A 268,860-nucleotide genomic window follows, 5' to 3' on the forward strand; every position below is an offset into this window, starting at 1 on the left:
GAATCAGAAATTCTTGATAATTTAGAAGCGAAATTGTTTAGGAAGAAAGCCCGGCCGGCAATGTTTGATTCTTTCCGTTACTGGCGAAAAGAATCCAAACAGAGAGAAATTAAAAGGTTAGAGAAAGAACAAAAAGAGCAAGAGTTGACTCTAGAGCAGGCTGTTAAGCAGCTGCAAGTCAATGAATCTGAGAAGGCCGTAGAGGTGGCCATTAGAGAGCATAATTTGAAGATCGACAAGTGCTATCCTGCCTTGCCATCGAGTACAACTAAGATACTAGAGGATCCCGAAAACGATCCTCTGTTGTCTTACTTGTTACAGTCACCTCCACCGTATGCACAGGGTGCTACGGCTCCACCCGTACAGAATGTTCAATTTCCGGTTGCTGGACAACCTGGTATTCCTGCTCCTGCCCCTCAGAATCAAGTTCCTGTATCTCCTATAATTAATGTGAATATTCCTTCGGCACCTCCGCTTCCTGGGTTGCCAACTTCTTTACCTGTACCTGTATCGCTTACACCTACTATTCCACAAGCTGTCTTACCTGATACTCCTACTGTCCCGCTATCTATTCCTACTGCCTCTGTGTTCTCTGCCTCTGCTAGTATTATGACTCCGCTTACTGTTCGTCGAAGAATCACTGATTCCGTCTCTAATATTCTGTCTCCTTTCTATAAAACCTTAATTAAGACTCCTGCCTCTGACTCTGTACAGAGACGCAGTCAGCTTCCAAGTACTGAGGAACGAGGAATCTTGGATTCCACGGCTCTTAGATGGATTTCGAAGAGTAGGAGATATAGTACGAGGGATGTACTAGATACTTTTATGCAGTGGAAGGAACCAACGCAACGATATGTTTTTGATGAGATGTGCTCCCTGTTGCGTGATGAATTAGAAGAAGATGATTCTGAATCGAACTTAGAAGAATTAATTAATGTTCAAAAAGAGTTTGCTGCGGGTATGATAGTGGGTCAAGATATAAAAGAAGCGATGGAACTGATCTTAAGTTTTAGAAATGATCCATCTCTTCGTTCACCGAGAGACTTGGAGAAAAGTAGTACGAAGCGGACTGGCCAATATCCAATGAGGGAGGTTCCTCCAATTTGGCGCGAAGCTGTGCAAGCTGATGCGGTCCATGGTATTGCAGCCGTTCCGGCGCAATTCCAGAGAGTGTGGATACACATTCCTTGGAAGCGAGCTGAGGTATTGGCAGTAAAACAGGCTTTGCCAGATCCGCGTAAGAATCCTGCCGGATACTATAAGGAGTTAGCACAAACAGTTGAGGCTTGTGTCATGAATCTAGCGGACATAGACATGTTATTTGGGAATGTAGTTCCGCAACCAATTTGGGCTAAAATTCGTAGAGAGAACCATCCAGTTGCCCTAGGTGGTGATTGGGCAGCTATTATTGCCGCAGACGGTCAGCAAACAGGTGGTTCCAAACCCGAACCTCTAGTTGCTAATCTTCCAGGTAGGATAATTGACTTAATGAAGACTCTGATGCCAGCATTGCGCGTTAACTGGGACAAGTTGTCCGCATGCAGGCAGAAGAAAGACGAAAGTGTCTCCGACTTCTTCACGAGGTTCGAAGAGACTTTTGTAGATCATAGTGGTCAGGATATGAGCACAGAAGGAGGACAGAGATTATTTGTCGATAAATTTGTACACAACTTGCTACCAGAGCTCTGCAACAAATTGAAAGATTCCGAGAGTGCGTGGGCTGTCTCTACAACTGCGCAAATACTTGCAACTGCACAGTATTATGAAAATAGAGATAAAGAGGAGAAAGAGAAATCAGATAAGAAAACGAAAGATTTAAAAACTAAGGTTCTTTTGCAACAGGCGTATCCGCCTCGCACGAATCAGACTAATACACAGCAAGGGTCATATCAAAGGATAGATTATAGTTCACCGAGGCCACAATATCAATGGAATCAGTGTGCATACTGTAAGAAAGAGGGTCACTATAAGAATGAGTGTCCAGTTTTAGCGCAAAATAACGCAGCAGCAGCTCAGAGAGGTTGTGGTGGTTTTGTGCAGAATTCTAGAGGTCGAGGACGAGGTGCTATGCCTCCACAGACGAATGATCGCCCTTCCAATCACTTTGATCAACGTAATGGACAGTCTGCCCAGCAAAATTGATCTCAACAGTATCATGTTGAAGACTATTGTGAAGTGGATGAGGGATTTCAGCAAAATGGGTACTAGGACAGCCATGGACAGAAAGAGGGAGTAGTATCAGTTCCAGTGGATCAGAGTGGGCCTTATGTCGCAGTAGCAACATCAGGTGTAGTCGAACCGTTTCTGTTGGATACTGGTGCCGCAAAAAGTTCTATCATTCATGCGAAAATCCCTGGCGCACCTTTGTCCGGCTTAACAAATGTTTCCGTAGGTTTTTCAGGCGCCCCTGTTTACAACCCCATATCTGGTCCTTTGTCTATTTCTGTTGGACCGTGTCAATTGAAAGCACCCTTGATTTTGACGACGGGTTGTAATGAAAATCTGCTTGGTTTAGACTTGTTAAAACGCCTATATGCGACATTGTACTGTTCTCCGGAAGGAGTACAGCTTACATTGGGCAAAAGAATCACCTCTCCGATGTACTTGTCAATGGATGCACTACCGCCAGAGCTGCGTTCACTCCCTGATACTCTTTGGGCGACTGGTCCTAATGATGTAGGCCTTTTGGAAATACCACCATATGTAGTCACTTTAAAAGCAAATGTCAAATTTCCACGAATACCTCAATATAAAATTTCTAGTGAAGGTGAACGTGCACTTTTACTGATTGTGCAAGATTTGATTAAGAAAGGTGTGGTTGAAGAAACTAGAGGAAATGTCTGTAACAGTCCTGTATTACCGATTTTGAAACGAACTGATCCTACGAAACCTCCAGTATATAGGTTTGTCATTGATCTCAGGGAGGTTAATAAGATTGTGGTCCCGCAGCTTCCTGTGGTTCCAGACATTACGGCCCTGTTAACATTGATTCCTGCTACAGCCACATGGTTTTCAGTCATCGACTTGAAGAATGCCTTTTTCAGCATTCCGATAGCAGAAGAAAGCAGAGATATTTTCGGCTTCTGTCTAGGAGGTCGAAGCTTCAGATTTAAACGCGCTCCACAAGGCTATTGTGAGAGCCCATCTATTTATAGTCAAGCGTTGAAAAGTCAGTTGGATTCCTTTGTCCTTCCTCAAGGTTCTGCACTAATGCAGTATGTAGACGATCTTTTAGTGGCTGCCGATGACAAGGAAACTTGCAAAGCAGCTACGATTTCGATATTACATCAATTGTCCAATCTGAATCACACAAGTCACCTTCGAAAATGCAATACTGCTGCCAAGAAGTGACCTACCTAGGTCATCTCTTGTCAAAGGGAAGGAAGTTGACCCCAGAGAGAATAAAAGCAATTACACAGATGAGTGTTCCTCGCACACAGAGAGAAGTACGTGCTTTTCTAGGTATTACCTCTTACTGTAGGCAATGGATCCCAAATTTTTCTCTTTTAGCGAAACCATTGGTAGCCTTGACTGGGAAAAATGTTCCGAGTCCGGTACCGTGGTCTGATGAATGTCAAGAGAGTTTTTCTGAATTACGAAAGGCATTATGTTCAGCTCCTGTATTGGGTACACCTGATTACAGCAAGCCATTCACGCTATACGTTCACGAGAGAGAAGGTTGCGCGTTGAGTGTTCTGACACAGAAATTTGGTGATAAACAACGCCCTTGTGCGTATTTTTCATCAACATTGGATCCGGTAGCTAGAGCGTTACCTAGTTGTTTGAGAGCTACAGCGGCAGCTGCGGCTTCCATTCGACAATCTGCTGGTTTGGTGATGAACAACATGCTGGTGGTTATGGTTCCTCATGCTGTTGATACACTCATGAATCGAACCAAGACACAACACCTTACCAGTGCGAGATTATCTGGTTACGAGCTGACATTGCTAGCGAGTCATATTCAGATCAAAAGATGTAATGTATTGAATCCAGCAACGCTGTTGCCGGCTAATCAAGAGTCGAGTGATTCCGAGCCCCATGATTGCTGTTTTAGAACCGAGGAAGAGACAAAAGGACGAATTGATTTAAAAGACACCCCATTGTTAGATCCAGATGGCACGTTGTATGTGGATGGGTCATGTTTTAAATTGGAGAATGGTGATGTGACTGCTGCTTATGCGGTAACGACTTTGAGAACGATTGTGGAGACTGCAAGAGTGAGTCAGAATTCTGCCCAAGCTGCAGAATTAATAGCTCTAACAAGAGCGTGTGTTTTAGCTAAGGGAAAGAGAGTGAATGTGTTCACAGATAGTCAGTACGCATTTGGCGTGGCCCATAGTTTTGGCCGTTTGTGGAAAGAAAGAGGTTTCATTACGTCCCATGGGACTAAGATTCAACATGGTCAGCTAGTTAACGACTTGTTGGAATCTCTAACCTTGCCGACTGAAGTTGCAATTGTGAAGTGTAGTGCTCATAAAGCAATCACGGATGATGTTGGTCGTGGGAATGCTTTTGCTGATGAAATTGCTAAACAGACAGCTAGAGATATGATGAGTAGAATGTATGTTGCTACGTCTGTAAGATGGGTTTCTGAATCTGGAATGTGTGAAGATACAGTGGAAAGTGTGAAGGAGATTCAGAAAGAGGCAACTGAGGAGGAAAAACGTGCATGGAAAGAAAGTACGGGCAAGTTGGATTCGAGTGGGTGTTGGATTGACTTGTCGGAACAACAGCGTTGGATGTTGCCTGATGCGTATGTGCTTGCAGTGGTGACAATGGCGCATGGGGTAGCGCATATAAGTTCTAAAGGAATCTGTAAGATGTTGGCTCCAGTCTGGAAGAATGATGGGATTAGTAAATGTGCAGAGAGAGTGGTGAAAAATTGTATGGTATGCCTGATGCATAATCCTGGCAAGGGAACTCCAACTCCTGCTGGTCACTTCGCTCCACCTACTTGCCCCTTTGAAGTGATTCAGCTAGATTTCATACACATGGATCGCTGTAATAATTTAAAATACGTCCTGGTGGTAGTCTGTGCTTTTTCCAGATGGATCGAAGCATATCCACTAAAGGACAATACTGCCCTATCAACTGCCAAAATTCTTCTCAAGGAATATTTCCCTAGATATGGAATGCCACGGATTGTATGGTCAGATAACGGAAGTGAGTTTATAGGGAAAGTTATGCAGAGTGTGTGTGTCGGTCTGGGCATCAAACAGAAGTTCCACAGTGCAAACCATCCCCAGTCTGCTGGTTTAGTTGAGGGTTACAATGGCACCCTCAAACTAAAATTAGCTAAAATACAGGCATCCACAGGTTTATCTTGGCCAGACGCATTACCTTTGTCTTTGTTATCCACGAGAGCAACCGTACATTCTAGAGTGGGGCTTAGCCCCTATGAAATTGTTTTTGGTCGTCCGGCAAATATTTGGGGTGTGCCTAGGCCAAAGGAGTTTTGTTCCCTAGAATATCCTATGTTGATCGATTACCTTTACGACTTGACTGCTAAATTGAGTCTTATTCACCAACAGGTTTTCGATGCATTGCCAAAGCCTCCGGAGAGTCCAGGGCATCAGCTGAAACCCGGCGACCACGTTGTGGTCATAAACTTTGTGAGGACAAAGAACCTTCAACCGAAGTTTGTTGGCCCCTTCCAGGTGCTGCTTGCAACGAGAACCGCTGTTCGTGTAGCTGGCTGCAAGCACTGGATTCATGCATCTCATGTCAAACGTGTACCTTTACCACTTCCTTACGACGACTGGGTGAAGAAGGGAATTGGTGCCTCCGAATTTGAACAAACGCCAAAGTTCATCCCTTTCAGCGATGCCGAATTGATTACCGACACTCCGAACTCTGACTCTCCTCCTGAAAAGACTCCTCTGAACTCTGAACATTTGTCCTCTGCATCAGAAAAAACTCTGTCATCTGCGAACCTGAACACTGCAACAGCTACTAGTGATACGTTATTTGCCGATCAAACAGTTCCCGCAAAGCAAAGATATAACCTACGACCTCGTAATATGGACAAATAAAGCAGGAAACTGCCTATTATGATATTTGAAATATTGAACTTTTGCCTTCAGCCAGGAAGTTTGCTATTGTTTTATTGTTTTTAAAATTGCCTTGCCGTCTGGGTAGCCGTAGGGTCGTGGCTGTGTGCCTAGTTGAATTTGCGGGGGTCTGACACAAGGTCGATCTTTCTGTTGGTTCTGGGAACTCCCAGGGCTGATAGAGGCATTTTCATCTACGTACACATCATCAGTGGTCGCGAGCGGATTGTAGAAGATGGAGCTTCCTGCGCTGCAACGAGAAAATGTGATTTATGTTCGCAGAAACAGACTTTACAGAATTCTTCATAGTAAATGTTTCCTAATGCAATGTGCTATTACATTTCTAATTGTTTTGATAACGTTGGTGGGTGGAATCGTCTTTGGTATAAATTTGATCTTTGTGCCAGTAACTACAGTACCTCCCCTTGATCCTGCTACTTCTACTGTTTCTTCTATACACTCATTTCACTCATTTCCTGAACATGAGCAAGCTCGACGCTCAGAATTCATTAATAATACTTTTGTACAGCTCTTGCACCAACACCAACTGGTAGTTAACACTACAGACTGCTGGGTGTGTGGTTTGATACCCCACACTATGGATAAAGGTATTCCCTATCTGGTTTTGCCTTTCAGCTATAATGGATCATTTCAGGCCCTTCAAACCATCTTTGCTTATGCCCTTGAAACCTATCCTCCGCGTCCACCACGTTCCACTAAATATAACTCTGCCAACAAAGCTTTAGTCCAGGGAATTATTGACATGATAAAGGACGTCAATAATACTCCATCTTACCCTAGAGACGAATTGCGAGTATATTTGAGTTGGAACTCTTCAGAGTATCGCCTTAGTTTGGGAGAAAGCAAGCGTAAAAGCTCAACTCCAATTTGGGTCGTACCTCACCGAGGTCAGGTCTGTTTGCAAGGTAATGGGAGAAATCCGAGAGCTCAGCTAGGGAGGTGTGAGTGCGTAGAGACTTACGTGTTTCCGGCTAACTCTTCCCCTGCTTTTCTTACTGCTAGGGGTACTTACTTCATCTGTCTAGACAGAGCGTATACATGGTTGCCTGCCGACTTTTCAGGTTCATGTTATATTGCTCGACTGTTGCCTCCAACATACACTGCTTCATCCGATTATCACAAGACCAGAGTAGCGAGAGGTGTCTTCAGCAAGGAAGATACCGCTGGTCAGGAAGCTGGAGACTTCTTCAAAGGTTTCCTTCCGTTCTGGGGACCTATGGCCAATAGTAGAAACATACGTCAGCTAACACGGGTAGTTGAATCTACTATCACCGAAACTGCTGGTGCCCTTAGCAATTTGACAGCTGAGCTTCAGGCGGATAGACTCATGACGTTGCAGAACCGTATGGTTCTAGACGTAATACTTGCAGACCGAGGTGGGGTATGCAGAATGATCCAATCGAGCTGCTGTGTCTTTATTCCTAATAATGCTCCAACAGTCTATGAGGCGATCTCGAAGCTACACAAGATTTCCGACTCTATACACATAGACAAGGGAAACTGGTCCTTCATGGAGTGGTTTTGGACTCTGATATCAGCGTGGGGATGGAAGGTTCTAATGGTCATTGGTGTCATCTTAGTATTCCTATTCTCATGTTGCCTGATTATCCAGTGTGGTCCAGCTTTGTGTAGTCTTTGTGCTGCAACCTGTTTTAGAAAACCACCTGCGTTTGGAGAAAAGGCACAAGAAAGGATGATGATACAACAACATGTCACTGACCTGATGAGCATAGAACTAGATTCTGACATAGACTGAGTAATTGCCTATGTAAGGGCAAAAGGAGGGTCTGAGGTTCCGAGACAATTTGGACCCGTGTTTTCAATATTGTCGGAAATACATAATATTGGTATCAGCGAACCGCAAATGATCCATTTAGCATATCCTGGTGTTTTCGCTATGCTACGAGCAAGAGTACTCCTGTTATAAACACATTTCTGATCTACCCATGGCATCCATCTTAGATCATGGCAGCCATTTTGTGTTTCTTGCCCTCACATACGCAATAACCTCTGATCATTTCATTTCAATTAAGGACACGTAGGCTTAACCGGCGATTCACCTCTCTAGTGACACGTGCACCTTAGAACAGAACACGCTGTAGCTGCATGACTCGACAAAGGCTACCTCCTCTGCCCGAGGCTAGTCCTGCTATACTGGTTCTCGTGGTCGTTGGCCTGATCATGATTAGGCGGCCGAAGCTGGTAGCCTTGCCCATTTACAACCCACAAACATCCCTTATCCTGCTTCTCTATCTTCTACACCTGGCTCTGCTCCTTTCCTTCTGGGCCTTTATTAGGGGGAGGTAACAAATTTTCCGGGTCTTGAATGAAAAGTTGACATGAGATTATGATGGAAAAGTGGGAACCCCTCGTTCGTAATGTTTTGACATCAGATATTGTCAACGATTCCTGTGCAACGCCAAATATTTATTGTTTAGGACACAAAGGTTTGGGAATGTACTAACATGTAAAGAATTTGCCCGAAGCCTAATTTTTAGTATATAAGGAGCAACCCACTTTGTACAAATCGAACAGGCTCCTAGATACTGCCCATGCGTAGTTTCTGTGACTTCTGTGTCCCTGCAGTAATAAACCTTTGGTCTTTGACGCCACCATCGAGAAGCCCGTGTTTCTGTTTATTTGTGCACCAAGGCAGGTGGAACTCCGGGGTCTTCGGGTGTTGTTCCCTGACACCTCTGGACGGAACCAAAAAGTCCAGAACTCCAGGTCCCCCAGGCTGTGCTTGGTCCCTCTGGTTGCTCTTGGTCCCCCAGGCTGTGCTTGGTCCCCCAGGCAGTGCATGGTCCCCCAGGCTGTGCTTGGTCCCCCTGGTTGCTCTTGGTCCCCCTGGCTGTGCGTAGTACCCTGGCTGTGCTTGGTCACCCTGGTTGCTCTTGGTCCCCCAGGCTGTTTTGTTCCCCAGGCTGTGCTTGGTCCCCCTGGTTGCTCTTGGTCCCCCAGGCTGTGCTTGGTCCCCCAGGCTGTGCTTGGTCCACCAGGCTGTGCTTGGTCCCCCTGGTTGCTCTTGGTCCCCCAGGCTGTGCTTGGTCCCCCAGTCTGTGCTTGGTCCCCCAGGCTGTGCTTGGTCCCCCTGGTTGCTCTTGGTCCCCCAGGCTGTGCTTGGTCCCCCAGGCTGTGCTTGGTCCCCCTGGTTGCTCTTGGTCCCCCAGGCTGTGCTTGGTCCCCCAGGCTGTGCTTGTTCCCCCTGGTTGCTCTTGGTCCCCCAGGCTGTGCGTGGTCCCCCAGGCTGTGCTTGGTCCCCTAGGCTGTGCTTGGTCCCCCTGGTTGCTCTTGGTCCCCCAGGCTGTGCTTGGTCCCCCAGGCTCTGCTTGGTCCCCCTGGTTGCTCTTGGTCTCCCAGGCTGTGCTTGGTCCCCCAGGCTGTGCTTGGTCCCCCTGGTTGCTCTTGGTCCCCAGGATGTTCTTGGTCCCCCAGGCTGTGCTTGGTCCCCCTGGTTGCTCTTGGTCCCCCAGGCTGTGCTTGGTCCCCCAGGCTGTGCTTGGTCCCCCTGGTTGCTCTTGGCCCCCCAGGATGTGCTTGGTCCCCCAGGCTGTGCTTGCTCCCCCAGGCTGTGCTTGGTACCCCAGGCTGTGCTTGGTCCCCCAGGCTGTGCTTGGCCCCCCTGGCTCTGCTTGGTCACCCTGGTTGCTCTTGGTCCCCCAGGCTGTGCTTGGTCCCCCAGGCTGTGCTTGGTCCCCCTGGTTGCTCTTGGTCCCCCAGGATGTGCTTGGTCCCCCAGGCTGTGCTTGGTCCCCCTGGTTGCTATTGGTCCCCCAGGCTGTGCATGGTCCCCCTGGTTGCTCTTGGTCCCCCAGACTTTGCTTGGTCCCCCAGGCTGTGCTTGGTCCCCCAGGCTGCACTTGGTCCCCCAGGCTGCGCTTGGTCCCCCAGGTTGTGCTTGGTACCCCTGGTTGCTTTTGGTCCCCCAGGCTGTGCTTGGTCCCCCAGGCTGTGCTTGGTCCCCCAGGCTGTGCTTGGCCCCCCTGGTTGCTCTTGGTCCCCCAGGCTGTGCTTGGTCCCCCAGGCTGTGCTTGGTCCCCCTGGTTGCTCTTGGTCCCCCAGGCTGTGCTTGGTCCCCGCTGTGCTTGGTCCCCCTGGTTGCTCTTGGTCCCCCTGGCTGTGCTTGGTACCCCTGGCTGTGCTTGGTCCCCCTGGTTGCTCTTGGTCCCCCAGGCTGTGCTTGGTCCCCCTAGTTGCTCTTGGTCCCCCTGGCTGTGCGTGGTACCCTGGCTGTGCTTGGTCCCCCTGGTTGCTCTTGGTCCCCCAGGCTGTGCTTGGTCCCCCAGGCTGTGATTGGTCCCCCTGGTTGCTCTTGGTCCCCCAGGATGTGCTTGGTCCCCCAGGCTGTGCTTGGTCCCCCAGGCTGTGCTTGGTCCCCCTGGTTGCCCTTGGTCCCCCAGGCTGTGCTTGGTCCCCCAGGCTGTGCTTGGTCCCTCAGGCTGTGCTTGGTCCCCCTGGTTGCTCTTGGTCCCCCAGGCTGTGCTTGGTCCCCCGGGCTGTGCTTGGTCCCCCAGGCTGTGCTTGGTCCCCCTGGTTGCTCTTGGTCCCCCAGGCTGTGCTTGGTCCCTCAGACTGTGCTTGGTCCCCCAGGCTGTGCTTGGTCCCCCAGGCTGTGCTTGGTCCCCCCTGGTTGCTCTTGGTCCCCCAGGCTGTGTTTGGTCCCAATGGTTGCTCTTGGTCCCCCAGGCTGTGCTTGGTCCCCCTGGTTGCTCTTGGTCCCCCAGGCTGTGCTTGGTCCCCCAGGCTGCGCTTGGTCCCCCAGGCTGTGCTTGGTCCCCCTGGTTGCTCTTGGTCCCCCATGCTGTGCTTGGTCCCCCAGGCTGTGCTTGGTCCCCCTGGTTGCTCTTGGTCCCCCAGACTGTGCTTGGTCCCCCAGGCTGTGCTTGGTCCCCCTGGTTGCTCTTGGTCCCACAGGCTGTGCTTGGTCCCCCTGGTTGCTCTTGGTCCCCCAGGCTGTGCTTGGTCCCCGCTGTGCTTGGTCCCCCTGGTTGCTCTTGGTCCCCCTGGCTGTGCTTGGTACCCCTGGCTGTGCTTGGTCCCCCTGGCTGTGCTTGGTCCCTCTGGTTGCTCTTGGTCCCCCGGGCTGTGCTTGCTCCCCCAGGCTGTGCTTGGTCCCCCTGGTTGCTCTTGGTCCCCCAGGCTGTGCTTGGTCCCCCAGGCTGTGCTTGGTCCCCCTGGTTGCTCTTGGTCCCCCAGGCTGTGCTTGGTACCCCTGGCTGTGCTTGTTCCCCCTGGTTGCTCTTGGTCCCCCAGGATGTGCTTGGTCCCCCAGGCTGTGCTTGGTCCCCCCAGGCTGTGCTTGGTCCCCTTGGTTGCTCTTGGTCCCCCAGGCTGTGCTTGGTCCCCCAGGCTGTGCTTGGTCCCCCAGCCTGTGCTTGGTCCCCCTGGTTGCTCTTGGTCTCCCAGGATGTGCTTGGTCCCCAAGGCTGTGCTTGGTCCCCCAGGCTGTGCTTGGTCCCCCTGGTTGCTCTTGGTCCCCCAGGCTGTGCTTGGCCCCCCTGGTTGCTCTTGGTCCCCCAGGATGTACTTGGTACCCCTGGCTGTGCTTGGTCCCCCTGGTTGCTCTTGGTCCCCCAGGCTGTGCTTGGTCCTCCAGGCTGTGCTTGGTCCCCCTGGTTGCTCTTGGTCCCCCTGGCTGTGCTTGGTCCCCCTGGTTGCTCTTGGTCCCCCAGGCTGTGCTTGGTCCCCCTAGTTGCTCTTGGTCCCCCAGGCTGTGCTTGGTCCTCCAGGCTGTGCTTGGTCCCCCTGGTTGCTCTTGGTCCCCCAGGCTGTGCTTGGTCCCCATGGTTGCTCTTGGTCCTTCAGGCTGTGCTTGGTCCCCCAGGCTGTGCTTGGTCCCCCAGGCTGTGCTTGGTCCCCCTGGCTGTGCTTGGTCCCCCTGGTTGCTCTTGGTCCCCCAGTCTGTGCTTGGTACCCCTGGCTGTGCTTGGTCCCCCTGGTTGCTCTTGGTCCCCCAGGATGTGCTTGGTCCCCCAGGCTGTGCTTGGTCCCCCAGGCTGTGCTTGGTCCCCCTGGTTGCTCTTGGTCCCCCAGGCTGTGCTTGGTCCCCCTGGTTGCTCTTGGCCCCCCAGGCTGTGCTTGGTCCCCCAGGCTGTGCTTGGTCCCTCAGGCTGTGATTGGTCCCCCTGGTTGCTCTTGGTCCCCCAGGCTGTGCTTGGTCCCCCGGGCTGTGCTTGGTCCCCCAGGCTGTGCTTGGTCCCCCTGGTTGCTCTTGGTCCCCCAGGCTGTGCGTAGTACCCTGGCTGTGCTTGGTCACCCTGGTTGCTCTTGGTCCCCCAGGCTGTTTTGTTCCCCAGGCTGTGCTTGGTCCCCCTGGTTGCTCTTGGTCCCCCAGGCTGTTCTTGGTCCCCCAGGCTGTGCTTGGTCCACCAGGCTGTGCTTGGTCCCCCTGGTTGCTCTTGGTCCCCCAGGCTGTGCTTGGTCCCCCAGTCTGTGCTTGGTCCCCCAGGCTGTGATTGTTCCCCCTGGTTGCTCTTGGTTCCCCAGGCTGTGCTTGGTCCCCCAGGCTGTGCTTGGTCCCCCAGGCTGTGCTTGGTCCCCCTGGTTGCTCTTGGTCCCCCAGGCTGTGCTTGGTCCCCCAGGCTCTGCTTGGTCCCCCTGGTTGCTCTTGGTCCCCCAGGCTGTGCTTGGTCCCCCAGGCTGTGCTTTGTCCCCCTGGTTGCTCTTGGTCCCCCAGGATGTTCTTGGTCCCCCAGGCTGTGCTTGGTCCCCCTGGTTGCTATTGGTCCCCCAGGCTGTGCTTGGTCCCCCAGGCTGTGCTTGGTCCCCCTGGTTGCTCTTGGCCCCCCAGGATGTGCTTGGTCCCCCAGGCTGTGCTTGCTCCCCCAGGCTGTGCTTGGTACCCCAGGCTGTGCTTGGTCCCCCAGGCTGTGCTTGGCCCCCCTGGCTCTGCTTGGTCACCCTGGTTGCTCTTGGTCCCCCAGGCTGTGCTTGGTCCCCCTGGTTGCTCTTGGTCCCCCAGGATGTGCTTGGTCCCCCAGGCTGTGCTTGGTCCCCCTGGTTGCTATTGGTCCCCCAGGCTGTGCATGGTCCCCCTGGTTGCTCTTGGTCCCCCAGGCTTTGCTTGGTCCCCCAGGCTGTGCTTGGTCCCCCAGGCTGCGCGTGGTCCCCCAGGCTGCGCTTGGTCCCCCAGGTTGTGCTTGGTACCCCTGGTTGCTTTTGGTCCCCCAGGCTGTGCTTGGTCCCCCAGGCTGTGCTTGGTCCCCCAGGCTGTGCTTGGTCCCCCTGGTTGCTCTTGGTCCCCCAGGCTGTGCTTGGTCCCCCAGGCTGTGCTTGGTCCCTCAGGCTGTGCTTGGTCCCCCTGGTTGCTCTTGGTCCCCCAGGCTGTGCTTGGTCCCCCGGGCTGTGCTTGGTCCCCCTGGTTGCTCTTGGTCCCCCAGGCTGTGCTTGGTCCCTCAGACTGTGCTTGGTCCCCCAGGCTGTGCTTGGTCCCCCAGGCTGTGCTTGGTCCCCCCTGGTTGCTCTTGGTCCCCCAGGCTGTGTTTGGTCCCAATGGTTGCTCTTGGTCCCCCAGGCTGTGCTTGGTCCCCCTGGTTGCTCTTGGTCCCCCAGGCTGTGCTTGGTCCCCCAGGCTGTGCTTGGTCTCCCTGGTTGCTCTTGGTCCCCCATGCTGTGCTTGGTCCCCCAGGCTGTGCTTGGTCCCCCAGGCTGTGCTTGGTCCCCCTGGTTGACTCTTGGTCCCCCAGACTGTGCTTGGTCCCCCAGGCTGTGCTTGGTCCCCCTGGTTGCTCTTGGTCCCCCAGGCTGTGCTTGGTCCCCCTGGTTGCTCTTGGTCCCCCAGGCTGTGCTTGGTCCCCGCTAGGCTTGGTCCCCCTGGTTGCTCTTGGTCCCCCTGGCTGTGCTTGGTACCCCTGGCTGTGCTTGGTCCCCCTGGCTGTGCTTGGTCCCTCTGGTTGCTCTTGGTCCCCCAGGCTGTGCTTGCTCCCCCAGGCTGTGCTTGGTCCCCCTGGTTGCTCTTGGTCCCCCAGGCTGTGCTTGGTCCCCCAGGCTGTGCTTGGTCCCCCTGGTTGCTCTTGGTCCCCCAGGCTGTGCTTAGTACCCCTGGCTGTGCTTGTTCCCCCTGGTTGCTCTTGGTCCCCCAGGATGTGCTTGGTCCCCCAGGCTGTGCTTGGTCCCCCCAGGCTGTGCTTGGTCCACTTGGTTGCTCTTGGTCCCCCAGGCTGTGCTTGGTCCCCCAGGCTTTGCTTGGTCCCCCAGGCTGTGCTTGGTCCCCCTGGTTGCTCTTGGTCTCCCAGGATGTGCTTGGTCCCCAAGGCTGTGCTTGGTCCCCCAGGCTGTGCTTGGTCCCCCTGGTTGCTCTTGGTCCCCCAGGCTGTGCTTGGTCCCCCAGCCTGTGCTTGGCCCCCCTGGTTGCTCTTGGTCCCCCAGGATGTACTTGGTACCCCTGGCTGTGCTTGGTCCCCCTGGTTGCTCTTGGTCCCCCAGGCTGTGCTTGGTCCTCCAGGCTGTGCTTGGTCCCCCTGGTTGCTCTTGGTCCCCCTGGCTGTGCTTGGTTCCCCTGGTTGCTCTTGGTCCCCCAGGCTGTGCTTGGTCCCCCTAGTTGCTCTTGGTCCCCCAGGCTGTGCTTGGTCCTCCAGGCTGTGCTTGGTCCCCCTGGTTGCTCTTGGTCCCCCAGGCTGTGCTTGGTCCCCATGGTTGCTCTTGGTCCTTCAGGCTGTGCTTGGTCCCCCAGGCTGTGCTTGGTCCCCCAGGCTGTGCTTGTTCCCCCTGGCTGTGCTTGGTCCCCCTGGTTGCTCTTGGTCCCCCAGTCTGTGCTTGGTACCCCTGGCTGTGCTTGGTCCCCCTGGTTGCTCTTGGTCCCCCAGGATGTGCTTGGTCCCCCAGGCTGTGCTTGGTCCCCCAGGCTGTGCTTGGTCCCCCTGGTTGCTCTTGGTCCCCCAGGCTGTGCTTGGTCCCCCAGGCTGTGCTTGGTCCCTCAGGCTGTGCTTGGTCCCCCTGGTTGCTCTTGGTCCCCCAGGCTGTGCTTGGTCCCCCGGGCTGTGCTTGGTCCCCCAGGCTGTGCTTGGTCCCCCTGGTTGCTCTTGGTCCCCCAGGCTGTGCGTAGTACCCTGGCTGTGCTTGGTCACCCTGGTTGCTCTTGGTCCCCCAGGCTGTTTTGTTCCCCAGGCTGTGCTTGGTCCCCCTGGTTGCTCTTGGTCCCCCAGGCTGTTCTTGGTCCCCCAGGCTGTGCTTGGTCCACCAGGCTGTGCTTGGTCCCCCTAGTTGCTCTTGGTCCCCCTGGCTGTGCGTGGTACCCTGGCTGTGCTTGGTCCCCCTGGTTGCTCTTGGTCCCCCAGGCTGTGCTTGGTCCCCCAGGCTGTGATTGGTCCCCCTGGTTGCTCTTGGTCCCCCAGGATGTGCTTGGTCCCCCAGGCTGTGCTTGGTCCCCCTGGTTGCTCTTGGTCCCCCAGGCTGTGCTTGGTCCCCCAGGCTGTGCTTGGTCCCTCAGGCTGTGCTTGGTCCCCCTGGTTGCTCTTGGTCCCCCAGGCTGTGCTTGGTCCCCCGGGCTGTGCTTGGTCCCCCAGGCTGTGCTTGGTCCCCCTGGTTGCTCTTGGTCCCCCAGGCTGTGCTTGGTCCCTCAGACTGTGCTTGGTCCCCCAGGCTGTGCTTGGTCCCCCAGGCTGTGCTTGGTCCCCCCTGGTTGCTCTTGGTCCCCCAGGCTGTGCTTGGTCCCCCTGGTTGCTCTTGGTCCCCCAGGCTGTGCTTGGTCCCCCAGGCTGCGCTTGGTCCCCCAGGCTGTGCTTGGTCTCCCAGGCTGTGCTTGGTCCCCCAGGCTGTGCTTGGTCCCCCTGGTTGCTCTTGGTCCCCCAGACTGTGCTTGGTCCCCCTGGCTGTGCTTGGTCCCCCTGGTTGCTCTTGGTCCCCCAGTCTGTGCTTGGTACCCCTGGCTGTGCTTGGTCCCCCTGGTTGCTCTTGGTCCCCCAGGATGTGCTTGGTCCCCCAGGCTGTGCTTGGTCCCCCAGGCTGTGCTTGGTCCCCCTGGTTGCTCTTGGTCCCCCAGGCTGTGCTTGGTCCCCCTGGTTGCTCTTGGTCCCCCAGGCTGTGCTTGGTCCCCCAGGCTGTGCTTGGTCCCTCAGGCTGTGCTTGGTCCCCCTGGTTGCTCTTGGTCCCCCAGGCTGTGCTTGGTCCCCCAGGCTGTGATTGGTCCCCCTGGTTGCTCTTGGTCCCCCAGGATGTGCTTGGTCCCCCAGGCTGTGCTTGGTCCCCCTGGTTGCTCTTGGTCCCCCAGGCTGTGCTTGGTCCCCCAAGCTGTGCTTGGTCCCTCAGGCTGTGCTTGGTCCCCCTGGTTGCTCTTGGTCCCCCAGGCTGTGCTTGGTCCCCCGGGCTGTGCTTGGTCCCCCAGGCTGTGCTTGGTCCCCCTGGTTGCTCTTGGTCCCCCAGGCTGTGCTTGGTCCCTCAGACTGTGCTTGGTCCCCCAGGCTGTGCTTGGTCCCCCAGGCTGTGCTTGGTCCCCCCTGGTTGCTCTTGGTCCCCCAGGCTGTGTTTGGTCCCAATGGTTGCTCTTGGTCCCCCAGGCTGTGCTTGGTCCCCCTGGTTGCTCTTGGTCCCCCAGGCTGTGCTTGGTCCCCCAGGCTGCGCTTGGTCCCCCAGGCTGTGCTTGGTCCCCCTGGTTGCCTTGGTCCCCCATGCTGTGCTTGGTCCCCCAGGCTGTGCTTGGTCCCCCTGGTTGCTCTTGGCCCCCCAGACTGTGCTTGGTCCCCCAGGCTGTGCTTGGTCCCCCTGGTTGCTCTTGGTCCCCCAGGCTGTGCTTGGTCCCCCTGGTTGCTCTTGGTCCCCCAGGCTGTGCTTGGTCCCCGCTGTGCTTGGTCCCCCTGGTTGCTCTTGGTCCCCCTGGCTGTGCTTGGTACCCCTGGCTGTGCTTGGTCCCCCTGGATGTGCTTGGTCCCTCTGGTTGCTCTTGGTCCCCCAGGCTGTGCTTGCTCCCCCAGGCTGTGCTTGGTCCCCCAGGCTGTGCTTGGTCCCCCTGGTTGCTCTTGGTCCCCCAGGCTGTGCTTGGTACCCCTGGCTGTGCTTGTTCCCCCTGGTTGCTCTTGGTCCCCCAGGATGTGCTTGGTCCCCCAGGCTGTGCTTGGTCCCCCCAGGCTGTGCTTGGTCCCCTTGGTTGCTCTTGGTCCCCCAGGCTGTGCTTGGTCCCCCAGGCTGTGCTTGGTCCCCCTGGTTGCTCTTGGTCTCCCAGGATGTGCTTGGTCCCCAAGGCTGTGCTTGGTCCCCCAGGCTGTGCTTGGTCCCCCTGGTTGCTCTTGGTCCCCCAGGCTGTGCTTGGTCCCCCAGGCTGTGCTTGGCCCCCCTGGTTGCTCTTGGTCCCCCAGGATGTACTTGGTACCCCTGGCTGTGCTTGTTCCCCCTTGTTGCTCTTGGTCCCCCAGGCTGTGCTTGGTCCTCCAGGCTGTGCTTGGTCCCCCTGGTTGCTCTTGGTCCCCCTGACTGTGCTTGGTCCTCCAGGCTGTGCTTGGTCCCCCTGGTTGCTCTTGGTCCCCCAGGCTGTGCTTGGTCCCCATGGTTGCTCTTGGTCCTTCAGGCTGTGCTTGGTCCCCCAGGCTGTGCTTGGTCCCCCAGGCTGTGCTTGGTCCCCCTGGCTGTGCTTGGTCCCCCTGGTTGCTCTTGGTCCCCCAGTCTGTGCTTGGTACCCCTGGCTGTGCTTGGTCCCCCTGGTTGCTCTTGGTCCCCCAGGATGTGCTTGGTCCCCCAGGCTGTGCTTGGTCCCCCAGGCTGTGCTTGGTCCCCCTGGTTGCTCTTGGTCCCCCAGGCTGTGCTTGGTCCCCCTGGTTGCTCTTGGTCCCCCAGGCTGTGCTTGGTCCCCCAGGCTGTGCTTGGTCCCTCAGGCTGTGCTTGGTCCCCCTGGTTGCTCTTGGTCCCCCAGGCTGTGCTTGGTCCCCCGGGCTGTGCTTGGTCCCCCAGGCTGTGCTTGGTCACCCTGGTTGCTCTTGGTCCCCCAGGCTGTGCGTAGTACCCTGGCTGTGCTTGGTCACCCTGGTTGCTCTTGGTCCCCCAGGCTGTTTTGTTCCCCAGGCTGTGCTTGGTCCCCCTGGTTGCTCTTGGTCCCCCAGGCTGTTCTTGGTCCCCCAGGCTGTGCTTGGTCCACCAGGCTGTGCTTGGTCCCCCTGGTTGCTCTTGGTCCCCCAGGCTGTGCTTGGTCCCCCAGTCTGTGCTTGGTCCCCCAGGCTGTGATTGGTCCCCCTGGTTGCTCTTGGTCCCCCAGGCTGTGCTTGGTCCCCCAGGCTGTGCTTGGTCCCCCAGGCTGTGCTTGTTCCCCCTGGTTGCTCTTGGTCCCCCAGGCTGTGCTTGGTCCCCCAGGCTGTGCTTGGTCCCCTAGGCTGTGCTTGGTCCCCCTGGTTGCTCTTGGTCCCCCAGGCTGTGCTTGGTCCCCCAAGCTCTGCTTGGTCCCCCTGGTTGCTCTTGGTCCCCCAGGCTGTGCTTGGTCCCCCAGGCTGTGCTTGGTCCCCCTGGTTGCTCTTGGTCCCCCAGGATGTGCTTGGTCCCCCCGGCTGTGCTTGGTCCCCCTGGTTGCTCTTGGTCCCCCAGGCTGTGCTTGGTCCCCCAGGCTGTGCTTGGTCCCCCAGGCTGTGCTTGGTCCCCCTGGTTGCTTTTGGTCCCCCAGGCTGTGCTTGGTCCCCCAGGCTGTGCTTGGTCCCCCAGGCTGTGCTTGGTCCCCCAGGCTGTGCTTGGTCCCCCTGGTTGCTCTTGGTCCCCCAGGCTGTGCTTGGTCCCCCAGGCTGTGCTTGGTCCCCCAGGCTGTGCTTGGTCCCCCTGGTTGCTCTTGGTCCCCCATGCTGTGCTTGGTACCCCTGGCTGTGCTTGGTCCCCCTGGTTGCTCTTGGTCCCCCAGGATGTGCTTGATCCCCCAGGCTGTGCTTGGTCCCCCAGGCTGTGCTTGGTCCCCCTGGTTGCTCTTGGTCCCCCAGGCAGTGCTTGGTCCCCCAGGCTGTGCTTGGTCCCCCTGGTTGCTCTTGGTCCCCCAGGCTGTGCTTGGTCCCCCAGGCTGTCCTTGGTCCCCCAGGCTTTGCTTGGTCCCCCCAGGCTGTGCTTGGTCCCCCAGGCTGTGCTAGGTCCCTCTGGTTGCTCTTGGTCCCCCAGGCTGTGCTTGGTCCCCCAGGCTGTGCATGGTCCCCCAGGCTGTGCTTGGTCCCCCTGGTTGCTCTTGGTCCCCCTGGCTGTGCGTAGTACCCTGGCTGTGCTTGGTCACCCTGGTTGCTCTTGGTCCCCAGGCTGTTTTGTTCCCCAGGCTGTGCTTGGTCCCCCTGGTTGCTCTTGGTCCCCCAGGCTGTGCTTGGTCCCCCAGGCTGTGCTTGGTCCACCAGGCTGTGCTTGGTCCCCCTGGTTGCTCTTGGACCCCCAGGCTGTGCTTGGTCCCCCAGTCTGTGCTTGGTCCCCCAGGCTGTGCTTGGTCCCCCTGGTTGCTCTTGGTCCCCCAGGCTGTGCTTGGTCCCCCAGGCTGTGCTTGGTCCCCCTGATTGCTCTTGGTCCCCCAGGCTGTGCTTGGTCCCCCAGGCTGTGCTTGGTCCCCTAGGCTGTGCTTGGTCCCCCTGGTTGCTCTTGGTCCCCCAGGCTGTGCTTGGTCCCCCAGGCTCTGCTTGGTCCCCCTGGTTGCTCTTGGTCCCCCAGGCTGTGCTTGGTCCCCCAGGCTGTGCTTGGTCCCCCTGGTTGCTCTTGTCCCCCAGGATGTGCTTGGTCCCCCAGGCTGTGCTTGGTCCCCCTGGTTGCTCTTGGTCCCCCAGGCTGTGCTTGGTCCCCCTGGTTGCTCTTGGCCCCCCAGGATGTGCTTGGTCCCCCAGGCTATGCTTGCTCCCCCAGGCTGTGCTTGGTACCCCAGGCTGTGCTTGGTCCCCCAGGCTGTGCTTGGCCCCCCTGGCTCTGCTTGGTCACCCTGGTTGCTCTTGGTCCCCCAGGCTGTGCTTGGTCCCCCAGGCTGTGCTTGGTCCCCCAGGCTGTGCTTGGTCCCCCAGGATGTGCTTGGTCCCCCAGGCTGTGCTTGGTCCCCCTAGTTGCTCTTGGTCCCCCTGGCTGTGCGTGGTACCCTGGCTGTGCTTGGTCCCCCTGGTTGCTCTTGGTCCCCCAGGCTGTGCTTGGTCCCCCAGGCTGTGATTGGTCCCCCTGGTTGCTCTTGGTCCCCCAGGATGTGCTTGGTCCCCCAGGCTGTGCTTGGTCCCCCAGGCTGTGCTTGGTCCCCCTGGTTGCTCTTGGTCCCCCAGGCTGTGCTTGGTCCCCCAGGCTGTGCTTGGTCCCTCAGGCTGTGCTTGGTCCCCCTGGTTGCTCTTGGTCCCCCAGGCTGTGCTTGGTCCCCCGGGCTGTGCTTGGTCCCCCAGGCTGTGCTTGGTCCCCCTGGTTGCTCTTGGTCCCCCAGGCTGTGCTTGGTCCCTCAGACTGTGCTTGGTCCCCCAGGCTGTGCTTGGTCCCCCAGGCTGTGCTTGGTCCCCCTGGTTGCTCTTGGTCCCCCAGGCTGTGCTTGGTCCCCCAGGCTGTGCTTGGTCCCCCAGGCTGTGCTTGGTCCCCCTGGTTGCTCTTGGTCCCCCAGGCTGTGCTTGGTCCCCCAGGCTGTGCTTGGTCCCCTAGGCTGTGCTTGGTCCCCCTGGTTGCTCTTGGTCCCCCAGGCTGTGCTTGGTCCCCCAGGCTGTGCTTGACCCCCAGGCTGTGCTTGGTCCCCCTGGTTGCTCTTGGTCCCCCAGGCTGTGCTTGGTCCCACAGGCTGTGCTTGGTCCCCCAGGCTGTGCTTGGTCCCCCTGGTTGCTCTTGGTCCCCCAGGCTGTATTTGGTCCCCCAGGATGTGCTTGGTCCCCCTGGTTGCTCTTGGTCCCCCAGGATGTGCTTGGTCCCCCTGGTTGCTCTTGGTCCCCCAGGCTGTGCTTGGTCCCCCAGGCTGTGCTTGGTCCCCCAGGCTGCGCTTGGTCCCAAAGGGTGTGCTTGGTCCCCCTGGTTGCTCTTGGTCCCCCATGCTGTGCTTGGTCCCCCAGGCTGTGCTTAGTCCGCCAGGCTGTGCTTGGCCCCCCTGGTTGCTCTTGGTCCCCCAGACTGTGCTTGGTCCCCCTGGCTGTGCGTGGTACCCTGGCTGTGCTTGGTCCCCCTGGTTACTCTTGGTCCCCCAGGCTGTGCTTGGTCGCCCAGGTTGCTCTTGGTCCCCCAGGCTGTGCTTGGACCCCCAGGCTGTGCTTGGTACCCTTGGTTGCTCTTGGTCTCCAGGCTGTGCTTGGTACCCCAGGCTGTGCTTGGTCCCCCTGGTTGCTCTTGGTCCCCCAGGCTGTGCTTGGTCCCCCAGGCTTTGCTTGGTCCCCCTGGTTGCTCTTGGTCCCCCAGGATGTGCTTGGTCCCCCAGGCTGTGCTTGCTCCCCCAAGCTGTGCTTGGTCCCCCAGGCTGTGCTTGGTCCCCCTGGCTGCTCTTGGTCCCCCAGGCTGTGCTTGGTCCCCCAGGCTGTGCTTGGCCCCCCTGGCTCTGCCTGGTCACCCTGGTTGCTCTTGGTCCCCCAGGCTGTGCTTGGTCCCCCAGGCTGTGCTTGGTCCCCCTGGTTGCTCTTGGTCCCCCAGGCTGTGCTTGGTCCCTCAGGCTGTGCTTGGTCCCCCTGGTTGCTCTTGGTCCCCCAGGCTGTGCTTGGTACCCCTGGCTGTGCTTGGTCCCCCTGGTTGCTCTTGGTCCCCCAGGCTGTGCTTGGTCCCCCAGGCGGTGCTTGGTCCCCCAGGCTGTGCTTGGTCCACCAGGCTGTGCTTGGTCCCCCTGGTTGCTCTTGGTCCCCCAGGCTGTGCTTGGTCCCCCAGTCTGTGCTTGGTCCCCCAGGCTGTGCTTGGTCCCCCTGGTTGCTCTTGGCCCCCCAGGCTGTGCTTGGTCCTCCAGGCTGTGCTTGGTCCCCCTGGTTGCTCTTGGTCTCCCAGGCTGTGCTTGGTCCCCCAGGCTGCGCTTGGTCCCCCAGGCTGCGCTTGGTCCCCCAGGTTGTGCTTGGTACCCCTGGTTGCTTTTGGTCCCCCAGGCTGTGCTTGGTCCCCCAGGCTGTGCTTGGTCCCCCAGGCTGTGCTTGGTCCCCCTGGTTGCTCTTGGTCCCCCAGGCTGTGCTTGGTCCCCCAGGCTGTGCTTGGTCCCCCTGGTTGCTCTTGGTCCCCCAGGCTGTGCTTGGTCCCCGCTGTGCTTGGTCCCCCTGGTTGCTCTTGGTCCCCCTGGCTGTGCTTGGTACCCCTGGCTGTGCTTGGTCCCCCTGGTTGCTCTTGGTCCCCCAGGCTGTGCTTGGTCCCCCAGTTGCTCTTGGTCCCCCTGGCTGTGGGTGGTACCCTGGCTGTGCTTGGTCCCCCTGGTTGCTCTTGGTCCCCCAGGCTGTGCTTGGTCCCCCAGGCTGTGATTGGTCCCCCTGGTTGCTCTTGGTCCCCCAGGATGTGCTTGGTCCCCCAGGCTGTGCTTGGTCCCCCAGGCTGTGCTTGGTCCCCCTGGTGGCTCTTGGTCCCCCAGGCTGTGCTTGGTCCCCCAGGCTGTGCTTGGTCCCTCAGGCTGTGCTTGGTCCCCCTGGTTGCTCTTGGTCCCCCAGGCTGTGCTTGGTCCCCCGGGCTGTGCTTGGTCCCCCAGGCTGTGCTTGGTCCCCCTGGTTGCTCTTGGTCCCCCAGGCTGTGCTTGGTCCCTCAGACTGTGCTTGGTCCCCCAGGCTGTGCTTGGTCCCCCAGGCTGTGCTTGGTCCCCCCTGGGTGCTCTTGGTCCCCCAGGCTGTGTTTGGTCCCAATGGTTGCTCTTGGTCCCCCAGGCTGTGCTTGGTCCCCCTGGTTGCTCTTGGTCCCCCAGGCTGTGCTTGGTCCCCCAGGCTGTGCTTGGTCCCCCTGGTTGCTCTTGGTCCCCCAGGCTGTGCTTGGTCCCCCGGGCTGTGCTTGGTCCCCCAGGCTGTGCTTGGTCCCCCTGGTTGCTCTTGGTCCCCCAGGCTGTGCGTAGTACCCTGGCTGTGCTTGGTCACCCTGGTTGCTCTTGGTCCCCCAGGCTGTTTTGTTCCCCAGGCTGTGCTTGGTCCCCCTGGTTGCTCTTGGTCCCCCAGGCTGTTCTTGGTCCCCCAGGCTGTGCTTGGTCCACCAGGCTGTGCTTGGTCCCCCTGGTTGCTCTTGGTCCCCCAGGCTGTGCTTGGTCCCCCAGTCTGTGCTTGGTCCCCCAGGCTGTGATTGGTCCCCCTGGTTGCTCTTGGTCCCCCAGGCTGTGCTTGGTCCCCCAGGCTGTGCTTGGTCCCCCAGGCTGTGCTTGTTCCCCCTGGTTGCTCTTGGTCCCCCAGGCTGTGCTTGGTCCCCCAGGCTGTGCTTGGTCCCCTAGGCTGTGCTTGGTCCCCCTGGTTGCTCTTGGTCCCCCAGGCTGTGCTTGGTCCCCCAAGCTCTGCTTGGTCCCCCTGGTTGCTCTTGGTCCCCCAGGCTGTGCTTGGTCCCCCAGGCTGTGCTTGGTCCCCCTGGTTGCTCTTGGTCCCCCAGGATGTGCTTGGTCCCCCCGGCTGTGCTTGGTCCCCCTGGTTGCTCTTGGTCCCCCAGGCTGTGCTTGGTCCCCCAGGCTGTGCTTGGTCCCCCAGGCTGTGCTTGGTCCCCCTGGTTGCTTTTGGTCCCCCAGGCTGTGCTTGGTCCCCCAGGCTGTGCTTGGTCCCCCAGGCTGTGCTTGGTCCCCCAGGCTGTGCTTGGTCCCCCTGGTTGCTCTTGGTCCCCCAGGCTGTGCTTGGTCCCCCAGGCTGTGCTTGGTCCCCCAGGCTGTGCTTGGTCCCCCTGGTTGCTCTTGGTCCCCCATGCTGTGCTTGGTACCCCTGGCTGTGCTTGGTCCCCCTGGTTGCTCTTGGTCCCCCAGGATGTGCTTGATCCCCCAGGCTGTGCTTGGTCCCCCAGGCTGTGCTTGGTCCCCCTGGTTGCTCTTGGTCCCCCAGGCAGTGCTTGGTCCCCCAGGCTGTGCTTGGTCCCCCTGGTTGCTCTTGGTCCCCCAGGCTGTGCTTGGTCCCCCAGGCTGTCCTTGGTCCCCCAGGCTTTGCTTGGTCCCCCCAGGCTGTGCTTGGTCCCCCAGGCTGTGCTAGGTCCCTCTGGTTGCTCTTGGTCCCCCAGGCTGTGCTTGGTCCCCCAGGCTGTGCATGGTCCCCCAGGCTGTGCTTGGTCCCCCTGGTTGCTCTTGGTCCCCCTGGCTGTGCGTAGTACCCTGGCTGTGCTTGGTCACCCTGGTTGCTCTTGGTCCCCAGGCTGTTTTGTTCCCCAGGCTGTGCTTGGTCCCCCTGGTTGCTCTTGGTCCCCCAGGCTGTGCTTGGTCCCCCAGGCTGTGCTTGGTCCACCAGGCTGTGCTTGGTCCCCCTGGTTGCTCTTGGACCCCCAGGCTGTGCTTGGTCCCCCAGTCTGTGCTTGGTCCCCCAGGCTGTGCTTGGTCCCCCTGGTTGCTCTTGGTCCCCCAGGCTGTGCTTGGTCCCCCAGGCTGTGCTTGGTCCCCCTGATTGCTCTTGGTCCCCCAGGCTGTGCTTGGTCCCCCAGGCTGTGCTTGTTCCCCCTGGTTGCTCTTGGTCCCCCAGGCTGTGCTTGGTCCCCCAGGCTGTGCTTGGTCCCCTAGGCTGTGCTTGGTCCCCCTGGTTGCTCTTGGTCCCCCAGGCTGTGCTTGGTCCCCCAGGCTCTGCTTGGTCCCCCTGGTTGCTCTTGGTCCCCCAGGCTGTGCTTGGTCCCCCAGGCTGTGCTTGGTCCCCCTGGTTGCTCTTGGTCCCCCAGGATGTGCTTGGTCCCCCAGGCTGTGCTTGGTCCCCCTGGTTGCTCTTGGTCCCCCAGGCTGTGCTTGGTCCCCCTGGTTGCTCTTGGCCCCCCAGGATGTGCTTGGTCCCCCAGGCTATGCTTGCTCCCCCAGGCTGTGCTTGGTACCCCAGGCTGTGCTTGGTCCCCCAGGCTGTGCTTGGCCCCCCTGGCTCTGCTTGGTCACCCTGGTTGCTCTTGGTCCCCCAGGCTGTGCTTGGTCCCCCAGGCTGTGCTTGGTCCCCCAGGCTGTGCTTGGTCCCCCAGGATGTGCTTGGTCCCCCAGGCTGTGCTTGGTCCCCCTAGTTGCTCTTGGTCCCCCTGGCTGTGCGTGGTACCCTGGCTGTGCTTGGTCCCCCTGGTTGCTCTTGGTCCCCCAGGCTGTGCTTGGTCCCCCAGGCTGTGATTGGTCCCCCTGGTTGCTCTTGGTCCCCCAGGATGTGCTTGGTCCCCCAGGCTGTGCTTGGTCCCCCAGGCTGTGCTTGGTCCCCCTGGTTGCTCTTGGTCCCCCAGGCTGTGCTTGGTCCCCCAGGCTGTGCTTGGTCCCTCAGGCTGTGCTTGGTCCCCCTGGTTGCTCTTGGTCCCCCAGGCTGTGCTTGGTCCCCCGGGCTGTGCTTGGTCCCCCAGGCTGTGCTTGGTCCCCCTGGTTGCTCTTGGTCCCCCAGGCTGTGCTTGGTCCCTCAGACTGTGCTTGGTCCCCCAGGCTGTGCTTGGTCCCCCAGGCTGTGCTTGGTCCCCCTGGTTGCTCTTGGTCCCCCAGGCTGTGCTTGGTCCCCCAGGCTGTGCTTGGTCCCCCAGGCTGTGCTTGGTCCCCCTGGTTGCTCTTGGTCCCCCAGGCTGTGCTTGGTCCCCCAGGCTGTGCTTGGTCCCCTAGGCTGTGCTTGGTCCCCCTGGTTGCTCTTGGTCCCCCAGGCTGTGCTTGGTCCCCCAGGCTGTGCTTGACCCCCAGGCTGTGCTTGGTCCCCCTGGTTGCTCTTGGTCCCCCAGGCTGTGCTTGGTCCCACAGGCTGTGCTTGGTCCCCCAGGCTGTGCTTGGTCCCCCTGGTTGCTCTTGGTCCCCCAGGCTGTATTTGGTCCCCCAGGATGTGCTTGGTCCCCCTGGTTGCCCTTGGTCCCCCAGGATGTGCTTGGTCCCCCTGGTTGCTCTTGGTCCCCCAGGCTGTGCTTGGTCCCCCAGGCTGTGCTTGGTCCCCCAGGCTGCGCTTGGTCCCAAAGGGTGTGCTTGGTCCCCCTGGTTGCTCTTGGTCCCCCATGCTGTGCTTGGTCCCCCAGGCTGTGCTTAGTCCGCCAGGCTGTGCTTGGCCCCCCTGGTTGCTCTTGGTCCCCCAGACTGTGCTTGGTCCCCCTGGCTGTGCGTGGTACCCTGGCTGTGCTTGGTCCCCCTGGTTACTCTTGGTCCCCCAGGCTGTGCTTGGTCGCCCAGGTTGCTCTTGGTCCCCCAGGCTGTGCTTGGACCCCCAGGCTGTGCTTGGTACCCTTGGTTGCTCTTGGTCTCCAGGCTGTGCTTGGTACCCCAGGCTGTGCTTGGTCCCCCTGGTTGCTCTTGGTCCCCCAGGCTGTGCTTGGTCCCCCAGGCTTTGCTTGGTCCCCCTGGTTGCTCTTGGTCCCCCAGGATGTGCTTGGTCCCCCAGGCTGTGCTTGCTCCCCCAAGCTGTGCTTGGTCCCCCAGGCTGTGCTTGGTCCCCCTGGCTGCTCTTGGTCCCCCAGGCTGTGCTTGGTCCCCCAGGCTGTGCTTGGCCCCCCTGGCTCTGCCTGGTCACCCTGGTTGCTCTTGGTCCCCCAGGCTGTGCTTGGTCCCCCAGGCTGTGCTTGGTCCCCCTGGTTGCTCTTGGTCCCCCAGGCTGTGCTTGGTCCCTCAGGCTGTGCTTGGTCCCCCTGGTTGCTCTTGGTCCCCCAGGCTGTGCTTGGTACCCCTGGCTGTGCTTGGTCCCCCTGGTTGCTCTTGGTCCCCCAGGCTGTGCTTGGTCCCCCAGGCGGTGCTTGGTCCCCCAGGCTGTGCTTGGTCCACCAGGCTGTGCTTGGTCCCCCTGGTTGCTCTTGGTCCCCCAGGCTGTGCTTGGTCCCCCAGTCTGTGCTTGGTCCCCCAGGCTGTGCTTGGTCCCCCTGGTTGCTCTTGGCCCCCCAGGCTGTGCTTGGTCCTCCAGGCTGTGCTTGGTCCCCCTGGTTGCTCTTGGTCTCCCAGGCTGTGCTTGGTCCCCCAGGCTGCGCTTGGTCCCCCAGGCTGCGCTTGGTCCCCCAGGTTGTGCTTGGTACCCCTGGTTGCTTTTGGTCCCCCAGGCTGTGCTTGGTCCCCCAGGCTGTGCTTGGTCCCCCAGGCTGTGCTTGGTCCCCCTGGTTGCTCTTGGTCCCCCAGGCTGTGCTTGGTCCCCCAGGCTGTGCTTGGTCCCCCTGGTTGCTCTTGGTCCCCCAGGCTGTGCTTGGTCCCCGCTGTGCTTGGTCCCCCTGGTTGCTCTTGGTCCCCCTGGCTGTGCTTGGTACCCCTGGCTGTGCTTGGTCCCCCTGGTTGCTCTTGGTCCCCCAGGCTGTGCTTGGTCCCCCAGTTGCTCTTGGTCCCCCTGGCTGTGGGTGGTACCCTGGCTGTGCTTGGTCCCCCTGGTTGCTCTTGGTCCCCCAGGCTGTGCTTGGTCCCCCAGGCTGTGATTGGTCCCCCTGGTTGCTCTTGGTCCCCCAGGATGTGCTTGGTCCCCCAGGCTGTGCTTGGTCCCCCAGGCTGTGCTTGGTCCCCCTGGTGGCTCTTGGTCCCCCAGGCTGTGCTTGGTCCCCCAGGCTGTGCTTGGTCCCTCAGGCTGTGCTTGGTCCCCCTGGTTGCTCTTGGTCCCCCAGGCTGTGCTTGGTCCCCCGGGCTGTGCTTGGTCCCCCAGGCTGTGCTTGGTCCCCCTGGTTGCTCTTGGTCCCCCAGGCTGTGCTTGGTCCCTCAGACTGTGCTTGGTCCCCCAGGCTGTGCTTGGTCCCCCAGGCTGTGCTTGGTCCCCCCTGGGTGCTCTTGGTCCCCCAGGCTGTGTTTGGTCCCAATGGTTGCTCTTGGTCCCCCAGGCTGTGCTTGGTCCCCCTGGTTGCTCTTGGTCCCCCAGGCTGTGCTTGGTCCCCCAGGCTGTGCTTGGTCCCCCTGGTTGCTCTTGGTCCCCCAGGCTGTGCTTGGTCCCCCGGGCTGTGCTTGGTCCCCCAGGCTGTGCTTGGTCCCCCTGGTTGCTCTTGGTCCCCCAGGCTGTGCGTAGTACCCTGGCTGTGCTTGGTCACCCTGGTTGCTCTTGGTCCCCCAGGCTGTTTTGTTCCCCAGGCTGTGCTTGGTCCCCCTGGTTGCTCTTGGTCCCCCAGGCTGTTCTTGGTCCCCCAGGCTGTGCTTGGTCCACCAGGCTGTGCTTGGTCCCCCTGGTTGCTCTTGGTCCCCCAGGCTGTGCTTGGTCCCCCAGTCTGTGCTTGGTCCCCCAGGCTGTGATTGGTCCCCCTGGTTGCTCTTGGTCCCCCAGGCTGTGCTTGGTCCCCCAGGCTGTGCTTGGTCCCCCAGGCTGTGCTTGTTCCCCCTGGTTGCTCTTGGTCCCCCAGGCTGTGCTTGGTCCCCCAGGCTGTGCTTGGTCCCCTAGGCTGTGCTTGGTCCCCCTGGTTGCTCTTGGTCCCCCAGGCTGTGCTTGGTCCCCCAAGCTCTGCTTGGTCCCCCTGGTTGCTCTTGGTCCCCCAGGCTGTGCTTGGTCCCCCAGGCTGTGCTTGGTCCCCCTGGTTGCTCTTGGTCCCCCAGGATGTGCTTGGTCCCCCCGGCTGTGCTTGGTCCCCCTGGTTGCTCTTGGTCCCCCAGGCTGTGCTTGGTCCCCCAGGCTGTGCTTGGTCCCCCAGGCTGTGCTTGGTCCCCCTGGTTGCTTTTGGTCCCCCAGGCTGTGCTTGGTCCCCCAGGCTGTGCTTGGTCCCCCAGGCTGTGCTTGGTCCCCCAGGCTGTGCTTGGTCCCCCTGGTTGCTCTTGGTCCCCCAGGCTGTGCTTGGTCCCCCAGGCTGTGCTTGGTCCCCCAGGCTGTGCTTGGTCCCCCTGGTTGCTCTTGGTCCCCCATGCTGTGCTTGGTACCCCTGGCTGTGCTTGGTCCCCCTGGTTGCTCTTGGTCCCCCAGGATGTGCTTGATCCCCCAGGCTGTGCTTGGTCCCCCAGGCTGTGCTTGGTCCCCCTGGTTGCTCTTGGTCCCCCAGGCAGTGCTTGGTCCCCCAGGCTGTGCTTGGTCCCCCTGGTTGCTCTTGGTCCCCCAGGCTGTGCTTGGTCCCCCAGGCTGTCCTTGGTCCCCCAGGCTTTGCTTGGTCCCCCCAGGCTGTGCTTGGTCCCCCAGGCTGTGCTAGGTCCCTCTGGTTGCTCTTGGTCCCCCAGGCTGTGCTTGGTCCCCCAGGCTGTGCATGGTCCCCCAGGCTGTGCTTGGTCCCCCTGGTTGCTCTTGGTCCCCCTGGCTGTGCGTAGTACCCTGGCTGTGCTTGGTCACCCTGGTTGCTCTTGGTCCCCAGGCTGTTTTGTTCCCCAGGCTGTGCTTGGTCCCCCTGGTTGCTCTTGGTCCCCCAGGCTGTGCTTGGTCCCCCAGGCTGTGCTTGGTCCACCAGGCTGTGCTTGGTCCCCCTGGTTGCTCTTGGACCCCCAGGCTGTGCTTGGTCCCCCAGTCTGTGCTTGGTCCCCCAGGCTGTGCTTGGTCCCCCTGGTTGCTCTTGGTCCCCCAGGCTGTGCTTGGTCCCCCAGGCTGTGCTTGGTCCCCCTGATTGCTCTTGGTCCCCCAGGCTGTGCTTGGTCCCCCAGGCTGTGCTTGTTCCCCCTGGTTGCTCTTGGTCCCCCAGGCTGTGCTTGGTCCCCCAGGCTGTGCTTGGTCCCCTAGGCTGTGCTTGGTCCCCCTGGTTGCTCTTGGTCCCCCAGGCTGTGCTTGGTCCCCCAGGCTCTGCTTGGTCCCCCTGGTTGCTCTTGGTCCCCCAGGCTGTGCTTGGTCCCCCAGGCTGTGCTTGGTCCCCCTGGTTGCTCTTGGTCCCCCAGGATGTGCTTGGTCCCCCAGGCTGTGCTTGGTCCCCCTGGTTGCTCTTGGTCCCCCAGGCTGTGCTTGGTCCCCCTGGTTGCTCTTGGCCCCCCAGGATGTGCTTGGTCCCCCAGGCTATGCTTGCTCCCCCAGGCTGTGCTTGGTACCCCAGGCTGTGCTTGGTCCCCCAGGCTGTGCTTGGCCCCCCTGGCTCTGCTTGGTCACCCTGGTTGCTCTTGGTCCCCCAGGCTGTGCTTGGTCCCCCAGGCTGTGCTTGGTCCCCCAGGCTGTGCTTGGTCCCCCAGGATGTGCTTGGTCCCCCAGGCTGTGCTTGGTCCCCCTAGTTGCTCTTGGTCCCCCTGGCTGTGCGTGGTACCCTGGCTGTGCTTGGTCCCCCTGGTTGCTCTTGGTCCCCCAGGCTGTGCTTGGTCCCCCAGGCTGTGATTGGTCCCCCTGGTTGCTCTTGGTCCCCCAGGATGTGCTTGGTCCCCCAGGCTGTGCTTGGTCCCCCAGGCTGTGCTTGGTCCCCCTGGTTGCTCTTGGTCCCCCAGGCTGTGCTTGGTCCCCCAGGCTGTGCTTGGTCCCTCAGGCTGTGCTTGGTCCCCCTGGTTGCTCTTGGTCCCCCAGGCTGTGCTTGGTCCCCCGGGCTGTGCTTGGTCCCCCAGGCTGTGCTTGGTCCCCCTGGTTGCTCTTGGTCCCCCAGGCTGTGCTTGGTCCCTCAGACTGTGCTTGGTCCCCCAGGCTGTGCTTGGTCCCCCAGGCTGTGCTTGGTCCCCCTGGTTGCTCTTGGTCCCCCAGGCTGTGCTTGGTCCCCCAGGCTGTGCTTGGTCCCCCAGGCTGTGCTTGGTCCCCCTGGTTGCTCTTGGTCCCCCAGGCTGTGCTTGGTCCCCCAGGCTGTGCTTGGTCCCCTAGGCTGTGCTTGGTCCCCCTGGTTGCTCTTGGTCCCCCAGGCTGTGCTTGGTCCCCCAGGCTGTGCTTGACCCCCAGGCTGTGCTTGGTCCCCCTGGTTGCTCTTGGTCCCCCAGGCTGTGCTTGGTCCCACAGGCTGTGCTTGGTCCCCCAGGCTGTGCTTGGTCCCCCTGGTTGCTCTTGGTCCCCCAGGCTGTATTTGGTCCCCCAGGATGTGCTTGGTCCCCCTGGTTGCTCTTGGTCCCCCAGGATGTGCTTGGTCCCCCTGGTTGCTCTTGGTCCCCCAGGCTGTGCTTGGTCCCCCAGGCTGTGCTTGGTCCCCCAGGCTGCGCTTGGTCCCAAAGGGTGTGCTTGGTCCCCCTGGTTGCTCTTGGTCCCCCATGCTGTGCTTGGTCCCCCAGGCTGTGCTTAGTCCGCCAGGCTGTGCTTGGCCCCCCTGGTTGCTCTTGGTCCCCCAGACTGTGCTTGGTCCCCCTGGCTGTGCGTGGTACCCTGGCTGTGCTTGGTCCCCCTGGTTACTCTTGGTCCCCCAGGCTGTGCTTGGTCGCCCAGGTTGCTCTTGGTCCCCCAGGCTGTGCTTGGACCCCCAGGCTGTGCTTGGTACCCTTGGTTGCTCTTGGTCTCCAGGCTGTGCTTGGTACCCCAGGCTGTGCTTGGTCCCCCTGGTTGCTCTTGGTCCCCCAGGCTGTGCTTGGTCCCCCAGGCTTTGCTTGGTCCCCCTGGTTGCTCTTGGTCCCCCAGGATGTGCTTGGTCCCCCAGGCTGTGCTTGCTCCCCCAAGCTGTGCTTGGTCCCCCAGGCTGTGCTTGGTCCCCCTGGCTGCTCTTGGTCCCCCAGGCTGTGCTTGGTCCCCCAGGCTGTGCTTGGCCCCCCTGGCTCTGCCTGGTCACCCTGGTTGCTCTTGGTCCCCCAGGCTGTGCTTGGTCCCCCAGGCTGTGCTTGGTCCCCCTGGTTGCTCTTGGTCCCCCAGGCTGTGCTTGGTCCCTCAGGCTGTGCTTGGTCCCCCTGGTTGCTCTTGGTCCCCCAGGCTGTGCTTGGTACCCCTGGCTGTGCTTGGTCCCCCTGGTTGCTCTTGGTCCCCCAGGCTGTGCTTGGTCCCCCAGGCGGTGCTTGGTCCCCCAGGCTGTGCTTGGTCCACCAGGCTGTGCTTGGTCCCCCTGGTTGCTCTTGGTCCCCCAGGCTGTGCTTGGTCCCCCAGTCTGTGCTTGGTCCCCCAGGCTGTGCTTGGTCCCCCTGGTTGCTCTTGGCCCCCCAGGCTGTGCTTGGTCCTCCAGGCTGTGCTTGGTCCCCCTGGTTGCTCTTGGTCTCCCAGGCTGTGCTTGGTCCCCCAGGCTGCGCTTGGTCCCCCAGGCTGCGCTTGGTCCCCCAGGTTGTGCTTGGTACCCCTGGTTGCTTTTGGTCCCCCAGGCTGTGCTTGGTCCCCCAGGCTGTGCTTGGTCCCCCAGGCTGTGCTTGGTCCCCCTGGTTGCTCTTGGTCCCCCAGGCTGTGCTTGGTCCCCCAGGCTGTGCTTGGTCCCCCTGGTTGCTCTTGGTCCCCCAGGCTGTGCTTGGTCCCCGCTGTGCTTGGTCCCCCTGGTTGCTCTTGGTCCCCCTGGCTGTGCTTGGTACCCCTGGCTGTGCTTGGTCCCCCTGGTTGCTCTTGGTCCCCCAGGCTGTGCTTGGTCCCCCTAGTTGCTCTTGGTCCCCCTGGCTGTGCGTGGTACCCTGGCTGTGCTTGGTCCCCCTGGTTGCTCTTGGTCCCCCAGGCTGTGCTTGGTCCCCCAGGCTGTGATTGGTCCCCCTGGTTGCTCTTGGTCCCCCAGGATGTGCTTGGTCCCCCAGGCTGTGCTTGGTCCCCCAGGCTGTGCTTGGTCCCCCTGGTTGCTCTTGGTCCCCCAGGCTGTGCTTGGTCCCCCAGGCTGTGCTTGGTCCCTCAGGCTGTGCTTGGTCCCCCTGGTTGCTCTTGGTCCCCCAGGCTGTGCTTGGTCCCCCGGGCTGTGCTTGGTCCCCCAGGCTGTGCTTGGTCCCCCTGGTTGCTCTTGGTCCCCCAGGCTGTGCTTGGTCCCTCAGACTGTGCTTGGTCCCCCAGGCTGTGCTTGGTCCCCCAGGCTGTGCTTGGTCCCCCCTGGGTGCTCTTGGTCCCCCAGGCTGTGTTTGGTCCCAATGGTTGCTCTTGGTCCCCCAGGCTGTGCTTGGTCCCCCTGGTTGCTCTTGGTCCCCCAGGCTGTGCTTGGTCCCCCAGGCTGCGCTTGGTCCCCCAGGCTGTGCTTGGTCCCCCTGGTTGCTCTTGGTCCCCCATGCTGTGCTTGGTCCCCCAGGCTGTGCTTGGTCCCCCAGGCTGTGCTTGGTCCCCCTGGTTGCTCTTGGTCCCCCAGACTGTGCTTGGTCCCCCAGGCTGTGCTTGGTCCCCCTGGTTGCTCTTGGTCCCCCAGGCTGTGCTTGGTCCCCCTGGTTGCTCTTGGTCCCCCAGGCTGTGCTTGGTCCCCGCTGTGCTTGGTCCCCCTGGTTGCTCTTGGTCCCCCTGGCTGTGCTTGGTACCCCTGGCTGCGCTTGGTCCCCCTGGCTGTGCTTGGTCCCTCTGGTTGCTCTTGGTCCCCCAGGCTGTGCTTGCTCCCCCAGGCTGTGCTTGGTCCCCCTGGTTGCTCTTGGTCCCCCAGGCTGTGCTTGGTCCCCCTGGTTGCTCTTGGTCCCCCAGGCTGTGCTTGGTACCCCTGGCTGTGCTTGTTCCCCCTGGTTGCTCTTGGTCCCCCAGGATGTGCTTGGTCCCCCAGGCTGTGCTTGGTCCCCCCAGGCTGTGCTTGGTCCCCTTGGTTGCTCTTGGTCCCCCAGGCTGTGCTTGGTCCCCCAGGCTGTGCTTGGTCCCCCAGGCTGTGCTTGGTCCCCCTGGTTGCTCTTGGTCTCCCAGGATGTGCTTGGTCCCCAAGGCTGTGCTTGGTCCCCCAGGCTGTGCTTGGTCCCCCTGGTTGCTCTTGGTCCCCCAGGCTGTGCTTGGCCCCCCTGGTTGCTCTTGGTCCCCCAGGATGTACTTGGTACCCCTGGCTGTGCTTGGTCCCCCTGGTTGCTCTTGGTCCCCCAGGCTGTGCTTGGTCCTCCAGGCTGTGCTTGGTCCCCCTGGTTGCTCTTGGTCCCCCTGGCTGTGCTTGGTCCCCCTGGTTGCTCTTGGTCCCCCAGGCTGTGCTTGGTCCCCCTAGTTGCTCTTGGTCCCCCAGGCTGTGCTTGGTCCTCCAGGCTGTGCTTGGTCCCCCTGGTTGCTCTTGGTCCCCCAGGCTGTGCTTGGTCCCCATGGTTGCTCTTGGTCCTTCAGGCTGTGCTTGGTCCCCCAGGCTGTGCTTGGTCCCCCAGGCTGTGCTTGGTCCCCCTGGCTGTGCTTGGTCCCCCTGGTTGCTCTTGGTCCCCCAGTCTGTGCTTGGTACCCCTGGCTGTGCTTGGTCCCCCTGGTTGCTCTTGGTCCCCCAGGATGTGCTTGGTCCCCCAGGCTGTGCTTGGTCCCCCAGGCTGTGCTTGGTCCCCCTCGTTGCTCTTGGTCCCCCAGGCTGTGCTTGGTCCCCCTGGTTGCTCTTGGCCCCCCAGGCTGTGCTTGGTCCCCCAGGCTGTGCTTGGTCCCTCAGGCTGTGATTGGTCCCCCTGGTTGCTCTTGGTCCCCCAGGCTGTGCTTGGTCCCCCGGGCTGTGCTTGGTCCCCCAGGCTGTGCTTGGTCCCCCTGGTTGCTCTTGGTCCCCCAGGCTGTGCGTAGTACCCTGGCTGTGCTTGGTCACCCTGGTTGCTCTTGGTCCCCCAGGCTGTTTTGTTCCCCAGGCTGTGCTTGGTCCCCCTGGTTGCTCTTGGTCCCCCAGGCTGTTCTTGGTCCCCCAGGCTGTGCTTGGTCCACCAGGCTGTGCTTGGTCCCCCTGGTTGCTCTTGGTCCCCCAGGCTGTGCTTGGTCCCCCAGTCTGTGCTTGGTCCCCCAGGCTGTGATTGGTCCCCCTTGTTGCTCTTGGTCCCCCAGGCTGTGCTTGGTCCCCCAGGCTGTGCTTGGTCCCCCTGGTTGCTCTTGGTCCCCCAGGCTGTGCTTGGTCCCCCGGGCTCTGCTTGGTCCCCCTGGTTGCTCTTGGTCCCCCAGGCTGTGCTTGGTCCCCCAGGCTGTGCTTTGTCCCCCTGGTTGCTCTTGGTCCCCCAGGATGTTCTTGGTCCCCCAGGCTGTGCTTGGTCCCCCTGGTTGCTCTTGGTCCCCCAGGCTGTGCTTGGTCCCCCAGGCTGTGCTTGGTCCCCCTGGTTGCTCTTGGCCCCCCAGGATGTGCTTGGTCCCCCAGGCTGTGCTTGCTCCCCCAGGCTGTGCTTGGTACCCCAGGCTGTGCTTGGTCCCCCAGGCTGTGCTTGGCCCCCCTGGCTCTGCTTGGTCACCCTGGTTGCTCTTGGTCCCCCAGGCTGTGCTTGGTCCCCCTGGTTGCTCTTGGTCCCCCAGGATGTGCTTGGTCCCCCAGGCTGTGCTTGGTCCCCCTGGTTGCTATTGGTCCCCCAGGCTGTGCATGGTCCCCCTGGTTGCTCTTGGTCCCCCAGGCTTTGCTTGGTCCCCCAGGCTGTGCTTGGTCCCCCAGGCTGCGCGTGGTCCCCCAGGCTGCGCTTGGTCCCCCAGGTTGTGCTTGGTACCCCTGGTTGCTTTTGGTCCCCCAGGCTGTGCTTGGTCCCCCAGGCTGTGCTTGGTCCCCCCGGCTGTGCTTGGTCCCCCTGGTTGCTCTTGGTCCCCCAGGCTGTGCTTGGTCCCCCAGGCTGTGCTTGGTCCCTCAGGCTGTGCTTGGTCCCCCTGGTTGCTCTTGGTCCCCCAGGCTGTGCTTGGTCCCCCGGGCTGTGCTTGGTCCCCCTGGTTGCTCTTGGTCCCCCAGGCTGTGCTTGGTCCCTCAGACTGTGCTTGGTCCCCCAGGCTGTGCTTGGTCCCCCAGGCTGTGCTTGGTCCCCCCTGGTTGCTCTTGGTCCCCCAGGCTGTGTTTGGTCCCAATGGTTGCTCTTGGTCCCCCAGGCTGTGCTTGGTCCCCCTGGTTGCTCTTGGTCCCCCAGGCTGCGCTTGGTCCCCCAGGCTGCGCTTGGTCCCCCAGGCTGTGCTTGGTCTTCCTGGTTGCTCTTGGTCCCCCATGCTGTGCTTGGTCCCCCAGGCTGTGCTTGGTCCCCCAGGCTGTGCTTGGTCCCCCTGGTTGCTCTTGGTCCCCCAGACTGTGCTTGGTCCCCCAGGCTGTGCTTGGTCCCCCCTGGTTGCTCTTGGTCCCCCAGGCTGTGCTTGGTCCCCCTGGTTGCTCTTGGTCCCCCAGGCTGTGCTTGGTCCCCCAGGCTGCGCTTGGTCCCCCAGGCTGTGCTTGGTCTCCCAGGCTGTGCTTGGTCCCCCAGGCTGTGCTTGGTCCCCCTGGTTGCTCTTGGTCCCCCAGACTGTGCTTGGTCCCCCTGGCTGTGCTTGGTCCCCCTGGTTGCTCTTGGTCCCCCAGTCTGTGCTTGGTACCCCTGGCTGTGCTTGGTCCCCCTGGTTGCTCTTGGTCCCCCAGGATGTGCTTGGTCCCCCAGGCTGTGCTTGGTCCCCCAGGCTGTGCTTGGTCCCCCTGGTTGCTCTTGGTCCCCCAGGCTGTGCTTGGTCCCCCTGGTTGCTCTTGGTCCCCCAGGCTGTGCTTGGTCCCCCAGGCTGTGCTTGGTCCCTCAGGCTGTGCTTGGTCCCCCTGGTTGCTCTTGGTCCCCCAGGCTGTGCTTGGTCCCCCGGGCTGTGCTTGGTCCCCCAGGCTGTGCTTGGTCCCCCTGGTTGCTCTTGGTCCCCCAGGCTGTGCGTAGTACCCTGGCTGTGCTTGGTCATCCTGGTTGCTCTTGGTCCCCCAGGCTGTTTTGTTCCCCAGGCTGTGCTTGGTCCCCCTGGTTGCTCTTGGTCCCCCAGGCTGTTCTTGGTCCCCCAGGCTGTGCTTGGTCCACCAGGCTGTGCTTGGTCCCCCTAGTTGCTCTTGGTCCCCCTGGCTGTGCATGGTACCCTGGCTGTGCTTGGTCCCCCTGGTTGCTCTTGGTCCCCCAGGCTGTGCTTGGTCCCCCAGGCTGTGATTGGTCCCCCTGGTTGCTCTTGGTCCCCCAGGATGTGCTTGGTCCCCCAGGCTGTGCTTGGTCCCCCTGGTTGCTCTTGGTCCCCCAGGCTGTGCTTGGTCCCCCAGGCTGTGCTTGGTCCCTCAGGCTGTGCTTGGTCCCCCTGGTTGCTCTTGGTCCCCCAGGCTGTGCTTGGTCCCCCGGGCTGTGCTTGGTCCCCCAGGCTGTGCTTGGTCCCCCTGGTTGCTCTTGGTCCCCCAGGCTGTGCTTGGTCCCTCAGACTGTGCTTGGTCCCCCAGGCTGTGCTTGGTCCCCCAGGCTGTGCTTGGTCCCCCCTGGTTGCTCTTGGTCCCCCAGGCTGTGTTTGGTCCCAATGGTTGCTCTTGGTCCCCCAGGCTGTGCTTGGTCCCCCTGGTTGCTCTTGGTCCCCCAGGCTGTGCTTGGTCCCCCAGGCTGCGCTTGGTCCCCCAGGCTGTGCTTGGTCCCCCTGGTTGCTCTTGGTCCCCCATGCTGTGCTTGGTCCCCCAGGCTGTGCTTGGTCCCCCTGGTTGCTCTTGGCCCCCCAGACTGTGCTTGGTCCCCCAGGCTGTGCTTGGTCCCCCTGGTTGCTCTTGGTCCCCCAGGCTGTGCTTGGTCCCCCTGGTTGCTCTTGGTCCCCCAGGCTGTGCTTGGTCCCCGCTGTGCTTGGTCCCCCTGGTTGCTCTTGGTCCCCCTGGCTGTGCTTGGTACCCCTGGCTGTGCTTGGTCCCCCTGGATGTGCTTGGTCCCTCTGGTTGCTCTTGGTCCCCCAGGCTGTGCTTGCTCCCCCAGGCTGTGCTTGGTCCCCCAGGCTGTGCTTGGTCCCCCTGGTTGCTCTTGGTCCCCCAGGCTGTGCTTGGTACCCCTGGCTGTGCTTGTTCCCCCTGGTTGCTCTTGGTCCCCCAGGATGTGCTTGGTCCCCCAGGCTGTGCTTGGTCCCCCCAGGCTGTGCTTGGTCCCCTTGGTTGCTCTTGGTCCCCCAGGCTGTGCTTGGTCCCCCAGGCTGTGCTTGGTCCCCCTGGTTGCTCTTGGTCTCCCAGGATGTGCTTGGTCCCCAAGGCTGTGCTTGGTCCCCCAGGCTGTGCTTGGTCCCCCTGGTTGCTCTTGGTCCCCCAGGCTGTGCTTGGTCCCCCAGGCTGTGCTTGGCCCCCCTGGTTGCTCTTGGTCCCCCAGGATGTACTTGGTACCCCTGGCTGTGCTTGGTCCCCCTGGTTGCTCTTGGTCCCCCAGGCTGTGCTTGGTCCTCCAGGCTGTGCTTGGTCCCCCTGGTTGCTCTTGGTCCCCCTGACTGTGCTTGGTCCCCCTGGTTGCTCTTGGTCCCCCAGGCTGTGCTTGGTCCCCCTAGTTGCTCTTGGTCCCCCAGGCTGTGCTTGGTCCTCCAGGCTGTGCTTGGTCCCCCTGGTTGCTCTTGGTCCCCCAGGCTGTGCTTGGTCCCCATGGTTGCTCTTGGTCCTTCAGGCTGTGCTTGGTCCCCCAGGCTGTGCTTGGTCCCCCAGGCTGTGCTTGGTCCCCCTGGCTGTGCTTGGTCCCCCTGGTTGCTCTTGGTCCCCCAGTCTGTGCTTGGTACCCCTGGCTGTGCTTGGTCCCCCTGGTTGCTCTTGGTCCCCCAGGATGTGCTTGGTCCCCCAGGCTGTGCTTGGTCCCCCAGGCTGTGCTTGGTCCCCCTGGTTGCTCTTGGTCCCCCAGGCTGTGCTTGGTCCCCCTGGTTGCTCTTGGTCCCCCAGGCTGTGCTTGGTCCCCCAGGCTGTGCTTGGTCCCTCAGGCTGTGCTTGGTCCCCCTGGTTGCTCTTGGTCCCCCAGGCTGTGCTTGGTCCCCCGGGCTGTGCTTGGTCCCCCAGGCTGTGCTTGGTCCCCCTGGTTGCTCTTGGTCCCCCAGGCTGTGCGTAGTACCCTGGCTGTGCTTGGTCACCCTGGTTGCTCTTGGTCCCCCAGGCTGTTTTGTTCCCCAGGCTGTGCTTGGTCCCCCTGGTTGCTCTTGGTCCCCCAGGCTGTTCTTGGTCCCCCAGGCTGTGCTTGGTCCACCAGGCTGTGCTTGGTCCCCCTGGTTGCTCTTGGTCCCCCAGGCTGTGCTTGGTCCCCCAGTCTGTGCTTGGTCCCCCAGGCTGTGATTGGTCCCCCTGGTTGCTCTTGGTCCCCCAGGCTGTGCTTGGTCCCCCAGGCTGTGCTTGGTCCCCCAGGCTGTGCTTGTTCCCCCTGGTTGCTCTTGGTCCCCCAGGCTGTGCTTGGTCCCCCAGGCTGTGCTTGGTCCCCTAGGCTGTGCTTGGTCCCCCTGGTTGCTCTTGGTCCCCCAGGCTGTGCTTGGTCCCCCAAGCTCTGCTTGGTCCCCCTGGTTGCTCTTGGTCCCCCGGGCTGTGCTTGGTCCCCCAGGCTGTGCTTGGTCCCCCTGGTTGCTCTTGGTCCCCCAGGATGTGCTTGGTCCCCCCGGCTGTGCTTGGTCCCCCTGGTTGCTCTTGGTCCCCCAGGCTGTGCTTGGTCCCCCAGGCTGTGCTTGGTCCCCCAGGCTGTGCTTGGTCCCCCTGGTTGCTTTTGGTCCCCCAGGCTGTGCTTGGTCCCCCAGGCTGTGCTTGGTCCCCCAGGCTGTGCTTGGTCCCCCAGGCTGTGCTTGGTCCCCCTGGTTGCTCTTGGTCCCCCAGGCTGTGCTTGGTCCCCCAGGCTGTGCTTGGTCCCCCAGGCTGTGCTTGGTCCCCCTGGTTGCTCTTGGTCCCCCATGCTGTGCTTGGTACCCCTGGCTGTGCTTGGTCCCCCTGGTTGCTCTTGGTCCCCCAGGATGTGCTTGATCCCCCAGGCTGTGCTTGGTCCCCCAGGCTGTGCTTGGTCCCCCTGGTTGCTCTTGGTCCCCCAGGCAGTGCTTGGTCCCCCAGGCTGTGCTTGGTCCCCCTGGTTGCTCTTGGTCCCCCAGGCTGTGCTTGGTCCCCCAGGCTGTCCTTGGTCCCCCAGGCTGTGCTTGGTCCCCCAGGCTGTGCTAGGTCCCTCTGGTTGCTCTTGGTCACCCAGGCTGTGCTTGGTCCCCCAGGCTGTGCATGGTCCCCCAGGCTGTGCTTGGTCCCCCTGGTTGCTCTTGGTCCCCCTGGCTGTGCGTAGTACCCTGGCTGTGCTTGGTCACCCTGGTTGCTCTTGGTCCCCAGGCTGTTTTGTTCCCCAGGCTGTGCTTGGTCCCCCTGGTTGCTCTTGGTCCCCCAGGCTGTGCTTGGTCCCCCAGGCTGTGCTTGGTCCACCAGGCTGTGCTTGGTCCCCCTGGTTGCTCTTGGACCCCCAGGCTGTGCTTGGTCCCCCAGTCTGTGCTTGGTCCCCCAGGCTGTGCTTGGTCCCCCTGGTTGCTCTTGGTCCCCCAGGCTGTGCTTGGTCCCCCAGGCTGTGCTTGGTCCCCCTGATTGCTCTTGGTCCCCCAGGCTGTGCTTGGTCCCCCAGGCTGTGCTTGTTCCCCCTGGTTGCTCTTGGTCCCCCAGGCTGTGCTTGGTCCCCCAGGCTGTGCTTGGTCCCCTAGGCTGTGCTTGGTCCCCCTGGTTGCTCTTGGTCCCCCAGGCTGTGCTTGGTCCCCCAGGCTCTGCTGGGTCCCCCTGGTTGCTCTTGGTCCCCAATGCTGTGCTTGGTCCCCCAGGCTGTGCTTGGTCCCCCTGGTTGCTCTTGGTCCCCCAGGATGTGCTTGGTCCCCCAGGCTGTGCTTGGTCCCCCTGGTTGCTCTTGGTCCCCCAGGCTGTGCTTGGTCCCCCTGGTTGCTCTTGGCCCCCCAGGATGTGCTTGGTCCCCCAGGCTATGCTTGCTCCCCCAGGCTGTGCTTGGTACCCCAGGCTGTGCTTGGTCCCCCAGGCTGTGCTTGGCCCCCCTGGCTCTGCTTGGTCACCCTGGTTGCTCTTGGTCCCCCAGGCTGTGCTTGGTCCCCCAGGCTGTGCTTGGTCCCCCAGGCTGTGCTTGGTCCACCAGGATGTGCTTGGTCCCCCAGGCTGTGCTTGGTCCCCCTAGTTGCTCTTGGTCCCCCTGGCTGTGCGTGGTACCCTGGCTGTGCTTGGTCCCCCTGGTTGCTCTTGGTCCCCCAGGCTGTGCTTGGTCCCCCAGGCTGTGATTGGTCCCCCTGGTTGCTCTTGGTCCCCCAGGATGTGCTTGGTCCCCCAGGCTGTGCTTGGTCCCCCAGGCTGTGCTTGGTCCCCCTGGTTGCTCTTGGTCCCCCAGGCTGTGCTTGGTCCCCCAGGCTGTGCTTGGTCCCTCAGGCTGTGCTTGGTCCCCCTGGTTGCTCTTGGTCCCCCAGGCTGTGCTTGGTCCCCCGGGCTGTGCTTGGTCCCCCAGGCTGTGCTTGGTCCCCCTGGTTGCTCTTGGTCCCCCAGGCTGTGCTTGGTCCCTCAGACTGTGCTTGGTCCCCCAGGCTGTGCTTGGTCCCCCAGGCTGTGCTTGGTCCCCCTGGTTGCTCTTGGTCCCCCAGGCTGTGCTTGGTCCCCCAGGCTGTGCTTGGTCCCCCAGGCTGTGCTTGGTCCCCCTGGTTGCTCTTGGTCCCCCAGGCTGTGCTTGGTCCACCAGGCTGTGCTTGGTCCCCTAGGCTGTGCTTGGTCCCCCTGGTTGCTCTTGGTCCCCCAGGCTGTGCTTGGTCCCCCAGGCTGTGCTTGACCCCCAGGCTGTGCTTGGTCCCCCTGGTTGCTCTTGGTCCCCCAGGCTGTGCTTGGTCCCACAGGCTGTGCTTGGTCCCCCAGGCTGTGCTTGGTCCCCCTGGTTGCTCTTGGTCCCCCAGGCTGTATTTGGTCCCCCAGGATGTGCTTGGTCCCCCTGGTTGCTCTTGGTCCCCCAGGATGTGCTTGGTCCCCCTGGTTGCTCTTGGTCCCCCAGGCTGTGCTTGGTCCCCCAGGCTGTGCTTGGTCCCCCAGGCTGCGCTTGGTCCCAAAGGGTGTGCTTGGTCCCCCTGGTTGCTCTTGGTCCCCCATGCTGTGCTTGGTCCCCCAGGCTGTGCTTAGTCCGCCAGGCTGTGCTTGGCCCCCCTGGTTGCTCTTGGTCCCCCAGACTGTGCTTGGTCCCCCTGGCTGTGCGTGGTACCCTGGCTGTGCTTGGTCCCCCTGGTTACTCTTGGTCCCCCAGGCTGTGCTTGGTCGCCCAGGTTGCTCTTGGTCCCCCAGGCTGTGCTTGGACCCCCAGGCTGTGCTTGGTACCCTTGGTTGCTCTTGGTCTCCAGGCTGTGCTTGGTACCCCAGGCTGTGCTTGGTCCCCCTGGTTGCTCTTGGTCCCCCAGGCTGTGCTTGGTCCCCCAGGCTTTGCTTGGTCCCCCTGGTTGCTCTTGGTCCCCCAGGATGTGCTTGGTCCCCCAGGCTGTGCTTGCTCCCCCAAGCTGTGCTTGGTCCCCCAGGCTGTGCTTGGTCCCCCTGGCTGCTCTTGGTCCCCCAGGCTGTGCTTGGTCCCCCAGGCTGTGCTTGGCCCCCCTGGCTCTGCCTGGTCACCCTGGTTGCTCTTGGTCCCCCAGGCTGTGCTTGGTCCCCCAGGCTGTGCTTGGTCCCCCTGGTTGCTCTTGGTCCCCCAGGCTGTGCTTGGTCCCTCAGGCTGTGCTTGGTCCCCCTGGTTGCTCTTGGTCCCCCAGGCTGTGCTTGGTACCCCTGGCTGTGCTTGGTCCCCCTGGTTGCTCTTGGTCCCCCAGGCTGTGCTTGGTCCCCCAGGCGGTGCTTGGTCCCCCAGGCTGTGCTTGGTCCACCAGGCTGTGCTTGGTCCCCCTGGTTGCTCTTGGTCCCCCAGGCTGTGCTTGGTCCCCCAGTCTGTGCTTGGTCCCCCAGGCTGTGCTTGGTCCCCCTGGTTGCTCTTGGCCCCCCAGGCTGTGCTTGGTCCTCCAGGCTGTGCTTGGTCCCCCTGGTTGCTCTTGGTCTCCCAGGCTGTGCTTGGTCCCGCAGGCTGCGCTTGGTCCCCCAGGCTGCGCTTGGTCCCCCAGGTTGTGCTTGGTACCCCTGGTTGCTTTTGGTCCCCCAGGCTGTGCTTGGTCCCCCAGGCTGTGCTTGGTCCCCCAGGCTGTGCTTGGTCCCCCTGGTTGCTCTTGGTCCCCCAGGCTGTGCTTGGTCCCCCAGGCTGTGCTTGGTCCCCCTGGTTGCTCTTGGTCCCCCAGGCTGTGCTTGGTCCCCGCTGTGCTTGGTCCCCCTGGTTGCTCTTGGTCCCCCTGGCTGTGCTTGGTACCCCTGGCTGTGCTTGGTCCCCCTGGTTGCTCTTGGTCCCCCAGGCTGTGCTTGGTCCCCCTAGTTGCTCTTGGTCCCCCTGGCTGTGCGTGGTACCCTGGCTGTGCTTGGTCCCCCTGGTTGCTCTTGGTCCCCCAGGCTGTGCTTGGTCCCCCAGGCTGTGATTGGTCCCCCTGGTTGCTCTTGGTCCCCCAGGATGTGCTTGGTCCCCCAGGCTGTGCTTGGTCCCCCAGGCTGTGCTTGGTCCCCCTGGTTGCTCTTGGTCCCCCAGGCTGTGCTTGGTCCCCCAGGCTGTGCTTGGTCCCTCAGGCTGTGCTTGGTCCCCCTGGTTGCTCTTGGTCCCCCAGGCTGTGCTTGGTCCCCCGGGCTGTGCTTGGTCCCCCAGGCTGTGCTTGGTCCCCCTGGTTGCTCTTGGTCCCCCAGGCTGTGCTTGGTCCCTCAGACTGTGCTTGGTCCCCCAGGCTGTGCTTGGTCCCCCAGGCTGTGCTTGGTCCCCCCTGGGTGCTCTTGGTCCCCCAGGCTGTGTTTGGTCCCAATGGTTGCTCTTGGTCCCCCAGGCTGTGCTTGGTCCCCCTGGTTGCTCTTGGTCCCCCAGGCTGTGCTTGGTCCCCCAGGCTGCGCTTGGTCCCCCAGGCTGTGCTTGGTCCCCCTGGTTGCTCTTGGTCCCCCATGCTGTGCTTGGTCCCCCAGGCTGTGCTTGGTCCCCCAGGCTGTGCTTGGTCCCCCTGGTTGCTCTTGGTCCCCCAGACTGTGCTTGGTCCCCCAGGCTGTGCTTGGTCCCCCTGGTTGCTCTTGGTCCCCCAGGCTGTGCTTGGTCCCCCTGGTTGCTCTTGGTCCCCCAGGCTGTGCTTGGTCCCCGCTTTGCTTGGTCCCCCTGGTTGCTCTTGGTCCCCCTGGCTGTGCTTGGTACCCCTGGCTGTGCTTGGTCCCCCTGGCTGTGCTTGGTCCCTCTGGTTGCTCTTGGTCCCCCAGGCTGTGCTTGCTCCCCCAGGCTGTGCTTGGTCCCCCTGGTTGCTCTTGGTCCCCCAGGCTGTGCTTGGTCCCCCTGGTTGCTCTTGGTCCCCCAGGCTGTGCTTGGTACCCCTGGCTGTGCTTGTTCCCCCTGGTTGCTCTTGGTCCCCCAGGATGTGCTTGGTCCCCCAGGCTGTGCTTGGTCCCCCCAGGCTGTGCTTGGTCCCCTTGGTTGCTCTTGGTCCCCCAGGCTGTGCTTGGCCCCCAGGCTGTGCTTGGTCCCCCAGGCTGTGCTTGGTCCCCCTGGTTGCTCTTGGTCTCCCAGGATGTGCTTGGTCCCCAAGGCTGTGCTTGGTCCCCCAGGCTGTGCTTGGTCCCCCTGGTTGCTCTTGGTCCCCCAGGCTGTGCTTGGCCCCCCTGGTTGCTCTTGGTCCCCCAGGATGTACTTGGTACCCCTGGCTGTGCTTGGTCCCCCTGGTTGCTCTTGGTCCCCCAGGCTGTGCTTGGTCCTCCAGGCTGTGCTTGGTCCCCCTGGTTGCTCTTGGTCCCCCTGGCTGTGCTTGGTCCCCCTGGTTGCTCTTGGTCCCCCAGGCTGTGCTTGGTCCCCCTAGTTGCTCTTGGTCCCCCAGGCTGTGCTTGGTCCTCCAGGCTGTGCTTGGTCCCCCTGGTTGCTCTTGGTCCCCCAGGCTGTGCTTGGTCCCCATGGTTGCTCTTGGTCCTTCAGGCTGTGCTTGGTCCCCCAGGCTGTGCTTGGTCCCCCAGGCTGTGCTTGGTCCCCCTGGCTGTGCTTGGTCCCCCTGGTTGCTCTTGGTCCCCCAGTCTGTGCTTGGTACCCCTGGCTGTGCTTGGTCCCCCTGGTTGCTCTTGGTCCCCCAGGATGTGCTTGGTCCCCCAGGCTGTGCTTGGTCCCCCAGGCTGTGCTTGGTCCCCCTCGTTGCTCTTGGTCCCCCAGGCTGTGCTTGGTCCCCCTGGTTGCTCTTGGCCCCCCAGGCTGTGCTTGGTCCCCCAGGCTGTGCTTGGTCCCTCAGGCTGTGATTGGTCCCCCTGGTTGCTCTTGGTCCCCCAGGCTGTGCTTGGTCCCCCGGGCTGTGCTTGGTCCCCCAGGCTGTGCTTGGTCCCCCTGGTTGCTCTTGGTCCCCCAGGCTGTGCGTAGTACCCTGGCTGTGCTTGGTCACCCTGGTTGCTCTTGGTCCCCCAGGCTGTTTTGTTCCCCAGGCTGTGCTTGGTGCCCCTGGTTGCTCTTGGTCCCCCAGGCTGTTCTTGGTCCCCCAGGCTGTGCTTGGTCCACCAGGCTGTGCTTGGTCCCCCTGGTTGCTCTTGGTCCCCCAGGCTGTGCTTGGTCCCCCAGTCTGTGCTTGGTCCCCCAGGCTGTGATTGGTCCCCCTGGTTGCTCTTGGTCCCCCAGGCTGTGCTTGGTCCCCCAGGCTGTGCTTGGTCCCCCTGGTTGCTCTTGGTCCCCCAGGCTGTGCTTGGTCCCCCAGGCTCTGCTTGGTCCCCCTGGTTGCTCTTGGTCCCCCAGGCTGTGCTTGGTCCCCCAGGCTGTGCTTTGTCCCCCTGGTTGCTCTTGGTCCCCCAGGATGTTCTTGGTCCCCCAGGCTGTGCTTGGTCCCCCTGGTTGCTCTTGGTCCCCCAGGCTGTGCTTGGTCCCCCAGGCTGTGCTTGGTCCCCCTGGTTGCTCTTGGCCCCCCAGGATGTGCTTGGTCCCCCAGGCTGTGCTTGCTCCCCCAGGCTGTGCTTGGTACCCCAGGCTGTGCTTGGTCCCCCAGGCTGTGCTTGGCCCCCCTGGCTCTGCTTGGTCACCCTGGTTGCTCTTGGTCCCCCAGGCTGTGCTTGGTCCCCCTGGTTGCTCTTGGTCCCCCAGGATGTGCTTGGTCCCCCAGGCTGTGCTTGGTCCCCCTGGTTGCTATTGGTCCCCCAGGCTGTGCATGGTCCCCCTGGTTGCTCTTGGTCCCCCAGGCTTTGCTTGGTCCCCCAGGCTGTGCTTGGTCCCCCAGGCTGCGCGTGGTCCCCCAGGCTGCGCTTGGTCCCCCAGGTTGTGCTTGGTACCCCTGGTTGCTTTTGGTCCCCCAGGCTGTGCTTGGTCCCCCAGGCTGTGCTTGGTCCCCCCGGCTGTGCTTGGTCCCCCTGGTTGCTCTTGGTCCCCCAGGCTGTGCTTGGTCCCCCAGGCTGTGCTTGGTCCCTCAGGCTGTGCTTGGTCCCCCTGGTTGCTCTTGGTCCCCCAGGCTGTGCTTGGTCCCCCGGGCTGTGCTTGGTCCCCCTGGTTGCTCTTGGTCCCCCAGGCTGTGCTTGGTCCCTCAGACTGTGCTTGGTCCCCCAGGCTGTGCTTGGTCCCCCAGGCTGTGCTTGGTCCCCCCTGGTTGCTCTTGGTCCCCCAGGCTGTGTTTGGTCCCAATGGTTGCTCTTGGTCCCCCAGGCTGTGCTTGGTCCCCCTGGTTGCTCTTGGTCCCCCAGGCTTTGCTTGGTCCCCCAGGCTGCGCTTGGTCCCCCAGGCTGTGCTTGGTCTCCCTTATTGCTCTTGGTCCCCCATGCTGTGCTTGGTCCCCCAGGCTGTGCTTGGTCCCCCAGGCTGTGCTTGGTCCCCCTGGTTGCTCTTGGTCCCCCAGACTGTGCTTGGTCCCCCAGGCTGTGCTTGGTCCCCCTGGTTGCTCTTGGTCCCCCAGGCTGTGCTTGGTCCCCCTGGTTGCTCTTGGTCCCCCAGGCTGTGCTTGGTCCCCGCTAGGCTTGGTCCCCCTGGTTGCTCTTGGTCCCCCTGGCTGTGCTTGGTACCCCTGGCTGTGCTTGGTCCCCCTGGCTGTGCTTGGTCCCTCTGGTTGCTCTTGGTCCCCCAGGCTGTGCTTGCTCCCCCAGGCTGTGCTTGGTCCCCCTGGTTGCTCTTGGTCCCCCAGGCTGTGCTTGGTCCCCCAGACTGTGCTTGGTCCCCCTGGTTGCTCTTGGTCCCCCAGGCTGTGCTTGGTACCCCTGGCTGTGCTTGTTCCCCCTGGTTGCTCTTGGTCCCCCAGGATGTGCTTGGTCCCCCAGGCTGTGCTTGGTCCCCCCAGGCTGTGCTTGGTCCACTTGGTTGCTCTTGGTCCCCCAGGCTGTGCTTGGTCCCCCAGGCTTTGCTTGGTCCCCCAGGCTGTGCTTGGTCCCCCTGGTTGCTCTTGGTCTCCCAGGATGTGCTTGGTCCCCAAGGCTGTGCTTGGTCCCCCAGGCTGTGCTTGGTCCCCCTGGTTGCTCTTGGTCCCCCAGGCTGTGCTTGGTCCCCCAGCCTGTGCTTGGCCCCCCCTGGTTGCTCTTGGTCCCCCAGGATGTACTTGGTACCCCTGGCTGTGCTTGGTCCCCCTGGTTGCTCTTGGTCCCCCAGGCTGTGCTTGGTCCTCCAGGCTGTGCTTGGTCCCCCTGGTTGCTCTTGGGCCCCCTGGCTGTGCTTGGTCCCCCTGGTTGCTCTTGGTCCCCCAGGCTGTGCTTGGTCCCCCTAGTTGCTCTTGGTCCCCCAGGCTGTGCTTGGTCCTCCAGGCTGTGCTTGGTCCCCCTGGTTGCTCTTGGTCCCCCAGGCTGTGCTTGGTCCCCATGGTTGCTCTTGGTCCTTCAGGCTGTGCTTGGTCCCCCAGGCTGTGCTTGGTCCCCCAGGCTGTGCTTGGTCCCCCTGGCTGTGCTTGGTCCCCCTGGTTGCTCTTGGTCCTTCAGGCTGTGCTTGGTCCCCCAGTCTGTGCTTGGTACCCCTGGCTGTGCTTGGTCCCCCTGGTTGCTCTTGGTCCCCCAGGATGTGCTTGGTCCCCCAGGCTGTGCTTGGTCCCCCAGGCTGTGCTTGGTCCCCCTGGTTGCTCTTGGTCCCCCAGGCTGTGCTTGGTCCCCCTGGTTGCTCTTGGTCCCCCAGGCTGTGCTTGGTCCCCCAGGCTGTGCTTGGTCCCTCGGGCTGTGCTTGGTCCCCCTGGTTACTCTTGGTCCCCCAGGCTGTGCTTGGTCCCCCGGGCTGTGCTTGGTCCCCCAGGCTGTGCTTGGTCCCCCTGGTTGCTCTTGGTCCCCCAGGCTGTGCGTAGTACCCTGGCTGTGCTTGGTCACCCTGGTTGCTCTTGGTCCCCCAGGCTGTTTTGTTCCCCAGGCTGTGCTTGGTCCCCCTGGTTGCTCTTGGTCCCCCAGGCTGTTCTTGGTCCCCCAGGCTGTGCTTGGTCCACCAGGCTGTGCTTGGTCCCCCTAGTTGCTCTTGGTCCCCCTGGCTGTGCGTGGTACCCTGGCTGTGCTTGGTCCCCCTGGTTGCTCTTGGTCCCCCAGGCTGTGCTTGGTCCCCCAGGCTGTGATTGGTCCCCCTGGTTGCTCTTGGTCCCCCAGGATGTGCTTGGTCCCCCAGGCTGTGCTTGGTCCCCCAGGCTGTGCTTGGTCCCCCTGGTTGCTCTTGGTCCCCCAGGCTGTGCTTGGTCCCCCAGGCTGTGCTTGGTCCCTCAGGCTGTGCTTGGTCCCCCTGGTTGCTCTTGGTCCCCCAGGCTGTGCTTGGTCCCCCGGGCTGTGCTTGGTCCCCCAGGCTGTGCTTGGTCCCCCTGGTTGCTCTTGGTCCCCCAGGCTGTGCTTGGTCCCTCAGACTGTGCTTGGTCCCCCAGGCTGTGCTTGGTCCCCCAGGCTGTGCTTGGTCCCCCCTGGTTGCTCTTGGTCCCCCAGGCTGTGTTTGGTCCCAATGGTTGCTCTTGGTCCCCCAGGCTGTGCTTGGTCCCCCTGGTTGCTCTTGGTCCCCCAGGCTGTGCTTGGTCCCTCAGGCTGCGCTTGGTCCCCCAGGCTGTGCTTGGTCCCCCTGGTTGCTCTTGGTCCCCCATGCTGTGCTTGGTCCCCCAGGCTGTGCTTGGTCCCCCAGGCTGTGCTTGGTCCCCCTGGTTGCTCTTGGCCCCCCAGACTGTGCTTGGTCCCCCAGGCTGTGCTTGGTCCCCCTGGTTGCTCTTGGTCCCCCAGGCTGTGCTTGGTCCCCCTGGTTGCTCTTGGTCCCCCAGGCTGTGCTTGGTCCCCGCTGTGCTTGGTCCCCCTGGTTGCTCTTGGTCCCCCTGGCTGTGCTTGGTACCCCTGGCTGTGCTTGGTCCCCCTGGCTGTGCTTGGTCCCTCTGGTTGCTCTTGGTCCCCCAGGCTGTGCTTGCTCCCCCAGGCTGTGCTTGGTCCCCCAGGCTGTGCTTGGTCCCCCTGGTTGCTCTTGGTCCCCCAGGCTGTGCTTGGTACCCCTGGCTGTGCTTGTTCCCCCTGGTTGCTCTTGGTCCCCCAGGATGTGCTTGGTCCCCCAGGCTGTGCTTGGTCCCCCCAGGCTGTGCTTGGTCCCCTTGGTTGCTCTTGGTCCCCCAGGCTGTGCTTGGTCCCCCAGGCTGTGCTTGGTCCCCCTGGTTGCTCTTGGTCTCCCAGGATGTGCTTGGTCCCCAAGGCTGTGCTTGGTCCCCGAGGCTGTGCTTGGTCCCCCTGGTTGCTCTTGGTCCCCCAGGCTGTGCTTGGTCCCCCAGGCTGTGCTTGGCCCCCCTGGTTGCTCTTGGTCCCCCAGGATGTACTTGGTACCCCTGGCTGTGCTTGGTCCCCCTGGTTGCTCTTGGTCCCCCAGGCTGTGCTTGGCCCTCCAGGCTGTGCTTGGTCCCCCTGGTTGCTCTTGGTCCCCCTGGCTGTGCTTGGTCCCCCTGGTTGCTCTTGGTCCCCCAGGCTGTGCTTGGTCCCCCTAGTTGCTCTTGGTCCCCCAGGCTGTGCTTGGTCCTCCAGGCTGTGCTTGGTCCCCCTGGTTGCTCTTGGTCCCCCAGGCTGTGCTTGGTCCCCATGGTTGCTCTTGGTCCTTCAGGCTGTGCTTGGTCCCCCAGGCTGTGCTTGGTCCCCCAGGCTGTGCTTGGTCCCCCTGGCTGTGCTTGGTCCCCCTGGTTGCTCTTGGTCCCCCAGTCTGTGCTTGGTACCCCTGGCTGTGCTTGGTCCCCCTGGTTGCTCTTGGTCCCCCAGGATGGGCTTGGTCCCCCAGGCTGTGCTTGGTCCCCCAGGCTGTGCTTGGTCCCCCTGGTTGCTCTTGGTCCCCCAGGCTGTGCTTGGTCCCCCTGGTTGCTCTTGGTCCCCCAGGCTGTGCTTGGTCCCCCAGGCTGTGCTTGGTCCCTCAGGCTGTGCTTGGTCCCCCTGGTTGCTCTTGGTCCCCCAGGCTGTGCTTGGTCCCCCGGGCTGTGCTTGGTCCCCCAGGCTGTGCTTGGTCCCCCTGGTTGCTCTTGGTCCCCCAGGCTGTGCGTAGTACCCTGGCTGTGCTTGGTCACCCTGGTTGCTCTTGGTCCCCCAGGCTGTTTTGTTCCCCAGGCTGTGCTTGGTCCCCCTGGTTGCTCTTGGTCCCCCAGGCTGTTCTTGGTCCCCCAGGCTGTGCTTGGTCCACCAGGCTGTGCTTGGTCCCCCTGGTTGCTCTTGGTCCCCCAGGCTGTGCTTGGTCCCCCAGGCTGTGCTTGGTCCCCCAGGCTGTGCTTGTTCCCCCTGGTTGCTCTTGGTCCCCCAGGCTGTGCTTGGTCCCCCAGGCTGTGCTTGGTCCCCTAGGCTGTGCTTGGTCCCCCTGGTTGCTCTTGGTCCCCCAGGCTGTGCTTGGTCCCCCAAGCTCTGCTTGGTCCCCCTGGTTGCTCTTGGTCCCCCAGGCTGTGCTTGGTCCCCCAGGCTGTGCTTGGTCCCCCTGGTTGCTCTTGGTCCCCCAGGATGTGCTTGGTCCCCCCGGCTGTGCTTGGTCCCCCTGGTTGCTCTTGGTCCCCCAGGCTGTGCTTGGTCCCCCAGGCTGTGCTTGGTCCCCCAGGCTGTGCTTGGTCCCCCTGGTTGCTTTTGGTCCCCCAGGCTGTGCTTGGTCCCCCAGGCTGTGCTTGGTCCCCCAGGCTGTGCTTGGTCCCCCAGGCTGTGCTTGGTCCCCCTGGTTGCTCTTGGTCCCCCAGGCTGTGCTTGGTCCCCCAGGCTGTGCTTGGTCCCCCAGGCTGTGCTTGGTCCCCCTGGTTGCTCTTGGTCCCCCATGCTGTGCTTGGTACCCCTGGCTGTGCTTGGTCCCCCTGGTTGCTCTTGGTCCCCCAAGATGTGCTTGATCCCCCAGGCTGTGCTTGGTCCCCCAGGCTGTGCTTGGTCCCCCTGGTTGCTCTTGGTCCCCCAGGCAGTGCTTGGTCCCCCAGGCTGTGCTTGGTCCCCCTGGTTGCTCTTGGTCCCCCAGGCTGTGCTTGGTCCCCCAGGCTGTCCTTGGTCCCCCAGGCTTTGCTTGGTCCCCCCAGGCTGTGCTTGGTCACCCAGGCTGTGCTAGGTCCCTCTGGTTGCTCTTGGTCACCCAGGCTGTGCTTGGTCCCCCAGGCTGTGCATGGTCCCCCAGGCTGTGCTTGGTCCCCCTGGTTGCTCTTGGTCCCCCTGGCTGTGCGTAGTACCCTGGCTGTGCTTGGTCACCCTGGTTGCTCTTGGTCCCCAGGCTGTTTTGTTCCCCAGGCTGTGCTTGGTCCCCCTGGTTGCTCTTGGTCCCCCAGGCTGTGCTTGGTCCCCCAGGCTGTGCTTGGTCCACCAGGCTGTGCTTGGTCCCCCTGGTTGCTCTTGGACCCCCAGGCTGTGCTTGGTCCCCCAGTCTGTGCTTGGTCCCCCAGGCTGTGCTTGGTCCCCCTGGTTGCTCTTGGTCCCCCAGGCTGTGCTTGGTCCCCCAGGCTGTGCTTGGTCCCCCTGGTTGCTCTTGGTCCCCCAGGCTGTGCTTGGTCCCCCAGGCTGTGCTTGTTCCCCCTGGTTGCTCTTGGTCCCCCAGGCTGTGCTTGGTCCCCCAGGCTGTGCTTGGTCCCCTAGGCTGTGCTTGGTCCCCCTGGTTGCTCTTGGTCCCCCAAGCTGTGCTTGGTCCCCCAGGCTCTGCTTGGTCCCCCTGGTTGCTCTTGGTCCCCCAGGCTGTGCTTGGTCCCCCAGGCTGTGCTTGGTCCCCCTGGTTGCTCTTGGTCCCCCAGGATGTGCTTGGTCCCCCAGGCTGTGCTTGGTCCCCCTGGTTGCTCTTGGTCCCCCAGGCTGTGCTTGGTCCCCCTGGTTGCTCTTGGCCCCCCAGGATGTGCTTGGTCCCCCAGGCTATGCTTGCTCCCCCAGGCTGTGCTTGGTACCCCAGGCTGTGCTTGGTCCCCTTGGCTGTGCTTGGCCCCCCTGGCTCTGCTTGGTCACCCTGGTTGCTCTTGGTCCCCCAGGCTGTGCTTGGTCCCCCAGGCTGTGCTTGGTCCCCCAGGCTGTGCTTGGTCCCCCAGGATGTGCTTGGTCCCCCAGGCTGTGCTTGGTCCCCCTAGTTGCTCTTGGTCCCCCTGGCTGTGTGTGGTACCCTGGCTGTGCTTGGTCCCCCTGGTTGCTCTTGGTCCCCCAGGCTGTGCTTGGTCCCCCAGGCTGTGATTGGTCCCCCTGGTTGCTCTTGGTCCCCCAGGATGTGCTTGGTCCCCCAGGCTGTGCTTGGTCCCCCAGGCTGTGCTTGGTCCCCCTGGTTGCTCTTGGTCCCCCAGGCTGTGCTTGGTCCCCCAGGCTGTGCTTGGCCCCTCAGGCTGTGCTTGGTCCCCCTGGTTGCTCTTGGTCCCCCAGGCTGTGCTTGGTCCCCCGGGCTGTGCTTGGTCCCCCAGGCTGTGCTTGGTCCCCCTGGTTGCTCTTTGTCCCCCAGGCTGTGCTTGGTCCACCCAGGCTGTGCTTGACCCCCAGGCTGTGCTTGGTCCCCCTGGTTGCTCTTGGTCCCCCAGGCTGTGCTTGGTCCCACAGGCTGTGCTTGGTCCCCCAGGCTGTGCTTGGTCCCCCTGGTTGCTCTTGGTCCCCCAGGCTGTATTTGGTCCCCCAGGATGTGCTTGGTCCCCCTGGTTGCTCTTGGTCCCCCAGGATGTGCTTGGTCCCCCAGGCTGTGCTTGGTCCCCCAGGCTGTGCTTGGTCCCCCAGGCTGTGTTTGGTCCCCCTGGTTGCTCTTGGTCCCCCAGGCTGTGCTTGGTCCCCCTGGTTGCTCTTGGTCCCCCAGGCTGTGCTTGGTCCCCCAGGCTGTGCTTGGTCCCCCAGGCTGCGCTTGGTCCCAAAGGGTGTCCTTGGTCCCCCTGGTTGCTCTTGGTCCCCCATGCTGTGCTTGGTCCCCCAGGCTGTGCTTGGTCCGCCAGGCTGTGCTTGGCCCCCCTGGTTGCTCTTGGTCCCCCAGACTGTGCTTGGTCCCCCTGGCTGTGCGTGGTGCCCTGGCTGTGCTTGGTCCCCCTGGTTACTCTTGGTCCCCCAGGCTGTGCTTGGTCGCCCAGGTTGCTCTTGGTCCCCCAGGCTGTGCTTGGACCCCCAGGCTGTGCTTGGTACCCTTGGTTGCTCTTGGTCCCCAGGCTGTGCTTGGTAACCCAGGCTGTGCTTGGTCCCCCTGGTTGCTCTTGGTCCCCCAGGCTGTGCTTGGTCCCCCAGGCTTTGCTTGGTCCCCCTGGTTGCTCTTGGTCCCCCAGGATGTGCTTGGTCCCCCAGGCTGTGCTTGCTCCCCCAAGCTGTGCTTGGTCCCCCAGGCTGTGCTTGGTCCCCCTGGCTGCTCTTGGTCCCCCAGGCTGTGCTTGGTCCCCCAGGCTGTGCTTGGCCCCCTGGCTCTGCCTGGTCACCCTGGTTGCTCTTGGTCCCCCAGGCTGTGCTTGGTCCCCCAGGCTGTGCTTGGTCCCCCTGGTTGCTCTTGGTCCCCCAGGCTGTGCTTGGTCCCTCAGGCTGTGCTTGGTCCCCCTGGTTGCTCTTGGTCCCCCAGGCTGTGCTTGGTACCCCTGGCTGTGCTTGGTCCCCCTGGTTGCTCTTGGTCCCCCAGGCTGTGCTTGGTCCCCCAGGCGGTGCTTGGTCCCCCAGGCTGTGCTTGGTCCACCAGGCTGTGCTTGGTCCCCCTGGTTGCTCTTGGTCCCCCAGGCTGTGCTTGGTCCCCCAGTCTGTGCTTGGTCCCCCAGGCTGTGCTTGGTCCCCCTGGTTGCTCTTGGTCCCCCAGGCTGTGCTTGGTCCTCCAGGCTGTGCTTGGTCCCCCTGGTTGCTCTTGGTCTCCCAGGCTGTGCTTGGTCCCCCAGGCTGTGCTTGGTCCCCCAGGCTGTGCTTGGTCCCCCTGGTTGCTCTTGGTCCCCCAGGCTGTGCTTGGTCCCCCAGGCTGTGCTTGGTCCCCTAGGCTGTGCTTGGTCCCCCTGGTTGCTCTTGGTCCCCCAGGCTCTGCTTGGTTCCCCCAGGCTCTGCTTGGCCCCCCTGGTTGCTCTTGGTCCCCCAGGCTGTGCTTGGTCCCCTAGGCTGTGCTTGGTCCCCCTGGTTGCTCTTGGTCCCCCAGGATGTGCTTGGTCCCCCAGGCTGTGCTTGGTCCCCCTGGTTGCTCTTGGTCCCCTAGGCTGTGCTTGGTCCCCCAGGCGGTGCTTGGTCCCCCAGGCTTTGCTTGGTCCCCCTGGTTGCTCTAGGTCCCCCAGGATGTGCTTGGTCCCCCAGGCTGTACTTGCTCCCCCAGGCTGTGCTTGGTCCCCCAGGCTGTGCTTGGTCCCCCTGGTTGCTCTTGGTCCCCCAGGCTGTGCTTGGTCCCCCAGGCTGTGCTTGGCCCCCCTGGCTCTGCTTGGTCACCCTGGTTGCTCTTGGTCCCCCAGGCTGTGCTTGGTCCCCCAGGCTGTGCTTGGTCCCCCTGGTTGCTCTTGGTCCCCCAGGATGTGCTTGGTCCCCCAGGCTGTGCTTGGTACCCCAGGCTGTGCTTGGCCCCCTGGTTGCTCTTGGTCCCCCAGGCTGTGCTTGGTCCCCCAGGCTGTGCTTGGTCCCCCAGGCTGTGCTTGGTCCCCCAGGCTGCGCTTGGTCCCCCAGGCTGAGCTTGGTCCCCCGGGCTGTGCTTGGTCCCCCTGGTTGCTTCTGGTCCCCCAGGCTGTGCCTGGTCAGGCTGTGCTGGTCCCCCAGGCTGTGCTTGGTCCCCCTGGTTGCTCTTGGTCCCCCAGGCTGTGCTTGGTCCCCCAGGCTGTGCTTGGTCCCCCTGGTTGCTCTTGGTCCCCCAGGCTGTGCTTGGTCCCCGCTGTGCTTGGTCCCCCTGGTTGCTCTTGGTCCCCTTGGCTGTGCTTGGTACCCCTGGCTGTGCTTGGTCCCCCTGGTTGCTCTTGGTCCCCCAGGCTGTGCTTGGTCCCCCTGGTTGCTCTTGGTCCCCCAGGCTGTGCTTGGTACCCCTGGCTGTGCTTGGTCCCCCTGGTTGCTCTTTGTCCCCCAGGCTGTGCTTGGTCCCCCAGGCTGTGCTTGGTCCCCCTGGTTGCTCTTGGTCCCCTAGGCTGTGCTTGGTCCCCCAGGCTGTGCTTGGTCCCCCTGGTTGCTCTTGGTCCCCCAGGATGTGCTTGGTCCCCCAGGCTGTGCTTGGTCCCCCTGGTTGCTCTTGGTCCCCCAGGCTGTGCTTGGTCCCCCTGGTTGCTCTTGGTCCCCCAGGCTGTGCTTGGTCCCCCAGTCTGTGCTTGGTCCCCCAGGCTGTGCTTGGTCCCCCTGGTTGCTCTTGGTCCCCCAGGCTGTGCTTGGTCCTCCAGGCTGTGCTTGGTCCCCCTGGTTGCTCTTGGTCTCCCAGGCTGTGCTTGGTCCCCCAGGCTGTGCTTGGTCCCCCAGGCTGTGCTTGGTCCCCCTGGTTGCTCTTGGTCCCCCAGGCTGTGCTTGGTCCCCCAGGCTGTGCTTGGTCCCCTAGGCTGTGCTTGGTCCCCCTGGTTGCTCTTGGTCCCCCAGGCTCTGCTTTGTTCCCCCAGGCTCTGCTTGGTCCCCCTGGTTGCTCTTGGTCCCCCAGGCTGTGCTTGGTCCCCTAGGCTGTGCTTGGTCCCCCTGGTTGCGCTTGGTCCCCCAGGATGTGCTTGGTCCCCCAGGCTGTGCTTGGTCCCCCTGGTTGCTCTTGGTCCCCTAGGCTGTGCTTGGTCCCCCTGGTTGCTCTTGGTCCCCCAGGATGTGCTTGGTCCCCCTGGCTGTGCTTGGTACCCCAGGCTGTGCTTGGTCCCTCAGGCTGTGCTTGGTCCCCCTGGTTGCTCTTGGTCCCCCAGGCTGTGCTTGGTCCCCCGGGCTGTGCTTGGTCCCCCAGGCTGTGCTTGGTACCCCTGGAGGTGCTTGGTCCCCCTGGTTGCTCTTGGTCCCACAGGCTGTGCTTGGTCCCCCAGGCTGTGCTTGGTCCCCCAGGCTGTGCTTGGTCCACCAGGCTGTGCTTGGTCCCCCTGGTTGCTCTTGGTCCCCCAGGCTGTGCTTGGTCCCCCAGTCTGTGCTTGGTCCCCCAGGCTGTGCTTGGTCCACCTGGTTGCTCTTGGTCCCCCAGGCTGTGCTTGGTCCCCCAGGCTGTGCTTGGTCCCCATGGTTGCTCTTGGTCTCCCAGGCTGTGCTTGGTCCCCCAGGCTGTGCTTGGTCCCCCAGGCTGTGCTTGGTCCCCCTGGTTGCTCTTGGTACCCCAGGCTGTGCTTGGTCCCCCAGGCTGTGCTTGGTCCCCTAGGCTGTGCTTGGTCCCCCTGGTTGCTCTTGGTCCCCCAGGCTCTGCTTGGTCCCCCAGGCTCTGCTTGGTCTCCTGGTTGCTCTTGGTCCCCCAGGCTGTGCTTGGTCCCCCAGGCTGTGCTTGGTCCCCCTGGTTGCTCTTGGTCCCCCAGGATGTGCTTGGTCCCCCAGGCTGTGCTTGGTCCCCCTGGTTGCTCTTGGTCCCCTAGGCTGTGCTTGGTCCCCCAGGCTGTGCTTGGTCCCCCAGGCTTTGCTTGGTCCCCCTGGTTGCTCTTGGTCCCCAAGGATGTGCTTGGTCCCCAGGCTGTACTTGCTCCCCCAGGCTGTGCTTGGTCCCCCAGGCTGTGCTTGGTCCCCCTGGTTGCTCTTGGTCCCCCAGGCTGTGCTTGGTCCCCCTGGCTGTGCTTGGCCCCCCTGGCTCTGCTTGGTCACCCTGGTTGCTCTTGGTCCCCCAGGCTGTGCTTGGTCCCCCAGGCTGTGCTTGGTCCCCCTGGTTGCTCTTGGTCCCCCAGGATGTGCTTGGTCCCCCAGGCTGTGCTTGGTACCCCAGGCTGTGCTTGGCCCCCTGGTTGCTCTTGGTCCCCCAGGCTGTGCTTGGTCCCCCTGGTTGCTCTTGGTCCCCCAGGCTGTGCTTGGTCCCCCAGGCTGTGCTTGGTCCCCCAGGCTGCGCTTGGTCCCCCAGGCTGAGCTTGGTCCCCGGGCTGTGCTTGGTCTCCCTGGTTGCTTCTGGTCCCCCAGGCTGTGCCTGGTCAGGCTGTGCTGGTCCCCCAGGCTGTGCTTGGTCCCCCTGGTTGCTCCTGGTCCCCCAGGCTGTGCTTGGTCCCCCAGGCTGTGCTTGGTCCCCCTGGTTGCTCTTGGTCCCCCAGGCTGTGCTTGGTCCCCGCTGTGCTTGGTCCCCCTGGTTGCTCTTGGTCCCCTTGGCTGTGCTTGGTACCCCTGGCTGTGCTTGGTCCCCCTGGTTGCTCTTGGTCCCCCAGGCTGTGCTTGGTCCCCCTGGTTGCTCTTGGTCCCCCAGGCTGTGCTTGGTACCCCTGGCTGTGCTTGGTCCCCCTGGTTGCTCTTTGTCCCCCAGGCTGTGCTTGGTCCCCCAGGCTGTGCTTGGTCCCCCTGGTTGCTCTTGGTCCCCTAGGCTGTGCTTGGTCCCCCAGGCTGTGCTTGGTCCCCCTGGTTGCTCTTGGTCCCCCAGGATGTGCTTGGTCCCCCAGGCTGTGCTTGGTCCCCCAGGCTGTGCTTGGTCCCCCTGGTTGCTCTTGGTCCCCCAGGCTGTGCTTGGTCCCCCAGGCTGTGCTTGGTCCCTCAGGCTGTGCTTGGTCCCCCTGGTTGCTCTTGGTCCCCCAGGCTGTGCTTGGTCCCCCGGGCTGTGCTTGGTCCCCCAGGCTGTGCTTGGTCCCCCTGGTTGCTCTTGGTCCCCCAGGCTGTGCTTGGACCCTCAGACTGTGCTTGGTCCCCCAGGCTGTGCATGGTCCCCCTGTTTGCTCTTGGTCCCCCAGGCTGTGCTTGGTCCCCCCTGGTTGCTCTTGGTCCCCCAGGCTGTCCTTGGTCCCCCAGGCTGTGCTTGGTCCCCCAGGCTGTGCTTGGTCCCCCTGGTTGCTCTTGGTCCCCCAGGCTGTGCTTGGTCCCCCAGGCTGTGCTTGGTCCCCTAGGCTGTGCTTGGTCCCCCTGGTTGCTCTTGGTCCCCCAGGCTGTGCTTGGTCCCCCTGGTTGCTCTTGGTCCCCCAGGCTGTGCTTGGTCTCCCTGGTTGCTCTTGGTCCCCCAGGATGTGCTTGGTCCCCCAGGCTGTGCTTGGTCCCCCAGGCTGTGCTTGGTCCCCCATGCTGTGCTTGGTCCCCCAGGATGTGCTTGGTCCCCCAGGCTGTGCTTGGCCCCCCTGGTTGCTCTTGGTCCCCCAGACTGTGCTTGGTCCCCCAGGCTGTGCTTGGTCCCCCTGGTTGCTCTTGGTCCCCCAGGCTATGCTTGGTCCCCGCTGTGCTTGGTCCCCCTGGTTGCTCTTGGTCCCCCTGGCTGTGCTTGGTACCCCTGGCTGTGCTTGGTCCCCCTGGCTGTGCTTGGTCCCTCTGGTTGCTCTTGGTCCCCCAGGTTGTGCTTGGTTCCCCAGGCTGTGCTTGGTTCCCCTGGTTGCTCTTGGTCCCCCAGGCTGTGCTTGGTCCCCCAGGCTGTGCTTGGTCCCCCTGGTTGCTCTTGGTCCCCCAGGCTGTGCTTGGTCCCCCAGGCTGTGCTTGGTCCCCCTGGTTGCTCTTGGTCCCCCAGGCTGTGCTTGGTCCCCTAGGCTGTGCTTGGTCCCCCTGGTTGCTCTTGGTCCCCCAGGATGTGCTTGATCCCCCAGGCTGTGCTTGGTCCCCCAGGCTGTGCTTGGTCACCCTGGTTGCTCTTGGTCCCCCAGACTGTGCTTGGTCCCCCAGGCTGTGCGTGGTCCCCTAGGCTTTGCTTGGTCCCCCTGGTTGCTCTTGGTCCCCCAGGCTGTGCTTCATCCCCCAGGCTCTGCTTGGTCCCCCTGGTTTTTCTTGGTCCCCCAGGCTGTGCTTGTCCCCCAGGCTGTGCTTGGTCCCCCTGGTTGCTCTTGGTCCCCCAGGATGTGCTTGGTCCCCCAGGCTGTGCTTGGTCCCCCAGGCTGTGCTTGGTCCCCCTGGTTGCTCTTGGTCCCCTAGGCTGTGCTTGGTCCCTGTTAGACCTGGCACCTTGGCGTGAGTCTCCCTTCCACTTTTTGCTGATGTGCCTCCGATGTTTTGCTGGTTTTCCGATACTCAGGGCACTGCGCCACGGCTGATCCGTGCCGCAGTGCAAGTGCTCCCTACTGTAAACTGTACATATGATTGGTATCCCTGATTGGTACATTGGATTTACTGTTAGTCCCCAGTAAAGCGCACGAGAGAGTGCCGGGGCGGGTAGATGCCGATACTGCTGGTGGGCTTGCAGCGCTGGTTGCGCCACCCACCCGAGCAGCCGTAAACTTGTGTCTGGGAACTGCGACCGCAGAACCCGCGTGCGGTCTCGTACTGTCACGCTAGCTGGGCAAGTGTCCCCACTTGCCAGCCCCGACCCTTCCCTTGACTACATATTAGACACCCCTATGGTAGGCCTGCGGGCAGGGTGCATTGTAGGTGCGAGGTAGGACAAGCCCTGAGGTGCGTGGCATGTCCTGGTAGTGACCTACAACGAGGACCGTATTTCACTACTGAAGGCTACCTGCTCCATTAGGCCAGACTGAGCTGCAAGGATTATTATACCCTATAATCCCCGCGGGCTCAAGGAGCATGGTAGTGAGTCATGTTTAGTATGCCTGGACTCAGGACGATGAGATATTTCTTGTAGTCAAGTTTATTTTATTATCCTGGGTTTGCAAATGCTACTTTTAGAAAGTCAGCATTTGCTTGCCTAACCATTTCAGTTGCCTCTGCCAGTATGTGTATCCGACTGTCGGGGATGTGTGAGTGACAGGGCTGGAGGGATGACAGGTGGTGAATGCGCAGATTACACCTTAGTGGGAGGTAGGAGTGCCTCTTGACTCGAACTGTCACTGTGCTCGGCCACCACAATGCTGGCTCCACCTCCTGTGGGGCGTCTGATGCGCCTGCCCCTCACACTGAAAGCAGAAGCCGGAGTACACCCGCCTGGGTACTCCAGAACTGAGAGTGGCTATGCAAAGGCCCCCCTGGCCTGCGAGAACAAAAGATTTGGCCTATAAAAGATGGAGCCCTGCTCCTTGAAAGTTAGATCCAGTTTGGGCCACAGAACGACTCTGCCCTACGAGAAGGACCGCGAGAAGACAAGGAAGGGTGCTGACTCTTGCCTGTGTCTGGTGCCTTGCTGCTGAAGGAGAGGACGACAAAAAGACTACGAAAAGACTTTTGTGCTACTTGTGCCAAACTCTGCAAAGAGATCTCCAAGGGCTTGGAACTGAACTTGCCCCCTGACCAGCGTCCCAGGACCAGTGGACGTTAAACCCCCCCTTGGGAGAAAGCGACTGCGGGTGCTGACCATCGCCGCAGTACCGACAAAGAGGAAGCTCCTCTAGGGCAGCCACTCCCTCCCGACCACCGTGACCGGGGCCCAAAGCTACAGCGGAAGCACAGTGAGGACCAGCCGCCGCTGGCCCGAACATCGTGACCACACCTGCGCTGGGAGCCCGAGAGCAAAGCGAAGGAGGACCCGTCTGGTCCGAGCTATCGAGGCGACTGCATAGAGAGCCGTCCCTCACCTGCAAGGACAGACTATTGCCCTACGAGAATCCACAAGGTCGATAACCTGCCCGACAGCCCAGCTGTGAGCCCACAGCTGCACCGACATTTGGCTGGGTACGTCCTGCACTTGGGGACCGTACTGCCACTTGTCACCGCCACAGCCGCCGACTCCAAGGTCGGAGCAGACGACGAGGAGAGGACCGTGCCGCCACAGAGCACCGCTGCCCCGGACGACCAGTGACCTGCTCGGCCGAAGAGCCGCAACGATCAGCGACACCGGGAAGGCAACGCGACGTGGGACAGATCCCCTGGAAGCCGCTGGCTCCACAAAGAACTTTGTTTAACACCGGCCTACGGGCCTCACAAGAACTACGATAAGAACTGTGGTAACTTAAAGCTAATATCCTGCAACCGTATCCGTAAAGTTATTGACTGTATTCACAAGCCTGCGTAAAGTTTATATAAAGAGATATATCTTTACAAGAATACAGTCTGGTCTCGTTGTGTGGTGGGTTGGTTGTAAAGGTGTACTGTTGCAAGTGTTTAACCCTATGTGCCCCAAAGATTAGCCTAAGACTGCTTAAGCCACACTACCTAGAGGGTAAGCAGAGGTTGTCTGGAAGGTAACCCTCAGCCCTGACGAGGAAGAGAGAGTCCCTGCTTGTCGCTAGTGCTTGCACTGCGCCAACTAGAGTCTCCCCCCTTCCTACATTGGACGCAGCGGTGGGATTTTCGAATTTACACTTGCGATAGTTATACCTGAGCTTCTGACCGCTACACAAGGATTACGGTACAGTTACTAAAACCACAGACTTTGCTTTTTGAAAGAAGATTCCGAGCACCGAAACCATGCCGGGCACCAAGAGCCTGGATGGAGCAGAGTCCACGACCTCCGAGGTGTTGGAGGTAGAGTGGGACCCCACCAAGGTGGATAAATATTCCAGGGACGAGCTGAAATTCTTTTGCAAGAAACTCAAAGTTCCGCACGCTGGCTGCAAAAACAAAACGCAGCTCTCCAAGGCCCTGAAAGCCTGGATAGAGTCCCGAAAGACCCCGGAAGAGCAAGACGTCCTCGCCGAGCAGAACGCAACGGAGGAGCAGAATGCGCTTGGGGATCTGATCGATCTCGAGCGGCAGGACAGCGAACACAGCTTTGGAAAAGGCCTGTCGCCAGAGGAGCTGGCGGACAGGAAGGAAACCCGGAATCACGAAAGAAAGTTGGCAGAATTGAAGATCCAGCTGGAGCTTGAAACGAAAAGAATGGCGCTGGAAGAGCGAAAGCACCAGATGGATTATGAGGTGAAGATGAGGGAGATAAGTCTCAAGGAAAGGGGCTTGGATCGTCCTCCCTCTGGTGGCAGCACATCGCCAGTGCAGGTAGAGTCAAGAGTGCATATCCCGAAGGACGTAGTCAAGGAGTTCTTTAAGGGGGATGACATAGGACAATGGTTTAGGGCATATGAGGTAGCCATGTCCTCCCACCGGGTCCCTGAGAAGGATTGGGGAGCGGGGTTGTGGGGAAGGTTCCTTAGCGAAGGGAGAGATACCTTGCTAGATTTGCCCGTCGAGAATCAGAGGTCCTATACCCACATGAAAGAAGCTTTATTGAGCAGGTACGGGCTTACCCCTGAAATGTATAGACAGAAGTTTAGGGGGTGTACTAAGCGGCCTGGGAATACGTATGTGGAATATGTGACTTACTTTTGCAGAGCACTGGATGGTTGGGTGAAAGGTAACAAAGTGAATGATTTTCAAGGTCTCTTTGATTTAATTGCATGGGAGCACTTGTCTGATCACTGTTTTCCTGAGTTACGCCAACATCTGATCGATAGCAAGCTGTCCAACCCGAGGAAGCTTGCTGAGGAGGCGGACCGCTGGCTCAGCACCAGGGTCCACAAGGGTCCCGTGGGAGATTCCGCCAAGAGTGGGCAGGGTCCCCAGCAGAAGAGTGGGGGGGACAAAGGGGGAAAACAGAAAGGGTTCCAAAAAGGCCCCCAAAGTAGTTCCCAAGGGAATCCGCAGCAGGGTTCTCAGCCTCCCCCACCCCCGAAGCAGAATGGGGCCCCGACAGGTAAACCTGTTCCAAAGGGGCCCTTCAATTGTTTCAAATGTGGCGAGCCTGGGCACATATCGAGTGACCCCAAGTGTCGCCTATTTGGAAAACCCGCACCCACTGGTGCTCCGCCCCGACAAGTGACTAGCGTTCACCTGGGAGAAGAAATGATGGTCCCGGGGGGTGGAGATCCCGTTCACATGACCCTGGTCTCGTTAGGAGACAGCGAGATGATCCCTACGAACTACCTGCCCTCTAACACTAAGAAATATGGGCAGGTAGTGATCATCAATGGTAAGGAAGCCGAGGCTCTGAGAGACACAGGAGCCAGTGTGACTGCAGTAAGGCAGCACCTGGTGTCTCAAGAGCAGGTTGTACCCCATGCCTACTGTAGGGTTATCAATGCTGATAATTCCGAGAGCCAGTGTCCGATGGCTCAAGTTCCCTTCGAGTGGGGGGGGGTCTCTGGTACTCTGCAGGTCTGTGTGAGGAAAACCATGCCTGTTGACTGTTTGCTAGGGAACGACTTGGAGCACTCCCCTTGGGAAAAGGTGGAGAAAACGACTCACCTGCGGATGGTGGGTCTGCCTGACTGGGCGTGCGTGACCACACGGTCGATGGCAGCCAGTAAGGGTGATCGAGAGGTCCTGGGGCCTGATGGAGAGGCCCAGGAACCGGTCTTAGGGAGAAGGCGCAGGGGGCGCGGGAAACCGGCCCCTGAAGTTCCTACGGTCCAGGAGGAGGCAGACCTTGAGGGGGATGCCCTGGAGCCTACAGGGGAACAGATCGCCGAACTGGGGGACCTGCCTGAGCTGACCCATTGGCAGCAAGAAGGAGGACCCTCCAGGGAGGAATTCTGCAGGGAGCAGAAAGAATGCCCTTCTCTCGTGGGTATGCGGCAGCAGGCTGCAGACCAGGCCAATGGTGTTCAGGCCAAAACACATTACGTGTACTGGGAGAACGACCTCCTGTATTCGGAGCCTAAGGCTGCTGAACCTGGGTCAGCCCGTGTGCTGGTGGTACCCCAGAAGTTCAGAGCCTTCCTACTGGGTTTGGCTCATGATGTGCCTTTAGCAGGACATCTAGGGATGGACAAGACCTATGACAGGCTTGTCACCCACTTTTACTGGCCCCAGATGCATAAAAGTTCCGATACTTATTGCAGAACCTGTCCGACTTGCCAGGCAAGTGGGAAGACGGGAGGGAAGAACAAAGCTCCCCTCCAACCCTTCCCTGTAGTCGGTACGCCATTCCAGCGAGTGGGTATCGACATCGTCGGGCCTCTGGACCCCAAGACAGCCATGGGCAACAGGTTCATCCTGGTCTTGGTGGACCATGCCACCCGGTACCCTGAAGCCATACCTCTGAGGACAGTGACGGCTCCCGTGGTGGGGCGTGCACTGATGGGAATTTTCTCACGAGTAGGATTCCCTCTAGAGGTAGTGAGCGACAGGGGGACCAATTTCATATCGAAATATATGAAATCCCTTTGGCAGGAGTGTGGCGTAACGTACAAGTTCACCACGCCCTACCACCCCCAAGGTAACGGGTTGGTTGAAAGATTCAACCGAACCCTCAAAGGCATGATCATGGGCCTGGAAGGTCCGATGAGGCGTAAGTGGGACGTCCTCTTACCATGCCTACTATTTGCATATCGCGAGGTGCCACAGAAGTCCCTAGGGTTCAGTCCCTTTGAACTGCTGTACGGTCACCCCGTGAGAGGACCGCTGAGTTTGGTAAAAGAAGGCTGGGAGCAATCTCCCAGGAAACCTCCCCAGAGTGTATATAGCTACATGCTGGCCTTCAGAAACCAGACCAGGCGCTTCAGACAACTTGCCGAGGCAAATCTGGAAGCGAGCCAGGAAGAGATGAAGCGGTGGTACGATCAGAATGCCACTCTGGTCGAGCTTCAGCCTGGACAAGAGGTGTATGTCTTAGCCCCGGTGGAGCCCTGTGCCCTTCAAGATAAGTGGACAGGACCATTCGAGGTTGTGGAACGGAAGAGCCCCGTGACATACTTGGTGGACATGAAGACGGCCAGGAACCCTTTGCGGGTCCTACATGTCAACCGCCTCAAGCCCCACTTGCGAAGGTCCGAAGTGGGCATGTTGTTGGCAACCGATGACGGAATGGAGGAGGAGACAGAGCCTCTACCGGACCTCTTGGTGGCCTGTGAGAAGGATGGGTCAGTGGATGGAGTTAACCTCTCACCCTCCCTGACCGCCGAACAACAGGAGGATTGCCGCCAGTTGCTGGGGCAGTTTCCAGACCTGTTTTCCCTGGTTCCGAGCGTCACCGATTGGTGCGTCCATGATGTGGACACGGGAGACAGCTTGCCGGTGAAGCATAAGGCTTACCGGGTGACTGACAGGGTGCGGGCCTGCATCAAGGAGGAGGTCTCCAAGATGCTTGCCCTCGGGGTGGTTGAGTCTTCCAGCAGTCCTTGGTCCAGCCCCGTGGTCTTGGTTCCGAAGGCTGCTGCGCCGGGAGCCACACCCGAACTCCGGTTCTGTGTGGACTACAGAGGACTCAATTCAGTCACGAAGACTGACGCGCACCCCATCCCCAGAGCTGACGAGCTCATTGATCGGCTAGGGGCTGCCCGGTTTCTCAGCACGTTTGATCTGACGTCTGGGTACTGGCAGATCGCCTTGACCGATGGGGCAAAGGAGAGGTCGGCATTCTCTACACCAGATGGGCACTTCCAGTTCCGGGTCATGCCATTTGGAATGAAGAATGCCCCTGCCACCTTTCAGAGATTGGTCAACCAGGTGTTGGCTGGACTGGACGAGTTCAGTGCCGCCTACCTGGATGACATCGCGGTGTTCAGCGGCACCTGGCCCGAACACCTGCGACACCTCTGGGAAGTGTTGATGGCTCTGCGCAGAGCAGGCCTCACAATCAAGGCAAGCAAGTGCCAGATTGGGCAGGGTTCCGTGGTGTACTTGGGACACCAAGTTGGGAGTGGCAAGGTAGCCCCCTTGCAGCCCAAAATCGAAACCATCCTGGCTTGGGAACCCCCCAAGACCCAGACTGCAGTGAGAGCCTTCCTGGGGCTCACTGGGTATTACAGGAGGTTTGTCAAGGGCTATGGCACGATCGTGACCCCCTTGACAGAGCTGACTTCGAAGAAGCAGCCCAGGAATGTGATTTGGACTGACACCTGTCAGAAAGCTTTCGACACCCTGAAGACTGCCATGTGCACGGCGCCCGTGCTCCTGGCCCCTGATTTCTCCAAAGAGTTCATTGTGCAAACAGACGCTTCAGAGCATGGTGTAGGGGCTGTTCTTTCACAGATGACTGAGGAGGGCTTTGACCAACCCGTAGCCTTCATAAGTCGGAGGTTACTTCCACGGGAAAGTAGGTGGAGTGCAATAGAGCGTGAAGCATTTGCTGTGGTCTGGGCGCTGAAGAAGCTAAGACCCTACTTGTTTGGGTCTCACTTCCGAGTTCAGACGGACCACAGGCCCCTCAGATGGTTGATGCAAATGAGGGGTGAGAACCCGAAACTGTTGAGGTGGTCCATTTCTCTACAGAGTATGGACTTTACGGTGGAACACCGCCCTGGCACCGATCACGCCAACGCTGACGGTCTGTCCAGATTTTTCCGCCTTAGTGATGTGGAACTCCCTGGGGAAGGGTAGTTCCCCCCACATTTCAGCTGGAGGGGACACGTGTTAGACCTGGCACCTTGGCGTGAGTCTCCCTTCCACTTTTTGCTGATGTGCCTCCGATGTTTTGCTGGTTTTCCGATACTCAGGGCACTGCGCCACGGCTGATCCGTGCCGCAGTGCAAGTGCTCCCTACTGTAAACTGTACATATGATTGGTATCCCTGATTGGTACATTGGATTTACTGTTAGTCCCCAGTAAAGCGCACGAGAGAGTGCCGGGGCGGGTAGATGCCGATACTGCTGGTGGGCTTGCAGCGCTGGTTGCGCCACCCACCCGAGCAGCCGTAAACTTGTGTCTGGGAACTGCGACCGCAGAACCCGCGTGCGGTCTCGTACTGTCACGCTAGCTGGGCAAGTGTCCCCACTTGCCAGCCCCGACCCTTCCCTTGACTACATATTAGACACCCCTATGGTAGGCCTGCGGGCAGGGTGCATTGTAGGTGCGAGGTAGGACAAGCCCTGAGGTGCGTGGCATGTCCTGGTAGTGACCTACAACGAGGACCGTATTTCACTACTGAAGGCTACCTGCTCCATTAGGCCAGACTGAGCTGCAAGGATTATTATACCCTATAATCCCCGCGGGCTCAAGGAGCATGGTAGTGAGTCATGTTTAGTATGCCTGGACTCAGGACGATGAGATATTTCTTGTAGTCAAGTTTATTTTATTATCCTGGGTTTGCAAATGCTACTTTTAGAAAGTCAGCATTTGCTTGCCTAACCATTTCAGTTGCCTCTGCCAGTATGTGTATCCGACTGTCGGGGATGTGTGAGTGACAGGGCTGGAGGGATGACAGGTGGTGAATGCGCAGATTACACCTTAGTGGGAGGTAGGAGTGCCTCTTGACTCGAACTGTCACTGTGCTCGGCCACCACAATGCTGGCTCCACCTCCTGTGGGGCGTCTGATGCGCCTGCCCCTCACACTGAAAGCAGAAGCCGGAGTACACCCGCCTGGGTACTCCAGAACTGAGAGTGGCTATGCAAAGGCCCCCCTGGCCTGCGAGAACAAAAGATTTGGCCTATAAAAGATGGAGCCCTGCTCCTTGAAAGTTAGATCCAGTTTGGGCCACAGAACGACTCTGCCCTACGAGAAGGACCGCGAGAAGACAAGGAAGGGTGCTGACTCTTGCCTGTGTCTGGTGCCTTGCTGCTGAAGGAGAGGACGACAAAAAGACTACGAAAAGACTTTTGTGCTACTTGTGCCAAACTCTGCAAAGAGATCTCCAAGGGCTTGGAACTGAACTTGCCCCCTGACCAGCGTCCCAGGACCAGTGGACGTTAAACCCCCCCGTGGGAGAAAGCGACTGCGGGTGCTGACCATCGCCGCAGTACCGACAAAGAGGAAGCTCCTCTAGGGCAGCCACTCCCTCCCGACCACCGTGACCGGGGCCCAAAGCTACAGCGGAAGCACAGTGAGGACCAGCCGCCGCTGGCCCGAACATCGTGACCACACCTGCGCTGGGAGCCCGAGAGCAAAGCGAAGGAGGACCCGTCTGGTCCGAGCTATCGAGGCGACTGCATAGAGAGCCGTCCCTCACCTGCAAGGACAGACTATTGCCCTACGAGAATCCACAAGGTCGATAACCTGCCCGACAGCCCAGCTGTGAGCCCACAGCTGCACCGACATTTGGCTGGGTACGTCCTGCACTTGGGGACCGTACTGCCACTTGTCACCGCCACAGCCGCCGACTCCAAGGTCGGAGCAGACGACGAGGAGAGGACCGTGCCGCCACAGAGCACCGCTGCCCCGGACGACCAGTGACCTGCTCGGCCGAAGAGCCGCAACGATCAGCGACACCGGGAAGGCAACGCGACGTGGGACAGATCCCCTGGAAGCCGCTGGCTCCACAAAGAACTTTGTTTAACACCGGCCTACGGGCCTCACAAGAACTACGATAAGAACTGTGGTAACTTAAAGCTAATATCCTGCAACCGTATCCGTAAAGTTATTGACTGTATTCACAAGCCTGCGTAAAGTTTATATAAAGAGATATATCTTTACAAGAATACAGTCTGGTCTCGTTGTGTGGTGGGTTGGTTGTAAAGGTGTACTGTTGCAAGTGTTTAACCCTATGTGCCCCAAAGATTAGCCTAAGACTGCTTAAGCCACACTACCTAGAGGGTAAGCAGAGGTTGTCTGGAAGGTAACCCTCAGCCCTGACGAGGAAGAGAGAGTCCCTGCTTGTCGCTAGTGCTTGCACTGCGCCAACTAGAGTCTCCCCCCTTCCTACAGTCCCCCAGGCTTTGCTTGGTCCCCCTGGTTGCTCTTGGTCCCCCAGGATGTGCTTGGTCCCCCAGGCTGTGCTTGCTCCCCCAGGCTGTGCTTGGTCCCCCAGGCTGTGCTTGGCCCCCCTGGCTCTGCTTGGTCACCCTGGTTGCTCTTGGTCCCCCAGGCTGTGCTTGGTCCCCCAGGCTGTGCTTGGTCCCCCTGGTTGCTCTTGGTCCCCCAGGATGTGCCTGGTCCCCCAGGCTGTGCTTGGTCCCCCAGGCTGTGCTTGGTCCCCCTGGTTGCTCTTGGTCCCCCAGGCTGTGCATGGTCCCCCTGGTTGCTCTTGGTCCCCCAGGCTTTGCTTGGTCCCCCAGGCTGTGCTTGGTCCCCCAGGCTGCGCTTGGTCCCCCAGGCTGCGCTTGGCCCCCCAGGTTGCTCTTGGTCCCCCAGGCTGTGCTTGGTCCCCCAGGCTGTGCTTGGTCCCCTAGGCTGTGCTTGGTCCCCCTGGTTGCTCTTGGTCCCCCAGGCTGTGCTTGGTCCCCCTGGTTGCTCTTGGTCCCCCAGGCTGTGCTTGGTCTCCCTGGTTGCTCTTGGTCCCCCAGGATGTGCTTGGTCCCCCAGGCTGTGCTTGGTCCCCCATGCTGTGCTTGGTCCCCCAGGATGTGCTTGGTCCCCCAGGCTGTGCTTGGCCCCCCTGGTTGCTCTTGGTCCCCCAGACTGTGCTTGGTCCCCCAGGCTGTGCTTGGTCCCCCTGGTTGCTCTTGGTCCCCCAGGCTATGCTTGGTCCCCGCTGTGCTTGGTCCCCCTGGTTGCTCTTGGTCCCCCTGGCTGTGCTTGGTACCCCTGGCTGTTCTTGGTCCCCCTGGCTGTGCTTGGTCCCTCTGGTTGCTCTTGGTCCCCCAGGTTGTGCTTGGTTCCCCAGGCTGTGCTTGGTTCCCCTGGTTGCTCTTGGTCCCCCAGGCTGTGCTTGGTCCCCCAGGCTGTGCTTGGTCCCCCTGGTTGCTCTTGGTCCCCCAGGCTGTGCTTGGTCCCCCAGGCTGTGCTTGGTCCCCCTGGTTGCTCTTGGTCCCCCAGGCTGTGCTTGGTCCCCTAGGCTGTGCTTGGTCCCCCTGGTTGCTCTTGGTCCCCCAGGATGTGCTTGATCCCCCAGGCTGTGCTTGGTCCCCCAGGCTGTGCTTGGTCACCCTGGTTGCTCTTGGTCCCCCAGACTGTGCTTGGTCCCCCAGGCTGTGCGTGGTCCCCTAGGCTTTGCTTGGTCCCCCTGGTTGCTCTTGGTCCCCCAGGCTGTGCTTCATCCCCCAGGCTCTGCTTGGTCCCCCTGGTTTTTCTTGGTCCCCCAGGCTGTGCTTGTCCCCCAGGCTGTGCTTGGTCCCCCTGGTTGCTCTTGGTCCCCCAGGATGTGCTTGGTCCCCCAGGCTGTGCTTGGTCCCCCAGGCTGTGCTTGGTCCCCCTGGTTGCTCTTGGTCCCCTAGGCTGTGCTTGGTCCCCCAGGCTTTGCTTGGTCCCCCTGGTTGCTCTTGGTCCCCCAGGATGTGCTTGGTCCCCCAGGCTGTGCTTGCTCCCCCAGGCTGTGCTTGGTCCCCCAGGCTGTGCTTGGCCCCCCTGGCTCTGCTTGGTCACCCTGGTTGCTCTTGGTCCCCCAGGCTGTGCTTGGTCCCCCAGGCTGTGCTTGGTCCCCCTGGTTGCTCTTGGTCCCCCAGGATGTGCCTGGTCCCCCAGGCTGTGCTTGGTCCCCCAGGCTGTGCTTGGTCCCCCTGGTTGCTCTTGGTCCCCCAGGCTGTGCATGGTCCCCCTGGTTGCTCTTGGTCCCCCAGGCTTTGCTTGGTCCCCCAGGCTGTGCTTGGTCCCCCAGGCTGCGCTTGGTCCCCCAGGCTGCGCTTGGCCCCCCAGGTTGTGCTTGGTACCCCTGGTTGCTCTTGGTCCCCCAGGCTGTGCTTGGTCCCCCTGGTTGCTCTTGGTCCCCCAGGCTGTGCTTGGTCCCCCAGGCTGTGCTTGGTCCCCCTGGTTGCTCTTGGTCCCCCAGGCTCTGCTTGGTCCCCGCTGTGCTTGGTCCCCCTGGTTGCTCTTGGTGCCCCTGGCTGTGCTTGGTACCCCTGGCTGTGCTTGGTCCCCCTGGTTGCTCTTGGTCCCCCAGGCTGTGCTTGGTCCCCCTAGTTGCTCTTGGTCCCCCAGGCTGTGCTTGGTACCCCTGGCTGTGCTTGGTCCCCCTGGTTGCTCTTCGTCCCCCAGGCTGTGCTTGGTCCCCCTGGTTGCTCTTGGTCCCCTATGCTGTGCTTGATCCCCCAGGCTGTGCTTGGTCCCCCTGGTTGCTCTTGGTCCCCCTGGCTGTGCGTGGTACCCTGGCTGTGCTTGGTCCCCCTGGTTGCTCTTGGTCCCCCAGGCTGTGCTTGGTCCCCCAGGCTGTGATTGGTCCCCCTGGTTGCTCTTGGTCCCCCAGGATGTGCTTGGTCCCCCAGGCTGTGCTTGGTCCACCAGGCTGTGCTTGGTCCCCCTGGTTGCTCTTGGTCCCCCAGGCTGTGCTTGGTCCCTCAGGCTGTGCTTGGTCCCCCTGGTTGCTCTTGGTCCCCCAGGCTGTGCTTGGTCCCCCGGGCTGTGCTTGGTCCCCCAGGCTGTGCTTGGTCCCCCTGGTTGCTCTTGGTCCCCCAGGCTGTGCTTGGTCCCTCAGACTGTGCTTGGTCCCCCAGGCTGTGCTTGGTCACCCTGTTTGCTCTTGGTCCCCCAGGCTGTGCTTGGTCCCCCAGGCTGTGCTTGGTCCCCCCTGGTTGCTCTTGGTCCCCCAGGCTGTGCTTGGTCCCCAGGCTGTGCTTGGTCCCCCAGGCTGTGCTTGGTCCCCCTGGTTGCTCTTGGTCCCCCAGGCTGTGCTTGGTCCCCCAGGCTGTGCTTGGTCCCCTAGGCTGTGCTTGGTCCCCCTGGTAGCTCTTGGTCCCCCAGGCTGCGCTTGGTCCCCCAGGCTGTGCTTGGTCCCCCAGGCTGTGCTTGGTCCCCCTGGTTGCTCTTGGCCCCCCAGGCTGTGCTTGGTCCCCCTGGTTGCTCTTGGTCCCCCAGGCTGTGCTTGGTCCCCCAGGCTGTGCTTGGTCCCCCAGGCTGCGCTTGGTCCCCCAGGCTGTGCTTGGTCCCCCTGGTTCTCTTGGTCTCCCATGCTGTGCTTGGTCCCCCAGGATGTGCTTGGTCCCCCAGGCTGTGCTTGGCCCCCCTGGTTGCTCTTGGTCCCCCAGACTGTGCTTGGTCCCCCAGGCTGTGCTTGGTCCCCCTGTTTGCTCTTGGTCCCCCAGGCTATGCTTGGTCCCCGCTGTGCTTGGTCCCCCTGGTTGCTCTTGGTCCCCCTGGCTGTGCTTGGTACCCCTGGCTGTGCTTGGTCCCCCTGGCTGTGCTTGGTCCCTCTGGTTGCTCTTGGTCCCCCAGGTTGTGCTTGGTCCCCCAGGCTGTGCTTGGTTCCCCTGGTTGCTCTTGGTCCCCCAGGCTGTGCTTGGTCCCCCAGGCTGTGCTTGGTCCCCCTGGTTGCTCTTGGTCCCCCAGGCTGTGCTTGGTCCCCCAGGCTGTGCTTGGTCCCCCTGGTTGCTCTTGGTCCCCCAGGCTGTGCTTGGTCCCCTAGGCTGTGCTTGGTCCCCCTGGTTGCTCTTGGTCCCCCAGGATGTGCTTGATCCCCCAGGCTGTGCTTGGTCCCCCAGGCTGAGCTTGGTCACCCTGGTTGCTCTTGGTCCCCCAGGCTGTGCTTGGTCCCCTAGGCTGTGCTTGGTCCCCCTGGTTGCTCTTGGTCCCCCAGGCTGTGCTTCATCCCCCAGGCTCTGCTTGGTCCCCCTGGTTGCTCTTGGTCCCCCAGGCTGTGCTTGGTCCCCCAGGCTGGGCTTGGTCCCCCTGGTTGCTCTTGGTCCCCCAGGATGTGATTGGTCCCCCAGGCTGTGCTTGGTCCCCCAGGCTGTGCTTGGTCCCCCTGGTTGCTCTTGGTCCCCTAGCCTGTGCTTGGTCCCCCAGGCTTTGCTTGGTCCCCCTGGTTGCTCTTGGTCCCCCAGGATGTGCTTGGTCCCCCAGGCTGTGCTTGCTCCCCCAGGCTGTGCTTGGTCCCCCAGGCTGTGCTTGGCCCCTCTGGCTCTGCTTGGTCACCCTGGTTGCTCTTGGTCCCCCAGGCTGTGCTTGGTCCCCCAGGCTGTGCTTGGTCCCCCTGGTTGCTCTTGGTCCCCCAGGATGTGCCTGGTCCCCCAGGCTGTGCTTGGTCCCCCAGGCTGTGCTTGGTCCCCCTGGTTGCTCTTGGTCCCCCAGGCTGTGCATGGTCCCCCTGGTTGCTCTTGGTCCCCCAGGCTTTGCTTGGTCCCCCAGGCTGTGCTTGGTCCCCCAGGCTGCGCTTGGTCCCCCAGGCTGCGCTTGGTCCCCCAGGTTGTGCTTGGTACCCCTGGTTGCTCTTGGTCCCCCAGGCTGTGCTTCGTCCCCCAGGCTGTGCTTGGTCCCCCAGGCTGTGCTTGGTCCCCCTGGTTGCTCTTGGTCCCCCAGGCTGTGCTTGGTCCCCCAGGCTGTGCTTGGTCCCCCTGGTTGCTCTTGGTCCCCCAGGCTCTGCTTGGTCCCCGCTGTGCTTGGTCCCCCTGGGTGCTCTTGGTGCCCTTGGCTGTGCTTGGTACTCCTGGCTGTGCTTGGTCCCCCTGGTTGCTCTTGGTCCCCCAGGCTGTGCTTGGTCCCCCTAGTTGCTCTTGGTCCCCCAGGCTGTGCTTGGTACTCTGGCTGTGCTTGGTCCCCCTGGTTGCTCTTCGTCCCCCAGGCTGTGCTTGGTCCCCCAGGCTTTGCTTGGTCCCCCTGGTTGCTCTTGGTCCCCTATGCTGTGCTTGGTCCCCCAGGCTGTGCTTGGTCCCCCTGGTTGCTCTTGGTCCCCCTGGCTGTGCGTGGTACCCTGGCTGTGCTTGGTCCCCCTGGTTGCTCTTGGTCCCCCAGGCTGTGCTTGGTCCCCCAGGCTGTGATTGGTCCCCCTGGTTGCTCTTTGTCCCCCAGGATGTGCTTGGTCCCCCAGGCTGTGCTTGGTCCCCCAGGCTGTGCTTGGTCCCCCTGGTTGCTCTTGGTCCCCCAGGCTGTGCTTGGTCCCTCAGGCTGTGCTTGGTCCCCCTGGTTGCTCTTGGTCCCCCAGGCTGTGCTTGGTCCCCCGGGCTGTGCTTGGTCCCCCAGGCTGTGCTTGGTCCCCCTGGTTGCTCTTGGTCCCCCAGGCTGTGCTTGGTCCCTCAGACTGTGCTTGGTCCCCCAGGCTGTGCTTGGTCACCCTGTTTGCTCTTGGTACCCCAGGCTGTGCTTGGTCCCCCAGGCTGTGCTTGGTCCCCCCTGGTTGCTCTTGGTCCCCCAGGCTGTGCTTGGTCCCCAGGCTGTGCTTGGTCCCCCAGGCTGTGCTTGGTCCCCCTGGTTGCTCTTGGTCCCCCAGGCTGTGCTTGGTCCCCCAGGCTGTGCTTGGTCCCCTAGGCTGTGCTTGGGCCCCCTGGTTGCTCTTGGTCCCCCAGGCTGTGCTTGGTCCCCCAGGCTGTGCTTGGTCCCCCAGGCTGTGCTTGGTCCCCCTGGTTGCTCTTGGTCCCCCAGGCTGTGCTTGGTCCCCCAGGCTGTGCTTGGCCCCCCTGGTTGCTCTTGGTCCCCCAGGATGTGCTTGGTCCCCCAGGCTGTGCTTGGTCCCCCAGGCTGTGCTTGGTCCCCCAGGCTGTGTTTGGTCCCAATGGTTGCTCTTGGTCCCCCAGGCTGTGCTTGGTCCCCCTGGTTGCTCTTGGTCCCCCAGGCTGTGCTTGGTCCCCCTAGTTGCTCTTGGTCCCCCAGGCTGTGCTTGGTCCTCCAGGCTGTGCTTGGTCCACCTGGTTGCTCTTGGTCCCCCAGGCTGTGCTTGGTCCCCATGGTTGCTCTTGGTCCCCCAGGCTGTGCTTGGTCCCCCAGGCTGTGCTTGGTCCCCCTGGCTGTGCTTGGTCCCCCTGGTTGCTCTTGGTCCCCCAGTCTGTGCTTGGTACTCCTGGCTGTGCTTGGTCCCCCTGGTTGCTCTTGGTCCCCCAGGATGTGCTTGGTCCCCCAGGCTGTGCTTGGTCCCCCAGGCTGTGCTTGGTCCCCCTGGTTGCTCTTGGTCCCCCAGGCTGTGCTTGGTCCCCCTGGTTGCTCTTGGTCCCCCAGGCTGTGCTTGGTCCCCCAGGCTGTGCTTGGTCCCTCAGGCTGTGCTTGGTCCCCCTTTTTGCTCTTGGTCCCCCAGGCTGTGCTTGGTCCCCTGGGCTGTGCTTGGGCCCCCAGGCTGTGCTTGGTCCCCCTGGTTGCTCTTGGTCCCCCAGGCTGTGCTTGGACCCTCAGACTGTGCTTGGTCCCCCAGGCTGTGCTTGGTCCCCCTGTTTGCTCTTGGTCCCCCAGGCTGTGCTTGGTCCCCCAGGCTGTGCTTGGTAACCCCTGGTTCCTCTTGGTCCCCCAGGCTGTGCTTGGTCCCCCAGGCTGTGCTTGGTCCCCCTGGTTGCTCTTGGTCCCCCAGGCTGTGCTTGGTCCCCCAGGCTGTGCTTGGTCCCCTAGGCTATGCTTGGTCCCCCTGGTTGCTCTTGGTCCCCCAGGCTGTGCTTGGTCCCACAGGCTGTGCTTGGTCCCCCAGGCTGTGCTTGGTCCCCCTGGTTGCTCTTGGTCCCCCAGGCTGTGCTTGGTCCCCCAGGATGTGCTTGGTCCCCCTGGTTGCTCTTGGTCCCCCAGAATGTGCTTGGTCCCCCAGGCTGTGCTTGGTCCCCCAGGCTGTGTTTGGTCCCCCTGGTTGCTCTTGGTCCCCCAGGCTGTGCTTGGACCCCCTGGTTGCTCTTGGTCCCCCAGGCTGTGCTTGGTCCCCCAGGCTGCGCTTGGTCCCCCAGGCTGTGCTTTGTCCCCCTGGTTGCTCTTGGTCCCCCAGGCTGTGCTTGGTCCCCAGGCTGTGCTTGGTCCCCCAGGCTGTGCTTGGTCCCCCTGGTTGCTCTTGGTCCCCCAGGCTGTGCTTGGTCCCCCAGGCTGTGCTTGGTCCCCCCTGGTTGCTCTTGGTCCCCCAGGCTGTGCTTGGTCCCCAGGCTGTGCTTGGTCCCCCAGGCTGTGCTTGGTCCCCCTGGTTGCTCTTGGTCCCCCAGGCTGTGCTTGGTCCCCCAGGCTGTGCTTGGTCCCCTAGGCTGTGCTTGGTCCCCCTGGTAGCTCTTGGTCCCCCAGGCTGCGCTTGGTCCCCCAGGCTGTGCTTGGTCCCCCAGGCTGTGCTTGGTCCCCCTGGTTGCTCTTGGCCCCCCAGGCTGTGCTTGGTCCCCCTGGTTGCTCTTGGTCCCCCAGGCTGTGCTTGGTCCCCCAGGCTGTGCTTGGTCCCCCAGGCTGCGCTTGGTCCCCCAGGCTGTGCTTGGTCCCCCTGGTTCTCTTGGTCTCCCATGCTGTGCTTGGTCCCCCAGGATGTGCTTGGTCCCCCAGGCTGTGCTTGGCCCCCCTGGTTGCTCTTGGTCCCCCAGACTGTGCTTGGTCCCCCAGGCTGTGCTTGGTCCCCCTGTTTGCTCTTGGTCCCCCAGGCTATGCTTGGTCCCCGCTGTGCTTGGTCCCCCTGGTTGCTCTTGGTCCCCCTGGCTGTGCTTGGTACCCCTGGCTGTGCTTGGTCCCCCTGGCTGTGCTTGGTCCCTCTGGTTGCTCTTGGTCCCCCAGGTTGTGCTTGGTCCCCCAGGCTGTGCTTGGTTCCCCTGGTTGCTCTTGGTCCCCCAGGCTGTGCTTGGTCCCCCAGGCTGTGCTTGGTCCCCCTGGTTGCTCTTGGTCCCCCAGGCTGTGCTTGGTCCCCCAGGCTGTGCTTGGTCCCCCTGGTTGCTCTTGGTCCCCCAGGCTGTGCTTGGTCCCCTAGGCTGTGCTTGGTCCCCCTGGTTGCTCTTGGTCCCCCAGGATGTGCTTGATCCCCCAGGCTGTGCTTGGTCCCCCAGGCTGAGCTTGGTCACCCTGGTTGCTCTTGGTCCCCCAGGCTGTGCTTGGTCCCCTAGGCTGTGCTTGGTCCCCCTGGTTGCTCTTGGTCCCCCAGGCTGTGCTTCATCCCCCAGGCTCTGCTTGGTCCCCCTGGTTGCTCTTGGTCCCCCAGGCTGTGCTTGGTCCCCCAGGCTGGGCTTGGTCCCCCTGGTTGCTCTTGGTCCCCCAGGATGTGATTGGTCCCCCAGGCTGTGCTTGGTCCCCCAGGCTGTGCTTGGTCCCCCTGGTTGCTCTTGGTCCCCTAGCCTGTGCTTGGTCCCCCAGGCTTTGCTTGGTCCCCCTGGTTGCTCTTGGTCCCCCAGGATGTGCTTGGTCCCCCAGGCTGTGCTTGCTCCCCCAGGCTGTGCTTGGTCCCCCAGGCTGTGCTTGGCCCCTCTGGCTCTGCTTGGTCACCCTGGTTGCTCTTGGTCCCCCAGGCTGTGCTTTGTCCCCCAGGCTGTGCTTGGTCCCCCTGGTTGCTCTTGGTCCCCCAGGATGTGCCTGGTCCCCCAGGCTGTGCTTGGTCCCCCAGGCTGTGCTTGGTCCCCCTGGTTGCTCTTGGTCCCCCAGGCTGTGCATGGTCCCCCTGGTTGCTCTTGGTCCCCCAGGCTTTGCTTGGTCCCCCAGGCTGTGCTTGGTCCCCCAGGCTGCGCTTGGTCCCCCAGGCTGCGCTTGGTCCCCCAGGTTGTGCTTGGTACCCCTGGTTGCTCTTGGTCCCCCAGGCTGTGCTTCGTCCCCCAGGCTGTGCTTGGTCCCCCAGGCTGTGCTTGGTCCCCCTGGTTGCTCTTGGTCCCCCAGGCTGTGCTTGGTCCCCCAGGCTGTGCTTGGTCCCCCTGGTTGCTCTTGGTCCCCCAGGCTCTGCTTGGTCCCCGCTGTGCTTGGTCCCCCTGGGTGCTCTTGGTGCCCTTGGCTGTGCTTGGTACTCCTGGCTGTGCTTGGTCCCCCTGGTTGCTCTTGGTCCCCCAGGCTGTGCTTGGTCCCCCTAGTTGCTCTTGGTCCCCCAGGCTGGAGTTCTGGACTTTTTGGTTCCGTCCAGAGGTGTCAGGGTACAACACCCAAAGACCCCGGAGTCCCACCTGCCTTGGTGCACAAATGAACAGAAACACGGGCTTCTCGATGGTGGCGTCAAAGACCAAAGGTTTATTACTGCAGGGACACAGAAATCACAGAATCTACACACGGGCAGAATCTAGGAGACTGTTCGATTTGTACAAAGTGGGTTGCTCCTTATATACCAAAAATTGTGCTCTAGGCAAATATTTCACATGTCGGTACATTCCCAAACCTTTGTGTCTCTAAACAATAAATATTTGGCGTTACACAGGAACTGTCGATAATATCTGATACCAAACATCACGAAGAGGGGTTCCCACCAGTCCATCACAATCCCTTGTCAATATTGCATTCAAGACCCGGACCGCCTCATCGTAAAGTTCGTTACCTCCCCCTAATAAAGGCCCAGAAGGAAAGGAGCAGAGCCAGGTGCAGAAGATAGAAAAGCGGGATAAGAGATGTTTGTGGGTTGTAAATGGGCAAGGCTACCGGCTTCGGCCGCCTAATCATGATCAGGTACAATGGACAGGAAAACCAGTTCAGGTGGGCTGGCCTCGGGCAGAGGAGGCAGCCTTTGTCGAGTCATGCAGCTTCAGCGTGATCTGGTTTAAGGTGCACGTGTCATGTAAGAGGTGAATCTCCGGCTAAGGCTACGTGTCCTTAATCAAAGTGAAGTAAATGAAATGATCAGAGGCTATTGCATATGTGAGGGCAAGGAACCACAAAATGGCGGCCACGATCTAAGATGGATGCCGTGGGTATATCAGAAATATGTCAATGGAAGGAGTGCTCTTGCTCGTAGCGTAGCGAAAACACCAGGATATGCTAAATGGATCATTTGCGGTTCACTGATACTAATTTTATGTATTTCCGACAAACTTGAAAACACGGGTTCAAATCGTCACGGAACCTCAGACCCTCCTTTTGCCCTTACATAGGCAATTACTCAGTCTATGTCAGAGTCTAATTCTATGCTCATCAGGTCAGTGACATGCTGTTGTATCATCATCCTTTCTCGTGTCTTTTCTCCAAACGCAGGTGGTTTCCTAAAACAGGTTGCAGCACAAAGACTACACAGAGCAGGACCACACTGGATAATCAGACAACATGAGAATAGGAATACTAGGATGACACCAATGACCATTAGAACCTTCCATCCCCACGCTGAGATCAGAGTCCAAAACCACTCCATGAAGGACCAGTTTCCCTCATCTACATGTATGGAGTCCGAAATCTTGTGCAACTTAGAGATCGCCTCGTAAACTGTTGGAGCATTATTAGGAATAAAGACACAGCAGCTCGATTGGATCATTCTGCATACCCCACCTCGATCTGCAAGTATAACATCTAGAACCATACGGTTCTGCAATGTCATGAGCCTATCCGCCTGAAGCTCAGCTGTCAGATTGCTAAGGGCACCAGCAGTTTCGGTAATAGTAGATTCAACTACCCGTGTTAGCTGACGTATGTTTCTACTATTGGCCATAGGCCCCCAGAACGGAAGGAAGCCTTTGAAGAAGTCTCCAGCTTCCTGACCAGCTGTATCTTCCTTGCTGAAGACACCTCTCGCTACTCTTGTTCTGTGGTAATCAGGTGAAGCAGTGTATGTCGGAGGCAATAATCGAGCAATATAACATGATCCTGAGAAGTCGGCAGGCAACCATGTATAAGCTCTGTCTCGACAAATGAAATAGGTACCCCTAGCAGTAAGAAAGGCAGGGGAAGAGTTAGCCGGAAACACATAAGTCTCTACGCACTCACTCCTCCCTAGCTGAGCTCTCGGATTTCTCCCATTACCTTGCAAACAGACCTGACCTCGGTGAGGTACGACCCAGATTGGAGTTGAGCTTTTACGCTTGCTTTCTCCTAAACTAAGGCGATACTCTGAAGTATTCCAACTTAAATATACTCGCAATTCGTCTCTAGGGTATGATGGAGTATTATTGACGTCCTTGACCATGTCAATAATTCCCTGGACTAAAGCTTTGTTAGCAGAGTTATATTTAGTGGAACGTGGTGGACGTGGAGGATAAGTTTCAAGGGCATAAGCAAAGATGGTTTGGAAGGCCTGAAATGATCCATTGTAGCTGAAAGGCAAAACCAGATAGGGAATACCTTTATCCATAGTGTGGGGTATCAAGCCACACACCCAACAGTCTGTCGTGTTAACTACCAGTTGGTGTTGGTGCAAGAGCTGTACAAAAGTATTATTAATGAATTCTGAGCGTCGAGCTTGCTCATGTTCCGGAAACGAATGAAAAGAGTGTATAGAAGAAACAGTAGAAATAGCAGGATCAAGGGGAGGTACTGTAGATACTGGCACAAAAATCAAATTTATGCTAAAGACAATTCCACCCACCAGTGTTGCTAAAACAATCAAAAATGTAATGGCACATTGCATCAAGAAACATTTGCTATGAAGAATTCTATTTAGTCTGTTTCTGCGAACGTAAATCACATTTTCTCGTTGCAGCGCAGGAAGTTCCATCTTCTACAATCCGCTCGCGACCACTGATGATGTGTACGTAGATGAAAATGCCTCTGTCAGCCCTGGGAGTTCCCAGTACTAACAGAAAGATCGACCTTGTGTCAGACCCCTGCAAATTCAAACTAGGCACACAGCCACGACCCTACGGCTACCCAGACGGCAAGGCAATTTTAAAAACAATAAACAATAACAAACTTCCTGGCTGAAGGCAAAAGTTCAAAATATATATATATATATATCCAAATCACAGTATGCAGTTGCCTGCTTTATTAGTCCTTTTTATGGCTTCTAAGGTTGTATTTCTGCTTCGCTGGTACTGTCTGATCGGAGAATAGTGTATCACTAGCAGCTGTTGCAGAGTTTACATTCGCAGATGGCAAAGTTTCTTCTGGTGCTGGAGACAAATTTTCAATGTTCAAAGCAGTCTTTTCAAGAGGAGAGTCACGTTTCAAAGTGTCAGAAATCAAATCGGCATCGCTGAAAGGGACAAATTTCGGAGTTGTTTCAGCTTCGGAGGCACCAATTCCCTTCTTCACCCAGTCGTCGTAGGGCAGCGGCAGTGGAACACGCTTTACGTGAGAAGCGTGGATCCAGTGCTTGCGACCAGCAACACGTACAGCTGTCCTCGTCGCCAGCAGGATTTGGAAGGGGCCGATGTAGCGAGGCTGAAGATTCTTTGTCCTCGCAAAATTTCTGACCACCACGTGGTCGCCGGGTTTCAGCTGATGCCCTGGACTCTCCGGAGGTTTTGGCAAAGCATCAAAGACCTGTTGATGAATAAGACTTAATTTAGCAGTCAAGTCGTAAAGATAGTCTATCAACATAGGATATTCAATGGAGCAGAATTGTTTAGGCCTTGGCACACCCCAGACATTTGCCGGGCGGCCAAATACAATCTCATATGGAGAAAGCCCTATTCTAGAATGCACTGTTGCTCTCGTTGATAACAAGGCCAAAGGAAGTGCGTCTGGCCAAGCCAAACCTGTGGATGCTTGAATTTTGGCTATTTTAAGCTTGAGGGTGCCATTGTAACCCTCAACTAAACCAGCAGACTGGGGATGGTTCGCACTATGAAATTTTTGTTTCAATCCTAGACCAGCACACACACTCTGCATAACTTTCCCTATAAACTCACTTCCGTTATCTGACCATACAATCCGTGGCATTCCAAACCTAGGGAAAAATTCTTTGAGAAGAATTTTGGCAGTTGATAAAGCAGTGTTGTCCTTTAGTGGGTATGCTTCTATCCACCTGGAAAAAGCACAAACCACCACCAGGACGTATTTTAAATTGTTGCAGCGTTCCATGTGAATGAAGTCTAACTGTATTACTTCAAAGGGACAGGAAGGAGGAGCAAAATGACCAGCTGGAGTTGGAGTTCCCTTGCCAGGATTATGCATCAAGCACACCATACAATTTTTCACCACTCTCTCTGCACACTTACTGATTCCCTCATTCTTCCAAACCGGAGCTAACATCTTACATATCCCTTTAGAACTTATGTGCGCCACTCCATGCGCCATCGTCACTACTGCAAGCACATATGCATCAGGCAACATCCAACGCTGCTGTTCTGTCAAGTCGATCCAACATCCATTCGAGTCCAATTTGCCCGTACTTTCTCTCCATACGCGTTTCTCTTCCTCAGTCGCTTCTTTCTGAATCTCTTTCACACTTTCCATTGTGTCCTCACACATTCCAGACTCAGCAATCCATCTTGCAGACGTAGCAACATACATTCTACTCATCATGTCTCTAGCTGTCTGTTTAGCGGTTTCATCAGCAAAGGCATTTCCCCGACCAACATCATCCGTGATTGCTTTATGAGCACTGCACTTCACAATCGCAACTTCAGTCGGTAAGGTTAGAGATTCTAACAAGTCGTTAACTAGCTGACCATGTTGAATCTTAGTCCCATGGGACGTAATGAAACCCCTTTCTCTCCACAACCGGCCAAAACTATGGGCCACGCCAAATGCGTACTGACTATCTGTAAACACATTCACTCTCTTTCCCTCAGCTAAAACACACGCTCTCGTAAGAGCTATTAACTCTGCAGCTTGGGCAGAATTCTGACTCACTCTTGCAGTCTCCACAATCGTCTTCAAAGTCGTTACCGCGTAGGCAGCAGTCACATCACCATTCTCCAATTTAAAACATGACCCGTCCACATACAGCGTACCATCTGGGTCGAATAGAGGAGTGTCTCTCAAGTCGATACGACCTTTTGTCTCTTCCTCCGTTTTGAAATAACAGTCATGTGGCTCAGAATCACTCGACTCTTGATCAGTCGGCAACAATGTTGCTGGGTTCAATACATTGCATCTTTTGATCTGAATATGACTCGCTAATAACGTCAGCTCGTAACCAGATAATCTCGCACTAGTAAGGTGTTGTGTCTTCGTTCGGTTCATGAGTGTGTCCACTGCATGAGGAACCATGACCACTAGCATATTGTTCATCACCAAACCAGCAGATTGTCGAATGGAAGCTGCAGCTGCCGCTGTAGCCCTCAAACAACTAGGCAATGCTCTAGCTACCGGATCTAATGTTGATGAGAAATACGCACAAGGGCGTTGTTTATCACCAAACTTCTGTGTCAAGACACTCAACGCGCAACCTTCTCTTTCGTGAACGTAGAGCGTGAATGGCTTACTGTAATCAGGTGTGCCCAATACAGGAGCTGAACACAAAGCTTTTCGTAATTCAGCAAAACTCTCTTGACATTCATCAGACCATGGCACCGGACTCGGAACATTTTTCCCAGTCAAAGCTACCAACGGTTTTGCCAAAAGTGAAAAATTTGGGATCCATTGCCTACAGTAAGAGGTAATACCTAGAAAGGCACGTACTTCCCTCTGTGTGCGTGGAACACTCATCTGCGTAATTGCTTTTATTCTTTCTGGGGTCAACTTCCTTCCCTCCTTTGATAAGAGGTGACCTAGGTAGGTTACTTCTTGGCAGCAATATTGCATTTTGGAAGGTGACACCTTATGATTCAAATTAGACAAATGATGCAATAGTGAAATTGTAGCTGCCTTGCAAGTTTCCTTGTCATCGGCAGCCACCAAAAGATCATCTACGTACTGTACTAGGGCAGAACCTGGAGGAAGGACAAAAGAATCTAACTGGCTTTTTAAAGCTTGACTGTAAATAGATGGACTTTCACAATAGCCTTGTGGAGCGCGTTTAAATCTGAAACTCCGACCTCCTAAACAGAAGCCAAAAATATCTCTGCTTTCCTCGGCTATCGGAATGCTGAAAAAGGCATTCTTCAAGTCGATGACTGAGAACCATGTAGCTGTAGCAGGAATCAATGTTAACAAAGCAGTAATGTCTGGCACTACAGGAAACTGCGGAATTACAATCTTATTAACTTCTCTAAGGTCTATGACAAACCTATAAACTGGAGGCTTTGTAGGATCTGTTCGTTTCAAAATCGGCAATACAGGACTATTACAAACATTTCCTCGCGTTTCTTCAACCACACCTTTTTTAATCAAATCTTGCACAATCAATAAGAGTGCACGCTCACCTTCATTCGATATTTTATATTGAGGAATTCTTGGAAATTTCACATTCGCTTTCAAAGTTACTACATACGGTGGAATCTCTAGTAGACCTACATCATTGGGACCAGTCGCCCAAAGAGAATCAGGGAGTGAACGTAGCTCCGGCGGGAGTTTGTCCATTGACAAGTACATCGGAGAGGTGAGTCTTTTACCCAAAGTAAGCTGTACTCCTTCCGGAGAACAGTACAATGTCGCATATAGTCGTTTTAACAAATCTAAACCAAGCAGATTTTCATTACAACCTGTCGTCAAAATTAAGGGTGCTTTCAATTGACACGGTCCAACAGAAATAGACAAAGGACCAGATATCGGGTTGTACACAGGGGCGCCTGAAAAACCTACGGAAACATTTGTTGAGCCAGACAAAGGTGCGCCAGGGAGTTTCGCATGCATGATAGAACTTTTCGCGGCACCAGTATCCAACAGAAACGGTTCGACTACACCTGATGTTGCTACTGCGACATAAGGCCCACTCTGATCCACTGGAACTGATACTACTCCCTCTCTCTGTCCATGGCTGTCCTAGTACCCATTTTGTTGAAATCCCTCTTCAACTTCACAATAATCCTCAACAAGATATTGCTGAGATCTATTCTGTTGAGCTGACTGTACATTTCGCTGATCAAAGTGATTAGAAGGACGATCATTAGTTTGTGGAGGCATAGCACCTCGTCCCCGACCTCTAGAATTCTGTGCAAAACCACCACGACCTCTCTGAGCTGCTGCCGCATTATTTTGCGCTAAAATCTGACAATCATTTTTATAGTGACCCTCTTTCTTACAGTACGCACACTGATTCCACTGGTATTGAGGCCTGGTCGAATTATAATCTGTCTTTTGATACGAATTCTGTTGCATATTAGTCTGATTCGTGCGAGGCGGATACGCCTGCTGTAAAAGAACTTTAGTCTTTAAATCTTTCGTTTTCTTCTCTGATTTCTCCTTTTCCTCTTTATCCCTATTTTCATAGTACTGTGCAGTCGCAAGTATTTGCGCTGTCGTAGATACAGCCCACGCACTTTCTGAGTCTTTCAATTTATTGCATAATTCGGGTAACAAATTATGCACAAATTTATCGACAAACAATCTCTGTCCTCCTTCAGTGCTCATATCCTGACCACTATGGTCTACAAAAGTCTCTTCGAACCTCGTGAAGAAGTCGGAGACACTTTCGTCTTTCTTCTGCTTGCATGCGGATAATTTATCCCAATTAACACGCAATGCTGGCATCAGAGTCTTCATTAAATCTATTATTCTGCCTGGCAGATTAGCAATTAGGGGTTCGGGTTTCGCACCACCTATTTGTTGAGCATCTGCTGCAGTGATAGCTGCCCAATCACCACCTAAAGCAGCCTGATGATCCTCTCTACGAATTTTAGCCCACACTGGTTGTGGAACTACATTACCGAACAACATATCAATGTCGGCTAAGTTCATTATACAAGCCTCAACTGTCTGTGTCAATTCCTTGTAATATCCGGCTGGATTCTTACGTGGATCTGGCAAGGCCTGTTTCACTGCTAACACTTCTGCTCGCTTCCACGGAATATGTATCCATACTCTTTGGAACTGTGCTGGAGCAGCTGCAATACCCGCATTATCATCACGTTGTACTGCTTCGCGCCAAATTGGAGGAACTTCCCTCATAGGATATTGGCGACTTGGCTTCATTCTACCTTTCTCTAAATCTCTCGGCGAACGAAGAGATGGATCATTCCTAAAACTCAAAATGAGTTCCATCGCTTCCTTTATATTATCGCCCACTATCATTCCAGCAGCAAACTCTTTTTGAATCTTAATTAAATCTTCCAAATCTGATTCGACATCGTCTTCTTCTATTTCCTCACGTAACAACGAGCACATCTCGTCGAAGACGTATCGCTGCGTTGGCTCTCCCCATTGCATAAATGTCTCTAACACATCTTTCGTACTATATCTTCTAACTTTTGTAATCCATCTGAGAGCTGTGGAGTCTAAAACTCCCCGTTCCTCAGTACTTGGAAGCTGACTCCGTCTCTGAACAGAGTCAGGAGTAGGAGTCTTAATCAAGGTTTTATATATAGGAGACAGCATATTAGTAACAGAATCAGTAATTCTTCGACGAACAGAAAGTGGAGTTAGTACACTCGCAGACATAGAGAACGCAGTAGAGGTAGGAATAGATGACGAAACAGTAGGAGTATCGAGGAAAATAGTTTGAGGACCAATAGGTACAGTGGTAGGTATAGGAGCGGGCAGTGCAGGAAGAGGAGGAGCTGTAGGAACATTTACATTCACCACAGGAGGTATAGGAACTTGATTCTGAGGAACAAGAACACCAGGTTGTCCAGCAACCGGCAATTGAACATTCGGTATAAGTGGAGCCGTAGCACCTTGTGCATACGGTGGAGGCGACCGTAACAGATAAGATAGCAGAGGATCGTTTTCGGAATCCTCCAGTATCTTAGCCATTTTCGATGGCAAGGCAGGATAGCACTTGTCAATCGCTAAGTTACGCTCTCTAATGGCTACATCTATGGCTTTCTCACACTCGTTAGCCTGCAACTGCTTAGTCGCTTGCTCTAGAGTTAACTCTTCTAGTTCTTTTTGCTTTTTTTTCAACCTTTTCATTTCTCTCTGTTTGGATTCTTTCCGCCAATAACGAAAAGAGTCAAACATTGCCGGCCGGGCTTTCTTCCTAAACAATTTCGCTTCTAAATTGTCGAGAATCTCTTGTTCAAAACTACCATGCAGTGGCCAACTAAGGACACCATCCTTCTTACAATAACGGACCCATATCTCATTATAAGTTATAGGACCCACACCATACTTACAATATAGGTCATATAGGGGAGTCCCAATCGGAGGAACCAGACAGGAATCCTCTAATTGTGAGTCACTGTTGCAACTAAAACAAGACAACATTTTCCGACTTACCATTCTCAGTCCGGAACACAAAACAAACAAAACACGAAACAAATTGTGCACTTGAACCAAGAACTTAGGCCTACCAAAACGAACTGATGTATCGATACTCAAAACTGAACCAAATAGATTATCGTAACCAGAACAACTAGTGATAATCTTACAAAACCAAACCAAACCAAGAACCGATCAAGGATTTTTAACAATCCTCACAAAAGTAACCAGCTAGCTATCACTAAATACTTAACTGAGGCACTGAAGACGTCACCAAGGAGAAACCCGTCACGTTTCGCCGTACTAAGGACTGCACCACTTCGGGTCCAAGACAGGGCGACGGTCAAGGCAACGGCCCACTGCAGCCGTCCTGAACGGGAACCCTCGTGGAAGAGAACTTCAGGGCCACTTTTGCGATATGCCGGGATCGATGAAGTGGGGCGCCTCCCTCAGGAATCTTCACACGAAGCTTCTCGAACTCTTCAGGCTTTTGGACCGGTACCGAATGACGTCGCCCCACGTTGGGCGCCAATTGGAGTTCTGGACTTTTTGGTTCCGTCCAGAGGTGTCAGGGTACAACACCCAAAGACCCCGGAGTCCCACCTGCCTTGGTGCACAAATGAACAGAAACACGGGCTTCTCGATGGTGGCGTCAAAGACCAAAGGTTTATTACTGCAGGGACACAGAAATCACAGAATCTACACACGGGCAGAATCTAGGAGACTGTTCGATTTGTACAAAGTGGGTTGCTCCTTATATACCAAAAATTGTGCTCTAGGCAAATATTTCACATGTCGGTACATTCCCAAACCTTTGTGTCTCTAAACAATAAATATTTGGCGTTACACAGGAACTGTCGATAATATCTGATACCAAACATCACGAAGAGGGGTTCCCACCAGTCCATCACAATCCCTTGTCAATATTGCATTCAAGACCCGGACCGCCTCATCGTAAAGTTCGTTACCTCCCCCTAATAAAGGCCCAGAAGGAAAGGAGCAGAGCCAGGTGCAGAAGATAGAAAAGCGGGATAAGAGATGTTTGTGGGTTGTAAATGGGCAAGGCTACCGGCTTCGGCCGCCTAATCATGATCAGGTACAATGGACAGGAAAACCAGTTCAGGTGGGCTGGCCTCGGGCAGAGGAGGCAGCCTTTGTCGAGTCATGCAGCTTCAGCGTGATCTGGTTTAAGGTGCACGTGTCATGTAAGAGGTGAATCTCCGGCTAAGGCTACGTGTCCTTAATCAAAGTGAAGTAAATGAAATGATCAGAGGCTATTGCATATGTGAGGGCAAGGAACCACAAAATGGCGGCCACGATCTAAGATGGATGCCGTGGGTATATCAGAAATATGTCAATGGAAGGAGTGCTCTTGCTCGTAGCGTAGCGAAAACACCAGGATATGCTAAATGGATCATTTGCGGTTCACTGATACTAATTTTATGTATTTCCGACAAACTTGAAAACACGGGTTCAAATCGTCACGGAACCTCAAGGCTGTGCTTGGTACTCTGGCTGTGCTTGGTCCCCCTGGTTGCTCTTCGTCCCCCAGGCTGTGCTTGGTCCCCCAGGCTTTGCTTGGTCCCCCTGGTTGCTCTTGGTCCCCTATGCTGTGCTTGGTCCCCCAGGCTGTGCTTGGTCCCCCTGGTTGCTCTTGGTCCCCCTGGCTGTGCGTGGTACCCTGGCTGTGCTTGGTCCCCCTGGTTGCTCTTGGTCCCCCAGGCTGTGCTTGGTCCCCCAGGCTGTGATTGGTCCCCCTGGTTGCTCTTTGTCCCCCAGGATGTGCTTGGTCCCCCAGGCTGTGCTTGGTCCCCCAGGCTGTGCTTGGTCCCCCTGGTTGCTCTTGGTCCCCCAGGCTGTGCTTGGTCCCTCAGGCTGTGCTTGGTCCCCCTGGTTGCTCTTGGTCCCCCAGGCTGTGCTTGGTCCCCCGGGCTGTGCTTGGTCCCCCAGGCTGTGCTTGGTCCCCCTGGTTGCTCTTGGTCCCCCAGGCTGTGCTTGGTCCCTCAGACTGTGCTTGGTCCCCCAGGCTGTGCTTGGTCACCCTGTTTGCTCTTGGTACCCCAGGCTGTGCTTGGTCCCCCAGGCTGTGCTTGGTCCCCCCTGGTTGCTCTTGGTCCCCCAGGCTGTGCTTGGTCCCCAGGCTGTGCTTGGTCCCCCAGGCTGTGCTTGGTCCCCCTGGTTGCTCTTGGTCCCCCAGGCTGTGCTTGGTCCCCCAGGCTGTGCTTGGTCCCCTAGGCTGTGCTTGGTCCCCCTGGTTGCTCTTGGTCCCCCAGGCTGTGCTTGGTCCCCCAGGCTGTGCTTGGTCCCCCAGGCTGTGCTTGGTCCCCCTGGTTGCTCTTGGTCCCCCAGGCTGTGCTTGGTCCCCCAGGCTGTGCTTGGCCCCCCTGGTTGCTCTTGGTCCCCCAGGATGTGCTTGGTCCCCCAGGCTGTGCTTGGTCCCCCAGGCTGTGCTTGGTCCCCCAGGCTGTGTTTGGTCCCAATGGTTGCTCTTGGTCCCCCAGGCTGTGCTTGGTCCCCCTGGTTGCTCTTGGTCCCCCAGGCTGTGCTTGGTCCCCCTAGTTGCTCTTGGTCCCCCAGGCTGTGCTTGGTCCTCCAGGCTGTGCTTGGTCCACCTGGTTGCTCTTGGTCCCCCAGGCTGTGCTTGGTCCCCATGGTTGCTCTTGGTCCCCCAGGCTGTGCTTGGTCCCCCAGGCTGTGCTTGGTCCCCCTGGCTGTGCTTGGTCCCCCTGGTTGCTCTTGGTCCCCCAGTCTGTGCTTGGTACTCCTGGCTGTGCTTGGTCCCCCTGGTTGCTCTTGGTCCCCCAGGATGTGCTTGGTCCCCCAGGCTGTGCTTGGTCCCCCAGGCTGTGCTTGGTCCCCCTGGTTGCTCTTGGTCCCCCAGGCTGTGCTTGGTCCCCCTGGTTGCTCTTGGTCCCCCAGGCTGTGCTTGGTCCCCCAGGCTGTGCTTGGTCCCTCAGGCTGTGCTTGGTCCCCCTTTTTGCTCTTGGTCCCCCAGGCTGTGCTTGGTCCCCTGGGCTGTGCTTGGGCCCCCAGGCTGTGCTTGGTCCCCCTGGTTGCTCTTGGTCCCCCAGGCTGTGCTTGGACCCTCAGACTGTGCTTGGTCCCCCAGGCTGTGCTTGGTCCCCCTGTTTGCTCTTGGTCCCCCAGGCTGTGCTTGGTCCCCCAGGCTGTGCTTGGTAACCCCTGGTTCCTCTTGGTCCCCCAGGCTGTGCTTGGTCCCCCAGGCTGTGCTTGGTCCCCCTGGTTGCTCTTGGTCCCCCAGGCTGTGCTTGGTCCCCCAGGCTGTGCTTGGTCCCCTAGGCTATGCTTGGTCCCCCTGGTTGCTCTTGGTCCCCCAGGCTGTGCTTGGTCCCACAGGCTGTGCTTGGTCCCCCAGGCTGTGCTTGGTCCCCCTGGTTGCTCTTGGTCCCCCAGGCTGTGCTTGGTCCCCCAGGATGTGCTTGGTCCCCCTGGTTGCTCTTGGTCCCCCAGAATGTGCTTGGTCCCCCAGGCTGTGCTTGGTCCCCCAGGCTGTGTTTGGTCCCCCTGGTTGCTCTTGGTCCCCCAGGCTGTGCTTGGTCCCCCTGGTTGCTCTTGGTCCCCCAGGCTGTGCTTGGTCCCCCAGGCTGTGCTTGGTCCCCCAGGCTGCGCTTGGTCCCCCAGGCTGTGCTTTGTCCCCCTGGTTGCTCTTGGTCCCCCATGCTGTGCTTGGTCCCCCATGCTGTGCTTGGTCCCCCAGGCTGTGCTTGGTCTGCCAGGCTGTGCTTGGCCCCCCTGGTTGCTCTTGGTACCCCAGACTGTGCTTGGTCCCCCTGGCTGTGCGTGGTACCCTGGCTGTGCTTGGTCCCCCTGGTTACTCTTGGTCCCCCAGGCTGTGCTTGGTCGCCCAGGTTGCTCTTTGTCCCCCAGGCTGTGCTTGGTCCCCCAGGCTGTGCTTGGTCCCCTTGGTTGCTCTTGGTCCCCCAGGCTGTGCTTGGTACCCCAGGCTGTGCTTGGTCCCCCTGGTTGCTCTTGGTCCCCCAGGCTGTGCTTGGTCCCCCAGGCTTTGCTTGGTCCCCCTGGTTGCTCTTGGTCCCCCAGGATGTGCTTGGTCCCCCAGGCTGTGCTTGCTCCCCCAGGCTATGCTTGGTCCCCCAGGCTGTGCTTGGTCCCCCTGGCAGCTCTTGGTCCCCCAGGCTGTGCTTGGTCCCCCAGGCTGTGCTTGGCCCCCCTGGCTCTGCTTGGTCACCCTGGTTGCTCTTGGTCCCCCAGGCTGTGCTTGGTCCCCCAGGCTGTGCTTGGTCCCCCTGGTTGCTCTTGGTCCCCCAGGCTGTGCTTGGTCCCTCGGGCTGTGCTTGGTCCCCCTGGTTGCTCTTGGTCCCCCAGGCTGTGCTTGGTACCCCTGGCTGTGCTTGGTCCCCCTGGTTGCTCTTGGTCCCCCAGGCTGTGCTTGGTCCCCCAGGCTGTGCTTGGTCCCCCAGGCTGTGCTTGGTCCACCAGGCTGTGCTTGGTCCCCCTGGTTGCTCTTGGTCCCCCAGGCTGTGCTTGGTCCCCCAGTCTGTGCTTGGTCCCCCAGGCTGTGCTTGGCCCCCCTGGTTGCTCTTGGTCCCCCAGGCTGTGCTTGGCCCCCAGGCTGTGCTTGGTCCCCCTGGTTGCTCTTGGTCTCCCAGGCTGTGCTTGGTCCCCCAGGCTGTGCTTGGTACCCCAGGCTGTGCTTGGTCCCCCTGGTTGCTCTTGGTCCCCCAGGCAGTGCTTGGTCCCACAGGCTGTGCTTGGTCCCCTAGGCTGTGCTTGGTCCCCCTGGTTGCTCTTGGTCCCCCAGGCTCTGCTTGGTCCCCCAGGCTCTGCTTGGTCCCCCTGGTTGTTCTTGGTCCCCCAGGCTGTGCTTGGTCCCCCAGGCTGTGCTTGGTCCCCCTGGTTGCTCTTGGTCCCCCAGGATGTGCTTGGTCCCCTGTGCTTGGTCCCCCTGGTTGCTCTTGGTCCCCTAGGCTGTGCTTGGTCCCCCAGGCTGTGCTTGGTCCCCCAGGCTTTGCTTGGTCCCCCTGGTTGCTCTTGGTCCCCCAGGATGTGCTTGGTCCCCCAGGCTGTACTTGCTCCCCCAGGCTGTGCTTGGTCCCCCAGGCTGTGCTTGGTCCCCCTGGTTGCTCTTGGTCCCCCAGGCTGTGCTTGATCCCCCAGGCTGTGCTTGGCCCCCCTGGCTCGGCTTGGTCACCCTGGTTGCTCTTGGTTCCCCAGGCTGTGCTTGGTCCCCCTGGTTGCTCTTGGTCCAACAGGATGTGCTTGGTCCCCCAGGCTGTGCTTGGTACCCCAGGCTGTGCTTGGCCCCCTGGTTGCTCTTGGTCCCCCAGGTTGTGCTTGGTCCCCCTGGTTGCTATTGGTCCCCCAGGCTGTGCTTGGTCCCCCAGGCTGTGCTTGGTCCCCCAGGCTGCGCTTGGTCCCCCAGGCTGAGCTTGGTCCCCCGGGCTGTGCTTGGTCCCCCTGGTTGCTTCTGGTCCCCCAGGCTGTGCCTGGTCCCCCAGGCTGTGCTTGGTCCCCCAGGCTGTGCTTGGTCCCCCTGGTTGCTCTTGGTCCCCCAGGCTGTGCTTGGTCCCCCAGGCTGTGCTTGGTCCCCCAGGCTGTGCTTGGTCCCCCTGGTTGATCTTGGTCCCCCAGGCTGTGCTTGGTCCCCGCTGTGCTTGGTCCCCCTGGTTGCTCTTGGTCCCCTTGGCTGTGCTTGGTACCCCTGGCTGTGCTTGGTCCCCCTGGTTGCTCTTGGTCCCCCAGGCTGTGCTTGGTCCCCCTGGTTGCTCTTGGTCCCCCAGGCTGTGCTTGGTACCCCTGGCTGTGCTTGGTCCCCCTGGTTGCTCTTCGTCCCCCAGGCTGTGCTTGGTCCCCCAGGCTGTGCTTGGTCCCCCTGGTTGCTCTTGGTCCCCTAGGCTGTGCTTGGTCCCCCAGGCTGTGCTTGGTCCCCCTGGTTGCTCTTGGTCCCCCAGGATGTGCTTGGTCCCCCAGGCTGTGCTTGGTACCCCTGGCTGTGCTTGGTCCCCCTGGTTGCTCTTCGTCCCCCAGGCTGTGCTTGGTACCGCTGGCTGTGCTTGGTCCCCCTGGTTGCTCTTCGTCCCCAGGCTGTGCTTGGTCCCCTAGGCTGTGCTTGGTCCCCCTGGTTGCTCTTGGTCCCCTAGGCTGTGCTTGGTCCCCCAGGCTGTGCTTGGTCCCCCTGGTTGCTCTTGGTCCCCCAGGATGTGCTTGGTCCCCCAGGCTGTGCTTGGTCCCCCAGGCTGTGCTTGGTCCCCCTGGTTGCTCTTGGTCCCCCAGGCTGTGCTTGGTCCCCCAGGCTGTGCTTGGTCCCTCAGGCTGTGCTTGGTCCCCCTGGTTGCTCTTGGTCCCCCAGGCTGTACTTGGTCCCCCGGGCTGTGCTTGGTCCCCAAGGCTGTGCTTCGTCCCCCTGGTTGCTCTTGGTCCCCCAGGCTGTGCTTGGACCCTCAGACTGTGCTTGGTCCCCCAGGCTGTGCTTGGACCCCCTGTTTGCTCTTGGTCCCCCAGGCTGTGCTTGGTCCCCCAGGCTGTGCTTGGTCCCCCCTGGTTGCTCTTGGTCCCCCAGGCTGTCCTTGGTCCCCCAGGCTGTGCTTGGTCCCCCAGGCTGTGCTTGGTTCCCCTGGTTGCTCTTGGTCCCCCAGGCTGTGCTTGGTCCCCCAGGCTGTGCTTGGTCCCCTAGGCTGTGCTTGGTCCCACTGGTTGCTCTTGGTCCCCAGGCTGTGCTTGGTCCCCCAGGCTGTGCTTGGTCCCCCTTGTTGCTCTTGGTCCCCCAGGCTGTGCTTGGTCCCCCAGGCTGTGCTTGGTCCCCCTGGTTGCTCTTGGTCCCCCAGGATGTGCTTGGTCTCCCAGGCTGTGCTTGGTCCCCCAGGCTGTGCTTGGTCCCCCAGGCTGTGTTTGGTCCCCCTGGTTGCTCTTGGTCCCCCAGGCTGTGCTTGGTCCCCCTGGTTGCTCTTGGTCCCCCAGGCTGTGCTTGGTCCCCCAGGCTGCGCTTGGTCCCCCAGGCTGTGCTTGGTCCCCCTGGTTCTCTTGGTCTCCCATGCTGTGCTTGGTCCCCCAGGATGTGCTTGGTCCCCCAGGCTGTGCTTGGCCCCCCTGGTTGCTATTGGTCCCCCAGACTGTGCTTGGTCCCCCAGGCTGTGCTTGGTCCCACTGGTTGCTCTTGGTCCCCCAGGCTATGCTTTGTCCCCGCTGTGCTTGGTCCCCCTGGTTGCTCTTGGTCCCCCTGGCTGTGCTTGGTACCCCTGGCTGTGCTTGGTCCCCCTGGCTGTGCTTGGTCCCTCTGGTTGCTCTTGGTCCCCCAGGCTGTGCTTGGTCCCCCCTGGTTGCTCTTGGTCCCCCAGGCTGTCCTTGGTCCCCCAGGCTGTGCTTGGTCCCCCTGGTTGCTCTTGGTCCCCCATGCTGTGCTTGGTCCCCCAGGCTGTGCTTGGTCCCCTAGGCTGTGCTTGGTCCCCCTGGTTGCTCTTGGTCCCCCAGGCTGTGCTTGGTCCCCCTGGTTGCTCTTGGTCCCCCAGGCTGTGCTTGGTCCCCCTGGTTGCTCTTGGTCCCCCAGGATGTGCTTGGTCCCCCAGGCTGTGCTTGGTCCCCCAGGCTGTGCTTGGTCCCCCAGGCTGTGTTTGGTCCCCATGGTTGCTCTTGGTCCCCCAGGCTGTGCTTGGTCCCCCTGGTTGCTCTTGGTCCCCCAGGCTGTGCTTGGTCCCCCAGGCTGTGCTTGGTCCCCCAGGCTGCGCTTGGTCCCCCAGGCTGTGCTTGGTCCCCCTGGTTCTCTTGGTCTCCCATGCTCTGCTTGGTCCCCCAGGATGTGCTTGGTCCCCCAGGCTGTGCTTGGCCCCCCTGGTTGCTATTGGTCCCCCAGACTGTGCTTGGTCCCCCAGGCTGTGCTTGGTCCCCCTGGTTGCTCTTGGTCCCCCAGGCTATGCTTAGTCCCCGCTGTGCTTGGTCCCCCTGGTTGCTCTTGGTCCCCCTGGCTGTGCTTGGTACCCCTGGCTGTGCTTGGTCCCCCTGGCTGTGCTTGGTCCCTCTGATTGCTCTTGGTCCCCCAGGCTGTGCTTGGTCCCCCAGGCTGTGCTTGGTTCCCCTGGTTGCTCTTGGTCCCCCAGGCTGTGCTTGGTCCCCCAGGCTGTGCTTGGTCCCCCTGGTTGCTCTTGGTCCCCCTGGTTGCTCTTGGTCCCCCAGGCTGTGCTTGGTCCCCCAAGCTGTGCTTGGTCCCCCTGGTTGCTCTTGGTCCCCCAGGCTGTGCTTGGTCCCCTAGGCTGTGCTTGGTCCCCCTGGTTGCTCTTGGTCCCCCAGGATGTGCTTGATCCCCCAGGCTGTGCTTGGTCCCCCAGGCTGTGCTTGGTCCCCCTGGTTGCTCTTGGTCCCCCAGGCTGTGCTTGGTCCCCCAGGCTGTGCTTGGTCCCCTAGGCTGTGCTTGGTCCCCCTGGTTGCTCTTGGTCCCCCAGGCTCTGCTTGGTCCCCCAGGCTCTGCTTGGTCCCCCTGTTTGCTCTTGGTCCCCCAGGCTGTGCTTGGTCCCCCAGGCTGTGCTTGGTCCCCCTGGTTGCTCTTGGTCCCCCAGGATGTGCTTGGTCCCCCAGGCTGTGCTTGGTCCCCCAGGCTGTGCTTGGTCCCCCTGGTTGCTCTTGGTCCCCTAGGCTGTGCTTGGTCCCCCAGGCTGTGCTTGGTCCCCCAGGCTTTGCTTGGCCCCCCTGGTTGCTCTTGGTCCCCCAGGATGTGCTTGGTCCCCCAGGCTGTGCTTGCTCTCCCAGGCTGTGCTTGGTCCCCCAGGCTGTGCTTGGTCCCCCAGGCTGTGCTTGGCCCCCCTGGCTCTGCTTGGTCACCCTGGTTGCTCTTGGTCCCCCAGGCTGTGCTTGGTCCCCCAGGCTGTGCTTGGTCCCCCTGGTTGCTCTTGGTCCCCCAGGCTGTGCTTGGTCCCCCAGGCTGTGCTTGGTCCCCAAGGCTGTGCTTGGTCCCCCTGGTTGCTCTTGGTCCCCCAGGCTGTGCATGGTCCCCCTGGTTGCTCTTGGTCCCCCAGGCTTTGCTTGGTCCCCCAGGCTGTGCTTGGTCCCCCAGGCTGCGCTTGGTCCCCCAGGCTGGGCTTGGTCCCCCAGGTTGTGCTTGGTACCCCTGGTTGCTCTTGGTCCCCCAGGCTGTGCTTGGTCCCCCAGGCTGTGCTTGGTCCCCCTGGTTGCTCTTGGTCCCCCAGGCTGTGCTTGGTCCCCCAGGCTGTGCTTGGTCCCCCAGGCTGCGCTTGGTCCCCCAGGCTGTGCTTGGTCCCCCTGGTTGCTCTTGGTCCCCCATGCTGTGCTTGGTCCCCCATGCTGTGCTTGGTCCCCCAGGCTGTGCTTGGTCCACCAGGCTGTGCTTGGCCCCCCTGGTTGCTCTTGGTCCCCCAGACTGTGCTTGGTCCCCCTGGCTGTGCGTGGTACCCTGGCTGTGCTTGGTCCCCCTGGTTACTCTTGGTCCCCCAGGCTGTGCTTGGTCGCCCAGGTTGCTCTTTGTCCCCCAGGCTGTGCTTGGTCCCCCAGGCTGTGCTTGGTCCCCTTGGTTGCTCTTGGTCCCCCAGGCTGTGCTTGGTACCCCAGGCTGTGCTTGGTCCCCCTGGTTGCTCTTGGTCCCCCAGGCTGTGCTTGGTCCCCCAGGCTTTGCTTGGTCCCCCTGGTTGCTCTTGGTCCCCCAGGATGTGCTTGGTCCCCCAGGCTGTGCTTGCTCCCCCAGGCTGTGCTTGGTCCCCCAGGCTGTGCTTGGTCCCCCTGGCAGCTCTTGGTCCCCCAGGCTGTGCTTGGTCCCCCAGGCTGTGCTTGGCCCCCCTGGCTCTGCTTGGTCACCCTGGTTGCTCTTGGTCCCCCAGGCTGTGCTTGGTCCCCCAGGCTGTGCTTGGTCCCCCTGGTTGCTCTTGGTCCCCCAGGCTGTGCTTGGTCCCTCAGGCTGTGCTTGGTCCTCCTGGTTGCTCTTGGTCCCCCAGGCTGTGTTTGGTACCCCTGGCTGTGCTTGGTCCCCCTGGTTGCTCTTGGTCCCCCAGGCTGTGCTTGGTCCCCCAGGCTGTGCTTGGTCCCCCAGGCTGTGCTTGGTCCACCAGGCTGTGCTTGGTCCCCCTGGTTGCTCTTGGTCCCCCAGGCTGTGCTTGGTCCCCCAGTCTGTGCTTGGTCCCCCAGGTTGTGCTTGGCCCCCCTGGTTGCTCTTGGTCCCCCAGGCTGTGCTTGGCCCCCCAGGCTGTGCTTGGTCCCCCTGGTTGCTCTTGGTCTCCCAGGCTGTGCTTGGTCCCCCAGGCTGTGCTTGGTACCCCAGGCTGTGCTTGGTCCCCCTGGTTGCTCTTGGTCCCCCAGGCAGTGCTTGGTCCCACAGGCTGTGCTTGGTCCCCTAGGCTGTGCTTGGTCCCCCTGGTTGCTCTTGGTCCCCCAGGCTCTGCTTGGTCCCCCAGGCTCTGCTTGGTCCCCCTGGTTGCTCTTGGTCCCCCAGGCTGTGCTTGGTCCCCCAGGCTGTGCTTGGTCCCCCTGGTTGCTCTTGGTCCCCCAGGATGTGCTTGGTCCCCCAGGCTGTGCTTGGTCCCCCTGGTTGCTCTTGGTCCCTTATGCTGTGCTTGGTCCCCCAGGCTGTGCTTGGTCCCCCAGGCTTTGCTTGGTCCCCCTGGTTGCTCTTGGTCCCCCAGGATGTGCTTGGTCCCCCAGGCTGTACTTGCTCCCCCAGGCTGTGCTTGGTCCCCCAGGCTGTGCTTGGTCCCCCTGGTTGCTCTTGGTCCCCCAGGCTGTGCTTGGTCCCCCAGGCTGTGCTTGGCCCCCCTGGCTCGGCTTGGTCACCCTGGTTGCTCTTGGTCCCCAAGGCTGTGCTTGGTCCCCCAGGCTGTGCTTGGTCCCCCTGGTTGCTCTTGGTCCCCCAGGATGTGCTTGGTCCCCCAGGCTGTGCTTGGTACCCCAGGCTGTGCTTGGCCCCCTGGTTGCTCTTGGTCCCCCAGGCTGTGCTTGGTCCCCCTGGTTGCTATTGGTCCCCCAGGCTGTGCTTGGTCCCCCAGGCTGTGCTTGGTCCCCGAGGCTGCGCTTGGTCCCCCAGGCTGAGCTTGGTCCCCCGGGCTGTGCTTGGTCCCCCTGGTTGCTTCTGGTCCCCCAGGATGTGCTTGGTCCCCCAGGCTGTGCTTGCTCCCCCAGGCTGTGCTTGGTCCCCCAGGCTGTGCTTGGTCCCCCTGGCAGCTCTTGGTCCCCCAGGCTGTGCTTGGTCCCCCAGGCTGTGCTTGGCCCCCCTGGCTCTGCTTGGTCACCCTGGTTGCTCTTGGTCCCCCAGGCTGTGCTTGGTCCCCCAGGCTGTGCTTGGTCCCCCTGGTTGCTCTTGGTCCCCCAGGCTGTGCTCGGTCCCTCAGGCTGTGCTTGGTCCTCCTGGTTGCTCTTGGTCCCCCAGGCTGTGTTTGGTACCCCTGGCTGTGCTTGGTCCCCCAGGCTGTGCTTGGTCCCCCAGGCTGTGCTTGGTCCCCCTGGTTGCTCTTGGTCCCCCAGGCTGTGCTTGGTCCCCCAGTCTGTGCTTGGTCCCCCAGGTTGTGCTTGGCCCCCCTGGTTGCTCTTGGTCCCCCAGGCTGTGCTTGGCCCCCCAGGCTGTGCTTGGTCCCCCTGGTTGCTCTTGGTCTCCCAGGCTGTGCTTGGTCCCCCAGGCTGTGCTTGGTACCCCAGGCTGTGCTTGGTCCCCCTGGTTGCTCTTGGTCCCCCAGGCAGTGCTTGGTCCCACAGGCTGTGCTTGGTCCCCTAGGCTGTGCTTGGTCCCCCTGGTTGCTCTTGGTCCCCCAGGCTCTGCTTGGTCCCCCAGGCTCTGCTTGGTCCCCCTGGTTGCTCTTGGTCCCCCAGGCTGTGCTTGGTCCCCCAGGCTGTGCTTGGTCCCCCTGGTTGCTCTTGGTCCCCCAGGATGTGCTTGGTCCCCCAGGCTGTGCTTGGTCCCCCTGGTTGTTCTTGGTCCCCTATGCTGTGCTTGGTCCCCCAGGCTGTGCTTGGTCCCCCAGGCTTTGCTTGGTCCCCCTGGTTGCTCTTGGTCCCCCAGGATGTGCTTGGTCCCCCAGGCTGTACTTGCTCCCCCAGGCTGTGCTTGGTCCCCCAGGCTGTGCTTGGTCCCCCTGGTTGCTCTTGGTCCCCCAGGCTGTGCTTGGTCCCCCAGGCTGTGCTTGGCCCCCCTGGCTCGGCTTGGTCACCCTGGTTGCTCTTGGTCCCCAAGGCTGTGCTTGGTCCCCCAGGCTGTGCTTGGTCCCCCTGGTTGCTCTTGGTCCCCCAGGATGTGCTTGGTCCCCCAGGCTGTGCTTGGTACCCCAGGCTGTGCTTGGCCCCCTGGTTGCTCTTGGTCCCCCAGGCTGTGCTTGGTCCCCCTGGTTGCTATTGGTCCCCCAGGCTGTGCTTGGTCCCCCAGGCTGTGCTTGGTCCCCGAGGCTGCGCTTGGTCCCCCAGGCTGAGCTTGGTCCCCCGGGCTGTGCTTGGTCCCCCTGGTTGCTTCTGGTCCCCCAGGCTGTGCCTGGTCCCCCAGGCTGTGCTTGGTCCCCCAGGCTGTGCTTGGTCCCCCTGGTTGCGCTTGGTCCCCCAGGCTGTGCTTGGTCCCCCAGGGTGTGCTTGGTCCCCCAGGCTGTGCTTGGTCCCCCTGGTTGATCTTGGTCCCCCAGGCTGTGCTTGGTCCCCGCTGTGCTTGGTCCCCCTGGTTGCTCTTGGTCCCCTTGGCTGTGCTTGGTACCCCTGGCTGTGCTTGGTCCCCCTGGTTGCTCTTGGTCCCCCAGGCTGTGCTTGGTCCCCCTGGTTGCTCTTGGTCCCCCAGGCTGTGCTTGGTACCCCTGGCTGTGCTTGGTCCCCCTGGTTGCTCTTCGCCCCCCAGGCTGTGCTTGGTCCCCCAGGCTGTGCTTGGTCCCCCTGGTTGCTCTTGGTCCCCTAGGCTGTGCTTGGTCCCCCAGGCTGTGCTTGGTCCCCCTGGTTGCTCTTGGTCCCCCAGGATGTGCTTGGTCCCCCAGGCTGTGCTTGGTACCCCTGGCTGTGCTTGGTCCCCCTGGTTGCTCTTCGTCCCCCAGGCTGTGCTTGGTACCCCTGGCTGTGCTTGGTCCCCCTGGTTGCTCTTCGTCCCCAGGCTGTGCTTGGTCCCCCAGGCTGTGCTTGGTCCCCCTGGTTGCTCTTGGTCCCCTAGGCTGTGCTTGGTCCCCCAGGCTGTGCTTGGTCCCCCTGGTTGCTCTTGGTCCCCCAGGATGTGCTTGGTCCCCCAGGCTGTGCTTGGTCCCCCAGGCTGTGCTTGGTCCCCCTGGTTGCTCTTGGTCCCCCAGGCTGTGCTTGGTCCCCCAGGCTGTGCTTGATCCCTCAGGCTGTGCTTGGTCCCCCTGGTTGCTCTTGGTCCCCCAGGCTGTGCTTGGTCCCCCGGGCTGTGCTTGGTCCCCCAGGCTGTGCTTCGTCCCCCTGGTTGCTCTTGGTCCCCCAGGCTGTGCTTGGACCCTCAGACTGTGCTTGGTCCCCCAGGCTGTGCTTGGTCCCCCTGTTTGCTCTTGGTCCCCCAGGCTGTGCTTGGTCCCCCAGGCTGTGCTTGGTCCCCCCTGGTTGCTCTTGGTCCCCCAGGCTGTCCTTGGTCCCCCAGGCTGTGCTTGGTCCCCCAGGCTGTGCTTGGTTCCCCTGGTTGCTCTTGGTCCCCCAGGCTGTGCTTGGTCCCCCAGGCTGTGCTTGGTCCCCTAGGCTGTGCTTGGTCCCACTGGTTGCTCTTGGTCCCCCAGGCTGTGCTTGGTCCCCCAGGCTGTGCTTGGTCCCCCTGGTTGCTCTTGGTCCCCCAGGCTGTGCTTGGTCCCCCAGGCTGTGCTTGGTCCCCCTGGTTGCTCTTGGTCCCCCAGGATGTGCTTGGTCTCCCAGGCTGTGCTTGGTCCCCCAGGCTGTGCTTGGTCCCCCAGGCTGTGTTTGGTCCCCCTGGTTGCTCTTGGTCCCCCAGGCTGTGCTTGGTCCCCCTGGTTGCTCTTGGTCCCCCAGGCTGTGCTTGGTCCCCCAGGCTGTGCTTGGTCCCCCAGGCTGCGCTTGGTCCCCCAGGCTGTGCTTGGTCCCCCTGGTTCTCTTGGTCTCCCATGCTGTGCTTGGTCCCCCAGGATGTGCTTGGTCCCCCAGGCTGTGCTTGGCCCCCCTGGTTGCTATTGGTCCCCCAGACTGTGCTTGGTCCCCCAGGCTGTGCTTGGTCCCCCTGGTTGCTCTTGGTCCCCCAGGCTATGCTTGGTCCCCGCTGTGCTTGGTCCCCCTGGTTGCTCTTGGTCCCCCTGGCTGTGCTTGGTACCCCTGGCTGTGCTTGGTCCCCCTGGCTGTGCTTGGTCCCTCTGGTTGCTCTTGGTCCCCCAGGCTGTGCTTGGTCCCCCCTGGTTGCTCTTGGTCCCCCAGGCTGTCCTTGGTCCCCCAGGCTGTGCTTGGTCCCCCAGGCTGTGCTTGGTCCCCCTGATTACTCTTGGTCCCCCAGGCTGTGCTTGGTCCCCCAGGCTGTGCTTGGTCCCCTAGGCTGTGCTTGGTCCCCCTGGTTGCTCTTGGTCCCCCAGGCTGTGATTGGTCCCCCTGGTTGCTCTTGGTCCCCCAGGCTGTTCTTGGTCCCCCTGGTTGCTCTTGGTCCCCCAGGATGTGCTTGGTCCCCCTGGCTGTGCTTGGTCCCCCAGGCTGTGCTTGGTCCCCCAGGCTGTGTTTGGTCCCCCTGGTTGCTCTTGGTCCCCCAGGCTGTGCTTGGTCCCCCTGGTTGCTCTTGGTCCCCCAGGCTGTGCCTGGTCCCCCAGGCTGTGCTTGGTCCCCCAGGCTGCGCTTGGTCCCCCAGGCTGTGCTTGGTCCCCCTGGTTCTCTTGGTCTCCCATGCTCTGCTTGGTCCCCCAGGATGTGCTTGGTCCCCCAGGCTGTGCTTGGCCCCCCTGGTTGCTATTGGTCCCCCAGACTGTGCTTGGTCCCCCAGGCTGTGCTTGGTCCCCCTGGTTGCTCTTGGTCCCCCAGGCTATGCTTGGTCCCCGCTGTGCTTGGTCCCCCTGGTTGCTCTTGGTCCCCCTGGCTGTGCTTGGTACCCCTGGCTGTGCTTGGTCCCCCTGGCTGTGCTTGGTCCCTCTGATTGCTCTTGGTCCCCCAGGCTGTGCTTGGTCCCCCAGGCTGTGCTTGGTTCCCCTGGTTGCTCTTGGTCCCCCAGGCTGTGCTTGGTCCCCCAGGCTGTGCTTGGTCCCCCTGGTTGCTCTTGGTCCCCCTGGTTGCTCTTGGTCCCCCAGGCTGTGCTTGGTCCCCCAGGCTGTGCTTGGTCCCCCTGGTTGCTCTTGGTCCCCCAGGCTGTGCTTGGTCCCCTAGGCTGTGCTTGGTCCCCCTGGTTGCTCTTGGTCCCCCAGGATGTGCTTGATCCCCCAGGCTGTGCTTGGTCCCCCAGGCTGTGCTTGGTCCCCCTGGTTGCTCTTGGTCCCCCAGGCTGTGCTTGGTCCCCCAGGCTGTGCTTGGTCCCCTAGGCTGTGCTTGGTCCCCCTGGTTGCTCTTGGTCCCCCAGGCTCTGCTTGGTCCCCCAGGCTCTGCTTGGTCCCCCTGGTTGCTCTTGGTCCCCCAGGCTGTGCTTGGTCCCCCAGGCTGTGCTTGGTCCCCCTGGTTGCTCTTGGTCCCCTAGGCTGTGCTTGGTCCCCCAGGCTGTGCTCGGTCCCCCTGGTTGCTCTTGGTCCCCCAGGATGTGCTTGGTCCCCCAGGCTGTGCTTGGTACCCCTGGCTGTGCTTGGTCCCCCTGGTTGCTCTTCGTCCCCCAGGCTGTGCTTGGTACCCCTGGCTGTGCTTGGTCCCCCTGGTTGCTCTTCGTCCCCAGGCTGTGCTTGGTCCCCCAGGCTGTGCTTGGTCCCCCTGGTTGCTCTTGGTCCCCTAGGCTGTGCTTGGTCCCCCAGGCTGTGCTTGGTCCCCCTGGTTGCTCTTGGTCCCCCAGGATGTGCTTGGTCCCCCGGGCTGTGCTTGGTCCCCCAGGCTGTGCTTCGTCCCCCTGGTTGCTCTTGGTCCCCCAGGCTGTGCTTGGACCCTCAGACTGTGCTTGGTCCCCCAGGCTGTGCTTGGTCCCCCTGTTTGCTCTTGGTCCCCCAGGCTGTGCTTGGTCCCCCAGGCTGTGCTTGGTCCCCCCTGGTTGCTCTTGGTCCCCCAGGCTGTCCTTGGTCCCCCAGGCTGTGCTTGGTCCCCCAGGCTGTGCTTAGTTCCCCTGGTTGCTCTTGGTCCCCCAGGCTGTGCTTGGTCCCCCAGGCTGTGCTTGGTCCCCTAGGCTGTGCTTAGTCCCACTGGTTGCTCTTGGTCCCCCAGGCTGTGCTTGGTCCCCCAGGCTGTGCTTGGTCCCCCTGGTTGCTCTTGGTCCCCCAGGCTGTGCTTGGTCCCCCAGGCTGTGCTTGGTCCCCCTGGTTGCTCTTGGTCCCCCAGGATGTGCTTGGTCTCCCAGGCTGTGCTTGGTCCCCCAGGCTGTGCTTGGTCCCCCAGGCTGTGTTTGGTCCCCCTGGTTGCTCTTGGTCCCCCAGGCTGTGCTTGGTCCCCCTGGTTGCTCTTGGTCCCCCAGGCTGTGCTTGGTCCCCCAGGCTGTGCTTGGTCCCCCAGGCTGCGCTTGGTCCCCCAGGCTTTGCTTGGTCCCCCTGGTTCTCTTGGTCTCCCATGCTGTGCTTGGTCCCCCAGGATGTGCTTGGTCCCCCAGGCTGTGCTTGGCCCCCCTGGTTGCTATTGGTCCCCCAGACTGTGCTTGGTCCCCCAGGCTGTGCTTGGTCCCCCTGGTTGCTCTTGGTCCCCCAGGCTATGCTTGGTCCCCGCTGTGCTTGGTCCCCCTGGTTGCTCTTGGTCCCCCTGGCTGTGCTTGGTACCCCTGGCTGTGCTTGGTCCCCCTGGCTGTGCTTGGTCCCTCTGGTTGCTCTTGGTCCCCCAGGCTGTGCTTGGTCCCCCAGGCTGTGCTTGGTCCCCCCTGGTTGCTCTTGGTCCCCCAGGCTGTCCTTGGTCCCCCAGGCTGTGCTTGGTCCCCCAGGCTGTGCTTGGTCCCCCTGGTTGCTCTTGGTCCCCCAGGCTGTGCTTGGTCCCCCAGGCTGTGCTTGGTCCCCTAGGCTGTGCTTGGTCCCCCTGGTTGCTCTTGGTCCCCCAGGCTGTGCTTGGTCCCCCTGGTTGCTCTTGGTCCCCCAGGCTGTTCTTGGTCCCCCTGGTTGCTCTTGGTCCCCCAGGATGTGCTTGGTCCCCCAGGCTGTGCTTGGTCCCCCAGGCTGTGCTTGGTCCCCCAGGCTGTGTTTGGTCCCCCTGGTTGCTCTTGGTCCCCCAGGCTGTGCTTGGTCCCCCTGGTTGCTCTTGGTCCCCCAGGCTGTGCTTGGTCCCCCAGGCTGTGCTTGGTCCCCCAGGCTGCGCTTGGTCCCCCAGGCTGTGCTTGGTCCCCCTGGTTCTCTTGGTCTCCCATGCTCTGCTTGGTCCCCCAGGATGTGCTTGGTCCCCCAGGCTGTGCTTGGCCCCCCTGGTTGCTATTGGTCCCCCAGACTGTGCTTGGTCCCCCAGGCTGTGCTTGGTCCCCCTGGTTGCTCTTGGTCCCCCAGGCTATGCTTGGTCCCCGCTGTGCTTCGTCCCCCTGGTTGCTCTTGGTCCCCCTGGCTGTGCTTGGTACCCCTGGCTGTGCTTGGTCCCCCTGGCTGTGCTTGGTCCCTCTGATTGCTCTTGGTCCCCCAGGCTGTGCTTGGTCCCCCAGGCTGTGCTTGGTTCCCCTGGTTGCTCTTGGTCCCCCAGGCTGTGCTTGGTCCCCCAGGCTGTGCTTGGTCCCCCTGGTTGCTCTTGGTCCCCCTGGTTGCTCTTGGTCTCCCAGGCTGTGCTTGGTCCCCCAGGCTGTGCTTGGTCCCCCTGGTTGCTCTTGGTCCCCCAGGCTGTGCTTGGTCCCCTAGGCTGTGCTTGGTCCCCCTGGTTGCTCTTGGTCCCCCAGGATGTGCTTGATCCCCCAGGCTGTGCTTGGTCCCCCAGGCTGTGCTTGGTCCCCCTGGTTGCTCTTGGTCCCCCAGGCTGTGCTTGGTCCCCCAGGCTGTGCTTGGTCCCCTAGGCTGTGCTTGGTCCCCCTGGTTGCTCTTGGTCCCCCAGGCTCTGCTTGGTCCCCCAGGCTCTGCTTGGTCCCCCTGGTTGCTCTTGGTCCCCCAGGCTGTGCTTGGTCCCCCAGGCTGTGCTTGGTCCCCCTGGTTGCTCTTGGTCCCCCAGGATGTGCTTGGTCCCCCAGGCTGTGCTTGGTCCCCCAGGCTGTGCTTGGTCCCCCTGGTTGCTCTTGGTCCCCTAGGCTGTGCTTGGTCCCCCAGGCTGTGCTTGGTCCCCCAGGCTTTGCTTGGTCCCCCTGGTTGCTCTTGGTCCCCCAGGATGTGCTTGGTCCCCCAGGCTGTGCTTGCTCTCCCAGGCTGTGCTTGGTCCCCCAGGCTGTGCTTCGCCCCCCTGGCTCTGCTTGTTCACCCTGGTTGCTCTTGGTCCCCCAGGCTGTGCTTGGTCCCCCAGGCTGTGCTTGGTCCCCCTGGTTGCTCTTGGTCCCCCAGGATGTGCTTGGTCCCCCAGGCTGTGCTTGGTCCCCCAGGCTGTGCTTGGTCCCCAAGGCTGTGCTTGGTCCCCCTGGTTGCTCTTGGTCCCCCAGGCTGTGCATGGTCCCCCTGGTTGCTCTTGGTCCCCCAGGCTTTGCTTGGTCCCCCAGGCTGTGCTTGGTCCCCCAGGCTGCGCTTGGTCCCCCAGGCTGGGCTTGGTCCCCCAGGTTGTGCTTGGTACCCCTGGTTGCTCTTGGTCCCCCAGGCTGTGCTTGGTCCCCCAGGCTGTGCTTGGTCCCCCTGGTTGCTCTTGGTCTCCCAGGCTGTGCTTGGTCCCCCAGGCTGTGCTTGGTCCCCCTGGTTGCTCTTGGTCCCCCAGGATGTGCTTGGTCCCTTCTGTGCTTGGTCCCCCTGGTTGCTCTTGGTCCCCCTGGCTGTGCTTGGTACCCCTGGCTGTGCTTGGTCCCCCTGGTTGCTCTTGTTCCCCCAGGCTGTGCTTGGTCCCCCTAGTTGCTCTTGGTCCCCCAGGCTGTGCTTGGTACCCCTGGCTGTGCTTGGTCCCCCTGGTTGCTCTTCGTCCCCCAGGCTGTTCTTGGTCCCCCAGGCTTTGCTTGGTCCCCCTGGTTGCTCTTGGTCCCCTATGCTGTGCTTGGTCCCCCTGGTTGCTCTTGGTCCCCCTGGCTGTGCGTGGTACCCTGGCTGTGCTTGGCCCCCCTGGTTGCTCTTGGTCCCCCCAGGCTGTGCTTGGTCCTCCAGGCTGTGATTGGTCCCCCTGGTTGCTCTTGGTCCCCCAGGATGTGCTTGGTCCCCCAGGCTGTGCTTGGTCCCCCAGGCTGTGCTTGGTCCCCCTGGTTGCTCTTGGTCCCCCAGGCTGTGCTTGGTCCCCCGGGCTGTGCTTGGTCCCCCAGGCTGTGCTTGGTCCCCCTGGTTGCTCTTGGTCCCCCAGGCTGTGCTTGGTCCCTCAGACTGTGCTTGGTCCCCCAGGCTGTGCTTGGTCACCCTGTTTGCTCTTGGTCCCCCAGGCTGTGCTTGGTCCCCCAGGCTGTGCTTGGTCCCCCCTGGTTGCTCTTGGTCCCACAGGCTGTGCTTGGTCCCCAGGCTGTGCTTGGTCCCCCAGGCTGTGCTTGGTCCCCCTGGTTGCACTTGGTCCCCCAGGCTGTGCTTGGTCCCCCAGGCTGTGCTTGGTCCCCTAGGCTGTGCTTGGTCCCCCTGGTTGCTCTTGGTCCCCCAGGCTGTGCTTCGTCCCCCAGGCTGTGCTTGGTCCCCCAGGCTTTGCTTGGTCCCCCTGGTTGCTCTTGGTCCCCCAGGCTGTGCTTGGTCCCCCAGGCTGTGCTTGGTCCCCCTGGTTGCTCTTGGTCCCCCAGGATGTGCTTGGTCCCCCAGGCTGTGCTTGGTCCCCCAGGCTGTGTTTGGTCCCAATGGTTGCTCTTGGTCCCCCAGGCTATGCTTGGTCCCCCTGGTTGCTCTTGGTCCCCCAGGCTGTGCTTGGTCCCCCAGGCTGTGCTTGGTCCCCCAGGCTGTGCTTGGTCCCCCAGGCTGTGCTTGGTCCCCCTGGTTGCTCTTGGTCCCCCATGCTGTGCTTGGTCCCCCAGGCTGTGCTTGGTCCCCCAGGCTGTGCTTGGTCCCCCTGGTTGCTCTTGGTCCCCCAGACTGTGCTTGGTCCCCCAGGCTGTGCTTGGTCCCCCTGGTTGCTCTTGGTCTCCCAGGCTGTGCTTGGTCCCCGCTGTGCTTGATCCCCCTGGTTGCTCTTGGCCCCCCTGGCTGTGCTTGGTACCCCTGGCTGTGCTTGGTCCCTCTGGTTGCTCTTGGTCCCCCAGGCTGTGCTTGGTCCCCCAGGCTGTGCTTGGTCCCCCTGGTTGCTCTTGGTCCCCCAGGCTGTGCTTGGTCCCCCAGGCTGTGCTTGGTCCCCTAGGCTGTGCTTGGTCCCCCTGGTTGCTCTTGGTCCCCCAGGCTGTGCTTGGTCCCCCAGGCTGTGCTTGGTCCCCCAGGCTGTGCTTGGTCCCCCTGGTTGCTCTTGGTCCCCCAGGCTGTGCTTGGTCCCCCAGGCTGTGCTTGGTCCCCCTGGTTGCTCTTGGTCCCCCAGGATGTGCTTGGTCCCCCAGGCTGTGCTTGGTCCCCCAGGCTGTGCTTGGTCCCCCAGGCTGTGTTTGGTCCCAATGGTTGCTCTTGGTCCCCCAGGCTGTGCTTGGTCCCCCTGGTTGCTCTTGGTCCCCCAGGCTGTGCTTGGTCCCCCAGGCTGCGCTTGGTCCCCCAGGCTGTGCTTGGTCCCCCTGGTTGCTCTTGGTCCCCCATGCTGTGCTTGGTCCCCCAGGCTGTGCTTGGTCCCCCAGGCTGTGCTTGGTCCCCCTGGTTGCTCTTGGTCCCCCAGGCTGTGCTTGGTCCCCCAGGCTTTGCTTGGTCCCCCTGGTTGCTCTTGGTCCCCTATGCTGTGCTTGGTCCCCCAGGCTGTGCTTGGTCCCCCTGGTTGCTCTTGGTCCCCCTGGCTGTGCGTGGTACCCTGGCTGTGCTTGGTCCCCCTGGTTGCTCTTGGTCCCCCAGGCTGTGCTTGGTCCCCCAGGCTGTGATTGGTCCCCCTGGTTGATCTTGGTTCCCCAGGATGTGCTTGGTCCCCCAGGCTGTGCTTGGTCCCCCAGGCTGTGCTTGGTCCCCCAGGCTGTGCTTGATCCCTCAGGCTGTGCTTGGTCCCCCTGGTTGCTCTTGTCCCCCAGGCTGTGCTTGGTTCCCCAGGCTGTGCTTGGTCCCCCTGGTTGCTCTTGGTCCCCCAGGCTGTGCTTGGTCCCCCAGGCTGTGTTTGTTCCCCTAGGCTGTGCTTGGTCCCCCTGGTTGCTCTTGGTCCCCCAGGCTGTGCTTGGTCCCCCAGGCTGTGCTTGGTCCCCCAGGCTGTGCTTGGTCCCCCTGGTTGCTCTTGGTCCCCCAGGCTGTGCTTGGTCCCCCTGGTTGCTCTTGGTCCCCCAGGATGTGCTTGGTCCCCCAGGCTGTGCTTGGTCCCCCAGGCTGTGCTTGGTCCCCCAGGCTGTGTTGGGTCCCAATGGTTGCTCTTGGTCCCCCAGGCTGTGCTTGGTCCCCCTGGTTGCTCTTGGTCCCCCAGGCTGTGCTTGGTCCCCCAGGCTGCGCTTGGTCCCCCAGGCTGTGCTTGGTCCCCCTGGTTGCTCTTGGTCCCCCAGACTGTGCTTGGTCCCCCAGGCTGTGCTTGGTCCCGCTGGTTGCTCTTGGTCCCCCAGGCTGTGCTTGGTCCCCGCTGTGCTTGGGCCCCCTGGTTGCTCTTGGTCCCTCAGGCTGTGCTTGGTGCCCAAGGCTGTGCTTGGTCCCCCCAGGCTGTGCTTGGTCCCCCTGGTTGATCTTGGTCCCCCAGGCTGTGCTTCGTCCCCCAGGCTGTGCTTGGTCCCCCAGGCTGTGTTTGGTCCCAATGGTTGCTCTTGGTCCCCCAGGCTGTGCTTGGTCCCCCTGGTTGCTCTTGGTCCCCCAGGCTGTGCTTGGTCCCCCAGGCTGTGCTTGGTCACCCAGGCTGCGCTTGGTCCCCCAGGCTGTGCTTGGTCCCCCTGGTTGCTCTTGGTCCCCCATGCTGTGCTTGGTCCCCCAGGCTGTGCTTGGTCCCCCAGGCTGTGCTTGGTCCCCCTGGTTGCTCTTGGTCCCCCAGACTGTGCTTGGTCCCCCAGGCTGTGCTTGGTCACCCTGGTTGCTCTTGGTCCCCCAGGCTGTGCTTGGTCCCCGCTGTGCTTGGTCCCCCTGGTTGCTCTTGGTCCCCCTGGCTGTGCTTGGTACCCCTGGCGGTGCTTGGTCCCCCTGGCTGTGCTTGGTCCCTCTGGTTGCTCTTGGTCCCCCAGGCTGTGCTTGGTCCCCCCGGCTGTGCTTGGTTCCCCTGGTTGCTCTTGGTCCCCCAGGCTGTGCTTGGTCCCCCAGGCTGTGCTTGGTCCCCCAGGCTTTGCTTGGTCCCCCTGGTTGCTCTTGGTCCCCTATGCTGTGCTTGGTCCCCCAGGCTGTGCTTGGTACCCTGGTTGCTCTTGGTCCCCCTGGCTGTGCGTGGTACCCTGGCTGTGCTTGGTCCCCCTGGTTGCTCTTGGTCCCCCAGGCTGTGCTTGGTCCCCCAGGCTGTGATTGGTCCCCCTGGTTGATCTTGGTTCCCCAGGATGTGCTTGGTCCCCCAGGCTGTGCTTGGTCCCCCAGGCTGTGCTTGGTCCCCCTGGTTGCTCTTGGTCCCCCAGGCTGTGCTTGGTCCCCCGGGCTGTGCTTGGTCCCTCAGGCTGTGCTTGGTCCCCCTGGTTGCTCTTGGTCCCCCAGGCTGTGCTTGGTCCCCCAGGCTGTGCTTGGTCCCCCTGGTTGCTCTTGGTCCCCCAGGCTGTGCTTGGTCCCCCAGGCTGTGCTTGGTCCCCTAGGCTGTGCTTGGTCCCCCTGGTTGCTCTTGGCCCCCCAGGCTGTGCTTGGTCCCCCAGGCTGTGCTTGGTCCCCCAGGCTGTGCTTGGTCCCCCTGGTTGCTCTTGGTCCCCCAGGCTGTGCTTGGTCCCCCAGGCTGTGCTTGGTCCCCCTGGTTGCTCTTGGTCCCCCAGGATGTGCTTGGTCCCCCAGGCTGTGCTTGGTCCCCCAGGCTGTGCTTGGTCCCCCAGGCTGTGTTTGGTCCCAATGGTTGCTCTTGGTCCCCCAGGCTGTGCTTGGTCCCCCTGGTTGCTCTTGGTCCCCCAGGCTGTGCTTGGTCCCCCAGGCTGCGCTTGGTCCCCCAGGCTGTGCTTGGTCCCCCTGGTTGCTCTTGGTCCCCCACGCTGTGCTTGGTCCCCCAGGCTGTGCTTGGTCCCCCAGGCTGTGCTTGGTCCCCCTGGTTGCTCTTGGTCCCCCAGACTGTGCTTGGTCCCCCAGGCTGTGCTTGGTCCCCCTGGTTGCTCTTGGTCCCCCAGGCTGTGCTTGGTCCCCGCTGTGCTTGGTCCCCCTGGTTGCTCTTGGTCCCCCTGGCTGTGCTTGGTACCCCTGGCTGTGCTTGGTCCCCCTGGCTGTGCTTGGTCCCTCTGGTTGCTCTTGGTCCCCCAGGCTGTGCTTGGTCCCCCAGGCTGTGCTTGGTCCCCCTGGTTGCTCTTGGTCCCCCAGGCTGTGCTTGGTCCCCCAGGCTGTGCTTGGTCCCCCTGGTTGCTCTTGGTCCCCCAGGCTGTGCTTGGTACCCCTGGCTGTGCTTGGTCCCCCTGGTTGCTCTTGGTCCCCCAGGCTGTGCTTGGTCCCCCAGGCTGTGCTTGGTCCCCCCCAGGCTGTGCTTGGTCCCCTTGGTTGCTCTTGGTCCCCCTAGCTGTGCTTGGTCCCCCAGGCTGAGATTGGTCCCCCTGGTTGCTCTTGGTCCCCCAGGATGTGCTTGGTCCCCAAGGCTGTGCTTGGTCCCCCAGGCTGTGCTTGGTCCCCCTGGTTGCTCCTGGTCCCCCCAGGCTGTGCTTGGTCCCCCAGGCTGTGCTTGGTCCCCCTGGTTGCTCTTTGTCCCCCAGGATGTACTTGGTACCCCTGGCTGAGCTTGGTCCCCCTGGTTGCTCTTGGTCCCCCAGGCTTTGCTTGGTCCTCCAGGCTGTGCTTGGTCCCCCTGGTTGCTCTTGGTCCCCCTGGCTGTGCTTGGTCCCCCTGGTTGCTCTTGGTCCCCAAGGCTGTGCTTGGTCCCCCTAGTTGCTCTTGGTCCCCCAGGCTGTGCTTGGTCCTCCAGGCTGTGCTTGGTCCCCCTGGTTGCTCTTGGTCCCCCAGGCTGTGCTTGGTCCCCATGGTTGCTCTTGGTCCCCCAGGCTGTGCTTGGTCCCCCAGGCTGTGCTTGGTCCCCCAGGCTGTGCTTGGTCCCCCTGGCTGTGCTTGGTCCCCCTGGTTACACTTGGTCCCCCAGACTGTGCTTGGTACCCCTGGCTGTGCTTGGTCCCCCTGGTTGCTCTTGGTCCCCCAGGATGTGCTTGGTCCCCCAGGCTGTGCTTGGTCCCCCAGGCTGTGCTTGGTCCCCCTGGTTGCTCTTGGTACCCCAGGCTGTGCTTGGTCCCCCTGGTTGCTCTTGGTCCCCCAGGCTGTGCTTGGTCCCTCAGGCTGTGCTTGGTCCCCCTGGTTGCTCTTGGTCCCCCAGGCTGTGCCTGGTCCCCCGGGCTGTGCTTGGTCCCCCATGCTGTGCTTGGTCCCCCTGGTTGCTCTTAGTCCCCCAGGCTGAGCTTGGACCCTCAGACTGTGCTTGGTCCCCCAGGCTGTGCTTGGTCCCCCTGTTTGCTCTTGGTCCCCCAGGCTGTGCTTGGTCCCCCAGGCTGTGCTTGGTTCCCCCTGGTTGCTCTTGGTCCCCCAGGCTGTGCTTGGTCCCCCAGGCTGTGCTTGGTCCCCCTGGTTGCTCTTGGTCCCCCAGGCTGTGCTTGGTCCCCCAGGCTGTGCTTGGTCCCCTAGACTGTGCTTGGTCCCCCTGGTTGCTCTTGGTCCCCCAGGCTGTGCTTGGTCCCCCCAGGATGTGCTTGGTCCCCCTGGTTGCTCTTGGTCCCCCAGGATGTGCTTGGTCCCCCAGGCTGTGCTTGGTCCCCCAGGCTGTGCTTGGTCCCCCAGGCTGTGTTTGGTCCCCCTGGTTGCTCTTGGTCCCCCAGGCTGTGCTTGGTCCCCCTGGTTGCTCTTGGTCCCCCAGGCTGTGCTTGGTCCCCCAGGCTGTGCTTGGTCCCCCAGGTTGCGCTTGGTCCCCCAGGCTGTGCTTGGTCCCCCTGGTTGCTCTTGGTCCCCCATGCTGTGCTTGGTCCCCCAGGCTGTGCTTGGCCCCCCTGGTTGCTCTTGGTCCCCCAGACTGTGCTTGGTCCCCCTGGCTGTGCGTGGTACCCTGGCTGTGCTTGGTCCCCCTGGTTACTCTTGGTCCCCAGGCTGTGCTTGGTCGCCCAGGTTGCTCTTGGTCCCCCAGGCTGTGCTTGGTCCCCCAGGCTGTGCTTGGTGCCCTTGGTTGCTCTTGGTCCCCCAGGCTGTGCTTGGTACCCCAGGCTGTGCTTGGTCCCCCTGGTTGCTCTTGGTCCCCCAGGCTGTGCTTGGTCCCCCAGGCTTTGCTTGGTCCCCCTGGTTGCTCTTGGTCCCCCAGGATGTGCTTGGTCCCCCAGGCTGTGCTTGCTCCCCCAGGCTGTGCTTGGTCCCCCTGGTTGCTCTTGGTACCCCAGGCTGTGCTTGGTCCCCCTGGTTGCTCTTGGTCCCCCAGGCTGTGCTTGGTCCCTCAGGCTGTGCTTGGTCCCCCTGGTTGCTCTTGCTCCCCCAGGCTGTGCCTGGTCCCCCGGGCTGTGCTTGGTCCCCCATGCTGTGCTTGGTCCCCCTGGTTGCTCTTGGTCCCCCAGGCTGAGCTTGGACCCTCAGACTGTGCTTGGTCCCCCAGGCTGTGCTTGGTCCCCCTGTTTGCTCTTGGTCCCCCAGGCTGTGCTTGGTCCCCCAGGCTGTGCTTGGTCCCCCCTGGTTGCTCTTGGTCCCCCAGGCTGTGCTTGGTCCCCCAGGCTGTGCTTGGTCCCCCTGGTTGCTCTTGGTCCCCCAGGCTGTGCTTGGTCCCCCAGGCTGTGCTTGGTCCCCTAGACTGTGCTTGGTCCCCCTGGTTGCTCTTGGTCCCCCAGGCTGTGCTTGGTCCCACAGGCTGTGCTTGGTCCCCCAGGCTGTGCTTGTTCACCCTGGTTGCTCTTGGTCCCCCAGGCTGTGCTTGGTCCCCCCAGGATGTGCTTGGTCCCCCTGGTTGCTCTTGGTCCCCCAGGATGTGCTTGGTCCCCCAGGCTGTGCTTGGTCCCCCAGGCTGTGCTTGGTCCCCCAGGCTGTGTTTGGTCCCCCTGGTTGCTCTTGGTCCCCCACGCTGTGCTTGGTCCCCCTGGTTGCTCTTGGTGCCCCAGGCTGTGCTTGGTCCCCCAGGCTGTGCTTGGTCCCCCAGGCTGCGCTTGGTCCCCCAGGCTGTGCTTGGTCCCCCTGGTTGCTCTTGGTCCCCCATGCTGTGCTTGGTCCCCCAGGCTGTGCTTGGCCCCCCTGGTTGCTCTTGGTCCCCCAGACTGTGCTTGGTCCCCCTGGCTGTGCGTGGTACCCTGGCTGTGCTTGGTCCCCCTGGTTACTCTTGGTCCCCCAGGCTGTGCTTGGTCGCCCAGGTTGCTCTTGGTCCCCCAGGCTGTGCTTGGTCCCCCAGGCTGTGCTTGGTCCCCTTGGTTGCTCTTGGTCCCCCAGGCTGTGCTTGGTACCCCAGGCTGTGCTTGGTCCCCCTGGTTGCTCTTGGTCCCCCAGGCTGTGCTTGGTCCCCCAGGCTTTGCTTGGTCCCCTTGGTTGCTCTTGGTCCCCCAGGATGTGCTTGGTCCCCCAGGCTGTGCTTGCTCCCCCAGGCTGTGCTTGGTCCCCCAGGCTGTGCTTGGTCCCCCTGGCTGCTCTTGGTCCCCCAGGCTGTGCTTGGTCCCCCAGGCTGTGCTTGGCCCCCCTGGCTCTGCTTGGTCACCCTGGTTGCTCTTGGTCCCCCAGGCTGTGCTTGGTCCCCCTGGTTGCTCTTGGTCCCCCAGGCTGTGCTTGGTCCCTCAGGCTGTGCTTGGTCCCCCTGGTTGCTCTTGGTCCCCCGGGCTGTGCTTGGTACCCCTGGCTGTGCTTGGTCCCCCTGGTTGCTCTTGGTCCCCCAGGCTGTGCTTGGTCCCCCAGGCTGTGCTTGGTCCCCCAGGCTGTGCTTGGTCCACCAGGCTGTGCTTGGTCCCCCTGGTTGCTCTTGGTCCCCCAGGCTGTGCTTTTTCCCCCAGGCTGTGCTTGGTCCCCCAGTCTGTGCTTGGTCCCCCAGGCTGTGCTTGGTCCCCCTGGTTGCTCTTGGTCCCCCAGGCTGTGCTTGGTCCCCCTGGTTGCTCTTGGTCTCCCAGGCTGTGCTTGGTCCCCCAGGCTGTGATTGGTCCCCCAGGCTGTGCTTGGTCCCCCTGGTTGCTCTTGGTCGCCCAGGCTGTGCTTGGTCTCCCAGGCTGTTCTTGGTCCCCTAGGCTGTGCTTGGTCCCCCTGGCTGTGCTTGGTCCCTCAGGCTGTGCTTGGTCCCCCAGGCTGTGCTTGGTCCCCCCAGGCTGTGCTTGGTCCCACAGGCTGTGCTTGGTCCCCCTGGTTGCTCTTGGTCCCCCTGGCTGTGCTTGGTCCCCCAGGCTGTGCTTGGTCCCCCAGGCTGTGCTTGGTCCCACTGGTTGCTCTTGGTCCCCCTGGCTGTGCGTGGTACCCTGGCTGTGCTTGGTCACCCTGGTTGCTCTTGGTCCCCCAGGCTGTGCTTGGTCCCCCAGGCTGTGCTTGGTCCCCCTGGTTGCTCTTGGTCCCCCAGGCTGTGCTTGGTCCCCCAGGCTGTGCTTGGTCCCCCTGGTTGCTCTTGGTCCCCCAGGCTGTGCTTGGTACCCCTGGCTGTGCTTGGTCCCCCTGGTTGCTCTTGGTCCCCCAGGCTGTGCTTGGTCCCCCAGGCTGTGCTTGGTCCCCCAGGCTGTGCTTGGTCCCCCAGGCTGTGCTTGGTCCACCAGGCTGTGCTTGGTCCCCCTGGTTGCTCTTGGTCCCCCAGGCTGTGCTTGGTCCCCCAGTCTGTGCTTGGTCCCCCAGGCTGTGCTTGGTCCCCCTGGTTGCTCTTGGTCCCCCAGGCTGTGCTTGGTCCCCCAGGCTGTGCTTGGTCCCCCTGGTTGCTCTTGGTCCCCCAGGCTGTGCTTGGTCCCCCAGGCTGTGCTTGGTCCCCCTGGTTGCTCTTGGTCCCCCAGGCTGTGCTTGGTCCCCAAGGCTGTGCTTGGTCCCCTAGGCTGTGCTTGGTCCCCCTGGTTGCTCTTGGTCCCCCAGGCTGTGCTTGGTCCCCCAGGCTCTGCTTGGTCCCCCTGGTTGCTCTTGGTCCCCCAGGCTGTGCTTGGTCCCCCAGGCTGTGCTTGGTCCCCCAGGTTGCTCTTGGTCCCCCAGGATGTGCTTGGTCCCCCTGGTTGCTCTTGGTCCCCTAGATTGTGCTTGGTCCCCAAGGCTGTGCTTGCTCCCCCAGGCTGTGCTTGGTCCCCCAGGCTGTGCTTGGTCCCCCTGGTTGCTCTTGGTCCCCCGGGCTGTGATTGGTCCCCCAGGCTGTGCTTGGCCCCCCTGGCTCTGCTTGGTCACCCTGGTTGCTCTTGGTCCCCCAGGCTGTGCTTGGTCCCCCAGGCTGTGCTTGGTCCCCCTGGTTGCTCTTGGTCCCCCAGGCTGTGCTTGGTCCCTCAGGCTGTGCTTGGTCCCCCTGGTTGCTCTTGGTCCCCCAGGCTGTGCTTGGTACCCCTGGCTGTGCTTGGTCCCCCTGGTTGCTCTTGGTCCCCCAGGCTGTGCTTGGTCCCCCAGGCTGTGCTTGGTCCCCCAGGCTGTGCTTGGTCCCCCAGGCTGTGCTTGGTCCCCCAGGCTGTGCTTGGTCCCCCAGGCTGTGCTTGGTCCCCCTGGTTGCTCTTGGTCCCGCAGGCAGTGCTTGGTCCCCCAGGCTGTGCTTGGTCCCCCTGGTTGCTCTTGGTCCCCCAGGCTGTGCTTGGTCCCCCAGGCTGTGCTTGGTCCCCCAGGCTTTGCTTGGTCCCCCCAGGCTGTGCTTGGTCCCTCTGGTTGCTCTTGGTCCCCCAGGCTGTGCTTGGTCCCCCAGGCTGTGCATGGTCCCCCAGGCTGTGCTTGGTCCCCCTGGTTGCTCTTGGTCCCCCTGGCTGTGCGTAGTACCCTGGCTGTGCTTGGTCACCCTGGTTGCTCTTGGTCCCCCAGGCTGTTTTGTTCCCCAGGCTGTGCTTGGTCCCCCTGGTTGCTCTTGGTCCCCGAGGCTGTGCTTGGTCCCTCAGGCTGTGCTTGGTCCCCCTGGTTGCTCTTGGTCCCCCAGGCTGTGCTTGGTACCCCTAGCTGTGCTTGGTCCCCCTGGTTGCTCTTGGTCCCCCAGGCTGTGCTTGGTCCCCCAGGTTGTGCTTGGTCCACCAGGCTGTGCTTGGTCCCCCTGGTTGCTCTTGGTCCCCCAGGCTGTGCTTGGTCCCCCAGTCTGTGCTTGGTCCCCCAGGCTGTGCTTGGTCCCCCTGGTTGCTCTTGGTCCCCCAGGCTGTGCTTGGTCCCCCAGGCTGTGCTTGGTCCCCCTGGTTGCTCTTGGTCCCCCAGGCTGTGCTTGGTCCCCCAGGCTGTGCTTGTTCCCCCTGGTTGCTCTTTGTCCCCCAGGCTGTGCTTGGTCCCCCAGGCTGTGCTTGGTCCCCTAGGCTGTGCTTGGTCCCCCTGGTTGCTCTTGGTCCCCCAGGCTGTGCTTGGTCCCCCAGACTGTGCTTGGTCCCCCTGGTTGCTCTTGGTCCCCCAGGCTGTGCTTGGTCCCCCAGGCTGTGCTTGGTCCCCCTGGTTGCTCTTGGTCCCCCAGGATGTGCTTGGTCCCCCAGGCTGTGCTTGGTCCCCCAGGCTGTGCTTGGTCCCCCTGGTTGCTCTTGGTCCCCTAGGCTGTGCTTGTTCCCCCAGGCTGTGCTTGGTCCCCCAGGCTTTGCTTGGTCCCCCTGGTTGCTCTTGGCCCCCCAGGATGTGCTTGGTCCCCCAGGCTGTGCTTGCTCCCCCAGGCTGTGCTTGGTACCCCAGGCTGTGCTTGGTCCCCCAGGCTGTGCTTGGCCCCCCTGGCTCTGCTTGGTCACCCTGGTTGCTCTTGGTCCCCCAGGCTGTGCTTGGTCCCCCAGGCTATGCTTGGTCCCCCTGGTTGCTCTTGGTCCCCCAGGATGTGCTTGGTCCCCCAGGCTGTGCTTGGTCCCCCTGGTTGCTATTGGTCCCCCAGGCTGTGCATGGTCCCTCTGGTTGATCTTGGTCCCCCAGGCTTTGCTTGGTCCCCCAGGCTGTGCTTGGTCCCCCAGGCAGCGCTTGGTCCCCCAGGCTGCGCTTGGTCCCCCAGGTTGTGCTTGGTACCCCTGGTTGCTTTTGGTCCCCCAGGCTGTGCTTGGTCCCCCAGGCTGTGCTTGGTCCCCCAGGCTGTGCTTGGTCCCCCTGGTTGCTCTTGGTCCCCCAGCCTGTGCTTGGTCCCCCTGGTTGCTCTTGGTCCCCCAGGCTGTGCTTGGTCCCCACTGTGCTTGGTCCCCCTGGTTGCTCTTGGTCCCCCTGGCTGTGCTTGGTCCCCCTGGTTGCTCTTGGTCCCCCAGGCTGTGCTTGGTCCCCCTAGTTGCTCTTGGTCCCCCTGGCTGTGCGTGGTACCCTGGCTGTGCTTGGTCCCCCTGGTTGCTCTTGGTCCCCCAGGCTGTGCTTGGTCCCCCAGGCTGTGATTGGTCCCCCTGGTTACTCTTGGTCCCCCAGGATGTGCTTGGTTCCACAGGCTGTGCTTGGTCCCCCAGGCTGTGCTTGGTCCTCCTGGTTGCTCTTGGTCCCCCAGGCTGTGCTTGGTCCCCCAGGCTGTGCTTGGTCCCTCAGGCTGTGCTTGGTCCCCCTGGTTGCTCTTGGTCCCCCAGGCTGTGCTTGGTCCCCCGGGCTGTCCTTGGTCCCCCAGGCTGTGCTTGGTCCCCCTGGTTGCTCTTGGTCCCCCAGGCTGTGCTTGTTCCCTCAGACTGTGCTTGGTCCCCCAGGCTGTGCTTGGTCACCCTGTTTGCTCTTGGTCCCCCAGGCTGTGCTTGGTCCCCAAGGCTGTGCTTGGTCCCCCAGGCTGTGCTTGGTCCCACTGGTTGCTCTTGGTCCCCCAGGCTGTGCTTGGTCCCCCAGGCTGTGCTTGGTCCCCCTGGTTGCTCTTGGTCCCCCAGGATGTACTTGGTACCCCTGGCTGTGCTTGGTCCCCCTGGTTGCTCTTGGTCCCCCAGGCTGTGCTTGGTCCTCCAGGCTGTGCTTGGTCCCCCTGGTTGCTCTTGGTCCCCCAGGCTGTGCTTGGTCCCCCTAGTTGCTCTTGGTCCCCCAGGCTGTGCTTGGTCCTCCAGGCTGTGCTTGGTCCCCCTGGTTGCTCTTGGTCCCCCAGGCTGTGCTTGGTCCCCATGGTTGCTCTTGGTCACCCAGGCTGTGCTTGGTCCCCCAGGCTGTGCTTGGTCCCCCAGGCTGTGCGTGGTCCCCCTGGCTGTGCTTGGTCCCCCTGGTTGCTCTTGGTCCCCCAGTCTGTGCTTGGTACCCCTGGCTGTGCTTGGTCACCCTGGTTGCTCTTGGTCCCCCAGGATGTGCTTGGTCCCCCAGGCTGTGCTTGGTCCCCCTGGTTGCTCTTGGTCCCCCAGGCTGTGCTTGGTCCCCCTGGTTGCTCTTGGTCCCCCAGGCTGTGCTTGGTCCCCCAGGCTGTGCTTGGTCCCTCAGGCTGTGCTTGGTCCCCCTGGTTGCTCTTGGTCCCCCAGGCTGTGCTTGGTCCCCCGGGCTGTGCTTGGTCCCCCAGGCTGTGCTTGGTCCCCCTGGTTGCTCTTGGTCCCCCAGGCTGTGCTTGGACCCTCAGACTGTGCTTGGTCCCCCAGGCTGTGCTTGGTCCCCCTGTTTGCTCTTAGTCCCCCAGGCTGTGCTTGGTCCCCCAGGCTGTGCTTGGTCCCCCCTGGTTGCTCTTGGTCCCCCAGGCTGTGCTTGGTCCCCCAGGCTGTGCTTGGTCCCCCTGGTTGCTCTTGGTCCCCCAGGCTGTGCTTGGTCCCCCAGGCTGTGCTTGGTCCCCTAGGCTGTGCTTGGTCCCCCTGGTTGCTCTTGGTCCCCCAGGCTGTGCTTGGTCCCACAGGCTGTGCTTGGTCCCCCAGGCTGTGCTTGGTCCCCCTGGTTGCTCTTGGTCCCCCAGGCTGTGCTTGGTCCCCCAGGATGTGCTTGGTCCCCCTGGTTGCTCTTGGTCCCCCAGGATGTGCTTGGTCCCCCAGGCTGTGCTTGGTCCCCCAGGCTGTGCTTGATCCCCAGGCTGTGTTTGGTCCCCCTGGTTGCTCTTGGTCCCCCAGGCTGTGCTTGGTCCCCATGGTTGCTCTTGGTCCCCCAGGCTGTGCTTGGTCCCCGAGGCTGTGCTTGGTCCCCGAGCTGCGCTTGTTCCCCCAGGCTGTGCTTGGTCCCCCTGGTTGCTCTTGGTCCCCCATGCTGTGCTTGGTCCCCCAGGCTGTGCTTGGTCCGCCAGGCTGTGCTTGGCCCCCCTGGTTGCTCTTGGTCCCCCAGACTGTGCTTGGTCCCCCTGGCTGTGCGTGGTACCCTGGCTGTGCTTGGTCCCCCTGGTTACTCTTGGTCCTCCAGGCTGTGCTTGGTCGCCCAGGTTGCTCTTGGTCCCCCAGGCTGTGCTTGGTCCCCCAGGCTGTGCTTGGTCCCCTTGGTTGCTCTTGGTCCCCCAGGCTGTGCTTGGTACCCCAGGCTGTGCTTGGTCCCCCTGGTTGCTCTTGGTCCCCCAGGCTGTGCTTGGTCCCCCAGGCTTTGCTTGGTCCCCCTGGTTGCTCTTGGTCCCCCAGGATGTGCTTGGTCCCCCAGGCTGTGCTTGCTCCCCCAGGCTGTGCTTGGTCCCCCAGGCTGTGCTTTGTCCCCCTGGCTGCTCTTGGTCCCCCAGGCTGTGCTTGGCCCCCCAGGCTGTGCTCGGCCCCCCTGGCTCTGATTGGTCACCCTGGTTGCTCTTGGTCCCCCAGGCTGTGTTGGTCCCCCAGGCTGTGCTTGGTCCCCCTGGTTGCTCTTGGTCCCCCAGGCTGTGCTTGGTCCCTCAGGCTGTGCTTGGTCACCCTGGTTGCTCTTGGTCCCCCAGGCTGTGCTTGGTACCCCTGGCTGTGCTTGGTCCCCCTGGTTGCTCTTGGTCCCCCAGACTGTGCTTGGTCCCCCAGGCTGTGCTTGGTCCCCCAGGCTGTGCTTGGTCCACCAGGCTGTGCTTGGTCCCCCTGGTTGCTCTTGGTCCCCCAGGCTGTGCTTGGTCCCCCAGTCTGTGCTTAAGTTTAAGTTTAAAATATTTATTAAGCGCATCATACACCTGAGCGGTTTCTTGGCGCTGAGATAGCAGACAGCCAGCTGGCAAAGTCAGTCGCTAAAACATAGACTGGAAAGGGGAACAGAGATTAAGACAGAAAAGCCTGAGTGAATAAAAATGTTTTCAATTGTTTGCGAAAAATGGAATATTGAGTGAGAGACCTAAGGTGAAAGGGAAGAGAATTCCAGAACATGGGGGCGAGAGTGGAAAATTTCGAGCCACCCAGTTTTTTTTTCCGGTAGCGGGGAACTGCTAAAAGATGTAGTGCCGAAGAGCGAAGGTCTCTGCCAGGGACATAAGCTTTGACGGCTGAGGATATAAAAAGAGGGGCCAGGCCCGTCCTGGCCTGAAACGCCATGCAGCCTAATTTAAACAGGGCGCGTTCCCGAACAGGAAGCCAGTGAAGGGTCTTCAGGAGAGGAGAGGTACGATGAAATTTGGGAAGACCGAAGGCAAGGCGGGCCGCCTGGTTCTGCACCAGTTGCAGTTTGCGCAGGCTGTACTGAGGGATGCCATTGAACATGATGTTCCCGTAGTCCAGGCGGGACAGGACCAGTGCGGACATGATTAGTTTAAGTGCAGAGAAGGAAAAAAAACGAGAGATAGAACGGATTGTACGAAGAGTAAGAAAACAGGAAGAAACCACCGAACCTATCTGGGAGTGCATAGTGAGTTTGTCATTTAGTTTGATGCCAAGAGTCTTAACAGAGGAAACTGGGATAGGAGGAGAACCAAAGGAGGGGGGCCAAAATAGAGAATTCCAGGGACTGGAGCAACCACCCGTAACCACAAGTTCCGTCTTATCGGGATTGAGCTTCAGGTGGTTGAAGTTCATCCAGTCCCTAATGAAAGATAGAGTGGATTGGAAGTTAGAGATAGAGTCAGAGGAAGAAGATAGATTGAAGATGAGCTGGAGGTCATCGGCATAGTTATATACTATTATTATATTGTGCTTGGTCCCCCAGGCTGTGCTTGGTCCCCCCGGTTGCTCTTGGTCCCCCAGGCTGTGCTTGGTCCCCCAGGCTGTGCTTGGTCCCCGTGGTTACTCTTGCTCTCCCAGGCTGTGCTTGGTCCCCCAGGCTGTGCTTGGTCCCCCAGGCTGTGCTTGGTCCCCCTGGTTGCTCTTGGTCCCCCAGGCTATGCTTGGTCCCCCAGGCTGTGCTTGGTCCCCCAGGCTGTGCTTGGTACCCCAGGCTGTGCTTGGTCCCCCAGGCTGTGCTTGGCCCCCTGGCTCTGCTTGGTCACCCTGGTTGCTCTTGGTCCCCCAGGCTGTGCTTGGTCCCCCAGGCTATGCTTGGTCCCCCTGGTTGCTCTTGGTCCCCCAGGATGTGCTTGGTCCCCCGCGCTGTGCTTGGTCCCCCAGGCTGTGCTTGGTCCCCCTGGTTGCTATTGGTCCCCCAGGCTGTGCATGGTCCCCCTGGTTGCTCTTGGTCCCCCAGGCTTTGCTTGGTCCCCCAGGCAGCGCTTGGTCCCCCAGGCTGCGCTTGGTCCCCCAGGTTGTGCTTGGTACCCCTGGTTGCTTTTGGTCCCCCAGGCTGTGCTTGGTCCCCCAGGCTGTGCTTGGTCCCCCAGGCTGTGCTTGGTCCCCCTGGTTGCTCTTGGTCCCCCAGGCTGTGCTTGGTCCCCCTGGTTGCTCTTGGTCCCCCAGGCTGTGCTTGGTCCCCACTGTGCTTGGTCCCCCTGGTTGCTCTTGGTCCCCCTGGCTGTGCTTGGTACCCCTGGCTGTGCTTGGTCCCCCTGGTTGCTCTTGGTCCCCCAGGCTGTGCTTGGTCCCCCTAGTTGCTCTTGGTCCCCCTGGCTGTGCGTGGTACCCTGGCTGTGCTTGGTCCCCCTGGTTGCTCTTGGTCCCCCAGGATGTGCTTGGTCCCCCAGGCTGTGCTTGGTCCCCCAGGCTGTGCTTGGTCCCCCTGGTTCCTCTTGGTCCCCCAGGCTGTGCTTGGTCCCCCAGGCTGTGCTTGGTCCCTCAGGCTGTGCTTGGTGCCCCTGGTTGCTCTTGGTCCCCCAGGCTGTGCTTGGTCCCCCGGGCTGTGCTTGGTCCCCCAGGCTGTGCTTGGTCCCCCTGGTTGCTCTTGGTCCCCCAGGCTGTGCTTGGTCCCTCAGACTGTGCTTGGTCCCCCAGGCTGTGCTTGGTCACCCTGTTTGCTCTTGGTCTGGAGTTCTGGACTTTTTGGTTCCGTCCAGAGGTGTCAGGGATAACACCCGAAGACCCCGGAGTTCCACCTGTCTCGGTGCACAAATAAACAGAAACACGGGCTTCTCGATGGTGGCGTCAAAGACCAAAGGTTTATTACTGCAGGGACACAGAAATCACAGAATCTACACACGGGCAGAGTCTAGGAGACTGTTCAATTTGTACAAAGAGGGTTGCTCCTTATATACTAAAATTTGAGCTTGAGGCAAATTCTTTACATGTAATACATTCCCAAACCTTTGTGTCCTAAACAATAAATATTTGGCGTTGCACAGGAATCGTCGACAATATCTGATGTCAAAACATTACGAACGAGGGGTTCCCACTTTTCCATCATAATCTCATGTCAACTTTTCATTCAAGACCCGGACCGCCTCATCGTACATTTCGTTACCTCCCCCTAATAAAGGCCCAGAAGGAAAGGAGCAGAGCCAGGTGCAGAAGATAGAAAAGCAGGATAAGGGATGTTTGTAGGTTGTAAATGGGCAAGGTTACCAGCCTCGGCCGCCTAATCGTGATCAGGCCAACGAACACAAGAACCAGTATAGCAGGACTGGCCTCGGGCAGAGGAGGCAGCCTTTGTCGAGTCATGCAGTTACAGCATGTTCTGTTCTAAGGTGCACGTGTCACTAGAGAGGTGAATCTCCGGCTAAGCCTACGTGTCCTTAATCGAAATGGAGAAATCAGAGGTTATTGCGTATGTGAGGGCAAGAAACACAAAATGGCTGCCATGTTCTAAGATGGATGCCATGGGTAGATCGGAAATGTGTTTGTAGCAGGAGTACTCTTGCTCGTAGCATAGCGAAAACACCAGGATATGCTAAATGGATCACTTGCGGTTCGCTGATACCAATATTATGTATTTCCGACAATATTGAAAACACGGGTTCAAATCGTCACGGAACCTCAGACCCTCCTTTTGCCCTTACATAGGCAATTTCTCAGTCTATGTCAGAATCTAGTTCTATGCTCATCAGGTCAGTGACATGCTGTTGTATCATCATCCTTTCTCGTGCCTTTTCTCCAAACGCAGGTGATTTTCTAAAACAGGTTGCAGCACAGAGACTACACAAAGCGGGACCACACTGGATAATCAGGCAGCATGAGAATAGAAATACTAAGATGACACCAATGACCATCAGAACCTTCCATCCCCACGCTGATATCAGAGTCCAAAACCACTCCAAGAAGGACCAGTTTCCCTTGTCTACGTGTATAGAGTCGGAAATCTTGTGTAGCTTAGAGATCGCCTCATAAACTGTTGGAGCATTATTGGGAATAAAGACACAGCAGCTCGATTGGATCATTCTGCATACTCCACCTCGATCTGCAAGTATTACGTCTAGGACCATACGGTTCTGCAACGTCATGAGTCTATCCGCCTGAAGCTCAGCTGTCAAATTGCTAAGGGCACCAGCAGTTTCGGTAATAGTAGATTCAACTACCCGTGTTAGCTGACGTATGTTTCTACTATTGGCCATAGGCCCCCAGAACGGAAGGAAACCTTTGAAGAAGTCTCCAGCTTCCTGACCAGCGGTGTCTTCCTTACTGAAAACACCCCTTGCTACTCTGGTCTTGTGATAATCAGATGAAGCAGTGTATGTCGGAGGCAACAATCGAGCAATATAACATGACCCTGAAAAGTCAGCAGGCAACCATGTATACGCTCTGTCTTGACAGATGAAGTAGGTACCCCTAGCAGTAAGAAAAGCGGGGGAAAAGTTAGACGGAAACACATAAGTCTCAACGCACTCACTCCTCCCTAGCTGAGCTCTCGGATTTCTCCCATTACCTTGCAAACAGACCTGACCTCGGTGAGGTACGACCCAGATTGGAGTGGAGCTTTTACGCTTGCTTTCTCCCAAACTAAGGCGATACTCTGAAGAATTCCAACTCAAATATACTCGTAATTCGTCTCTAGGGTAAGATGGAGTATTATTGACGTCCTTGATCATGTCAATAATTCCTTGGACTAAAGCTTTGTTGGCAAGGTTGTATTTAGTGGAACGTGGTGGACGTGGAGGATAGGTTTCAAGGGCATAAGCAAAGATGGTTTGAAAGGCCTGAAATGATCCATTATAGCTAAAAGGCAAAACCAGATAGGGAATGCCTTTATCCATAGTGTGGGGTATCAAGCCACACACCCAGCAGTCTGTAGTGTTAACTACCAGTTGGTGTTGGTGCAAGAGCTGTACGAAAGTGTTATTGATAAATTCTGAGCGTCGAGCTTGCTCATGTTCAGGAAATGAGTGAAAAGAGTGTATAGAAGAAATAGTAGAGATAGCAGGATCAAGGGGAGGTACTGTAGTTACTGGCACAAAGATTAAATTTATTCCAAAAACGATTCCACCCACCAACGTTATTAAAACAATGAAAAATGTAATAGCACATTGCATCAGAAAACATTTGCTGTGAAGAATTCTGTAAAGTCTGTTTCTGCGAACATAAATCACATTTTCTCGTTGCAGCGCAGGAAGCTCCATCTTCTACAATCCGCTCGCGACCACTAATGATGTGTACGTAGATGAAAATGCCTCTATCAGCCCTGGGAGTTCCCAGAACCAACAGAAAGATCGACCTTGTGTCTGATCCCTGCAGATTCAACTAGGCACACAGCCACGACCCTACGGCTACCCAGACGGCAAGGCAATTTTTAAAAACAATAGAACAATAGCAAACTTCCTGGCTGATGGCAAAAGTTTCAAAAATTCAAATATCACAATAGGCAGTTTCCTGCTTTATTTGTCCATATTACGAGATCGTAAGTTGTATCTTAGTTTTGCAGGAACTGTTTGATCAGGAAACAGTGTATCATTAGTGGATATTGCAGTGTTCAGGTTCGCAGATGGCAAAGTTTCTTCTGATGCAGAGGTTAAATGTTCAGAGTTCAAAGGAGTAGTTTCAGGAGGAGAGTCAGAGTTCGAAGTGTCAGTTATCAATTCGGCATCGCTGAAAGGAACGAACTTGGGTGTTTGCTCGAATTCAGAGGCACCAATTCCCTTCTTCACCCAGTTGTCATAAGGAAGTGGCAAGGGCACACGTTTGACGTGTGTTGCATGGATCCAATGCTTGCGACCAGCCACACGAGCAGCAGTTCTCGTCGCCAATAACACCTGGAAGGGGCCAACAAATCTGGGCTGAAGGTTCTTCGTCCTCGCAAAATTTCGTACCACAACGTGGTCACCTGGTTTCAGCTGATGCCCTGGACTCTCCGGAGGTTTTGGCAATGCGTCGAAAACCTGTTGGTGAATAAGACTCAATTTAGCAGTCAAGTCGTAAAGGTAGTCAATCAACATTGGATATTCCAGAGAACAAAATTCCTTTGGCCTTGGCACTCCCCAAATATTAGCGGGACGACCAAAGACAATTTCATATGGACTAAGCCCTACTCTAGAATGCACAGTCGCTCTCGTGGATAACAAAGCCAAGGGTAGTGCGTCTGGCCAGGATAAACCCGTGGATGCCTGTATTTTAGCTAGTTTTAGCTTGAGGGTGCCGTTGTAGCCCTCAACTAAACCAGCAGACTGGGGATGGTTTGCACTGTGGAACTTTTGTTTTATGCCTAAACCGACACACACACTCTGCATAACTTTCCCTATAAACTCACTTCCGTTATCTGACCATACAATCCGTGGCATTCCGTATCTAGGGAAATATTCTTTGAGAAGAATTTTGGCAGTTGATAGGGCAGTATTGTCCTTCAGTGGATATGCTTCGATCCATCTGGAAAATGCACAGACTACCACCAGGACGTATTTTAGATTGTTACAACGATCCATGTGTATGAAATCTAGCTGAATTACTTCAAAGGGGCAGGAAGGAGGAGCGAAATGACCAGCAGGTGTAGAGGTTCCCTTGCCAGGATTATGCATCAGGCATACCATACAATTTTTCACCACTCTCTCTGCACATTTACTAATTCCATCATTCTTCCAAACTGGAGCTAACATCTTACAGATTCCTTTAGAACTTATGTGCGCTACTCCATGTGCCATTGTCACCACAGCGAGCACATACGCATCAGGCAACATCCAACGCTGTTGTGCCGACAAATCGATCCAACACCCACTCGAATCCAACTTGCCCGTACTTTCTTTCCATGCACGCTTTTCCTCCTCAGTTGCCTCTTTCTGGATCTCTTTCACACTTTCCACTGTATCCTCACACATTCCAGACTCGGAAATCCATCTAGCAGACGTAGCAACATACATTCTACTCATCATATCTCTAGCTGTCTGTTTAGCAGTCTCATCAGCAAAAGCATTCCCACGACCAATATCATCCGTGATTGCTTTATGAGCACTGCATTTCACAATTGCAACTTCAATCGGCAAGGTTAGAGATTCCAACAAGTCGTTAACTAGCTGACCATGTTGAATCTTAGTCCCATGGGACGTAATGAAACCTCTTTCTTTCCACAAACGGCCAAAACTATGGGCCACGCCGAATGCGTACTGACTATCTGTGAACACATTCACTCTCTTTCCCTTAGCTAAAACACACGCTCTTGTTAGAGCGATTAATTCTGCAGCTTGGGCAGAATTCTGACTCACTCTCGCAGTCTCCACAATCGTACTCAAAGTCGTTACTGCATAAGCAGCGGTCACATCACCATTCTCCAGTTTAAAACATGACCCATCCACATACAACGTGCCATCTGGATCTGATAACGGAGTATCTTTTAAATCAATTCGTCCTTTTGTCTCTTCCTCAGTTCTGAAACAACAATCATGGGGCTCGGAATCACTCGACTCTTGATTAGTCGGCAACAATGTTGCTGGATTCAATACATTGCATCTTTTGATTTGAATATGACTTGCTAGCAGTGTCAACTCGTAGCCAGATAATCTAGCACTGGTAAGGTGTTGTGTCTTGGTTCTGTTCATGAGCGTATCCACAGCATGAGGAACCATGACCACTAGCATGTTATTCATCACCAAACCAGCAGATTGTCGAATGGAAGCTGCAGCTGCAGCTGCCTACAGTACGAAGTAATGCCTAAAAAGGCACGTACTTCTCTCTGTGTACGAGGAACACTCATCTGCGTAATTGCTTTTATTCTTTCTGGGGTTAACTTCCTTCCCTCCTTTGACAAGAGATGACCTAGGTAGGTCACTTCTTGGCAGCAGTATTGCATTTTCGAAGGTGACACCTTGTGATTCAAATTGGACAAATGATGCAATAACGAAATCGTAGCTGCTTTGCAAGTTTCTTTGTCATCAGCAGCCACTAGAAGGTCATCTACATACTGTACTAGAGCAGAACCTGGAGGAAGTATAAAAGAATCTAACTGACTTTTTAATGCCTGGCTGTAAATGGATGGACTTTCACAATAGCCTTGTGGAGCGCGTTTAAATCTGAAGCTTCGACCTCCTAGACAGAAGCCGAAAATATCTCTGCTTTCTTCGGCTATCGGAATGCTGAAAAAGGCATTCTTTAAGTCGATGACTGAAAACCATGTGGCTGTAGCAGGAATCAACGTTAACAAGGCAGTAATGTCTGGAACCACAGGAAACTGTGGAACCACAATCTTATTAACCTCTCTGAGATCGATAACAAATCTATATACTGGAGGCTTTGTAGGATCAGTTCGTTTCAAAATCGGTAATACAGGACTGTTACAGACATTTCCTCTAGTTTCTTCAACCACACCTTTCTTAATTAAATCTTGTACAATTAATAAAAGTGCACGTTCACCTTCACTAGAGATTTTGTATTGAGGAATTCGTGGAAATTTTACATTTGCTTTCAACGTGACTACATATGGTGGTATTTCCAAAAGGCCTACATCATTAGGACCAGTCGCCCAAAGAGTATCAGGGAGTGAACGCAGCTCCGGCGGGAGTGCATCCATAGACAAGTACATCGGAGAGGTGATTCTTTTACCCAACGTAAGCTGTACTCCTTCCGGAGAACAGTACAATGTCGCATATAGGCGTTTTAACAAGTCTAAACCAAGCAGATTTTCATTACAACCTGTCGTCAAAATCAAAGGTGCTTTTAAGTGACACGGTCCAACAGAAATAGACAAAGGACCAGATATGGGATTGTAAACAGGGGCGCCTGAAAAACCTACAGAAACATTTGTTAAGCCGGACAAAGGTGCGCCAGGGAGTTTTGCATTAATGATAGAACTTTTTGCTGCACCAGTATCCAACAGAAACGGTTCGACTACACCTGATGTTGCTACTGCGACATAAGGCCCACTCTGATCCACTGGAACTGATACTACTCCCTCTCTCTGTCCATGGCTGTCCTAGTACTCATTTTGCTGAAATCCTTCACTCACTTCACAATAGTCTTCAACATGATACTGTTGAGATCTATTTTGTTGGGCAGACTGTCCATTTCGTTGATCAAAGTGATTAGAAGGGCGATTGTTCGTTTGTGGAGGCATAGCACCTCGTCCTCGACCTCTAGAATTCTGCACAAAACCACCACGACCTCTCTGAGCTGCGGCTGCGTTATTTTGCGCTAAGACTGGACACTCATTCTTATAGTGACCCTCTTTCTTACAGTACGCACACTGATTCCATTGATATTGTGGTCTCTGGGAACTATAATCTGTCCTTTGATACGACCCTTGCTGTGTATTAGTTTGAGTCATATGAGGCGGATATGCCTGTTGCAAAAGAACTTTAGTCTTTAAGTCTTTCGTTTTCTTATCTGATTTCTCTTTCTCCTCTTTATCCCTGTTTTCATAATACTGTGCAGTTGCAAGTATTTGCGCAGTTGTAGAGACAGCCCACGCACTTTCGGAATCTTTAAATTTATTGCAGAGCTCTGGTAGCAGATTGTGTACAAATTTATCGACAAACAATCTCTGTCCTCCTTCTGTGCTCATATCCTGACCACTATGATCTACAAAAGTCTCTTCGAATCTTGTGAAGAAGTCGGAGACACTTTCGTCTTTCTTTTGCCTGCATGCGGACAACTTGTCCCAGTTAACACGCAATGCTGGCATCAAAGTCTTCATTAAGTCGATTATCCTACCTGGAAGATTAGCAATTAGAGGTTCAGGTTTGGAACCACCTATTTGCTGACCATCCGCTGCTATGATAGCTGCCCAATCACCACCTAGGGCAACTGGATGATTTTCTTTACGAATTTTTGCCCAAATTGGTTGCGGAACTACATTCCCAAATAACATGTCGATGTCCGCTAGATTCATTACACAAGCCTCAACTGTCTGTGCTAATTCCTTATAGTATCCGGCAGGATTTTTACGCGGATCTGGCAAGGCCTGTTTCACTGCTAGCACTTCGGCTCGCTTCCACGGAATGTGTATCCACACTCTCTGGAATTGCGCCGGAGCGGCTGCAATACCATTAATAGCATCAGCTTGCACAGCTTCGCGCCAAATTGGAGGAACCTCCCTCATTGGATATTGGCGATTCAGCTTCGTACTTTGTTTCTCCAAAACTCTCGGTGAACGAAGAGATGGATCATTCCTATAGCTTAAGATCAGTTCCATCGCTTCTTTTATATCTTGACCCACTATCATACCTGCAGCAAACTCTTTCTGAACATTAATTAATTCTTCTAGGTTCGATTCAGAATCATCTTCTTCTAACTCATCACGCAACAGGGAGCACATCTCGTCAAAAACATATCGTTGCGTTGGTTCCTTCCACTGCATAAAAGTATCTAGTACATCTCTCGTACTATATCTCCTACTCTTCGAAACCCATCGGAGAGCCGTGGAATCTAAGATTCCCCGTTCCTCAGTACTTGGAAGCTGACTACGTCTCTGCACAGAGTCAGAGGCAGGAGTTTTAATTAAAGTTTTATAGAAAGGAGACAGAATATTAGAGACAGAATCAGTGATTCTTCGACGAACAGAAAGCGGAGTCATAATGCTGGCAGATGCGGAGAACACAGTAGCAGTTGGAACAGATAGCGGGACAGTAGGAGTATCGAGTAGGATAGCTTGTGAAACAGCAGGTGTAAGCGATACAGGTATAGGCAAAGAAGCCGGCAACCCAGGAAGAGGGGGTGCCAAAGGAATATTCACATTAATTACAGGAGGTACAGGACCTTGATTCTGAGGGGCAGGAGCAGGAATACCAGGTTGTCCAGCAACCGGCAATTGAACATTCGGTACAGGCAGAGCCGTAGCACCCTGTGCATACGGTGGGGGTGACCGTAACAAGTAAGACAACAGAGGATCGCTCTCGGGGTCCTCTACTATCTTAGTTGTGCTCGATGGCAAGGCAGGATAGCACTTGTCAATCGCTAAATTATGCTCTCTAGTAGCCACCTCCATGGCCTTCTCAGACTCGTTGACTTGCAGCTGTTTAACAGCCTGTTCTAAAGTCAACTCTTGCTCTTTTTGTTCTTTCTTCAACCTTTTAGTTTCTCTCTGTTTAGATTCTTTTCGCCAGAAACGGAAAGAATCAAACATTGCCGGCCGGGCTTTCTTTTTAAACAATTTCGCTTCCAAATTATCAAGGATTTCGGGTTCAAAACTACCATGCAGTGGCCAACTAAGGACACCATCTTTTTCCGTATAGCGGACCCACAACTCATTATAAGATATAGGACCCACACCAAACTTACAATAAAGATCATGTAGAGGAGTCCCAATCGGAGGAACCAGACATGAGTCCTCCAATAGTGAATCACTGTTGCAACCAAAACACGACAACATACAATTTTTCCGACTTACCATTTTGCAATCCGGAACACAGAACGAACAAAACAAGAAACAGATATGTGCACTTGAACCAAGAACTTAGGCCTACCAAAAGCGAACTGATGTATCGATACCCAAACTAAACCAATAGATTATCGTAACCAGGACAACCAGTGATAATCTTACGAAACCAAACCAAACCAAGAACCAAAAAGGATTTTAACAACCCTCACGAAGTAACCAACGAGCAACCACTAAATACTTAACTGAGGCACTGAAGACGTCACCAAGGAGAAACCCGTCACGTTTCGCCGTACTAAGGACTGCACCTCGGGTCCAAGACAGGGCGACGGTCAAGGCAACGGCCCACTGCAGCCGTCCTGAACGGGAACCCTCGTGGAAGAGAACGTCGGGCCACTTTTGCGATATGCCGGGATCGATGAAGTGGGGCGCCTCCCTCAGGAATCTTCACACGAAGCTTCTCGAACTCTTCAGGCTTTTGGACCGGTACCGAATGACGTCGCCCCACGTTGGGCGCCAATTGGAGTTCTGGACTTTTTGGTTCCGTCCAGAGGTGTCAGGGATAACACCCGAAGACCCCGGAGTTCCACCTGTCTCGGTGCACAAATAAACAGAAACACGGGCTTCTCGATGGTGGCGTCAAAGACCAAAGGTTTATTACTGCAGGGACACAGAAATCACAGAATCTACACACGGGCAGAGTCTAGGAGACTGTTCAATTTGAACAAAGAGGGTGGCTCCTTATATACTAAAATTTGAGCTTGAGGCAAATTCTTTACATGTAATACATTCCCAAACCTTTGTGTCCTAAACAATAAATATTTGGCGTTGCACAGGAATCGTCGACAATATCTGATGTCAAAACATTACGAACGAGGGGTTCCCACTTTTCCATCATAATCTCATGTCAACTTTTCATTCAAGACCCGGACCGCCTCATCGTAAATTTCGTTACCTCCCCCTAATAAAGGCCCAGAAGGAAAGGAGCAGAGCCAGGTGCAGAAGATAGAAAAGCAGGATAAGGGATGTTTGTAGGTTGTAAATGGGCAAGGTTACCAGCCTCGGCCGCCTAATCGTGATCAGGCCAACGAACACAAGAACCAGTATAGCAGGACTGGCCTCGGGCAGAGGAGGCAGCCTTTGTCGAGTCATGCAGTTACAGCATGTTCTGTTCTAAGGTGCACGTGTCACTAGAGAGGTGAATCTCCGGCTAAGCCTACGTGTCCTTAATCGAAATGGAGAAATCAGAGGTTATTGCGTATGTGAGGGCAAGAAACACAAAATGGCTGCCATGTTCTAAGATGGATGCCATGGGTAGATCGGAAATGTATTTGTAGCAGGAGTACTCTTGCTCGTAGCATAGCGAAAACACCAGGATATGCTAAATGGATCATTTGCGGTTCGCTGATACCAATATTATGTATTTCCGACAATATTGAAAACACGGGTTCAAATCGTCACGGAACCTCAGGTCCCCCAGGCTGTGCTTGGTCCCCCCTGGTTGCTCTTGGTCCCCCAGGCTGTGCTTGGTCCCCCAGGCTGTGCTTGGTCCCCCAGGCTGTGCTTGGTCCCCCTGGTTGCTCTTGGTCCCCCAGGCTGTGCTTGGTCCCCCAGGCTGTGCTTGGTCCCCTAGGCTGTGCTTGGTCCCCCTGGTTGCTCTTGGTCCCCCAGGCTGTGCTTGGTCCCCCAGGCTGTGCTTGGTCCCCTAGGCTGTGCTTGGTCCCCCTGGTTGCTCTTGGTCCCCCAGGCTGTGCTTGGTCCCCCAGGCTGTGCTTGGTCCCCCTGGTTGCTCTTGCTCCCCCAAGATGTGCTTGGTCCCCCAGGCTGTGCTTGGTCCCCCAGGCTGTGTTTGGTCCCAATGGTTGCTCTTGGTCCCCCAGGCTGTGCTTGGTCCCCCTGGTTGCTCTTGGTCCCCCAGGCTGTGCTTGGTCCCCCAGGCTGCGCTTGGTCCCCCAGGCTGTGCTTGGTCCCCCTGGTTGCTCTTGGTCCCCCATGCTGTGCTTGGTCCCCCAGGCTGTGCTTGGTCCCCCAGGCTGTGCTTGGTCCCCCTGGTTGCTCTTGGTCCCCCAGACTGTGCTTGGTCCCCCAGGCTGTGCTTGGTCCCCCTGGTTGCTCTTGGTCCCCCAGACTGTGCTTGGTCCCCGCTGTGCTTGGTCCCCCTGGTTGCTCTTGGTCCCCCTGGCTGTGCTTGGTACCCCTGGCTGTGCTTGGTCCCCCTGGCTGTGCTTGGTCCCTCTGGTTGCTCTTGGTCCCCCAGGCTGTGCTTGGTCCCCCAGGCTGTGCTTGGTCCCCCTGGTTGCTCTTGGTCCCCCAGGCTGTGCTTGGTCCCCCAGGCTGTGCTTGGTCCCCCTGGTTGCTCTTGGTCCCCCAGGCTGTGCTTGGTACCCCTGGCTGTGCTTGTTCCCCCTGGTTGCTCTTGGTCCCCCAGGATGTGCTTGGTCCCCCAGGCTGTGCTTGGTCCCCCCAGGCTGTGCTTGGTCCCCTTGGTTGCTCTTGGTCCCCCAGGCTGTGCTTGGTCCCCCAGGCTGTGCTTGGTCCCCCAGGCTGTGCTTGGTCCCCCTGGTTGCTCTTGGTCCCCCAGGATGTGCTTGGTCCCCAAGGCTGTGCTTGGTCCCCCAGGCTGTGCTTGGTCCCCCTGGTTGCTCTTGGTCCCCCAGGCTGTGCTTGGTCCCCCAGGCTGTGCTTGGTCCCCCTGGTTGCTCTTGGTCCCCCAGGATGTACTTGGTACCCCTGGCTGTGCTTGGTCCCCCTTGTTGCTCTTGGTCCCCCAGGCTGTGCTTGGTCCTCCAGGCTGTGCTTGGTCCCCCTGGTTGCTCTTGGTCCCCCAGGCTGTACTTGGTCCCCCTGGTTGCTCTTGATCCCCCAGGATGTGCTTGGTCCCCAAGGCTGTGCTTGGTCCCCCAGGCTGTGCTTGGTCCCCCTGGTTGCTCTTGGTCCCCCAGGCTGTGCTTGGTCCCCCAGGCTGTGCTTGGTCCCCCTGGTTGCTCTTGGTCCCCCAGGATGTACTTGGTACCCCTGGCTGTGCTTGGTCCCCCTGGTTGCTCTTGGTCCCCCAGGCTGTGCTTGGTCCCCCAGGCTGTGCTTGGTCCCCATGGTTGCTCTTGGTCCCCCAGGCTGTGCTTGGTCCCCCAGGCTGTGCGTGGTCCCCCTGGCTGTGCTTGGTCCCCCTGGTTGCTCTTGGTCCCCCAGTCTGTGCTTGGTACCCCTGGCTGTGCTTGGTCCCCCTGGTTGCTCTTGTTCCCCCAGGATGTGCTTGGTCCCCCAGGCTGTGCTTGGTCCCCCTGGTTGCTCTTGGTCCCCCAGGCTGTGCTTGGTCCCCCTGGTTGCTCTTGGTCCCCCAGGCTGTGCTTGGTCCCCCAGGCTGTGCTTGGTCCCTCAGGCTGTGCTTGGTCCCCCTGGTTGCTCTTGGTCCCCCAGGCTGTGCTTGGTCCCCCGGGCTGTGCTTGGTCCTCCAGGCTGTGCTTGGTCCCCCTGGTTGCTCTTGGTCCCCCAGGCTGTGTTTGGACCCTCAGACTGTGCTTGGTCCCCCAGGCTGTGCTTGGTCCCCCTGTTTGCTCTTGGTCCCCCAGGCTGTGCTTGGTCCCCCAGGCTGTGCTTGGTCCCCCCTGGTTGCTCTTGGTCCCCCAGGCTGTGCTTGGTCCCCCAGGCTGTGCTTGGTCCCCCAGGCTGTGCTTGGCCCCCCCGGTTGCTCTTGGTCCCCCAGGCTGTGCTTGGTCCCCCAGGCTGTGCATGGTCCCCTAGGCTGTGCTTGGTCCCCCTGGTTGCTCTTGGTCCCCCAGGCTGTGCTTGGTCCCCCAGGCTGTGCTTGGTCCCCCTGGTTGCTCTTGGTCCCCCAGGCTGTGCTTGGTCCCCCAGGATGTGCTTGGTCCCCCTGGTTGCTCTTGGTCCCCCAGGATGTGCTTGGTCCCCCAGGCTGTGCTTGGTCCCCCAGGCTGTGCTTGGTCCCCCAGGCTGTGTTTGGTCCCCCTGGTTGCTCTTGGTCCCCCAGGCTGTGCTTGGTCCCCCTGGTTGCTCTTGGTCCCCCAGGCTGTGCTTGGTCCCCCAGGCTGTGCTTGGTCCCCCAGGCTGCGCTTGGTCCCCCAGGCTGTGCTTGGTCCCCCTGGTTGCTCTTGGTCCCCCATGCTGTGCTTGGTCCCCCAGGCTGTGCTTGGTCCGCCAGGCTGTGCTTGGCCCCCCTGGTTGCTCTTGGTCCCCCAGACTATGATTGGTCCCCCTGGCTGTGCGTGGTACCCTGGCTGTGCTTGGTCCCCCTGGTTACTCTTGGTCCCCCAGGCTGTGCTTGGTCCCCTTGGTTGCTCTTGGTCCCCCAGGCTGTGCTTGGTACCCCAGGCTGTGCTTGGTCCCCCTGGTTGCTCTTGGTCCCCCAGGCTGTGCTTGGTCCCCCAGGCTTTGCTTCGTCCCCCTGGTTGCTCTTGGTCCCCCAGGATGTGCTTGGTCCCCCAGGCTGTGCTTGCTCCCCCAGGCTGTGCTTGGTCCCCCAGGCTGTGCTTGGTCCCCCTGGCTGCTCTTGGTCCCCCAGGCTGTGCTTGGTCCCCCAGGCTGTGCTTGGCCCCCCTGGCTCTGCTTGGTCACCCTGGTTGCTCTTGGTCCCCCAGGCTGTGCTTGGTCCCCCAGGCTGTGCTTGGTCCCCCTGGTTGCTCTTGGTCCCCCAGGCTGTGCTTGGTCCCTCAGGCTGTGCTTGGTCACCCTGGTTGCTCTTGGTCCCCCAGGCTGTGCTTGGTACCCCTGGCTGTGCTTGGTCCCCCTGGTTGCTCTTGGTCCCCCAGGCTGTGCTTGGTCCCCCAGGCTGTGCTTGGTCCCCCAGGCTGTGCTTGGTCCCCCTGGCTGCTCTTGGTCCCCCAGGCTGTGCTTGGTCCCCCAGGCTGTGCTTGGCCCCCCTGGCTCTGCTTGGTCACCCTGGTTGCTCTTGGTCCCCCAGGCTGTGCTTGGTCCCCCAGGCTGTGCTTGGTCCCCCTGGTTGCTCTTGGTCCCCCAGGCTGTGCTTGGTCCCTCAGGCTGTGCTTGGTCACCCTGGTTGCTCTTGGTCCCCCAGGCTGTGCTTGGTACCCCTGGCTGTGCTTGGTCCCCCTGGTTGCTCTTGGTCCCCCAGGCTGTGCTTGGTCCCCCAGGCTGTGCTTGGTCCCCCAGGCTGTGCTTGGTCCACCAGGCTGTGCTTGGTCCCCCTGGTTGCTCTTGGTCCCCCAGGCTGTGCTTGGCCCCCCAGTCTGTGCTTGGTCCCCCAGGCTGTGCTTGGTCCCCCTGGTTGCTCTTGGTCCCCCAGGCTGTGCTTGGTCCCCCAGGCTGTGCTTGGTCCCCGTGGTTGCTCTTGGTCTCCCAGGCTGTGCTTGGTCCCCCTGGCTGTGCTTGGTCCCCCAGGCTGTGCTTGGTCCCCCTGGTTGCTCTTGGTCCCCCAGGCTGTGCTTGGTCCCCCAGGCTGTGTTTGGTCCCCTAGGCTGTGCTTGGTCCCCCTGGTTGCTCTTGGTCCCCCAGGCTCTGCTTGGTCCCCCTGGTTGCTCTTGGTCCCCCAGGCTGTGCTTGGTCCCCCAGGCTGTGCTTGGTCCCCCTGGTTGCTCTTGGTCCCCCAGGATGTGCTTGGTCCCCCAGGCTGTGCTTGGTCCCCCAGGCTGTGCTTGGTCCCCCTGGTTGCTCTTGGTCCCCTAGGCTGTGCTTGGTCCCCCAGGCTGTGCTTGGTCCCCCAGGCTTTGCTTGGTCCCCCTGGTTGCTCTTGGTCCCCCAGGATGTGCTTGGTCCCCCAGGCTGTACTTGCTCCCCCAGGCTCTGCTTGGTCCCCCAGGCTGTGCTTGGTCCCCCTGGTTGCTCTTGGTCCCCCAGGCTGTGCTTGGTCCACCAGGCTGTGCTTGGCCCCCCTGGCTCTGCTTGGTCACCCTGGTTGCTCTTGGTCCCCCATGCTGTGCTTGGTCCCCCAGGCTGTGCTTGGTCCCCCTGGTTGCTCTTGGTCCCCCAGGATGTGCTTGGTCACCCAGGCTGTGCTTGGTACCCCAGGCTGTGCTTGGCCCCCTGGTTGCTCTTGGTCCCCCAGGCTGTGCTTGGTCCCCCTGGTTGCTCTTGGTCCCCCAGGCTGTGCTTGGTCCCCCAGGCTGTGCTTGGTCCCCCAGGCTGCGCTTGGTCCCCCAGGCTGAGCTTGGTCCCCCGGGCTGTGCTTGGTCCCCCTGGTTGCTTCTGGTCCCCCAGGCTGTGCTTGGTCCCCCAGGCTGTGCTTGGTCCCCCTGGTTGCTCTTGGTCCCCCAGGCTGTGCTTGGTCCCCCAGGCTGTGCTTGGTCCCCCTGGTTGCTCTTGGTCCCCCAGGCTGTGCTTGTTCCCCCCTGTGCTTGGTCCCCCTGGTTGCTCTTGGTCCCCTTGGCTGTGCTTGGTACCCCTGGCTGTGCTTCGTCCCCCTGGTTGCTCTTGGTCCCCCAGGCTGTGCTTGGTCCCCCTGGTTGCTCTTGGTCCCCCAGGCTGTGCTTGGTCCCCCTGGTTGCTCTTCGTCCCCCAGGCTGTGCTTGGTCCCCCAGGCTGTGCTTGGTCCCCCTGGTTGCTCTTGGTCCCCTAGGCTGTGCTTGGTCCCCCAGGCTGTGCTTGGTCCCCCTGGTTGCTCTTGGTCCCCCAGGATGTGCTTGGTCCCCCAGGCTGTGCTTGGTCCCCCAGGCTGTGCTTGGTCCCCCTGGTTGCTCTTGGTCCCCCAGGCTGTGCTTGGTCCCCCAGGCTGTGCTTGGTCCCTCAGGCTGTGCTTGGTCCCCCTGGATGCTCTTGGTCCCCCAGGCTGTGCTTGGTCCCCCGGGCTGTGCTTGGTCCAACAGGCTGTGCTTGGTCCCCCTGGTTGCTCTTGGTCCCCCAGGCTGTGCTTGGTCCCCCTGGTTGCTCTTGGTCCCCCAGGCTGTGCTTGGACCCTCAGACTGTGCTTGGTCCCCCAGGCTGTGCTTGGTCCCCCTGTTTGCTCTTGGTCCCCCAGGCTGTGATTGGTCCCCCAGGCTGTGCTTGGTCCCCCCTGGTTGCTCTTGGTCCCCCAGGCTGTCCTTGGTCCCCCAGGCTGTGCTTGGTCCCCCAGGCTGTGTTTGGTCCCCCTGGTTACTCTTGGTCCCCCAGGCTGTGCTTGGTCCCCCAGGCTGTGCTTGGTCCCCTAGGCTGTGCTTGGTCCCCCGGGTTGCTCTTGGTCCCCCAGGCTGTGCTTGGTCCCCCAGGCTGTGCTTGGTCCCCCTGGTTGCTCTTGGTCCCCCAGGCTGTGCTTGGTCCCCCAGGCTGTGATTGGTCCCCCTGGTTGCTCTTGGTCCCCCAGGATGTGCTTGGTCCCCCAGGCTGTGCTTGGTCCCCCAGGCTGTGCTTGGTCCCCTAGGCTGTGTTTGGTCCCCCTGGTTGCTCTTGGTCCCCCAGGCTGTGCTTGGTCCCCCTGGCTGCTCTTGGTCCCCCAGGCTGTGCTTGGTCCCCCAGGCTGTGCTTGGTCCCCCTGGTTGCTCTTGGTCCCCCAGGCTGTGCTTGGTCCCCCAGGATGTGCTTGGTCCCCCTGGTTGCTCTTGGTTCCCCAGGATGTGCTTGGTCCCCCAGGCTGTGCTTGGTCCCCCATGCTGTGCTTGGTCCCCCAGGCTGTGCTTGGTCTGCCAGGCTGTGCTTGGCCCCCCTGGTTGCTCTTGGTCCCCCAGACTGTGCTTGGTCCCCCTGGCTGTGCGTGGTACCCTGGCTGTGCTTGGTCCCCCTGGTTACTCTTGGTCCCCCAGGCTGTGCTTGGTCGCCCAGGTTGCTCTTGGTCCCCCAGGCTGTGCTTGGTCCCCCAGGCTGTGCTTGGTCCCCTTGGTTGCTCTTGGTCCCCCAGGCTGTGCTTGGTCCCCCTGGTTGCTCTTGGTCCCCCAGGCTGTGCTTGGTCCCCCAGGCTTTGCTTGGTCCCCCTGGTTGCTCTTGGTCCCCCAGGATGTGCTTGGTCCCCCAGGCTGTGCTTGCTCCCCCAGGCTGTGCTTGGTCCCCCAGGCTGTGCTTGGTCCCCCTGGCTGCTCTTGGTCCCCCAGGCTGTGCTTGGTCCCCCAGGCTGTGCTTGGCCCCCCTGGCTCTGCTTGGTCACCCTGGTTGCTCTTGGTCCCCCAGGCTGTGCTTGGTCCCCCAGGCTGTGCTTAGTCCCCCTGGTTGCTCTTGGTCCCCCAGGCTGTGCTTGGTCCCTCAGGCTGTGCTTGGTCACCCTGGTTGCTCTTGGTCCCCCAGGCTGTGCTTGGTACCCCTGGCTGTGCTTGGTCCCCCTGGTTGCTCTTGGTCCCCCAGGCTGTGCTTGGTCCCCCAGGCTGTGCTTGGTCCCCCAGGCTGTGCTTGGTCCACCAGGCTGTGCTTGGTCCCCCTGGTTGCTCTTGGTCCCCCAGGCTGTGCTTGGCCCCCCAGTCTGTGCTTGGTCCCCCAGGCTGTGCTTGGTCCCCCTGGTTGCTCTTGGTCCCCCAGGCTGTGCTTGGTCCCCCAGGCTGTGCTTGGTCCCCGTGGTTGCTCTTGGTCTCCCAGGCTGTGCTTGGTCCCCCAGGCTGTGCTTGGTCCCCCAGGCTGTGCTTGGTCCCCCTGGTTGCTCTTGGTCCCCCAGGCTGTGCTTGGTCCCCCAGGCTGTGTTTGGTCCCCTAGGCTGTGCTTGGTCCCCCTGGTTGCTCTTGGTCCCCCAGGCTCTGCTTGGTCCCCCTGGTTGCTCTTGGTCCCCCAGGCTGTGCTTGGTCCCCCAGGCTGTGCTTGGTCCCCCTGGTTGCTCTTGGTCCCCCAGGATGTGCTTGGTCCCCCAGGCTGTGCTTGGTCCCCCAGGCTGTGCTTGGTCCCCCTGGTTGCTCTTGGTCCCCTAGGCTGTGCTTGGTCCCCCAGGCTGTGCTTGGTCCCCCAGGCTTTGCTTGGTCCCCCTGGTTGCTCTTGGTCCCCCAGGATGTGCTTGGTCCCCCAGGCTGTACTTGCTCCCCCAGGCTCTGCTTGGTCCCCCAGGCTGTGCTTGGTCCCCCTGGTTGCTCTTGGTCCCCCAGGCTGTGCTTGGTCCACCAGGCTGTGCTTGGCCCCCCTGGCTCTGCTTGGTCACCCTGGTTGCTCTTGGTCCCCCATGCTGTGCTTGGTCCCCCAGGCTGTGCTTGGTCCCCCTGGTTGCTCTTGGTCCCCCAGGATGTGCTTGGTCACCCAGGCTGTGCTTGGTACCCCAGGCTGTGCTTGGCCCCCTGGTTGCTCTTGGTCCCCCAGGCTGTGCTTGGTCCCCCTGGTTGCTCTTGGTCCCCCAGGCTGTGCTTGGTCCCCCAGGCTGTGCTTGGTCCCCCAGGCTGCGCTTGGTCCCCCAGGCTGAGCTTGGTCCCCCGGGCTGTGCTTGGTCCCCCTGGTTGCTTCTGGTCCCCCAGGCTGTGCTTGGTCCCCCAGGCTGTGCTTGGTCCCCCTGGTTGCTCTTGGTCCCCCAGGCTGTGCTTGGTCCCCCAGGCTGTGCTTGGTCCCCCTGGTTGCTCTTGGTCCCCCAGGCTGTGCTTGTTCCCCCCTGTGCTTGGTCCCCCTGGTTGCTCTTGGTCCCCTTGGCTGTGCTTGGTACCCCTGGCTGTGCTTCGTCCCCCTGGTTGCTCTTGGTCCCCCAGGCTGTGCTTGGTCCCCCTGGTTGCTCTTGGTCCCCCAGGCTGTGCTTGGTCCCCCTGGTTGCTCTTCGTCCCCCAGGCTGTGCTTGGTCCCCCAGGCTGTGCTTGGTCCCCCTGGTTGCTCTTGGTCCCCTAGGCTGTGCTTGGTCCCCCAGGCTGTGCTTGGTCCCCCTGGTTGCTCTTGGTCCCCCAGGATGTGCTTGGTCCCCCAGGCTGTGCTTGGTCCCCCAGGCTGTGCTTGGTCCCCCTGGTTGCTCTTGGTCCCCCAGGCTGTGCTTGGTCCCCCAGGCTGTGCTTGGTCCCTCAGGCTGTGCTTGGTCCCCCTGGATGCTCTTGGTCCCCCAGGCTGTGCTTGGTCCCCCGGGCTGTGCTTGGTCCAACAGGCTGTGCTTGGTCCCCCTGGTTGCTCTTGGTCCCCCAGGCTGTGCTTGGTCCCCCTGGTTGCTCTTGGTCCCCCAGGCTGTGCTTGGACCCTCAGACTGTGCTTGGTCCCCCAGGCTGTGCTTGGTCCCCCTGTTTGCTCTTGGTCCCCCAGGCTGTGATTGGTCCCCCAGGCTGTGCTTGGTCCCCCCTGGTTGCTCTTGGTCCCCCAGGCTGTCCTTGGTCCCCCAGGCTGTGCTTGGTCCCCCAGGCTGTGTTTGGTCCCCCTGGTTACTCTTGGTCCCCCAGGCTGTGCTTGGTCCCCCAGGCTGTGCTTGGTCCCCTAGGCTGTGCTTGGTCCCCCGGGTTGCTCTTGGTCCCCCAGGCTGTGCTTGGTCCCCCAGGCTGTGCTTGGTCCCCCTGGTTGCTCTTGGTCCCCCAGGCTGTGCTTGGTCCCCCAGGCTGTGATTGGTCCCCCTGGTTGCTCTTGGTCCCCCAGGATGTGCTTGGTCCCCCAGGCTGTGCTTGGTCCCCCAGGCTGTGCTTGGTCCCCTAGGCTGTGTGTGGTCCCCCTGGTTGCTCTTGGTCCCCCAGGCTGTGCTTGGTCCCCCTGGCTGCTCTTGGTCCCCCAGGCTGTGCTTGGTCCCCCAGGCTGTGCTTGGTCCCCCTGGTTGCTCTTGGTCCCCCAGGCTGTGCTTGGTCCCCCAGGATGTGCTTGGTCCCCCTGGTTGCTCTTGGTTCCCCAGGATGTGCTTGGTCCCCCAGGCTGTGCTTGGTCCCCCAGGCTGTGCTTGGTCCCCCAGGCTGTGTTTGGGCCCCCTGGTTGCTCTTGGTCCCCCAGGCTGTGCTTGGTCCCCCTGGTTGCTCTTGGTCCCCCAGGCTGTGCTTGGTCCCCCAGGCTGTGCTTGGTCCCCCAGGCTGCGCTTGGTCCCCCAGGCTGTGCTTGGTCCCCCTGGTTGCTCTTGGTCCCCCATGCTGTGCTTGGTCCCCCAGGCTGTGCTTGGTCTGCCAGGCTGTGCTTGGCCCCCCTGGTTGCTCTTGGTCCCCCAGACTGTGCTTGGTCCCCCTGGCTGTGCGTGGTACCCTGGCTGTGCTTGGTCCCCCTGGTTACTCTTGGTCCCCCAGGCTGTGCTTGGTCGCCCAGGTTGCTCTTGGTCCCCCAGGCTGTGCTTGGTCCCCCAGGCTGTGCTTGGTCCCCTTGGTTGCTCTTGGTCCCCCAGGCTGTGCTTGGTCCCCCTGGTTGCTCTTGGTCCCCCAGGCTGTGCTTGGTCCCCCAGGCTTTGCTTGGTCCCCCTGGTTGCTCTTGGTCCCCCAGGATGTGCTTGGTCCCCCAGGCTGTGCTTGCTCCCCCAGGCTGTGCTTGGTCCCCCAGGCTGTGCTTGGTCCCCCTGGCTGCTCTTGGTCCCCCAGGCTGTGCTTGGTCCCCCAGGCTGTGCTTGGCCCCCCTGGCTCTGCTTGGTCACCCTGGTTGCTCTTGGTCCCCCAGGCTGTGCTTGGTCCCCCAGGCTGTGCTTAGTCCCCCTGGTTGCTCTTGGTCCCCCAGGCTGTGCTTGGTCCCTCAGGCTGTGCTTGGTCACCCTGGTTGCTCTTGGTCCCCCAGGCTGTGCTTGGTACCCCTGGCTGTGCTTGGTCCCCCTGGTTGCTCTTGGTCCCCCAGGCTGTGCTTGGTCCCCCAGGCTGTGCTTGGTCCCCCAGGCTGTGCTTGGTCCACCAGGCTGTGCTTGGTCCCCCTGGTTGCTCTTGGTCCCCCAGGCTGTGCTTGGCCCCCCAGTCTGTGCTTGGTCCCCCAGGCTGTGCTTGGTCCCCCTGGTTGCTCTTGGTCCCCCAGGCTGTGCTTGGTCCCCCAGGCTGTGCTTGGTCCCCGTGGTTGCTCTTGGTCTCCCAGGCTGTGCTTGGTCCCCCAGGCTGTGCTTGGTCCCCCAGGCTGTGCTTGGTCCCCCTGGTTGCTCTTGGTCCCCCAGGCTGTGCTTGGTCCCCCAGGCTGTGTTTGGTCCCCTAGGCTGTGCTTGGTCCCCCTGGTTGCTCTTGGTCCCCCAGGCTCTGCTTGGTCCCCCTGGTTGCTCTTGGTCCCCCAGGCTGTGCTTGGTCCCCCAGGCTGTGCTTGGTCCCCCTGGTTGCTCTTGGTCCCCCAGGATGTGCTTGGTCCCCCAGGCTGTGCTTGGTCCCCCAGGCTGTGCTTGGTCCCCCTGGTTGCTCTTGGTCCCATAGGCTGTGCTTGGTCCCCCAGGCTGTGCTTGGTCCCCCAGGCTTTGCTTGGTCCCCCTGGTTGCTCTTGGTCCCCCAGGATGTGCTTGGTCCCCCAGGCTGTACTTGCTCCCCCAGGCTCTGCTTGGTCCCCCAGGCTGTGCTTGGTCCCCCTGGTTGCTCTTGGTCCCCCAGGCTGTGCTTGGTCCACCAGGCTGTGCTTGGCCCCCCTGGCTCTGCTTGGTCACCCTGGTTGCTCTTGGTCCCCCAGGCTGTGCTTGGTCCCCCAGGCTGTGCTTGGTCCCCCTGGTTGCTCGTGGTCCCCCAGGATGTGCTTGGTCACCCAGGCTGTGCTTGGTACCCCAGGCTGTGCTTGGCCCCCTGGTTGCTCTTGGTCCCCCAGGCTGTGCTTGGTCCCCCTGGTTGCTCTTGGTCCCCCAGGCTGTGCTTGGTCCCCCAGGCTGTGCTTGGTCCCCCAGGCTGCACTTGGTCCCCCAGGCTGAGCTTGGTCCCCCGGGCTGTGCTTGGTCCCCCTGGTTGCTTCTGGTCCCCCAGGCTGTGCTTGGTCCCCCAGGCTGTGCTTGGTCCCCCTGGTTGCTCTTGGTCCCCCAGGCTGTGCTTGGTCCCCCAGGCTGTGCTTGGTCCCCCTGGTTGCTCTTGGTCCCCCAGGCTGTGCTTGTTCCCCCCTGTGCTTGGTCCCCCTGGTTGCTCTTGGTCCCCTTGGCTGTGCTTGGTACCCCTGGCTGTGCTTGGTCCCCCTGGTTGCTCTTGGTCCCCCAGGCTGTGCTTGGTCCCCCTGGTTGCTCTTGGTCCCCCAGGCTGTGCTTGGTCCCCCTGGTTGCTCTTCGTCCCCCAGGCTGTGCTTGGTCCCCCAGGCTGTGCTTGGTCCCCCTGGTTGCTCTTGGTCCCCTAGGCTGTGCTTGGTCCCCCAGGCTGTGCTTGGTCCCCCTGGTTGCTCTTGGTCCCCCAGGATGTGCTTGGTCCCCCAGGCTGTGCTTGGTCCCCCTGGTTGCTCTTGGTCCCCCAGGCTGTGCTTGGTCCCCCAGGCTGTGCTTGGTCCCTCAGGCTGTGCTTGGTCCCCCTGGATGCTCTTGGTCCCCCAGGCTGTGCTTGGTCCCCCGGGCTGTGCTTGGTCCCCCAGGCTGTGCTTGGTCCCCCTGGTTGCTCTTGGTCCCCCAGGCTGTGCTTGGTCCCCCTGGTTGCTCTTGGTCCCCCAGGCTGTGCTTGGACCCTCAGACTGTGCTTGGTCCCCCAGGCTGTGCTTGGTCCCCCTGTTTGCTCTTGGTCCCCCAGGCTGTGATTGGTCCCCCAGGCTGTGCTTGGTCCCCCCTGGTTGCTCTTGGTCCCCCAGGCTGTCCTTGGTCCCCCAGGCTGTGCTTGGTCCCCCAGGCTGTGTTTGGTCCCCCTGGTTGCTCTTGGTCCCCCAGGCTGTGCTTGGTCCCCCAGGCTGTGCTTGGTCCCCTAGGCTGTGCTTGGTCCCCCGGGTTGCTCTTGGTCCCCCAGGCTGTGCTTGGTCCCCCAGGCTGTGCTTGGTCCCCCTGGTTGCTCTTGGTCCCCCAGGCTGTTCTTGGTCCCCCAGGCTGTGATTGGTCCCCCTGGTTGCTCTTGGTCCCCCAGGATGTGCTTGGTCCCCCAGGCTGTGCTTGGTCCCCCAGGCTGTGCTTGGTCCCCTAGGCTGTGTTTGGTCCCCCTGGTTGCTCTTGGTCCCCCAGGCTGTGCTTGGTCCCCCTGGTTGCTCTTGGTCCCCCAGGCTGTGCTTGGTCCCCCAGGCTGTGCTTGGTCCCCCAGGCTGCGCTTGGTCCCCCAGGCTGTGCTTGGTCCCCCTGGTTCTCTTGGTCTCCCATGCTGTGCTTGGTCCCCCAGGATGTGCTTGGTCCCCCAGGCTGTACTTGGCCCCCCTGGTTGCTCTTGGTCCCCCAGACTGTGCTTGGTCCCCCAGGCTGTGCTTGGTCCCCCTGGTTGCTCTTGGTCCCCCAGGCTATGCTTGGTCCCCGCTGTGCTTGGTCCCCCTGGTTGCTCTTGGTCTCCCTGGCTGTGCTTGGTACCCCTGGCTGTGCTTGGTCCCCCTGGCTGTGCTTGGTCCCTCTGGTTGCTCTTGGTCCCCCAGGCTGTGCTTGGTCCCCCAGGCTGTGCTTGGTTCCCCTGGTTGCTCTTGGCCCCCCAGGCTGTGCTTGGTCCCCCAGGCTGTGCTTGGTCCCCCTGGTTGCTCTTGGTCCCCCAGGCTGTGCTTGGTCCCCCAGGCTGTGCTTGGTCCCCCTGGTTGCTCTTGGTCCCCCAGGCTGTGCTTGGTCCCCTAGGCTGTGCTTGGTCCCCCTGGTTGCTCTTGGTCCCCCAGGATGTGCTTGATCCCCCAGGCTGTGCTTGGTCCCCCAGGCTGTGCTTGGTCCCCCTGGTTGCTCTTGGTCCCCCAGGCTGTGCTTGGTCCCCCAGGCTGTGCTTGGTCCCCTAGGCTGTGCTTGGTCCCCCTGGTTGCTCTTGGTCCCCCAGGCTGTGCTTGGTCCCCCAGGCTCTGCTTGGTCCCCCTGGTTGCTCTTGGTCCCCCAGGCTGTGCTTGGTCCCCCAGGCTGTGCTTGGTCCCCCTGGTTGCTCTTGGTCCCCCAGGATGTGCTTGGTCCCCCAGGCTGTGCTTGGTCCCCCAGGCTGTGCTTGGTCCCCCTGGTTGCTCTTGGTCCCCTAGGCTGTGCTTGGTCCCCCAGGCTGTGCTTGGTCCCCCAGGCTTTGCTTGGTCCCCCTGCTTGCTCTTGGTCCCCCAGGATGTGCTTGGTCCCCCAGGCTGTGCTTGGTCCCCCAGGCTGTGCTTGGTCCCCCAGGCTGTGCTTGGCCCCCCGGCTCTGCTTGGTCACCCTGGTTGCTCTTGGTCCCCCAGGCTGTGCTTGGTCCCCCAGGCTGTGCTTGGTCCCCCTGGTTGCTCTTGGTCCCCCAGGATTTGCTTGGTCTCCCAGGCTGTGCTTGGTCCCCCAGGCTGTGCTTGGTCCCCCTGGTTGCTCTTGGTCCCCCAGGCTGTGCATGGTCCCCCTGGTTGCTCTTGGTCCCCCAGGCTTTGCTTGGTCCCCCAGGCTGTGCTTGGTCCTCCAGGCTGCGCTTGGTCCCCCAGGCTGCGCTTGGTCCCCCAGGTTGTGCTTGGTACCCCTGGTTGCTCTTGGTCCCCCAGGCTGTGCTTGGTCCCCCAGGCTGTGCTTGGTCCCCCAGGCTGTGCTTGGCCCCCCTGGTTGCTCTTGGTCCCCCAGGCTGTGCTTGGTCCCCCAGGCTGTGCTTGGTCCCCATGGTTGCTCTTGGTCCCCCAGGCTCTGCTTGGTCCCCGCTGTGCTTGGTCCCCCTGGTTGCTCTTGGTCCCCCTGGCTGTGCTTGGTACCCCTGGCTGTGCTTGGTCCCCCTGGTTGCTCTTGGTCCCCCAGGCTGTGCTTGGTCCCCCTAGTTGCTCTTGGTCCCCCAGGCTGTGCTTGGTACCCCTGGCTGTGCTTAATCCCCCTGGTTGCTCTTCATCCCCCAGGCTGTGCTTGGTCCCCCAGGCTTTGCTTGGTCCCCCTGGTTGCTCTTGGTCCCCTATGCTGCGCTTGGTCCCCCAGGCTGTGCTTGGTCCCCCTGGTTGCTCTTGGTCCCCCTGGCTGTGCGTGGTACCCTGGCTGTGCTTGGTCCCCCTGGTTGCTCTTGGTCCCCCAGGCTGTGCTTGGTCCCCCAGGCTGTGCTTGGTCCCCCAGGCTGTGCTTGGTCCCCCTGGTTGCTCTTGGTCCCCCAGGCTGTGCTTGGTCCCCCAGGCTGTGCTTGGCCCCCCTGGCTCTGCTTGGTCACCCTGGTTGCTCTTGGTCCCCCAGGCTGTGCTTGGTCCCCCAGGCTGTGCTTGGTCCCCCTGGTTGCTCTTGGTCCCTCAGGATGTGCTTGGTCCCCCAGGCTGTGCTTGGTACCCCAGGCTGTGCTTGGCCCCCTGGTTGCTCTTGGTCCCCCAGGCTGTGCTTGGTCCCCCTGGTTGCTCTTGGTCCCCCATGCTGTGCTTGGTCCCCCAGGCTGTGCTTGGTCCCCCAGGCTACGCTTGGTCCCCCAGGCTGAGCTTGGTCCCCCGGGCTGTGCTTGGTCCCCCTGGTTGCTTCTGGTCCCCCAGGCTGTGCCTGGTCCCCCAGGCTGTGCTTGGTCCCCCAGGCTGTGCTTGGTCCCCCTGGTTGCTCTTGGTCCCCCAGGCTGTGCTTGGTCCCCCAGGCTGTGCTTGGTCCCCCTGGTTGCTCTTGGTCCCCCAGGCTGTGCTTGTTCCCCCCTGCGCTTGGTCCCCCTGGTTGCTCTTGGTCCCCTTGGCTGTGCTTGGTACCCCTGGCTGTGCTTCGTCCCCCTGGTTGCTCTTGGTCCCCCAGGCTGTGCTTGGTCCCCCTGGTTGCTCTTGGTCCCCCAGGCTGTGCTTGGTCCCCCTGGTTGCTCTTCGTCCCCCAGGCTGTGCTTGGTCCCCCAGGCTGTGCTTGGTCCCCCTGGTTGCTCTTGGTCCCCTAGGCTGTGCTTGGTCCCCCAGGCTGTGCTTGGTCCCCCTGGTTGCTCTTGGTCCCCCAGGATGTGCTTGGTCCCCCAGGCTGTGCTTGGTCCCCCAGGCTGTGCTTGGTCCCCCTGGTTGCTCTTGGTCCCCCAGGCTGTGCTTGGTCCCCCAGGCTGTGCTTGGTCCCTCAGGCTGTGCTTGGTCCCCCTGGTTGCTCTTGGTCCCCCAGGCTGTGCTTGGTCGCCCGGGCTGTGTTGGTCCCCCAGGCTGTGCTTGGTCCCCCTGGTTGCTCTTGGTCCCCCAGGCTGTGCTTGGTCCCCCTGGTTGCTCTTGGTCCCCTAGGCTGTGCTTGGACCCTCAGACTGTGCTTGGTCCCCCAGGCTGTGCTTGGTCCCCCTGTTTGCTCTTGGTCCCCCAGGCTGTGCTTGGTCCCCCAGGCTGTGCTTGGTCCCCCCTGGTTGCTCTTGGTCCCCCAGGCTGTCCTTGGTCCCCCAGGCTGTGCTTGGTCCCCCCAGGCTGTGTTTGATCCCCCTGGTTGCTCTTGGTCCCCCAGGCTGTGCTTGGTCCCCCAGGCTGTGCTTGGTCCCCTAGGCTGTGCTTGGTCCCCCGGGTTGCTCTTGGTCCCCCAGGCTGTGCTTGGTCCCCCAGGCTGTGCTTGGTCCCCCTGGTTGCTCTTGGTCCCCCAGGCTGTGCTTGGTCCCCCAGGCTGTGCTTGGTCCCCCTGGTTGCTATTGGTCCCCCAGGATGTGCTTGGTCCCCCAGGCTGTGCTTGGTCCCACAGGCTGTGCTTGGTCCCCCAGGCTGTGCTTGGTCCCCCTGGTTGCTCTTGGTCCCCCAGGCTGTGCTTGGTCCCCCAGGCTGTGCTTGGTCCCCCAGGCTGCGCTTGGTCCCCCAGGCTGTGCTTGGTCCCCCTGGTTCTCTTGGTCTCCCATGCTGTGCTTGGTCCCCCAGGATGTGCTTGGTCCCCCAGGCTGTGCTTGGCCCCCCTGGTTGCTCTTGGTCCCCCAGACTGTGCTTGGTCCCCCAGGCTGTGCTTGGTCCCCCTGGTTGCTCTTGGTCCCCCAGGCTATGCTTGGTCCCCGCTGTGCTTGGTCCCCCTGGTTGCCCTTGGTCCCCCTGGCTGTGCTTGGTACCCATGGCTGTGCTTGGTCCCCCTGGCTGTGCTTGGTCCCTCTGGTTGCTCTTGGTCCCCCAGGCTGTGCTTGGTCCCCCAGGCTGTGCTTGGTTCCCCTGGTTGCTCTTGGCCCCCCAGGCTGTGCTTGGTCCCCCAGGCTGTGCTTGGTCCCCCTGGTTGCTCTTGGTCCCCCAGGCTGTGCTTGGTCCCCCAGGCTGTGCTTGGTCCCCCTGGTTGCTCTTGGTCCCCCAGGCTGTGCTTGGTCCCCTAGGCTGTGCTTGGTCCCCCTGGTTGCTCTTGGTCCCCCAGGATGTGCTTGATCCCCCAGGCTGTGCTTGGTCCCCCAGGCTGTGCTTGGTCCCCCTGGTTGCTCTTGGTCCCCCAGGCTGTGCTTGGTCCCCCAGGCTGTGCTTGGTCCCCTAGGCTGTGCTTGGTCCCCCTGGTTGCTCTTGGTCCCCCAGGCTGTGCTTGGTCCCCCAGGCTCTGCTTGGTCCCCCTGGTTGCTCTTGGTCCCCCAGGCTGTGCTTGGTCCCCCAGGCTGTGCTTGGTCCCCCTGGTTGCTCTTGGTCCCCCAGGCTGTGCTTGGTCCCCCAGGCTGTGCTTGGTCCCCCTGGTTGCTCTTGGTCCCCCAGGCTGTGCTTGGTCCCCCTGGTTGCTCTTGGTCCCCCAGGCTGTGCTTGGTCCCCCAGGCTGTGCTTGGTCCCCCAGGCTGCGCTTGGTCCCCCAGGCTGTGCTTGGTCCCCCTGGTTCTCTTGGTCTCCCATACTGTGCTTGGTCCCCCAGGATGTGCTTGGTCCCCCAGGCTGTGCTTGGCCCCCCTGGTTGCTCTTGGTCCCCCAGACTGTGCTTGGTCCCCCAGGCTGTGCTTGGTCCCCCTGGTTGCTCTTGGTCCCCCAGGCTATGCTTGGTCCCCGCTGTGCTTGGTCCCCCTAGTTGCCCTTGGTCCCCCTGGCTGTGCTTGGTCCCCATGGCTGTGCTTGGTCCCCCTGGCTGTGCTTGGTCCCTCTGGTTGCTCTTGGTCCCCCAGGCTGTGCTTGGTCCCCCAGGCTGTGCTTGGTTCCCCTGGTTGCTCTTGGCCCCCCAGGCTGTGCTTGGTCCCCCAGGCTGTGCTTGGTCCCCCTGGTTGCTCTTGGTCCCCCAGGCTGTGCTTGGTCCCCCAGGCTGTGCTTGGTCCCCCTGGTTGCTCTTGGTCCCCCAGGCTGTGCTTGGTCCCCTAGGCTGTGCTTGGTCCCCCTGGTTGCTCTTGGTCCCCCAGGATGTGCTTGATCCCCCAAGCTGTGCTTGGTGCCCCAGGCTGTGCTTGGTCCCCCTGGTTGCTCTTGGTCCCCCAGGCTGTGCTTGGTCCCCCAGGCTGTGCTTGGTCCCCTAGGCTGTGCTTGGTCCCCCTGGTTGCTCTTGGTCCCCCAGGCTGTGCTTGGTCCCCCAGGCTGTGCTTGGTCGCCCTGGTTACTCTTGGTCCCCCAGGCTGTGCTTGGTCCCCCAGGCTGTGCTTGGTCCCCCTGGTTGCTCTTGGTCCCCCAGGATGTGCTTGGTCCCCCAGGCTGTGCTTGGTCCCCCAGGCTGTGCTTGGTCCCCCTGGTTTCTCTTGGTCCCCTAGGCTGTGCTTGGTCCCCCAGGCTGTGCTTGGTCCCCCAGGCTGTGCTTGGTCCCCCAGGCTGTGTTTGGTCCCCCTGGTTGCTCTTGGTCCCCCAGGCTGTGCTTGGTCCCCCAGGCTGTGCTTGGTCCCCTAGGCTGTGCTTGGTCCCCCGGGTTGCTCTTGGTCCCCCAGGCTGTGCTTGGTCCCCCAGGCTGTGCTTGGTCCCCCTGGTTGCTCTTGGTCCCCCAGGCTGTGCTTGGTCCCCCAGGCTGTGATTGGTCCCCCTGGTTGCTCTTGGTCCCCCAGGATGTGCTTGGTCCCCCAGGCTGTGCTTGGTCCCCCAGGCTGTGCTTGGTCCCCTAGGCTGTGTTTGGTCCCCCTGGTTGCTCTTGGTCCCCCAGGCTGTGCTTGGTCCCCCTGGCTGCTCTTGGTCCCCCAGGCTGTGCTTGGTCCCCCAGGCTGTGCTTGGTCCCCCTGGTTGCTCTTGGTCCCCCAGGCTGTGCTTGGTCCCCCAGGATGTGCTTGGTCCCCCTGGTTGCTCTTGGTTCCCCAGGATGTGCTTGGTCCCCCAGGCTGTGCTTGGTCCCCCAGGCTGTGCTTGGTCCCCCAGGCTGTGTTTGGGCCCCCTGGTTGCTCTTGGTCCCCCAGGCTGTGCTTGGTCCCCCTGGTTGCTCTTGGTCCCCCAGGCTGTGCTTGGTCCCCCAGGCTGTGCTTGGTCCCCCAGGCTGCGCTTGGTCCCCCAGGCTGTGCTTGGTCCCCCTGGTTGCTCTTGGTCCCCCATGCTGTGCTTGGTCCCCCAGGCTGTGCTTGGTCTGCCAGGCTGTGCTTGGCCCCCCTGGTTGCTCTTGGTCCCCCAGACTGTGCTTGGTCCCCCTGGCTGTGCGTGGTACCCTGGCTGTGCTTGGTCCCCCTGGTTACTCTTGGTCCCCCAGGCTGTGCTTGGTCGCCCAGGTTGCTCTTGGTCCCCCAGGCTGTGCTTGGTCCCCCAGGCTGTGCTTGGTCCCCTTGGTTGCTCTTGGTCCCCCAGGCTGTGCTTGGTCCCCCTGGTTGCTCTTGGTCCCCCAGGCTGTGCTTGGTCCCCCAGGCTTTGCTTGGTCCCCCTGGTTGCTCTTGGTCCCCCAGGATGTGCTTGGTCCCCCAGGCTGTGCTTGCTCCCCCAGGCTGTGCTTGGTCCCCCAGGCTGTGCTTGGTCCCCCTGGCTGCTCTTGGTCCCCCAGGCTGTGCTTGGTCCCCCAGGCTGTGCTTGGCCCCCCTGGCTCTGCTTGGTCACCCTGGTTGCTCTTGGTCCCCCAGGCTGTGCTTGGTCCCCCAGGCTGTGCTTGGTCCCCCTGGTTGCTCTTGGTCCCCCAGGCTGTGCTTGGTCCCTCAGGCTGTGCTTGGTCACCCTGGTTGCTCTTGGTCCCCCAGGCTGTGCTTGGTACCCCTGGCTGTGCTTGGTCCCCCTGGTTGCTCTTGGTCCCCCAGGCTGTGCTTGGTCCCCCAGGCTGTGCTTGGTCCCCCAGGCTGTGCTTGGTCCACCAGGCTGTGCTTGGTCCCCCTGGTTGCTCTTGGTCCCCCAGGCTGTGCTTGGCCCCCCAGTCTGTGCTTGGTCCCCCAGGCTGTGCTTGGTCCCCCTGGTTGCTCTTGGTCCCCCAGGCTGTGCTTGGTCCCCCAGGCTGTGCTTGGTCCCCGTGGTTGCTCTTGGTCTCCCAGGCTGTGCTTGGTCCCCCAGGCTGTGCTTGGTCCCCCAGGCTGTGCTTGGTCCCCCTGGTTGCTCTTGGTCCCCCAGGCTGTGCTTGGTCCCCCAGGCTGTGTTTGGTCCCCTAGGCTGTGCTTGGTCCCCCTGGTTGCTCTTGGTCCCCCAGGCTCTGCTTGGTCCCCCTGGTTGCTCTTGGTCCCCCAGGCTGTGCTTGGTCCCCCAGGCTGTGCTTGGTCCCCCTGGTTGCTCTTGGTCCCCCAGGATGTGCTTGGTCCCCCAGGCTGTGCTTGGTCCCCCAGGCTGTGCTTGGTCCCCCTGGTTGCTCTTGGTCCCCTAGGCTGTGCTTGGTCCCCCAGGCTGTGCTTGGTCCCCCAGGCTTTGCTTGGTCCCCCTGGTTGCTCTTGGTCCCCCAGGATGTGCTTGGTCCCCCAGGCTGTACTTGCTCCCCCAGGCTCTGCTTGGTCCCCCAGGCTGTGCTTGGTCCCCCTGGTTGCTCTTGGTCCCCCAGGCTGTGCTTGGTCCACCAGGCTGTGCTTGGCCCCCCTGGCTCTGCTTGGTCACCCTGGTTGCTCTTGGTCCCCCAGGCTGTGCTTGGTCCCCCAGGCTGTGCTTGGTCCCCCTGGTTGCTCTTGGTCCCCCAGGATGTGCTTGGTCACCCAGGCTGTGCTTGGTACCCCAGGCTGTGCTTGGCCCCCTGGTTGCTCTTGGTCCCCCAGGCTGTGCTTGGTCCCCCTGGTTGCTCTTGGTCCCCCAGGCTGTGCTTGGTCCCCCAGGCTGTGCTTGGTCCCCCAGGCTGCACTTGGTCCCCCAGGCTGAGCTTGGTCCCCCGGGCTGTGCTTGGTCCCCCTGGTTGCTTCTGGTCCCCCAGGCTGTGCTTGGTCCCCCAGGCTGTGCTTGGTCCCCCTGGTTGCTCTTGGTCCCCCAGGCTGTGCTTGGTCCCCCAGGCTGTGCTTGGTCCCCCTGGTTGCTCTTGGTCCCCCAGGCTGTGCTTGTTCCCCCCTGTGCTTGGTCCCCCTGGTTGCTCTTGGTCCCCTTGGCTGTGCTTGGTACCCCTGGCTGTGCTTGGTCCCCCTGGTTGCTCTTGGTCCCCCAGGCTGTGCTTGGTCCCCCTGGTTGCTCTTGGTCCCCCAGGCTGTGCTTGGTCCCCCTGGTTGCTCTTCGTCCCCCAGGCTGTGCTTGGTCCCCCAGGCTGTGCTTGGTCCCCCTGGTTGCTCTTGGTCCCCTAGGCTGTGCTTGGTCCCCCAGGCTGTGCTTGGTCCCCCTGGTTGCTCTTGGTCCCCCAGGATGTGCTTGGTCCCCCAGGCTGTGCTTGGTCCCCCTGGTTGCTCTTGGTCCCCCAGGCTGTGCTTGGTCCCCCAGGCTGTGCTTGGTCCCTCAGGCTGTGCTTGGTCCCCCTGGATGCTCTTGGTCCCCCAGGCTGTGCTTGGTCCCCCGGGCTGTGCTTGGTCCCCCAGGCTGTGCTTGGTCCCCCTGGTTGCTCTTGGTCCCCCAGGCTGTGCTTGGTCCCCCTGGTTGCTCTTGGTCCCCCAGGCTGTGCTTGGACCCTCAGACTGTGCTTGGTCCCCCAGGCTGTGCTTGGTCCCCCTGTTTGCTCTTGGTCCCCCAGGCTGTGATTGGTCCCCCAGGCTGTGCTTGGTCCCCCCTGGTTGCTCTTGGTCCCCCAGGCTGTGCTTGGTCCCCCAGGCTGTGTTTGGTCCCCCTGGTTGCTCTTGGTCCCCCAGGCTGTGCTTGGTCCCCCAGGCTGTGCTTGGTCCCCTAGGCTGTGCTTGGTCCCCCGGGTTGCTCTTGGTCCCCCAGGCTGTGCTTGGTCCCCCAGGCTGTGCTTGGTCCCCCTGGTTGCTCTTGGTCCCCCAGGCTGTTCTTGGTCCCCCAGGCTGTGATTGGTCCCCCTGGTTGCTCTTGGTCCCCCAGGATGTGCTTGGTCCCCCAGGCTGTGCTTGGTCCCCCAGGCTGTGCTTGGTCCCCTAGGCTGTGTTTGGTCCCCCTGGTTGCTCTTGGTCCCCCAGGCTGTGCTTGGTCCCCCTGGTTGCTCTTGGTCCCCCAGGCTGTGCTTGGTCCCCCAGGCTGTGCTTGGTCCCCCAGGCTGCGCTTGGTCCCCCAGGCTGTGCTTGGTCCCCCTGGTTCTCTTGGTCTCCCATGCTGTGCTTGGTCCCCCAGGATGTGCTTGGTCCCCCAGGCTGTGCTTGGCCCGACTGGTTGCTCTTGGTCCCCCAGACTGTGCTTTGTCCCTCAGGCTGTGCTTGGTCCCCCTGGTTGCTCTTGGTCCCCCAGGCTATGCTTGGTCCCCGCTGTGCTTGGTCCCCCTGGTTGCTCTTGGTCTCCCTGGCTGTGCTTGGTACCCCTGGCTGTGCTTGGTCCCCCTGGCTGTGCTTGGTCCCTCTGGTTGCTCTTGGTCCCCCAGGCTGTGCTTGGTCCCCCAGGCTGTGCTTGGTTCCCCTGGTTGCTCTTGGCCCCCCAGGCTGTGCTTGGTCCCCCAGGCTGTGCTTGGTCCCCCTGGTTGCTCTTGGTCCCCCAGGCTGTGCTTGGTCCCCCAGGCTGTGCTTGGTCCCCCTGGTTGCTCTTGGTCCCCCAGGCTGTGCTTGGTCCCCTAGGCTGTGCTTGGTCCCCCTGGTTGCTCTTGGTCCCCCAGGATGTGCTTGATCCCCCAGGCTGTGCTTGGTCCCCCAGGCTGTGCTTGGTCCCCCTGGTTGCTCTTGGTCCCCCAGGCTGTGCTTGGTCCCCCAGGCTGTGCTTGGTCCCCTAGGCTGTGCTTGGTCCCCCTGGTTGCTCTTGGTCCCCCAGGCTGTGCTTGGTCCCCCAGGCTCTGCTTGGTCCCCCTGGTTGCTCTTGGTCCCCCAGGCTGTGCTTGGTCCCCCAGGCTGTGCTTGGTCCCCCTGGTTGCTCTTGGTCCCCCAGGATGTGCTTGGTCCCCCAGGCTGTGCTTGGTCCCCCAGGCTGTGCTTGGTCCCCCTGGTTGCTCTTGGTCCCCTAGGCTGTGCTTGGTCCCCCAGGCTGTGCTTGGTCCCCCAGGCTTTGCTTGGTCCCCCTGCTTGCTCTTGGTCCCCCAGGATGTGCTTGGTCCCCCAGGCTGTGCTTGGTCCCCCAGGCTGTGCTTGGTCCCCCAGGCTGTGCTTGGCCCCCCGGCTCTGCTTGGTCACCCTGGTTGCTCTTGGTCCCCCAGGCTGTGCTTGGTCCCCCAGGCTGTGCTTGGTCCCCCTGGTTGCTCTTGGTCCCCCAGGATTTGCTTGGTCTCCCAGGCTGTGCTTGGTCCCCCAGGCTGTGCTTGGTCCCCCTGGTTGCTCTTGGTCCCCCAGGCTGTGCATGGTCCCCCTGGTTGCTCTTTGTCCCCCAGGCTTTGCTTGGTCCCCCAGGCTGTGCTTGGTCCTCCAGGCTGCGCTTGGTCCCCCAGGCTGCGCTTGGTCCCCCAGGTTGTGCTTGGTACCCCTGGTTGCTCTTGGTCCCCCAGGCTGTGCTTGGTCCCCCAGGCTGTGCTTGGTCCCCCAGGCTGTGCTTGGCCCCCCTGGTTGCTCTTGGTCCCCCAGGCTGTGCTTGGTCCCCCAGGCTGTGCTTGGTCCCCATGGTTGCTCTTGGTCCCCCAGGCTCTGCTTGGTCCCCGCTGTGCTTGGTCCCCCTGGTTGCTCTTGGTCCCCCTGGCTGTGCTTGGTACCCCTGGCTGTGCTTGGTCCCCCTGGTTGCTCTTGGTCCCCCAGGCTGTGCTTGGTCCCCCTAGTTGCTCTTGGTCCCCCAGGCTGTGCTTGGTACCCCTGGCTGTGCTTAGTCCCCCTGGTTGCTCTTCATCCCCCAGGCTGTGCTTGGTCCCCCAGGCTTTGCTTGGTCCCCCTGGTTGCTCTTGGTCCCCTATGCTGCGCTTGGTCCCCCAGGCTGTGCTTGGTCCCCCTGGTTGCTCTTGGTCCCCCTGGCTGTGCGTGGTACCCTGGCTGTGCTTGGTCCCCCTGGTTGCTCTTGGTCCCCCAGGCTGTGCTTGGTCCCCCAGGCTGTGCTTGGTCCCCCAGGCTGTGCTTGGTCCCCCTGGTTGCTCTTGGTCCCCCAGGCTGTGCTTGGTCCCCCAGGCTGTGCTTGGCCCCCCTGGCTCTGCTTGGTCACCCTGGTTGCTCTTGGTCCCCCAGGCTGTGCTTGGTCCCCCAGGCTGTGCTTGGTCCCCCTGGTTGCTCTTGGTCCCTCAGGATGTGCTTGGTCCCCCAGGCTGTGCTTGGTACCCCAGGCTGTGCTTGGCCCCCTGGTTGCTCTTGGTCCCCCAGGCTGTGCTTGGTCCCCCTGGTTGCTCTTGGTCCCCCATGCTGTGCTTGGTCCCCCAGGCTGTGCTTGGTCCCCCAGGCTACGCTTGGTCCCCCAGGCTAAGCTTGGTCCCCCGGGCTGTGCTTGGTCCCCCTGGTTGCTTCTGGTCCCCCAGGCTGTGCCTGGTCCCCCAGGCTGTGCTTGGTCCCCCAGGCTGTGCTTGGTCCCCCTGGTTGCTCTTGGTCCCCCAGGCTGTGCTTGGTCCCCCAGGCTGTGCTTGGTCCCCCTGGTTGCTCTTGGTCCCCCAGGCTGTGCTTGTTCCCCCCTGCGCTTGGTCCCCCTGGTTGCTCTTGGTCCCCTTGGCTGTGCTTGGTACCCCTGGCTGTGCTTCGTCCCCCTGGTTGCTCTTGGTCCCCCAGGCTGTGCTTGGTCCCCCTGGTTGCTCTTGGTCCCCCAGGCTGTGCTTGGTCCCCCTGGTTGCTCTTCGTCCCCCAGGCTGTGCTTGGTCCCCCAGGCTGTGCTTGGTCCCCCTGGTTGCTCTTGGTCCCCTAGGCTGTGCTTGGTCCCCCAGGCTGTGCTTGGTCCCCCTGGTTGCTCTTGGTCCCCCAGGATGTGCTTGGTCCCCCAGGCTGTGCTTGGTCCCCCAGGCTGTTCTTGGTCCCCCTGGTTGCTCTTGGTCCCCCAGGCTGTGCTTGGTCCCCCAGGCTGTGCTTGGTCCCTCAGGCTGTGCTTGGTCCCCCTGGTTGCTCTTGGTCCCCCAGGCTGTGCTTGGTCGCCCGGGCTGTGTTGGTCCCCCAGGCTGTGCTTGGTCCCCCTGGTTGCTCTTGGTCCCCCAGGCTGTGCTTGGTCCCCCTGGTTGCTCTTGGTCCCCTAGGCTGTGCTTGGACCCTCAGACTGTGCTTGGTCCCCCAGGCTGTGCTTGGTCCCCCTGTTTGCTCTTGGTCCCCCAGGCTGTGCTTGGTCCCCCAGGCTGTGCTTGGTCCCCCCTGGTTGCTCTTGGTCCCCCAGGCTGTCCTTGGTCCCCCAGGCTGTGCTTGGTCCCCCCAGGCTGTGTTTGATCCCCCTGGTTGCTCTTGGTCCCCCAGGCTGTGCTTGGTCCCCCAGGCTGTGCTTGGTCCCCTAGGCTGTGCTTGGTCCCCCGGGTTGCTCTTGGTCCCCCAGGCTGTGCTTGGTCCCCCAGGCTGTGCTTGGTCCCCCTGGTTGCTCTTGGTCCCCCAGGCTGTGCTTGGTCCCCCAGGCTGTGCTTGGTCCCCCTGGTTGCTATTGGTCCCCCAGGATGTGCTTGGTCCCCCAGGCTGTGCTTGGTCCCCCAGGCTGTGCTTGGTCCCCCAGGCTGTGCTTGGTCCCCCTGGTTGCTCTTGGTCCCCCAGGCTGTGCTTGGTCCCCCAGGCTGTGCTTGGTCCCCCAGGCTGCGCTTGGTCCCCCAGGCTGTGCTTGGTCCCCCTGGTTCTCTTGGTCTCCCATGCTGTGCTTGGTCCCCCAGGATGTGCTTGGTCCCCCAGGCTGTGCTTGGCCCCCCTGGTTGCTCTTGGTCCCCCAGACTGTGCTTGGTCCCCCAGGCTGTGCTTGGTCCCCCTGGTTGCTCTTGGTCCCCCAGGCTATGCTTGGTCCCCGCTGTGCTTGGCCCCCCTGGTTGCCCTTGGTCCCCCTGGCTGTGCTTGGTACCCATGGCTGTGCTTGGTCCCCCTGGCTGTGCTTGGTCCCTCTGGTTGCTCTTGGTCCCCCAGGCTGTGCTTGGTCCCCCAGGCTGTGCTTGGTTCCCCTGGTTGCTCTTGGCCCCCCAGGCTGTGCTTGGTCCCCCAGGCTGTGCTTGGTCCCCCTGGTTGCTCTTGGTCCCCCAGGCTGTGCTTGGTCCCCCAGGCTGTGCTTGGTCCCCCTGGTTGCTCTTGGTCCCCCAGGCTGTGCTTGGTCCCCTAGGCTGTGCTTGGTCCCCCTGGTTGCTCTTGGTCCCCCAGGATGTGCTTGATCCCCCAGGCTGTGCTTGGTCCCCCAGGCTGTGCTTGGTCCCCCTGGTTGCTCTTGGTCCCCCAGGCTGTGCTTGGTCCCCCAGGCTGTGCTTGGTCCCCTAGGCTGTGCTTGGTCCCCCTGGTTGCTCTTGGTCCCCCAGGCTGTGCTTGGTCCCCCAGGCTCTGCTTGGTCCCCCTGGTTGCTCTTGGTCCCCCAGGCTGTGCTTGGTCCCCCAGGCTGTGCTTGGTCCCCCTGGTTGCTCTTGGTCCCCCAGGCTGTGCTTGGTCCCCCAGGCTGTGCTTGGTCCCCCTGGTTGCTCTTGGTCCCCCAGGCTGTGCTTGGTCCCCCTGGTTGCTCTTGGTCCCCCAGGCTGTGCTTGGTCCCCCAGGCTGTGCTTGGTCCCCCAGGCTGCGCTTGGTCCCCCAGGCTGTGCTTGGTCCCCCTGGTTCTCTTGGTCTCCCATACTGTGCTTGGTCCCCCAGGATGTGCTTGGTCCCCCAGGCTGTGCTTGGCCCCCCTGGTTGCTCTTGGTCCCCCAGACTGTGCTTGGTCCCCCAGGCTGTGCTTGGTCCCCCTGGTTGCTCTTGGTCCCCCAGGCTATGCTTGGTCCCCGCTGTGCTTGGTCCCCCTAGTTGCCCTTGGTCCCCCTGGCTGTGCTTGGTCCCCATGGCTGTGCTTGGTCCCCCTGGCTGTGCTTGGTCCCTCTGGTTGCTCTTGGTCCCCCAGGCTGTGCTTGGTCCCCCAGGCTGTGCTTGGTTCCCCTGGTTGCTCTTGGCCCCCCAGGCTGTGCTTGGTCCCCCAGGCTGTGCTTGGTCCCCCTGGTTGCTCTTGGTCCCCCAGGCTGTGCTTGGTCCCCCAGGCTGTGCTTGGTCCCCCTGGTTGCTCTTGGTCCCCCAGGCTGTGCTTGGTCCCCTAGGCTGTGCTTGGTCCCCCTGGTTGCTCTTGGTCCCCCAGGATGTGCTTGATCCCCCAGGCTGTGCTTGGTCCCCCAGGCTGTGCTTGGTCCCCCTGGTTGCTCTTGGTCCCCCAGGCTGTGCTTGGTCCCCCAGGCTGTGCTTGGTCCCCTAGGCTGTGCTTGGTCCCCCTGGTTGCTCTTGGTCCCCCAGGCTGTGCTTGGTCCCCCAGGCTGTGCTTGGTCGCCCTGGTTACTCTTGGTCCCCCAGGCTGTGCTTGGTCCCCCAGGCTGTGCTTGGTCCCCCTGGTTGCTCTTGGTCCCCCAGGATGTGCTTGGTCCCCCAGGCTGTGCTTGGTCCCCCAGGCTGTGCTTGGTCCCCCTGGTTTCTCTTGGTCCCCTAGGCTGTGCTTGGTCCCCCAGGCTGTGCTTGGTCCCCCAGGCTTTGCTTGGTCCCCCTGCTTGCTCTTGGTCCCCCAGGATGTGCTTGGTCCCCCAGGCTGTGCTTGCTCCCCCAGGCTGTGCTTGGTCCCCCAGGCTGTGCTTGGCCCCCCAGGCTGTGCTTGGCCCCCCTGGCTCTGCTTGGTCACCCTGGTTGCTCTTGGTCCCCCAGGCTGTGCTTGGTCCCCCAGGCTGTGCTTGGTCCCCCTGGTTGCTCTTGGTCCCCCAGGATTTGCTTGGTCTCCCAGGCTGTGCTTGGTCCCCCAGGCTGTGCTTGGTCCCCCTGGTTGCTCTTGGTCCCCCAGGCTGTGCATGGTCCCCCTGGTTGCTCTTGGTCCCCCAGGCTTTGCTTGGTCCCCCAGGCTGTGCTTGGTCCCCCAGGCTGCGCTTGGTCCCCCAGGTTGTGCTTGGTACCCCTGGTTGCTCTTGGTCCCCCAGGCTGTGCTTGGTCCCTCGGGCTGTGCTTGGTCCCCCAGGCTGTGCTTGGCCCCCCTGGTTGCTCTTGGTCCCCCAGGCTGTGCTTGGTCCCCCAGGCTGTGCTTGGTCCCCCTGGTTGCTCTTGGTCCCCCAGGCTCTGCTTGGTCCCCGCTGTGCTTGGTCCCCCTGGTTGCTCTTGGTCCCCCTGGCTGTGCTTGGTACCCCTGGCTGTGCTTGGTCCCCCTGGTTGCTCTTGGTCCCCAGGCTGTGCTTGGTCCCCATAGTTGCTCTTGGTCCCCCAGGCTGTGCTTGGTACCCCTGGCTGTGCTTGGTCCCCCTGGTTGCTCTTCGTCCCCCAGGCTGTGCTTGGTCCCCCAGGCTTTGCTTGGTCCCCCTGGTTGCTCTTGGTCCCCTATGCTGCGCTTGGTCCCCCAGGCTGTGCTTGGTCCCCCTGGTTGCTCTTGGTCCCCCTGGCTGTGCGTGGTACCCTGGCTGTGCTTGGTCCCCCTGGTTGCTCTTGGTCCCCCAGGCTGTGCTTGGTCCCCCAGGCTGTGATTGGTCCCCCTGGTTGCTCTTGGTCCCCCAGGATGTGCTTGGTCCCCCAGGCTGTGCTTGGTCCCCCAGGCTGTGCTTGGTCCCCCTGGTTGCTCTTGGTCCCCCAGGCTGTGCTTGGTCCCTCAGACTGTGCTTGGTCCCCCAGGCTGTGCTTGGTCACCCTGTTTGCTCTTGGTCCCCCAGGCTGTGCTTGGTCCCCCAGGCTGTGCTTGGTCCCCACTGGTTGCTCTTGGTCCCCCAGGCTGTGCTTGGTCCCCAGGCTGTGCTTGGTCCCCCAGGCTGTGCTTGGTCCCCCTGGTTGCTCTTGGTCCCCAGGCTGTGCTTGGTCCCCCAGGCTGTGCTTGGTCCCCTAGGCTGTGCTTGGTCCCCCTGGTTGCTCTTGGCCCCCCAGGCTGTGCTTGGTCCCCCAGGCTGTGCTTGGTCCCCCAGGCTGTGCTTGGTCCCCCTGGTTGCTCTTGTTCCCCCAGGCTGTGCTTGGTCCCCCAGGCTGTGCTTGGTCCCCCTGGTTGCTCTTGGTCCCCCAGGCTGTGCTTGGTCCCTCGGGATGTGCTTGGTCCCCCTGGTTGCTCTTGGTCCCCCAGGATGTGCTTGGTCCCCCAGGCTGTGCTTGGTCCCCCAGGCTGTGTTTGGTCCCCCTGGTTGCTCTTGGTCCCCCAGGCTGTGCTTGGCCCCCCTGGTTGCTCTTGGTCCCCCAGGCTGTGCTTGGTCCCCCAGGATGTGCTTGGTCCCCCAGGCTGCGCTTGGTCCCCCAGGCTGTGCTTGGTCCCCCTGGTTGCTCTTGGTCCCCCATGCTGTGCTTGGTCCCCCAGGCTGTGCTTGGTCCGCCAGGCTGTGCTTGGCCCCCCTGGTTGCTCTTGGTCCCCCAGACTGTGCTTGGTCCCCCTGGCTGAGCGTGGTACCCTGGCTGTGCTTTGTCCCCCTGGTTACTCCTGGTCCCCCAGGCTGTGCTTGGTCGCCCAGGTTGCTCTTGGTCCCCCAGGCTGTGCTTGGTCCCCCAGGCTGTGCTTGGTCCCCTTGGTTGCTCTTGGTCCCCCAGGCTGTGCTTGGTACCCCAGGCTGTGCTTGGCCCCCCTGGTTGCTCTTGGTCCCCCAGGCTGTGCTTGGTCCCCCAGGCTTTGCTTGGTCCCCCTGGTTGCTCTTGGTCCCCCAGGATGTGCTTGGTCCCCCAGGCTGTGCTTGCTCCCCCAGGCTCTGCTTGGTCCCCCAGGCTGTGCTTGGTCCCCCTGGCTGCTCTTGGTCCCCCAGGCTGTGCTTGGTCCCCCAGGCTGTGCTTGGCCCCCCTGGCTCTGCTTTGTCACCCTGGTTGCTCTTGGTCCCCCAGACTGTGCTTGGCCCCCCAGGCTGTGCTTGGTCCCCCTGGTTGCTCTTGGTCCCCCAGGCTGTGCTTGGTCCCTCAGGCTGTGCTTGGTCCCCCTGGTTGCTCTTGGTCCCACAGGCTGTGCTTGGTACCCCTGGCTGTGCTTGGTCCCCCTGGTTGCTCTTGGTCCCCCAGGCTGTGCTTGGTCCCCCAGGCTGTGCTTGGTCCCCCAGGCTGTGCTTGGTCCCCCTGGTTGCTCTTGGTCCCCCAGGCTGTGCTTGGTCCCCCAGGCTGTGCTTGGTCCCCCTGGTTGCTCTTAGTCCCCCAGGCTGTGCTTGGTCCCCGCTCTGCTTGGTCCCCCTGGTTGCTCTTGGTCCCCTTGGCTGTGCTTAGTACCCCTGGCTGTGCTTGGTCCCCCTGGTTGCTCTTGGTCCCCCAGGCTGTGCTTGGTCCCCCTGGTTGCTCTTGGTCCCCCAGGCTGTGCTTGGTACCCCTGGCTGTGCTTGGTCCCCCTGGTTGCTCTTCGTCCCCCAGGCTGTGCTTGGTCCCCCAGGCTGCTCTTGGTCCCCTAGGCTGTGCTTGGCCCCCCAGGCTGTGCTTGGTCCCCCTGGTTGCTCTTGGTCCCCCAAGATGTGCTTGGTCCCCCAGGCTGTGCTTGGTCCCCCAGGCTGTGCTTGGTCCTCCTGGTTGCTCTTGGTCCCCCAGGCTGTGCTTGGTCCCCCAGGCTTTGCTTGGTCCCTCAGGCTGTGCTTGGTCCCCCTGGTTGCTCTTGGTTCCCCAGGCTGTGCTTGGTCCCCCGGGCTGTGCTTGGTCCCCCAGGCTGTGCTTGGTCCCCCTGGTTGCTCTTGGTCCCCCAGGCTGTCCTTGGTCCCCCAGGCTGTGCTTTGTCCCCCTGGTTGCTCTTGGTCCCCCAGGCTGTGCTTGGTCCCCCAGGCTGTGCTTGGTCCCCTAGGCTGTGCTTGGTCCCCCTGGTTGCTCATGGTCCCCCAGGCTGTGATTGGTCCCTCTGGTTGCTCTTGGTCCCCCAGGCTGTGCATGGTCCCCCTGGTTGCTCTTGGTCCACCAGGCTTTGCTTGGTCCCCCAGGCTGTGCTTGGTCCTCCAGGCTGCGCTTGGTCCCCCAGGCTGCGCTTGGTCCCCCAGGTTGTGCTTGGTACCCCTGGTTGCTCTTGGTCCCCCAGGCTGTGCTTGGTCCCCCAGGCTGTGCTTGGTCCCCCAGGCTGTGCTTGGCCTCCCTGGTTGCTCTTGGTCCCCCAGGCTGTGCTTGGTCCCCCAGGCTGTGCTTGGTCCCCCTCGTTGCTCTTGGTCCCCCAGGCTGTGCTTGGTCCCCGCTGTGCTTGGTCCCCCTGGTTGCTCTTGGTCCCCCTGGCTGTGCTTGGTACCCCTGGCTGTGCTTGGTCCCCCTGGTTGCTCTTGGTCCCCCAGGCTGTGCTTGGTCCCCCTAGTTGCTCTTGGTCCCCCAGGCTGTGCTTGGTACCCCTGGCTGTGCTTGGTCCCCCTGGTTGCTCTTCATCCCCCAGGCTGTGCTTGGTCCCCCAGGCTTTGCTTGGTCCCCCTGGTTGCTCTTGGTCCCCTATGCTGCGCTTGGTCCCCAGGCTGTGCTTGGTCCCCCTGGTTGCTCTTGGTCCCCCTGGCTGTGCTTGGTCCCCCAGGCTGTGCTTGGTCCCCCTGGTTGCTCTTGGTCCCCCAGGATGTGCTTGGTCCCCCAGGCTGTGCTTGGTACCCCAGGCTGTGCTTGGCCCCCTGGTTGCTGTTGGTCCCCCAGGCTGTGCTTGGTCCCCCTGGTTGCTCTTGGTCCCCCAGGCTGTGCTTGGTCCCCCAGGCTGTGCTTGGTCCCCCAGGCTGCGCTTGGTCCCCCAGGCTGAGCTTGGTCCCCCGGGCTGCGCTTGGTCCCCCAGGTTGTGCTTGGTACCCCTGGTTGCTCTTGGTCCCCCAGGCTGTGCTTGGTCCCCCAGGATGTGCTTGGTCCCCCAGGCTGTGCTTGGCCCCCCTGGTTGCTCTTGGTCCCCCAGGCTGTGCTTGGTCCCCCAGGCTGTGCTTGGTCCCCCTGGTTGCTCTTGGTCCCCCAGGCTCTGCTTGGTCCCCGCTGTGCTTGGTCCCCCTGGTTGCTCTTGGTCCCCCTGGCTGTGCTTGGTACCCCTGGCTGTGCTTGGTCCCCCTGGTTGCTCTTGGTCCCCAGGCTGTGCTTGGTCCCCATAAATGCTCTTGGTCCCCCAGGCTGTGCTTGGTACCCCTGGCTGTGCTTGGTCCCCCTGGTTGCTCTTCGTCCCCCAGGCTGTGCTTGGTCCCCCAGGCTTTGCTTGGTCCCCCTGCTTGCTCTTGGTCCCCTATGCTGCGCTTGGTCCCCCAGGCTGTGCTTGGTCCCCCTGGTTGCTCTTGGTCCCCCTGGCTGTGCGTGGTACCCTGGCTGTGCTTGGTCCCCCTGGTTGCTCTTGGTCCCCCAGGCTGTGCTTGGTCCCCCAGGCTGTGATTGGTCCCCCTGGTTGCTCTTGGTCCCCCAGGATGTGCTTGGTCCCCCAGGCTGTGCTTGGTCCCCCAGGCTGTGCTTGGTCCCCCTGGTTGCTCTTGGTCCCCCTGGCTGTGCTTGGTCCCCCAGGCTGTGCTTGGTCCCTCAGGCTGTGCTTGGTCCCCCTGGTTGCTCTTGGTCCCCCAGGCTGTGCTTGGTCCCCCGGGCTGTGCTTGGTCCCCCAGGCTGTGCTTGGTCCCCCTGGTTGCTCTTGGTCCCCCAGGCTGTGCTTGGTCCCTCAGACTGTGCTTGGTCCCCCAGGCTGTGCTTGGTCACCCTGTTTGCTCTTGGTCCCCCAGGCTGTGCTTGGTCCCCCAGGCTGTGCTTGGTCCCCACTGGTTGCTCTTGGTCCCCCAGGCTGTGCTTGGTCCCCAGGCTGTGCTTGGTCCCCCAGGCTGTGCTTGGTCCCCCTGGTTGCTCTTGGTCCCCAGGCTGTGCTTGGTCCCCCAGGCTGTGCTTGGTCCCCTAGGCTGTGCTTGGTCCCCCTGGTTGCTCTTGGCCCCCCAGGCTGTGCTTGGTCCCCCAGGCTGTGCTTGGTCCCCCAGGCTGTGCTTGGTCCCCCTGGTTGCTCTTGTTCCCCCAGGCTGTGCTTGGTCCCCCAGGCTGTGCTTGGTCCCCCTGGTTGCTCTTGGTCCCCCAGGCTGTGCTTGGTCCCTCGGGATGTGCTTGGCCCCCCTGGTTGCTCTTGGTCCCCCAGGATGTGCTTGGTCCCCCAGGCTGTGCTTGGTCCCCCAGGCTGTGTTTGGTCCCCCTGGTTGCTCTTGGTCCCCCAGGCTGTGCTTGGCCCCCCTGGTTGCTCTTGGTCCCCCAGGCTGTGCTTGGTCCCCCAGGCTGTGCTTGGTCCCCCAGGCTGCGCTTGGTCCCCCAGGCTGTGCTTGGTCCCCCTGGTTGCTCTTGGTCCCCCATGCTGTGCTTGGTCCCCCAGGCTGTGCTTGGTCCGCCAGGCTGTGCTTGGCCCCCCTGGTTGCTCTTGGTCCCCCAGACTGTGCTTGGTCCCCCTGGCTCTGCGTGGTACCCTGGCTGTGCTTTGTCCCCCTGGTTACTCCTGGTCCCCCAGGCTGTGCTTGGTCGCCCAGGTTGCTCTTGGTCCCCCAGGCTGTGCTTGGTCCCCCAGGCTGTGCTTGGTCCCCTTGGTTGCTCTTGGTCCCCCAGGCTGTGCTTGGTACCCCAGGCTGTGCTTGGCCCCCCTGGTTGCTCTTGGTCCCCCAGGCTGTGCTTGGTCCCCCAGGCTTTGCTTGGTCCCCCTGGTTGCTCTTGGTCCCCCAGGATGTGCTTGGTCCCCCAGGCTGTGCTTGCTCCCCCAGGCTGTGCTTGGTCCCCCAGGCTGTGCTTGGTCCCCCTGGCTGCTCTTGGTCCCCCAGGCTGTGCTTGGTCCCCCAGGCTGTGCTTGGCCCCCCTGGCTCTGCTTGGTCACCCTGGTTGCTCTTGGTCCCCCAGACTGTGCTTGGTCCCCCAGGCTGTGCTTGGTCCCCCTGGTTGCTCTTGGTCCCCCAGGCTGTGCTTGGTCCCTCAGGCTGTGCTTGGTCCCCCTGGTTGCTCTTGGTCCCCCAGGCTGTGCTTGGTACCCCTGGCTGTGCTTGGTCCCCCTGGTTGCTCTTGGCCCCCCAGGCTGTGCTTGGTCCCCCGGGCTGTGCTTGGTCCCCCAGGCTGTGCTTGGTCCCCCTGGTTGCTCTTGGTCCCCCAGGCTGTGCTTGGTCCCCCAGGCTGTGCTTGGTCCCCCTGGTTGCTCTTAGTCCCCCAGGCTGTGCTTGGTCCCCGCTCTGCTTGGTCCCCCTGGTTGCTCTTGGTCCCCTTGGCTGTGCTTGGTACCCCTGGCTGTGCTTGGTCCCCCTGGTTGCTCTTGGTCCCCCAGGCTGTGCTTGGTCCCCCTGGTTGCTCTTGGTCCCCCAGGCTGTGCTTGGTACCCCTGGCTGTGCTTGGTCCCCCTGGTTGCTCTTCGTCCCCCAGGCTGTGCTTGGTCCCCCAGGCTGCTCTTGGTCCCCTAGGCTGTGCTTGGCCCCCCAGGCTGTGCTTGGTCCCCCTGGTTGCTCTTGGTCCCCCAAGATGTGCTTGGTCCCCCAGGCTGTGCTTGGTCCCCCAGGCTGTGCTTGGTCCTCCTGGTTGCTCTTGGTCCCCCAGGCTGTGCTTGGTCCCCCAGGCTTTGCTTGGTCCCTCAGGCTGTGCTTGGTCCCCCTGGTTGCTCTTGGTTCCCCAGGCTGTGCTTGGTCCCCCGGGCTGTGCTTGGTCCCCCAGGCTGTGCTTGGTCCCCCTGGTTGCTCTTGGTCCCCCAGGCTGTCCTTGGTCCCCCAGGCTGTGCTTTGTCCCCCTGGTTGCTCTTGGTCCCCCAGGCTGTGCTTGGTCCCCCAGGCTGTGCTTGGTCCCCTAGGCTGTGCTTGGTCCCCCTGGTTGCTCATGGTCCCCCAGGCTGTGATTGGTCCCCCTGGTTGCTCTTGGTCCCCCAGGCTGTGCATGGTCCCCCTGGTTGCTCTTGGTCCACCAGGCTTTGCTTGGTCCCCCAGGCTGTGCTTGGTCCTCCAGGCTGCGCTTGGTCCCCCAGGCTGCGCTTGGTCCCCCAGGTTGTGCTTGGTACCCCTGGTTGCTCTTGGTCCCCCAGGCTGTGCTTGGTCCCCCAGGCTGTGCTTTTTCCCCCAGGCTGTGCTTGGCCTCCCTGGTTGCTCTTGGTCCCCCAGGCTGTGCTTGGTCCCCCAGGCTGTGCTTGGTCCCCCTCGTTGCTCTTGGTCCCCCAGGCTCTGCTTGGTCCCCGCTGTGCTTGGTCCCCCTGGTTGCTCTTGGTCCCCCTGGCTGTGCTTGGTACCCCTGGCTGTGCTTGGTCCCCCTGGTTGCTCTTGGTCCCCCAGGCTGTGCTTGGTCCCCCTAGTTGCTCTTGGTCCGCCAGGCTGTGCTTGGTACCCCTGGCTGTGCTTGGTCCCCCTGGTTGCTCTTCATCCCCCAGGCTGTGCTTGGTCCCCCAGGCTTTGCTTGGTCCCCCTGGTTGCTCTTGGTCCCCTATGCTGCGCTTGGTCCCCCAGGCTGTGCTTGGTCCCCCTGGTTGCTCTTGGTCCCCCTGGCTGTGCTTGGTCCCCCAGGCTGTGCTTGGTCCCCCTGGTTGCTCTTGGTCCACCAGGATGTGCTTGGTCCCCCAGGCTGTGCTTGGTACCCCAGGCTGTGCTTGGCCCCCTGGTTGCTCTTGGTCCCCCAGGCTGTGCTTGGTCCCCCTGGTTGCTCTTGGTCCCCCAGGCTGTGCTTGGTCCCCCAGGCTGTGCTTGGTCCCCCAGGCTGCGCTTGGTCCCCCAGGCTGAGCTTGGTCCCCCAGGCTGTGCTTGGTCCCCCTGGTTGCTCTTGGTCCCCCAGGCTGTGCTTGGTCCCCCAGGCTGTGCTTGGTCCCCCAGGCTGCGCTTGGTCCCCCAGGCTGAGCTTGGTCCCCCAGGCTGTGCTTGGTCCCCCTGGTTGCTCTTGGTCCCCCAGGCTGTGCTTGGTCCCCCAGGCTGTGCTTGGTCCCCCAGGCTGTGCTTGGTCCCCCTGGTTGCTCTTGGTCCCCCAGGCTGTGCTTGGTCCCCCAGGCTGTGCTTGGTCCCCCTGGTTGCTCTTGGTCCCCCAGGCTGTGCTTGTTCCCCCCTGTGCTTGGTCCCCCTGGTTGCTCTTGGTCCCCTTGGCTGTGCTTGGTACCCCTGGCTGTGCTTCGTCCCCCTGGTTGCTCTTGGTCCCCCAGGCTGTGCTTGGTCCCCCTGGTTGCTCTTGGTCCCCCAGGCTGTGCTTGGTCCCCCTGGTTGCTCTTCGTCCCCCAGGCTGTGCTTGGTCCCCCAGGCTGTGCTTGGTCCCCCTGGTTGCTCTTGGTCCCCTAGGCTGTGCTTGGTCCCCCAGGCTCTGCTTGGTCCCCCTGGTTGCTCTTGGTCCCCCAGGATGTGCTTGGTCCCCCAGGCTGTGCTTGGTCCCCCAGGCTGTGCTTGGTCCCCCTGGTTGCTCTTGGTCCCCCAGGCTGTGCTTGGTCCCCCAGGCTGTGCTTGGTCCCTCAGGCTGTGCTTGGTCCCCCTGGTTGCTCTTGGTCCCCCAGGCTGTGCTTGGTCCCCCGGGCTGTGTTGGTCCCCCAGGCTGTGCTTGGTCCCCCTGGTTGCTCTTGGTCCCCCAGGCTGTGCTTGGTCCCCCTGGTTGCTCTTGGTCCCCTAGGCTGTGCTTGGACCCTCAGACTGTGCTTGGTCCCCCAGGCTGTGCTTGGTCCCCCTGTTTGCTCTTGGTCCCCCAGGCTGTGCTTGGTCCCCCAGGCTGTGCTTGGTCCCCCCCTGGTTGCTCTTGGTCCCCCAGGCTGTGCTTGGTCCCCCAGGCTGTGTTTGGTCCCCCTGGTTGCTCTTGGTCCCCCAGGCTGTGCTTGGTCCCCCAGGCTGTGCTTGGTCCCCTAGGCTGTGCTTGGTCCCCCGGGTTGCTCTTGGTCCCCCAGGCTGTGCTTGGTCCCCCAGGCTGTGCTTGGTCCCCCTGGTTGCTCTTGGTCCCCCAGGCTGTGCTTGGTCCCCCAGGCTGTGCTTGGTCCCCCTGGTTGCTCTTGGTCCCCCAGGATGTGCTTGGTCCCCCAGGCTGTGCTTGGTCCCCCAGGCTGTGCTTGGTCCCCCAGGCTGTGTTTGGTCCCCCTGGTTGCTCTTGGTCCCCCAGGCTGTGCGTGGTCCCCCTGGTTGCTCTTGGTCCCCCAGGCTGTGCTTGGTCCCCCAGGCTGTGCTTGGTCCCCCAGGCTGCGCTTGGTCCCTCAGGCTGTGCTTGGTCCCCCTGGTTCTCTTGGTCTCCCATGCTGTGCTTGGTCCCCCAGGATGTGCTTGGTCCCCCAGGCTGTGCTTGGCCCCCCTGGTTGCTCTTGGTCCCCCAGACTGTGCTTGGTCCCCCAGGCTGTGCTTGGTCCCCCTGGTTGCTCTTGGTCCCCCAGGCTATGCTTGGTCCCCGCTGTGCTTGGTCCCCCTGGTTGCTCTTGGTCCCCCTGGCTGTGCTTGGTACCCATGGCTGTGCTTGGTCCCCCTGGCTGTGCTTGGTCCCTCTGGTTGCTCTTGGTCCCCCAGGCTGTGCTTTGAAGGACTGGGTTATTTAGAACCCAGCGGTGCCAGGGCACAACACCTGAAACCTTCGTGGGTAACCTGCTCCGGCGTACGAATCACAGAGACACGGGACACTTCCTTCGGCGTCAAAGATTCAAGGTTTATTTGCTGCAGGGAAACACAGAAATCACGGAAGTACAACCAGTGTAGTTCAGAGTAACTGCTTCAAATTGGTTCTGCGGATCGCTCCTTTTATACATGGTTTTCCCATAGAGTTACATTGAACACAAAAGTTTATGACCCGGTTCCCATAATTATCCCCCAGAGGGGTCGCTTTGGTCACTTTGATACACACAAGGCCCGGAACATAAGTGCGGAAACATTTGGCGGTTCCCAACTGTAAAAACCCATCTTCCCAACATTAGTGCATTCCAATCGGCAATAAAACAGATCAGAATAGGAACAAGAACAGGTGTAGAGGAAGACGGAGACAGTGGGGAGATCGGAAAGGGTGTAAAAGGGAGGTATCGAGAAACACGAGATACGGGCATCAAAGGGACGTGCCTAATGAGATGCACGGCTAAGACAATAAACCGGCACGGCGAGATGAGCCTCGAGCGGGACCATCTGCCTTACAGTATCATCCCCCTCATCATAAAGACACTTACAAAGGACATGTGTCTTCCGCAAATATCTTGCGAGTCCCAGGGTCGCGAAGCGGACAGCGTCCGTTCGCTGGCTACTTGAGGGCAAGAGACAAAATGGATGCCGTATCTAAGATGGAACCCGTGGGTACAGATAGAAATACCCACGTAACAAACGAACGGTTTAGGTTAGCGCAGCGAAACTGCGTACACCCACTAAACTCGTCATTTGCGGTTCATAGATACCAGACTCGACCATATTCGTGCGAGTCGAAAACACCACTTACAATTGTCACGGAACCTCAGACGCTCCTTTTGCCCTCATGTAGGCAAGCACTAGTCGGAATCATACTCAATATTCATCAGACCATCTAGATGTTGCTGTAGCATAACTCTGTCCAACCGAGTCCCCTTGGTAACAGGAGGCTGTCTCATACACGTTGTAGCGCAGAGGCCACATAAGGCAGGACCGCACTGCACACAAAGGCAACACGTGAACAGGAACGCCACAACGACTCCGATGATCATCAGAATCTTCCAACCCCAAGTCGACATCAGGCCCCAGAACCACCCAAGAAACGTCCAATCCCCTACATCCACGTGTATGGAATCGGAGATCTTATGCAACTTCGAGATGGCTTGATAAACGGTCGGAGCATTATCAGGAATGAAAATACAGCAGCTCGAATGGATCACCTTACATACCCCACCACGATCTGCTAAGATCACGTCTAAAACCATGCGGTTTTGTAACGTCATAAGTCTATCCGCCTGAAGTTCTGTGGTGATATTACCAAGGGCACTGGCAGTAATGTTAGCTGTCGATTCCACCACTCGAGTCAACTGTCTCAGGTTCCTACTATTAACCATAGGTCCCCAAAACGGGAGGAAACCCTTGAAAAAGTCTCCTGCCTCTTGACCGGCAGTGTCCTCTTCGCTAATTACGCCTCTCACAACTCTAGTCTTGTGATAATCTGCATCTACAGTAAACGTCGGAGGCAACAAATTTGCGATAAAACATGAGCCCATAAAGTCAGAGGGCAACCATGCATACGCACGATCATGGCAGATAAAGTACGTACCCTTGGCAGCCAGAAACACAGGGGACGAGACCATCGGCAAAATGTAATTTTCAGTGCAAGCACTCTCTCCAAGTCGGGCTTTCGATCTTCGGCCACGACCTATGAGACAAAAATTACCAATGTGGGGTACGACCCATATCGGGGGTGAGCTTTTGAGCTGTTTTTCACTAGTGAACACGCTATACTCGCCTCTACTCAGGACCCTGTAGGCTTGTACCTCTTCTTCAGGAATAAGCGATGGATCATAGATATCACTATCTAAATCCTCTATTGCTATAGACAAAGGTTTTTGATACGAGGTAGGACCAGAGTAGGGGGAGCGTGGTTCTCGAATGGGGTGGAAACCTAGTGCGCTTCGAAACATTGTTTGAAATGCTCGAGCAGACCCTTGGGAACTATACGGCAACACCAGATATGGGATTCCCTTATCCGTAGTATGTGGCATCAACCCACACACCCAACAATTAGTAGTGTTAACCACTAACTGATGCTGATGGAGGAGCTGAATAAAGGAATTGTTGCGGAATTCTGCACGTCTAGCCTGCTCATGTTCAGGTAAGATATGAAAAGAATGAGGGGAAGCAGTGGAGGTAAGTTTAGGGTCAGGGGTAGGAGTAGGTGTAGCAGAAGGTAAGAAGTAAGACATTGTGTAATACACCCCACCCGCCATTAATGCAGAAACAGTCAAAAACAATACGAATATTTGAAACACAAAACATTTGGTACGACTAAGTTGCTGCAGCTTGAATCTTTGAGCTTGAGCTTCTTCCAAATCCATCAACTTCGAAAATGCCATTCCCTATGACCGTCCGCAACGTTTCTTGACGCACTTCGTTCTGCGTAGCAGTAGTCAATCCCTAGGAGTTCCCAGGAACCGACGGTCTTTAACCTAGCGTTAAGACCTACTAAGCAGAAGGAAGTACGCGCGCGGCCCTACGGCCTTTATTTCACAAATATATATATATATGCAAAAACAATGTTTCTCAGCTGAGGAAGCAAAAGGTGTAAGGAACGAAACTCAATGAATATATACAAAAATAATCACAATAATACGAATGTTCAAACTGATCACGGAAAGCGGGATAATACAATTGTCAAGGGACAGAACAGGATCTTTTATTAGTCTCTGGTGCTAGATCGCAAAAAGTATCGGGTTTTCCCAGGACGTGTCTGTTCGTCAAACAAAGGATCCTTTGATGAGACAACGTCCTGCTGATCAGTTGAGTGTTCTGGTCTTGAGTCTTTTGATGACAAATGTTCAACAGTGTCTTTCTGCTGCACTGAGGATTCTCCGACAGGTTGTGCGTCGCTAAAAGGTACAAACGCCGGCAATCCTTCGGTTTCCGTTGATGCAATGCCTCTCCTCACCCACGAGTCTGCCGGCAAAGAGATAGGGACTTTTTTGGTGTGGGTGGCGTGCACCCAGTTTTTCCGTCCCTCAAGACGAACAGCAGTCCTCGTGGCAAGGAGAACCTGGTAGGGTCCAGTGAACCTCGGATCCAAATTGTTCTTGCGCGAAAAGTTGCGCGTCACCACCCAATCTCCGGGCTGGAGCTGGTGGCCTGGACCCTCCGTCTGCGTCGGCAGTGCGTCATGAACCTGTTGGTGAATTAACCTCAGTTTAGCAGTCAAGTCATGAAGATAATCGATCAACATTGGATATTCAAGATCACAGAAAATACCTGGCCTAGGAACCCCCCAAACATTCGCAGGACGACCGAACACTATTTCATAGGGACTAAGCCCTACTCGGGAGTGTACAGTCGCCCTAGTTGACAATAATGCTAAGGGTAAAGCGTCAGGCCACGAAAGACCAGTCGTAGCCTGAATCTTTGCTAGTTTCAGTTTAAGGGTGCCATTATACCCTTCAACCAAACCAGCTGACTGGGGATGATTGGCACTATGGAATTTCTGATTAATTCCAAGGCCCTTACACACACTCTTCATCACACTTCCCACAAACTCACTTCCGTTATCTGACCACACGACTCTAGGCATTCCGTACCGAGGAAAGTATTCCTTCAGTAGGATTTTCGCAGTAGACAAAGCAGTATTGTCTTTGAGAGGATAGGCCTCGATCCATCGGGAGAATGCGCAAACCACAACTAAAACGTACTTCAGGTTATTGCATCGCTCCATATGGATGAAGTCCAATTGAATCACCTCAAAGGGACATGAAGGGGGAGCAAAACTGCCAGGAGGAGTTGGGGTTCCCTTGCCAGGATTGTATAACATGCACACCATACAATTCTTAACCAAGCGTTCAGCACATTTCGTGATACCATCATTCTTCCACACAGGGGACAGCAGTTTACAAATACCTTTCGCGCTAATATGTGCTAACCCATGTGCCATTGTCACAACGGCCAGTACATACGCATCAGGCAACAACCATCTTTTCTGATCCGACAAATCAATCCAACAACCATTCATATCCAACTTTCCCGTACTTTCTTTCCACTTCGTCTTTTCAGTCTCGGTGGCCTCTTTCTGAATTTCTTTCACACTCTCAATAGTGTCTTCGCACATACTCGACTCTATAGGCCACCTAACCGAACTCGTCACATACATTCGAGTGCTAAGGTTCCGGGCAGTCTCCTTAGCAATCTCATCCGCAAACGCATTACCACGACCAACATCATCCGTCACCTTACGATGCGCACTACATTTAACAATCGCTACCTGCTTAGGCAACGTAAGTGCATCTAAGAGGTCATTCACAAGCTGGCCATGCTGAATCTTCGTACCATGCGATGTCAGAAAACCTCTCTCTCTCCACACCCGTCCAAAACTATGGACGACGCCAAACGCATATTGGCTGTCGGTAAACACATTCACACGTTTCCCTTTCGCTAAAACGCACGCTCTGGTGAGAGCGATCAGCTCTGCAGCTTGGGCAGAATTCTGATTCAATCTTGCAGTCTCAACAACAGTATTCAACGTTACAACAGCATAAGCAGTAGTCACATCGCCATTCGGCAACTTAAAACACGAACCATCCACATACAGCGTTCCATCTGGGTCTTCCAATGGGGTGTTTTTAAGGTCCACTCGACCTTTTGTTTCCTCCTCTGTCCTCAAATAACAATCATGTTCTGTTATTTCATCTGACTCTGAGCTAATTGGTAACAAAGTTGCCGGGTTCAGGACATTACAACGTTTTATTTGAATGTGGCTTGCCAACAGCGTCAACTCGTACCCAGACAACCTCGCACTCGTCAAGTGCTGAGTTTTTGTACGATTCAAAAGAGTGTCGACTGCATGCGGAACCATCACCGTAAGCATATTATCCATGACCAATCCTGCTGATTGTCGGATGGAGACCGCAGCTGCCGCTGTTGCTCTCAAGCAACTCGGCAATGCTCTAGCTACTGGGTCCAAGGTCGAGGAAAAATATGCACATGGACGTTGCTTACCACCAAAAGGTTGCGTTAAGACACTCAACGCACAACCTTCTCTTTCGTGAACATATAATGTAAACGGCTTGCTATAGTCAGGAGTACCTAACACAGGAGCCGAACACAATGAATCACGTAATTCAGAAAAACTTTTCTGACATTCTTCCGTCCATGGCAAAGGAGTTGAAACATCCTTGCACGTAAGAGCCACTAATGGTTTCGCTAGCAATGAAAAGTTAGGAATCCATTGCCTGCAGTACGACGTGATACCTAGAAAGGCACGCACATCTCTTTGGGTTTTTGGCACAGCCATTCATGCAATTGCTGCAATTCTCTCTGGGGTCAACCGCCTTCCCTCCTTTGACAATCAGTGACCTAGATAGGTTACTTCTTGACAACAATATTGGAGTTTAGAAGGTGACACCTTGTGATTCAACTTGCAGAGATGTTGCAGCAACGACACCGTAGCAATTTTGCAAACGTCCTGAGTATCTGCAGCCACCAATAGGTCATCGACGTATTGGATTAAGGCCGCACCAGCCGGCAACGCAAACGCATCCAGCTGACCCTTCAAGGCTTGACTGTAAATCGATGGACTTTCACAGTAGCCCTGAGGAGCGCGTTTAAACCGGAAGCTACGTCCACCGAGAGAGAAACCGAAAAGGTCCCTGCTCTCCTCTGCAATCGGGATGCTGAAGAACGCATTCTTCAAGTCAATCACCGAAAACCACGATGCAGAAGCTGGAATCAGAGTCAGTAGCGCCGTGATGTCAGGCACAACGGGGAACTGAGGAATCACTATTTTATTCACCTCCCGTAAATCGATAACAAAACGATAAACAGACGGCTTCGAAGGATCAGTACGTTTAAGAATGGGCAGTACAGGGCTGTTGCACACGTTTCCCCGGGTCTCTTCGATAACGTCTTTCTCGATCAAATCATAGATGATCGCTAACAATGCTCGTTCACCATCAAGAGAGATCCGATACTGGGGAATACGTGGCAATCGCACATTAGATTTCAACTGAACAACATAAGGGGAGATGTCAAGCAGGCCCACATCATTGGGACCCGTTGCCCACAAAGACGCTGGAAGAGAACTCAATTCCGGTGGAAGCTTATCGAGGGACAAATACATAGGAGAGACAACCCTCTCTCCTAACGTAAGCTTTACACCCGAAGGAGAACAATACAAAGTTGCATACAAACGTTTAAGCAAATCCAGGCCCAAAAGATTTTCACCACAACCAGTAGTCAAAATCAACGGAGCTTCTAGCTCACGAGGCCCAATTGTAAGGGGCAAAGGGCGCGAAACTGGATTGCTAACGGGGGCGCCAGAGAATCCAACGGAAACATTTGTTAAGCCAGACAAAGGTGCGCCAGGGAGTTTCGAATGCATAATGGAACTTTTTGCTGCACCAGTGTCCAACAGAAAAGGCTCAACGACGCCCGATGTAGCAACTGCGACGTAAGGCCCTCTCTGATCAACCGGAACTGATACCACTCCCTCTCCTTGTCTTTGGCTGTCCTAGTAATTACTGTCGTCAGTCCCCTGATCGACGTAATAATCGTCTACATTGTACTGTGCAGATCGTCCTTGCGATGATCCACGTTGATCAAAACAGTTATTAGAGTTTGATGAGTTATCTGAACGATCATTTTGAACACCGCGACCCCTACCACGTGGTGCCTGCTGTGAACCACCACGACCTCCTCTAGACGAATTACCACTATTTCGATCGTTCAGAACGGGACAATTGAATTTGATATGACCCTCCTGCCTACAATAGGCACATTGATTGTACCCTAACGAGGATCTTTGGAAAGAGGAGTCATTACGAGGTTGTGATCGGTTCGATTGCGACTGCGATCTATTCTGTTGGGGCGCATTCTGATTCGAACGTGGAGGAAACGCTTGCTGAAGCAACACTTTAGTTTTAAGCTCTTTCGTCTTTTTATCAGCGCGGTCGTTCTCTTCTTTCTCTCTGTTCTCATAATATTGTGCCGTGGCCAATATCTGAGCTGAAGTAGAAACGGCCCACGCACTCTCTGAATTCTTTAATTTATTGCTCAAATCGGGCAATAAGTTGGAAACAAATTTATCCACGAACAACCTTTGACCACCCTCAGTGCTCATATCCTGACCACTATGATCAATGAATGCCTCCTCAAACCTCGTAAAGAAGTCGGAGACACTCTCGTCCTTCTTCTGTTTACAAGCTGATAATTTGTCCCAATTTACCCTCATAGCTGGCATAAGAGTTTTCATTAACGTTATTATTCTTTGAGGGAGAGCAGCAATCAACTGGTCGGGTTTAGCACCACCAGTTTGTAACCCATCAGCCGCTATAATGGCCGCCCAATCACCTCCTAATTCATTGGGATGGTTTTCCTGACGAATCTTGGCCCATACCGGTTGCGGTACAACATTGCCAAACAACATATCAATATCGGCAAGATTCATTATCGTAGCATCTACGAGCTGCGATAATTCCTTGTAGTACCCTGCAGGATTTTTACGAGGGTCAGGTAGAGATTGCTTCACCTGTAACACTTCTGAGCGTTTCCATGGGAGATGTATCCACACTCTCTGGAAATGCGCCAATGTCGGAGGGTGAGCATTAGGATCAGCTGGCATCCATACCGGTGGGACTTCGCGCATAGGAAATTGACCAGATTCATCTGGCAGTCTTTCAACATCCTCAACAAACAAGGCTTGGGGTATAGGAGTGGGACGAAAAGATAGCAACCGCTCAACAGCACGTCGAACGTTGGTATCCACTATCAGTCCAGTTGAAAACTGAAGCTGTAGATCAGACAAAGCGGTCAGCACCTCGTCAGGTGCGTCGGCCGATATCTGATCGCGAAGGACCTTACACATTTCTTCGAACACAAATCTCTGGGTTGGTATATTAAATTGACAAAATGTGTCGAGTACAACGCGTGGCGGATTTCGAAGAGGATGCATCATCCAACCCATCGCCATATTATATAGCGAAGCGCGTTCTCTGTTACCAGGAAGCTGACTACGTCTCTGAGGACCATCCGAACCAGCGGACCCAAGAACAGGTCCGAGCGAATGAAAGAAGCTAGCCGCAAGAGGAGAATTACGACTACGAGTAGAGGGAGAAGTATAGGACACAGGACTAACAAGTGAAGGAGTAGAAACAGAAGCAACAACAGGAGTTAACAGAGCAGGTGTAGTAGCGGGAGCAGGAGTATGTGGAAGCGGAGGAGCAGTAGGGATAGCGACGGGCAAAGGAGCAGGAACAGTCGGAAGAACGGGTGCAGGTTGAGGAACAGGCGAAGGAAGAATAGGTGCAGGAACAGGTACAGGGGGAAGCACAGGAGCTGTGGTACTCTGCACATACGGAGGTGGCGACTTCATAAGATAGGACATTAAAGGATCCTCAACTGGTTCTTCCTTCTTATCCGACTCCGTAGGTAAAGCAGGATAGCATTTATCTATGGACATACGCTGTAGCCTATCAAACACTTCCTTTTCCTTAACCTCCTTATCACGCTGAAACTGCTCTGCTTTCTTTACAATGGTAGCAACATTATCTCGCTGATTTCGTTTAGTCTGTCTGATTTCTTTCTGTTTGGCTTCTTTACGCCACAACCGAAAGGCATCAAACGTGGCCGGCCTTGACTTTTTCGCAAATAATTTAGCCTCTAGGTTATCTAAAATCGGGGTTTCAAAGCTACCATGAGGTGGCCAACTAAGGACACCGTCTTTCTTCGTATAGCGGATCCAATAATCATTAAAAGTAATCGGGCCTAGCCCATGTTTACTGTATAATTCATAAGTCGGAGTTCCAACCGGAGGTATCGGACACGAGTCCTCTAATCGGGAATCCATACCACAAGGTCTGAAACAACTAAACAAAGTACTGCGACTAGGCATCTTGCACACTAGCCGAGTTTCACAAACTTCAAGGGTTACAGGATTTACCAAGTCCCAGCAAAAAGCGAAAACCCTCGGTTTTTGGCGGCTGCAGTCGTCAAACAATACAACAAAGGACCAAGAACTACAAATGCAATGGAACCATGCAACCACTAAGCAACCACAACCAAGAACTCTGGGAGCGACCCACAAATACTTAACTCAAAGATCGATGGCGTCACCAGGAAGGCCCATCAATCGTCTCGCTCTACCAAGGTCTACGCCAGGCGCCAAAACAGGTCTACAGTCAGGGCAGCAGTCCGTCGCAGCCGTCCGGAGGCGGGAATCTTCGCGGGAAAAGTCTTCGGGCCACTTATTTCGACAACAGGATCGATGAAGCGGAGTGCACCTTCCCTCGGAGATTTCACACGAAGTTCCTCACGATCGTCGGGCTTGGACCGGTACCACTGATGCAGCCCCACGTTGGGCGCCAACTGAAGGACTGGGTTATTTAGAACCCAGCGGTGCCAGGGCACAACACCTGAAACCTTCGTGGGTAACCTGCTCCGGCGTACGAATCACAGAGACACGGGACACTTCCTTCGGCGTCAAAGATTCAAGGTTTATTTGCTGCAGGGAAACACAGAAATCACGGAAGTACAACCAGTGTAGTTCAGAGTAACTGCTTCAAATTGGTTCTGCGGATCGCTCCTTTTATACATGGTTTTCCCATAGAGTTACATTGAACACAAAAGTTTATGACCCGGTTCCCATAATTATCCCCCAGAGGGGTCGCTTTGGTCACTTTGATACACACAAGGCCCGGAACATAAGTGCGGAAACATTTGGCGGTTCCCAACTGTAAAAACCCATCTTCCCAACATTAGTGCATTCCAATCGGCAATAAAACAGATCAGAATAGGAACAAGAACAGGTGTAGAGGAAGACGGAGACAGTGGGGAGATCGGAAAGGGTGTAAAAGGGAGGTATCGAGAAACACGAGATACGGGCATCAAAGGGACGTGCCTAATGAGATGCACGGCTGAGACAATAAACCGGCACGGCGAGATGAGCCTCGAGCGGGACCATCTGCCTTACAGTATCATCCCCCTCATCATAAAGACACTTACAAAGGACATGTGTCTTCCGCAAATATCTTGCGAGTCCCAGGGTCGCGAAGCGGACAGCGTCCGTTCGCTGGCTACTTGAGGGCAAGAGACAAAATGGATGCCGTATCTAAGATGGAACCCGTGGGTACAGATAGAAATACCCACGTAACAAACAAACGGTTTAGGTTAGCGCAGCGAAACTGCGTACACCCACTAAACTCGTCATTTGCGGTTCATAGATACCAGACTCGACCATATTCGTGCGAGTCGAAAACACCACTTACAATTGTCACGGAACCTCAGCTTGGTCCCCCAGGCTGTGCTTGGTTCCCCTGGTTGCTCTTGGCCCCCAGGCTGTGCTTGGTCCCCCAGGCTGTGCTTGGTCCCCCTGGTTGCTCTTGGTCCCCCAGGCTGTGCTTGGTCCCCCAGGCTGTGCTTGGTCCCCCTGGTTGCTCTTGGTCCCCCAGGATGTGCTTGGTCCCCTAGGCTGTGCTTGGTCCCCCTGGTTGCTCTTGGTCCCCCAGGCTGTGCTTGGTACCCCTGGTTGCTCTTGGTCCCCCAGGCTGTGCTTGGTCCCCCAGGCTGTGCTTGGTCCGCTAGGCTGTGCTTGGTCCCCCTGGTTGCTCTTGGTCCCCCAGGCTGTGCTTGGTCCCCCAGGCTCTGCTTGGTCCCCCTGGTTACTCTTGGTCCCCCAGGCTGTGCTTGGTCCCCCAGGCTGTGCTTGGTCCCCCTGGTTTCTCTTGGTCCCCTAGGCTGTGCTTGGTCCCCCAGGCTGTGCTTGGTCCCCCAGGCTTTGCTTGGTCCCCCTGCTTGCTCTTGGTCCCCCAGGATGTGCTTGGTCCCCCAGGCTGTGCTTGCTCCCCCAGGCTGTGCTTGGTCCCCCAGGCTGTGCTTGGTCCCCCAGGCTGTGCTTGGCCCCCCTGGCTCTGCTTGGTCACCCTGGTTGCTCTTGGTCCCCCAGGCTGTGCTTGGTCCCCCAGGCTGTGCTTGGTCCCCCTGGTTGCTCTTGGTCCCCCAGGATTTGCTTGGTCTCCCAGGCTGTGCTTGGTCCCCCAGGCTATGCTTGGTCCCCCTGGTTGCTCTTGGTCCCCCAGGCTGTGCATGGTCCCCCTGGTTGCTCTTGGTCCCCCAGGCTTTGCTTGGTCCCCCAGGCTGTGCTTGGTCCCCCAGGCTGCGCTTGGTCCCCCAGGTTGTGCTTGGTACCCCTGGTTGCTCTTGGTCCCCCAGGCTGTGCTTGGTCCCCCAGGCTGTGATTGGTCCCCCAGGCTGTGCTTGGCCCCCCTGGTTGCTCTTGGTCCCCCAGGCTGTGCTTGGTCCCCAGGCTGTGCTTGGACCCCCTGGTTGCTCTTGGTCCCCGAGGCTCTGCTTGGTCCCCGCTGTGCTTGGTCCCCCTGGTTGCTCTTGGTCCCCCTGGCTGTGCTTGGTACCCCTGGCTGTGCTTGGTCCCCCTGGTTGCTCTTGGTCCCCCAGGCTGTGCTTGGTCCCCCTAGTTGCTCTTGGTCCCCCAGGCTGTGCTTGGTACCCCTGGCTGTGCTTGGTCCCCCTGGTTGCTCTTCGTCCCCCAGGCTGTGCTTGGTCCCCCAGGCTTTGCTTGGTCCCCCTGGTTGCTCTTGGTCCCCTATGCTGCGCTTGGTCCCCCAGGCTGTGCTTGGTCCCCCTGGTTGCTCTTGGTCCCCCTGGCTGTGCGTGGTACCCTGGCTGTGCTTGGTCCCCCTGGTTGCTCTTGGTCCCCCAGGCTGTGCTTGGTCCCCCAGGCTGTGATTGGTCCCCCTGGTTGCTCTTGGTCCCCCTGGTTGCTCTTGGTCCCCCAGGATGTGCTTGGTTCCCCCAGGCTGTGCTTGGTCCCCCAGGCTGTGCTTGGTCCCCCTGGTTGCTCTTGGTCCCCCAGGCTGTGCTTGGTCCCCCAGGCTGTGCTTGGTCCCTCAGGCTGTGCTTGGTCCCCCTGGTTGCTCTTGGTCCCCCAGGCTGTGCTTGGTCCCCCGGGCTGTGCTTGGTCCCCCAGGCTGTGCTTGGTCCCCCTGGTTGCTCTTGGTCCCCCAGGCTGTGCTTGGTCCCTCAGACTGTGCTTGGTCCCCCAGGCTGTGTTTGGTCACCCTGTTTGCTCTTGGTCCCCCAGGCTGTGCTTGGTCCCCCAGGCTGTGCTTGGTCCCCCCTGGTTGCTCTTGGTCCCCCAGGCTGTGCTTGGTCCCCAGGCTGTGCTTGGTCCCCCAGGCTGTGCTTGGTCCCCCTGGTTGCTCTTGGTCCCCCAGGCTGTGCTTGGTCCCCCAGGCTGTGCTTGGTCCCCTAGGCTGTGCTTGGTCCCCCTGGTTGCTCTTGGCCCCCCAGGCTGTGCTTGGTCCCCCAGGCTGTGCTTGGTCCCCCAGGCTGTGCGTGGTCCCCCTGGTTGCTCTTGGTCCCCCAGGCTGTGCTTGGTCCCCCAGGCTGTGCTTGGTCCCCCTGGTTGCTCTTGGTCCCCCAGGATGTGCTTGGTCCCCCAGGCTGTGCTTGGTCCCCCAGGCTGTGCTTGGTCCCCCAGGCTGTGTTTGGTCCCAATGGTTGCTCTTGGTCCCCCAGGCTGTGCTTGGTACCCCTGGTTGCTCTTGGTCCCCCAGGCTGTGCTTGGTCCCCCTAGTTGCTCTTGGTCCCCCAGGCTGTGCTTGGTCCTCCAGGCTGTGCTTGGTCCCCCTGCTTGCTCTTGGTCCCCAAGGCTGTGCTTGGTCCCCATGGTTGCTCTTGGTCCCCCAGGCTGTGCTTGGTCCCCCAGGCTGTGCTTGGTCCCCCAGGCTGTGCTTGGTCCCCCTGGCTGTGCTTGGTCCCCCTGGTTGCTCTTGGTCCCCCAGTCTGTGCTTGGTACCCCTGGCTGTGCTTGGTCCCCCTGGTTGCTCTTGGTCCCCCAGGATGTGCTTGGTCCCCCAGGCTGTGCCTGGTCCCCCAGGCTGTGCTTGGTCCCCCTGGTTGCTCTTGGTCCCCCAGGCTGTGCTTGGCCCCCCTGGTTGCTCTTGGTCCCCCAGGCTGTGCTTGGTCCCCCTGGTTGCTCTTGGTCCCCCAGGCTGTGCTTGGTCCCCCAGGCTGTGCTTGGTCCCCCTGGCTGTGCTTGGTCCCCCTGGTTGCTCTTGGTCCCCCAGTCTGTGCTTGGTACCCCTGGCTGTGCTTGGTCCCCCTGGTTGCTCTTGGTCCCCCAGGATGTGCTTGGTCCCCCAGGCTGTGCTTGGTCCCTCAGGCTGTGCTTGGTCCCCCTGTTTGCTCTTGGTCCCCCAGGCTGTGCTTGGTCCCCCAGGCTGTGCTTGGTCCCCCCCTGGTTGCTCTTGGTCCCCCAGGCTGTGCTTGGTCCCCCAGGCTGTGCTTGGTCCCCCAGGCTGTGCTTGGTCCCCCTGGTTGCTCTTGGTCCCCCAGGCTGTGCTTGGTCCCCCAGGCTGTGCTTGGTCCCCTAGGCTGTCCTTGGTCCCCCTGGTTGCTCTTGGTCCCCCAGGCTGTGCTTGGTCCCACAGGCTGTGCTTGGTCCCCCAGGCTGTGCTTGGTCCCCCTGGTTGCTCTTGGTCCCCCAGGCTGTGCTTGGTCCCTCAGGATGTGCTTGGTCCCCTTGGTTGCTCTTGGTCCCCCAGGATGTGCTTGGTCCCCCAGGCTGTGCTTGGTCCCCCAGGCTGTGTTTGGTCCCCCTGGTTGCTCTTGGTCCCCCAGGCTGTGCTTGGCCCCCCTGGTTGCTCTTGGTCCCCCAGGCTGTGCTTGGTCCCCCAGGCTGTGCTTGGTCCCCCAGGCTGCGCTTGGTCCCCCAGGCTGTGCTTGGTCCCCCTGGTTGCTCTTGGTCCCCCATGCTGTGCTTGGTCCCCCAGGCTGTGCTTGGTCCGCCAGGCTGTGCTTGGCCCCCCTGGTTGCTCTTGGTCCCCCAGACTGTGCTTGGTCCCCTGGCTGTGCGTGGTACCCTGGCTGTGCTTTGTCCCCCTGGTTACTCTTGGTCCCCCAGGCTGTGCTTGGTCTGCCCAGGTTGCTCTTGGTCCCCCAGGCTGTGCTTGGTCCCCCAGGCTGTGCTTGGTCCCCTTGGTTGCTCTTGGTCCCCCAGGCTGTGCTTGGTACCCCAGGCTGTGCTTGGTCCCCCTGGTTGCTCTTGGTCCCCCAGGCTGTGCTTGGTCCCCCAGGCTTTGCTTGGTCCCCCTGGTTGCTCTTGGTCCCCCAGGATGTGCTTGGTCCCCCAGGCTGTGCTTGCTCCCCCAGGCTGTGCTTGGTCCCCCAGGCTGTGCTTGGTCCCCCTGGCTGCTCTTGGTCCCCCAGGCTGTGCTTGGTCCCCCAGGCTGTGCTTGGCCCCCCTGGCTCTGCTTGGTCACCCTGGTTGCTCTTGGTCCCCCAGGCTGTGCTTGGTCCCCCAGGCTGTGCTTGGTCCCCCTGGTTGCTCTTGGTCCCCCAGGCTGTGCTTGGTCCCTCAGGCTGTGCTTGGTCCCCCTGTTTGCTCTTGGTCCCCCAGGCTGTGCTTGGTCCCCCAGGCTGTGCTTGGTCCCCCTGGTTGCTCTTGGTCCCCCAGGCTGTGCTTGGTCCCCCAGGCTGTGCTTGGTCCCTCAGGCTGTGCTTGGTCCCCCTGGTTGCTCTTGGTCCCCCAGGCTGTGCTTGGTCCCCCGGGCTGTGCTTGGTCCCCCAGGCTGTGCTTGGTCCCCCTGGTTGCTCTTGGTCCCCCAGGCTGTGCTTGGTCCCTCAGACTGTGCTTGGTCCCCCAGGCTGTGTTTGGTCACCCTGTTTGCTCTTGGTCCCCCAGGCTGTGCTTGGTCCCCCAGGCTGTGCTTGGTCCCCCCTGGTTGCTCTTGGTCCCCCAGGCTGTGCTTGGTCCCCAGGCTGTGCTTGGTCCCCCAGGCTGTGCTTGGTCCCCCTGGTTGCTCTTGGTCCCCCAGGCTGTGCTTGGTCCCCCAGGCTGTGCTTGGTCCCCTAGGCTGTGCTTGGTCCCCCTGGTTGCTCTTGGCCCCCCAGGCTGTGCTTGGTCCCCCAGGCTGTGCTTGGTCCCCCAGGCTGTGCGTGGTCCCCCTGGTTGCTCTTGGTCCCCCAGGCTGTGCTTGGTCCCCCAGGCTGTGCTTGGTCCCCCTGGTTGCTCTTGGTCCCCCAGGATGTGCTTGGTCCCCCAGGCTGTGCTTGGTCCCCCAGGCTGTGCTTGGTCCCCCAGGCTGTGTTTGGTCCCAATGGTTGCTCTTGGTCCCCCAGGCTGTGCTTGGTACCCCTGGTTGCTCTTGGTCCCCCAGGCTGTGCTTGGTCCCCCTAGTTGCTCTTGGTCCCCCAGGCTGTGCTTGGTCCTCCAGGCTGTGCTTGGTCCCCCTGCTTGCTCTTGGTCCCCAAGGCTGTGCTTGGTCCCCATGGTTGCTCTTGGTCCCCCAGGCTGTGCTTGGTCCCCCAGGCTGTGCTTGGTCCCCCAGGCTGTGCTTGGTCCCCCTGGCTGTGCTTGGTCCCCCTGGTTGCTCTTGGTCCCCCAGTCTGTGCTTGGTACCCCTGGCTGTGCTTGGTCCCCCTGGTTGCTCTTGGTCCCCCAGGATGTGCTTGGTCCCCCAGGCTGTGCCTGGTCCCCCAGGCTGTGCTTGGTCCCCCTGGTTGCTCTTGGTCCCCCAGGCTGTGCTTGGCCCCCCTGGTTGCTCTTGGTCCCCCAGGCTGTGCTTGGTCCCCCTGGTTGCTCTTGGTCCCCCAGGCTGTGCTTGGTCCCCCAGGCTGTGCTTGGTCCCCCTGGCTGTGCTTGGTCCCCCTGGTTGCTCTTGGTCCCCCAGTCTGTGCTTGGTACCCCTGGCTGTGCTTGGTCCCCCTGGTTGCTCTTGGTCCCCCAGGATGTGCTTGGTCCCCCAGGCTGTGCTTGGTCCCTCAGGCTGTGCTTGGTCCCCCTGTTTGCTCTTGGTCCCCCAGGCTGTGCTTGGTCCCCCAGGCTGTGCTTGGTCCCCCCCTGGTTGCTCTTGGTCCCCCAGGCTGTGCTTGGTCCCCCAGGCTGTGCTTGGTCCCCCAGGCTGTGCTTGGTCCCCCTGGTTGCTCTTGGTCCCCCAGGCTGTGCTTGGTCCCCCAGGCTGTGCTTGGTCCCCTAGGCTGTCCTTGGTCCCCCTGGTTGCTCTTGGTCCCCCAGGCTGTGCTTGGTCCCACAGGCTGTGCTTGGTCCCCCAGGCTGTGCTTGGTCCCCCTGGTTGCTCTTGGTCCCCCAGGCTGTGCTTGGTCCCTCAGGATGTGCTTGGTCCCCTTGGTTGCTCTTGGTCCCCCAGGATGTGCTTGGTCCCCCAGGCTGTGCTTGGTCCCCCAGGCTGTGTTTGGTCCCCCTGGTTGCTCTTGGTCCCCCAGGCTGTGCTTGGCCCCCCTGGTTGCTCTTGGTCCCCCAGGCTGTGCTTGGTCCCCCAGGCTGTGCTTGGTCCCCCAGGCTGCGCTTGGTCCCCCAGGCTGTGCTTGGTCCCCCTGGTTGCTCTTGGTCCCCCATGCTGTGCTTGGTCCCCCAGGCTGTGCTTGGTCCGCCAGGCTGTGCTTGGCCCCCCTGGTTGCTCTTGGTCCCCCAGACTGTGCTTGGTCCCCTGGCTGTGCGTGGTACCCTGGCTGTGCTTTGTCCCCCTGGTTACTCTTGGTCCCCCAGGCTGTGCTTGGTCTGCCCAGGTTGCTCTTGGTCCCCCAGGCTGTGCTTGGTCCCCCAGGCTGTGCTTGGTCCCCTTGGTTGCTCTTGGTCCCCCAGGCTGTGCTTGGTACCCCAGGCTGTGCTTGGTCCCCCTGGTTGCTCTTGGTCCCCCAGGCTGTGCTTGGTCCCCCAGGCTTTGCTTGGTCCCCCTGGTTGCTCTTGGTCCCCCAGGATGTGCTTGGTCCCCCAGGCTGTGCTTGCTCCCCCAGGCTGTGCTTGGTCCCCCAGGCTGTGCTTGGTCCCCCTGGCTGCTCTTGGTCCCCCAGGCTGTGCTTGGTCCCCCAGGCTGTGCTTGGCCCCCCTGGCTCTGCTTGGTCACCCTGGTTGCTCTTGGTCCCCCAGGCTGTGCTTGGTCCCCCAGGCTGTGCTTGGTCCCCCTGGTTGCTCTTGGTCCCCCAGGCTGTGCTTGGTCCCTCAGGCTGTGCTTGGTCCCCCTGGTTGCTCTTGGTCCCCCAGGCTGTGCTTGGTACCCCTGGCTGTGCTTGGTCCCCCTGGTTGCTCTTGGTCCCCCAGGCTGTGCTTGGTCCCCCAGGCTGTGCTTGGTCCCCCAGGCTGTGCTTGGTCCCCCTGGTTGCTCTTGGTCCCCCAGGCTGTGCTTGGTCCCCCAGGCTGTGCTTGGTCCCCCTGGTTGCTCTTGGTCCCCCAGGATGTGCTTGGTCCCCCAGGCTGTGCTTGGTCCCCCAGGCTGTGCTTGGTCCTCCTGGTTGCTCTTGGTCCCCCAGGCTGTGCTTGGTCCCCCAGGCTTTGCTTGGTCCCTCAGGCTGTGCTTGGACCCCCTGGTTGCTCTTGGTTCCCCAGGCTGTGCTTGGTCCCCCGGGCTGTGCTTGGTCCCCCAGGCTGTGCTTGGTCCCCCTGGTTGCTCTTGGTCCCCCAGGCTGTCCTTGGTCCCCCAGGCTGTGCTTGGTCCCCCAGACTGTGCTTGGTCCCCCTGGTTGCTCTTGGTCCCCCAGGCTGTGCTTGGTCCCCCAGGCTGTGCTTGGTCCCCTAGGCTGTGCTTGGTCCCCCTGGTTGCTCTTGGTCCCCCAGGCTGTGCTTGGTCCCCTAGGCTGTGCTTGGTCCCCCTGGTTGCTCTTGGTCCCCCAGGCTGTGCTTGGTCCCCCAGGCTGTGCTTGGTCCCCCTGGTTGCTCTTGGTCCCCCAGGCTGTGCTTGGTCCCCCAGGCTGTGCTTGGTCCCCCTGGTTGCTCTTGGTCCCCCAGGCTGTGCTTGGTCCCCCTGGTTGCTCTTGGTCCCCCAGGCTGTGCTTGGTCCCCTAGGCTGTGCTTGGTCCCCCTGGTTGCTCTTGGTCCCCCAGGATGTGCTTGATCCCCCAGGCTGTGCTTGGTCCCCCAGGCTGTGCTTGGTCCCCCTGGTTGCTCTTGGTCCCCCAGGCTGTGCTTGGTCCCCCAGGCTGTGCTTGGTCCCCTAGGCTGTGCTTGGTCCCCCTGGTTGCTCTTGGTCCCCCAGGCTGTGCTTGGTCCCCCAGGCTCTGCTTGGTCCCCCTGGTTGCTCTTGGTCCCCCAGGCTGTGCTTGGTCCCCCTGGTTGCTCTTGGTCCCCCAGGATGTGCTTTGTCCCCCAGGCTGTGCTTGGTCCCCCTGGTTGCTCTTGGTCCCCTAGGCTGTGCTTGGTCCCCCAGTCTGTGCTTGGTCCCCCAGGCTTTGCTTGGTCCCCCTGGTTGCTCTTGGTCCCAAAGGATGTGCTTGGTCCCCCAGGCTGTGCTTGCTCCCCCAGGCTGTGCTTGGCCCCCCAGGCTGTGCTTGGTCCCCCAGGCTGTGCTTGGCCCCCCTGGCTCTGCTTGGTCACCCTGGTTGCTCTTGGTCCCCCAGGCTGTGCTTGGTCCCCCAGGCTGTGCTTGGTCCCCCTGGTTGCTCTTGGTCCCCCAGGATGTGCTTGGTCCCCCAGGCTGTGCTTGGTCCCCCAGGCTGTGCTTGGTCCCCCTGGTTGCTCTTGGTCCCCCAGGCTGTGCATGGTCCCCCTGGTTGCTCTTGGTCCCCCAGGCTTTGCTTGGTCCCCCAGGCTGTGCTTGGTCCCCCAGGCTGCGCTTGGTCCCCCAGGTTGTGCTTGGTACCCCTGGTTGCTCTTGGTCCCCCAGGCTGTGCTTGGTCCCCGAGGCTGTGCTTGGTCCCCCAGGCTGTGTTTGGTCCCCCTGGTTGCTCTTGGTCCCCCAGGCTGTGCTTGGTCCCCCTGGTTGCTCTTGGTCCCCCAGGCTGTGCTTGGTCCCCCAGGCTGTGCTTGGTCCCCAGGCTGCGCTTGGTCCCCCAGGCTGCGCTTGGTCCCCCTGGTTCTCTTGGTCTCCCATGCTGTGCTTGGTCCCCCAGGATGTGATTGGTCCCCCAGGCTGTGATTGGCCCCCCTGGTTGCTCTTGGTCCCCCAGACTGTGCTTGGTCCCCCAGGCTGTGCTTGGTCCCCTGGTTGCTCTTGGTCCCCCAGGCTATGCTTGGTCCCCGCTGTGCTTGGTCCCACTGGTTGCTCTTGGTCCCCCTGGCTGTGCTTGGTACCCCTGGCTGTGCTTGGTCCCCCTGGCTGTGCTTGGTCCCTCTGGTTGCTCTTGGTCCCCAAGGCTGTGCTTGGTCCCCCAGGCTGTGCTTGGTTCCCCTGGTTGCTCTTGGTCCCCCAGGCTGTGCTTGGTCCCCCAGGCTTTGCTTGGCCCCCCTGGTTGCTCTTGGTCCCCCAGGCTGTGCTTGGTCCCCCAGGCTGTGCTTGGTCCCCCTGGTTGCTCTTGGTCCCCCAGGCTGTGCTTGGTCCCCTAGACTGTGCTTGGTCCCCCTGGTTGCTCTTGGTCCCCCAGGATGTGCTTGATCCCCCAGGCTGTGCTTGGTCCCCCAGGCTGTGCTTGGTCCCCCTGGTTGCTCTTGGTCCCCCAGGCTGTGCTTGGTCCCCCTGGTTGCTCTTGGTCCCCCAGGCTTTGCTTGGTCCCCCAGGCTGTGCTTGGTCCCCCAGGCTGCGCTTGGTCCCCCAGGCTGCGCTTGGTCCCCCAGGTTGTGCTTGGTACCCCTGGTTGCTCTTGGTCCCCCAGGCTGTGCTTGGTCCCCCAGGCTGTGCTTGGTCCCCCAGGCTGAGCTTGGTCCCTCTGGTTGCTCTTGGTCCCCCAGGCTGTGCTTGGTCCCCCAGGCTGTGCTTGGTCCCCCTAGTTGCTCTTGGTCCCCGCTGTGCTTGGTCCCCCTGGTTGCTCTTGGTCCCCCTGGCTGTGCTTGGTACCCCTGGCTGTGCTTGGTCCCCCTGGTTGCTCTTGGTCCCCCAAGCTGTGCTTGGTCCCCCTAGTTGCTCTTGGTCCCCCAGGCTGTGCTTGATACCCCTGGCTGTGCTTGGTCCCCCTGGTTGCTCTTCGTCCCCCAGGCTGTGCTTGGTCCCCCAGGCTTTGCTTGGTCCCCCTGGTTGCTCTTGGTCCCCTATGCTGTGCTTGGTCCCCCAGGCTGTATTTGGTCCCCCTGGTTGCTCTTGGTCCCCCTGGCTGTGCGAGGTACCCTGGCTGTGCTTGGTCCCCCTGGTTGCTCTTGGTCCCCCAGGCTGTGCTTGGTCCCCCAGGCTGTGATTGGTCCCCCTGGTTGCTCTTGGTCCCCCAGGATGTGCTTGGTCCCCCAGGCTGTGCTTGGTCCCCCAGGCTGTGCTTGGTCCCCCTGGTTGCTCTTGGTCCCCCAGGCTGTGCTTGGTCCCCCAGGCTGTGCTTGGTCCCTCAGGCTGTGCTTGGTCCCCCTGGTTGCTCTTGGTCCCCCAGGCTGTGCTTGGTGCCCCGGGCTGTGCTTGGTCCCCCAGGCTGTGCTTGGTCCCCCTGGTTGCTCTTGGTCCCCCAGGCTGTGCTTGGTCCCTCAGACTGTGCTTGGTCCCCCAGGCTGTGCTTGGTCCCCCTGGTTGCTCTTGGTCCCCCAGGCTGTGATTGGTCCCCCAGGCTGTGCTTGGTCCCCCAGGCTGTGCTTGGTCCCCCCTGGTTGCTCTTGGTCCCCCAGGCTGTGCTTGGTCCACAGGCTGTGCTTGGTCCCCCAGGCTGTGCTTGGTCCCCCTGGTTGCTCTTGGTCCCCCAGGCTGTACTTGGTCCCCCAGGCTGTGCTTGGTCACCCTGTTTGCTCTTGGTCCCCCAGGCTGTGCTTGGTCCCCCAGGCTGTGCTTGGTCCCCCCTGGTTGCTCTTGGTCCCCCAGGCTGTGCTTGGTCCACAGGCTGTGCTTGGTCCCCCAGGCTGTGCTTGGTCCCCCTGGTTGCTCTTGGTCCCCCAGGCTATGCTTGGTCCCCCAGGCTGTGCTTGGTCCCCTAGGCTGTGCTTGGTCCCCCTGGTTGCTCTTGGTCCCCCAGGCTGTGCTTGGTCCCCCAGGCTGTGCTTGGTCCCCCTGGTTGCTCTTGGTCCCCCAGACTGTGCTTGGTCCCCGCTGTGCTTGGTCCCCCTGGTTGCTCTTGGTCCCCCTGGCTGTGCTTGGTACCCCTGGCTGTGCTTGGTCCCCCTGGCTGTGCTTGGTCCCTCTGGTTGCTCTTGGTCCCCCAGGCTTTGCTGGTCCCCCAGGATGTGCTTGGTCCCCATGGTTGCTCTTGGTCCCCCAGGCTGTGCTTGGTCCCCCAGGCTGTGCTTGGTCCCCCAGGCTTTGCTTGGTCCCCCTGGTTGCTCTTGGTCCCCTATGCTGTGCTTGGTCCCCCAGGCTGTGCTTGGTCCCCCTGGTTGCTCTTGGTCCCCCTGGCTGTGCGTGGTACCCTGGATGTGCTTGGTCCCCCTGGTTGCTCTTGGTCCCCCAGGCTGTGCTTGGTCCCCCAGGCTGTGATTGGTCCCCCTGGTTGATCTTGGTCCCCCAGGATGTGCTTGGTCCCCAAGGCTGTGCTTGGTCCCCCAGGCTGTGCTTGGTCCCCCTGGTTGCTCTTGGTCCCCCAGGCTGTGCTTGGTCCCCCAGGCTGTGCTTGGTCCCTCAGGCTGTGCTTGGTCCCGCAGGTTGCTCTTGGTCCCCCAGGCTGTGCTTGGTCCCCCAGGCTGTGCTTGGTCCCCCTGGTTGCTCTTGGTCCCCCAGGCTGTGCTTGGTCCCCCAGGCTGTGCTTGGTTCCCTAGGCTGTGCTTGGTCCCCCTGGTTGCTCTTGGTCCCCCAGGCTGTGCTTGGTCCCCCAGGCTGTGCTTGGTCCACCTGGTTGCTCTTGGTCCCCCAGGCTGTGTTTGGTCGCCCAGGCTGTGCTTGGTCCCCCTGGTTGCTCTTGGTCCCCCAGGATGTGCTTGGTCCCCCAGGCTGTGCTTGGTCCCCCAGGCTGTGCTTGGTCCCCCAGGCTGTGTTTGGTCCCAATGGTTGCTCTTGGTCCCCCAGGCTGTGCTTGGTCCCCCTGGTTGCTCTTGGTCCCCCAGGCTGTGCTTGGTCCCCCAGGCTGCGCTTGGTCCCCCAGGCTGTGCTTGGTCCCCCTGGTTGGTCTTGGTCCCCCATGCTGTGCTTGGTCCCCCAGGCTGTGCTTGGTCCCCCAGGCTGTGCTTGGTCCCCCTGGTTGCTCTTGGTCCCCCAGACTGTGCTTGGTCCCCCAGGCTGTGCTTGGTCCCCCTGGTTGCTCTTGGTCCCCCAGGCTGTGCTTGGTCCCCGCTGTGCTTGGTCCCCCTGGTTGCTCTTGGTCCCCCTGGCTGTGCTTGGTACCCCTGGCTGTGCTTGGTCCCCCTGGCTGTGCTTGGTCCCTCTGGGTGCTCTTGGTCCCCCATGCTGTGCTTGGTCCCCCTGGCTGTGCTTGGTCCCCCTGGTTGCTCTTGGTCCCCCAGGCTGTGCTTGGTCCCCCAGGCTGTGCTTGGTCCCCCTGGTTGCTCTTGGTCCCCAAGGCTGTGCTTGGTACCCCTGGCTGTGCTTGGTCCCCCTGGTTGCTCTTGGTCCCCCAGGCTGTGCTTGGTCCCCCAGGCTGTGCTTGGTCCCCCCAGGCTGTGCTTGGTCCCCTTGGTTGCTCTTGGCCCCCCAGGCTGTGCTTGGTCCCCCAGGCTGTGCTTGGTCCCCCTGGTTGCTCTTGGTCCCACAGGCTGTGCTTGGTCCCCCAGGCTGTGCTTGGTCCCCCAGGCTGTGCTTGGTCCCCCAGGCTGCGCTTGGTCCCCCAGGCTGTGCTTGGTCCCCCTGGTTGCTCTTGGTCCACCATGCTGTGCTTGGTCCCACAGGCTGTGCTTGGTCCCCCTGGTTGCTCTTGGTCCCCCAGACTGTGCTTGGTCCCCCAGGCTGTGCTTGGTCCCCCTGGTTGCTCTTGGTCCCCCAGGCTGTGCTTGGTCCCCCTGGTTGCTCTTGGTCCCCCTGGCTGTGCTTGGTACCCCTGGCTGTGCTTGGTCCCCCTGGCTGTGCTTGGTCCCTCTGGTTGCTCTTGGTCCCCCAGGCTGTGCTGGTCCCCCAGGATGTGCTTGGTCCCCATGGTTGCTCTTGGTCCCCCAGGCTGTGCTTGGTCCCCCAGGCTGTGCTTGGTCCCCCAGGCTTTGCTTGGTCCCCCTGGTTGCTCTTGGTCCCCTATGCTGTGCTTGGTCCCCCAGGCTGTGCTTGGTCCCCCTGGTTGCTCTTGGTCCCCCTGGCTGTGCGTGGTACCCTGGATGTGCTTGGTCCCCCTGGTTGCTCTTGGTCCCCCAGGCTGTGCTTGGTCCCCCAGGCTGTGATTGGTCCCCCTGGTTGATCTTGGTCCCCCAGGATGTGCTTGGTCCCCAAGGCTGTGCTTGGTCCCCCAGGCTGTGCTTGGCCCCCCTGGTTGCTCTTGGTCCCCCAGGCTGTGCTTGGTCCCCCAGGCTGTGCTTGGTCCCTCAGGCTGTGCTTGGTCCCCCAGGTTGCTCTTGGTCCCCCAGGCTGTGCTTGGTCCCCCAGGCTGTGCTTGGTCCCCCTGGTTGCTCTTGGTCCCCCAGGCTGTGCTTGGTCCCCCAGGCTGTGCTTGGTTTCCTAGGCTGTGCTTGGTCCCCCTGGTTGCTCTTGGTCCCCCAGGCTGTGCTTGGTCCCCCAGGCTGTGCTTGGTCCCCCTGGTTGCTCTTGGTCCCCCAGGCTGTGCTTGGTCCCCCAGGCTGTGCTTGGTCCCCCTGGTTGCTCTTGGTCCCCCAGGATGTGCTTGGTCCCCCAGGCTGTGCTTGGTCCCCCAGGCTGTGCTTGGTCCCCCAGGCTGTGTTTGGTCCCAATGGTTGCTCTTGGTCCCCCAGGCTGTGCTTGGTCCCCCTGGTTGCTCTTGGTCCCCCAGGCTGTGCTTGGTCCCCCAGGCTGCGCTTGGTCCCCCAGGCTGTGCTTGGTCCCCCTGGTTGGTCTTGGTCCCCCATGCTGTGCTTGGTCCCCCAGGCTGTGCTTGGTCCCCCAGGCTGTGCTTGGTCCCCCTGGTTGCTCTTGGTCCCCCAGACTGTGCTTGGTCCCCCAGGCTGTGCTTGGTCCCCCTGGTTGCTCTTGGTCCCCCAGGCTGTGCTTGGTCCCCGCTGTGCTTGGTCCCCCTGGTTGCTCTTGGTCCCCCTGGCTGTGCTTGGTACCCCTGGCTGTGCTTGGTCCACCTGGCTGTGCTTGGTCCCTCTGGGTGCTCTTGGTCCCCCAGGCTGTGCTTGGTCCCCCTGGCTGTGCTTGGTCCCCCTGGTTGCTCTTGGTCCCCCAGGCTGTGCTTGGTCCCCCAGGCTGTGCTTGGTCCCCCTGGTTGCTCTTGGTCCCCCAGGCTGTGCTTGGTACGCCTGGCTGTGCTTGGTCCCCCTGGTTGCTCTTGGTCCCCCAGGCTGTGCTTGGTCCCCCAGGCTGTGCTTGGTCCCCCCAGGCTGTGCTTGGTCCCCTTGGTTGCTCTTGGTCCCCCAGGCTGTGCTTGGTCCCCCAGGCTGTGCTTGGTCCCCCTGGTTGCTCTTGGTCCCCCAGGATGTGCTTGGTCCCCAAGGCTGTGCTTGGTCCCCCAGGCTGTGCTTGGTCCCCCTGGTTGCTCTTGGTCCCCCAGGCTGTGCTTGGTCCCCCAGGCTGTGCTTGGTCCCCCTGGTTGCTCTTGGTCCCCCAGGATGTACTTGGTACCCCTGGCTGTGCTTGGTCCCCCTGGTTGGTCTTGGTCCCCCAGGCTATGCTTGGTCCTCCAGGCTGTGCTTGGTCCCCCTGGTTGCTCTTGGTCCCCCTGGCTGTGCTTGGTCCCCCTGGTTGCTCTTGGTCCCCCAGGCTGTGCTTGGTCCCCCTAGTTGCTCTTGGTCCCCCAGGCTGTGCTTGGTCCTCCAGGCTGTGCTTGGTCCCCCTGGTTGCTCTTGGTCCCCCAGGCTGTGCTTGGTCCCCATGGTTGCTCTTGGTCCCCCAGGCTGTGCTTGGTCCCCCAGGCTGTGCTTGGCCCCCCTGGCTGTGCTTGGTCCCCCTGGTTGCTCTTGGTCCCCCAGACTGTGCTTGGTACCCCTGGCTGTGCTTGGTCCCCCTGGTTGCTCTTGGTCCCCCAGGATGTGCTTGGTCCCCCAGGCTTTGCTTGGTCCCCCAGGCTGTGCTTGGTCCCCCTGGTTGCTCTTGGTCCCCCAGGCTGTGCTTGGTCTCCCTGGTTGCTCTTGGTCCCCGAGGCTGTGCTTGGTCCCCCAGGCTGTGCTTGGTCCCTCAGGCTGTGCTTGGTCCCCCTGGTTGCTCTTGGTCCCCCAGGCTGTTCTTGGTCCCCCGGGCTGTGCTTGGTCCCCCAGGCTGTGCTTGGTCCCCCTGGTTGCTCTTGGTTCCCAGGCTGTGCTTGGACCCTCAGACTGTGCTTGGTCCCCCAGGCTGTGCTTGGTCCCCCTGTTTGCTCTTGGTCCCCCAGGCTGTGCTTGGTCCCCCAGGCTGTGCCTGGTCCCCCCTGGTTGCTCTTGGTCCCCCAGGCTGTGCTTGGTCCCCCAGGCTGTGCTTGGTCCCCCAGGCTGAGCTTGGTCCCCCTGGTTGCTCTTGGTCCCCCAGGCTGTGCTTGGTCCCCTAGGCTGTGCTTGGTCCCCCTGGTTGCTCTTGGTCCCCCAGGCTGTGCTTGGTCCCACAGGCTGTGCTTGGTCCCCCAGGCTGTGCTTGTTCCCCCTGGTTGCTCTTGGTCCCCCAGGCTGTGCTTGGTCCCCCCAGGATGTGCTTGGTCCCCCTGGTTGCTCTTGGTCCCCCAGGATGTGCTTGGTCCCCCAGGCTGTGCTTGGTCCCCCAGGCTGTGCTTTGTCCCCCAGGCTGTGTTTGGTCCCCCTGGTTGCTCTTGGTCCCCCAGGCTGTGCTTGGTCCCCCTGGTTGCTCTTGGTCCCCCAGGCTGTGCTTGGTCCCCCAGGCTGTGCTTGGTCCCCCAGGCTGCGCTTGGTCCCCCAGGCTGTGCTTGGTCCCCCTGGTTGCTCTTGGTCCCCCATGCTGTGCTTGGTCCCCCAGGCTGTGCTTGGTCCGCCAGGCTGTGCTTGGCCCCCCTGGTTGCTCTTGGTCCCCCAGACTGTGCTTGGTCCCCCTGGCTGTGCGTGGTACCCTGGCTGTGCTTGGTCCCCCTGGTTACTCTTGGTCCCCCAGGCTGTGCTTGGTCGCCCAGGTTGCTCTTGGTCCCCCAGGCTGTGCTTGGTCCCCCAGGCTGTGCTTGGTCCCCTTGGTTGCTCTTGGTCCCCCAGGCTGTGCTTGGTAACCCAGGCTGTGCTTGGTCCCCTTAGTTGCTCTTGGTTCCCCAGGCTGTGCTTGGTCCCCCAGGCTTTGCTTGGTCCCCCTGGTTGCTCTTGGTCCCCCAGGATGTGCTTGGTCCCCCAGGCTGTGCTTGCTCCCCCAGGCTGTGCTTGGTCCCTCTGGTTGCTCTTGGTCCCCCAGGCTGTGCTTGGTCCCCCAGGCTGTGCTTGGTCCCCCTGGTTGCTCTTGGTCCCCCAGGCTGTGCTTGGTCCCCCAGGCTGTGCTTGGTCCCCCAGGCTTTGCTTGGTCCCCCTGGTTGCTCTTGGTCCCCTATGCTGTGCTTGGTCCCCCAGGCTGTGCTTGGTCCCCCTGGTTGCTCTTGGTCCCCCCGGCTGTGCGTGGTACCCTGGATGTGCTTGGTCCCCCTGGTTGCTCTTGGTCCCCCAGGCTGTGCTTGGTCCCCCAGGCTGTGATTGGTCCCCCTGGTTGATCTTGGTCCCCCAGGATGTGCTTGGTCCCCCAGGCTGTGCTTGGTCCCCCAGGCTGTGCTTGGTCCCCCTGGTTGCTCTTGGTCCCCCAGGCTGTGCTTGGTCCCCCAGGCTGTGCTTGGTCCCTCAGGCTGTGCTTGGTCCCCCAGGTTGCTCTTGGTCCCCCAGGCTGTGCTTGGTCCCCCAGGCTGTGCTTGGTCCCCCTGGTTGCTCTTGGTCCCCCAGGCTGTGCTTGGTCCCCCAGGCTGTGCTTGGTCCCCTAGGCTGTGCTTGGTCCCCCTGGTTGCTCTTGGTCCCCCAGGCTGTGCTTGGTCCCCGCTGTGCTTGGTCCCCCTGGTTGCTCTTGGTCCCCCTGGCTGTGCTTGGTACCCCTGGCTGTGCTTGGTCCCCCTGGCTGTGCTTGGTCCCTCTGGGTGCTCTTGGTCCCCCAGGCTGTGCTTGGTCCCCCTGGCTGTGCTGGGTCCCCCTGGTTGCTCTTGGTCCCCCAGGCTGTGCTTGGTCCCCCAGGCTGTCCTTGGTCCCCCTGGTTGCTCTTGGTCCCCCAGGCTGTCCTTGGTCCCCCTGGTTGCTCTTGGTCCCCCAGGCTGTGCTTGGTACCCCTGGCTGTGCTTGGTCCCCCTGGTTGCTCTTGGTCCCCCAGGCTGTGCTTGGTCCCCCAGGCTGTGCTTGGTCCCCCCAGGCTGTGCTTGGTCCCCCAGGCTGTGCTTGGTCCCCCTGGTTGCTCTTGGTCCCCCAGGATGTGCTTGGTCCCCAAGGCTGTGCTTGGTCCCCCAGGCTGTGCTTGGTCCCCCTGGTTGCTCTTGGTCCCCCAGGCTGTGCTTGGTACCCCAGGCTGTGCTTGGTCCCCCTGGTTGCTCTTGGTCCCCCAGGCTGTGCTTGGTCCCCCTAGTTGCTCTTGGTCCCCCAGGCTGTGCTTGGTCCTCCAGGCTGTGCTTGGTCCCCCTGGTTGCTCTTGGTCCCCCAGGCTGTGCTTGGTCCCCATGGTTGCTCTTGGTCCCCCAGGCTGTGCTTGGTCCCCCAGGCTGTGCTTGGCCCCCCTGGCTGTGCTTGGTCCCCCTGGTTGCTCTTGGTCCCCCAGACTGTGCTTGGTACCCCTGGCTGTGCTTGGTCCCCCTGGTTGCTCTTGGTCCCCCAGGATGTGCTTGGTCCCCCAGGCTTTGCTTGGTCCCCCAGGCTGTGCTTGGTCCCCCTGGTTGCTCTTGGTCCCCCAGGCTGTGCTTGGTCTCCCTGGTTGCTCTTGGTCCCCGAGGCTGTGCTTGGTCCCCCAGGCTGTGCTTGGTCCCTCAGGCTGTGCTTGGTCCCCCTGGTTGCTCTTGGTCCCCCAGGCTGTTCTTGGTCCCCATGGTTGCTCTTGGTCCCCCAGGCTGTGCTTGGTCCCCCAGGCTGTGCTTGGCCCCCCTGGCTGTGCTTGGTCCCCCTGGTTGCTCTTGGTCCCCCAGACTGTGCTTGGTACCCCTGGCTGTGCTTGGTCCCCCTGGTTGCTCTTGGTCCCCCAGGATGAGCTTGGTCCCCCAGGCTTTGCTTGGTCCCCCAGGCTGTGCTTGGTCCCCCTGGTTGCTCTTGGTCCCCCAGGCTGTGCTTGGTCTCCCTGGTTGCTCTTGGTCCCCGAGGCTGTGCTTGGCCCCCCAGGCTGTGCTTGGTCCCTCAGGCTGTGCTTGGTCCCCCTGGTTGCTCTTGGTCCCCCAGGCTGTTCTTGGTCCCCCGGGCTGTGCTTGGTCCCCCAGGCTGTGCTTGGTCCCCCTGGTTGCTCTTGGTTCCCAGGCTGTGCTTGGACCCTCAGACTGTGCTTGGTCCCCCAGGCTGTGCTTGGTCCCCCTGTTTGCTCTTGGTCCCCCAGGCTGTGCTTGGTCCCCCAGGCTGTGCTTGGTCCCCCCTGGTTGCTCTTGGTCCCCCAGGCTGTGCTTGGTCCCCCAGGCTGTGCTTGGTCCCCCAACCTGAGCTTGGTCCCCCTGGTTGCTCTTGGCCCCCCAGGCTGTGCTTGGTCCCCTAGGCTGTGCTTGGTCCCCCTGGTTGCTCTTGGTCCCCCAGGCTGTGCTTGGTCCCCCAGGCTGTGCTTGGTCCCCCAGGCTGTGCTTGGTCCCCCCAGGCTGTGCTTGGTCCCCCAGGCTGTGCTTGGTCCCCCTGGTTGCTCTTGGTCCCCCAGGATGTGCTTGGTCCCCAAGGCTGTGCTTGGTCCCCCAGGCTGTGCTTGGTCCCCCTGGTTGCTCTTGGTCCCCCAGGCTGTGCTTGGTACCCCAGGCTTGGTCACCCTGTTTGCTCTTGGTCCCCCAGGCTGTGCTTGGTCCCCCAGGCTGTGCTTGGTCCCCCCTGGTTGCTCTTGGTCCCCCAGGCTGTGCTTGGTCCACAGGCTGTGCTTGGTCCCCCAGGCTGTGCTTGGTCCCCCTGGTTGCTCTTGGTCCCCCAGGCTGTGCTTGGTCCCCCAGGCTGTGCTTGGTCCCCTAGGCTGTGCTTGGTCCCCCTGGTTGCTCTTGGTCCCCCAGGCTGTGCTTGGTCCCCCAGGCTGTGCTTGGTCCCCCTGGTTGCTCTTGGTCCCCCAGGCTGTGCTTGGTCCCCCAGGCTGTGCTTGGTCCCCCTGGTTGCTCTTGGTCCCCCAGGATGTGCTTGGTCCCCCAGGCTGTGCTTGGTCCCCCAGGCTGTGCTTGGTCCCCCAGGCTGTGTTTGGTCCCAATGGTTGCTCTTGGTCCCCCAGGCTGTGCTTGGTCCCCCTGGTTGCTCTTGGTCCCACAGGCTGTGCTTGGTCCCCCAGGCTGTGCTTGGTCCCCCAGGCTGTGCTTGGTCCCCCAGGCTGCGCTTGGTCCCCCAGGCTGTGCTTGGTCCCCCTGGTTGCTCTTGGTCCACCATGCTGTGCTTGGTCCCACAGGCTGTGCTTGGTCCCCCTGGTTGCTCTTGGTCCCCCAGACTGTGCTTGGTCCCCCAGGCTGTGCTTGGTCCCCCTGGTTGCTCTTGGTCCCCCAGGCTGTGCTTGGTCCCCGCTGTGCTTGGTCCCCCTGGTTGCTCTTGGTCCCCCTGGCTGTGCTTGGTACCCCTGGCTGTGCTTGGTCCCCCTGGCTGTGCTTGGTCCCTCTGGTTGCTCTTGGTCCCCCAGGCTGTGCTGGTCCCCCAGGATGTGCTTGGTCCCCATGGTTGCTCTTGGTCCCCCAGGCTGTGCTTGGTCCCCCAGGCTGTGCTTGGTCCCCCAGGCTTTGCTTGGTCCCCCTGGTTGCTCTTGGTCCCCTATGCTGTGCTTGGTCCCCCAGGCTGTGCTTGGTCCCCCTGGTTGCTCTTGGTCCCCCTGGCTGTGCGTGGTACCCTGGATGTGCTTGGTCCCCCTGGTTGCTCTTGGTCCCCCAGGCTGTGCTTGGTCCCCCAGGCTGTGATTGGTCCCCCTGGTTGATCTTGGTCCCCCAGGATGTGCTTGGTCCCCAAGGCTGTGCTTGGTCCCCCAGGCTGTGCTTGGTCCCCCTGGTTGCTCTTGGTCCCCCAGGCTGTGCTTGGTCCCCCAGGCTGTGCTTGGTCCCTCAGGCTGTGCTTGGTCCCGCAGGTTGCTCTTGGTCCCCCAGGCTGTGCTTGGTCCCCCAGGCTGTGCTTGGTCCCCCTGGTTGCTCTTGGTCCCCCAGGCTGTGCTTGGTCCCCCAGGCTGTGCTTGGTTCCCTAGGCTGTGCTTGGTCCCCCTGGTTGCTCTTGGTCCCCCAGGCTGTGCTTGGTCCCCCAGGCTGTGCTTGGTCCCCCTGGTTGCTCTTGGTCCCCCAGGCTGTGCTTGGTCCCCCAGGCTGTGCTTGGTCCCCCTGGTTGCTCTTGGTCCCCCAGGATGTGCTTGGTCCCCCAGGCTGTGCTTGGTCCCCCAGGCTGTGCTTGGTCCCCCAGGCTGTGTTTGGTCCCAATGGTTGCTCTTGGTCCCCCAGGCTGTGCTTGGTCCCCCTGGTTGCTCTTGGTCCCCCAGGCTGTGCTTGGTCCCCCAGGCTGCGCTTGGTCCCCCAGGCTGTGCTTGGTCCCCCTGGTTGGTCTTGGTCCCCCATGCTGTGCTTGGTCCCCCAGGCTGTGCTTGGTCCCCCAGGCTGTGCTTGGTCCCCCTGGTTGCTCTTGGTCCCCCAGACTGTGCTTGGTCCCCCAGGCTGTGCTTGGTCCCCCTGGTTGCTCTTGGTCCCCCAGGCTGTGCTTGGTCCCCGCTGTGCTTGGTCCCCCTGGTTGCTCTTGGTCCCCCTGGCTGTGCTTGGTACCCCTGGCTGTGCTTGGTCCCCCTGGCTGTGCTTGGTCCCTCTGGGTGCTCTTGGTCCCCCATGCTGTGCTTGGTCCCCCTGGCTGTGCTTGGTCCCCCTGGTTGCTCTTGGTCCCCCAGGCTGTGCTTGGTCCCCCAGGCTGTGCTTGGTCCCCCTGGTTGCTCTTGGTCCCCCAGGCTGTGCTTGGTACCCCTGGCTGTGCTTGGTCCCCCTGGTTGCTCTTGGTCCCCCAGGCTGTGCTTGGTCCCCCAGGCTGTGCTTGGTCCCCCCAGGCTGTGCTTGGTCCCCTTGGTTGCTCTTGGTCCCCCAGGCTGTGCTTGGTCCCCCAGGCTGTGCTTGGTCCCCCTGGTTGCTCTTGGTCCCACAGGCTGTGCTTGGTCCCCCAGGCTGTGCTTGGTCCCCCAGGCTGTGCTTGGTCCCCCAGGCTGCGCTTGGTCCCCCAGGCTGTGCTTGGTCCCCCTGGTTGCTCTTGGTCCACCATGCTGTGCTTGGTCCCACAGGCTGTGCTTGGTCCCCCTGGTTGCTCTTGGTCCCCCAGACTGTGCTTGGTCCCCCAGGCTGTGCTTGGTCCCCCTGGTTGCTCTTGGTCCCCCAGGCTGTGCTTGGTCCCCGCTGTGCTTGGTCCCCCTGGTTGCTCTTGGTCCCCCTGGCTGTGCTTGGTACCCCTGGCTGTGCTTGGTCCCCCTGGCTGTGCTTGGTCCCTCTGGTTGCTCTTGGTCCCCGAGGCTGTGCTGGTCCCCCAGGATGTGCTTGGTCCCCATGGTTGCTCTTGGTCCCCCAGGCTGTGCTTGGTCCCCCAGGCTGTGCTTGGTCCCCCAGGCTTTGCTTGGTCCCCCTGGTTGCTCTTGGTCCCCTATGCTGTGCTTGGTCCCCCAGGCTGTGCTTGGTCCCCCTGGTTGCTCTTGGTCCCCCTGGCTGTGCGTGGTACCCTGGATGTGCTTGGTCCCCCTGGTTGCTCTTGGTCCCCCAGGCTGTGCTTGGTCCCCCAGGCTGTGATTGGTCCCCCTGGTTGATCTTGGTCCCCCAGGATGTGCTTGGTCCCCAAGGCTGTGCTTGGTCCCCCAGGCTGTGCTTGGTCCCCCTGGTTGCTCTTGGTCCCCCAGGCTGTGCTTGGTCCCCCAGGCTGTGCTTGGTCCCTCAGGCTGTGCTTGGTCCCCCAGGTTGCTCTTGGTCCCCCAGGCTGTGCTTGGTCCCCCAGGCTGTGCTTGGTCCCCCTGGTTGCTCTTGGTCCCCCAGGCTGTGCTTGGTCCCCCAGGCTGTGCTTGGTTTCCTAGGCTGTGCTTGGTCCCCCTGGTTGCTCTTGGTCCCCCAGGCTGTGCTTGGTCCCCCAGGCTGTGCTTGGTCCCCCTGGTTGCTCTTGGTCCCCCAGGCTGTGCTTGGTCCCCCAGGCTGTGCTTGGTCCCCCTGGTTGCTCTTGGTCCCCCAGGATGTGCTTGGTCCCCCAGGCTGTGCTTGGTCCCCCAGGCTGTGCTTGGTCCCCCAGGCTGTGTTAGGTCCCAATGGTTGCTCTTGGTCCCCCAGGCTGTGCTTGGTCCCCCTGGTTGCTCTTGGTCCCCCAGGCTGTGCTTGGTCCCCCAGGCTGCGCTTGGTCCCCCAGGCTGTGCTTGGTCCCCCTGGTTGGTCTTGGTCCCCCATGCTGTGCTTGGTCCCCCAGGCTGTGCTTGGTCCCCCAGGCTGTGCTTGGTCCCCCTGGTTGCTCTTGGTCCCCCAGACTGTGCTTGGTCCCCCAGGCTGTGCTTGGTCCCCCTGGTTGCTCTTGGTCCCCCACGCTGTGCTTGATCCCCGCTGTGCTTGGTCCCCCTGGTTGCTCTTGGTCCCCCTGGCTGTGCTTGGTACCCCTGGCTGTGCTTGGTCCCCCTGGCTGTGCTTGGTCCCTCTGGGTGCTCTTGGTCCCCCAGGCTGTGCTTGGTCCCCCTGGCTGTGCTTGGTCCCCCTGGTTGCTCTTGGTCCCCCAGGCTGTGCTTGGTCCCCCAGGCTGTGCTTGGTCCCCCTGGTTGCTCTTGGTCCCCCAGGCTGTGCTTGGTACGCCTGGCTGTGCTTGGTCCCCCTGGTTGCTCTTGGTCCCCCAGGCTGTGCTTGGTCCCCCAGGCTGTGCTTGGTCCCCCCAGGCTGTGCTTGGTCCCCTTGGTTGCTCTTGGTCCCCCAGGCTGTGCTTGGTCCCCCAGGCTGTGCTTGGTCCCCCTGGTTGCTCTTGGTCCCCCAGGATGTGCTTGGTCCCCAAGGCTGTGCTTGGTCCCCCAGGCTGTGCTTGGTCCCCCTGGTTGCTCTTGGTCCCCCAGGCTGTGCTTGGTCCCCCAGGCTGTGCTTGGTCCCCCTGGTTGCTCTTGGTCCCCCAGGATGTACTTGGTACCCCTGGCTGTGCTTGGTCCCCCTGGTTGGTCTTGGTCCCCCAGGCTATGCTTGGTCCTCCAGGCTGTGCTTGGTCCCCCTGGTTGCTCTTGGTCCCCCTGGCTGTGCTTGGTCCCCCTGGTTGCTCTTGGTCCCCCAGGCTGTGCTTGGTCCCCCTAGTTGCTCTTGGTCCCCCAGGCTGTGCTTGGTCCTCCAGGCTGTGCTTGGTCCCCCTGGTTGCTCTTGGTCCCCCAGGCTGTGCTTGGTCCCCATGGTTGCTCTTGGTCCCCCAGGCTGTGCTTGGTCCCCCAGGCTGTGCTTGGCCCCCCTGGCTGTGCTTGGTCCCCCTGGTTGCTCTTGGTCCCCCAGACTGTGCTTGGTACCCCTGGCTGTGCTTGGTCCCCCTGGTTGCTCTTGGTCCCCCAGGATGTGCTTGGTCCCCCAGGCTTTGCTTGGTCCCCCAGGCTGTGCTTGGTCCCCCTGGTTGCTCTTGGTCCCCCAGGCTGTGCTTGGTCTCCCTGGTTGCTCTTGGTCCCCGAGGCTGTGCTTGGTCCCCCAGGCTGTGCTTGGTCCCTCAGGCTGTGCTTGGTCCCCCTGGTTGCTCTTGGTCCCCCAGGCTGTTCTTGGTCCCCCGGGCTGTGCTTGGTCCCCCAGGCTGAGGTAATATAAATTTTATGGTCATGTTGTGTTCCCTAGCGAGTACCCCACCGACTCCATGTACGAGTTAAAAGTGCATGTAACTTCCCTCCTGTACCAGCTATGAAGACGCAAATATATTTGCGTCCAACGTTAACTTGTCCTCTTTCAGACCCACCATGAATGGGTTTGATGGTCCGTTCCTAAGTATGCTATGCCAACGTCTTTTTGAAGTGTACTCCTACGTTTTTCAGCCTGGCTGAAAGTAGGCCCTGAATTTCTGCCACCGAGCCTCTTTTCTGGCTTCTGACTGCGAGGGCCTCTGCCCAAGCAGCCCCCGTACCCGTGAACTCTGACTTACTTCTAGCGCGGCCCTCCGTGCTCAGCTCAGCCTGCTGCCTGCCAAGATTGACTATAACCTTCGAGTTATCTGTTTTCCTCCCCGAAGATACATTCCGGCCTGCTAGCTTCAGTAAACATCCTTCCTCAGCTACAGGGCTAAAGGGCCGACCTGTCTTTATGCAAGTAATTCATAGCCTCTGTTGCCATGCTTCCATGGAAGGCCCCATGCCCCCACGCTTCTCATACAGACACTCAGGCGCTTATACACGCATTCACAGCAAGTATAGAATAGCTTCTGCTCTAGAGACCTTTCTGCCCAGATAGCTTAGTTCCTAAACATCAGATATCGGATATGATAGAAGCACAAGTTGATCTGACATGCCAGACTTCTGTCTCTTTCCGCCAGTGTAAATGTCAAGTCCCCTGCACCCCGTCTATCACACGTCATGCAGCTGCGCGCGCATCCAAGCTTCCGATTTCCGCTGACATTGCAACATTCTGTTAGCACCACCCCTTGGTGCCACCCACTTGCGTCACCTATCAGTGACGTTTCTAGCACACACGCCTAGTTTACGCCTCTTGATGATGTACTAGCACCACGTGTATACTGTTATCTTGTCTTCTCTCAGCTGTTACGCCTCTTACATTGAACATTATGATGTAAATCAAGTATATAAGCTATGTATTGTCAATAAACGACGGCGCGCTCATCTATCCCTTCTGACATCCTGTGTGGTGGTCAGAACATGATATCCTGATTCCTTTATGAGGAATAAAACCCTTAGAAACTCTTACACCACGGACTCTGTTTTCCTTCTTTCCGATTGAGTTATTATTGATTAAGTACTTACCTGCATAGAAATTAAGAGAGTAAATTAATTATTTACATCATTTTGGCGCCCGAATAGGGACCCCTCCCCCACCTCACGCGCCGGAAGGTGCGTTGCAATCCGTGTCCCCTGCCATCAGTTAGACGGACAACACGTGTACTGGCAGGATTTCCTGCATCCCCCTCTGACACACGGAGGTGACGAAGACTGCGATCAGTGCCCAGACGAGGCGGTGAGGAGTGCGGAGGATCCCGACCAGAGCCCAGCCGAAGGAAGCAAGGTCCGAGGTGTGAAGAGGCCCACCAGTTTTCCGAAGTTTTCCGAAGTTTTCCGAAGTTTTCCGAAGTTTTCCGAAGTTCCGAGTCGAGTCCAGTCGAGTTTTCCGAGGCCTTCTGTTTTCCGTGCTTCCCGGTGAGTACCATTGCTGGGTCGTATCTAGACGGGTTTGGGTACGCAAGTCCGGTCTGCACTGTTTTTAGGCAGTGTATCTGTACTGTTTAGCAGTATATAAAGTATTCCGAATTTCTGCACTGTTACAGCAGTGTATCTGTATCGTTGAGCGGTACATTCAGAGTAGGGGGAAGTTAGCTATGTCTTTAAATGTTTCATGTGATTAGTGTCGTGGTATGAATGTGATTGTTCTTGTGTATTATTGTGTTTTTTTGTTTAAATAGTTACAGGCGAAATTAAGTATTAAGGATCAAGCATTTCAGTATCAAGTAGGCACAATGCCGTTTTTTAACAAATTAAAGCAGATAGGAACTAGGAAAGGGATGTTAGAGGAAGAGATTCCAATCCCCCCTAGGGACACTCCAGGTAATTTCATGTATAATAAGCATGGCATAGACGCCATCTTGTATCTAGAGTTATGGACAGATTATACCAAGCACCTAGAGGAAAGATACCGATGGCCAGTTAACGGAACATGGGATGCCGAGTGCATCATAAAGGTAGAAGAAATATTACGGAAAAAGAAAGCTAGACAATCTCAGAAAGACGCCATAGAATTTTGGCGTAAGGAATCACGTAAGCGTGCTGATAGAGCACTCCGTAGAGAAGACAGGCTTAAAGAATCAGAAAAGGCCCAAGAAAACGAATTAGTTACTGAGGGAATTCGAGTAAAAGTAGAACAAATAGATCGTATCCTAAATGGCAAAGTGAACAACATGTATCTTTTGGCCGATGGTACCCCTGACGCCATTTCAGAAATACCGAAAAATTTGCCGTCACCATTAGTTCCAACTAAAGTAATGCATAAGACTACTAAAGACATATTCCTAAATTCATATCTCGAAGATGTAGCGCCAGCTTACACCAATCTGCCTGTTCGTGCCCTGCCTACTGACAGGGCCGGGGGTGGTACTGCCCCCCAAGATCACTCTCAGCCGACACCGAAAAAGACTAGTCCCGTTCCGCCAGCTCCGCCACTTCCCTCACCTAAAACTGATCTACCGAAACCACTTCAATCAGATCCTACTAAAAGACAAATTCAGATACTGACTACACACAGAGATAATGCCCAAGTTTCCGCTTCAGGAGGTGCGACCGCGGGTCTCCAGACCCCGCCACCGACTCACAGATTAAATCTCAGAGGTATGCAGAGTCCTTTTACGCACAGATCCCCCCGTTCTTCTAATTCATCCCGTCTTGATGCACTAAAAGAAAATATGTCAGTTTGTAGATATGATCCAGAACCTGGACAGGACGACTTAATGATATTAGCGTCTTTACGGTTAAGATCTGCTACTGATAGTTTGTTATGTTATGCAGGAATGAAGGAGCACCTAGATAGAATATATGAGTTCGTTCAAACGGGAAAGGACCCCGACAGTATTAAGGATGCCCTGGAGAAACAGAAAGTTACCATGCAAGCACTGATACTACGATTTTTCATAAATTGTCTAATAAGAGAACGAGACAGGCCCGGAACAGAGCAGAGTGAATTGGATGCATTGAACAAGTGGGGTCAAAATATAGCCGATGGAAAACATGACAGACAAAATTGCATAGAGGCCATGTATAAAAAGATTAAGAAAGCAGTGATAGCAGTACACGAGAAAGAGAAAGAAAAGGCTCCCTCCGAGGAGGAAGAAGAATCTGAAGAACTAGAACCGACTACAAGCACTATAGCATATGTAGGTAAGGGAACTTATCTTAGGAAGGGTATCCGTCCAGAAAGCAAGAGAGTTTTCTTCTCTGCCTTAACGAATCCGAATTCTGCTGAACATCAGTTCCAGGAAACTGATAAACGGCTTCGAGATCGAGTTGGGTACCATGTACTCAATTCTATGGATGAACAAGAATTAGCCCGATCAGCGGTATCATGGGCCGAAAATGCAGACATATATAATGATGACACCGTAGCACAGACATTTCTGAACCTCTCCCCCGACGAACAGAAATTAGCAGGTATATATATGATTCAGCACCTTCTCATTAAGTACAGAAAACATTATTCCGATCCAGGTCCCTTACATGAGACACTAGAAGCACTACTGATGGATAGATGGAGAGGCCTAAGCACTAAATTAGTTCAAATAATTCTAGAACAACGACGCAGATATGACACCTTTGTAAGTCCTGAATATGTTCCCGCCCCACCTCCAGAAAGGAAAATGTACCATATGCAGTGCGGGGGTGGTATTGAAAGTCAGAACCCCTTGCGAGAAGTGCACCCTGTTATGGGTGAGGATAAAATTTTGAAACGCGTGTATGTACACACGCCTCTAACTAAATTAGAACTGTTAGAAATGAAGAAATTAGTACCGTGCCATGATAAAGACCCTGCAGGTTTTCATAGAGAGCTCAAAGACATGTTACTGATGGGGGACTACACATATGATGATATCATGAAAATGTTGAAAGTATTATTGCCTACGGGTATATTCGAGAAATTAAAGGAAAAGGACTGGGAGGTGGGAGACGCAAAGATTGCCTGGGCAGAAATAGAGGATGAAGAAAAGAAACGGGTTCCAGGGTTAGGCCTTGGGGACAAAACTAAAGCATTACCAGGTTTAATAGTACAGGTCCTGCCCAGATTATTGACAACTAGAAAGGAGGATTGGGATGCAATCTCGTCCTGTAAACAGAAACATGATGAAGATACTAGCGACTTTTATTCAAGATTCGAGAAATGTTTTATTATCAATAGTGGCCTCCAGCCAAGTAGCGAGTCGTACCCACATCTTTTTGTATCAAAGTTAGTCGAGAATTCCCTACCGTTAGTTAAAAATAGAGTGTATAAAGTCGAGAGTACATGGCAAGCAAATACGCCATCCCAGATGTTACAAATGTTACAATATCACCAGAATAGAATTAGGGAAGAACAAGATCAGGAACAGAAGCGCATGAAAGACACGAAAATGAAAATGTTAGTAGCCCAGACGGTCCCATCCGACAGTCACAGGAAAGGTACGACCCAGACAAGTCACACTGCAGCTCCTGTTAAAGGGACATGCAATTATTGCAAGCAGCCAGGTCACTACGTACACGAATGTGCAGTTCTGAAACATAACATAGCGACAGGTAAAACTAAAGAGAGACCGCATCCGCCTAGACAAGACCATAACCAGCATCAGTCTACACAGAATACACAGCCCATGCATGCATCCGCACAGACAGCACAGACCGTAGCAGTACCACAGCCACAGCCCATTGCTGCAACTCAGCAAGTCTCACAACAGATGTACCAGTATGCCCAGTCTGCTTACCCCGAATATTCCCGATATACATGAAACAGCCTAGAGAGGGAAGGTGGCTTGCCTCTTATCGAGATTCCTGTAGATCAAGAAGGTCCTTATGTACACAGTCAAGTATTGGGGAAAGATAGAAAGTTTTTAATTGACACAGGGGCAAGTCGCACTACAATAAGTCATGACGAAGTTCCAGGGGCACCCCTCTCAGGCTCACAAAATGTTTCCCTTGGTTTTTCAGGACAACCTATTGTAAATGAAGTCTCAGAACCAGTTCCCCTGGCTGTGGGTCCATTATCACGCGTTACAGACCTGTTACTAACAAAATCATGTCCGGAAAATCTGTTAGGAATTAAAACACTGAAGGCTCTAGGGGCTATAATATGCTGCTCCCCGGAGGGAGTTAGACTCTTTCTGCGGGATTTCAAGGGTCATTACGTCCTTCGTGAGTTTGACGTCAGATTGAAAAATGTACCTGATTACTTGTGGGCAAAAGGCCCAACTGATGTAGGATGTATGCACATTACACCATACCGCGTTACCCTCAAGGCAGGTGTTGTATTACCCAGAATCAGACAATACAAGTTACCACCCGATGCTGTAGCGGCTTTACTGAAAATCATTGAAGAGCTCATTGCCCAAGGAGTGGTCGTCGAGACCGACTCCAATATCTGTAACTCACCCATCATTCCGATTCTTAAACGTACTGATCCCAATGCACCGCCAGTATATCGGCTGGTGATTGATCTTCGAGAATTGAATAAATGCATTATCCCACAGTATCCTGTGGTCCCCGATATATCATCTCTCTTGACTGCTATTGATTCAGAAGCAACGTTCTTTACTGTAATTGATCTCAAGAACGCCTTCTTCAGCGTGCCTATTGATCCAGAGAGCCAATATCTCTTCGGATTCTGTTTAAATGGACGCAGTTTCAAATTTTCGCGCGCACCTCAAGGATTCACAGAAAGCCCCAGCATCTATAGTCAAGCACTGAAACGACAACTAGATTGTATTCAAATGCCAGTTAACACCGCTTTACTACAATACGTCGATGATCTGCTGATCACCGCACGAAGTGAGCCCGAATGTGAAAAAGCATCACTGACAGTTTTACATTTCCTGGCTGACAAGGGACACAAGGTGTCTCCTTCGAAGCTACAATTCTGTGTTCAGCAAGTTGTGTACTTGGGTCACTTGCTGTCCAAAGTGGGGAGACAGCTCACTCCCGATCGCATTCAGTTAATTGTGAACATGCCGCAACCCAAGACACAAAAGGAAGTGCGGGCCTTCATAGGCCTCACCTCGTACTGCAGACAATGGATTCCCCAGTATGCATTTCTAGCTAAACCACTCATCCAGTTAACGACACAGGAGGCAGCGACTTCGACTGTCCTCCCTTGGACTCAGGAACACACACAAGCTTTTGAAGAATTAAAGAAAGTTTTATGCCAAGCACCAGTTTTAGCGACACCATGTTACAGCAAACCGTTTACACTTTTTGTTACAGAACGTGATGGCACAGCGTTGTCTGTCCTCACTCAAGACCAAGCAGGTTCACATAAGCCTTGTGCTTATTTTTCTAGTACATTGGATTCAGTAGCTCAAGCACTCCCTGCGTGCTTAAAGTCAGTAGCAGCAACAGCGTTAGCAATAAGACAAAGTGATTCAATTGTTTTAGGTCATCAGTTAACAGTTCAAGTACCACATTCTGTAGAGGTTTTGTTAAACAGAACCCAGACTCAACACTTAACTATAGCACGACTGACAGGTTATGAATTAACACTATTCCAGCCACACATAGAAATCAGACGTTGCAGCATCCTGAACCCCGCAACACTGTTACCTACAGTTATGACAGATCCAGCTCCGCATGATTGTATAGAAATAATTAATGCAGTAACTAAGCCTAGACGAGACTTAACAGATGTCCCATTGACAAATCCAGACCTGACACTTTATGTGGACGGTTCATGCATGAGAACAAGTACAGGAGAATTAGTGGCCGCGTACGCCGTGACCACTGAAACTGAAATTAAAGAAACACATCGTATTGACACCCTGTCTGCTCAAGCAGCAGAGCTCATCGCTCTGACTCGAGCCTGTATTCTAGCCAAGAACAGAAATGTTAACATATACACAGATTCCCGCTATGCCTTCGGAGTTGTACACGACTTCGGAGTCCTCTGGCAAGAACGAGGTTTTCTGACTTCCCATGGGGCCAAGATACAACATGGCCCCCTCATTCAAGCACTGTTAGAAGCAATACATTTGCCCTCGGGCATATCAGTCATGAAGTGTAAGGCACATACTAAAGTCACAGATTCTGTTTCCCAGGGTAACGACCTGGCAGACCAGACAGCAAAATATACAGCATTGACTTACACCCAGACTACTGATGTGACAAAGACAATAGTCCAGACCCAGTGTATGGCAGTTAGAGATCCCGCCCTAGATGTAATTGATATCCAGACACATGCTACTCCAGAGGAGATAAAGAAATGGACTGAACTAGGAGGGATTCAGACAGATCAAGGTTGGGTGACGAAGGGAAAATCTATATGGTTTCTCCCCGACTCAATGGTTCAAGTCATGATAAATACAGCACATAGTCCTGCCCATCTTGGAGAGAAAGCCATGTTAGACAGTTTACAGAATCTCTGGTACAACAAACACTTACGAGCAGCAGCAAAACAGAAAGTGCGTACTTGCATGATCTGTTGTCAGTTCAATCCAGGTAAAAGCGTCCCTGTTGAGCAAGGTGGATTTCATCCTCCCGATCACCCTTTTGAAGTCCTCCAGATGGATTATATCCAGATGAATAGCTGTAGAGGATTTAAGTATGTCCTTGTAATTGTTTGTGCTCTGTCCCGCTGGACCGAAGCATACCCAGTCCCAGACTACACTGCTCCGACCACTGCCAGACAGTTGGTTCGTGAATTCTTCCCACGGTACGGTTTGCCCCGTGTCGTGTATTCAGACAACGGACAGCCGTTCTCGTCCGAGCTGATGAGACAAGTTTCCCTCTTGCTAGGATATCAGTGGAGGTTCCACTGTGTCCGACATCCCGAAGCAGCTGGCCTTGTAGAAAGGCATAATCAGACACTAAAAATCCGTCTTGCCAAGATCTGTCAGGAAAAAGGGGTCGACTGGATAGTCGCCCTGCCCGTGGCACTATTCTACATGAGGATGGTCGCCCACTCGAGATCAGGGCTATCCCCGTACGAAGTGGTCTTTGGCAGACCGCCGAATATGTGGGGGACGCCCGTTCCGAAAAAGATCACTGATATTGATTGTAACATGTTGACAGATTACCTTGCCTCCTTGATGTCTGCACTCCAATCATGTCGTTCACAGGTTGCCGCAGCCTTCCCTGACAACACCGATGTAAAGGCGCATGAGGTCCGCCCAGGTGACCTGGTAGTCGTCCGGAATTTCGACCGGAAAAGTCCGCTGGAGCCCCGCTGGAAGTCTCCAAAGACCGTTCTGCTTACCACTAGGACCGCCGTGAAAATCGAGGGGAGAAAGGGGTGGGTCCACACGAGTCACATCAAACTATGCAATGAACTAAAAAACGGACTGAAACAGGACTCTGACTCGTCCACCCCCACCAAAGACTGTGTTGAAGCACAAGACGTTACTGTGCCTAAAAGAGAAAAGACTCCTCAAGAACTTTACCGAATGAAGCTTCGATCTAGCAAGTCAGACAGTTTAATTGTTTAAGTCCTCCCTTAGGTGAATCGGTTAAATAGTTTCTGACATGTATCCCCTAGATCGAGTTAGAGAGAGAGAGGAAAAGAGAAGAACGTATTGCAAATCACTTCGTAGTCACTGCATAGTGACACTAATAATCATGTTTATTCTGAGTATTCTAATTATTATTGCCAGCATTCTGCTTCCTATGTACTGGCCTATTTTCAGGCGTGAACAATCTGCTTACAATGTCTCTGCTGAACACACTTTTAGTGAACTTCCTGCACATGAACTCTCTTACAGACTTGCGCTGCGCAACAATACATTCATTAGTATGTTACACCATTCCCATCAGACAAATAATGCTACAGACTGTTGGATATGTGGCCGACTCCCTCCCTACCAGAATTACAAGGGAGCTCTGCCTCTCTTTCCGTACCCATTCACTCACAATGGCTCCTGTGGAGCATGGTTTAAAATAATTAATTCTTTAGATCCTGATATTGCTGTTTTCGATGGGGGCTGGGTTTGGGGAAACTTGAACTTAGTCCTGCTCAACGTCTGTTATCCTGATCAAGAAGGACTTCCCACTCGAATAGGAACTGATCTAGAAAATGAAGTATATGGATTAGGTAATTACACAATTAGCCTTATGATCCTCACTGTTGAATCTGAAACTGCTCCAGTTCTGCCCCATATGTTAGTACTACCAGTCACAGGTGAATTATGTGTTAGCAAGAAAGGTTCAGTACACGTAGGTCATAGTAAATGCACTACTGTGGTCGAGTTCAGTGACCATGGTAAATCGTCCTTTAAAGCTATCAGTCATTCCTACTTTGTTTGTGGTCATACCGCATACATACGTTTGCCTCCAGATTGGGATGGTACCTGTTACATTGCCTTCCTTCTGCCACCTGTTTTCCTAGCTCCTCCTGATTACCATAGAAATACGAATCTAGCACCGAATAGACCCAAAAGAGATATTCCCCTTGTCGACTACACAGAAACGGCATGGGAACAGTACACTGATTTCAATAAAGGATTCTTTTTCTTCCTAGGACCTGTCCAAAACAGTAAATTAATACGCAGATTAACGAGAACACTCAAAGCAGTAGTGAACGAAACTGCCTCCGCTCTAGGTAACTTAACAGAGGAGCAGTCTGCTATACGGACTGTTGTCCTTCAAAATCGTCTTGTGATTGACGTCATCTTGGCAGATAGAGGTGGAGCTTGTAAGGTCATCGGGTCAAGTTGCTGTGTTTTCATTCCACAAAACGCACCATCTGTCTATCAAGCTATCACCCGTTTACATAAAATTGCAAATCAGATACATCAGAATCCAGGCACCTGGACTTGGTCCGGTTGGTTCTGGACTACGTTGACAGCTTGGGGATGGAAGATCTTATCGTTCCTAGGCATTGGCCTTGTTATAGTATTCAGTTGTTGCCTGTGCCTGCAGTGTGGGCCAGCGATATGTGGACTGTGTGCCACATCCTGCATTGAGCATTCCAGTTGCCTCTCAAACAGTCAAAGAAAGAAAGACGAACATATAATGTTACAAGAACAAACTGATCGATTTATGAGGATCGATATATCATGAAGGGTCCGTAGGGAACAAGGAGGGAATGAGGTAATATAAATTTTATGGTCATGTTGTGTTCCCTAGCGAGTACCCCACCGACTCCATGTACGAGTTAAAAGTGCATGTAACTTCCCTCCTGTACCAGCTATGAAGACGCAAATATATTTGCGTCCAACGTTAACTTGTCCTCTTTCAGACCCACCATGAATGGGTTTGATGGTCCGTTCCTAAGTATGCTATGCCAACGTCTTTTTGAAGTGTACTCCTACGTTTTTCAGCCTGGCTGAAAGTAGGCCCTGAATTTCTGCCACCGAGCCTCTTTTCTGGCTTCTGACTGCGAGGGCCTCTGCCCAAGCAGCCCCCGTACCCGTGAACTCTGACTTACTTCTAGCGCGGCCCTCCGTGCTCAGCTCAGCCTGCTGCCTGCCAAGATTGACTATAACCTTCGAGTTATCTGTTTTCCTCCCCGAAGATACATTCCGGCCTGCTAGCTTCAGTAAACATCCTTCCTCAGCTACAGGGCTAAAGGGCCGACCTGTCTTTATGCAAGTAATTCATAGCCTCTGTTGCCATGCTTCCATGGAAGGCCCCATGCCCCCACGCTTCTCATACAGACACTCAGGCGCTTATACACGCATTCACAGCAAGTATAGAATAGCTTCTGCTCTAGAGACCTTTCTGCCCAGATAGCTTAGTTCCTAAACATCAGATATCGGATATGATAGAAGCACAAGTTGATCTGACATGCCAGACTTCTGTCTCTTTCCGCCAGTGTAAATGTCAAGTCCCCTGCACCCCGTCTATCACACGTCATGCAGCTGCGCGCGCATCCAAGCTTCCGATTTCCGCTGACATTGCAACATTCTGTTAGCACCACCCCTTGGTGCCACCCACTTGCGTCACCTATCAGTGACGTTTCTAGCACACACGCCTAGTTTACGCCTCTTGATGATGTACTAGCACCACGTGTATACTGTTATCTTGTCTTCTCTCAGCTGTTACGCCTCTTACATTGAACATTATGATGTAAATCAAGTATATAAGCTATGTATTGTCAATAAACGACGGCGCGCTCATCTATCCCTTCTGACATCCTGTGTGGTGGTCAGAACATGATATCCTGATTCCTTTATGAGGAATAAAACCCTTAGAAACTCTTACACCACGGACTCTGTTTTCCTTCTTTCCGATTGAGTTATTATTGATTAAGTACTTACCTGCATAGAAATTAAGAGAGTAAATTAATTATTTACATCAAGGCTGTGCTTGGTCCCCCTGGTTGCTCTTGGTTCCCAGGCTGTGCTTGGACCCTCAGACTGTGCTTGGTCCCCCAGGCTGTGCTTGGTCCCCCTGTTTGCTCTTGGTCCCCCAGGCTGTGCTTGGTCCCCCAGGCTGTGCTTGGTCCCCCCTGGTTGCTCTTGGTCCCCCAGGCTGTGCTTGGTCCCCCAGGCTGTGCTTGGTCCCCCAGGCTGAGCTTGGTCCCCCTGGTTGCTCTTGGTCCCCCAGGCTGTGCTTGGTCCCCTAGGCTGTGCTTGGTCCCCCTGGTTGCTCTTGGTCCCCCAGGCTGTGCTTGGTCCCACAGGCTGTGCTTGGTCCCCCAGGCTGTGCTTGTTCCCCCTGGTTGCTCTTGGTCCCCCAGGCTGTGCTTGGTCCCCCCAGGATGTGCTTGGTCCCCCTGGTTGCTCTTGGTCCCCCAGGATGTGCTTGGTCCCCCAGGCTGTGCTTGGTCCCCCAGGCTGTGCTTTGTCCCCCAGGCTGTGTTTGGTCCCCCTGGTTGCTCTTGGTCCCCCAGGCTGTGCTTGGTCCCCCTGGTTGCTCTTGGTCCCCCAGGCTGTGCTTGGTCCCCCAGGCTGTGCTTGGTCCCCCAGGCTGCGCTTGGTCCCCCAGGCTGTGCTTGGTCCCCCTGGTTGCTCTTGGTCCCCCATGCTGTGCTTGGTCCCCAGGCTGTGCTTGGTCCGCCAGGCTGTGCTTGGCCCCCCTGGTTGCTCTTGGTCCCCCAGACTGTGCTTGGTCCCCCTGACTGTGCGTGGTACCCTGGCTGTGCTTGGTCCCCCTGGTTACTCCTGGTCCCCCAGGCTGTGCTTGGTCGCCCAGGTTGCTCTTGGTCCCCCAGGCTGTGCTTGGTCCCCCAGGCTGTGCTTGGTCCCCTTGGTTGCTCTTGGTCCCCCAGGCTGTGCTTGGTAACCCAGGCTGTGCTTGGTCCCCTTAGTTGCTCTTGGTTCCCCAGGCTGTGCTTGGTCCCCCAGGCTTTGCTTGGTCCCCCTGGTTGCTCTTGGTCCCCCAGGATGTGCTTGGTCCCCCAGGCTGTGCTTGCTCCCCCAGGCTGTGCTTGGTCCCTCTGGTTGCTCTTGGTCCCCCAGGCTGTGCTTGGTCCCCCAGGCTGTGCTTGGTCCCCCTGGTTGCTCTTGGTCCCCCAGGCTGTGCTTGGTCCCCCAGGCTTTGCTTGGTCCCCCTGGTTGCTCTTGGTCCCCTATGCTGTGCTTGGTCCCCCAGGCTGTGCTTGGTCCCCCTGGTTGCTCTTGGTCCCCCCGGCTGTGCGTGGTACCCTGGATGTGCTTGGTCCCCCTGGTTGCTCTTGGTCCCCCAGGCTGTGCTTGGTCCCCCAGGCTGTGATTGGTCCCCCTGGTTGATCTTGGTCCCCCAGGATGTGCTTGGTCCCCCAGGCTGTGCTTGGTCCCCCAGGCTGTGCTTGGTCCCCCTGGTTGCTCTTGGTCCCCCAGGCTGTGCTTGGTCCCCCAGGCTGTGCTTGGTCCCTCAGGCTGTGCTTGGTCCCCCAGGTTGCTCTTGGTCCCCCAGGCTGTGCTTGGTCCCCCAGGCTGTGCTTGGTCCCCCTGGTTGCTCTTGGTCCCCCAGGCTGTGCTTGGTCCCCCAGGCTGTGCTTGGTTCCCTAGGCTGTGCTTGGTCCCCCTGGTTGCTCTTGGTCCCCCAGGCTGTGCTTGGTCCCCGCTGTGCTTGGTCCCCCTGGTTGCTCTTGGTCCCCCTGGCTGTGCTTGGTACCCCTGGCTGTGCTTGGTCCCCCTGGCTGTGCTTGGTCCCTCTGGGTGCTCTTGGTCCCCCAGGCTGTGCTTGGTCCCCCTGGCTGTGCTTGGTCCCCCTGGTTGCTCTTGGTCCCCCAGGCTGTGCTTGGTCCCCCAGGCTGTCCTTGGTCCCCCTGGTTGCTCTTGGTCCCCCAGGCTGTCCTTGGTCCCCCTGGTTGCTCTTGGTCCCCCAGGCTGTGCTTGGTACCCCTGGCTGTGCTTGGTCCCCCTGGTTGCTCTTGGTCCCCCAGGCTGTGCTTGGTCCCCCAGGCTGTGCTTGGTCCCCCCAGGCTGTGCTTGGTCCCCCAGGCTGTGCTTGGTCCCCCTGGTTGCTCTTGGTCCCCCAGGATGTGCTTGGTCCCCAAGGCTGTGCTTGGTCCCCCAGGCTGTGCTTGGTCCCCCTGGTTGCTCTTGGTCCCCCAGGCTGTGCTTGGTACCCCAGGCTGTGCTTGGTCCCCCTGGTTGCTCTTGGTCCCCCAGGCTGTGCTTGGTCCCCCTAGTTGCTCTTGGTCCCCCAGGCTGTGCTTGGTCCTCCAGGCTGTGCTTGGTCCCCCTGGTTGCTCTTGGTCCCCCAGGCTGTGCTTGGTCCCCATGGTTGCTCTTGGTCCCCCAGGCTGTGCTTGGTCCCCCAGGCTGTGCTTGGCCCCCCTGGCTGTGCTTGGTCCCCCTGGTTGCTCTTGGTCCCCCAGACTGTGCTTGGTACCCCTGGCTGTGCTTGGTCCCCCTGGTTGCTCTTGGTCCCCCAGGATGTGCTTGGTCCCCCAGGCTTTGCTTGGTCCCCCAGGCTGTGCTTGGTCCCCCTGGTTGCTCTTGGTCCCCCAGGCTGTGCTTGGTCTCCCTGGTTGCTCTTGGTCCCCGAGGCTGTGCTTGGTCCCCCAGGCTGTGCTTGGTCCCTCAGGCTGTGCTTGGTCCCCCTGGTTGCTCTTGGTCCCCCAGGCTGTTCTTGGTCCCCCGGGCTGTGCTTGGTCCCCCAGGCTGTGCTTGGTCCCCCTGGTTGCTCTTGGTTCCCAGGCTGTGCTTGGACCCTCAGACTGTGCTTGGTCCCCCAGGCTGTGCTTGGTCCCCCTGTTTGCTCTTGGTCCCCCAGGCTGTGCTTGGTCCCCCAGGCTGTGCTTGGTCCCCCCTGGTTGCTCTTGGTCCCCCAGGCTGTGCTTGGTCCCCCAGGCTGTCCTTGGTCCCCCTGGTTGCTCTTGGTCCCCCAGGCTGTCCTTGGTCCCCCTGGTTGCTCTTGGTCCCCCAGGCTGTGCTTGGTACCCCTGGCTGTGCTTGGTCCCCCTGGTTGCTCTTGGTCCCCCAGGCTGTGCTTGGTCCCCCAGGCTGTGCTTGGTCCCCCCAGGCTGTGCTTGGTCCCCCAGGCTGTGCTTGGTCCCCCAGGCTGTGCTTGGTCCCCCTGGTTGCTCTTGGTCCCCCAGGATGTGCTTGGTCCCCAAGGCTGTGCTTGGTCCCCCAGGCTGTGCTTGGTCCCCCTGGCTGTGCTTGGTCCCCCTGGTTGCTCTTGGTCCCCCAGGCTGTGCTTGGTCCCCCAGGCTGTCCTTGGTCCCCCAGGCTGTGCTTGGTCCCCCAGGCTGTGCTTGGTCCCCCTGGTTGCTCTTGGTCCCCCAGGATGTACTTGGTACCCCTGGCTGTGCTTGGTCCCCCTGGTTGGTCTTGGTCCCCCAGGCTATGCTTGGTCCCCCAGGCTGTGCTTGGTCCCCCCAGGCTGTGCTTGGTCCCCCAGGCTGTGCTTGGTCCCCCTGGTTGCTCTTGGTCCCCCAGGCTGTCCTTGGTCCCCCTGGTTGCTCTTGGTCCCCCAGGCTGTGCTTGGTCCCCCCAGGCTGTGCTTGGTCCCCCTGGTTGCTCTTGGTCCCCCAGGCTGTGCTTGGTCCCCATGGTTGCTCTTGGTCCCCCAGGCTGTGCTTGGTCCCCCAGGCTGTGCTTGGCCCCCCTGGCTGTGCTTGGTCCCCCTGGTTGCTCTTGGTCCCCCAGACTGTGCTTGGTACCCCTGGCTGTGCTTGGTCCCCGAGGCTGTGCTTGGTCCCCCAGGCTGTGCTTGGTCCCTCAGGCTGTGCTTGGTCCCCCTGGTTGCTCTTGGTCCCCCAGGCTGTTCTTGGTCCCCCGGGCTGTGCTTGGTCCCCCAGGCTGTGCTTGGTCCCCCTGGTTGCTCTTGGTTCCCAGGCTGTGCTTGGACCCTCAGACTGTGCTTGGTCCCCCAGGCTGTGCTTGGTCCCCCTGTTTGCTCTTGGTCCCCCAGGCTGTGCTTGGTCCCCCAGGCTGTGCTTGGTCCCCCCTGGTTGCTCTTGGTCCCCCAGGCTGTGCTTGGTCCCCCAGGCTGTCCTTGGTCCCCCTGGTTGCTCTTGGTCCCCCAGGCTGTCCTTGGTCCCCCTGGTTGCTCTTGGTCCCCCAGGCTGTGCTTGGTACCCCTGGCTGTGCTTGGTCCCCCTGGTTGCTCTTGGTCCCCCAGGCTGTGCTTGGTCCCCCAGGCTGTGCTTGGTCCCCCCAGGCTGTGCTTGGTCCCCCAGGCTGTGCTTGGTCCCCCAGGCTGTGCTTGGTCCCCCTGGTTGCTCTTGGTCCCCCAGGATGTGCTTGGTCCCCAAGGCTGTGCTTGGTCCCCCAGGCTGTGCTTGGTCCCCCTGGCTGTGCTTGGTCCCCCTGGTTGCTCTTGGTCCCCCAGGCTGTGCTTGGTCCCCCAGGCTGTCCTTGGTCCCCCAGGCTGTGCTTGGTCCCCCAGGCTGTGCTTGGTCCCCCTGGTTGCTCTTGGTCCCCCAGGATGTACTTGGTACCCCTGGCTGTGCTTGGTCCCCCTGGTTGGTCTTGGTCCCCCAGGCTATGCTTGGTCCCCCAGGCTGTGCTTGGTCCCCCCAGGCTGTGCTTGGTCCCCCAGGCTGTGCTTGGTCCCCCTGGTTGCTCTTGGTCCCCCAGGCTGTCCTTGGTCCCCCTGGTTGCTCTTGGTCCCCCAGGCTGTGCTTGGTCCCCCCAGGCTGTGCTTGGTCCCCCTGGTTGCTCTTGGTCCCCCAGGCTGTGCTTGGTCCCCATGGTTGCTCTTGGTCCCCCAGGCTGTGCTTGGTCCCCCAGGCTGTGCTTGGCCCCCCTGGCTGTGCTTGGTCCCCCTGGTTGCTCTTGGTCCCCCAGACTGTGCTTGGTACCCCTGGCTGTGCTTGGTCCCCCTGGTTGCTCTTGGTCCCCCAGGATGTGCTTGGTCCCCCAGGCTTTGCTTGGTCCCCCAGGCTGTGCTTGGTCCCCCTGGTTGCTCTTGGTCCCCCAGGCTGTGCTTGGTCTCCCTGGTTGCTCTTGGTCCCCGAGGCTGTGCTTGGTCCCCCAGGCTGTGCTTGGTCCCTCAGGCTGTGCTTGGTCCCCCTGGTTGCTCTTGGTCCCCCAGGCTGTTCTTGGTCCCCCGGGCTGTGCTTGGTCCCCCAGGCTGTGCTTGGTCCCCGTGGTTGCTCTTGGTTCCCAGGCTGTGCTTGGACCCTCAGACTGTGCTTGGTCCCCCAGGCTGTGCTTGGTCCCCCTGTTTGCTCTTGGTCCCCCAGGCTGTGCTTGGTCCCCCAGGCTGTGCTTGGTCCCCCCTGGTTGCTCTTGGTCCCCCAGGCTGTGCTTGGTCCCCCAGGCTGAGCTTGGTCCCCCTGGTTGCTCTTGGTCCCCCAGGCTGTGCTTGGTCCCCTAGGCTGTGCTTGGTCCCCCTGGTTGCTCTTGGTCCCCCAGGCTGTGCTTGGTCCCCCAGGCTGTGCTTGGTCCCCCCAGGCTGTGCTTGGTCCCCCAGGCTGTGCTTGGTCCCCCTGGTTGCTCTTGGTCCCCCAGGATGTGCTTGGTCCCCAGGCTGTGCTTGGTCCCCCAGGCTGTGCTTGGTCCCCCTGGTTGCTCTTGGTCCCCCAGGCTGTGCTTGGTACCCCAGGCTGTGCTTGGTCCCCCTGGTTGCTCTTGGTCCCCCAGGCTGTGCTTGGTCCCCCAGGCTGTGCTTGGTCCCCCTGGTTGCTCTTGGTCCCCCAGGATGTACTTGGTACCCCTGGATGTGCTTGGTCCCCCTGGTTGCTCTTGGTCCCCCTGGTTGCTCTTGGTCCCCCTGGCTGTGCTTGGTCCCCCTGGTTGCTCTTGGTCCCCCAGGCTGTGCTTGGTCCCCCTAGTTGCTCTTGGTCCCCCAGGCTGTGCTTGGTCCTCCAGGCTGTGCTTGGTCCCCCTGGTTGCTCTTGGTCCCCCAGGCTGTGCTTGGTCCCCATGGTTGCTCTTGGTCCCCCAGGCTGTGCTTGGTCCCCCAGGCTGTGCTTGGCCCCCCTGGCTGTGCTTGGTCCCCCTGGTTGCTCTTGGTCCCCCATGCTGTGCTTGGTCCCCAGGCTGTGCTTGGTCCGCCAGGCTGTGCTTGGCCCCCCTGGTTGCTCTTGGTCCCCCAGACTGTGCTTGGTCCCCCTGACTGTGCGTGGTACCCTGGCTGTGCTTGGTCCCCCTGGTTACTCCTGGTCCCCCAGGCTGTGCTTGGTCGCCCAGGTTGCTCTTGGTCCCCCAGGCTGTGCTTGGTCCCCCAGGCTGTGCTTGGTCCCCTTGGTTGCTCTTGGTCCCCCAGGCTGTGCTTGGTAACCCAGGCTGTGCTTGGTCCCCTTAGTTGCTCTTGGTTCCCCAGGCTGTGCTTGGTCCCCCAGGCTTTGCTTGGTCCCCCTGGTTGCTCTTGGTCCCCCAGGATGTGCTTGGTCCCCCAGGCTGTGCTTGCTCCCCCAGGCTGTGCTTGGTCCCTCTGGTTGCTCTTGGTCCCCCAGGCTGTGCTTGGTCCCCCAGGCTGTGCTTGGTCCCCCTGGTTGCTCTTGGTCCCCCAGGCTGTGCTTGGTCCCCCAGGCTTTGCTTGGTCCCCCTGGTTGCTCTTGGTCCCCTATGCTGTGCTTGGTCCCCCAGGCTGTGCTTGGTCCCCCTGGTTGCTCTTGGTCCCCCCGGCTGTGCGTGGTACCCTGGATGTGCTTGGTCCCCCTGGTTGCTCTTGGTCCCCCAGGCTGTGCTTGGTCCCCCAGGCTGTGATTGGTCCCCCTGGTTGATCTTGGTCCCCCAGGATGTGCTTGGTCCCCCAGGCTGTGCTTGGTCCCCCAGGCTGTCCTTGGTCCCCCTGGTTGCTCTTGGTCCCCCAGGCTGTGCTTGGTCCCCCAGGCTGTGCTTGGTCCCTCAGGCTGTGCTTGGTCCCCCAGGTTGCTCTTGGTCCCCCAGGCTGTGCTTGGTCCCCCAGGCTGTGCTTGGTCCCCCTGGTTGCTCTTGGTCCCCCAGGCTGTGCTTGGTCCCTCAGGCTGTGCTTGGTCCCCCAGGTTGCTCTTGGTCCCCCTGGTTGCTCTTGGTCCCCCAGGCTGTGCTTGGTCCCCGCTGTGCTTGGTCCCCCTGGTTGCTCTTGGTCCCCCTGGCTGTGCTTGGTACCCCTGGCTGTGCTTGGTCCCCCTGGCTGTGCTTGGTCCCTCTGGGTGCTCTTGGTCCCCCAGGCTGTGCTTGGTCCCCCTGGTTGCTCTTGGTCCCCCAGGCTGTGCTTGGTACCCCAGGCTGTGCTTGGTCCCCCTGGTTGCTCTTGGTCCCCCAGGCTGTGCTTGGTCCCCCAGGCTGTGCTTGGTCCCCCTGGTTGCTCTTGGTCCCCCAGGATGTACTTGGTACCCCTGGCTGTGCTTGGTCCCCCTGGTTGGTCTTGGTCCCCCAGGCTATGCTTGGTCCTCGAGGCTGTGCTTGGTCCCCCTGATTGCTCTTGGTCCCCCTGGCTGTGCTTGGTCCCCCTGGTTGCTCTTGGTCCCCCAGGCTGTGCTTGGTCCCCCTAGTTGCTCTTGGTCCCCCAGGCTGTGCTTGGTCCTCCAGGCTGTGCTTGGTCCCCCTGGTTGCTCTTGGTCCCCCAGGCTGTGCTTGGTCCCCATGGTTGCTCTTGGTCCCCCAGGCTGTGCTTGGTCCCCCAGGCTGTGCTTGGCCCCCCTGGCTGTGCTTGGTCCCCCTGGTTGCTCTTGGTCCCCCAGACTGTGCTTGGTACCCCTGGCTGTGCTTGGTCCCCCTGGTTGCTCTTGGTCCCCCAGGATGTGCTTGGTCCCCCAGGCTTTGCTTGGTCCCCCAGGCTGTGCTTGGTCCCCCTGGTTGCTCTTGGTCCCCCAGGCTGTGCTTGGTCTCCCTGGTTGCTCTTGGTCCCCGAGGCTGTGCTTGGTCCCCCAGGCTGTGCTTGGTCCCTCAGGCTGTGCTTGGTCCCCCTGGTTGCTCTTGGTCCCCCAGGCTGTTCTTGGTCCCCCGGGCTGTGCTTGGTCCCCCAGGCTGTGCTTGGTCCCCGTGGTTGCTCTTGGTTCCCAGGCTGTGCTTGGACCCTCAGACTGTGCTTGGTCCCCCAGGCTGTGCTTGGTCCCCCTGTTTGCTCTTGGTCCCCCAGGCTGTGCTTGGTCCCCCAGGCTGTGCTTGGTCCCCCCTGGTTGCTCTTGGTCCCCCAGGCTGTGCTTGGTCCCCCAGGCTGTGCTTGGTCCCCCAGGCTGAGCTTGGTCCCCCTGGTTGCTCTTGGTCCCCCAGGCTGTGCTTGGTCCCCTAGGCTGTGCTTGGTCCCCCTGGTTGCTCTTGGTCCCCCAGGCTGTGCTTGGTCCCCCAGGCTGTGCTTGGTCCCCCAGGCTGTGCTTGGTCCCCCCAGGCTGTGCTTGGTCCCCCAGGCTGTGCTTGGTCCCCCTGGTTGCTCTTGGTCCCCCAGGATGTGCTTGGTCCCCAGGCTGTGCTTGGTCCCCCAGGCTGTGCTTGGTCCCCCTGGTTGCTCTTGGTCCCCCAGGCTGTGCTTGGTACCCCAGGCTGTGCTTGGTCCCCCTGGTTGCTCTTGGTCCCCCAGGCTGTGCTTGGTCCCCCAGGCTGTGCTTGGTCCCCCTGGTTGCTCTTGGTCCCCCAGGATGTACTTGGTACCCCTGGATGTGCTTGGTCCCCCTGGTTGCTCTTGGTCCCCCTGGTTGCTCTTGGTCCCCCTGGCTGTGCTTGGTCCCCCTGGTTGCTCTTGGTCCCCCAGGCTGTGCTTGGTCCCCCTAGTTGCTCTTGGTCCCCCAGGCTGTGCTTGGTCCTCCAGGCTGTGCTTGGTCCCCCTGGTTGCTCTTGGTCCCCCAGGCTGTGCTTGGTCCCCATGGTTGCTCTTGGTCCCCCAGGCTGTGCTTGGTCCCCCAGGCTGTGCTTGGCCCCCCTGGCTGTGCTTGGTCCCCCTGGTTGCTCTTGGTCCCCCAGACTGTGCTTGGTACCCCTGGCTGTGCTTGGTCCCCCTGGTTGCTCTTGGTCCCCCAGGATGTGCTTGGTCCCCCAGGCTTTGCTTGGTCCCCCAGGCTGTGCTTGGTCCCCCTGGTTGCTCTTGCTCCCCCAGGCTGTGCTTGGTCTCCCTGGTTGCTCTTGGTCCCCGAGGCTGTGCTTGGTCCCCCAGGCTGTGCTTGGTCCCTCAGGCTGTGCTTGGTCCCCCTGGTTGCTCTTGGTCCCCCAGGCTGTTCTTGGGCCCCCGGGCTGTGCTTGGTCCCCCAGGCTGTGCTTGGTCCCCCTGGTTGCTCTTGGTTCCCAGGCTGTGCTTGGACCCTCAGACTGTGCTTGGTCCCCCAGGCTGTGCTTGGTCCCCCTGTTTGCTCTTGGTCCCCCAGGCTGTGCTTGGTCCCCCAGGCTGTGCTTGGTCCCCCCTGGTTGCTCTTGGTCCCCCAGGCTGTGCTTGGTCCCCCAGGCTGTGCTTGGTCCCCCAGGCTGAGCTTGGTCCCCCTGGTTGCTCTTGGTCCCCCAGGCTGTGCTTGGTCCCCTAGGCTGTGCTTGGTCCCCCTGGTTGCTCTTGGTCCCCCAGGCTGTGCTTGGTCCCACAGGCTGTGCTTGGTCCCCCAGGCTGTGCTTGTTCCCCTGGTTGCTCTTGGTCCCCCAGGCTGTGCTTGGTCCCCCCAGGATGTGCTTGGTCCCCCTGGTTGCTCTTGGTCCCCCAGGATGTGCTTGGTCCTCCAGGCTGTGCTTGGTCCCCCAGGCTGTGCTTTGTCCCCCAGGCTGTGTTTGGTCCCCCTGGTTGCTCTTGGTCCCCCAGGCTGTGCTTGGTCCCCCTGGTTGCTCTTGGTCCCCCAGGCTGTGCTTGGTCCCCCAGGCTGTGCTTGGTCCCCCAGGCTGCGCTTGGTCCCCCAGGCTGTGCTTGGTCCCACTGGTTGCTCTTGGTCCCCCATGCTGTGCTTGGTCCTCCAGGCTGTGCTTGGTCCGCCAGGCTGTGCTTGGCCCCCCTGGTTGCTCTTGGTCCCCCAGACTGTGCTTGGTCCCCCTGGCTGTGCGTGGTACCCTGGCTGTGCTTGGTCCCCCTGGTTACTCTTGGTCCCCCAGGCTGTGCTTGGTCGCCCAGGTTGCTCTTGGTCCCCCAGGCTGTGCTTGGTGCCCCAGACTGTGCTTGGTCCCCTTGGTTGCTCTTGGTCCGCCAGGCTGTGCTTGGTAACCCAGGCTGTGCTTGGTCCCCCTGGTTGCTCTTGGTTCCCCAGGTTGTGCTTGGTCCCCCAGGCTTTGCTTGGTCCCCCTGGTTGCTCTTGGTCCCCCAGGATGTGCTTGGTCCCCCAGGCTGTGCTTGCTCCCCCAGGCTGTGCTTGGTCCCTCTGGTTGCTCTTGGTCCCCCAGGCTGTGCTTGGTCCCCCAGGCTGTGCTTGGTCCGCCTGGTTGCTCTTGGTCCCCCAGGCTGTGCTTGGTCCCCATGGCTGTGCTTGGTCCCCCAGGCTTTGCTTGGTCCCCCTGGTTGCTCTTGGTCCCCTATGCTGTGCTTGGTCCCCCAGGCTGTGCTTGGTCCCCCTGGTTGCTCTTGGTCCCCCTGGCTGTGCGTGGTACCCTGGATGTGCTTGGTCCCCCTGGTTGCTCTTGGTCCCCCAGGCTGTGATTGATCCCCCTGGTTGATCTTGGTCCCCCAGGATGTGCTTGGTCCCCCAGGCTGTGCTTGGTCCCCCAGGCTGTGCTTGGTCCCCCTGGTTGCTCTTGGTCCCCCAGGCTGTGCTTGGTCCCCCAGGCTGTGCTTGGTCCCTCAGGCTGTGCTTGGTCCCCCAGGTTGCTCTTGGTCCCCCAGGCTGTGCTTGGTCCCCCAGGCTGTGCTTGGTCCCCCTGGTTGCTCTTGGTCCCCCAGGCTGTGCTTGGTCCCCCAGGCTGTGCTTGGTCCCCTAGGCTGTGCTTGGTCCCCCTGGTTGCTCTTGGTCCCCCAGGCTGTGCTAGGTCCCCGCTGTGCTTGGTCCCCCTGGTTGCTCTTGGTCCCCCTGGCTGTGCTTGGTACCCCTGGCTGTGCTTGGTCCCCCTGGCTGTGCTTGGTCCCTCTGGGTGCTCTTGGTCCCCCAGGCTGTGCTTGGTCCCCCTGGCTGTGCTTGGTCCCCCTGGTTGCTCTTGGTCCCCCAGGCTGTGCTTGGTCCCCCAGGCTGTCCTTGGTCCCCCTGGTTGCTCTTGGTCCCCCAGGATGTACTTGGTACCCCTGGATGTGCTTGGTCCCCCTGGTTGGTCTTGGTCCCCCAGGCTATGCTTGGTCCTCCAGGCTGTGCTTGGTCCCCCTGGTTGCTCTTGGCCCCCCTGGCTGTGCTTGGTCCCCCTGGTTGCTCTTGGTCCCCCAGGCTGTGCTTGGTCCCCCTAGTTGCTCTTGGTCCCCCAGGCTGTGCTTGGTCCTCCAGGCTGTGCTTGGTCCCCCTGGTTGCTCTTGGTCCCCCAGGCTGTGCTTGGTCCCCATGGTTGCTCTTGGTCCCCCAGGCTGTGCTTGGTCCCCCAGGCTGTGCTTGGCCCCCCTGGCTGTGCTTGGTCCCCCTGGTTGCTCTTGGTCCCCCAGACTGTGCTTGGTACCCCTGGCTGTGCTTGGTCCCCCTGGTTGCTCTTGGTCCCCCAGGATGTGCTTGGTCCCCCAGGCTTTGCTTGGTCCCCCAGGCTGTGCTTGGTCCCCCTGGTTGCTCTTGGTCCCCCAGGCTGTGCTTGGTCTCCCTGGTTGCTCTTGGTCCCCGAGGCTGTGCTTGGTCCCCCAGGCTGTGCTTGGTCCCTCAGGCTGTGCTTGGTCCCCCTGGTTGCTCTTGGTCCCCCAGGCTGTTCTTGGGCCCCCGGGCTGTGCTTGGTCCCCCAGGCTGTGCTTGGTCCCCCTGGTTGCTCTTGGTTCCCAGGCTGTGCTTGGACCCTCAGACTGTGCTTGGTCCCCCAGGCTGTGCTTGGTCCCCCTGTTTGCTCTTGGTCCCCCAGGCTGTGCTTGGTCCCCCAGGCTGTGCTTGGTCCCCCCTGGTTGCTCTTGGTCCCCCAGGCTGTGCTTGGTCCCCCAGGCTGTGCTTGGTCCCCCAGGCTGAGCTTGGTCCCCCTGGTTGCTCTTGGTCCCCCAGGCTGTGCTTGGTCCCCTAGGCTGTGCTTGGTCCCCCTGGTTGCTCTTGGTCCCCCAGGCTGTGCTTGGTCCCACAGGCTGTGCTTGGTCCCCCAGGCTGTGCTTGTTCCCCCTGGTTGCTCTTGGTCCCCCAGGCTGTGCTTGGTCCCCCCAGGATGTGCTTGGTCCCCCTGGTTGCTCTTGGTCCCCCAGGATGTGCTTGGTCCTCCAGGCTGTGCTTGGTCCCCCAGGCTGTGCTTTGTCCCCCAGGCTGTGTTTGGTCCCCCTGGTTGCTCTTGGTCCCCCAGGCTGTGCTTGGTCCCCCTGGTTGCTCTTGGTCCCCCAGGCTGTGCTTGGTCCCCCAGGCTGTGCTTGGTCCCCCAGGCTGCGCTTGGTCCCCCAGGCTGTGCTTGGTCCCCCTGGTTGCTCTTGGTCCCCCATGCTGTGCTTGGTCCCCCAGGCTGTGCTTGGTCCGCCAGGCTGTGCTTGGCCCCCCTGGTTGCTCTTGGTCCCCCAGACTGTGCTTGGTCCCCCTGGCTGTGCGTGGTACCCTGGCTGTGCTTGGTCCCCCTGGTTACTCTTGGTCCCCCAGGCTGTGCTTGGTCGCCCAGGTTGCTCTTGGTCCCCCAGGCTGTGCTTGGTGCCCCAGACTGTGCTTGGTCCCCTTGGTTGCTCTTGGTCCCCCAGGCTGTGCTTGGTAACCCAGGCTGTGCTTGGTCCCCCTGGTTGCTCTTGGTTCCCCAGGTTGTGCTTGGTCCCCCAGGCTTTGCTTGGTCCCCCTGGTTGCTCTTGGTCCCCCAGGATGTGCTTGGTCCCCCAGGCTGTGCTTGCTCCCCCAGGCTGTGCTTGGTCCCTCTGGTTGCTCTTGGTCCCCCAGGCTGTGCTTGGTCCCCCAGGCTGTGCTTGGTCCGCCTGGTTGCTCTTGGTCCCCCAGGCTGTGCTTGGTCCCCATGGCTGTGCTTGGTCCCCCAGGCTTTGCTTGGTCCCCCTGGTTGCTCTTGGTCCCCTATGCTGTGCTTGGTCCCCCAGGCTGTGCTTGGTCCCCCTGGTTGCTCTTGGTCCCCCTGGCTGTGCGTGGTACCCTGGATGTGCTTGGTCCCCCTGGTTGCTCTTGGTCCCCCAGGCTGTGCTTGGTCCCCCAGGCTGTGATTGGTCCCCCTGGTTGATCTTGGTCCCCCAGGATGTGCTTGGTCCCCCAGGCTGTGCTTGGTCCCCCAGGCTGTGCTTGGTCCCCCTGGTTGCTCTTGGTCCCCCAGGCTGTGCTTGGTCCCCCAGGCTGTGCTTGGTCCCTCAGGCTGTGCTTGGTCCCCCAGGTTGCTCTTGGTCCCCCAGGCTGTGCTTGGTCCCCCAGGCTGTGCTTGGTCCCCCTGGTTGCTCTTGGTCCCCCAGGCTGTGCTTGGTCCCCCAGGCTGTGCTTGGTCCCCTAGGCTGTGCTTGGTCCCCCTGGTTGCTCTTGGTCCCCCAGGCTGTGCTAGGTCCCCGCTGTGCTTGGTCCCCCTGGTTGCTCTTGGTCCCCCTGGCTGTGCTTGGTACCCCTGGCTGTGCTTGGTCCCCCTGGCTGTGCTTGGTCCCTCTGGGTGCTCTTGGTCCCCCAGGCTGTGCTTGGTCCCCCTGGCTGTGCTTGGTCCCCCTGGTTGCTCTTGGTCCCCCAGGCTGTGCTTGGTCCCCCAGGCTGTCCTTGGTCCCCCTGGTTGCTCTTGGTCCCCCAGGCTGTGCTTGGTACCCCTGGCTGTGCTTGGTCCCCCTGGTTGCTCTTGGTCCCCCAGGCTGTGCTTGGTCCCCCAGGCTGTGCTTGGTCCCCCAGGCTGTGCTTGGTCCCCCAGGCTGAGCTTGGTCCCCCTGGTTGCTCTTGGTCCCCCAGGCTGTGCTTGGTCCCCTAGGCTGTGCTTGGTCCCCCTGGTTGCTCTTGGTCCCCCAGGCTGTGCTTGGTCCCCCAGGCTGTGCTTGGTCCCCCCAGGCTGTGCTTGGTCCCCCAGGCTGTGCTTGGTCCCCCTGGTTGCTCTTGGTCCCCCAGGATGTGCTTGGTCCCCAAGGCTGTGCTTGGTCCCCCAGGCTGTGCTTGGTCCCCCTGGTTGCTCTTGGTCCCCCAGGCTGTGCTTGGTACCCCAGGCTGTGCTTGGTCCCCCTGGTTGCTCTTGGTCCCCCAGGCTGTGCTTGGTCCCCCAGGCTGTGCTTGGTCCCCCTGGTTGCTCTTGGTCCCCCAGGATGTACTTGGTACCCCTGGATGTGCTTGGTCCCCCTGGTTGGTCTTGGTCCCCCAGGCTATGCTTGGTCCTCCAGGCTGTGCTTGGTCCCCCTGGTTGCTCTTGGTCCCCCTGGCTGTGCTTGGTCCCCCTGGTTGCTCTTGGTCCCCCAGGCTGTGCTTGGTCCCCCTAGTTGCTCTTGGTCCCCCAGGCTGTGCTTGGTCCTCCAGGCTGTGCTTGGTCCCCCTGGTTGCTCTTGGTCCCCCAGGCTGTGCTTGGTCCCCATGGTTGCTCCTGGTCCCCCAGGCTGTGCTTGGTCCCCCAGGCTGTGCTTGGCCCCCCTGGCTGTGCTTGGTCCCCCTGGTTGCTCTTGGTCCCCCAGACTGTGCTTGGTACCCCTGGCTGTGCTTGGTCCCCCTGGTTGCTCTTGGTCCCCCAGGATGTGCTTGGTCCCCCAGGCTTTGCTTGGTCCCCCAGGCTGTGCTTGGTCCCCCTGGTTGCTCTTGGTCCCCCAGGCTGTGCTTGGTCTCCCTGGTTGCTCTTGGTCCCCGAGGCTGTGCTTGGTCCCCCAGGCTGTGCTTGGTCCCTCAGGCTGTGCTTGGTCCCCCTGGTTGCTCTTGGTCCCCCAGGATGTTCGTGGGCCCCCGGGCTGTGCTTGGTCCCCCAGGCTGTGCTTGGTCCCCCTGGTTGCTCTTGGTTCCCAGGCTGTGCTTGGACCCTCAGACTGTGCTTGGTCCCCCAGGCTGTGCTTGGTCCCCCTGTTTGCTCTTGGTCCCCCAGGCTGTGCTTGGTCCCCCAGGCTGTGCTTGGTCCCCCCTGGTTGCTCTTGGTCCCCCAGGCTGTGCTTGGTCCCCCAGGCTGTGCTTGGTCCCCCAGGCTGAGCTTGGTCCCCCTGGTTGCTCTTGGTCCCCCAGGCTGTGCTTGGTCCCCTAGGCTGTGCTTGGTCCCCCTGGTTGCTCTTGGTCCCCCAGGCTGTGCTTGGTCCCACAGGCTGTGCTTGGTCCCCCAGGCTGTGCTTGTTCCCCCTGGTTGCTCTTGGTCCCCCAGGCTGTGCTTGGTCCCCCCAGGATGTGCTTGGTCCCCCTGGTTGCTCTTGGTCCCCCAGGATGTGCTTGGTCCTCCAGGCTGTGCTTGGTCCCCCAGGCTGTGCTTTGTCCCCCAGGCTGTGTTTGGTCCCCCTGGTTGCTCTTGGTCCCCCAGGCTGTGCTTGGTCCCCCTGGTTGCTCTTGGTCCCCCAGGCTGTGCTTGGTCCCCCAGGCTGTGCTTGGTCCCCCAGGCTGCGCTTGGTCCCCCAGGCTGTGCTTGGTCCCCCTGGTTGCTCTTGGTCCCCCATGCTGTGCTTGGTCCCCCAGGCTGTGCTTGGTCCGCCAGGCTGTGCTTGGCCCCCCTGGTTGCTCTTGGTCCCCCAGACTGTGCTTGGTCCCCCTGGCTGTGCGTGGTACCCTGGCTGTGCTTGGTCCCCCTGGTTACTCTTGGTCCCCCAGGCTGTGCTTGGTCGCCCAGGTTGCTCTTGGTCCCCCAGGCTGTGCTTGGTGCCCCAGACTGTGCTTGGTCCCCTTGGTTGCTCTTGGTCCCCCAGGCTGTGCTTGGTAACCCAGGCTGTGCTTGGTCCCCCTGGTTGCTCTTGGTTCCCCAGGTTGTGCTTGGTCCCCCAGGCTTTGCTTGGTCCCCCTGGTTGCTCTTGGTCCCCCAGGATGTGCTTGGTTCCCGAGGTTGTGCTTGGTCCCCCAGGCTTTGCTTGGTCCCCCTGGTTGCTCTTGGTCCCCCAGGATGTGCTTGGTCCCCCAGGCTGTGCTTGCTCCCCCAGGCTGTGCTTGGTCCCTCTGGTTGCTCTTGGTCCCCGAGGCTGTGCTTGGTCCCCCAGGCTGTGCTTGGTCCGCCTGGTTGCTCTTGGTCCCCCAGGCTGTGCTTGGTCCCCATGGCTGTGCTTGGTCCCCCAGGCTTTGCTTGGTCCCCCTGGTTGCTCTTGGTCCCCTATGCTGTGCTTGGTCCCCCAGGCTGTGCTTGGTCCCCCTGGTTGCTCTTGGTCCCCCTGGCTGTGCGTGGTACCCTGGATGTGCTTGGTCCCCCTGGTTGCTCTTGGTCCCCCAGGCTGTGCTTGGTCCCCCAGGCTGTGATTGGTCCCCCTGGTTGATCTTGGTCCCCCAGGATGTGCTTGGTCCCCCAGGCTGTGCTTGGTCCCCCAGGCTGTGCTTGGTCCCCCTGGTTGCTCTTGGTCCCCCAGGCTGTGCTTGGTCCCCCAGGCTGTGCTTGGTCCCTCAGGCTGTGCTTGGTCCCCCAGGTTGCTCTTGGTCCCCCAGGCTGTGCTTGGTCCCCCAGGCTGTGCTTGGTCCCCCTGGTTGCTCTTGGTCCCCCAGGCTGTGCTTGGTCCCCCAGGCTGTGCTTGGTCCCCTAGGCTGTGCTTGGTCCCCCTGGTTGCTCTTGGTCCCCCAGGCTGTGCTAGGTCCCCGCTGTGCTTGGTCCCCCTGGTTGCTCTTGGTCCCCCTGGCTGTGCTTGGTACCCCTGGCTGTGCTTGGTCCCCCTGGCTGTGCTTGGTCCCTCTGGGTGCTCTTGGTCCCCCAGGCTGTGCTTGGTCCCCCTGGCTGTGCTTGGTCCATCTGGTTGCTCTTGGTCCCCCAGGCTGTGCTTGGTCCCCCAGGCTGTCCTTGGTCCCCCTGGTTGCTCTTGGTCCCCCAGGATGTACTTGGTACCCCTGGATGTGCTTGGTCCCCCTGGTTGGTCTTGGTCCCCCAGGCTATGCTTGGTCCTCCAGGCTGTGCTTGGTCCCCCTGGTTGCTCTTGGCCCCCCTGGCTGTGCTTGGTCCCCCTGGTTGCTCTTGGTCCCCCAGGCTGTGCTTGGTCCCCCTAGTTGCTCTTGGTCCCCCAGGCTGTGCTTGGTCCTCCAGGCTGTGCTTGGTCCCCCTGGTTGCTCTTGGTCCCCCAGGCTGTGCTTGGTCCCCATGGTTGCTCTTGGTCCCCCAGGCTGTGCTTGGTCCCCCAGGCTGTGCTTGGCCCCCCTGGCTGTGCTTGGTCCCCCTGGTTGCTCTTGGTCCCCCAGACTGTGCTTGGTACCCCTGGCTGTGCTTGGTCCCCCTGGTTGCTCTTGGTCCCCCAGGATGTGCTTGGTCCCCCAGGCTTTGCTTGGTCCCCCAGGCTGTGCTTGGTCCCCCTGGTTGCTCTTGGTCCCCCAGGCTGTGCTTGGTCTCCCTGGTTGCTCTTGGTCCCCGAGGCTGTGCTTGGTCCCCCAGGCTGTGCTTGGTCCCTCAGGCTGTGCTTGGTCCCCCTGGTTGCTCTTGGTCCCCCAGGCTGTTCTTGGGCCCCCGGGCTGTGCTTGGTCCCCCAGGCTGTGCTTGGTCCCCCTGGTTGCTCTTGGTTCCCAGGCTGTGCTTGGACCCTCAGACTGTGCTTGGTCCCCCAGGCTGTGCTTGGTCCCCCTGTTTGCTCTTGGTCCCCCAGGCTGTGCTTGGTCCCCCAGGCTGTGCTTGGTCCCCCAGGCTGAGCTTGGTCCCCCTGGTTGCTCTTGGTCCCCCAGGCTGTGCTTGGTCCCCTAGGCTGTGCTTGGTCCCCCTGGTTGCGCTTGGTCCCCCAGGCTGTGCTTGGTCCCACAGGCTGTGCTTGGTCCCCCAGGCTGTGCTTGTTCCCCCTGGTTGCTCTTGGTCCCCCAGGCTGTGCTTGGTCCCCCCAGGATGTGCTTGGTCCCCCTGGTTGCTCTTGGTCCCCCAGGATGTGCTTGGTCCTCCAGGCTGTGCTTGGTCCCCCAGGCTGTGCTTTGTCCCCCAGGCTGTGTTTGGTCCCCCTGGTTGCTCTTGGTCCCCCAGGCTGTGCTTGGTCCCCCTGGTTGCTCTTGGTCCCCCAGGCTGTGCTTGGTCCCCCAGGCTGTGCTTGGTCCCCCAGGCTGCGCTTGGTCCCCCAGGCTGTGCTTGGTCCCCCTGGTTGCTCTTGGTCCCCCATGCTGTGCTTGGTCCCCCAGGCTGTGCTTGGTCCGCCAGGCTGTGCTTGGCCCCCCTGGTTGCTCTTGGTCCCCCAGACTGTGCTTGGTCCCCCTGGCTGTGCGTGGTACCCTGGCTGTGCTTGGTCCCCCTGGTTACTCTTGGTCCCCCAGGCTGTGCTTGGTCGCCCAGGTTGCTCTTGGTACCCCAGGCTGTGCTTGGTGCCCCAGACTGTGCTTGGTCCCCTTGGTTGCTCTTGGTCCCCCAGGCTGTGCTTGGTAACCCAGGCTGTGCTTGGTCCCCCTGGTTGCTCTTGGTTCCCCAGGTTGTGCTTGGTCCCCCAGGCTTTGCTTGGTCCCCCTGGTTGCTCTTGGTCCCCCAGGATGTGCTTGGTCCCCCAGGCTGTGCTTGCTCCCCCAGGCTGTGCTTGGTCCCTCTGGTTGCTCTTGGTCCCCCAGGCTGTGCTTGGTCCCCCAGGCTGTGCTTGGTCCGCCTGGTTGCTCTTGGTCCCCCAGGCTGTGCTTGGTCCCCATGGCTGTGCTTGGTCCCCCAGGCTTTGCTTGGTCCCCCTGGTTGCTCTTGGTCCCCTATGCTGTGCTTGGTCCCCCAGGCTGTGCTTGGTCCCCCTGGTTGCTCTTGGTCCCCCTGGCTGTGCGTGGTACCCTGGATGTGCTTGGTCCCCCTGGTTGCTCTTGGTCCCCCAGGCTGTGCTTGGTCCCCCAGGCTGTGATTGGTCCCCCTGGTTGATCTTGGTCCCCCAGGATGTGCTTGGTCCCCCAGGCTGTGCTTGGTCCCCCAGGCTGTGCTTGGTCCCCCTGGTTGCTCTTGGTCCCCCAGGCTGTGCTTGGTCCCCCAGGCTGTGCTTGGTCCCTCAGGCTGTGCTTGGTCCCCCAGGTTGCTCTTGGTCCCCCAGGCTGTGCTTGGTCCCCCAGGCTGTGCTTGGTCCCCCTGGTTGCTCTTGGTCCCCCAGGCTGTGCTTGGTCCCCCAGGCTGTGCTTGGTCCCCTAGGCTGTGCTTGGTCCCCCTGGTTGCTCTTGGTCCCCCAGGCTGTGCTAGGTCCCCGCTGTGCTTGGTCCCCCTGGTTGCTCTTGGTCCCCCTGGCTGTGCTTGGTACCCCTGGCTGTGCTTGGTCCCCCTGGCTGTGCTTGGTCCCTCTGGGTGCTCTTGGTCCCCCAGGCTGTGCTTGGTCCCCCTGGCTGTGCTTGGTCCCCCTGGTTGCTCTTGGTCCCCCAGGCTGTGCTTGGTCCCCCAGGCTGTCCTTGGTCCCCCTGGTTGCTCTTGGTCCCCCAGGCTGTGCTTGGTACCCCTGGCTGTGCTTGGTCCCCCTGGTTGCTCTTGGTCCCCCAGGCTGTGCTTGGTCCCCCAGGCTGTGCTTGGTCCCCCCAGGCTGTGCTTGGTCCCCCAGGCTGTGCTTGGTCCCCCTGGTTGCTCTTGGTCCCCCAGGATGTGCTTGGTCCCCAAGGCTGTGCTTGGTCCCCCAGGCTGTGCTTGGTCCCCCTGGTTGCTCTTGGTCCCCCAGGCTGTGCTTGGTACCCCAGGCTGTGCTTGGTCCCCCTGGTTGCTCTTGGTCCCCCAGGATGTACTTGGTACCCCTTGCTGTGCTTGGTCCCCCTGGTTGCTCTTGGTCCCCCAGACTATGCTTGGTCCTCCAGGCTGTGCTTGGTCCCCCTGGTTGCTCTTGGTCCCCCTGGCTGTGCTTGGTCCCCCTGGTTGCTCTTGGTCCCCCAGGCTGTGCTTGGTCCCCCTAGTTGCTCTTGGTCCCCCAGGCTGTGCTTGGTCCTCCAGGCTGTGCTTGGTCCCCCTGGTTGCTCTTGGTCCCCCAGGCTGTGCTTGGTCCCCATGGTTGCTCTTGGTCCCCCAGGCTGTGCTTGGTCCCCCAGGCTGTGCTTGGCCCCCCTGGCTGTGCTTGGTCCCCCTGGTTGCTCTTGGTCCCCCAGACTGTGCTTGGTACCCCTGGCTGTGCTTGGTCCCCCTGGTTGCTCTCGGTCCCCCAGGATGTGCTTGGTCCCCCAGGCTTTGCTTGGTCCCCCAGGCTGTGCTTGGTCCCCCTGGTTGCTCTTGGTCCCCCAGGCTGTGCTTGGTCTCCCTGGTTGCTCTTGGTCCCCCAGGCTGTGCTTGGTCCCCCAGGCTGTGCTTGGTCCCTCAGGCTGTGCTTGGTCCCCCTGGTTGCTCTTGGTCCCCCAGGCTGTGCTTGGTCCCCCGGGCTGTGCTTGGTCCCCCAGGCTGTGCTTGGTCTCCCTGGTTGCTCTTGGTCCCCCAGGCTGTGCTTGGACCCTCAGACTGTGCTTGGTCCCCCAGGCTGTGCTTGGTCCCCCTGTTTGCTCTTGGTCCCCCAGGCTGTGCTTGGTCCCACAGGCTGTGCTTGGTCCCCCCTGGTTGCTCTTGGTCCCCCAGGCTGTGCTTGGTCCCCCAGGCTGAGCTTGGTCCCCCTCGTTGCTCTTGGTCCCCCAGGCTGTGCTTGGTCCCCTAGGCTGTGCTTGGTCCCCCTGGTTACTCTTGGTCCCCCAGGCTGTGCTTGGTCCCACAGGCTGTGCTTGGTCCCCCAGGCTGTGCTTGTTCCCCCTGGTTGCTCTTGGTCCCCCAGGCTGTGCTTGGTCCCCCCAGGATGTGCTTGGTCCCCCTGGTTGCTCTTGGTCCCCCAGGATGTGCTTGGTCCCCCAGGCTGTGCTTGGTCCCCCAGGCTGTGTTTGGTCCCCCTGGTTGCTCTTGGTCCCCCAGGCTGTGCTTGGTCCCCCTGGTTGCTCTTGGTCCCCCAGGCTGTGCTTGGTCCCCCAGGCTGTGCTTGGTCCCCCAGGCTGCGCTTGGTCCCCCAGGCTGTGCTTGGTCCCCCTGGTTGCTCTTGGTCCCCCATGCTGTGCTTGGTCCCCCAGGCTGTGCTTGGTCCGCCAGGCTGTGCTTGGCCCCCCTGGTTGCTCTTGGTCCCCCAGACTGTGCTTGGTCCCCCTGGCTGTGCGTGGTACCCTGGCTGTGCTTGGTCCCCCTGGTTACTCTTGGTCCCCCAGGCTGTGCTTGGTCGCCCAGGTTGCTCTTGGTCCCCCAGGCTGTGCTTGGTCCCCCAGGCTGTGCTTGGTCCCCTTGGTTGCTCTTGGTCCCCCAGGCTGTGCTTGGTAACCCAGGCTGTGCTTGGTCCCCCTGGTTGCTCTTGGTCCCCCAGGCTGTGCTTGGTCCCCCAGGCTTTGCTTGGTCCCCCTGGTTGCTCTTGGTCCCCCAAGATGTGCTTGGTCCCCCAGGCTGTGCTTGCTCCCCCAGGCTGTGCTTGGTCCCCCAGGCTGTGCTTGGTCCCCCTGGCTGCTCTTGATCCCCCAGGCTGTGCTTGGTCCCCCAGGCTGTGCTTGGCCCCCCTGGCTCTGCTTGGTCACCCTGGTTGCTCTTGGTCCCCCAGGCTGTGCTTGGTCCCCCAGGCTGTGCTTGGTCCCCCTGCTTGCTCTTGGTCCCCCAGGCTGTGCTGGGTCCCTCAGGCTGTGCTTGGTCCCCCTGGTTGCTCTTGATCCCCCAGGATGTGCTTGGTACCCCTGGCTGTGCTTGGTCCCCCTGGTTGCTCTTGGTACCCCAGGCTGTGCTTGGTCCCCTAGGCTGTGCTTGGTCCCCCTGGTTGCTCTTGGTCTCCCAGGCTGTGCTTGGTCCCCCAGGCTGTGCTTGGTCCCCCAGGCTGTGCTTGGTCCCCTAGGCTGTGCTTGGTCCCCCTGGTTGCTCTTGGTCCCCCAGGCTCTGCTTGGTCCCCCAGGCTCTGCTTGGTCCCCCTGGTTGCTCTTGGTCCGCCAGGCTGTGCTTGGTCCCCCTGGTTGCTCTTGGTCCCCAGGATGTGCTTGGTCCCCCAGGCTGTGCTTGGTCGCCCAGGCTGTGCTTGGTCCCCCTGGTTGCTCTTGGTCCCCTAGGCTGTGCTTGGTCCCCCAGGCTGTGCTTGGTCCCCCAGGCTTTGCTTGGTCCCCCTGGTTGCTCTTGGTCCCCCAGGATGTGCTTGGTCCCCCAGGCTGTACTTGCTCCCCCAGGCTGTGCTTGGTCCCCCAGGCTGTGCTTGGCCCCCCTGGTTGCTCTTGGTCCCCCAGGCTGTGCTTGGTCCCCCAGGCTGTGCTTGGCCCCCCTGGCTCTGCTTGGTCACCCTGGTTGCTCTTGGTCCCCCAAGCTGTGCTTGGTCCCCCAGGCTGTGCTTGGTCCCCCTGGTTGCTCTTGGTCCCCCAGGATGTGCTTGGTCCCCCAGGCTGTGCTTGGTACCCCAGGCTGTGCTTGGCCCCCTGGTTGCTCTTGGTCCTCCAGGCTGTGCTTGGTCCCCCTGGTTGCTCTTGGTCCCCCAGGCTGTGCTTGGTCCCCCAGGCTGTGCTTGGTCCCCCAGGCTGTGCTTGGTCCCCCTGGTTGCTCTTGGTCCCCCAGGCTGTACTTGGTCCCCCAGGCTGTGCTTGGTCCCCCTGGTTGCTCTTGGTCCCCCAGGCTGTGCTTGGTCCCCGCTGTGCTTGGTCCCCCTGGTTGCTCTTGGTCCCCTTGGCTGTGCTTGGTACCCCTGGCTGTGCTTGGTCCCCCTGGTTGCTCTTGGTCCCCCAGGCTGTGCTTGGTCCCCCTGGTTGCTCTTGGACCCCCAGGCTGTGCTTGGTACCCCTGGCTGTGCTTGGTCCCCCTGGTTGCTCTTCGTCCCCCAGGCTGTGCTTGGTCCCCCCAGGCTGTGCTTGGTCCCCCTGGTTGCTCTTGGTCCCCTAGGCTGTGCTTGGTCCCCCAGGCTGTGCTTGGTCCCCCTGGTTGCTCTTGGTCCCCCAGGATGTGCTTGGTCCCCCAGGCTGTGCTTGGTCCCCCAGGCTGTGCTTGGTCCCCCAGGCTGTGCTTGGTCCCCCTGGTTGCTCTTGGTCCCCCAGGCTGTGCTTGGTCCCCCAGGATGTGCTTGGTCCCTCAGGCTGTGCTGGGTCCCCCTGGATGCTCTTGGTCCCCCAGGCTGTGCTTGGTCCCCCGGGCTGTGCTTGGTCCCCCAGGCTGTTCTTGGTCCCACTGGTTGCTCTTGGTCCCCCAGGCTGTGCTTGGACCCTCAGACTGTGCTTGGTCCCCCAGGCTGTGCTTGGTCCCCCTGTTTGCTCTTGGTCCCCCAGGCTGTGCTTGGTCCCCCAGGCTGTGATTGGTCCCCCCTGGTTGCTCTTGGTCCCCCAGAATGTCCTTGGTCCCCCAGGCTGTGCTTGGTCCCCCAGGCTGTGCTTGGTCCCCCAGGCTGTGCTTGGTCCCCCTGGTTGCTCTTGGTCCCCCAGGCTGTGCTTGGTCCCCCAGGCTGTGCTTGGTCCCCTAGGCTGTGCTTGGTCCCCCTGGTTGCTCTTGGTCCCCCAGGCTGTGCTTGGTCCCCCTGGTTGCTCTTGGTCCCCCAGGCTGTGCTTGGTCCCCCAGGCTGTGCTTGGTCCCCCTGGTTGCTCTTGGTCCCCCAGGATGTGCTTGGTCCCCCAGGCTGTGCTTGGTCCCCCTGGTTGCTCTTGGTCCCCCAGGCTGTGCTTGGTGTCCCTGGTTGCTCTTGGTCCCCCAGGCTGTGCTTGGTCCCCCAGGCTGTGCTTGGTCCCTCAGGCTGTGCTTGGTCCCCCTGGTTGCTCTTGGTCCCCCAGGCTGTGCTTGGTCCCCCGGGCTGTGCTTGGTCCCCCAGGCTGTGCTTGGTCCCCCTGGTTGCTCTTGGTCCCCCAGGCTGTGCTTGGACCCTCAGACTGTGCTTGGTCCCCTAGGCTGTGCTTGGTCCCCCTGTTTGCTCTTGGTCCCCCAGGCTGTGCTTGGTCCCCCAGGCTGTGCTTGGTCCCCCCTGGTTGCTCTTGGTCCCCCAGGCTCTGCTTGGTCCCCCAGGCTGTGCTTGGTCCCCCAGGCTGAGCTTGGTCCCCCTGGTTGCTCTTGGTCCCCCAGGCTGTGCTTGGTCCCCTAGGCTGTGCTTGGTCCCCCTGGTTGCTCTTGGTCCCCCAGGCTGTGCTTGGTTCCACAGGCTGTGCTTGGTCCCCCAGGCTGTGCTTGTTCCCCCTGGTTGCTCTTGGTCCCCCAGGCTGTGCTTGGTCCCCCCAGGATGTGCTTGGTCCCCCTGGTTGCTCTTGGTCCCCCAGGATGTGCTTGGTCCCCCTGGCTGTGCTTGGTCCCCCAGGCTGTGCTTTGTCCCCCAGGCTGTGTTTGGTCCCCCTGGTTGCTCTTGGTCCCCCAGGCTGTGCTTGGTCCCCCTGGTTGCTCTTGGTCCCCCAGGCTGTGCTTGGTCCCCCAGGCTGCGCTTGGTCCCCCAGGCTGTGCTTGGTCCCCCTGGTTGCTCTTGGTCCCCCATGCTGTGCTTGGTCCCCCAGGCTGTGCTTGGTCCGCCAGGCTGTGCTTGGCCCCCCTGGTTGCTCTTGGTCTCCCAGGCTGTGCTTGGTCCCCCAGGCTGTGCTTGGTCCCCCAGGCTGCGCTTGGTCCCCCAGGCTGTGCTTGGTCCCCCTGCTTGCTCTTGGTCCCCCATGCTGTGCTTGGTCCCCCAGGCTGTGCTTGGTCCGCCAGGCTGTGCTTGGCCCCCCTGGTTGCTCTTGGTCCCCCAGACTGTGCTTGGTCCCCCTGGATGTGCGTGGTACCCTGGCTGTGCTTGGTCCCCCTGGTTACTCTTGGTCCCCCAGGCTGTGCTTGGTCGCCCAGGTTGCTCTTGGTCCCCCAGGCTGTGCTTGGTCCCCCAGGCTGTGCTTGGTCCCCTTTGTTGCTCTTGGTCCCCCAGGCTGTGCTTGGTAACCCAGGCTGTGCTTGGTCCCCCTGGTTGCTCTTGGTCCCCCAGGCTGTGCTTGGTCCCCCAGGCTTTGCTTGGTCCCCCTGGTTGCTCTTGGTCCCCCAGGATGTGCTTGGTCCCCCAGGCTGTGCTTGGTCCCCCAGGCTGTGCTTGGTCCCCCTGGCTGCTCTTGGTCCCCCAGGCTGTGCTTGGTCCCCCAGGCTGTGCTTGCCCCCCCTGGCTCTGCTTGGTCACCCTGGTTGCTCTTGGTCCCCCAGGCTGTGCTTGGTCCCCCAGGCTGTGCTTGGTCCCCCTGGTTGCTCTTAGTCCCCCAGGCTGTGCTGGGTCCCTCAGGCTGTGCTTGGTCCCCCTGGTTGCTCTTGGTCCCCCAGGATGTGCTTGGTACCCCTGACTGTGCTTGGTCCCCCTGGTTGCTCTTGGTCCCCCAGGCTGTGCTTGGTCCCCCAGGCTGTGCTTGGTCCACCAGGCTGTGCTTGGTCCCCCTGGTTGCTCTTGGTCCCCCAGGCTGTGCTTGGTCCCCCAGTCTGTGCTTGGTCCCCCAGGCTGTGCTTGGTCCCCCTGGTTGCTCTTGGTCCCCCAGGCTGTGCTTGGTCCCCAGGCTGTGCTTGGTCCCCCTGGTTGCTCTTGGTCTCCCAGGCTGTGCTTGGTCCCCCAGGCTGTGCTTGGTCCCCCAGGCTGTGCTTGGTCCCCTAGGCTGTGCTTGGTCCCCCTGGTTGCTCTTGGTCCCCCAGGCTCTGCTTGGTCCCCCAGGCTCTGCTTGGTCCCCCTGGTTGCTCTTGGTCCCCCAGGCTGTGCTTGGTCCTCCAGGCTGTGCTTGGTCCCCCTGGTTGCTCTTGGTCCCCCAGGGTGTGCTTGGTCCCCCAGGCTGTGCTTGGTCGCCCAGGCTGTGCTTGGTCCCCCTGGTTGCTCTTGGTCCCCTAGGCTGTGCTTGGTCCCCCAGGCTGTGCTTGGTCCCCCAGGCTTTGCTTGGTCCCCCTGGTTGCTCTTGGTCCCCCAGGATGTGCTTGGTCCCCCAGGCTGTACTTGCTCCCCCAGGCTGTGCTTGGTCCCCCAGGCTGTGCTTGGTCCCCCTGGTTGCTCTTGGTCCCCCAGGCTGTGCTTGGTCCCCCAGGCTGTGCTTGGCCCCCCTGGCTCTGCTTGGTCACCCTGGTTGCTCTTGGTCCCCCAAGCTGTGCTTGGTCCCCCAGGCTGTGCTTGGACTGGAGTTCTGGACTTTTTGGTTCCGTCCAGAGGTGTCAGGGATAACACCCGAAGACCCCGGAGTTCCACCTGTCTCGGTGCACAAATAAACAGAAACACAGGCTTCTCGATGGTGGCGTCAAAGACCAAAGGTTTATTACTGCAGGGACACAGAAATCACAGAATCTACACACGGGCAGAGTCTAGGAGACTGTTCAATTTGTACAAAGAGGGTTGCTCCTTATATACTAAAATTTGAGCTTGAGGCAAATTCTTTACATGTAATACATTCCCAAACCTTTGTGTCCTAAACAATAAATATTTGGCGTTGCACAGGAATCGTCAACAATATCTGATGTCAAAACATTACGAACGAGGGGTTCCCACTTTTCCATCATAATCTCATGTCAACTTTTCATTCAAGACCCGGACCGCCTCATTGTAAATTTCGTTACCTCCCCCTAATAAAGGCCCAGAAGGAAAGGAGCAGAGCCAGGTGCAGAAGATAGAAAAGCAGGATAAGGGATGTTTGTAGGTTGTAAATGGGCAAGGTTACCAGCCTCGGCCGCCTAATCGTGATCAGGCCAACGAACACAAGAACCAGTATAGCAGGACTGGCCTCGGGCAGAGGAGGCAGCCTTTGTCGAGTCATGCAGCTACAGCATGTTCTGTTCTAAGGTGCACGTGTCACTAGAGAGGTGAATCTCCGGCTAAGCCTACGTGTCCTTAATCGAAATGGAGAAATCAGAGGTTATTGCGTATGTGAGGGCAAGAAACACAAAATGGCTGCCATGTTCTAAGATGGATGCCATGGGTAGATCGGAAATGTGTTTGTAGCAGGAGTACTCTTGCTCGTAGCATAGCGAAACCACCAGGATATGCTAAATGGATCATTTGCGGTTCGCTGATACCAATATTATGTATTTCAGACAATATTGAAAACACGGGTTCAAATCGTCACGGAACCTCAGACCCTCCTTTTGCCCTTACATAGGCAATTTCTCAGTCTATGTCAGAATCTAGTTCTATGCTCATCAGGTCAGTGACATGCTGTTGTATCATCATCCTTTCTCGTGCCTTTTCTCCAAACGCAGGTGATTTTCTAAAACAGGTTGCAGCACAGAGACTACACAAAGCGGGACCACACTGGATAATCAGGCAGCATGAGAATAGAAATACTAAGATGACACCAATGACCATCAGAACCTTCCATCCCCACGCTGATATCAGAGTCCAAAACCACCCCAAGAAGGACCAGTTTCCCTTGTCTACGTGTATAGAGTCGGAAATCTTGTGTAGCTTAGAGATCGCCTCATAAACTGTTGGAGCATTATTGGGAATAAAGACACAGCAGCTCGATTGGATCATTCTGCATACTCCATCTCGATCTGCAAGTATTACGTCTAGGACCATACGGTTCTGCAACGTCATGAGTCTATCCGCCTGAAGCTCAGCTGTCAAATTGCTAAGGGCACCAGCAGTTTCGGTAATAGTAGATTCAACTACCCGTGTTAGCTGACGTATGTTTCTACTATTGGCCATAGGCCCCCAGAACGGAAGGAAACCTTTGAAGAAGTCTCCAGCTTCCTGACCAGCGGTGTCTTCCTTACTGAAAACACCCCTTGCTACTCTGGTCTTGTGATAATCAGATGAAGCAGTGTATGTCGGAGGCAACAATCGAGCAATATAACATGACCCTGAAAAGTCAGCAGGCAACCATGTATACGCTCTGTCTTGACAGATGAAGTAGGTACCCCTAGCAGTAAGAAAAGCGGGGGAAAAGTTAGACGGAAACACATAAGTCTCAACGCACTTACTCCTCCCTAGCTGAGCTCTCGGATTTCTCCCATTACCTTGCAAACAGACCTGACCTCGGTGAGGTACGACCCAGATTGGAGTGGAGCTTTTACGCTTGCTTTCTCCCAAACTAAGGCGATACTCTGAAGAATTCCAACTCAAATATACTCGTAATTCGTCTCTAGGGTAAGATGGAGTATTATTGACGTCCTTGATCATGTCAATAATTCCCTGGACTAAAGCTTTGTTGGCAAGGTTGTATTTAGTGGAACGTGGTGGACGTGGAGGATAGGTTTCAAGGGCATAAGCAAAGATGGTTTGAAAGGCCTGAAATGATCCATTATAGCTAAAAGGCAAAACCAGATAGGGAATGCCTTTATCCATAGTGTGGGGTATCAAGCCACACACCCAGCAGTCTGTAGTGTTAACTACCAGTTGGTGTTGGTGCAAGAGCTGTACAAAAGTGTTATTGATGAATTCTGAGCGTCGAGCTTGCTCATGTTCAGGAAATGAGTGAAAAGAGTGTATAGAAGAAACAGTAGAGATAGCAGGATCAAGGGGAGGTACTGTAGTTACTGGCACAAAGATTACATTTATTCCAAAAACGATTCCACCCACCAACGTTATTAAAACAATTAAAAATGTAATAGCACATTGCATCAGAAAACATTTGCTGTGAAGAATTCTGTAAAGTCTGTTTCTGCGAACATAAATCACATTTTCTCGTTGCAGCGCAGGAAGCTCCATCTTCTACAATCTGCTCGCGACCACTGATGATGTGTACGTAGATGAAAATGCCTCTATCAGCCCTGGGAGTTCCCAGAACCAACAGAAAGATCGACCTTGTGTCTGATCCCTGCAGATTCAACTAGGCACACAGCCACGACCCTACGGCTACCCAGACGGCAAGGCAATTTTTAAAAACAATAGAACAATAGCAAACTTCCTGGCTGATGGCAAAAGTTTCAAAAATTCAAATATCACAGTAGGCAGTTTCCTGCTTTATTTGTCCATATTACGAGATCGTAAATTGTATCTTAGTTTTGCAGGAACTGTTTGATCAGGAAACAGTGTATCATTAGTGGATATTGCAGTGTTCAGGTTCGCAGATGGCAAAGTTTCTTCTGATGCAGAGGTTAAATGTTCAGAGTTCAAAGGAGTAGTTTCAGGAGGAGAGTCAGAGTTCGAAGTGTCAGTTATCAATTCGGCATCGCTGAAAGGAACGAACTTGGGTGTTTGCTCGAATTCAGAGCACCAATTCCCTTCTTCACCCAGTTGTCATAAGGAAGTGGCAAGGGCACACGTTTGACGTGTGTTGCATGGATCCAATGCTTGCGACCAGCCACACGAACAGCAGTTCTCGTCGCCAATAACACCTGGAAGGGGCCAACAAATCTGGGCTGAAGGTTCTTCGTCCTCGCAAAATTTCGTACCACAACGTGGTCACCTGGTTTCAGCTGATGCCCTGGACTCTCCGGAGGTTTTGGCAATGCGTCGAAAACCTGTTGGTGAATAAGACTCAATTTAGCAGTCAAGTCGTAAAGGTAGTCAATCAACATTGGATATTCCAGAGAACAAAATTCCTTTGGCCTTGGCACTCCCCAAATATTAGCAGGACGGCCAAAGACAATTTCATATGGACTAAGCCCTACTCTAGAATGCACAGTCGCTCTCGTGGATAACAAAGCCAAGGGTAGTGCGTCTGGCCAGGATAAACCCGTGGATGCCTGTATTTTAGCTAGTTTTAGTTTGAGGGTGCCGTTGTAGCCCTCAACTAAACCAGCAGACTGGGGATGGTTTGCACTGTGGAACTTTTGTTTTATGCCTAAACCGACACACACACTCTGCATAACTTTCCCTATAAACTCACTTCCGTTATCTGACCATACAATCTGTGGCATTCCGTATCTAGGGAAATATTCTTTGAGAAGAATTTTGGCAGTTGATAGGGCTGTATTGTCCTTCAGTGGATATGCTTCGATCCATCTGGAAAATGCACAGACTACCACCAGGACGTATTTTAGATTGTTACAACGATCCATGTGTATGAAATCTAGCTGAATTACTTCAAAGGGGCAGGAAGGAGGAGCGAAATGACCAGCAGGTGTAGAGGTTCCCTTGCCAGGATTATGCATCAGGCATACCATACAATTTTTCACCACTCTCTCTGCACATTTACTAATTCCATCATTCTTCCAAACTGGAGCTAACATCTTACAGATTCCTTTAGAACTTATGTGCGCTACTCCATGTGCCATTGTCACCACAGCGAGCACATACGCATCAGGCAACATCCAACGCTGTTGTGCCGACAAATCGATCCAACACCCACTCGAATCCAACTTGCCCGTAATTTCTTTCCATGCACGCTTTTCCTCCTCAGTTGCCTCTTTCTGGATCTCTTTCACACTTTCCACTGTATCCTCACACATTCCAGACTCGGAAATCCATCTAGCAGATGTAGCAACATACATTCTACTCATCATATCTCTAGCTGTCTGTTTAGCAGTCTCATCAGCAAAAGCATTCCCACGACCAATATCATCCGTGATTGCTTTATGAGCACTGCATTTCACAATTGCAACTTCAATCGGCAAGGTTAGAGATTCCAACAAGTCGTTAACTAGCTGACCATGTTGAATCTTAGTCCCATGGGACGTAATGAAACCTCTTTCTTTCCACAAACGGCCAAAACTATGGGCCACGCCAAATGCGTACTGACTATCTGTGAACACATTCACTCTCTTTCCCTTAGCTAAAACACACGCTCTTGTTAGAGCGATTAATTCTGCAGCTTGGGCAGAATTCTGACTCACTCTCGCAGTCTCCACAATCGTACTCAAAGTCGTTACTGCATAAGCAGCGGTCACATCACCATTCTCCAGTTTAAAACATGACCCATCCACATACAACGTGCCATCTGGATCTGATAACGGAGTGTCTTTTAAATCAATTCGTCCTTTTGTCTCTTCCTCAGTTCTGAAACAACAATCATGGGGCTCGGAATCACTCGACTCTTGATTAGTCGGCAACAATGTTGCTGGATTCAATACATTGCATCTTTTGATTTGAATATGACTTGCTAGCAGTGTCAACTCGTAGCCAGATAATCTAGCACTGGTAAGGTGTTGTGTCTTGGTTCTGTTCATGAGCGTATCCACAGCATGAGGAACCATGACCACTAGCATGTTATTCATCACCAAACCAGCAGATTGTCGAATGGAAGCTGCAGCTGCCGCTGTAGCTCTCAAACAACTAGGTAACGCTCTAGCTACCGGATCTAATGTTGATGAAAAATAAGCACAAGGGCGTTGTTTATCACCGAATTTCTGTGTCAGAACACTCAACGCGCAACCTTCTCTTTCGTGAACATAGAGCGTGAATGGCTTACTGTAATCGGGTGTACCCAATACAGGAGCTGAACACAATGCTTTTCGTAACTCAGAAAAACTCTCCTGACATTCAGCGGACCATGGCACCGGACTCGGAACACTTTTCCCAGTCAAAGCTACCAATGGTTTTGCTAAAAGAGAAAAATTTGGGATCCACTGCCTACAGTACGAAGAAATGCCTAAAAAGGCACGTACTTCTCTCTGTGTACGAGGAACACTCATCTGCGTAATTGCTTTTATTCTTTCTGGGGTTAACTTCCTTCCCTCCTTTGACAAGAGATGACCTAGGTAGGTCACTTCTTGGCAGCAGTATTGCATTTTCGAAGGTGACACCTTGTGATTCAAATTGGACAAATGATGCAATAACGAAATCGTAGCTGCTTTGCAAGTTTCTTTGTCATCAGCAGCCACTAGAAGGTCATCTACATACTGTACTAGAGCAGAACCTGGAGGAAGTATAAAAGAATCTAACTGACTTTTTAATGCCTGGCTGTAAATGGACGGACTTTCACAATAGCCTTGTGGAGCGCGTTTAAATCTGAAGCTTCGACCTCCTAGACAGAAGCCGAAAATATCTCTGCTTTCTTCGGCTATCGGAATGCTGAAAAAGGCATTCTTTAAGTCGATGACTGAAAACCATGTGGCTGTAGCAGGAATCAACGTTAACAAGGCAGTAATGTCTGGAACCACAGGAAACTGTGGAACCACAATCTTATTAACCTCTCTGAGATCGATAACAAATCTATATACTGGAGGCTTTGTAGGATCAGTTCGTTTCAAAATCGGTAATACAGGACTGTTACAGACATTTCCTCTAGTTTCTTCAACCACACCTTTCTTAATCAAATCTTGTACAATTAATAAAAGTGCACGTTCACCTTCACTAGAGATTTTGTATTGAGGAATTCGTGGAAATTTTACATTTGCTTTCAACGTGACTACATATGGTGGTATTTCCAAAAGGCCTACATCATTAGGACCAGTCGCCCAAAGAGTATCAGGGAGTGAACGCAGCTCCGGCGGGAGTGCATCCATAGACAAGTACATCGGAGAGGTGATTCTTTTACCCAACGTAAGCTGTACTCCTTCCGGAGAACAGTACAATGTCGCATATAGGCGTTTTAACAAGTCTAAACCAAGCAGATTTTCATTACAACCTGTCGTCAAAATCAAAGGTGCTTTCAAGTGACACGGTCCAACAGAAATAGACAAAGGACCAGATATGGGATTGTAAACAGGGGCGCCTGAAAAACCTACAGAAACATTTGTTAAGCCGGACAAAGGTGCGCCAGGGAGTTTTGCATGAATGATAGAACTTTTCGCGGCACCAGTATCCAACAGAAACGGTTCGACTACACCTGATATTGCTACTGCGACATAAGGCCCACTCTGATCCACTGGAACTGATACTACTCCCTCTCTCTGTCCATGGCTGTCCTAGTACTCATTTTGCTGAAATCCTTCACTCACTTCACAATAGTCTTCAACATGATACTGTTGAGATCTATTTTGTTGGGCAGACTGTCCATTTCGTTTATCAAAGTGATTAGAAGGGCGATCATTCGTTTGTGGTGGCATAGTACCTCGTCCTCGACCTCTAGAATTTTGCACAAAACCACCACGACCTCTCTGAGCTGCGGCTGCGTTATTTTGCGCTAAGACTGGACACTCATTCTTATAGTGACCCTCTTTCTTACAGTACGCACACTGATTCCATTGATATTGTGGTCTCTGGGAACCATAATCTGTCCTTTGATACGACCCTTGCTGTGTATTAGTTTGAGTCATACGAGGCGGATATGCCTGTTGCAAAAGAACTTTAGTCTTTAAGTCTTTCGTTTTCTTATCTGATTTCTCTTTCTCCTCTTTATCCCTGTTTTCATAATACTGTGCAGTTGCAAGTATTTGCGCAGTTGTAGAGACAGCCCACGCACTTTCGGAATCTTTCAATTTATTGCAGAGCTCTGGTAGCAGATTGTGTACAAATTTATCGACAAACAATCTCTGTCCTCCTTCTGTGCTCATATCCTGACCACTATGATCTACAAAAGTCTCTTCGAATCTTGTGAAGAAGTCGGAGACACTTTCGTCTTTCTTTTGCCTGCATGCGGACAACTTGTCCCAGTTAACACGCAATGCTGGCATCAAAGTCTTCATTAAGTCGATTATCCTACCTGGAAGATTAGCAATAGAGGTTCGGGTTTGGAACCACCTATTTGCTGACCATCCGCTGCTATGATAGCTGCCCAATCACCACCTAGGGCAACTGGATGATTTTCTTTACGAATTTTTGCCCAAATTGGTTGCGGAACTACATTCCCAAATAACATGTCAATGTCCGCTAGATTCATTACACAAGCCTCAACTGTCTGTGCTAATTCCTTATAGTATCCGGCAGGATTTTTACGCGGATCTGGCAAGGCCTGTTTCACTGCTAGCACTTCGGCTCGCTTCCACGGAATGTGTATCCACACTCTCTGGAATTGCGCCGGAGCGGCTGCAATACCATTAATAGCATCAGCTTGCACAGCTTCGCGCCAAATTGGAGGAACCTCCCTCATTGGATATTGGCGATTCAGCTTCGTACTTTGTTTCTCCAAATCTCTCGGTGAACGAAGAGATGGATCATTCCTATAGCTTAAGATCAGTTCCATCGCTTCTTTTATATCTTGACCCACTATCATACCTGCAGCAAACTCTTTCTGAACATTAATTAATTCTTCTAGGTTCGATTCAGAATCATCTTCTTCTAACTCATCACGCAACAGGGAGCACATCTCGTCAAAAACATATTGTTGCGTTGGTTCCTTCCACTGCATAAAAGTATCTAGTACATCTCTCGTACTATATCTCCTACTCTTCGAAACCCATCGGAGAGCCGTGGAATCTAAGATTCCCCGTTCCTCAGTACTTGGAAGCTGACTACGTCTCTGCACAGAGTCAGAGGCAGGAGTTTTAATTAAAGTTTTATAGAAAGGAGACAGAATATTAGAGACCGAATCAGTGATTCTTCGACGAACAGAAAGCGGAGTCATAATGCTGGCAGATGCGGCGAACACAGTAGCAGTTGGAACAGATAGCGGGACAGTAGGAGTATCGAGTAGGATAGCTTGTGAAACAGTAGGTGTAAGCGATACAGGTATAGGCAAAGGAGCCGGCAACCCGGGAAGAGGGGGTGCCGAAGGAATATTCACATTAATTACAGGAGGTACAGGACCTTGATTCTGAGGGGCAGGAGCAGGAATACCAGGTTGTCCAGCAACCGGCAATTGAACATTCGGTACAGGCAGAGCCGTAGCACCCTGTGCATACGGTGGGGGTGACCGTAACAAGTAAGACAACAGAGGATCGCTCTCGGGGTCCTCTACTATCTTAGTTGTGCTCGATGGCAAGGCAGGATAGCACTTGTCAATCGCTACATTATGCTCTCTAGTAGCCACCTCTATGGCCTTCTCAGACTCATTGACTTGCAGCTGTTTAACAGCCTGTTCTAAAGTCAACTCTTGCTCTTTTTGTTCTTTCTTCAACCTTTTAGTTTCTCTCTGTTTAGATTCTTTTCGCCAGAAACGGAAAGAATCAAACATTGCCGGCCGGGCTTTCTTTTTAAACAATTTCGCTTCCAAATTATCAAGGATTTCGGGTTCAAAACTACCATGCAGTGGCCAACTAAGGACACCATCTTTTTCCGTATAGCGGACCCACACCTCATTATAAGATATAGGACCCACACCAAACTTACAATAAAGATCATGTAGAGGAGTCCCAATCGGAGGAACCAGACATGAGTCCTCCAATCGTGAATCACTGTTGCAACCAAAACACGACAACATACAATTTTTCCGACTTACCATTTTGCAATCCGGAACACAGAACGAACAAAACAAGAAACAGATATGTGCACTTGAACCAAGAACTTAGGCCTACCAAAAGCGAACTGATGTATCGATACCCAAACTAAACCAATAGATTATCGTAACCAGGACAACCAGTGATAATCTTACGAAACCAAACCAAACCAAGAACCAAAAAGGATTTTAACAACCCTCACGAAGTAACCAACGAGCAACCACTAAATACTTAACTGAAGCACTGAAGACGTCACCAAGGAGAAACCCGTCACGTTTCGCCGTACTAAGGACTGCACCTCGGGTCCAAGACAGGGCGACGGTCAAGGCAACGGCCCACTGCAGCTGTCCTGAATGGGAACCCTCGTGGAAGAGAACGTCGGGCCACTTTTGCGATATGCCGGGATCGATGAAGTGGGGCGCCTCCCTCAGGAATCTTCACACGAAGCTTCTCAAACTTTTCAGGCTTTTGGACCGGTACCGAATGACGTCGCCCCACGTTGGGCGCCAATTGGAGTTCTGGACTTTTTGGTTCCGTCCAGAGGTGTCAGGGATAACACCCGAAGACCCCGGAGTTCCACCTGTCTCGGTGCACAAATAAACAGAAACACGGGCTTCTCGATGGTGGCGTCAAAGACCAAAGGTTTATTACTGCAGGGACACAGAAATCACAGAATCTACACACGGGCAGAGTCTAGGAGACTGTTCAATTTGTACAAAGAGGGTTGCTCCTTATATACTAAAATTTGAGCTTGAGGCAAATTCTTTACATGTAATACATTCCCAAACCTTTGTGTCCTAAACAATAAATATTTGGCGTTGCACAGGAATCGTCGACAATATCTGATGTCAAAACATTACGAACGAGGGGTTCCCACTTTTCCATCATAATCTCATGTCAACTTTTCATTCAAGACCCGGACCGCCTCATCGTAAATTTTGTTACCTCCCCCTAATAAAGGCCCAGAAGGAAAGGAGCAGAGCCAGGTGCAGAAGATAGAAAAGCAGGATAAGGGATGTTTGTAGGTTGTAAATGGGCACGGTTACCAGCCTCGGCCGCCTAATCGTGATCAGGCTAACGAACACAAGAACCAGTATAGCAGGACTGGCCTCGGGCAGAGGAGGCGGCCTTTGTCGAGTCATGCAGCTACAGCATGTTCTGTTCTAAGGTGCACGTGTCACTAGAGAGGTGAATCTCCGGCTAAGCCTACGTGTCCTTAATCGAAATGGAGAAATCAGAGGTTATTGCGTATGTGAGGGCAAGAAACACAAAATGGCTGCCATGTTCTAAGATGGATGCCATGGGTAGATCGGAAATGTGTTTGTAGCAGGAGTACTCTTGCTCGTAGCATAGCGAAAACACCAGGATATGCTAAATGGATCATTTGCGGTTCGCTGATACCAATATTATGTATTTCCGACAATATTGAAAACACGGGTTCAAATCGTCACGGAACCTCAGGTCCCCCTGGTTGCTCTTGGTCCCCCAGGATGTGCTTGTCCCCCAGGCTGTGCTTGGTACCCCAGGCTGTGCTTGGCCCCCTGGTTGCTCTTGGTCCCCCAGGCTGTGCTTGGTCCCCCTGGTTGCTCTTGGTCCCCCAGGCTGTGCTTGGTCCCCCAGGCTGTGCTTGGTCCCCCAGGCTGTGCTTGGTCCCCCAGGCTGTGCTTGGTCCCCCAGGCTGTGCTTGGTCCCCCTGGTTGCTCTTGGTCCCCCAGGCTGTGCTTGGTCCCCCAGGCTGTGCTTGGTCCCCCTGGTTGCTCCTGGTCCCCCAGGCTGTGCTTGGTCCCCGCTGTGCTTGGTCCCCCTGGTTGCTCTTGGTCCCCTTGGCTGTGCTTGGTACCCCTGGCTGTGCTTGGTCCCCCTGGTTGCTCTTGGTACCCCAGGCTGTGCTTGGTCCCCCTGGTTGCTCTTGGTCCCCCAGGAAGTGCTTGGTACCCCTGGCTGTGCTTGGTCCCCCTGGTTGCTCTTCGTCCCCCAGGCTGTGCTTGGTCCCCCTGGTTGCTCTTGGTCCCCTAGGCTGTGCTTGGTCCCCCATGATGTGCTTGGTCCCCCTGGTTGCTCTTGGTCCCCCAGGATGTGCTTGGTCCCCCAGGCTGTGCTTGGTCCCCCAGGCTGTGCTTGGTCCCCCTGGTTGCTCTTGGTCCCCCAGGCTGTGCTTGGTCCCCCAGGCTGTGCTTGGTCCCTCAGGCTGTGCTTGGTCCCCCTGGATGCTCTTGGTCCCCCAGGCTGTGCTTGGTCCCCCGGGCTGTGCTTGGTCCCCCAGGCTGTGCTTGGTCCCCCTGGTTGCTCTTGGTCCCCCAGGCTGTGCTTAGACCCTCAGACTGTGCTTGGTCCCCCAGGCTGTGCTTGGTCCCCCTGTTTGCTCTTGGTCCCCCAGGCTGTGCTTGGTCCCCCAGGCTGTGCTTTGTCCCCCCTGGTTGCTCTTGGTCCCCCAGAATGTCCTTGGTCCCCCAGGCTGTGCTTGGTCCCCCAGGCTGTGCTTGGTCCCCCTGGTTGCTCTTGGTCCCCCAGGCTGTGCTTGGTCCCCCAGGCTGTGCTTGGTCCCCTAGGCTGTGCTTGGTCCCCCTGGTTGCTCTTGGTCCCCCAGGCTGTGCTTGGTCCCCCAGGCTGTGCTTGGTCCCCCTGGTTGCTCTTGGTCCCCCAGGCTGTGCTTGGTCCCCCTGGTTGCTCTTGGTCCCCCAGGATGTGCTTGGTCCCCCAGGCTGTGCTTGGTCCCCCAGGCTGTGCTTGGTCCCCCAGGCTGTGTTTGGTCCACCTGTTTGCTCTTGGTCCCCCAGGCTGTGCTTGGTCCCCCTGGTTGCTCTTGGTCCCCCAGGCTGTGCTTGGTCCCCCAGGCTGCGCTTGGTCCCCCAGGCTGCGCTTGGTCCCCCAGGCTGTGCTTGGTCCCCCTGGTTCTCTTGGTCTCCCATGCTGTGCTTGGTCCCCCAGGATGTGCTTGGTCCCCCAGGCTGTGCTTGGCCCCCCTGGTTGCTCTTGGTCCCCCAGACTGTGCTTGGTCCCCCAGGCTGTGCTTGGTCCCCCTGGTTGCTCTTGGTCCCCCAGGCTATGCTTGGTCCCCGCTGTGCTTGGTCCCCCTGGTTGCTCTTGGTCCCCCTGGCTGTGCTTGGTACCCCTGGCTGTGCTTGGTCCCCCTGGCTGTGCTTGGTCCCTCTGGTTGCTCTTGGTCCCCCAGGCTGTGGTTGGTCCCCCAGGCTGTGCTTGGTTCCCCTGGTTGCTCTTGGTCCCCCAGGCTGTGCTTGGTCCCCCAGGCTGTGCTTTGTCCCCCTGGTTGCTCTTGGTCCCCCAGGCTGTGCTTGGTCCCCCAGGCTGTGCTTGGTCCCCCTGGTTGCTTTTGGTCCCCCAGGATGTGCTTGATCCCCCAGGCTGTGCTTGGTCCCCCAGGCTGTGCTTGGTCCCCCTGGTTGCTCTTGGTCCCCCAGGCTGTGCTTGGTCCCCCAGGCTGTGCTTGGTCCCCTAGGCTGTGCTTGGCCCCCCTGGTTGCTCTTGGTCCCCCAGGCTGTGCTTGGTCCCCTAGGCTGTGCTTGGTCCCCTTGGTTGCTCTTGGTCCCCCAGGATGTGCTTGATCCCCCAGGCTGTGCTTGGTCCCCCAGGCTTTGCTTGGTCCCCCTGGTTGCTCTTGGTCCCCCAGGCTGTGCTTGGTCCCCCAGGCTCTGCTTGGTCCCCCTGGTTGCTCTTGGTCCCCCAGGCTGTGCTTGGTCCTCCAGGCTGTGCTTGGGCCCCCTGGTTGCTCTTGGTCCCCCAGGATGTGCTGGTCCCCAGGCTGTGCTTGGTCCCCCAGGCTGTGCTTGGTCCCCCTGGTTGCTTTTGGTCCCCTAGGCTGTGCTTGGTCCCCCAGGCTGTGCTTGGTCCCCCAGGCTTTGCTTGGTCCCCCTGGTTGCTCTTGGTCCCCCAGGATGTGCTTGGTCCCCCAGGCTGTGCTTGCTCCCCGAGGCTGTGCTTGGTTCCCCAGGCTGTGCTTGGTCCCCCAGGCTGTGCTTGGCCCCCCTGGCTCTGCTTGGTCACCCTGGTTGCTCTTGGTCCCCCAGGCTGTGCTTGGTCCCCCAGGCTGTGCTTGGTCCCCCTGGTTGCTCTTGGTCCCCCAGGATGTGCTTGGTCCCCCAGGCTGTCCTTGGTCCCCCTGGTTGCTCTTGGTCCCCCAGGCTGTGCATGGTCCCCCTGGTTGCTCTTGGTCCCCCAGGCTTTGCTTGGTCCCCCAGGCTGTGCTTGGTCCCCCAGGCTGCGCTTGGTCCCCCAGGCTGCGCTTGGTCCCCCAGGTTGTGCTTGGTACCCCTGGTTGCTCTTGGTCCCCCAGGCTGTGCTTGGTCCCCCAGGCTGTGCTTGGTCCCCCAGGCTGTGCATGGTCCCCCTGGTTGCTCTTGGTCCCCCAGGCTGTGCTTGGTCCCCCAGGCTGTGCTTGGTCCCCCTGGTTGCTCTTGGTCCCCAAGGCTGTGCTTGGTCCCCGCTGTGCTTGGTCCCCCTGGTTGCTCTTGGTCCCCCTGGCTGTGCTTGGTACCCCTGGCTGTGCTTGGTCCCCCTGGTTGCTCTTGGTCCCCCAGGCTGTGCTTGGTCCCCCTAGTTGCTCTTGGTCCCCCAGGCTGTGCTTGGTACCCCTGGCTGTGCTTGGTCCCTCTGGTTGCTCTTCGTCCCCCAGGCTGTGCTTGGTCCCCCAGGCTTTGCTTGGTCCCCCTGATTGCTCTTGGTCCCCTATGCTGTGCTTGGTCCACCAGGCTGTGCTTGGTCCCCTGGTTGCTCTTGGTCCCCCTGGCTGTGCGTGGTACCCTGGCTGTGCTTGGTCCCCCTGGTTGCTCTTGGTCCCCCAGGCTGTGCTTGGTCCCCCAGGCTGTGATTGGTCCCCCTGGTTGCTCTTGGTCCCCCAGGATGTGCTTGGTCCCCCAGGCTGTGCTTGGTCCCCCAGGCTGTGCTTGGTGCCCCTGGTTGCTCTTGGTCCCCCAGGCTGTGCTTGGTCCCCCGGGCTGTGCTTGGTCCCCCTGGTTGCTCTTGGTCCCCCAGGCTGTGCTTGGTCCCCGCTGTGCTTGGTCCCCCTGGTTGCTCTTGGTCCCCTTGGCTGTGCTTGGTACCCCTGGCTGTGCTTGGTCCCCCTGGTTGCTCTTGGTACCCCAGGCTGTGCTTGGTCCCCCTGGTTGCTCTTGGTCCCCCAGGCGGTGCTTGTTACCCCTGGCTGTGCTTGGTCCCCCTGGTTGCTCTTCGTCCCCCAGGCTGTGCTTGGTCCCCCAGGCTGTGCTTGGTCCCCCTGGTTGCTCTTGGTCCCCTAGGCTGTGCTTGGTCCCCCATGCTGTGCTTGGTCCCCCTGGTTGCTCTTGGTCCCCCAGGATGTGCTTGGTCCCCCAGGCTGTGCTTGGTCCCCCAGGCTGTGCTTGGTCCCCCTGGTTGCTCTTGGTCCCCCAGGCTGTGCTTGGTCCCCCAGGCTGTGCTTGGTCCCTCAGGCTGTGCTGGGCCCCCCTGGATGCTCTTGGTCCCCCAGGCTGTGCTTGGTCCCCCAGGCTGTGCTTGGTCCCCCAGGCTGTGCTTGGTCCCCCTGGTTGCTCTTGGTCCCCCAGGCTGTGCTTGGTCCCCCAGGCTGTGCTTGGTCCCCCAGGCTGTGCTTGGTCCCCCTGGTTGCTCTTGGTCCCCCAGGCTGTGCTTGGTCCCCCAGGCTGTGCTTGGTCCCCTAGGCTGTGCTTGGTCCCCCTGGTTGCTCTCGGTCCCCCAGGCTGTGCTTGGTCCCCCAGGCTGTGCTTGGTCCCCCTGGTTGCTCTTGGTCCCCCAGGCTGTGCTTGGTCCCCTAGGCTGTGCTTGGTCCCCCTGGTTGCTCTTGGTCCCCCAGGATGTGCTTGGTCCCCCAGGCTGTGCTTGGTCCCCCAGGCTGTGCTTGGTCCCCCTGGTTGCTTTTGGTCCCCCAGGATGTGCTTGATCCCCCTGGCTGTGCTTGGTCCCCCAGGCTGTGCTTGGTCCCCCTGGTTGCTCTTGGTACCCCAGGCTGTGCTTGGTCCCCCAGGCTGTGCTTGGTCCCCTAGGCTGTGCTTGGCCCCCCTGGTTGCTCTTGGTCCCCCAGGCTGTGCTTGGTCCCCTAGGCTGTGCTTGGTCCCCTTGGTTGCTCTTGGTCCCCCAGGATGTGCTTGATCCCCCAGGCTGTGCTTGGTCCCCCAGGCTTTGCTTGGTCCCCCTGGTTGCTCTTGGTCCCCCAGGCTGTGCTTGGTCCCCCATGCTCTGCTTGGTCCCCCTGGTTGCTCTTGGTCCCCCAGGCTGTGCTTGGTCCTCCAGGCTGTGCTTGGGCCCCCTGGTTGCTCTTGGTCCCCCAGGATGTGCTGGTCCCCCAGGCTGTGCTTGGTCCCCCAGGCTGTGCTTGGTCCCCCTGGTTGCTTTTGGTCCCCTAGGCTGTGCTTGGTCCCCCAGGCTGTGCTTGGTCCCCCAGGCTTTGCTTGGTCCCCCTGGTTGCTCTTGGTCCCCCAGGATGTGCTTGGTCCCCCAGGCTGTGCTTGCTCCCCGAGGCTGTGCTTGGTTCCCCAGGCTGTGCTTGGTCCCCCAGGCTGTGCTTGGCCCCCCTGGCTCTGCTTGGTCACCCTGGTTGCTCTTGGTCCCCCAGGCTGTGCTTGGTCCCCCAGGCTGTGCTTGGTCCCCCTGGTTGCTCTTGGTCCCCCAGGATGTGCTTGGTCCCCCAGGCTGTGCTTGGTCCCCCTGGTTGCTCTTGGTCCCCCAGGCTGTGCATGGTCCCCCTGGTTGCTCTTGGTCCCCCAGGCTTTGCTTGGTCCCCCAGGCTGTGCTTGGTCCCCCAGGCTGCGCTTGGTCCCCCAGGCTGCGCTTGGTCCCCCAGGTTGTGCGTGGTACCCCTGGTTGCTCTTGGTCCCCCAGGCTGTGCTTGGTCCCCCAGGCTGTGCATGGTCCCCCTGGTTGCTCTTGGTCCCCCAGGCTGTGCTTGGTCCCCCAGGCTGTGCTTGGTCCCCCTGGTTGCTCTTGGTCCCCAAGGCTCTGCTTGGTCCCCGCTGTGCTTGGTCCCCCTGGTTGCTCTTGGTCCCCCTGGCTGTGCTTGGTACCCCTGGCTGTGCTTGGTCCCTCTGGTTGCTCTTGGTCCCCCAGGCTGTGCTTGGTCCCCCTAGTTGCTCTTGGTCCCCCAGGCTGTGCTTGGTACCCCTGGCTGTGCTTGGTCCCCCTGGTTGCTCTTCGTCCCCCAGGCTGTGCTTGGTCCCCCAGGCTTTGCTTGGTCCCCCTGATTGCTCTTGGTCCCCTATGCTGTGCTTGGTCCCCCAGGCTGTGCTTGGTTCCCCTGGTTGCTCTTGGTCCCCCTGGCTGTGCGTGGTACCCTGGCTGTGCTTGGTCCCCCTGGTTGCTCTTGGTCCCCCAGGCTGTGCTTGGTCCCCCAGGCTGTGATTGGTCCCCCTGGTTGCTCTTGGTCCCCCAGGATGTGCTTGGTCCCCCAGGCTGTGCTTGGTCCCCCAGGCTGTGCTTGGTCCCCCTGGTTGCTCTTGGTCCCCCAGGCTGTGCTTGGTCCCCCAGGCTGTGCTTGGTCCCTCAGGCTGTGCTTGGTCCCCCTGGTTGCTCTTGGTCCCCCAGGCTGTGCTTGGTCCCCCGGGCTGTGCTTGGTCCCCCAGGCTGTGCTTGGTCCCCCTGGTTGATCTTGGTCCCCCAGGCTTTTCTTGGTCCCTCAGACTGTGCTTGGTCCCCCACGCTGTGCTTGGTCACCCTGTTTGCTCTTGGTCCCCCAGGCTGTGCTTGGTCCCCCAGGCTGTGCTTGGTCCCCCCTGGTTGCTCTTGGTCCCCCAGGCTGTGCTTGGTCCCCAGGCTGTGCTTGGTTCCCAAGGCTGTGCTTGGTCCCCCTGGTTCCTCTTGGTCCCCCAGGCTGTGCTTGGTCCCCCAGGCTGTGCTTGGTCCCCTAGGCTGTGCTTGGTCCTCCTGGTTGCTCTTGGTCCCCCAGGCTGTGCTTGGTCCCCCAGGCTGTGCTTGGTCCCCCAGGCTGTGCTTGGTCCCCCTGGTTGCTCTTGGTCCCCCAGGATGTGCTTGGTCCCCCAGGCTGTGCTTGGTCCCCCAGGCTGTGTTTGGTCCCAATGGTTGCTCTTGGTCCCCCAGGCTGTGCTTGGTCCCCCTGGTTGCTCTTTGTCCCCCAGACTGTGCTTGGTCCCCCAGGCTGTGCTTGGTCCCCCAGGCTGCGCTTGGTCCCCCACGCTGTGCTTGGTCCCCCTGGTTGCTCTTGGTCCCCCATGCTGTGCTTGGTCCCCCAGGCTGTGCTTGGTCCCCCAGGCTGTGCTTGGTCCCCCTGGTTGCTCTTGGTCCCCCAGACTGTGCTTGGTCCCCCAGGCTGTGCTTGGTCCCCCTGGTTGCTCTTGGTCCCCCAGGCTGTGCTTGGTCCCCCAGGCTGTGCTTGGTCCCCTAGGCTGTGCTTGGTCCCCCTGGTTGCTCTTGGTCCCCCAGGCTCTGCTTGGTCCCCCAGGCTCTGCTTGGTCCCCCTGGTTGCTCTTGGTCCCCCAGGCTGTGCTTGGTCCCCCTGGTTGCTCTTGGTCCCCCAGGATGTGCTTGGTCCCCCAGGCTGTGCTTGGTCGCCCAGGCTGTGCTTGGTCCCCCTGGTTGCTCTTGGTCCCCTAGGCTGTGCTTGGTCCCCCAGGCTGTGCTTGGTCCCCCAGGCTTTGCTTGGTCCCCCTGGTTGCTCTTGGTCCCCCAGGATGTGCTTGGTCCCCCAGGCTGTACTTGCTCCCCCAGGCTGTGCTTGGTCCCCCAGGCTGTGCTTGGTCCCCCTGGTTGCTCTTGGTCCCCCAGGCTGTGCTTGGCCCCCCTGGCTCTGCTTGGTCACCCTGGTTGCTCTTGGTCCCCCAAGCTGTGCTTGGTCCCCCAGGCTGTGCTTGGTCCCCCTGGTTGCTCTTGGTCCCCCAGGATGTGCTTGGTCCCCCAGGCTGTGCTTGGTACCCCAGGCTGTGCTTGGCCCCCTGGTTGCTCTTGGTCCCCCAGGCTGTGCTTGGTCCCTCTGGTTGCTCTTGGTCCCCCAGGCTGTGCTTGGTCCCCCAGGCTGTGCTTGGTCCCCCAGGCTGCGCTTGGTCCCCCAGGCTGAGCTTGGTCCCCCGGGCTGTGCTTGGTCCCCCTGGTTGCTTCTGGTCCCCCAGGCTGTGCCTGGTCCCCCAGGCTGTGCTTGGTCCCCCAGGCTGTGCTTGGTCCCCCTGGTTGCTCTTGGTCCCCCAGGCTGTGCTTGGTCACCCAGGCTGTGCTTGGTCCCCCTGGTTGCTCTTGGTCCCCCAGGCTGTGCTTGGTCCCCGCTGTGCTTGGTCCCCCTGGTTGCTCTTGGTCCCCTTGGCTGTGCTTGGTACCCCTGGCTGTGCTTGGTCCCCCTGGTTGCTCTTGGTCCCCCAGGCTGTGCTTGGTCCCCCTGGTTGCTCTTGGTCCCCCAGGCTGTGCTTGGTACCCCTAGCTGTGCTTGGTCCCCCTGGTTGCTCTTCGTCCCCCAGGCTGTGCTTGGTCCCCCAGGCTGTGCTTGGTCCCCCTGGTTGCTCTTGGTCCCCTAGGCTGTGCTTGGTCCCCCAGGCTGTGCTTGGTCCCCATGGTTGCTCTTGGTCCCCCAGGATGTGCTTGGTCCCCCAGGCTGTGCTTGGTCCCCCAGGCTGTGCTTGGTCCCCCTGGTTGCTCTTGGTCCCCCAGGCTGTGCTTGGTCCCCCAGGCTGTGGTTGGTCCCTCAGGCTGTGCTTGGTCCCCCTGGTTGCTCTTGGTCCCCCAGGCTGTGCTTGGTCCCCCGGGCTGTGCTTGGTCCCCCAGGCTGTGCTTGGTCCCCCAGGTTGCTCTTGGTCCCCCAGGCTGTGCTTGGACCCTCAGACTGTGCTTGGTCCCCCAGGCTGTGCTTGGTCCCCCAGGTTGCTCTTGGTCCCCCAGGCTGTGCTTGGACCCTCAGACTGTGCTTGGTCCCCCAGGCTGTGCTTGGTCCCCCTGTTTGCTCTTGGTCCCCCAGGCTGTGCTTTGTCCCCCCTGGTTGCTCTTGGTCCCCCAGGCTGTCCTTGGTCCCCCAGGCTGTGCTTGGTCCCCCAGGTTGTGCTTGGTCCCCCTGGTTGCTCTTGGTCCCCCAGGCTGTGCTTGGTCCCCCAGGCTGTGCTTTGTCCCCTAGGCTGTGCTTGGTCCCCCTGGTTGCTCTTGGTCCCCCAGGCTGTGCTTGGTCCCCCAGGCTGTGCTTGGTCCCCCTGGTTGCTTGCTCTTGGTCCCCCAGGCTGTGCTTGGTCCCCCAGGCTGTGCCTGGTCCCCCTGGTTGCTCTTGGTCCCCCAGGATGTGCTTGGTCCCCCAGGCTGTGCTTGGTCCCCCAGGCTGTGCTTGGTCCCCCAGGCTGTGTTTGGTCCCCCTGGTTGCTCTTGGTCCCCCAGGCTGTGCTTGGTCCCCCTGGTTGCTCTTGGTCCCCCAGGCTGTGCTTGGTCCCCCAGGCTGTGCTTGGTCCCCCAGGCTGCGCTTGGTCCCCCAGGCTGTGCTTGGTCCCCCTGGTTCTCTTGGTCTCCCATGCTGTGCTTGGTCCCCCAGGATGTGCTTGGTCCCCCAGGCTGTGCTTGGCCCCCCTGGTTGCTCTTGGTCCCCCAGCCTGTGCTTGGTCCCCCAGGCTGTGCTTGGTCCCCCTGGTTGCTCTTGGTCCCCCAGGCTATGCTTGGTCCCCACTGTGCTTGGTCCCCCTGGTTGCTCTTGGTCCCCCTGGCTGTGCTTGGTACCCCTGGCTGTGCTTGGTCCCCCTGGCTGTGCTTGGTCCCTCTGGTTGCTCTTGGTCCCCCAGGCTGTGCTTGGTCCCCCAGGCTGTGCTTGGTTCCCCTGGTTGCTCTTGGTCCCCCAGGCTGTGCTTGGTCCCCCAGGCTGTGCTTGGTCCCCCTGGTTGCTCTTGGTCCCCCAGGCTGTGCTTGGTCCCCCAGGCTGTGCTTGGTCCCCTGGTTGCTCTTGGTCCCCCAGGATGTGCTTGATCCCCCAGGCTGTGCTTGGTCCCCCAGGCTGTGCTTGGTCCCCCTGGTTGCTCTTGGTCCCCCAGGCTGTGCTTGGTCCCCCAGGCTGTGCTTGGTCCCCTAGGCTGTGCTTGGCCCCCCTGGTTGCTCTTGGTCCCCCAGGCTGTGCTTGGTCCCCTAGGCTGTGCTTGGTCCCCCTGGCTGCTCTTGGTCCCCCAGGATGTGCTTGATCCCCCAGGCTGTGCTTGGTCCCCCAGGCTGTGCTTGGTCCCCCAGGCTGTGCTTGGTCCCCTAGGCTGTGCTTGGCCCCCTGGTTGCTCTTGGTCCCCCAGGCTGTGCTTGGTCCCCCAGGCTCTGCTTGGTCCCCCTGGTTGCTCTTGGTCCCCCAGGCTGTGCTTGGTCCCCCAGGCTGTGCTTGGGCCCCCTGGTTGCTCTTGGTCCCCCAGGATGTGCTTGGTCCCCCAGGCTGTGCTTGGTCCCCCAGGCTGCGCTTGGTCCCCCTGGTTGCTCTTGGTCCCCTAGGCTGTGCTTGGTCCCCCAGGCTGTGCTTGGTCCCCCAGGCTTTGCTTGGTCCCCCTGGTTGCTCTTGGTCCCCCAGGATGTGCTTGGTCCCCCAGGCTGTGCTTGCTCCCCCAGGCTGTGCTTGGTCCCCCAGGCTGTGCTTGGTCCCCCAGGCTGTGCTTGGCCCCCCTGGCTCTGCTTGGTCACCCTGGTTGCTCTTGGTCCCCCAGGCTGTGCTTGGTCCCCCAGGCTGTGCTTGGTCCCCCTGGTTGCTCTTGGTCCCCCAGGATGTGCTTGGTCCCCCAGGCTGTGCTTGGTCCCCCTGGCTGTGCTTGGTCCCCCTGGTTGCTCTTGGTCCCCCAGGCTGCGCTTGGTCCTCCAGGCTGCGCTTGGTCCCCCAGGTTGTGCTTGGTACCCCTGGTTGCTCTTGGTCCCCCAGGCTGTGCTTGGTCCCCCAGGCTGTGCTTGGTCCCCCTGGTTGCTCTTGGTCCCCCAGGCTGTGCTTGGTCCCCCAGGCTGTGCTTGGTCCCCCTGGTAGCTCTTGGTCCCCCAGGCTGTGCTTGGTCCCCGCTGTGCTTGGTCCCCCTGGTTGCTCTTGGTCCCCCTTAGCTGTGCTTGGTACCCCTGGCTGTGCTTGGTCCCCCTGGTTGCTCTTGGTCCCCCAGGCTGTGCTTGGTCCCCCTAGTTGCTCTTGGTCCCCCTGGCTGTGCTTGGTACCCCTGGCTGTGCTTTGTCCCCCTGGTTGCTCTTCGTCCCCCAGGCTGTGCTTGGTCCCCCAGGCTTTGCTTGGTCCCCCTGGTTGCTCTTGGTCCCCTATGCTGTGCTTGGTCCCCCAGGCTGTGCTTGGTCCCCCTGGTTGCTCTTGGTCCCCCTGGCTGTGCGTGGTACCCTGGCTGTGCTTGGTCCCCCTGGTTGCTCTTGGTCCCCCAGGCTGTGCTTGGTCCCCCAGGCTGTGATTGGTCCCCCTGGTTGCTCTTGGTCCCCCAGGATGTGCTTGGTCCCCCAGGCTGTGCTTGGTCCCCCTGGTTGCTCTTGGTCCCCCAGGCTGTGCTTGGTCCGCCAGGCTGTGCTTGGTCCCTCAGGCTGTGCTTGGTCCCCCTGGTTGCTCTTGGTCCCCCAGGCTGTGCTTGGTCCCCCGGGCTGTGCTTGGTCCCCCAGGCTGTGCTTGGTCCCCCTGGTTGCTCTTGGTCCCCCAGGCTGTGCTTGGTCCCTCAGACTGTGCTTGGTCCCCCAGGCTGTGCTTGGTCACCCTGTTTGCTCTTGGTCCCCCAGGCTGTGCTTGGTCCCCCAGGCTGTGCTTGGTCCCCCCTGGTTGCTCTTGGTCCCCCAGGCTGTGCTTGGTCCCCAGGCTGTGCTTGGTCCCCCAGGCTGTGCTTGGTCCCCCTGGTTGCTCTTGGTCCCCCAGGCTGTGCTTGGTCCCCCAGGCTGTGCTTGGTCCCCTAGGCTGTGCTTGGTCCCCCTGGTTGCTCTTGGTCCCCCAGGCTGTGCTTGGTCCCCCAGGCTGTGCTTGGTCCCCCAGGCTGTGCTTGGTCCCCCTGGTTGCTCTTGGTCCCCCAGGCTGTGCTTGGTCCCCCAGGCTGTGCTTGGTCCCCCTGGTTGCTCTTGGTCCCCCAGGATGTGCTTGGTCCCCCAGGCTGTGCTTGGTCCCCCAGGCTGTGCTTGGTCCCCCAGGCTGTGTTTGGTCCCAATGGTTGCTCTTGGTCCCCCAGGCTGTGCTTGGTCCGCCTGGTTGCTCTTGGTCCCCCAGGCTGTGCTTGGTCCCCCAGGCTGTGCTTGGTCCCCCAGGCTGCGCTTGGTCCCCCAGGCTGTGCTTGGTCCCCCTGGTTGCTCTTGGTCCCCCATGCTGTGCTTGGTCCCCAGGCTGTGCTTGGTCCCCCAGGCTGTGCTTGGTCCCCCTGGTTGCTCTTGGTCCCCCAGACTGTGCTTGGTCCCCCAGGCTGTGCTTGGTCCCCCTGGTTGCTCTTGGTCCCCCAGGCTGTGCTTGGTCCCCGCTGTGCTTGGTCCCCCTGGTTGCTCTTGGTCCCCCTGGCTGTGCTTGGTACCCCTGGCTGTGCTTGGTCCCCCTGGCTGTGCTTGGTCCCTCTGGTTGCTCTTGGTCCCCCAGGCTGTGCTTGGTCCCCCAGGATGTGCTTGGTCCCCCTGGTTGCTCTTGGTCCCCCAGGCTGTGCTTGGTCCCCCAGGCTGTGCTTGGTCCCCCAGGCTTTGCTTGGTCCCCCTGGTTGCTCTTGGTCCCCATGCTGTGCTTGGTCCCCCAGGGTGTGCTTGGTCCCCCTGGTTGCTCTTGGTCCCCCTGGCTGTGCGTGGTACCCTGGCTGTGCTTGGTCCCCCTGGTTGCTCTTGGTCCCCCTGGCGGTGCTTGGTCCCCCTGGTTGCTCTTGGTCCCCCAGGCTGTGCTTGTTCCCCCAGGCTGTGCTTGGTCCCCCAGGCTGTGCTTGGTCCCCCAGGCTGTGCTTGGTCCCCCTGGTTGCTTTTGGTCCCCCAGGCTGTGCTTGGTCCCCCAGGTTGTGCTTGGTCCCCTAGGCTGTGCTTCGTCCCGCTGGTTGCTCTTGGTCCCCCAGGCTGTGCTTGGTCCCCCAGGCTGTGCTTGGTCCCCCAGGCTGTGCTTGGTCCCCCTGATTGCTCTTGGTCCCCCAGGCTGTGCTTGGTCCCCCAGGCTGTGCTTGGTCCCCCTGGTTGCTCTTGGTCCCCCAGGCTGTGCTTGGTCCCCCAGGCTGTGCTTGGTCCCCCAGGCTGCGCTTGGTCCCCCAGGCTGTGTTTGGTCCCAATGGTTGTTCTTGGTCCCCCAGGCTGTGCTTGGTCCCCCTGGTTGCTCTTGGTCCCCCAGGCTGTGCTTGGTCCCCCAGGCTGTGCTTGGTCCCCCAGGCTGCGCTTGGTCCCCCAGGCTGTGCTTGGTCCCCCTGGTTGCTCTTGGTCCCCCATGCTGTGCTTGGTCCCCCAGGCTGTGCTTGGTCCCCCAAGCTGTGCTTGGTCCCCCTGGTTGCTCTTGGTCCCCCAGACTGTGCTTGGTCCCCCAGGCTGTGCTTGGTCCCCCTGGTTGCTCTTGGTCCCCCAGGCTGTGCTTGGTCCCCCAGGCTGTGCTTGGTCCCCCTGGTTGCTCTTGGTCCCCCAGGCTGTGCTTGGTCCCCGCTGTGCTTGGTCCCCCTGGTTGCTCTTGGTCCCCCTGGCTGTGCTTGGTACCCCTGGCTGTGCTTGGTCCCCCTGGCTGTGCTTGGTCCCTCTGGTTGCTCTTGGTCCCCCAGGCTGTGCTTGGTCCCCCAGGATGTGCTTGGTCCCCCTGGTTGCTCTTGGTCCCCCAGGCTGTGCTTGGTCCCCCAGGCTGTGCTTGGTCCCCCAGGCTTTGCTTGGTCCCCCTGGTTGCTCTTGGTCCCCATGCTGTGCTTGGTCCCCCAGGGTGTGCTTGGTCCCCCTGGTTGCTCTTGGTCCCCCTGGCTGTGCGTGGTACCCTGGCTGTGCTTGGTCCCCCTGGTTGCTCTTGGTCCCCCTGGCGGTGCTTGGTCCCCCTGGTTGCTCTTGGTCCCCCAGGCTGTGCTTGTTCCCCCAGGCTGTGCTTGGTCCCCCAGGCTGTGCTTGGTCCCCCAGGCTGTGCTTGGTCCCCCTGGTTGCTTTTGGTCCCCCAGGCTGTGCTTGGTCCCCCAGGTTGTGCTTGGTCCCCTAGGCTGTGCTTCGTCCCGCTGGTTGCTCTTGGTCCCCCAGGCTGTGCTTGGTCCCCCAGGCTGTGCTTGGTCCCCCAGGCTGTGCTTGGTCCCCCTGATTGCTCTTGGTCCCCCAGGCTGTGCTTGGTCCCCCAGGCTGTGCTTGGTCCCCCTGGTTGCTCTTGGTCCCCCAGGATGTGCTTGGTCCCCCAGGCGGTGCTTGGTCCCCCAGGCTGTGCTTGGTCCCCCAGGCTGTGTTTGGTCCCAATGGTTGTTCTTGGTCCCCCAGGCTGTGCTTGGTCCCCCTGGTTGCTCTTGGTCCCCCAGGCTGTGCTTGGTCCCCCAGGCTGTGCTTGGTCCCCCAGGCTGCGCTTGGTCCCCCAGGCTGTGCTTGGTCCCCCTGGTTGCTCTTGGTCCCCCATGCTGTGCTTGGTCCCCCAGGCTGTGCTTGGTCCCCCAAGCTGTGCTTGGTCCCCCTGGTTGCTCTTGGTCCCCCAGACTGTGCTTGGTCCCCCAGGCTGTGCTTGGTCCCCCTGGTTGCTCTTGGTCCCCCAGGCTGTGCTTGTTCCCCGCTGTGCTTGGTTCCCCTGGTTGCTCTTGGTCCCCCTGGCTGTGCTTGGTACCCCTGGCTGTGCTTGGTCCCCCTGGCTGTGCTTGGTCCCTCTGGTTGCTCTTGGTCCCCCAGGCTGTGCTTGGTCCCCCAGGCTGTGCTTGGTCCCCCTGGTTGCTCTTGGTCCCCCAGGCTGTGCTTGGTACCCCTGGCTGTGCTTGGTCCCCCTGGTTGCTCTTGGTCCCCCAGGCTGTGCTTGGTTCCCCAGGCTGTGCTTGGTCCCCCCAGGCTGTGCTTGGTCCCCTTGGTTGCTCTTGGTCCCCCAGGCTGTGCTTGGTCCCCCAGGCTGTGCTTGGTCCCCCAGGCTGTGCTTGGTCCCCCTGGATGCTCTTGGTCCCTCAGGATGTGCTTGGTCCCCAAGGCTGTGCTTGGTCCCCCAGGCTGTGCTTGGTCCCCCTGGTTGCTCTTGGTCCCCCAGGCTGTGCTTGGTCCCCCTGGTTGCTCTTGGTCCCCCAGGCTGTGCTTGGTCCCCCAGGCTGTGCTTGGTCCCCCTGGTTGCTCTTGGTCCCCCAGGCTGTACTTGGTACCCCTGGCTGTGCTTGGTCCCCCTGGTTGCTCTTGGTCCCCCAGGCTGTGCTTGGTCCTCCAGGCTGTGCTTGGTCCCCCTGGTTGCTCTTGGCCCCCCTGGCTGTGCTTGGTCCCCCTGGTTGCTCTTGGTCCCCCAGGCTGTGCTTGGTCCCCCAGGCTGTGCTTGGTCCCCCTAGTTGCTCTTGGTCCCCCAGGCTGTGCTTGGTCCCCCAGGCTGTGCTTGGTCCCCATGGTTGCTCTTGGTCCCCCAGGCTGTGCTTGGTCCCCCATGCTGTGCTTGGCCCCCCTGGCTGTGCTTGGTCCCCCTGGTTGCTCTTGCTCCCCCAGGCTGTGCTTGGTCCCACAGGCTGTGCTTGGTCCCCCAGGCTGTGCTTGGTCCCCCTGGTTGCTCTTGGTCCCCCAGGCTGTGCTTGGTCCCCCAGGATGTGCTTGGTCCCCTAGGCTGTGCTTGGTCCCGCTGGTTGCTCTTGGTCCCCCAGGCTGTGCTTGGTCCCCCAGGCTGTGCTGGGTCCCCCAGGCTGTGCTTGGTCCCCCTGGTTGCTCTTGGTCCCCCAGGCTGTGCTTGGTCCCCCAGGCTGTGCTTGGTCCCCCTGGTTGCTCTTGGTCCCCCAGGATGTGCTTGGTCCCCCAGGCGGTGCTTGGTCCCCCAGGCTGTGCTTGGTCCCCCAGGCTGTGTTTGGTCCCAATGGTTGCTCTTGGTCCCCCAGGCTGTGCTTGGTCCCCCTGGTTTCTCTTGGTCCCCCAGGCTGTGCTTGGTCCCCCAGGCTGTGCTTGGTCCCCCAGGCTGAGCTTGGTCCCCCAGGCTGTGCTTGGTCCCCCTGGTTGCTCTTGGTCCCCCATGCTGTGCTTGGTCCCCTAGGCTGTGCTTGGTCCCCCAGGCTGTGCTTGGTCCCCCTGGTTGCTCTTGGTCCCCCAGACTGTGCTTGGTCCCCCAGGCTGTGCTTGGTCCCCCTGGTTGCTCTTGGTCCCCCAGGCTGTGCTTGTTCCCCGCTGTGCTTGGTTCCCCTGGTTGCTCTTGGTCCCCCTGGCTGTGCTTGGTACCCCTGGCTGTGCTTGGTCCCCCTGGCTGTGCTTGGTCCCTCTGGTTGCTCTTGGTCCCCCAGGCTGTGCTTGGTCCCCCAGGCTGTGCTTGGTCCCCCTGGTTGCTCTTGGTCCCCCAGGCTGTGCTTGGTCCCCCAGGCTGTGCTTGGTCTCCCTGGTTGCTCTTGGTCCCCCAGGCTGTGCTTGGTACCCCTGGCTGTGCTTGGTCCCCCTGGTTGCTCTTGGTCCCCCAGGCTGTGCTTGGTCCCCCAGGCTGTGCTTTGTCCCCCCAGGCTGTGCTTGGTTCCCTTGGTTGCTCTTGGTCCCCCAGGCCGTGCTTGGTCCCCCAGGCTGTGCTTGGTCCCCCAGGCTGTGCTTGGTCCCCCTGGAAGCTCTTGGTCCCCCAGGCTGTGCTTGGTCCCCCAGGCTGTGCTTGGTCCCCCCAGGCTGTGCTTGGTCCCCCAGGCTGTGCTTGGTCCCCCTGGTTGCTCTTGGTCCCCCAGGATGTGCTTGGTCCCCAAGGCTGTGCTTGGTCCCCCAGGCTGTGCTTGGTCCCCCTGGTTGCTCTTGGTCCCCCAGGCTGTGCTTGGTCCCCCTGGTTGCTCTTGGTCCCCCAGGCTGTGCTTGGTCCCCCAGGCTGTGCTTGGTCCCCCTGGTTGCTCTTGGTCCCCCAGGCTGTACTTGGTACCCCTGGCTGTGCTTGGTCCCCCTGGTTGCTCTTGGTCCCCCAGGCTGTGCTTGGTCCTCCAGGCTGTGCTTGGTCCCCCTGGTTGCTCTTGGTCCCCCTGGCTGTGCTTGGTCCCCCTGGTTGCTCTTTGTCCCCCAGGCTGTGCTTGGTCCCCCTAGTTGCTCTTGGTCCCCCAGGCTGTGCTTGGTCCCCCAGGCTGTGCTTGGTCCCCCAGGCTGTGCTTGGTCCCCCTGGCTGTGCTTGGTCCCCCTGGTTGCTCTTGCTCCCCCAGGCTGTGCTTGGTCCCACAGGCTGTGCTTGGTCCCCCAGGTTGTGCTTGGTCCCCCTGGTTGCTCTTGGTCCCCCAGGCTGTGCTTGGTCCCCAAAGGATGTGCTTGGTCCCCCTGGTTGCTCTTGGTCCCCCAGGATGTGCTTGGTCCCCCAGGCTGTGCTTGGTCCCCCAGGCTGTGCTTGGTCCCCCTGGTTGCTCTTTGTCCCCCATGCTGTGCTTGGTCCCCCAGGCTGTGCTTGGTCCGCCAGGCTGTGCTTGGCCCCCCTGGTTGCTCTTGGTCCCCCAGACTGTGCTTGGTCCCCCTGGCTGTGCGTGGTACCCTGGCTGTGCTTGGTCCCCCTGGTTACTCTTGGTCCCCCAGGCTGTGCTTGGTCGCCCAGGTTGCTCTTGGTCCCCCAGGCTGTGCTTGGTCCCCCAGGCTGTGCTTGGTCCCCCTGGTTGCTCTTGGTCCCCCAGGCTGTTCTTGGTACCCCAGGCTGTGCTTGGTCCCCCTGGCTGCTCTTGGTCCCCCAGGCTGTGCTTGGCCCCCCGGCTCTGCTTGGTCACCCTGGTTGCTCTTGGTCCCCCAGGCTGTGCTTGGTCCCCCTGGTTGCTCTTGGTCCCCCAGGCTGTGCTTGGTCCCTCAGGCTGTGCTTGGTCCCCCTGGTTGCTCTTGGTCCCCCAGGCTGTGCTTGGTACCCCTGGCTGTGCTTGGTCCCCCTGGTTGCTCTTGGTCCCCCAGGCTGTGCTTGGTCCCCCAGGCTGTGCTTGGTCCACCAGGCTGTGCTTGGTCCCCCTGGTTGCTCTTGGTCCCCCAGGCTGTGCTTGGTCCCCCAGTCTGTGCTTGGTCCCCCAGGCTGTGCTTGGTCCCCCTGGTTGCTCTTGGTCCCCCAGGCTGTGCTTGGTCCCCCAGGCTGTGCTTGGTCCCCCTGGTTGCTCTTGGTCTCCCAGGCTGCGCTTGGTCCCCCAGGCTGTGCTTGGTCCCCCAGGCTGTGCTTGGTCCCCCTGGTTGCTCTTGGTCCCCCAGGCTGTGCTTGGTCCCCCAGGCTGTGCTTGGTCCCCTAGGCTGTGCTTGGTCCCCCTGGTTGCTCTTGGTCCCCCAGGCTCTGCTTGGTCCCCCAGGCTCTGCTTGGTCCCCCTGGTTGCTCTTGGTCCCCCAGGCTGTGCTTGGTCCCCCAGGCTGTGCTTGGTCCCCCTGGTTGCTCTTGGTCCCCCAGGATGTGCTTGGTCCCCCAGGCTGTGCTTGGTCGCCCAGGCTGTGCTTGGTCCCCCTGGTTGCTCTTGGTCCCCTAGGCTGTGCTTGGTCCCCCAGGCTGTGCTTGGTCCCCCAGGCTTTGCTTGGTCCCCCTGGTTGCTCTTGGTCCCCCAGGATGTGCTTGGTCCCCCAGGCTGTACTTGCTCCCCCAGGCTGTGCTTGGTCCCCCAGGCTGTGCTTGGTCCCCCTGGTTGCTCTTGGTCCCCCAGGCTGTGCTTGGCCCCCCTGGCTCTGCTTGGTCACCCTGGTTGCTCTTGGTCCCCCAAGCTGTGCTTGGTCCCCCAGGCTGTGCTTGGTCCCCCTGGTTGCTCTTGGTCCCCCAGGATGTGCTTGGTCCCCCAGGCTGTGCTTGGTACCCCAGGCTGTGCTTGGCCCCCTGGTTGCTCTTGGTCCCCCAGGCTGTGCTTGGTCCCCCTGGTTGCTCTTGGTCCCCCAGGCTGTGCTTGGTCCCCCAGGCTGTGCTTGGTCCCCCAGGCTGCGCTTGGTCCCCCAGGCTGAGCTTGGTCCCCCGGGCTGTGCTTGGTCCCCCTGGTTTCTTCTGGTCCCCCAGGCTGTGCCTGGTCCCCCAGGCTGTGCTTGGTCCCCCAGGCTGTGCTTGGTCCCCCTGGTTGCTCTTGGTCCCCCAGGCTGTGCTTGGTCACCCAGGCTGTGCTTGGTCCCCCTGGTTGCTCTTGGTCCCCCAGGCTGTGCTTGGTCCCCGCTGTGCTTGGTCCCCCTGGTTGCTCTTGGTCCCCTTGGCTGTGCTTGGTACCCCTGGCTGTGCTTGGTCCCCCTGGTTGCTCTTGGTCCCCCAGGCTGTGCTTGGTCCCCCTGGTTGCTCTTGGTCCCCCAGGCTGTGCTTGGTACCCCTGGCTGTGCTTGGTCCCCCTGGTTGCTCTTCGTCCCCCAGGCTGTGCTTGGTTTCCCAGGCTGTGCTTGGTCCCCCTGGTTGCTCTTGGTCCCCTAGGCTGTGCTTGGTCCCCCAGGCTGTGCTTGGTCCCCCTGGTTGCTCTTGGTCCCCCAGGATGTGCTTGGTCCCCCAGGCTGTGCTTGGTCCCCCAGGCTGTGCTTGGTCCCCCTGGTTGCTCTTGGTCCCCCAGGCTGTGCTTGGTCCCCCAGGCCGTGGTTGGTCCCTCAGGCTGTGCTTGGTCCCCCTGGTTGCTCTTGGTCCCCCAGGCTGTGCTTGGTCCCTCAGGCTGTGCTTGGACCC

Source organism: Lissotriton vulgaris, unplaced genomic scaffold (assembly GCF_964263255.1).
Source record: "Lissotriton vulgaris unplaced genomic scaffold, aLisVul1.2 SCAFFOLD_465, whole genome shotgun sequence".
Taxonomy (NCBI): Eukaryota; Metazoa; Chordata; class Amphibia; order Caudata; family Salamandridae; genus Lissotriton; species Lissotriton vulgaris.